The 273,981-nt window shown below is 47.4% G+C and overlaps 76 protein-coding genes across 76 annotated transcripts in view, besides 1 other annotated feature; 34 read left to right on the top strand and 42 right to left on the bottom strand.

Moving 5' to 3' along the window:
• The window catches only part of CPAR01_15178 (uncharacterized protein), a gene marked incomplete at both ends in the record, with an annotated part of 3,051 nt that extends 568 nt beyond the window's left edge, over positions 1-2,483 (top strand). The window contains one exon of the mRNA XM_060499427.1: positions 1-2,483. This exon is cut by the window's left edge and continues 568 nt beyond it. Within this exon, the coding sequence (XP_060341859.1) occupies positions 1-2,483 (2,483 nt within the window).
• A 1,359-nt stretch (positions 2,484-3,842) lies between these two features.
• On the top strand, positions 3,843-5,595 carry CPAR01_15177 (sodium/bile acid cotransporter; the record flags this gene model as incomplete). The annotated part of the gene is made up of 4 exons (XM_060499426.1): positions 3,843-4,017; positions 4,133-4,318; positions 4,424-4,862; positions 4,956-5,595. 4 exons carry the CDS (start codon positions 3,843-3,845, stop codon positions 5,593-5,595), a joined length of 1,440 nt encoding a protein of 479 aa, XP_060341858.1.
• A 513-nt stretch (positions 5,596-6,108) lies between these two features.
• CPAR01_15176 (uncharacterized protein) lies at positions 6,109-8,256 on the top strand (the record flags this gene model as incomplete). Its single annotated transcript, XM_060499425.1, has 1 exon — positions 6,109-8,256. The coding sequence occupies one exon, from the start codon at positions 6,109-6,111 to the stop codon at positions 8,254-8,256; it is 2,148 nt and encodes a 715-aa protein (XP_060341857.1).
• Positions 8,257-8,745: 489 nt separating this feature from the next.
• Positions 8,746-10,062, bottom strand: CPAR01_15175 (glucose N-acetyltransferase; the record flags this gene model as incomplete). The annotated part of the gene is made up of 3 exons (XM_060499424.1): positions 8,746-8,826; positions 8,884-9,479; positions 9,543-10,062. The coding sequence occupies 3 exons, from the start codon at positions 10,060-10,062 to the stop codon at positions 8,746-8,748; spliced, it is 1,197 nt and encodes a 398-aa protein (XP_060341856.1).
• Positions 10,063-11,631: 1,569 nt separating this feature from the next.
• Positions 11,632-13,354, bottom strand: CPAR01_15174 (glycosyl hydrolase family 1; the record flags this gene model as incomplete). Its single annotated transcript, XM_060499423.1, has 2 exons — positions 11,632-13,018; positions 13,311-13,354. The coding sequence occupies 2 exons, from the start codon at positions 13,352-13,354 to the stop codon at positions 11,632-11,634; spliced, it is 1,431 nt and encodes a 476-aa protein (XP_060341855.1).
• Positions 13,355-16,319: 2,965 nt separating this feature from the next.
• CPAR01_15173 (uncharacterized protein) lies at positions 16,320-17,193 on the bottom strand (the record flags this gene model as incomplete). The annotated part of the gene is made up of 2 exons (XM_060499422.1): positions 16,320-16,927; positions 17,064-17,193. The coding sequence occupies 2 exons, from the start codon at positions 17,191-17,193 to the stop codon at positions 16,320-16,322; spliced, it is 738 nt and encodes a 245-aa protein (XP_060341854.1).
• Positions 17,194-17,930: 737 nt separating this feature from the next.
• CPAR01_15172 (alcohol dehydrogenase) lies at positions 17,931-19,048 on the bottom strand (the record flags this gene model as incomplete). Its single annotated transcript, XM_060499421.1, has 4 exons — positions 17,931-18,160; positions 18,227-18,425; positions 18,518-18,846; positions 18,907-19,048. 4 exons carry the CDS (start codon positions 19,046-19,048, stop codon positions 17,931-17,933), a joined length of 900 nt encoding a protein of 299 aa, XP_060341853.1.
• A 504-nt stretch (positions 19,049-19,552) lies between these two features.
• CPAR01_15171 (FACT complex subunit pob-3) lies at positions 19,553-21,437 on the bottom strand (the record flags this gene model as incomplete). Its single annotated transcript, XM_060499420.1, has 4 exons — positions 19,553-20,150; positions 20,201-20,572; positions 20,629-21,134; positions 21,201-21,437. The coding sequence occupies 4 exons, from the start codon at positions 21,435-21,437 to the stop codon at positions 19,553-19,555; spliced, it is 1,713 nt and encodes a 570-aa protein (XP_060341852.1).
• A 1,022-nt stretch (positions 21,438-22,459) lies between these two features.
• Positions 22,460-24,607, top strand: CPAR01_15170 (AMP-binding enzyme; the record flags this gene model as incomplete). Its single annotated transcript, XM_060499419.1, has 8 exons — positions 22,460-23,162; positions 23,234-23,289; positions 23,356-23,372; positions 23,423-23,443; positions 23,508-23,620; positions 23,665-23,795; positions 23,853-24,249; positions 24,303-24,607. 8 exons carry the CDS (start codon positions 22,460-22,462, stop codon positions 24,605-24,607), a joined length of 1,743 nt encoding a protein of 580 aa, XP_060341851.1.
• A 2,422-nt stretch (positions 24,608-27,029) lies between these two features.
• CPAR01_15169 (uncharacterized protein) lies at positions 27,030-27,461 on the bottom strand (the record flags this gene model as incomplete). The annotated part of the gene is made up of 1 exon (XM_060499418.1): positions 27,030-27,461. The coding sequence occupies one exon, from the start codon at positions 27,459-27,461 to the stop codon at positions 27,030-27,032; it is 432 nt and encodes a 143-aa protein (XP_060341850.1).
• A 636-nt stretch (positions 27,462-28,097) lies between these two features.
• CPAR01_15168 (helix-loop-helix DNA-binding domain-containing protein) lies at positions 28,098-30,487 on the top strand (the record flags this gene model as incomplete). Its single annotated transcript, XM_060499417.1, has 2 exons — positions 28,098-28,396; positions 28,633-30,487. The coding sequence occupies 2 exons, from the start codon at positions 28,098-28,100 to the stop codon at positions 30,485-30,487; spliced, it is 2,154 nt and encodes a 717-aa protein (XP_060341849.1).
• A 2,517-nt stretch (positions 30,488-33,004) lies between these two features.
• CPAR01_15167 (uncharacterized protein) lies at positions 33,005-35,623 on the bottom strand (the record flags this gene model as incomplete). The annotated part of the gene is made up of 1 exon (XM_060499416.1): positions 33,005-35,623. The coding sequence occupies one exon, from the start codon at positions 35,621-35,623 to the stop codon at positions 33,005-33,007; it is 2,619 nt and encodes an 872-aa protein (XP_060341848.1).
• A 7,224-nt stretch (positions 35,624-42,847) lies between these two features.
• On the bottom strand, positions 42,848-43,141 carry CPAR01_15166 (uncharacterized protein; the record flags this gene model as incomplete). The annotated part of the gene is made up of 1 exon (XM_060499415.1): positions 42,848-43,141. The coding sequence occupies one exon, from the start codon at positions 43,139-43,141 to the stop codon at positions 42,848-42,850; it is 294 nt and encodes a 97-aa protein (XP_060341847.1).
• Positions 43,142-44,557: 1,416 nt separating this feature from the next.
• On the top strand, positions 44,558-45,010 carry CPAR01_15165 (uncharacterized protein; the record flags this gene model as incomplete). Its single annotated transcript, XM_060499414.1, has 1 exon — positions 44,558-45,010. One exon carries the CDS (start codon positions 44,558-44,560, stop codon positions 45,008-45,010), a length of 453 nt encoding a protein of 150 aa, XP_060341846.1.
• A 4,015-nt stretch (positions 45,011-49,025) lies between these two features.
• CPAR01_15164 (uncharacterized protein) lies at positions 49,026-49,765 on the top strand (the record flags this gene model as incomplete). The annotated part of the gene is made up of 2 exons (XM_060499413.1): positions 49,026-49,179; positions 49,257-49,765. 2 exons carry the CDS (start codon positions 49,026-49,028, stop codon positions 49,763-49,765), a joined length of 663 nt encoding a protein of 220 aa, XP_060341845.1.
• Positions 49,766-53,185: 3,420 nt separating this feature from the next.
• On the bottom strand, positions 53,186-54,355 carry CPAR01_15163 (uncharacterized protein; the record flags this gene model as incomplete). The annotated part of the gene is made up of 1 exon (XM_060499412.1): positions 53,186-54,355. One exon carries the CDS (start codon positions 54,353-54,355, stop codon positions 53,186-53,188), a length of 1,170 nt encoding a protein of 389 aa, XP_060341844.1.
• Positions 54,356-56,066: 1,711 nt separating this feature from the next.
• Positions 56,067-58,175, top strand: CPAR01_15162 (uncharacterized protein; the record flags this gene model as incomplete). Its single annotated transcript, XM_060499411.1, has 2 exons — positions 56,067-56,892; positions 56,956-58,175. The coding sequence occupies 2 exons, from the start codon at positions 56,067-56,069 to the stop codon at positions 58,173-58,175; spliced, it is 2,046 nt and encodes a 681-aa protein (XP_060341843.1).
• A 489-nt stretch (positions 58,176-58,664) lies between these two features.
• CPAR01_15161 (RNA recognition domain-containing protein) lies at positions 58,665-60,947 on the bottom strand (the record flags this gene model as incomplete). Its single annotated transcript, XM_060499410.1, has 1 exon — positions 58,665-60,947. One exon carries the CDS (start codon positions 60,945-60,947, stop codon positions 58,665-58,667), a length of 2,283 nt encoding a protein of 760 aa, XP_060341842.1.
• A 503-nt stretch (positions 60,948-61,450) lies between these two features.
• Positions 61,451-64,679, top strand: CPAR01_15160 (uncharacterized protein; the record flags this gene model as incomplete). The annotated part of the gene is made up of 2 exons (XM_060499409.1): positions 61,451-64,163; positions 64,225-64,679. 2 exons carry the CDS (start codon positions 61,451-61,453, stop codon positions 64,677-64,679), a joined length of 3,168 nt encoding a protein of 1,055 aa, XP_060341841.1.
• Positions 64,680-64,945: 266 nt separating this feature from the next.
• On the bottom strand, positions 64,946-67,908 carry CPAR01_15159 (GPI ethanolamine phosphate transferase; the record flags this gene model as incomplete). The annotated part of the gene is made up of 8 exons (XM_060499408.1): positions 64,946-65,981; positions 66,039-66,301; positions 66,361-66,596; positions 66,649-67,019; positions 67,072-67,199; positions 67,252-67,543; positions 67,598-67,642; positions 67,697-67,908. 8 exons carry the CDS (start codon positions 67,906-67,908, stop codon positions 64,946-64,948), a joined length of 2,583 nt encoding a protein of 860 aa, XP_060341840.1.
• A 984-nt stretch (positions 67,909-68,892) lies between these two features.
• Positions 68,893-69,388, bottom strand: CPAR01_15158 (uncharacterized protein; the record flags this gene model as incomplete). The annotated part of the gene is made up of 3 exons (XM_060499407.1): positions 68,893-69,032; positions 69,086-69,136; positions 69,205-69,388. The coding sequence occupies 3 exons, from the start codon at positions 69,386-69,388 to the stop codon at positions 68,893-68,895; spliced, it is 375 nt and encodes a 124-aa protein (XP_060341839.1).
• Positions 69,389-70,811: 1,423 nt separating this feature from the next.
• CPAR01_15157 (MIZ/SP-RING zinc finger) lies at positions 70,812-74,898 on the top strand (the record flags this gene model as incomplete). The annotated part of the gene is made up of 13 exons (XM_060499406.1): positions 70,812-71,103; positions 71,216-71,497; positions 71,549-71,617; positions 71,669-71,976; positions 72,050-72,155; positions 72,210-72,435; positions 72,485-72,734; positions 72,835-73,050; positions 73,385-73,482; positions 73,634-74,257; positions 74,388-74,505; positions 74,610-74,699; positions 74,767-74,898. Coding segments are annotated over 13 exons (2,811 nt in total), but the record flags the coding sequence as incomplete, so codon positions are not given.
• Positions 74,899-75,364: 466 nt separating this feature from the next.
• CPAR01_15156 (malate dehydrogenase) lies at positions 75,365-76,746 on the bottom strand (the record flags this gene model as incomplete). The annotated part of the gene is made up of 7 exons (XM_060499405.1): positions 75,365-75,505; positions 75,576-75,720; positions 75,773-76,232; positions 76,292-76,379; positions 76,458-76,568; positions 76,643-76,674; positions 76,734-76,746. The coding sequence occupies 7 exons, from the start codon at positions 76,744-76,746 to the stop codon at positions 75,365-75,367; spliced, it is 990 nt and encodes a 329-aa protein (XP_060341837.1).
• Positions 76,747-79,181: 2,435 nt separating this feature from the next.
• Positions 79,182-80,043, bottom strand: CPAR01_15155 (ribosomal L28e family protein; the record flags this gene model as incomplete). The annotated part of the gene is made up of 5 exons (XM_060499404.1): positions 79,182-79,362; positions 79,480-79,604; positions 79,713-79,736; positions 79,806-79,900; positions 79,992-80,043. 5 exons carry the CDS (start codon positions 80,041-80,043, stop codon positions 79,182-79,184), a joined length of 477 nt encoding a protein of 158 aa, XP_060341836.1.
• A 2,961-nt stretch (positions 80,044-83,004) lies between these two features.
• Positions 83,005-83,391, top strand: CPAR01_15154 (uncharacterized protein; the record flags this gene model as incomplete). The annotated part of the gene is made up of 1 exon (XM_060499403.1): positions 83,005-83,391. The coding sequence occupies one exon, from the start codon at positions 83,005-83,007 to the stop codon at positions 83,389-83,391; it is 387 nt and encodes a 128-aa protein (XP_060341835.1).
• Positions 83,392-84,371: 980 nt separating this feature from the next.
• CPAR01_15153 (fatty acid hydroxylase superfamily protein) lies at positions 84,372-85,538 on the bottom strand (the record flags this gene model as incomplete). Its single annotated transcript, XM_060499402.1, has 3 exons — positions 84,372-84,576; positions 84,636-85,217; positions 85,291-85,538. 3 exons carry the CDS (start codon positions 85,536-85,538, stop codon positions 84,372-84,374), a joined length of 1,035 nt encoding a protein of 344 aa, XP_060341834.1.
• A 2,557-nt stretch (positions 85,539-88,095) lies between these two features.
• Positions 88,096-88,482, bottom strand: CPAR01_15152 (uncharacterized protein; the record flags this gene model as incomplete). The annotated part of the gene is made up of 2 exons (XM_060499401.1): positions 88,096-88,274; positions 88,341-88,482. The coding sequence occupies 2 exons, from the start codon at positions 88,480-88,482 to the stop codon at positions 88,096-88,098; spliced, it is 321 nt and encodes a 106-aa protein (XP_060341833.1).
• A 3,917-nt stretch (positions 88,483-92,399) lies between these two features.
• CPAR01_15151 (WD domain-containing protein) lies at positions 92,400-94,433 on the top strand (the record flags this gene model as incomplete). The annotated part of the gene is made up of 5 exons (XM_060499400.1): positions 92,400-92,532; positions 92,586-92,667; positions 92,735-93,626; positions 93,684-94,151; positions 94,206-94,433. The coding sequence occupies 5 exons, from the start codon at positions 92,400-92,402 to the stop codon at positions 94,431-94,433; spliced, it is 1,803 nt and encodes a 600-aa protein (XP_060341832.1).
• Positions 94,434-94,793: 360 nt separating this feature from the next.
• CPAR01_15150 (uncharacterized protein) lies at positions 94,794-95,756 on the bottom strand (the record flags this gene model as incomplete). The annotated part of the gene is made up of 2 exons (XM_060499399.1): positions 94,794-95,295; positions 95,359-95,756. The coding sequence occupies 2 exons, from the start codon at positions 95,754-95,756 to the stop codon at positions 94,794-94,796; spliced, it is 900 nt and encodes a 299-aa protein (XP_060341831.1).
• A 3,246-nt stretch (positions 95,757-99,002) lies between these two features.
• CPAR01_15149 (transmembrane amino acid transporter) lies at positions 99,003-101,460 on the top strand (the record flags this gene model as incomplete). The annotated part of the gene is made up of 7 exons (XM_060499398.1): positions 99,003-99,190; positions 99,290-99,979; positions 100,042-100,454; positions 100,510-100,670; positions 100,725-100,790; positions 100,849-101,243; positions 101,307-101,460. The coding sequence occupies 7 exons, from the start codon at positions 99,003-99,005 to the stop codon at positions 101,458-101,460; spliced, it is 2,067 nt and encodes a 688-aa protein (XP_060341830.1).
• A 2,165-nt stretch (positions 101,461-103,625) lies between these two features.
• Positions 103,626-105,620, bottom strand: CPAR01_15148 (uncharacterized protein; the record flags this gene model as incomplete). Its single annotated transcript, XM_060499397.1, has 1 exon — positions 103,626-105,620. One exon carries the CDS (start codon positions 105,618-105,620, stop codon positions 103,626-103,628), a length of 1,995 nt encoding a protein of 664 aa, XP_060341829.1.
• Positions 105,621-108,746: 3,126 nt separating this feature from the next.
• CPAR01_15147 (uncharacterized protein) lies at positions 108,747-110,389 on the bottom strand (the record flags this gene model as incomplete). The annotated part of the gene is made up of 2 exons (XM_060499396.1): positions 108,747-108,835; positions 110,191-110,389. 2 exons carry the CDS (start codon positions 110,387-110,389, stop codon positions 108,747-108,749), a joined length of 288 nt encoding a protein of 95 aa, XP_060341828.1.
• Positions 110,390-112,932: 2,543 nt separating this feature from the next.
• CPAR01_15146 (uncharacterized protein) lies at positions 112,933-113,079 on the bottom strand (the record flags this gene model as incomplete). The annotated part of the gene is made up of 1 exon (XM_060499395.1): positions 112,933-113,079. The coding sequence occupies one exon, from the start codon at positions 113,077-113,079 to the stop codon at positions 112,933-112,935; it is 147 nt and encodes a 48-aa protein (XP_060341827.1).
• A 3,778-nt stretch (positions 113,080-116,857) lies between these two features.
• On the top strand, positions 116,858-117,748 carry CPAR01_15145 (enolase-phosphatase E1; the record flags this gene model as incomplete). Its single annotated transcript, XM_060499394.1, has 2 exons — positions 116,858-117,043; positions 117,110-117,748. The coding sequence occupies 2 exons, from the start codon at positions 116,858-116,860 to the stop codon at positions 117,746-117,748; spliced, it is 825 nt and encodes a 274-aa protein (XP_060341826.1).
• Positions 117,749-118,636: 888 nt separating this feature from the next.
• On the bottom strand, positions 118,637-119,542 carry CPAR01_15144 (nucleolus protein; the record flags this gene model as incomplete). The annotated part of the gene is made up of 1 exon (XM_060499393.1): positions 118,637-119,542. One exon carries the CDS (start codon positions 119,540-119,542, stop codon positions 118,637-118,639), a length of 906 nt encoding a protein of 301 aa, XP_060341825.1.
• A 474-nt stretch (positions 119,543-120,016) lies between these two features.
• On the top strand, positions 120,017-120,916 carry CPAR01_15143 (ribosomal protein L23; the record flags this gene model as incomplete). The annotated part of the gene is made up of 3 exons (XM_060499392.1): positions 120,017-120,041; positions 120,342-120,409; positions 120,536-120,916. The coding sequence occupies 3 exons, from the start codon at positions 120,017-120,019 to the stop codon at positions 120,914-120,916; spliced, it is 474 nt and encodes a 157-aa protein (XP_060341824.1).
• A 530-nt stretch (positions 120,917-121,446) lies between these two features.
• On the bottom strand, positions 121,447-121,898 carry CPAR01_15142 (Tim10/DDP family zinc finger; the record flags this gene model as incomplete). The annotated part of the gene is made up of 2 exons (XM_060499391.1): positions 121,447-121,613; positions 121,781-121,898. 2 exons carry the CDS (start codon positions 121,896-121,898, stop codon positions 121,447-121,449), a joined length of 285 nt encoding a protein of 94 aa, XP_060341823.1.
• Positions 121,899-122,467: 569 nt separating this feature from the next.
• CPAR01_15141 (CorA-like Mg2+ transporter) lies at positions 122,468-124,385 on the bottom strand (the record flags this gene model as incomplete). The annotated part of the gene is made up of 2 exons (XM_060499390.1): positions 122,468-123,044; positions 123,094-124,385. The coding sequence occupies 2 exons, from the start codon at positions 124,383-124,385 to the stop codon at positions 122,468-122,470; spliced, it is 1,869 nt and encodes a 622-aa protein (XP_060341822.1).
• A 1,575-nt stretch (positions 124,386-125,960) lies between these two features.
• CPAR01_15140 (microsomal signal peptidase 12 kDa subunit) lies at positions 125,961-126,425 on the top strand (the record flags this gene model as incomplete). The annotated part of the gene is made up of 3 exons (XM_060499389.1): positions 125,961-126,011; positions 126,098-126,157; positions 126,225-126,425. The coding sequence occupies 3 exons, from the start codon at positions 125,961-125,963 to the stop codon at positions 126,423-126,425; spliced, it is 312 nt and encodes a 103-aa protein (XP_060341821.1).
• A 227-nt stretch (positions 126,426-126,652) lies between these two features.
• CPAR01_15139 (E3 ubiquitin-protein ligase RBX1) lies at positions 126,653-127,172 on the bottom strand (the record flags this gene model as incomplete). Its single annotated transcript, XM_060499388.1, has 4 exons — positions 126,653-126,751; positions 126,800-126,870; positions 126,933-127,011; positions 127,065-127,172. The coding sequence occupies 4 exons, from the start codon at positions 127,170-127,172 to the stop codon at positions 126,653-126,655; spliced, it is 357 nt and encodes a 118-aa protein (XP_060341820.1).
• Positions 127,173-129,289: 2,117 nt separating this feature from the next.
• Positions 129,290-130,420, top strand: CPAR01_15138 (uncharacterized protein; the record flags this gene model as incomplete). Its single annotated transcript, XM_060499387.1, has 1 exon — positions 129,290-130,420. One exon carries the CDS (start codon positions 129,290-129,292, stop codon positions 130,418-130,420), a length of 1,131 nt encoding a protein of 376 aa, XP_060341819.1.
• Positions 130,421-130,585: 165 nt separating this feature from the next.
• On the top strand, positions 130,586-130,843 carry CPAR01_15137 (uncharacterized protein; the record flags this gene model as incomplete). Its single annotated transcript, XM_060499386.1, has 1 exon — positions 130,586-130,843. The coding sequence occupies one exon, from the start codon at positions 130,586-130,588 to the stop codon at positions 130,841-130,843; it is 258 nt and encodes an 85-aa protein (XP_060341818.1).
• A 2,636-nt stretch (positions 130,844-133,479) lies between these two features.
• On the top strand, positions 133,480-136,201 carry CPAR01_15136 (ubiquitin interaction domain-containing protein; the record flags this gene model as incomplete). Its single annotated transcript, XM_060499385.1, has 10 exons — positions 133,480-134,088; positions 134,151-134,260; positions 134,317-134,389; positions 134,442-134,611; positions 134,685-134,761; positions 134,806-134,879; positions 134,976-135,036; positions 135,124-135,308; positions 135,406-135,596; positions 135,808-136,201. The coding sequence occupies 10 exons, from the start codon at positions 133,480-133,482 to the stop codon at positions 136,199-136,201; spliced, it is 1,944 nt and encodes a 647-aa protein (XP_060341817.1).
• Positions 136,202-136,811: 610 nt separating this feature from the next.
• CPAR01_15135 (uncharacterized protein) lies at positions 136,812-136,988 on the top strand (the record flags this gene model as incomplete). Its single annotated transcript, XM_060499384.1, has 1 exon — positions 136,812-136,988. One exon carries the CDS (start codon positions 136,812-136,814, stop codon positions 136,986-136,988), a length of 177 nt encoding a protein of 58 aa, XP_060341816.1.
• A 642-nt stretch (positions 136,989-137,630) lies between these two features.
• CPAR01_15134 (uncharacterized protein) lies at positions 137,631-137,840 on the bottom strand (the record flags this gene model as incomplete). Its single annotated transcript, XM_060499383.1, has 1 exon — positions 137,631-137,840. A coding segment is annotated over one exon (210 nt), but the record flags the coding sequence as incomplete, so codon positions are not given.
• A 4,638-nt stretch (positions 137,841-142,478) lies between these two features.
• CPAR01_15133 (uncharacterized protein) lies at positions 142,479-143,140 on the bottom strand (the record flags this gene model as incomplete). Its single annotated transcript, XM_060499382.1, has 2 exons — positions 142,479-142,558; positions 142,762-143,140. The coding sequence occupies 2 exons, from the start codon at positions 143,138-143,140 to the stop codon at positions 142,479-142,481; spliced, it is 459 nt and encodes a 152-aa protein (XP_060341814.1).
• Positions 143,141-151,115: 7,975 nt separating this feature from the next.
• Positions 151,116-151,202: a sequence feature (Short protein (CPAR01_15132, KAK1520081.1) was converted to a misc_feature.).
• Positions 151,203-154,566: 3,364 nt separating this feature from the next.
• Positions 154,567-154,710, top strand: CPAR01_15131 (uncharacterized protein; the record flags this gene model as incomplete). Its single annotated transcript, XM_060499381.1, has 1 exon — positions 154,567-154,710. One exon carries the CDS (start codon positions 154,567-154,569, stop codon positions 154,708-154,710), a length of 144 nt encoding a protein of 47 aa, XP_060341813.1.
• A 319-nt stretch (positions 154,711-155,029) lies between these two features.
• On the bottom strand, positions 155,030-155,284 carry CPAR01_15130 (uncharacterized protein; the record flags this gene model as incomplete). The annotated part of the gene is made up of 1 exon (XM_060499380.1): positions 155,030-155,284. One exon carries the CDS (start codon positions 155,282-155,284, stop codon positions 155,030-155,032), a length of 255 nt encoding a protein of 84 aa, XP_060341812.1.
• Positions 155,285-157,982: 2,698 nt separating this feature from the next.
• On the top strand, positions 157,983-158,249 carry CPAR01_15129 (uncharacterized protein; the record flags this gene model as incomplete). The annotated part of the gene is made up of 1 exon (XM_060499379.1): positions 157,983-158,249. The coding sequence occupies one exon, from the start codon at positions 157,983-157,985 to the stop codon at positions 158,247-158,249; it is 267 nt and encodes an 88-aa protein (XP_060341811.1).
• A 259-nt stretch (positions 158,250-158,508) lies between these two features.
• Positions 158,509-159,048, top strand: CPAR01_15128 (uncharacterized protein; the record flags this gene model as incomplete). Its single annotated transcript, XM_060499378.1, has 1 exon — positions 158,509-159,048. A coding segment is annotated over one exon (540 nt), but the record flags the coding sequence as incomplete, so codon positions are not given.
• Positions 159,049-160,505: 1,457 nt separating this feature from the next.
• On the top strand, positions 160,506-161,864 carry CPAR01_15127 (Gti1/Pac2 family protein; the record flags this gene model as incomplete). The annotated part of the gene is made up of 1 exon (XM_060499377.1): positions 160,506-161,864. The coding sequence occupies one exon, from the start codon at positions 160,506-160,508 to the stop codon at positions 161,862-161,864; it is 1,359 nt and encodes a 452-aa protein (XP_060341809.1).
• Positions 161,865-162,752: 888 nt separating this feature from the next.
• CPAR01_15126 (CDP-alcohol phosphatidyltransferase) lies at positions 162,753-164,023 on the top strand (the record flags this gene model as incomplete). The annotated part of the gene is made up of 4 exons (XM_060499376.1): positions 162,753-162,991; positions 163,065-163,378; positions 163,555-163,801; positions 163,918-164,023. 4 exons carry the CDS (start codon positions 162,753-162,755, stop codon positions 164,021-164,023), a joined length of 906 nt encoding a protein of 301 aa, XP_060341808.1.
• Positions 164,024-164,302: 279 nt separating this feature from the next.
• Positions 164,303-166,487, bottom strand: CPAR01_15125 (glucose inhibited division protein A; the record flags this gene model as incomplete). The annotated part of the gene is made up of 3 exons (XM_060499375.1): positions 164,303-165,976; positions 166,049-166,313; positions 166,384-166,487. 3 exons carry the CDS (start codon positions 166,485-166,487, stop codon positions 164,303-164,305), a joined length of 2,043 nt encoding a protein of 680 aa, XP_060341807.1.
• A 758-nt stretch (positions 166,488-167,245) lies between these two features.
• CPAR01_15124 (Sec1 family protein) lies at positions 167,246-169,064 on the bottom strand (the record flags this gene model as incomplete). The annotated part of the gene is made up of 2 exons (XM_060499374.1): positions 167,246-167,860; positions 167,925-169,064. 2 exons carry the CDS (start codon positions 169,062-169,064, stop codon positions 167,246-167,248), a joined length of 1,755 nt encoding a protein of 584 aa, XP_060341806.1.
• Positions 169,065-169,910: 846 nt separating this feature from the next.
• On the top strand, positions 169,911-171,229 carry CPAR01_15123 (uncharacterized protein; the record flags this gene model as incomplete). Its single annotated transcript, XM_060499373.1, has 2 exons — positions 169,911-169,957; positions 170,023-171,229. 2 exons carry the CDS (start codon positions 169,911-169,913, stop codon positions 171,227-171,229), a joined length of 1,254 nt encoding a protein of 417 aa, XP_060341805.1.
• A 51-nt stretch (positions 171,230-171,280) lies between these two features.
• CPAR01_15122 (CAAX amino terminal protease) lies at positions 171,281-172,386 on the bottom strand (the record flags this gene model as incomplete). The annotated part of the gene is made up of 3 exons (XM_060499372.1): positions 171,281-171,763; positions 171,834-172,217; positions 172,291-172,386. 3 exons carry the CDS (start codon positions 172,384-172,386, stop codon positions 171,281-171,283), a joined length of 963 nt encoding a protein of 320 aa, XP_060341804.1.
• Positions 172,387-172,614: 228 nt separating this feature from the next.
• CPAR01_15121 (uncharacterized protein) lies at positions 172,615-173,118 on the bottom strand (the record flags this gene model as incomplete). The annotated part of the gene is made up of 1 exon (XM_060499371.1): positions 172,615-173,118. One exon carries the CDS (start codon positions 173,116-173,118, stop codon positions 172,615-172,617), a length of 504 nt encoding a protein of 167 aa, XP_060341803.1.
• Positions 173,119-174,706: 1,588 nt separating this feature from the next.
• Positions 174,707-175,009, top strand: CPAR01_15120 (uncharacterized protein; the record flags this gene model as incomplete). The annotated part of the gene is made up of 1 exon (XM_060499370.1): positions 174,707-175,009. One exon carries the CDS (start codon positions 174,707-174,709, stop codon positions 175,007-175,009), a length of 303 nt encoding a protein of 100 aa, XP_060341802.1.
• A 1,185-nt stretch (positions 175,010-176,194) lies between these two features.
• On the bottom strand, positions 176,195-177,715 carry CPAR01_15119 (uncharacterized protein; the record flags this gene model as incomplete). Its single annotated transcript, XM_060499369.1, has 5 exons — positions 176,195-176,400; positions 176,798-176,976; positions 177,032-177,116; positions 177,474-177,632; positions 177,673-177,715. 5 exons carry the CDS (start codon positions 177,713-177,715, stop codon positions 176,195-176,197), a joined length of 672 nt encoding a protein of 223 aa, XP_060341801.1.
• Positions 177,716-178,908: 1,193 nt separating this feature from the next.
• Positions 178,909-182,020, top strand: CPAR01_15118 (uncharacterized protein; the record flags this gene model as incomplete). Its single annotated transcript, XM_060499368.1, has 4 exons — positions 178,909-179,032; positions 179,185-181,201; positions 181,282-181,706; positions 181,761-182,020. 4 exons carry the CDS (start codon positions 178,909-178,911, stop codon positions 182,018-182,020), a joined length of 2,826 nt encoding a protein of 941 aa, XP_060341800.1.
• A 752-nt stretch (positions 182,021-182,772) lies between these two features.
• Positions 182,773-184,737, bottom strand: CPAR01_15117 (MBOAT family protein; the record flags this gene model as incomplete). Its single annotated transcript, XM_060499367.1, has 4 exons — positions 182,773-183,203; positions 183,273-184,294; positions 184,378-184,477; positions 184,716-184,737. The coding sequence occupies 4 exons, from the start codon at positions 184,735-184,737 to the stop codon at positions 182,773-182,775; spliced, it is 1,575 nt and encodes a 524-aa protein (XP_060341799.1).
• Positions 184,738-186,516: 1,779 nt separating this feature from the next.
• On the bottom strand, positions 186,517-187,855 carry CPAR01_15116 (UDP-galactose transporter; the record flags this gene model as incomplete). Its single annotated transcript, XM_060499366.1, has 4 exons — positions 186,517-186,950; positions 187,020-187,400; positions 187,453-187,543; positions 187,607-187,855. The coding sequence occupies 4 exons, from the start codon at positions 187,853-187,855 to the stop codon at positions 186,517-186,519; spliced, it is 1,155 nt and encodes a 384-aa protein (XP_060341798.1).
• Positions 187,856-189,119: 1,264 nt separating this feature from the next.
• Positions 189,120-189,944, top strand: CPAR01_15115 (dephospho-CoA kinase; the record flags this gene model as incomplete). Its single annotated transcript, XM_060499365.1, has 1 exon — positions 189,120-189,944. The coding sequence occupies one exon, from the start codon at positions 189,120-189,122 to the stop codon at positions 189,942-189,944; it is 825 nt and encodes a 274-aa protein (XP_060341797.1).
• A 660-nt stretch (positions 189,945-190,604) lies between these two features.
• On the bottom strand, positions 190,605-191,722 carry CPAR01_15114 (short-chain dehydrogenase; the record flags this gene model as incomplete). Its single annotated transcript, XM_060499364.1, has 2 exons — positions 190,605-191,540; positions 191,600-191,722. The coding sequence occupies 2 exons, from the start codon at positions 191,720-191,722 to the stop codon at positions 190,605-190,607; spliced, it is 1,059 nt and encodes a 352-aa protein (XP_060341796.1).
• A 1,098-nt stretch (positions 191,723-192,820) lies between these two features.
• On the bottom strand, positions 192,821-193,554 carry CPAR01_15113 (ARD/ARD' family protein; the record flags this gene model as incomplete). The annotated part of the gene is made up of 4 exons (XM_060499363.1): positions 192,821-192,952; positions 193,003-193,062; positions 193,118-193,429; positions 193,525-193,554. The coding sequence occupies 4 exons, from the start codon at positions 193,552-193,554 to the stop codon at positions 192,821-192,823; spliced, it is 534 nt and encodes a 177-aa protein (XP_060341795.1).
• Positions 193,555-194,409: 855 nt separating this feature from the next.
• On the bottom strand, positions 194,410-195,271 carry CPAR01_15112 (Der1-like family protein; the record flags this gene model as incomplete). The annotated part of the gene is made up of 2 exons (XM_060499362.1): positions 194,410-194,967; positions 195,092-195,271. The coding sequence occupies 2 exons, from the start codon at positions 195,269-195,271 to the stop codon at positions 194,410-194,412; spliced, it is 738 nt and encodes a 245-aa protein (XP_060341794.1).
• Positions 195,272-196,406: 1,135 nt separating this feature from the next.
• On the top strand, positions 196,407-196,918 carry CPAR01_15111 (histone H3-like centromeric protein cse-4; the record flags this gene model as incomplete). Its single annotated transcript, XM_060499361.1, has 3 exons — positions 196,407-196,470; positions 196,522-196,646; positions 196,703-196,918. The coding sequence occupies 3 exons, from the start codon at positions 196,407-196,409 to the stop codon at positions 196,916-196,918; spliced, it is 405 nt and encodes a 134-aa protein (XP_060341793.1).
• Positions 196,919-197,875: 957 nt separating this feature from the next.
• On the top strand, positions 197,876-198,457 carry CPAR01_15110 (FUN14 family protein; the record flags this gene model as incomplete). Its single annotated transcript, XM_060499360.1, has 3 exons — positions 197,876-198,098; positions 198,150-198,229; positions 198,308-198,457. The coding sequence occupies 3 exons, from the start codon at positions 197,876-197,878 to the stop codon at positions 198,455-198,457; spliced, it is 453 nt and encodes a 150-aa protein (XP_060341792.1).
• An 11-nt stretch (positions 198,458-198,468) lies between these two features.
• CPAR01_15109 (metallopeptidase family M24) lies at positions 198,469-200,740 on the bottom strand (the record flags this gene model as incomplete). The annotated part of the gene is made up of 4 exons (XM_060499359.1): positions 198,469-198,894; positions 198,957-199,218; positions 199,320-200,409; positions 200,494-200,740. The coding sequence occupies 4 exons, from the start codon at positions 200,738-200,740 to the stop codon at positions 198,469-198,471; spliced, it is 2,025 nt and encodes a 674-aa protein (XP_060341791.1).
• Positions 200,741-201,872: 1,132 nt separating this feature from the next.
• On the top strand, positions 201,873-205,425 carry CPAR01_15108 (uncharacterized protein; the record flags this gene model as incomplete). Its single annotated transcript, XM_060499358.1, has 8 exons — positions 201,873-201,914; positions 201,972-202,153; positions 202,206-202,547; positions 202,596-202,731; positions 202,809-204,594; positions 204,650-204,834; positions 204,889-205,161; positions 205,216-205,425. The coding sequence occupies 8 exons, from the start codon at positions 201,873-201,875 to the stop codon at positions 205,423-205,425; spliced, it is 3,156 nt and encodes a 1,051-aa protein (XP_060341790.1).
• Positions 205,426-205,509: 84 nt separating this feature from the next.
• CPAR01_15107 (tryptophanyl-tRNA synthetase) lies at positions 205,510-206,978 on the bottom strand (the record flags this gene model as incomplete). The annotated part of the gene is made up of 5 exons (XM_060499357.1): positions 205,510-205,967; positions 206,036-206,154; positions 206,259-206,374; positions 206,438-206,518; positions 206,646-206,978. 5 exons carry the CDS (start codon positions 206,976-206,978, stop codon positions 205,510-205,512), a joined length of 1,107 nt encoding a protein of 368 aa, XP_060341789.1.
• Positions 206,979-207,613: 635 nt separating this feature from the next.
• Positions 207,614-210,003, bottom strand: CPAR01_15106 (ribosomal protein S10p/S20e; the record flags this gene model as incomplete). The annotated part of the gene is made up of 6 exons (XM_060499356.1): positions 207,614-207,849; positions 207,936-208,363; positions 208,427-208,511; positions 208,639-208,784; positions 209,214-209,563; positions 209,794-210,003. The coding sequence occupies 6 exons, from the start codon at positions 210,001-210,003 to the stop codon at positions 207,614-207,616; spliced, it is 1,455 nt and encodes a 484-aa protein (XP_060341788.1).
• Positions 210,004-211,823: 1,820 nt separating this feature from the next.
• On the top strand, positions 211,824-213,043 carry CPAR01_15105 (histone-like transcription factor and archaeal histone; the record flags this gene model as incomplete). Its single annotated transcript, XM_060499355.1, has 5 exons — positions 211,824-211,908; positions 212,059-212,072; positions 212,162-212,215; positions 212,284-212,952; positions 213,014-213,043. The coding sequence occupies 5 exons, from the start codon at positions 211,824-211,826 to the stop codon at positions 213,041-213,043; spliced, it is 852 nt and encodes a 283-aa protein (XP_060341787.1).
• Positions 213,044-213,429: 386 nt separating this feature from the next.
• Positions 213,430-216,301, bottom strand: CPAR01_15104 (uncharacterized protein; the record flags this gene model as incomplete). The annotated part of the gene is made up of 10 exons (XM_060499354.1): positions 213,430-213,508; positions 213,565-213,818; positions 213,886-214,042; positions 214,114-214,406; positions 214,447-214,600; positions 214,657-214,766; positions 214,819-214,920; positions 214,988-215,119; positions 215,174-216,184; positions 216,251-216,301. 10 exons carry the CDS (start codon positions 216,299-216,301, stop codon positions 213,430-213,432), a joined length of 2,343 nt encoding a protein of 780 aa, XP_060341786.1.
• A 1,750-nt stretch (positions 216,302-218,051) lies between these two features.
• On the top strand, positions 218,052-220,689 carry CPAR01_15103 (RNA recognition domain-containing protein 2; the record flags this gene model as incomplete). Its single annotated transcript, XM_060499353.1, has 10 exons — positions 218,052-218,531; positions 218,582-218,755; positions 218,807-219,837; positions 219,878-219,935; positions 219,988-220,005; positions 220,058-220,086; positions 220,144-220,187; positions 220,246-220,325; positions 220,380-220,494; positions 220,547-220,689. 10 exons carry the CDS (start codon positions 218,052-218,054, stop codon positions 220,687-220,689), a joined length of 2,172 nt encoding a protein of 723 aa, XP_060341785.1.
• Positions 220,690-221,123: 434 nt separating this feature from the next.
• CPAR01_15102 (uncharacterized protein) lies at positions 221,124-223,874 on the bottom strand (the record flags this gene model as incomplete). The annotated part of the gene is made up of 1 exon (XM_060499352.1): positions 221,124-223,874. The coding sequence occupies one exon, from the start codon at positions 223,872-223,874 to the stop codon at positions 221,124-221,126; it is 2,751 nt and encodes a 916-aa protein (XP_060341784.1).
• Positions 223,875-273,981: the final 50,107 nt, after the last annotated feature.

Raw genomic sequence — 273,981 nt, 5'->3', positions numbered from 1 at the left:
TCTTCCCTCAAGACACCAACACGTACCCGCTAACAAAGGGCATTCGCGTTGAGATTGCCGCTATAATTGTAATCACTGTTATCGGCGTCATTTCTCAGAAGAGATTGTGGAACGTCATCAAGGATAAACGTACGAAGCGGGAAGAGGAATTGGCCGAGGCGCAGCGTGCCCGTGATGACGAAGAGACCAACATTGGAAGAGAGCTCGAGGCTCGCACCGCTTTGGAGCGACGGGCGTGGGAGAGAGCGCACGGAGATTACACACCAGACAGCGATGATCACGACTCCGGCTTTGCTCGCGACAGCGAGAGCGAGAAGGCTATTCGATACAGCCAGAGCACCGCTACTCCTCGATCACACGCCCCTCCCGTGGCTGAAATGCAAGGGTCGGATGTTCCTCCCGCTGTTCCCCCAAAGCCAGAGTCTCCAGGTCTGATGGTTTCCGAAAAGGAGAAAGAAGTCGTTGTTACAGTACGCGTCGCTCCGGATGAAACTCACAGAGAACCCGTTGCTGCGGACAACGTCACTGATCCTACTGTTGTTCAGAGCGTGCAAGAGGTGGCACCGGTTCCTGAAGTGGTACCTTTGCCATTCAGATTCCCTGATGAGGAGGCTCTAGCCAGAGACAAAGAGGAGCGGTCCACGATCGCAACTTTTGCCGACGATGATGAAGAGATTCAGGCAGGCGTCGGCAGCAAGAGGAGTTCCTTTGCGAAGCGACTCTCTCAGAGCTCGGTACAGCTGATGCGGAGGGTTTCTCAGCGGACATCGATGTCGCATCGTAAGGAAGATGACGGTGATGAGGAGCTGGCGGTGCTTCAACGTCCAAGGGACGACGACGCTGTTTCTCTCGCGGCAACTGTTGACACTCAGAGCGACAGCGGCGCCGGATCTGTGAACGGTGATCACCGTCGCAGTATTGAGATCAACGCACAGCTCTCTGGAGAGCAACAGTCGAGCATCAAGCCGGAGACTACTACATCAGCATCGGCATCTCGACAGAGCGTCACCGATGGAGACTCCGTTAGACCAGTGTCAGCCATGACGGCTGTCACTGACATGCCAGCCCAGCCTCTGGCCAAGGATGCGACTCCTGCTGCTGTCGAAGAGAGGGCGCCGGAAACCGCAATCGGTGATGTTGCTCAAGAAAACAGCTCGGTGAAGCTGTCTGAGTCGGGCGAGAGTCGACAAGTCCCCGTTCCTTCTCAGCAAGCCAAATCAACAGCCTCGCTTCATTCCACGCCTCTGAATCTTACCCAAGAGCGTCTGCCGCCCAGCTTCTCCAACGTTGCGCTACACTACCGCACAAACGAATGGGCAAAGCACCTTAGCCACGCCGACGCACCCGAGCCTGAGATCTTAAAGGTCGGAGACGACAGACCGCAGACCCGGGAAGCCCCAGCGCCTGTGCACGTCGATGAGCTTAAGCAGACGGCCTTGTCTGCCACGCCTGCGCCTGCACCAACTCCTTCGAGATCGCCCGCTCCCGTCGCGACACCTCCGCCGGCCTTGACCCGACCCAAGTCAACCCAGTCACCGAACCGTGGCCACTCTAGAAGCAGCTCGTACCAGTCACATCGCCGTGCTTCGAGCAAGACGCAGTTCGAGCCCATCGCCGAGGAAGAGCAACAGGCGCTCTCTAGAGCTGCGAGCACAAGAAGCGGCGCCTCTGGCATCGCTAACTCAGCAACAGCTCCAGCTGTCTTTGTTCCCCCGCCGCCGCCACCCGGCATCATGTCTTACGACAGCCCTCAGAGCTTGATCGCACAGAGAAGCGTCGCTCTGCGCAACAAGACGTACGGAATTCTGACTGGCGCCAACAACACGCCTGAGATACCTGCCGCCTCCTACAGACCACCCAGCGAAACCGGCTCCATGTACAACTACCCCGTCTACCCGTCACAGATGCCGCCAGTCTCCCTGGACGACCTCCCATTGAGCCAGCGCAGAGAAATTATCCGTCGCCAGAGCAGTTCCGGCACAATGCGATCCTCCCTCGAAGGCTCTAGGTCAGCCAGCGGCTCTTACGTACCCAGCGTTTCCGCCGACAACCTCGCCTTCGACTCTCATCAGCCCATGCGTTACTCCAACGTTCCCTCGCAAGACGCCCGTGACGCCCGGCTCGCGAGCTTCCGAGACTCGGTCCGCGCCGATCTCCGCGCCGGTACGGCGTCCCCCGCTCCCGCCGCCAATGGCCGCGACATGGCGCTGAGCATGTTCCGGTCGCCAAGCGCGTCGAACCTGGCGGCTAGCCAGGCCGCCGCGCGCGAGGCCGAGGTGCAGAGGAACATTGACCTGCAGCGGAGCTTCATGATGAGCCAGAAGGAGGCGGAGGCGAAGCGCAAGGAGAAGGCGAGGATCGATAAGGAGAGGTCCGATCAGGCTTTCACGAGGAGCATGCAGAGCGGGGAGATGTTTGAGTTGCACCGCGAGGCGATGCGTAGGATGCAGAACCAAGCTAGGAATGCTTCGGGTGATGCATAATTCTTTTAAGATTCTTTCTCTTACCTTTTCTTTTCTTTTACTCTCTCTCTCTTACACAATATTGGTAGATACCCTGGTTTGGAAAATAACGGTTTACATCACAGAAGGTTGGAGGAGACACATGGGAAAACAGCACTTCAGGAAACCGATCAAGGATACAACATGATACAGATGATGGAAAGATTACTTTCTCTAGATGAAGGGATACGAGGTTAAGAGGAAATGGGTGTATGACACGCGAGAAAGAGACTGAGGCGGGATAAGTTTGACCGCTAGTATTAGTTGTAAACGTAATCAGTAAAATCAACTTATTCAAATAATCTGTTCTCTCATATGATGCTTGTGAGACCTTGATGAAAGGTATTGTACTCCTCCATATTGTAATTTTTAGCATTGGTACCACTGACTCTGAGGAATCCGGGGAACCGGGGGAAGGAAGAGGATGCTATTCGAGCAACCCTTGGATGGTATTCCAAAAGCCGCGGAGCCGAGATGAAAGAAAACTCCGGCCGAGAGCAATTATTTCACACGTGCTTCAGCTCATCAATCACACGCCGGGCATGAACATCGGCCAAATCGGCACGGCACCGAAGCGGAGAAACCCCGAAGTTCTCTAGGTCTCGTGTCTCGCCGTATAAGCCGAAGCTTACTTACTCGAGAAGATGCATCTGTGTATTCTGTACCATCTTCCAGCACTTAATTTAATCACTTGTTCTCACTTCCAGAGATCAAGTGACCTGCGAAAACTTCCTATGCAGGAATCTTGGACGAATCCCACCTTCGGACGACACCGATGTCGGGATTCTCGCCGCGCTCACGTCTACGCCGCCCGGGTATAACCCGGCCCCGCCCTCGCGACGCGAAACCAACGACTCAAAACGCAAGACTGCGAGTGACCTGGGCGTTGGCGTCATCCATTCTCTTTTCCTTGCAAATCACCTAATCTTTGTCTGCGGAGGAAGACTTGTCCGGCACGGTTTGGGAAGAGTAAGTAGATAGGTGCTCTGAGAGAGAGAGACGGCCAAACGTTCGGCTTGCCGTACAAGAAAGGGCCCGTATGTTTGGGACATGAAGTCGTTTTAACCTTAATCCAATACAACTTACCCTCTGGATATAAGTCTTGGCAGCTCATTGCAGGCTAAATCTCTCACCTTACCACACTTTATCTCGATAAGTTAGATCGGCCAGAGATACGGAGGTCTTCCACTCCCGTCACTACATCTAAACAGCCCGACTATCTTACCTTAAGGGAACTCCACCTTTTACGACCGTCCCGACCCGACGACACACCGACGCACCTCCGATGTCTCATTCGGCCTAAGCCGGCGTAAGAGAGAAGTGTGTGCCTCTCAGAAAGCCATGGCCGGCCCCGTGGACGCCCGCGATGAGAGCGCGAAGCCTCAGTCGGCGACCGCACCGACATCCACGTGGACGCGCATCCGGATCAAGGCAGTCAAGATTTTCAAGCTCGTTTTGGCGCAATGGCTCGTTATCGGCTTCGCTCTGAGCTGTGTTTTTGCGTATTTTTTCCCGAGTAAGTTGGCATCTATGAGGGTCCTTTTCATGTGAGATTGAGAATGAGCGAGGGAGAGAGAGAGACACAGAATGAACTTGAAGACAAATACATGACTAACAAACTGAACTACAAGATGTCGCGGCTAGAGGTGGACCCATCAGGTCAGAGTACACCATCATCTATGGCGGCATCGCCATCATCTTCCTCGTCAGCGGCTTGCAGCTCTCGCACGCGAAGCTGAGGCAGAATGTAGCCAATTGGCGTTTGCATGTCATCGTCCAGGGTATCAGCTTTATCGTGATTCCCGTAATACTACTAAGTAAGAAACTCACTTGACATGAACATGCCGCTCATAAGTCCCCAAGGGATGGAGGCATTGGGCGAAACATCCATCTCAAACCATAAACTAACACAACCCCAAAAGTCATCGTACACATCATCATCGCAGCAGGCGGTCTCCGCACCCAAGCCCTCGCAACCCCCATCATTGTAGGCATGGTCGTCGCCTCCTGCCTGCCAACAACAATCGCCTCCAACGTCGTAATGACCCGCGCCTCCGGCGGCGACGACGCAGCCGCCATCATCGAGGTCGTCATCGGCAACGTGCTAGGCAGCTTCATCTCTCCTGGTCTAATTTACGGGTTCATTCCCAAGACGCCCGAGTTTGCCGACTGGCAGCCCGCGAACCCGAGCACCCTGGGTGCCATGTACGCCAATGTGCTGAAGCAATTGGGCTTGAGCGTGTTGTTGCCGTTGGCTGTGGGACAGGTCGTGAGGTGGTTCTGGGAGAAGAAGGTTGATTGGGCGCTGAGGACGTTTTATCTTGCCAAAGTGTCGACGTTTTGTCTGATTTTGCTTGTCTGGTGAGTTGGTGTTGCCCCTCTTCTTGATATACCCTCGCCCCTTTCACGGCTTTCTCTTCGTGATACACGGTTCGTGATCCTAACACTGGATAGGACAACCTTTTCAGCAGCCTTCAAAACAGGCGCTCTCTACGTAACCCCGCATCCCTCTATAATCTTCAACGTCTTCATGAATGTCGCCCTCTACGCCCTCTTCACCCTCATCTGCTTTTACGCCGCCCGCCCTCCCATAGCTCTCTGCAAGGCGATCAACCCCCGCCTGGCCGAGTCTCGCCCCCTGAAGTCCCGCTGGGTCCCCAATTTTCTCCGGCGTGCCCTGACGGTCCGCCAGCTGCCGAGGGAGCAGATGATTGCCGTCTGCTTCTGCGGCGCGGCCAAGACAACTTCACTTGGTATTCCCCTGGCGACGGCTATGTGGACGCAGTCGGATGATTTGACGAGGGCGCTGATTCAGATTCCGGTGCTGCTGTATACCATCGAGCAGGTGTTTATGGCGCAGATTTTGGTGTATGTCTTTAAGTGGTATTTGAGGAGGGCTGCTAAGGCTGAGGGGGATGAGGAGGGGGACAGTGTTGCGTCTGGGGTTGCGAGTGTGGCGGGGCAAGGGAGGGGGGAGGAAGAGGGAGATTGCCTGTCTGAGAAGTCAGTTGGTGAAAGGGACGGTGAGAAGAAGGGCGGGGAAGGAAGAGGAGGGAAAAATGCGGTGCCCGTCAAGACCATTTCTGAGGCATAGTTGGTGTATATCACTTGCAGCATCTAGAGTCTGTGTTACATAGCTAACGGGAGTTAAACTAATGGGGAAAATCGAAGGCGAGTAGTGAATCGGAAGCGTCCTTCAACTTGCTCTCAATGGTTCATGTGTGCATTTGCCAAGGTTGCCTGCCTCACTTGTTAACGTGGCTTATCAATCACTGATGATATGACGATATATGCCAATCAACTAACGGCACTGGTCAGATTTCATGTATGTTCAATGTAGCTCTGCAAAAAAAACTAGGCAGCCTGCATGACTGAGGTTACCTACATTATCTTACTTCGCCGTGCTTGCCTACTTATACAGGCAGCCAAGTGGCTGTGATCCGTCTGCAACTCGGCATTGCGCGAAACAACCGACTCCCATCGTGACAAATAGTCGGCTTGTTCCTACACCAGACGTTCAGCCTGAAAATAATTTTGTCTATCTTCATTCTTTACCCTTTAAGCCTTCATATCAGACGCCGGATTTGTCCCAAAGCGGACTTTCATCATGGACACTGCCGGATCGAAGTGTCCCGAGAACCAGAACTCTACGGAATGCCTGCTTCGAGCTCTTCTGAACGTCCTCGCGGAGCAAAAGCAAGCATCAGATAGAAGCATCGATTGGGATCCCATCACATTCGGCCTTACGCTCTTGATTGGATTGGTAGCTTCCTTGATTGCTCTTGCTACTGTCTTTCAAGCTGTTCTTGCAGGTGGGAAAGGCGGCCGTAGAGCAAATTCACGAGCCATCGGCAAATGGTCGAAGCACACGACTAGAAAATGGATCCTTGCAGAAATGAGCTGGAGCTACACGGCTTACACGCCTGCTCTGAACATGTGGACCCTAAAAAAGACACTCGATTCGGCAAGGCTTGAGATCGAAGAACGGCGACGGACAAAGAAGAGAGAACCGGACCTAGGCATGCCCAGAAAGCTTCTCCTATGGGGAAAAGATAAGCTGAGTGTTTTCAGGAGGGATTCCGTAAGCGTCGCGCCATATCCAGCTACATGGCTTGGTCTTCTCGAATACACTGGGTTAGTGGGTTACAATCTCCCTCTTGCGCCAATTACCGCCGACTACCTTCCCGATGACTTCATTACTGTTCCTGCTTCTGCGGAGGTCGGCGTAATTGTAGTCATCACTGCAGTTGCCGGGGTGCTGTGGTTAGACGATGATTTGTGTGTATATCCAACTATCGTTGGTTACAACTTTCAATTTGATTTCCGTCAGCTTCCAGTTCTCGGCATCATCGGGGCCTTTTCCGAGTATCGCAGATTCGAGAACGGTTCGTTTGATCGGACGCCTAGCTCGGAAAAGATCGCACAGGCTATGAAGCATTCGCGTGGCATGATTGAGCCGCTGTTCGGGTATTCGAATGAAGATTCAGCTTTCATTATCCGCAAGACCCCAAGAAATTTGAATATGCATCTTCTACGCGCATACATCCTCCCCAAATACAAAGGGCGCGATTGCTTTGTACAAGATTATGATTTCCTCGACCAGAACCAAGTCCTGATTGCCAGCTTCATCTTGGCCAAGTCACCAAGGTTCGCCCCGTCACTTTTCCCATCACCAGAATGGAAGGGGCATAACCCATTTACAGCAATTGCTCTCAATGGAAAGTTTTGGTCAAAAGTCAGACCGCGTGACTTTGAGGAGTCAAATTGGAAGTATGAGCCTAATATGGAGTTATTGTCAAGGGAATCAGTCCAGGAACACTTTAAATGGCTTGAAATATCGCCAGACGCTGCTGATGAGACAGTTGATGGGATCTATAAGCAACACCAAAGACCTTCCCCATCTGGGGTGAAGCACCAAACTATTTTATTATGCCTGGGACTTCTCAAGGATCCTCGAGAGCTCCAGGTGAAGATATCACAGCTTCCATTTGAGAGGAGAGAGACGCTTCGCCAAGCCGTACATGTACACCTGAGGTTGACAGACGAATGGCTCGCATCAACTCAGGACGAAGAGCTTGTTTCCCTTCGAACTCAACATCTGCTTTTTACCTCTATAATCTTGTCAAAAGCGGAGAGCATGACGCAAGGTGGCCTGTTCGAGGTTACGGGTGCAACAAAGTTGAATCCAAAGCAAACTGAGCAGCAGCAGCAGCAGCCGCAGCCACCACTAACTGTGCAAGATGTTCACTTCAAGATGCTTGGAGCCCTCAGAGGCCTCATGAAAGACTTCGATATCAGCCAGAGAAGCTTTGAAGCCGTCCTCAAAATAGCACAGAGAGATTGGGAGGAGGGTTTCGAAAACCTTAGACGCCTACAAGATCACTTACGCCACGAGGTCTTCACTGGCTCACGAGCTCAGGCAGGGCAGCAAGTCACTCTTGAGGACAAAACAATTCAAGACGATTTCGAAAAAAAGCTACAGGAGTCTCAGTCTCAGATGAGGAGTTTGATAGGACCCAGATGTGACCTACGAAGCCGCTTCTTCAACACCCATCAAGTACTGAACAGATTAGCCACAGTGGTGGGTTGTCATTCTGATTCAGAGGATCGAGATAGGCAGACCGAGAAACCGGACATGATCGATGATGTCCTCATCTTTCGCTCTCTTCTCATAGGGGTATTATTTCTTACAGCTGTCGACAATTCTAAGGTACTTGAATCAGGAGTGTGGGATCGTGTGGTTCCTATTATTTGAGGATATGAATGGAGTTGGTCGGGGTGCCTAGACTTGAAGTCGCTCAATCATCCGTTGATGATTTGCCTGATGTCAGGGTCCTCCTGGATAGGGTTGTCACAGGGGCAATGGGGAGGATTCAAGCAACAAAGGAGCAGCTCGGGTATATATATATATAGCGCAGGGAGTGTGCATCTATGGAGGGGCAGTCTTTCGTCATTCATCTCTTCGACCCTTACAGCACTTGGCCTCTGTGAGCTTCCTCTCCGTGTTGTACACCTATTGACACCTAATTAGGTAATCGAACCCTCTGGTTTATTGGCGCGTACTCTTGCTATATTGTGCTTTTTCGTGTTTCCTTAGATCGCAGTCTAGCTAGATCTTTGAATTTTCAAGCGCGTAAAAATTGCTGCGTGACAGCCGAGCTCTCTTATCTGTCTATTATTGATAACTCAGAGAGACATTTTGGAGAAATCACCTTGAAGAAAGAAGAAAAGAAACTAGCCCGAATCAATGCTCCAGTCTTCTCCGTGATCGGCGGCGTCTGCGACCATTATCTAGTGTTTCCGGGGGGCTCGTGTCGCAGACTCGCTGTCTCTATGTTAGCCGCGCTGTTTGCAAATTACTTGACACTTCCAGCAGACTTACTTCCCGACGTTCCCTGAACTCCTCGTAGATCCCACGCCAGATATCTCTCGCTGCGCAACTTCCAAGTCCATCCATCATGGCCACACATTTAGGCTCTCTCTCCCGGACCAAGTTTTCGGGGGCGTCCAACCAGGGTTTAGGCAAAGGCCAGTCCGAGAAATGCAGCAACTTTGCCTCGTTGTAGACGGCGACTGGGTCCCAGGCTTCTTCGTCGCTACCAAGGTACCATTGATGGTTGTCTTTGCTAAACTCCCCCGTTAAAAGATCGTAAGGCCGGTGCGGTAGGACCATGGCGCTATCCTGGTATAACTCGTTGACGAGCTCCATGTCGTAATCGTTTCTTCCGGCATTATTGATCTTGGATGTAATGCGGGTGAATTCCACTTGACTTGGTTGAATGAGAATAACTTGAGAGGATAAAATGTGTTTGTCTGGGTGAAGCCAATACGCACGTGGCATGGCGACTGTGGTTGACGGAAGAGAGAAGAGCTCGTCCATGTGTTGTAGGAGAGTTGAGTCCGAGTCGATTGAAAGTACGCGGTCGTATTTCGTCTGGTTAAAGGCGAGAAGTTTTGTGAAAGAATCCGCCCAGGTTGCTAGATAAGAGCTCCATGTCAGCTCTTGGCGGCCAGGATGATGATCCTGGAGGGGCGACTTACGATCTGAGCCTGTTCGATGTTGAACTGATATTGGATCAAGCTTTAGGTTGTACTTCTCCCGAGCAAGGATGAGGAGTTTGGCATCATCTGATGAATCTTCATGTTCCTTCCCATGAGGATCAGCGAGCATGACGGAGGGGTACATCAGGACTCGGTCCGCTTTACTCTCAAGTTCTTGCAGCCTCTCAAAAAACATGACCGAGTTACAGAGATAGTCTTTATTAGTGACATACTGGACGTACGCAAACCGAGACCAGTCTACAGACTTGACGTCAGGTGACTCGTCGTGTTGAGAAGTTGAGTAAGCTGCTCGGATGGCTTCAATCTGATCACGGTTGTAGACTCCAACACCCGATAGCAACAATAGCCCAAGAATAGTGAACGCAGCCAACTTGAGCTGTCTCAGAGTAAAGATTGTAGGGGAAGGCCTGCCCTTCCATGGTAAAGAACCCGAGAAGGCCGCATCGTCGGTTTGAAGCGGCGTGTAGGCAAAGCGGCCGCGGAGCCACTGAAGTGGCATAATAAGAACGAGGACCAAGCCGCAAAAGCGATAATCGAAGAAAGCAAACCACGCAGAGTTCTAGAGTGTCGTTTGAACTGGGGACACGAGCTGGGGATATAAGTGCGCACAAAGACTGTGGCTCACCCACTTTGGGAAACATGCTTAAGCATCTGCAAGGGGGTGAGGCCAGCGGGAGGACATTGCCAAGTCCATCCAGCCGCTCTGCCCTGAACCTGGAGAAATTGGCAGATGGAGTCACGATGTATGCCATGCCTGGCGCGATTCCGTGATTCCTCGGCAAGGATCGCGCGGGCAACGGCATCTGGCCTTCTTGGCCTGTCGCTGAGACGAGACATTGTCTTGCTGTCATTTTGCGCGAACTGAGATCTTTCCGAACCGCGTCAGGCACCAAAGAGTCTCTGCGTTGGTTCTCGGCCGAAGCTCAAATAAAAGCAAACAGGGTGCTTGTTGTCTCAAACCGTTCAGTTGGAACTGGACGCCATTGGCTGAAGCCAGATATTGTTGCTCTCTGTAGGTCAAGCTGGGCAGAGTCCCACTTGATAAAGAGAACGCGCTGGCGAAATGCTTATGATTTCAAACAGAGCCTTTGTCTGTTTGTGATATCTGTGGTTGCAACTTGCATGAGACAAAGAGCTGGTGATGCCTAAGGTGATGCTGAAGCAAACAACTCGAGCCGCCCTTTGGGCCCTCTTCTCCCTTCTACTGCGATTTCAATAGCTCAAACGCGACTACGCATCTAAAGCCGGGAACTAAAACAGCGCCGAGGCCTTGCAGGTGGGCAGCGGCTCCATGTTCGGCATCGTATTATGGCCCAACATCAAGAGCTGGGTGGTCGGGATTAACCCAGCCGCCCAGCCGACCCATTGCTGGGTCGACCGTATGCGGCTCAAATCAGGCACATCCGATACCGTACATAAGCCCTCTTTGGACCTCGCTGGCTTTTCGCTTATCTTTACTTCGTCGATAATTAATTTCATGGCATACCGTGATCCGTGGCATCCACGGCGCTCGCAACTGTGAGGGGCCTGTATACCACAGGCAAGTCATAAATGACAGCCAGCGAATTCTTCGTTCTTCGAATATGTCTTATTCACGTGAAGACACAGGGAATATGAGAAGGGAAAAAGGCCGAGCCGGCATGATTCGTGGCATGTTGGCTATGGAACCCCCTTAGCCCAAAGTCTGGTTCGGCAGTTCTTCATGGCTTACAAAGGCCGCCTCAATTGCTGGTTGACAAGCCATGTTAGCTCTGGGTGATATGTACCTAAAGTTTTTAAGCGAGGTTCAAATGTAACCGAAAACACGAAGTTTAGCCGGTAATCACAATCCAGCAAGAGAACCTAGATCTCATACTCCAGTTCACTCCATGATCGACATCAGACTTAAGCCTTAATTCGGTATTTATATCCAAACTACATATTGGATCGCAACAAAGAATCTTCATACATCATCATGAGCAGCTCAGTGCTCTGTACATTTTCATAACTGATATGCATATCCAAGCTTAATGGATGCCCTTTAACCTGCTCTTCCTATACGTCAACTCTCACACATGGTGATGTATACTTAGGCCTTCTTGATGAGACTGTCAAAGAGGGGCTTGAGGCTCTTGGCGCTCTTCTTGGGGTATCTCTTCTGGTCGTTCTCATAGTCGACAAAAGTGACGCCGAAACGAGTCTCGTAGCCCTCGGCCCACTCGAAGTTGTCCATAAGGGACCACGCCATGTAGCCCTTGACGTTGACACCGTCCTTCTCGTGGGCATCGGCCATGGCCTTGACATAGCCGTCAAAGTACTTGACACGGAAGTCGTCCTCGAGAATCTGCTCAAGGGGCATGTCGTTCTCGCCCTTGAGGGAGGTACCGTTTTCTGTGACGTAGATGGGCGGGTAGCCGTAGCGCTTGGAGAGCCAGACAAGGAGGTTGTGGAAGCCCTGGGGGTTAGGGCGCAGCCAGAAAGATTGGGTCTCTTCGCCGATGTTCTCACCGCTCTTGGACTCGAAGAGGGTCTCGAGGTTACCAAGGAAGTCGTCCTCCTCAGGAGGGGTGGTCTTGTGCTTGATGTAGTTGGCCGTGTAGTGGTTCATGCCGTAGAAGTCGTTGGATCCCTTGACAAGGGCGAGTTCCTCGGGCGTAAACTCGGGCAGGCGGTCCCCAAGCTGCTTGAGCATGGAGTCGGGGTACTTGCCGAAGTAGATTGGGTCAGCGAACCAGGAAATGGCGAACTCGATCTTGCGGTCAGAGGCCTCGACGTCCTCAGGGTCCTCAGGGTCCCAGGGGTAAGTGGCATCACCGTTCAAGGTGATACCAATCTGGCCACCATTGGTGGGCTTGAACTCCTCGCGGTAGACCTTGACTGCGCGGCCGTGGGCAACGAGCAAGTTGTGGCCAACGATCCAGGGTTCGCGGGAAGAGTCACCGATGGCGGACTTGCTGCGGTCTGAGGTGTGACCGGGTGCGAAAAAGCCACTGCTGTAGCCGAGAATGGAGGAACACCAAGGCTCGTTGAAGGTGATCCAGTTCTTGCACTTGGGAATGGCCTTGAAGACGATGCGGGCGTAGTGCTCAAAGTCGAGAGGGAACTCCTCACGGTTCAGGAGACCACCGTAGCGCTTGTCGAGTCCATCGGGGAGATCCCAGTGGAAGAGGGTGATGAATGGGGTGATGCCAGCCTCAAGGAGGTCGTCGACGAACTTGATGTAGTGGTCAAGGCCGGCCTGGTTGATGGGGTCGTTGCGACCACCGACAGGGATGATTCTCGACCAGGCAAGGGAAAAGCGGTAGGTGTTTGCGCCAACGGACTTGAGCAGGGCAATGTCTTCGGCAGTGCGGTTGTAGGAATCGCAGGCGACGGCACCGGAGCTGCCGTCGGCAATCTTGCCGGGGATGGCGCAGAAGGTGTCCCAGATGGAAGGACCACGACCGTCCTTCTCGGCGGCACCCTCAATCTGGTAACTGTAGTGGTAGACAAATAGCGTCAGCAGGGGTCTCGCATGTTGTGTCGTCGTGGTCGCTAAGTGAGGGGAGAGGGGAAAGACGATAGTGGGGGCAGCTCGGAGGGGAAGTGGAATTTGCAGGCGGGACGGGAAAGACGGAGGGAAGAGGGCGAAGTGTGGTGGGAGAATGCTTGTAAGTCATCCAAATCGGGATATCGGCGGAAGAGGGAGCGAATATGCATGGTGATAACAACCAGACCGGGGCATTGGGGATGGGCCGAGCCGGGTTGATGATGAGATGAAATACGTACGATGCGGTGGCAAAGCCCCAAAGGAAGTCGTTGGGAAGAGACATGATGGACGGGTTTGAAGGGCGACCAGCTACGGAGAGGAGGTTTGGTATTATGATTCTCAGAGAGTCGTCAGTCTGCGAGGCACCTACGCTAAGACTGATGGGGCGGTTTCGATGGGCTTGACGGTGGGATGATGATGGCTCAGCCAAGAGTAGATTATTTGCCCCGACAAGAAACGAACCACTTGATAACAAGTGGTCAAAAGAGATCGAGAAGAGAGATGAGATGTAAAAGGAGGCGACGGGGAGAGGAGGGAGCAAGATGGGATCGTACAGATGGACAGTGAGGTGCTGCCACGATACTTATAAGATGCAAAAGAAAGACGGAAGGAAGCAGCGCGGCGCAATTAAAACGGCATTGTGACCTTGGGATGGACGGGGGTACTTGGACGTCCTTGGTAGGTTTAGGCAAAAGGAAAGGTAGCCAGATACAAGGATTACTCGAGTATAATAAACTAAGGTAGACAGGGCAGGGAAGGAAGAAAAAAAGATGGGACAAACACCCGCATCGTGTCAAGGTATCCGTCTGTACTCAGCGTGCAGGTGTGCAGTGAGAGTGAGGTACAGACTGGGCACATCAGACAACGACATGGGACGGATGGACGTGGTATCAGGTAGCGCCTTGGTCAATCTGGTACTCTGGACGTCTCCAATGTCGGACCGTCGACACCGAGAAGCTAGGACTAGAACATGGCCCGAAGATGGATGGTGCTGGCGTTGGGATTGGCATTGGCGTCGGCGTTGGATGGATGGGTCGGAGGCGTGATCTGGCAAGTTACCTACCTTTGGTTCGTAAAGATGAGGCGTCCAACGTGAGTTTTCTTTGCCCGCCAGTAGCGTCTACTTTGAGCGGTGTACCTATCTCGTTACCCAGATGGCGCGGGGATTTTCCGACAGTAGAATGTGCGTGGAACACCGAAAAGAAGCGCATCGTCATGTTCCATTCGCTAGAGTCGGCAGAGGCTACGGGAGAGATGGAAGGAATGAAGGCAGTAGGGAAATGTCCACGGCAGCTGCCGCCAGTAGAGTGACCTTGTGCAACCTTGATGTACGTGTACATGGAATCCTGTGAGACGGGGGGCAAGCACGTCCTCATCACGATGCCTCTTTCCAAATGAATTTGGAGGCGATGGAAAAGAAGTACGAATAGGCAAGTATCTACCTTCTTTCCCTCCTTGGGGTTTCTTCGACCCGACACCCAACAGGGGAAGTGCATCTGCGCCTAGGCCAGGGGCGCCTTCCATTACCCCGCCGTGGGGTCCCCTTTTTCCCAAGTGCTCCCCATTTCTCTCCTCTCCGCCGCCGCTTCCCAGAGTCTAGAGAGCACACGACGGCCCGTCTATCCGTCAAAACATGACCTTTTCTCTGCCCAGCTCGTCTTACGGTTTACCAGCACCAGCCTCCAAGAGCCAATTCGAAACACGAACAAACCTCGATTCCTCACCTGACGATCTCCGAACTTATATGATTGGACACTTGTCTCTATTCGGCACAAGCGCCAGCATGAATTCGCTGTAATTTCGGCAGCCCACGCACCAAGTTCTCCTTGCACATCACACGCACAGGTTGTGTAAAACATACCGGTACGGACACATATGCACACTGGATGGCCGGCGACATGCATATCGCCAAACGCTGTCGCCAAAACTCCGGTGACGGCTCAATTCCGCCGGCCGCTAGCGCAGTCTGAGCTGGTCCCAACGTCTGATTGCCTCGCCAGGATCGGCTGGTAGCAGACATGGAGCAATGCTCGCAGCACACTCTGCAAGGTCTCGTCCTACGCAATCGCTCGCATAAGGCGACCGACCATGGCCACGGGGAATCCTCCCGAGCTCTCCTTGACTCCCAGACAACGGGTAACCGGCCGCTACTGCCACGATTTTCCTTACTTTGGTCACGCCCAATCCAAAATTTCAGAAAACTCCCGGCTCCGCGAACAAAATCCCGTCGCTCTCGGTGAGCGGACGCCGGACGGGGGAGTCTCCCTTCCACCTGTATCTACCTACACCCGGCTCGTCCAATGTCACTCCAAGAAGCTTCTCCAACTCCGGCTATCGTCCCATAATCTCCGCACCATCCAGTTTTCTCGTCCCCAGCTTCATAGCAAGACTCTGATATAGACGGCATCTCAACTTCAGAACACCTGGCATTATTTCAAGGCTTCTTGCGGTTGCTTTTTCTCCGTCCGGCGCTTTTATCAAGCGGCTCATGGATGGATGTACAGATACGACTTTACGAGGAGCTGCATCCTGCTTGAAATCCAATTCCGCCCCTCCAAGGCCGACAGCCCCAGCGTGAGCACCTTAGTTTGCGCGATTACAACACGCCGTATCACATGAAGAACCACGGATCTGTTGTTTCTACGCGGAAGGCCTACGCCTCTCCCGGTCATCCAAGGAAACGATGCAACTGCTTGGTGTCTTCTCGATTTCGGTTGACAAAGCCGTCTGCCCGGCTGGCGGAGCCTTCACTTACAGCCAACAGGCCTTCGGTCAAGGTAGCGGAAGCTCAAAACGACACAAAACAACACCACTTCCGGAAGATCATCGGAGATTTTGCAACTTCTATTCCCTGCTGGGGCATGTGTGTACATGGTAGCATCTACAGCTATCTCAAGGTACCTTCATCTTTGCTGCTTTCATCGTGGACGCTGCAGTCAGTACAGCGCGCATGCCTGCCTGCCTCTTTGAAGCTCATTTCAATTCTTTCCGTAACTGCTACGCAGCACATCCTCTGATGTGTGCAAATCAAAAGTGCCATCTTTTGGGACTGCCACATCTTTGCGCCAACTTTTCAAGACTAACGGGACAGAGTCTTCGCCAGAAGCAAAGTCTTTGTTTTGGAGACTCTATCCGGAGCCTCACCGAGGTGTACGGAAGCCGGGACGAAGGTGAGCCGGCCCAGCTCGAGACGGCCCTGGACTCATTACGACCTACCCTGCCGCTGCAATGCACGGCATGGACAAGGCTTAATGCATGCCGTCGACAGCCGCATCCTCGTCCTCTCGGTCGTTCATTTTGCGTTTTCCGGGATGATTTGTCGTCATATTAACATCGCCATCCGCTGCTGCGGCCACGTCGGGAGCATCGTCTCCCTCGGTCCACTCTACAATCTCCCATTCAACCCTAATTTTCCCGTCTCTGCTATGATCAACAACCTGGCTGTGACGCAAGTTGCCCAAACGGGTACCATCGATCATGCCCTCGAACCAAGGAACGCCCTGGGTTTCCCTCCCAATTACCGTGGTTGTTGTCGGAACAGCGGGCTGTTCTTCCGGCTCTTCAAACTCTGGAATCAGCCCCAGATCTTCCAGATCTCGAAGGTCTTCACCTCGCAGGCTCGCAAGGGTCAGGTGGATGAACCCCGCCTCGGTAGGGGGTCTCTCGGTCCAGTAGGATAGCGGCGTGCCGCAGAAGCCGCAAAAGTTTCGTCTCGAAGGGTGGTGGTTGGAGGTTGATTCGAAAACGCGGCGGATCGCCGAGTACCTTTCGTCCGGGTAGAAGGCGTGGGTTGAGCTGTGATACCACGAGAGTGGCACTCGGATCATGGCGGCCAGTGGGGTTGCGAGAGGAACTCCTGCGCATCAGATCATGGGTTAGCGGAGCTTCTGCCCTCGAAGAGGTGAGGCACGATCGGCTGTATGCACGGCGGGATTATTTGAGAACGCCTGCTCACGGAAATCGCGAGAAATTGGCGAGACGAAGCCACTTACTGTGCATTGAGTCTGTATGGAATAGCACCTGGGCTTTCTCGGTGGTGCCTTGCGGGACCTCGATGATGTAACTGTTGCGCCCGCACTGGCAGCCGCCGCGCAACGGACGTTGAAAGCTACTTTCGCTCATGGTCGTCGTCTTTAGAAAGCGGGTCAAGTATCTGAAATGACGATGATGGACTGCTGAATTGGAGGAAGTTTTAAAGGTTAAAGTCAAGCGCTTGCAGGTCAAAGGGCAGAGACGTTTGTCGATGTTTTTTGTTTGTTTGGCGATCCTTACCCCAAAGCTGCAAGCAGGCAGGTCACTGCTTCACTGCCCCTCCGCAAGCGCAGCTCGAGGTGGGATGGCCCAGGATGAGCATCGAAGATTCCAGGTGAAGCTGGCACCTGTGCTGGCCGCCCTGGAATGGTTCCACCGCCCACTTGATGAGTTCATGCGCCTGCGCCAGCGCCAGCGCCACCAACCCGCGCCCGAATAAAGCCCCGGGTCGGGTCTCGGCGAACCTTCCGTCCTGCCCCGGCCGCTGGGAGCGCTGTCTGCGTGGGGCACTTGTAGTAACCTCATTAGCAGGCGTGCTAAGGTCTACACGCTTTTGCACGCTTTTGCTGTGTGTTGCGGTCATATTCAATATTGTGACATCCTGTCATGAGACTTAAATGCAAGTGAACTGGGGATTCTCTATAGAAACAGGATGCGGCCACATACAGAAACCGAAAGCCGATCAATCTTGCTTTGCACTTTACAAACTCGGAACGAAGTCTCTACACGCTGCCTATAGCCCCGTGGCTGCAGACTATTCCAGAGCATTTCTATCAGGATGCGTTTCATGGGAAGTCCTAAGTTAAGGTGAGTGATGTATCCCACCATCAACTCACATTCTTAGGAAACAGCGCCCCCGCAGCCCCCAGATCCAATCCGTCCAACATGCCCATCTCGACCTCATCAAGCTTAAACCAAAACACGTCCCCATTCTCCCTGATTCTCTCTACGTCCGCACTCTTGGGAAGCGGCACAAATCCGCGTTGCAGAGACCACCGGATTAGCACCTGCGCCGGCGTGACTGTAGCCTCCGTGATCTCTCTCTTTTTCGTGACTGCCGTCTCCACCGGAATCTCCTCTGCCGTCTCCCGCTCCCGTGGGTCGTCGTTGCGGCAGTTCGTCCCCGCAACCCGTCGTCCGGATACCGGTATTGATTCCTCCCGGACACCGACCACGACACGGCGCCGAACCCGCTTCACGACCTCTCTCAACACCGGATCCGTCCACCGTTGCCCGCGCGCGAGAGGACTGTACGCTTGTACCACGATGCCGTTTTGTTGGCAGTAGGCGACTAGTTCTCGCTGTTGACACCACGGGTTAAGCTTTTCCCACACTCATCAGCATCTCTCCCTCAATAGACCTTGCTCTGCAGACCTCTGTCAATGTCCTAACACGGCGAGGAAAGAAAACTCACCTCAATCTGATCCACACACGGCAACACCCCCTCGCAACCCTTCTTCATCTCCTCCAGCGCCCCAATCCCAAAATTACTAACCCCAAGCACCCTCGCCCTACCCTCCCTCACAAACCTCCCCAACACGCTCCAGATATCCCTCCACCGCGCAACGGGACGATGTACGAGAATCAAGTCAACGTACCCTCCACCCTCCTCCCCCCCAGCAATTCTCATTACACTCCCCAGTACACTCTCATACATCTTCTCCCCGTCGCCCTCCCACCGTCCAACCTTGGTCGTCAAAAAAAGATGCTCCCTCTTGACTCTACTCTTCCCTGCCCCCTCTTCTCCCCGTCCATCACCACACCCATCCGATGACCCCTCCTCTCGCCGTCTCAAAAACACCCCAACGGCCCTCCCAACCTCCTCTTCATTCCCATACAGCTGCGCCGTATCAATGTGCCGGTACCCGGCCTCTAACCCCGCCAGACAGGCCGCGAAGCATTCTTTCCCCCTGAGCTGGTAGACGCCGAGACCGAGGCGGGGCATCGTTCCCGTTGAGCCTGAGCCTGAGCCCGGGAGCGGGATGGGCTCGTTCATGGTATCTGGACGTGTAAGGTATGTGGCAGGTTCGCTGTAGCTTGTTCATACGGTCGTGAGGACCTAGGGGACACAAGTAGTAAACGGCTGGCGCTTGATGGTCATGACACGAAATCACATCTGCGTGGTCGTGTGGCATGTACTGGGTTGACTCACTGGCGTACAAGGTGAAGGTGCTAGGCAAGCTTACATGGACCCCACTTGCATACTGCCGTGAGTAAACAGTCACTTGATACTAAACAAAAACGCACTCAGTAAATTCTCGTGTTGCAAAAAGACTCGCAGGGTCTCTTCCAAGAAAAGTATTAACCTCTTCTGCTTCGCCGCGACGCCCAGTCGGCCAGCGTCAAAGTAGATAATCATAGTGTTACATTTCATCCGACACCCAAATAAAAACGCCCAGCAGCCTCTCCACCCAGCCGATAAACACACCCAAAAGTCGGAAGGGCGCAATCAACCCGTCTTCTTCTTCTTCTTGGGCCTCTCCTCTTCCTCTTCTTCGTCATCCTCGCCATCGTCGCCGTCGTCGTTATCCACGTCGCTCTCTTGACTGCCTGAGCCAGAGCTCTCATGGTCGCTGTCAAACTCTTCGGCAACGTCACTCTCACTCTCGGCGTTGAAGTCCTCATCGACACTCTCTTCGTCCTCGTCAGCTGAGCCACGGTCGGCCTTGGCGGCACCAACAACCTCCTCTTCCGAATCGTCCATAGCTTGGTCGCGCATGGCTGCAGCAATGAGGTTGGTCTCTTCATCGATTTCGTTCTTAACGCGCAATCCCTTGAGTCTGAAGAACTCCTCGAGCCCCTTGAGATCCTCGCGGTTGATATTGCTGAACTGTGATGAGCCAGCGCCGTTCTTCATCTGCACGGTGATATCAAAGGTTGACAGCGCAGAAACGGCACCTCCAACACGAGAGAATGTGATGGACGCTGTTTGCTCGTAGGCAATGTACGTCGCAGGTTTAGGCACAAACATGAACGCCTTCTCCAGGCAGTACAGGAAGCCTTCACTGGCCTTGATCGAGCACTTGATACCGAACTGATTGCGGTGGCTGCGTGGATGTTAGCACAGATTCTCTCGCACAGATGGTGAGACACATACGTCTGGAAGTCCTTGGCAGGCGTCGTGATCTTCTTGTTGGCAAGTCCTCGGAAGATGTAGGTGATGACTTGGTGAAGGGGTTGCTCGTAGTGAGGCTGAAGTCTGTCCTTGTACCGCTCGTCTATTTGCTCCTCGGTGAGGTTAAGATCAATCGTCACCTCCTCGTCCTTCTTGAACTGCATGACGATGAACGGGTATCTTGTCTGACCCTGGCGCAGGGGCGGGTCCAGGCCAACGCAAAGAAGCACGTGAGTCTCGTCTGGCTTGGGAAGCACCATAAACTTCTTGATGGCGTCGTACTGGATCTTGTAGTCGTACGTCTTACCACGGAGACGGAAAGACGCATCGTACATGTCGATATCGAAACGACCTCTGTCGAGGTGTCAGAAACTTTTGGGTTATAGACAGCTATGGCGATTCGCACATACCTGGGTGTGAGATGGAGGATGTCCAGAAACGTAGCGATAGTATCGCCTGCGGTCTCGCCAATCTCGGCCTTCTCCATCAGGGTATCGTAGAACAGGGTGACGGCGTTCTTCTCCTCTTCACCGCCGGCGTCGCTACCAGCCTCGTCGCCCTCCACTTCCTTCTTGACGGTTCCGGGAATGTAAAACCGCATCTCAACGAGTTGATCCTTGCCGGCACCCGCCTTCTTGCCCTTTCCGCGCGCACCGCCCAAGTGGCCATTAGTGCCAGTATCGTTCTTGTCCGTGGGAGCTGAGAATTCGACCGCGACCTCGTTACGACCCGCCAGGTTGGTGTTTGAGATTTCGGAGTAGGGGATTTCGAACGCAGGGCGGCTCTGGACGTTGAAAGACAGCTCAGCCTTTCCAAAGTCGGCCTTGCCCCAGTTCCATCCCCTCAGGGCGTGCTCCCTATTCTCGAGCGCGGTGCTGTACCAGTTCTTGAAGAGCTTGGCAAGACGCTCATAGTCCTTCACGCCAGTTACCAAGTCAGCATTCCATTCATCCTGAATCTAACGACTGACGCGCATCTTTACCTCTTGTTGGAAACCATCGAGCTGGATGATGCGCGAGTCTCGGTTGAGGATTTTGATTTCGTAGCCCTTGGCAGCTCGGCTCCACTGCGCCGAGGCAATTGTGCTGTGATCGAGAGTGAAGGTATCGCCACCGCCGGAGGGCTTCCAACCGAGACCGCTCTCGGCAAATCTGCACTTGCCGCTCTCCTTGGACAGGTCCAAGTAGATGCCGTCGAAGCTCTCTCTAGGAAGGGGCATCTCGTTAGCTATCGAACGATAGAAAAGTGGGAGAAGCTCCAATTGCGCCTGATTGTGGAATAGTTGTATCGCACCAAATCCATTGTTTCTCGGCAACTCGACGGACATGGGATCTGTGCGAAAGAAGGAGCTGGTGATGGGCACTCACATAGCTGCCATGATTGCTGGCGAGAGGTCGGAAGGTCAAGAAAAGTATCGGCTGGTGTCGTCGTGATACCGTCGCAGAGAAAGCTATACTCGAGGCGAAGTATGTGAGGAAGTGACGTATGACTCGAATCGCCGATGTTCGAGATGGATAGGTGGGAAGGATAGAGATGGCGGTGCTTCAAGGAGGTCCCGCTGATGTCGGTGATAAAATTTCGGGCGTTGGCACTTCGCGCTGCACTTTCCCTGGTCGCGCAAGGCTACAGCACGGTGGCACAGCGACGACGCGACTTTCATTAAGTGCAGTGGGCCCTTTGCTCGCCGCTGACTGGACGTTCTTTCACCCCCTGGCGCGGGCTTATGCGCTTCTCTGTGAGTCCTGCTTACCTAATATCGAAGAGGTCCAATCCGGTCTAGCGCAATTACCCCGACTTCCATTGCCTGGGACGGGAGCTTGAACCTGGTGGGGAGCAGCCCTGGAAGCACACTTGCCAAGTGTGGGGTAATTTCCTACCGAGGACAGCCGGGCTTAAGCAGGAGCTGGGAGCTGGAGCTGTCGGGTTCGGTCCGTCAAAGTGTCTCAAAAAAGCTGGACAATTGGGGTATGCCAGCAAGGACAGCTAAGCCTGGCTCGGGGATCGGGTAAGTGGAAGAGGGATTGTGGCTGGTAGCAAGAATGGCTGGCTTTCCATCGCAGCATACAAGTCCTTCCTCTCAGTCACCATTTCTTCCACATTTGCCTCCATGTGTTTGTAACCGCCAGCTTTCAAATCAGCCAACGATTTCATATTGAGGACGCAGAAATTGACAATCTCATCTTCATTCTTACATCTTACCTCTCGGCTCTGTAGAAGAGGCTCTTCCAGTCAGCAGTAGTCATGTCTAGCCCTCCATCTCGTCTTAAGAACATCCTCGGACACCTCCTCTCATCCTCCACAGCCAAGGTCGATGAGCCCCGTCCGAATCACCACATACACCAGCTTTCGCCAACCTTCTTTCTAGAGCGTGCCGCCGCGATAGAGCCCGATGCGGAAGCCATCTTCCACGTGACAGCCAACGGCCGAACTCTGCGACGGTCTTACATAGAGTTCGCAGACAGAGCGCGCGGCCTTGCTTATTATCTGAAGAAGCACGGCTTCAAGAGGGTCGGGATTCTTGCGCCCAATACACCCGCCTTTCTCGAGTCCATCTTTGGTATTGCCGCCGCTGGCGGGGTTAATGTGGGTGTCAACTACAGATTGAAGCCGGATGACATCACCTACATCTTCGACTTTGCCGAGGTCGATTCAATCATCGTCGACCAGGAGTTCGTCCACCTGCTTGACGAGTTCAAGGAGAAACACCCCCAGGTCCCCTTGATTATTGACACTGATACCGACTACACGGAGGGCGCCTTGAGTGGCCCCTTTGATGATGCCGTCTTGGAGGGCCTGCAGTATGATCAGCAACACGGTCAGGGTTGGGCCGGCCTTCACTCACAATGTGGTAATGAGGATGATATGCTTGCCATTCCTTTCACTTCAGGAACCACGAGTCGGCCCAAGGGCGTAGTCTACACACATCGCGGGGCCTATTTGGCTGGTAAGTGATGCATGAACTGGTCTGAGACTCTTGCACAGGTATCAAGTTGTGCTGATTGTATTTCCGTGTAGCTGTTGGAAACGTCATCGAATCAGGACTGAATTATCACACTGGCCGTTGCAAATATGTAAGTCATGATCAAACCCAGCTCATGCTTGCTGCACCTAGCTGACCATGGATTTCTACCATCTAGCTATGGACTTTACCCATGTAAGTGCATCAGGATAGATTGTCGAAAGGCATTTGCTGACTATGTCTAGGTTCCACGCCGTTGGTTGGACGTAAGAAGCCTACCCTCCAGTCTGGGGCCCTCTAGTCTTGTTTGAACCTACTGACATAGTACAGATTCCCTTGGGCGGTAACGGCTGTGCGTGGAACGCACGTGTGCTTGCGAAAGATTGACTACCCTCTCATCTGGAAGTTGCTTAAGGAAGAGGGCATCACACACTTCAACGCAAGTGATTCCTATCCACGGAGTGTGAAGAGCAGACAGTTGACACAGGAGTTCAATTGCAGGCAGCACCAACAGTCAACACCCTGTTATGCTCAGCGAACGAGGCCGAGAAGTTGCCCCAAGAAGTGCGGGTGACTGTAGCTGCCAGTCCACCCAGTGCGCACTTGTTCGAGCAGATGGTATGTAACGCTTGATCCGGCTGCCGGGACTCGTCGAAATAGTGTTGACGTGGTTAGACAAACCTGAATCTCTTCCCCGTCCATGTCTATGGCATGACGGAGACCTACGGTCCCATCACCAAAGGATACCATATGCCATCATGGGAGACACTCCCAACAAACGAGAAGTACGCCAAAATGGCTCGCCAGGGTCATGGCTTCTTGACCAGTCTTCCCATTCGAATCATTAAGACAGATCAGCCGGAGGGTGCTCTTATTGATGTCGCCAAGGATGGGAAAGAAATCGGCGAGATTGTATTCTTCGGTAATATCTGCGCCAAGGAGTATTTCAAGGATGCCGAAGCCACCAAGAAGTTGTTCGATGGCGGTGCGCTGCACTCTGGAGATCTCGCAGTCTGGCATCCCGATGGATCGGCTCAGATTCTTGATAGAGCAAAGGATATTATCATTTCAGGTACGCGTCAACTCGTCGAGTTGTTGTCTCTCGTCGGACTAATGAAGGACTAGGTGGCGAGAACATCTCATCGGTGGCCCTTGAGGGCATGCTCGTACAACATCCCGATCTACTCGAAGCGGCCGTGGTTGCTGTGCCTGATTCTCATTGGGGCGAGCGTCCTAAAGCCTACGTGACTGTCAAAGAAGGCAAGAGCTTGAAGGGGGAAGACCTGATTTCGTGGGCGAAGCACCAGAGCAACATCTCCAAGTTCATGGTGCCTCGGGAGGTTGAGGTTGTTGATGAACTGCCCAAGACTAGCACTGGCAAGTTGAAGAAGAATGTCTTGAGGGAATGGGCCAAGGGAAAGAGGGAGTAAGTAGACAGGACATAGCAGATGAGTGTTGTTATTGCATGATGGCCGCAACAATTAGAGAAGGTAGAAGGGGAGGAGGCGGGAAGGAAGGATAAGGAGAATGTGAGCTCTTCCGAATCAGACAGAAGCAAGATCAAGTGCCACTCACCGTCTTACACGTGATTATGCCATGTGCCTTTGTGCGAAGTGGTTCGTCTGATGGAAGGTTACCTCAAGCTGCGACCTGTCCAAATGCGGATGACAGCCCTGACGAAAAAAAAGCCACATGCAACGGTCAACGGTACTAACGGTCCCAACGGTCAAGGCACCTTCCCGCAGCCTCCGTTTCCAAACACTCAGTGGTAGTTTGTGATACTGTGATGAACATCGTGCATGGAGACGTACAGACCTAAGGCAGGTGGATGTTCCTCTTTCTTATCCCTGAACCTTGGTTCCTGCGGGAATAGGCCAGTAATAGAACAAGAATGAAAGACACCGGATGGACAACTGCCTGAGGTAGGGAAGGGGAGACAGGGGTTACTGTTTTGACAGGACGGGGAAGGAGCGGAACGGAACCTTCAACACCATCGTACCCAACCGTAAGATGATGTGACGTGCCCATGTACCTTCAGGTAAGATACGGTAGGCACATCTTTCCTCATAGAAGGTCGCCTGTCTGAACTTGCTGCTGCCTACCTTACGTTTGCTTAGGGCAAGGGGCAGCCCACAACGCCTTCCACAGAAGACAACCCAAGACTGACGGAGAAAGGTGCAATCCGAATGGTACAGAGTACCTAAGGTACCCGAGAAGCAAGTCGAACCCTCGCTTAAGGTGGTCACACTGTCACGAACCACGCACCATATGTACGGAGATCAGGAGAACAGGTCACATGGCCTGCTCCCGCGGAGTGAAAGCAAACGTCAAAGCACCAGACAACGGTCGATTTCGCAATGTTCGAGAGCGAGAGTGACCAGTCAACTAACCCTAAGACCAGAATACAAGAAGAAACGACAAGATGCTTCTGTCGCCGTCGAGCAAAAGACATCCGAGATTCCGTGAAGCGAGGCGGCGGGAATACACCACGAGGGTATCCCCTGAACAGCAAACGGAGAGCTCGATGGAGCCACTCGGCCAACTTGAGTTAATCCATACGGAGACCAGTCAGATTCTGACCGGTACGGACTACGGATCACATCAAAGTCCCTCATCGACCATAGGGTAACGGTCTCAGCCCCGATGATTTCGGGTCCTCGGGCTGGAAGCAAGGCACTGGCCCCCAACCCTCCCAACTTGAGAGGGAGAATTAACGGGACAATACCCATAAACAGTAAAGAACATCCTAGGGTTCTCGACGTCTGATACATGGAGTTTGTTTCCAATGGTCATTACCTGATGACGCTGCGGCTGTTCACCCTGGAGGAAAGGCTTCTTTTCTTCGGGACCCGAGATCATCAGGCTCTTGGCTGCATCCTCACCGACAGACGCAGATCAAGATTACCCCCCTTATCCTCTGGCCTTCCCTTAGGGCTACGGTAGAAGGCGAGAAGATGGCTGAGGAGCGGGCCCCTCAGCTTCAAGATTGTTCCACCCAGCCACCTAAGCACCAATGTAGCTGGCTTTGAGGTCATCTCTCTCTCTCAAGTGAACAAAGGCGTCATACAACGGCTCAACCAAAGAGGAAAGTAGAAAGAAGATTCTTCTGACACTTGTCAGTCCACTCACAACCCTCGCACGTGTTGCCAACCTAACCGCCCCTGATAGGAGCATCCGAGATTCAGGACCACTTGAGTCAGACCTCCACTAGTTTCATTAAGCAACGATCTTCTCCCACCACCAACAGAGAATCAACAGATCTCATCTCTGTCTTAGTCTCAATGTCTGTCAGTATGCTCCTCGAGAGAGGGGGACAGCAGCTTTCCGAGCGTGGTGAAACCCAAGGCCAAGTCAAGCAGAATAACTTTCCCGGACGAGAATGCATAATACGCAGACACGACTTGAACAGCTGCATCATGCAGGCCACTGTGGGTATAGCTGCTTCTACGACCAAGAAAGATTGGGCGCGCGGGCAAGTCCCTGCTCAGGATTGGGTGACGGAATCCATGTAGGCGCTGCACACGCCTTTGGGGGCCTTCCGGGCGCCCCATGCCGTCCAGGTCGGCCAGCAATCGCGGATCCTTTCGAGCGGTCTGGGGACTGCGTTATCCGAAGCCGAGCTCACATGGAAATTGCCCTATCGAATATTAATCTGTCGCGTCGGGTCCTCATAAAGCCCACCTGAACCCCTCCTCGAATAAATCAAGTCTCAAAGGCACCATCCATTGACAATGTCAGTGATGATGCTGCGAATGTGATAGCTGACAGAGCTTTGAGGACGCGGGAAGCCCATTCACGCAGCGAGTTACTAGACTTGCTCCAGCCGGTAAGTCGAGTCGCATAAGCAGCCGACTATGAGATAAGACAAGGAAAGAAGAGGGAGAAACGGAGGAGAACAGAATGAGAGATGAGAGAGGGCTTACAACTTGACTCGACTGAAGATGGGTATGGGCTCAGTATGAAGAGTGGCCCGATGGGAAAAGAAGATGGGGGATGAGAGAGGATACTCAGCACTCCGGACAAGCCACGGCTAGCTTGCCGTACAAGTAAGAAGATGAGAAGAGACTGACTGCCCTGTCCGGATAGATAGATCGAGATCTCAAGAGGAACAACAAACGACATCGACGACAGGTCATTTATAAATTGGACTGCTACCAACACGACTAGGCGAAGCAGAGCAAAGAGTAAACGTCGTCCGGAACTCGTTCGGTGTGTCCTGCATACCCTGCGCCGCAGCAGCAAAGATTTTTTGGCGACAGCCCTGGAGTGGAGTGACTCTGGCATAAATCCAGGCCACCCCGATCCCCCCGATTACCGGCGTCTTGGGCGCCGGTCGCATTACAACGCGCTTCCCGCCGCCGTACGTACGACACCCGAGTCTAACTTTGAAAACTACGACAGAGTCGATTCACTTGAGCAGCTGTCGTGGTCGGCTGACTCTGTCGGAACCCTAGTCCTGGGAAGGTGTGGTCCGCCTAGAGACCAAAGTCACTCCACGGGGACGGTATACGGGAGAATCCCGCGCCACAAGTTGTCTCCCGATTGCCCACTGTTCTTAGGCAATCCCTGAGAAGGCCGTGGCGTCCGCTCCGGAACTACTGGCCAGACGCTCGTCTGGTTCTTTCCAACGGCAGCCTGCGTCCACTGGGATTGTCTGGCCGCACGCTTAGTACGGAGCCTCCCAATCGTGGCTGGTTTGCTCTTCCTCGCCCGATCTTGGCCATTCGCGGATAGGAGGCCTTTCCTCGGTTCCGGGATTGGAAAGCAGATACAGGAACAAGGTCGAAGATTCGAAAAAGTAAACAAAACCTGTATAAATCACCAACGGCTTTGCGTTGCTTTGGGGCCGGACGGTGGGATTCAGAAAGGGGGTTCTCCAATCGAACCAAGACCCCTCGCCACCCCCGGCAAGACGATACGATGGCGCACACGCCAAACGACAACACTCCCTTCTACGAGTATCTCGTGGATGACCCGGAAGTAAGTATCTCACCCGGCGTTGCATTCCACTTTTCTCCGTTCGGTGCCTTCCTCCCCGGAGTGCGGCCTTCAGGGGCTCCCATTTCTTGCGGTCAGGCCTTGAATCAAACGACCAGCTCATTCCGCGCCATGCCTCTTGGCCCCTTCTTCATCTGCCGACCTGAGCGGTATACGAATGTGACAAGACAAGCGCTAGACCAAGCGATCAAAGGCGCGAGTGAGGACATGATGCCACGCGGGTAGCACCGAGCTGGGCCAGATCCCTCCCCTCCCCCATGGGCCTCCGCAATGAGAAGTCGAGTCACGATTCAAGGACCATTCAAGACTCTCTACATTATTTTGTCTGTCGGTGTTCGCCTCCGGTGCTTGGTATGGGATATGGGCGGGAGATGGCGGAGTATCAAGGAGCTGAAAGTCTGTGTGCCACCCCGGGATAGGGCGATGGCAAGGTGATGTTCTCTGAACAAGCGTTCAGCAAACTGATGAGACAGACGGCGATGAGGCGCAGAAGAGTAGAGCAGGCCGTGTCCTCGAGGATCACAGGTCCTTTCGCCAAAGAAAAAAAAAAGGTTGAAGACAGAAGGAAAAAGTCTGACGATTATTTCTATCAGCAGATGATAGCTTCGACGCCGTTGTCCCCGCACTTCTCTCCCGAAGTTTTCGGAGGGGCTTTCGACGTCGGCGACCGCCAACACCACGCCACTCGGCCCGGTAATCAGACCACCCAGCTGAGTCCAGGCCACAATCGGCCCAACGCCATCAATGAATCGACCACAGCGACACCACTAAATCAGGTCCAGGCCATTGCAGGTATTCCTGGATTACCCATACCCGTATCCGTATCGACGGCGCAATTCCCGCAAATTCACAATCTCGGAGGACTCCAGCACCTGAATCAGCAGCACCAGCAAAACCACCCTCAGCTCCATCCTTCAGCCCTGGGTCTGGGTCTCGAGTTGGGTACTCTGGGGTTGACACATGCAGAGGGCAACCAGGGTCTTCAGCACCAATTCGGTCCAGCGGCAGCGCCTGCGCCTAATATTGCTGCTGATCAACAGGGGACGTCGTCGCATCTCCATTTGCAGGGCCATCAACGTGCACCCGCCCACGCCGCCGCATGGCTTCCGCCCGGATATGGAGTCCCGGTGTACCACGACAACCCGCAACAGCATGTCGATGCAACGTCCTCCTCCGCAACAGCAGCAGGTGTCAACCCACCTGTCACTCTCTCCGCAGCGGCCGGCCTGAGTACTGATGGCAGAAACCAGAATGTTGGTGTTGGCGGTGGTCACTTATACGATTTCGGATTCGCAGCACCACCACTACCGTCAACGAGTGAGCAGTCGTTCCTGGGCGGCGGAGTCTATGCCGACATCACGCCACTTTCCACCACCGTAGCTGTAACAGCTCACCCGCAACCACCCACGACCACTTTTGATTTCCATGCTTCGCCATGGCGGCCGCGGCTTCAAGACAGCAGCTCCGTCACACTGACACCAAACATTGCAGCCGTCGCTGCGGCCGAATTGAACCACGACGTCCGCAAGCACAGCAAAAGCAGCATGGAGACCGATAGCGACGTCAAGGACCCTTCGTGGGATGACGATGATAACGAGGCTCAAGATAGAAGGGGTGGAGCTGGAGCAATGAAGACGTCGTCGTCGTCATCGCCCGGGACTCGGAAGCCGCAGCGAAAGGGCAAGCGCCGTGCCGTAGCCGATCCCGAAGCCGGTGGCAACTACGACAATGACGAACCCACCAGCCCCGCGGGCCGGACCAGCGTCAGCGGCCGATCGGTCAAGTCGGTATCGGTCGCCTCATCTGCCGGATCGAGCACCAAGACGGCACCGGCACCCCGACTGCGCAGTGCCTCCCGCACATCCAAAAACGCACTGCAAAAGCCGACCGAGTCCCTCGAAGAACGACGAACACGCGCATCTCATAATCTGGTCGAAAAGCAGTATCGTAACCGACTCAATGCTCAATTCGAGGGTCTCCTCAATGCCCTACCGGAGCAGGTCCGCGGCCCGGCCGGCGCCGGAGACGGCGACGAATCGGACCCGCAAGCGGCGGCGGCGGCGGCAGCGAATGAGGAAAGGCGGGTCAGCAAGGCCGAGGTGCTGGACATGGCCCGCCGCCACATCCAGAACCTGGAGCGGGAGCGGGAGACGCTCCACCGCGAAAGGGGAGAACTGCTGCGCAATCTAGAGACGCTCGAGCGGGAGGCGGCCGTGAATGGCGGCGGGGGCGGCCGCTTGGACGAGTTCCTCGACGTCGAAGGGGTTCCGGACGAGAGAGGCGAGTCGTCTTCGTCGTGGAGGAATGCTTGAAGCGGGTTGCCCTTGACACCTGTACAAACCCCCCTGCCTACTTGTCTGCCTGCCGTGAGCCTATTCTATGATGGTGGTGGTGGTAGTCGTGATGGTGGTGGTGGGTGTGAAGCCAATGCAGTGCACTTCTGGAAAGGGGGGAGCGCGTGAGCTCAAAATCTCGGAGGCAAGGGTGCCGGGGGTGGTGGGGGGGAAAGGGTTCTTTCGGAGTGTCGCCGACCGCCCGAGAACATGCCGCGCGCGGAGGGGAAACGTCATACCATCCATTGGTCGCGGCGGTGTTGTTGCCCCCGTCTCAGATATCGACGCCGGTCCGCAGAAGGGTGCCATCCCGCTCCACGGGTCCAGGGTCTTTTCTTTTCTTCGTCTTCTATTCTTCTACCCTATGGCCCCGCCGAGTTTTGCTTTTGGTATCAGGTTTTTCTGTTTCTTCCTTATTTTCTCCGCGGACAAATTATGATGGCGGACGAAATCAGTTTCATAAAGGCGGGAAGAGTCAAGCTTGATTGGATGCAGATGATGACTTCCGGGATATCGGCAGCCCGCCTGCCGGGGGTTTAGGAGGGGAGGTTAGAATAGATTGTGGACCGAAGTAGTGGATAAGAGGCAAGTACAGCCGGGACACGGGAGGAAATCGCGAGGGAGAGGGGTTACAGAGATGGGTGGGAAGAGAAGGGCGGGAGGGCAGGTGGTGTGCATGTCTGTATGCGTGTACATGTGCGATGGGCAGAGGGATGAACAAGGTGCCTCGGGAGGATGGAGGAGGAAGTACGGTGTGGTGTGTAGGGTGAAAATATGTTTTCCGTCAGGATGAGGGTTGGACGGAGCTTGTAATTGACGGTGATGCTGGTCTAAGGACCAATTTTACAACTGCAAAAAAAGTCTTGGGAGGACTGCTCATTAGGGTGAGGTAAACTTCATTTGGACAGACGAAAGTATATAGAAAGAGAAGTATCATGACTATGCTCTAACATTCATGCTCGACTGATGACTGCAGCGGAAACCGCATTTCTCTCTCGTTGCACTTTCAAGTATGGATGTCTGTCGTTGCCATCCGAAGTTTGACATGTCGACGTGTTCGTCATGCAGAGTACACACAATGCGGGACACGAGTCTAGACCAACCTAGCCCAGCTTCTCCCACTCCTCCGCATCGAAGCTACTAAGGTAAGATGTGTGTGTGTGTGTGTGTGTGTGTGTGTGTGTGTGTTCACTACCGAATGCATAATGCACATCACCAAACTACGCAGCACGCCAGCCACGCCAATCAACAGCTCTGCCGTACCCAGCCAGAACCTGATGGTTGCAAGAGAGCGTATGCATCTCCCCAGAAATTGTCAACTTTTCATGCGATGCGTCACGAGGGTTCTTTGCGTCGCTCTACCCTTACTGTGTGTAAGTAAGGCAACAACACCTCGGCATGTTTTGATCGCGTGAACTGGTTTGTGGTGTGTCGCTGCCACTTTCTCAACCCCGCCTTTTCGCCAAGTTCATGCCTCTTCACAGCGTAAGTTTGATCATAGGGCGAAATCTTCACAGCAAGTCATTGGGGAGGACAGAGATCAATAACAGGAGTAAATGGGACAGGTGATAGGAGTCTCTCTTTTTTGATTGAAAATTCTTGTTCGGAGCGATCAAAGGCTTGCATCCGAACCGCGATGAAATAAGGTAAACCTCCTTTTGTTAACCCGAAACTTCCAAAGCTGGGAAACATCATCTCTCTCTCTCGCGCGCGCTGCGTACCCCTCCAGGGCCGCAGGTAATCCTTCTCGTGATCGCACAGATGCGTAACACGATCCCTCCATTGGGTTGCTTCCTTCCGCGGGTCCTCTCTTCCCAAATTTTTTACAAGTGTTTTTTGCTTTTCTGTTCCCCCTTTCACCCTTTTTTTCCATGCTGAAAAAACAAGGGGTTTGTCATAATCCATCAAATCATAACCCTGGCGGAGGTTCAAATTCCTTCCGGTGGGCTTTTGTGCTCGCGCCCTTCTTTTTTTTTTTGTACAACAAAATAACAGAATCAGTAGTAGCGGTATTGCTGGTGGTGGTAGTATAGTAAGAGTGAGTCCTTCGGATCGGACTGCAGATAGATGTAAGGAAACTGTAGATCGTTGTGCGCGTTGCGCTGGCGGGCGTCTTGTGAGTGAGTGAGTGAGTGAGTGTGTGTGTGTGTAGCGAGTGATGGTTGGTGGTCGGAATCGAAGAATGACCAAACCGGATTTTTGGTCTATGGTGTGAACGAAATGATGAGAGCCCAGGTGATAACTCCTCCGAGATATGCCAAGAAAGTCTATACGAATCACGACCGTCTTGAAACGCCGTGATATGTCGAGAAACAAACAATAAGGTGTAGAGGGTTTGTTAGTGTGGTGCGTCGCTCCGCCGTTGAGGGAGAGAGAACGCGCGAGCGTGCGCGCGCCCAGGTGTGTGTGTCTATGGAACAAAGATATATGAGATATGTTGTGAGGTCGTAATGTGTTGTCATCGGTCGGAAGGTGTACTCAGTGGCGAGCAGGCGTTCAGATGCGGCTGCCGGCATAGAGAGGTGGGAAAAGGGCGTACTGCCCAGGCGGGGGTGGGGCACTCAGTGTCTGCGCACGTTGGCGTCGGTGCTGCTTCACCGGCTCCTTCATCTTGGCAAGCGGGAGAGAGTCCTGGGACAAGCTGGCATCGATGCATCCGGAAGCGGCGCGGATGTCACCCGTGGAACGCGACATGGTCAGAAACTCCTCGGATTCAGGCAACGGAGTCATGGTGGACTTTCGTCCTCTGGGCGACCCGAGGTCCGCAAAGTCATCGGCACTGAAGGAACGCGAGTGGTCGCTACCCTCAAACTTTGGGTTCCAACCCTCAAAGGTCGTGCTTCCCGTGTACCTGGTGAGCGCCGTCCATGTCGAGTTGGTCGATGTATGGCGAGCCTCGGTCAGGCTGGTTTGGCTGGACGAGTTGCTGCCGGTTGTTGAAGTGCTGGCACGGTCTCTGGCGAACAGTCCAGGCATTTCAATCGTCAGGACGGGCTCCTCGTCAAAGGCGAAGTGGCTGGAGTCGTGTCTCCCCACATCCATGGGGTACGCGTCAGCGTCCGAGTCTGCCAACATCTCCTGGCGGAAATCCGTTGGAATGAGAAGAGATGGCGAGAGGTTGAAGCCGTGAGACTCCTTGAAACTCGATGCTCGCGATGCTGTCCTCACGTGGAGATGGGAGGTGCCCCGGTAGTTCGTCTCCTTTCTGGGATGAGAGAAGTTTGACCTAACGGGCAGCGCGGTAATGGTAGGAGTGATTGCTTCGTGTCCGTTGACGGAAGTCTGACTGGCGGGGCTGAGGGCTGGCATGTCAGAGTGTCCCAACGTCGATGCCGGCTTCAGACCAGCCGAGAGGGGTGCGACGAAGATACCATCATTGTCAAAAGAAGTCTCTACAGAGTCCTCCCTCACAATATCCAAAGACGGCCGGTCCCACGCGTAGTCGCAGTCAGCCTCAGCTTCGTGCTCGTAGCAGTAGTCAATATCATCCTCCCAGCTGGCTCGGTGAGAGATAGCAGCCGGTCCATCAACTTCCAAAGCTTCCTTCAGAGCATTCTGCGCGGCAAGCATGTCGAAGCTGCCAAGGGTGTCCGATGCGCCGCTTGATGGCCGCCTAAACTCGTCCTCCGGCGTCTGAGGCACGCTCTGGCGCAGAGCAGGCACAGACTGGCTTCCCCGAAGCGATGAACGAGTGCTGGTCATGCTCGGGCCAGACTGCCGGGACAAAACGAACTGCTCCTCCTCTTCAGGCACATCAGGCAATGCCATCTCATAAGAGACAGTGGAGCTTGCTGTAAGTGGCCACGCAGCATCGTCGGGAGTGGTGATTGCATGAGAGAATCTCGGGTCTGCGAAAGGCTCTGCTTCTTCGGAAATTGTAGGTTCAGTGAATTCGATCGGTACATCGAGGGTGCCTGGCAGGTGAAAGCCGCTGCTGGTCTGAGGGCGTTCTGGAAACATATCAATGGTGGCGAGCGAGTCTTCTGAAACGGTGTAATGCTTCATGATGCGGCTTGACGATCTGGGGGGAGGGACAGGTACAGGCGAGCCTGGAAGAGTTGGCGAGACAATCTCCTCGTTGATGGGTGATCGGGGTGGCCGCGGAGGTGCTGGGCGCGGCGGGCTCGACCGAAGTTGTTCCTGGGATCGTGTGTGCTTGACCAACCGTCGAGGTGCAGAGGTCGGGCCTGTATGCCTGGCAATGGCAGGCGGGCGATTCGCAAACATCTCTGGCTGAGTTTCGGACGCCCACGCGTTGTCCTGCTGCGTGTGCAAGGCTTCGGATGAAAAGTTGGAAAAGTGCAAATCTTCAACGTCAATTCCCTTGAGTTGGCCGGTGGTCGGCCGTTGGCCAGCGCGGATGGCTGAGAATTCGGAGACCAGTTCGGCGCGGCTACCCCGCTGAAGGTCCGGTAAGTGATCCCGCTTGGTGTGGGTGACATGTTGAAAGTTGTAAGGGCCTGATATTTGCAACTTGCGTCCCGAAACTGGGTCTTCACCTAAGTCGTCCTGTCTTAGAGTTCTGCGACGGCCAAAAATTGATGGGATGAAGTGGTCCTTGTTTGTTGTCGAGGCCGGGCCATCCAGGGCAAGCTCACCAGAGTATAAGGAACTTCCAGAGGAACTGTGGTTACCACTGCTTTCCCGCTTCATCTTGGCCCTGCGGTTGAAGATGGTTTTGCCAAAGAGCTGTACGCTCTCGGGCCGGTCTCGAGAAGGCATGCTGCTCGAAGTCGACCGGCCAGAAGAACGTCTTGATAAAGTAATGGTTTCCAGGGTGTGTTCCCACGACCGGTCCGAGTTCAGTGAGCGCAGCGAGGATGTCGAGCCAGAGGAGGTGGTTGTATGGCTCTTGTGTTTGTCCAAGGCCGAGGCCCTCTGCATCTGCTTGCTCAAGGCACGAATCCTTTCCGGCGAGGGCGGTCCATCAAGAGCAGGCTCGAACAAATCTGCGATGTTGTCGGGATGGTCTTGGGTTGAGAGAGGAGGAAGGGGAGGTTGTGAGTTGATGGCAGCGGACGGCGATGAGCCACCTTTGTTGCTGATGCTTGCCCTCTCTTTCCTCCGGGTTGGCTTGTAGGCCGAGTAGTACGGCAGTGGAGCGGTAGCCCACATGTTGTTTTCGACTTAATGCAGAGGGCGACGTCAAGCCAGGCGTGCCCCCTCTCAAGGGATCCCCTTCTTCTCCAGCGTGCTGTGAACAGGGTTGAGCAAGTCGAGGCTTTTTCGTTGCTGGTGTTCCTGTTTACTTTTTCTTAAAACTGGGCCGCTCTGGATCTTTATCTGGTCGGGATCGGGGATGTTATGAGAGAACGCGAGTTGCTTGAATGTGTGTGTGTGTGTGTGAGTGTGGTCTGTGTAAGACTAATAAGAGGTTGGGTTGTGGTGTGTAGGCGTTGCGTTACGTTGCGCCGAGTAGGAAAAGTTTGAATGATAGACAGAGCGAGCAGAGCCGAGAAGGAGGGAAAAGCGCGCGCAACCAGAAACAGCAACCAGCATCAACCGTCCAGCGCCCTTTTGTTCGTCCTAAGAGAGCAACAGGTGACAAGAGATCAACCAGACTGTGGGGGAAGCGCTTGGGACTGTAATATATTTAAGATGGTGCTGTTTTCAATGCGTTGTGAGCCGGGGGTCGGGATCCGAACCTTGGGATCCGTCGAGCCTGTGAGTTTTTTGAGCGCTCAACGCAGATGGACGGACTGTGGACATGGACCAGACCAAAGGAGAGGGACCAGTCTCCAGAGCCAGAGACCGGGGGAGGAATGTCAGCGCCGCCCCGTCACAACCTTGCCCTGTGCAATACTCACAGTCTCTTGCAGAGTCTAGTCCCAGAATGCAACACCGCAGCAGCTCTTCCCCCCCCCCGGTATGTCCCCTCTTCCAGGATGCCGACAAGGGGGTCAGGGGGGATGGAGGGATCTGGCTCTGGAGGTGTTGCTGGGGGTGTGGTGTGGTCGCCCAGGATGCCTTGCTGTGAGGATTGAGGGGGGGGCTGTCGGCCGATGTGGGTGGGTGGGTGTAAGGCAGGGTACAAACGAACTCTCTCACGCACCCATGAAGCGAGCTGCATCGTTGGTGGTCCGAAGAGACCAGAGAGGAGAGACAGATAGACAGCAGCAGCAAGCAAAGAAGCAAGCAGCAACGCAGTCTTAACAGTAGTAGCAGCATTAGTACCACGCAATACTACTGCCACTACCACTGCCAACGACAATGTTAACGACAACAACAGGAGCAGCAACCTAGGCCGTGTGAGTTTGAAGACGGCATGCAGGATGCGGCGGTCCTGAGTGGATGGGCCATAAACGGCCCGGGAGATGCTGGCCGGGGAAGAATGGTCTTGATTATTCCTCCCCTCAAGGCTTGAGACTTTGCCTGCAACCTGCAGACAGACCGATGCACTGCGTACTAGCAGCCTTCTGCGTCGCTTCCCAGTCGCGTGCCTAAATTCATTGGGTGAAAGGCAAAGCGTATATGCAGATATGCAACGATAGTAGCAGCAATTATGACCAGCTGGCTGAAGTCGTGCATACTAAAGGGAGCGTTTGAAGAGTCGAAGACCCAAGCAGGCCGGGAAACGCTTGGAGCAATATTTGGCCAGTCAGTCGGGATTGGTACGGTAGATGTGATATCCGTATCCTTGCCTTATTCGGTCATGGTTGGACTCCGGCCGCCATACTGTAGACTTTGATGCACTGAACAAATTGTTGGAAGGCGGGATTCCGGCAAAGCGAATAGGTAATGTCCTCGCAGCCCCAGGACTACCTGACTTCCTGCAACAGGTGGAGATGCAGGGACATGAAAGAAGACTTATTAGCAAAAGACGAATATGGTCGAGTGGGTAGTGGGTGAAATTATTCCTACAAAAGGAAAAAGGCGGCCTAAATTCAGCCGGAACGCCAAATGACGGAGGGAAATGAGAATTTGATGCATCCGAACATTGTATACGCCAAGTATAGATTGAAAAACAGTTACAAGTCGAGCGCGTCGAGATGCTAGCTAATGGCTGTCATGCACTGTGTGTCGCGTGTGTATGCCGTGCCGTGTATACTCCTGTACATGGCGTCGGTTTGCCGTGTCGTCGATACTCGCCGCTAATGTCGTGTGCCTCGATATATCCATACAATAACGTTGGAGCATGGCGTTCCGATACGAAGATTCGTTAGGCGCGCCTTCATCAAAGGCTTCCACGGTGACAGAGGGAACAGATGCGTAGTCAGTCACTAGTGCGGTGTATGGACCGTGGACCGGCCACTGACCAGAGTTTCTATTTGCAGTTTGCCATGATGCTTGCTTCGCCTTCGAGGTCCACCGCGCGGAAGTCTGGAAGACTTCCATAGTTTTCAGTGGGCTGTTCGAATTGTCGCTCTTTTTGTCGTTTCCAGCGTGACGCGTTTCTGCATACACTTGCTTCTTCCTTTCCCTTATCGTCTCCTTTTCTGAGGCCTATTTTCTTCAGGACCGATCTTGGACCTGTGCGTTGGGCGCGAAGCTGAAAGGATTGCCCCTGAAGCTAGCGGTCGATGGCAGACGGTCTTAGAACCGATCTTGCCCCCAAGTTGGCGCCGTCGCCACGACAAGACTCGGAAGCTACGATGTGCCGACCATGGCGGTACGCTCAATGGCCGAGAGGGACTCAATACTTTACACATTTTGTGTAGAGTCTGTTCGGTATGTTGTGGTTCCAACTCTTATGCACTATTCGAATCAGCCACAAGAACCTTGTCGTGTATGTACGCGCGCAAGGTGTAGGTCTCTGCGTGATTGTGCACAACCACCAGCCTGGTTGGCCGGAACAGGGTAATCCTAGCCAAAAGCTGGCAAACCGTCTCTCACGCGTTGCTTGTACAAACCGCTCGCATGTTTGTGGTAAGATTGCTGATGACAGGCCGATCTCTCTACCAACGAGATTCCGCCTTTTTCACCCGAGAACGCCCCCATTATGACAAGTCTCAGAAGCTCGAAAACGACGAGCAAACTCCACGGACCGTGCATGCACTTTTCACTTATGGGAAGCCGTCCAGTGAACTCAATGTTCTTGATCGAGTTTATCTCCCAAGATGCTCTGTAGGCGATGACCCATTCGAACCCTGACGTGTCGAAAATTTCACCAGTTTCATCCGAACTGGCCAGACATTTTTGGCCTCCCAAGCACACAATAAGGTTCTTGAGTCGTGCGTTGAGATGGACGGATAGAAGTTACATCGAGCAGCTGTTTCAACCCATGCTCTGAACGCAGCTCTGACACTCTTCAGATCCCTACCTCGGCAAAAACAAAGTCGTTGATCTCTTTCATCTGAACTTTGGCACTCGAGGTGAACATGAGGTTGAGAGCTTTGGCCAGTAAGTGCTCATGGGATGAAAACGTTGCATTACGTTAGGGAAGCTCAATAGACTGGCGATATGTCCTTCGCCAACACTGAGTAGACGATGAAATCGACGGTGCTGCTATTTCTGGCAAGATTGCCAATGATTCATCCAGTAAATCGACCTACCGTCCCCGTAGGCTGTAATACAGCATCTTGTTCTCGCTGCATGGCTCCTTGCCAGGCTGATTTCGTATCAATGCAGAGATGATGTGAGATGCATGCAATCGCTCCACATAGCAGTAAATCGTTGATGTCAGATCTGGGAGCAGGTGAGGTCCGCGGGACGTCTCCGTAGCCCAAGTTTGAGTTTCTTATTTCTCATTGACGTGGCTAGTCCGTGGACACTCGTCTGTATGAGGCGTTTGAAGATTTTCAAAGCGCGTCGAGCGGCGCTAGATCCAGATTGTGACAGATCATGATCGACGACTACCAGAGGGCTATGGTCCCCGCCAGAGGGCTTTCCCAGTGTCAAGAATAGTGAGGAGGTCTGGGTCCATGGACGCTGGAGTGGACATGGTGAACAAGGGACCACGCAATTGTGGGCTTTGTAGGTTGCCGGCCGTACGGTATTGCTTCTTCGTGCGCAGCAGCGCAAGAGAGACCATCCCTGGGGCAGGTTGCGAGCTGCCGAGGGCTGCCGTGTACCATCATCCGGCATCCGCCATCCAGGTGGTAGTCAATCGGTTGGTAATCGGGCAGATGCAGGGCGCCGACCGGCGCATGAGAAACGAAGCGGTCAAGCTCACAACGGAGCTAGCCCCCCGGCCTTCATAGTAAATGCCGTACAACTGAGTGTCTCAAGTTTCAAGACCGACGTTGGCCTGACCGTTAGGTCTGCGGTGGTAACGGGGGCTCTGAGACAGCCCAGTCATTCTGCGTAGCGTGAGACAACGACCGTTGTTGGCATTATGGCAGTGCGGTCAGTGGGTGGACGCGAGGGGAGAGGACGGGTATACCTCATTCTCGACCCGCGTGCCATACTCCCAGTCCCCCGAAGGCCGATACCCTAGTCCCAGATCCACGATTGATTGGCGCTGCAAGGCGCAAGAGGGCAAACTCGACTGACAAGCTCTCTCACGCCTCTTCTGCCCTGTCGATATTTGTCGGTCGGTCGGTTCTGGAATTCCCCGTCAGACCCTGTTCGAGCTAGGTTGCCCAAACGCCAGTGGGCGGAAGAAACCAGCCAGGGTGCGGATACCTTGGGGCAAGGCAAGGCAAGGCAAGGCAAGGCGACGCCGAGCCTTGTCCAGGACAAGCAAGCTCAGGGCTACGTCCAGCTGGCAGCTGGGGCTTGAACTTGCCCAGCCACATTTGCTCCACGGGGTTCCCGGAGCTGGTGCATGTCTGCCATGTTGATTTCCAGATCTTATTCCCCATCACACATGTTTTTTGCTCCACGCAAGACCCATCTCTCCCAGATAGTAAGGTCGGTCGGACAGGTCCTTTTGTCAAAGATGTCATCTTTGAGGCGTTGAACCCAAAGATGACGACTGCGGGGTTCGGCTTGGCTTGAATTGACAAAAGGTTTTCGGAGTAGAGGGACCAAGGCGAAGAGTTGGGAAGCTGCTGTGCGTTACCGTAATTTGCAAAAAAAAAACCGATTCACGGTGCAAGAGCATGAGAAATGCGTTATCAAGCCTCAATGCTCTCCTGGAGTACTGAATCCTCGCCTGGGTACCTGACTAGTTGAGCATTGGTCTTGGTCCTATGGATGAGCTAGCCCTCAGGTACACTGCTGAGTCATATTCAGATTATGGAGTACACTAACACGCAGGCTTGCGCAAGATGAGTGACTTTGTTGACCACAGCCTCGCGCAATTGAGAGAGAGAGGGGGGGGGGGGGTTTCGCAGCCCGAGTAGTGAGAACAGCAACTTACGTAGTAGGTATTTCCGAGTCCGCCGACCGGGTCTATCTGCCTGTCGAGTATTCCGTGGGCGTGAGGAACTCAAAGAGGGACTGATTGACTGAGTCGCGAACAAGCCGAGCTTTTGAGACCCTCTGTTTCCCCCCATGCTGTCCGCCTTTGCATACGTTGCTCGTGTCCTCTCCATTGCGGGCACCGGGTATTCCAAAGCTCGTCAGAACTCTCGACAGGCATTGGCTACCAAGACAGTGATCCGAGAATGCGCCTTTTTCTTTCCCTCATTTTTCCTTGCTGGGCACCTCGTTGAGGGTTAGCTAAAGGCGGACCAGAGTTGCGTGCCTGCATATGCCCAACGCACAGACAACGGCGCCAGAGCCGTTTTTCTTCTCTGTTTCCACTGTCCCACAGAGGCGGGACGACTGCCTATTCGCTCAAAGGTAGAGGTAATGGAGAAGCAAAGCTGCAGGCTTGACCAGACAGGCGGGGGCCGGGGATGGTGTACGTGGTGTTAGTGGCTCAAAGAAGTCTTTCCAGCTCGTATGGCAGACCAGCAGTGAGTGTGACGGTATCCATGGCCATGACCGCAAGATACGCAGGGTAGATCTCTGTACGTATGCTGCTTCGTAATCCGCAACTCAATTCAGGTCAGCTTTCAAATCGCGTCTCGCAGCACGGCAGGCGGGTACGTAACACGGGACCGAGGGCGACTATGGAGTAGTACAGCGTATCCAGAGCTGCGTAGGTACGGGCGTAGGCCAGTCCCATTTTCGAGGCGAAGGGATGATGGGGACGGCACGGTGCAGCGGTGCGGCAGAGCAAAAGCAAGCGCACATGGGAGCTTGGCTTGTCTGGTACTGCGTGCATAGTGAATCCGTAGGCCGCCAAGCGAAGCCGAGGCCATCTGCAGGGGCACCGGACTAGGTACGGCCTGATTATCCAATAGGCATGGCAAGCAAGGTCCTAGGGACGCAGAGTGATGGTGGTGGCTTCGATTGGGTTCTGGCTTTCTGATACTGGCGATTACCGGACTAGTGGTAGGTACGGAGTACTTTCGCAGCCAGTTTCTGCGGAGCCCGAGAGACGAGAAATGCTCTCTGCATCAGTACAGCCTACGGATACTGCCAGGTTCTGCAGTACAGGGCTTTCGACTGTTCAGTGTCGAGCCGGTGAGAAAGAAAGTTTGCCAGGCCCTTATTACGTACCTTGTCTGCTTTACGCAACTGGGCGACGCAATGTGCAGTAGTCCGCAGATGACCGTACGCGGTGTGTTCTCTTTTGGGTTGAGGAGAGGAACAAGATCCCGGTCGGATTCCACGTAGTATCGGCGGGCTGGAGAAGGCACCAGGGTTGGCCGAGAGGACGGGAAGGGAAACCAGGGCTCCGGGGATGTGTCGACGAGTGAGAACCTTCAGTTCGGGACAAGAGACGCGGGTGCTTAGGTTGTTGGGATCCCGTATGCCGTATCCTGTATGCCGTATCCTGTATGCCGTATCCTGTGTTCTGGGTTCCTGGGAAGATTACGGCCAGGTGAAGGTCGGATTGGGGAGTCGCATGGAAATTGCTGCAGACTGATTCAGAACGTTGCTATGTGGGTTGGTCGCGCGGCTGTAATGAGTCGCTCTGATTGGGGAATTGATTGACATTGGGTTTGCCGGACAGAGTGAAGTGATGGACGGATAAGGCGGGCGAATTGAAGAAACGAAATGAAGCTTTCCAGACGGTCGGATAGTAAGTCATGGCTAGCCTGTCTGGCAGCTGTCTGGTAAATTGCATGTCTTTCCGGGACGAAGTGATGAATTTAGCAAATGGCGACTGACCGGGGGATGCAGGCGGGACAAAAGGGATTACTTAGTGTCATGATTGCTGTATTCGAACGAATTTGCGGAGAAAGTGCAGTGGACAACGGGAGTCGTGAATTTGATAATGAGATGAACCCTCTGCCACACTGTGAGAGAAACTATGAACACTCGTGTCTATTGCACCTACTCAAATTTCCTCTCCCATGCTTCATTTCTCTATTCGTAAGGTACTTGCCTACTCGTACCTTCCCTGACATTGGGGCATTCGTGCCTTACTCAGACGCAGGTAGGGTAGGTAACTTGTAGTAATTAATTAGGTAGGTGCGTATCACAAGCTCTATCGGATCGGCAGCTTGCAATCTGATTATGGCCTCCCGCTCCGGCTTTGGCTCCGGCGGCCATGACTCTTACTGGTCGGTTCAAGTGGTCGTTTCCGGAAGGAAGACGGACACAAGGGAAACATGGCAGTCCGGGAAAGCGAAACCCGTTGCGTAGGAAGGAGACGTCCAAGGCGGGGAGGGGGCGGGACGGGAACCTAGACCAGTGAGGCAGAGACACAGGCAGAGTCCAAAGGTAAAGAGAGGGCACAAGGAAGGAAGGCATGTCCAAAGGTACCTACCTACCTTACTCATCGCATATCCTTGCCCATTCCTGCCTATGTATCTTGGTTTTAGGTAAGACAAGGCAAGGTGCCTGAGAAAGGTACGTGTATTGACGACGGGAGCTCAAGTGTCTGACGGGAGTAGGTTGGCATCTTGCGCTTGCCATTTTGAACTTCAGTCCCCTTGAGTCCTTGACTCCTTCCGCCGTTGAGTAACCGTCGCTCCACACCGTTCTCTCCCACGAGTCCCAGTTGGCCCTAGCGTATCTCGAGTATCCACACCTGCACCTGCCTTAGTGTACTGTGTACCTTAGGTAGACCTGGGTTGCTGCAGGAAGCACGCAGACGGCAGCATCAGCAGCACCTCCGACCTCGATTTTAACCCTTACTTTACTGTCCAGGGAGTACGTAGATCTCTCAACAGTGTGATTGTTGAACTTTCACCGTCCCAAGACAAGGAAGGCAGGAACAGGAAGAAGAACACACGCAGGCAAAATGTGGGAATGGAGACGAACTACAAGTCGCAACTGCGTGCTGCCCTGAACCCCACGACTCAATCCACTCGACCCAGTCAGAATCCAGGGGTCCTGCGTGCCTGCTCAATCCACCTTCAGTAAGTGGAGGTAGCCAGGATCCACAGACACATGGAACCTGGAAGGAACTTGGGTTGGCGACTGCAACTGCAACTGCAAGTCTGCAACTCGTGGCACGACGAACCCAAGGCCGGTCAGTCTTTTAGGGCTTTTTCTCGCCCTCTCTATTCGTACATGCTGCATACAGATTATCAAAGTACCTGGCCGGTCATTTACTCGCGAGTTGTCCGCTCAATCAATGTGGCATTTTCCATCAAGTCCATGAGCAAGCCTTGATCACCAAGTCATGCCTCCAGAGTCCAAATTACATCGGTATTGACACTCAACTCGAGCCCAAGGCGGCACAGGCGGCGGTTGGCTTGCGATGCCGTAGCTGAGGTGGGGTAATCGGCGATATCTCTGGGTCACGGAGTTCTAGGCCTAGACCATTGCTTTTTCTTCGGCCCAAGGTTGGAACCTGAGAGCTGGGATGGCACAGGACTACGGCGTAATATTCACTAATCAGAACTGCAGAGTCAGAGAACTTCCCGAGCCTTGTCTTCAAAGCCCCAATGGTCGACGGGCGGGCGGGCGGGCGGACAATTGTTAAGCAGGCGAGATACCGAGAGCGAGCCTTGGTTGCTGAGCGCAATTCGACATCTTAAGCTTCTCGACACACACACACACAACTTGTCTGACTTCACAGCACTCTCATTGTCAACTTAACTTTGGTTGTCAAGGCTATAGCTGCGTACTATTCCACGTAGAACCTTGGACCTACGGCGGGACAATTTACCCGAATCAGAAGGGAAACAGGTCCGTTTACCCCAGAACAAATGCAACGGCATGCTCCTCATCCTGATCCTTCTGGCGGGCCAAGGTTCCTATGAAAAGCTCCCCGACGTTGGAGCCCGCCAACCCTGTGCTTGCGCATGTGCCTGTGCCTGTCAGACAGCTCCCTGGTTCTCTTCTCACAAGCGATCCTTTTCCTCGAGCCAAGTCCGGCATCTATATCACCAAATACTACTGCAGGCCACCATTGGCTCGAACGTCAGACCCTTCGATTGGAGCGACAGGCGGAAGAAGGGTGGGCGGGTACTATGGAATTCAATGCACTGTGGGCAAGGCCGCTTCGCAAGAAACGGGGACTATGAAGCCGGTCCATGTCAACGTTGCAACGGTTGGATGTCAAGGATGTTCTGCAGTACACTAGACGGCGCTCTCTCCCGCCCCTCCAGCACCAGCCTGTGTGCCTGTCTTGTCTTTTTTGGCAACCTTGCTCAACCGAACGCACGGTAGGTTGCGCTAACCTGCCAGTGGCAGCAGAATACCACTATCAAGGCACTCCTGTACAGTACGGATATGGTTGGGAATCTCTCAATTGTTCCTCGTGCTGGTGGTGTTTCTTCTGCCCACTCTCTACTTGACGCAACACTTCGCTACATTGTTTGTGTTTCTTGTGGCAACCTATGTCACCATAGTTCATCGTCCCGCCTGGGGTCTGATATAGAAATGGAAACAATAAGGTTTGTGACGTCTTGTTAAGGCCACAAGGCGGACCAAAAGGTTACTTTAGCGAGAGCCAAGCGAATACAGGCTTATTGCAATTGGCAAGACTGGGAAATGGACCAGTCAACTCTCACCTTGTCGCGCCTCGAGCACGCTCAATAGACAACTCTGAGTATTCAAGGTACCTTACCCATCCTACTGACTCAATTCGATAAAGAATGATGGGCACCACTAGCCTCATCAGCAAATACCTGAAATACAGCGAGATCAGCCATTGTTCGCACGGGTAGCTCTTCATGGCAGTGGACCTCTGGTTTGTCTGTTCGTTCCCCTCTAACCGATATGAACATCTCTCGTTGGCGTCTTGACCAACCTGCCGCCACCTCGATGCTATTCGCTCATCTTGGCCATTGTTGTTGGTCCCACGCCATCACCAACAATTTCTCTCTCTATGCTGATCCTTCCGCATGCTGCTTTGCAGGACATCCAAGAGCTATTACCCTGCGGCCGGGAAATTGGATACATCGTGTTGGAGGGTCGCGTCTCGGGCCAGTTGGATGCCAGAACACCGGGGGCTGTTCTTCATCAAACCACACATGACAGCAACTAGGTTTACAATGCAGCTTACGGATAGCTAGCTAGCTGACTTGCAGCCTCGGCCGAGGATATGAGGGACGAAAAGTCATGCTTACGACTCAGCTATTGTCAACTCATCTGTAGGCTGTAGCTAGCTGTATCGCGGGTTGAACCTTGGCGGTTGCAACGCCGTCATTTCCAGAACGCGAACCCTGGGACGTTGTTGGACTTTGCCGCATTCGTGCATTTCTCCTCTCAAGATTCGTGGCCGGGCAGGTCGGCTAGGACGGCCAATTCCGACGCCGTCATTCGCGAGCTACCGTCAGCAAGTCTATCCGCAGACGCGCCGCTCAACGCAACGCATGTCCGCACAGGTTCCACAACGATCAACCACTCCTGTCAGACTGCATGATCGGTCCGAAGGACGCGGGACAAGGCATAGAAGGCATAGAGATGAAGAACACAATTAACCGTATCTTGAAGGAACACTGAGGTGGCAATTGCCAACTAAGGTACGAGAAGGGGAAACAACCGACCTCAGTCATCTGGCCGAGGCTCTAGTTCCAGACCTCGGACGCAACGAAGAAAAGGTCAGCCAAAAGGCAGACACATATCAATATTGCTTGTGCCGTCGCTGCACGTAGAACAAAATCCGGAATAGGCTGCCCTAACAATGGCCTTGAATGCGGAGAAGGATGGGAATCCCGGGGAACACATGCCTGCAGCATGGTCTTCAAAGTCGTCGTTCAAGGGACCGATCTCCAAGGGCTCGATTGTCGGTTTCTCGACGACGCGCCTATATTCCGGGAGAGGAACGACATCATTTCCTTCTGTCTTCTAGACTCAGGATTGATGTTGGTATTCCGTCGATCAGCCCCAAGGCAGCGTCGCGTTGGTTGCAAATAGCCGCAGCTTCACGCAATTATTATCTTCCCTGATGTCTGTATCCACGAGTAGTGAACGGCTGAATTGGAGGATCACAGAAGCTGCGGCTCACGACGAGGGCCAGCTAGTCTCTTCCCTTCCTTCAGTTTGCGAATGCTGCAATTGCACGGTATATGGTGTATTCTCGACTGAGACTCTGCTGAGGACCGCCGATCAATGGCCGCCGCTTCAGTCCTAACCCCCGCGTACCCTGGAGGACTCGCTGGGATACATGACCCTGCACTGTACCACAGCTAGGCATCGAGCACATCGTTGCAGCAGCATAAGCTAACGACAGATTCGTCAGTCGGTGTGACGGTCCAACTGCTAGCTGCGTGCTGCCGATGCCCTCAAAGAAGTGCTGATCGGCCTTGCGAGTCTGCAAGGTCCCGCGAAGCTTACATGGAAGCCCAAGAGAAGGCCAGATGGCCTGTTTTCGCGGCCTACGCTACGCCGTGCATGCATGAGCATATTGCCAAAATGCCAGTCTCTACCTACTCCATACCTGTATCACCACTGGCAATCGCCGTGAGATACAATAACCCAATCCTCAGCAATTCTGTTGGGCCAGAGGACACCCATCCCACAGTGTGGACGAAGTCTCTAGGTCGAGGCAGCAATCATCGTACAATACTCTGTACGGATACATATCATTACACCAAACTTGGGCCTTTCCAACTTCAGGCACAAACCACCAACAGGTGAACCGAGTGTCACACTTCTCTTCTACTTCCATCTGGGGAGATGCTGGTGAGACGGGTTCGCGTTCACTGCTCTTGATTAGGTAGCTGTCAATTCTGGCAGAGAAGCTTGGACTCTCGACTGGTCGTCTCGTAACCCCAATCTTCCCAAGTCCCAACATGCTTCCAACATCACGCCACAATCACCAGCTCACTTCTCAACACCCATGGCTCATCAGTGCCGTCCGCGGATTACCCAAACGTGACTAATTTTCCTCTGACCGCTGTGTTAGAAAGACGGTCGATCTTATTGCAAAGACTGGAGGTGCTACACTAACACTACGGCGAGGATTCTTCAAGGCAATCGTGTCATCGATCGAGAGTTTCAACCGCATTACGACCGCGCCCCGAGCAGGGGAGATCCCGATAGCTTATCCAGACCGGCGCCGGCTCCTCATGTGCCGTCTGCAGTCCCGGTGTTGATGTGTCCGGCTGCATCCAGTCTGTCGCTTTTGAGTCTTGAACACAATGGAAAGCCAGACTCGGGCCATGCTGCCACTGGATGGCAAGCGGCCCAGCTTTCCAGAAATGGACCGTCGTTTCATCTGCTCTGCCTAGTTGAGCGCCGTGAGGCCTTGTCGGCAAGCAATGCCTCTCCAGAAACAGGCGACCGTTGAAGTGGTATCGCGGATCGAATGATGTTCCCTGTCAAACTCCGCGTTGCTTGGACCCAGAGTTCTGCCCGTGCTTCTAGCAGTCCATATCTGCAATAGCAGTTTTTCTATTATAGCGCTTTTCCTATCGCTTTCTCGTCCGTCTCTCGCAGTTTCCGACACTGTTCATCTGTCACGTTGGAGTTTCATCACGTCGACACATACCAGCCTCCTCTTATACAGACGGCATATATACCGAGTTATCGAGTGCAGATGATGGGGACATCGCCGACGCAGCGTGTAAGCGATGCGACAGCAAACCAAGGTTATCGCCGCGTCCGTCAGAGAGGATCCGGCTCATCGATGCTCCAAACGACCCGGGCATCCTCCGGCCCCCAAAGCCGTCGATCCCGGGAGCGGCATATGGCTTTCGGACGCCCACCTTCGGATGGTCCATCGACGAGCTAGGCACAACCCAGAGGTTCTTTGTCAATCTCCTACAAACCAGCGCGTAACGTTCCCAGAGGCAGTCCTGTCAAACTTTGTCCGCTAACGCTCAGACGGTAGTGATCAGCAGAAAAGATGAAGGAGGTAGTTGTGGGATGGAGAGAAAAGTTTTCTCCGCCGGCGCTCAGACTCGGGTCTGTCGATCCTTGCCCTAGAGTAGCAGTCCTCTACGAATACTTGGGCAACACCACGTCAGTCGTCAGCCAAGGCTAGACCATGAGGTTGAACGTCTGACGCTGGTCGAACCAGCGGCGGCTATTCTTATCTCTCTGGTCTCACTTTCTGCTCTCATGCTACTTCCCCAATGTGTCTGATATCCCGGGCGGTGATAAACCGCCCGATCTGGACCTGACGCCACCAACGTTATTCCCTGTGCTGGCCTATGGATGTTCCCAGAGCAGATCTGATGCGAGAGCGTTTGAATATACGTACTGCATATACACAAACGCGGTGACGACGTCGACGATGGCCTGCAGGGTCATCTTGATATCTGATCTCATTCGATATCACACTTGCTTGGGGTCTGCCTTTGTCGGATACAACCAACGAGATCCCCCTGGCACCCTTGACAGCCCGAACTCTGGCCGTGCGCATCCGGCCCGTTGGTGTTTGGCGAATTGTATGTCTCGGGACGGGCTTGATGCCCAAAACCCGCTCGCAGGCAGACTGACGGACAGACTGGCTGAACGATTCGAGCCCCCCGCACAGACAATGAAGACGACGCCGGTCGTGTCGTTGATGGGGAACCCGAAAAGAGAATGTTGTGTTTGCATGTTGGTGCCGTATTTGCTCGCGCAACTGCCGGCATTCATCGCCGGGGTCGAGGAAAACTATTGGAGCGCGGCGTGGGCGGAACAGTCTTCCCTTCAGGCTTCTACTCCCCTTCACGTCCCCCATGCGAAGGATCGACCTGTTTCGGCCAAATTCGATGGATCGTCCGCCCCAAATTCGGAGGATATTGGCTTGGGATGCGGGAGAAGCCGGGGGGTGAGGGGCCCTTTCTAAGTGGGCAAGCCACCATCGACAGACATGTCCAGGATTGCATCTTCGTGTTCTCTTTTTATCGCGATGGAAATTGGCCCGCAATCTTGTCGATGGGGTTCATCGTCGGCATCAGGACGGGGTCCCTGCTGCTCGCCGCTGAACGGGCCCTTGCCAGTTCAGCCAACAACTCACGAGGCAGACTAGCAGTTGCTGGAGCTTGAAGCTCTCTGTTGCCCGCCGCCACTTCTTCTTGGGGAGCGTCTGACGATACGAGAGAGAGACGTGACTGAAGAACCGCCTGAGCTAGAACAGCTCTTATGAGACGACTTGAGAGGGAATTTCCCGCATAATGTGACTTCCGGTCTGTGGCCCCCCCTCAAGTCTCAACGACGACTGTTGGGCTTTGCTAAGGTACCCGTAGCCTCGTGACTAACGCAAGCCCGCAGCGCCACCCTGCAACTAACAGCCTAAAAAGCTGCTGGACCAAAGTCAAAGTAGACCGCGGGTCCACGGATAGCTGTCAAGTAGGCTGTGTCTGTTCGCCTGTTCCGTGTGCTTTTGAGTCGCGGTACTGGTTCGGTGGTAGGTACTCCGTACGGATATCGCAACCCGCGTTCTTCTTCTTCAGGGATTCCATCGGAGCTGTCCCCGAGATAGCTCGATGGGAATGTCTCACTCTGAGGCAACGCCAATGGCGTCTCGATGAAGGGGGCAAAGTGGTGCCGAGTGATGGGGACTTTGTGACGATCCTGCTCGATATTTGGGCTGTTTCATGACCAGAGAAATTTAGCTACATCTGGCAGGACTTGAAAACTAGGCCGTGGCTTCACATGCTGCGTACGCAGCATCCCACCGAGGTTTTCTTGCGCCGCGAAGAAGCCGAGATAGATGCATGAGCTTCCTTCGTGGATCTTCTTTGGAGAGCGAGAGGGTATTGATTGATCGTGTGCCGCAGTCCACCCCCTGAGGGACATTTCTTGAACTATCTGACTTTGGTTTAGACCGCTTCAACTTACGTCTGCGGTGCTTTGGGGGCCGCTCGTGGAGAAACAGGAAAACACGCTAATGCCGAGCGTTGGCTTACTAGTAGGGTATGTGGTCTGGGAGTCTTGGACTCCTCTGGAGGAGGGAGAGAAGAGATTAGAATCAACCGGTTGACAGTTTGACGCCGGCTCCTTCTCCCCCGTCCGTCCGCCTTAGTTTTGTTTCCCTTCCGATTCTCCGAGGGTTTCTGTTGGTTGGGTTGGCGATGGTGTTCATTACTTACCTACAGTAGTCTTGGTCTCCTTTGCTGGAAACTACTTTAGTGTGGAAATGACGAAATATTCTTGCGCACGACACCCTCAACTGCGAAACCGAACTTGGTGAACCGGAACACCTGATTATTGGCAACGGCTTCCCAAGCTTGCATTGTATAGTGCAAGGTACATTTTGCCTCCCTTTGGTGTGCGTGTGTGTGTTCGGAAGGGCTTTGTTATCTTTTCCTACCTTACTTTGGGTGACTAGGTAAACCGTAAACATCGGATCATCACGGGGAGGACCGGCTGGCTTCGCGGGAACGAGGGAGCGATGGAGAGCTAAGGTGGCTAGAGTCTAGAGGGAAGGCTCGGTGTGCCACTTGTGCCGTTGATTCGGGTTCTAGAGGCTTGTGAGGCGTTCGGTGGTTTGTTAGATAGCGTTGCTAGCCATATAGGAAACTTGCTCATTGCGAATCGCCTATGATAAGTTTCGGTCCAATGTGTGGCGTGATAGAATGGAGAGACGGGAATTAGCTGCATAAGAACCTTCGTGAAGTATAAACGCCCCCCGCCCCCCTTTACATATCGAACATGAAGACGACGGAAAAGGGGTGGAGAGAAGTTCGCGAGATTTTTCTTCGAAAACTTAATCGGCTGTCTGGCTTTAGAAGGATTTGAATTTCCGTTGGGTCCATCACGCCAAGGACGGTGCCCTGTGACAAAAGAAAATCCTTCATGAGAGCTAATGAGACTTTTGGTATTTGGGCCGGCTGTTTGGGTTAGGAGAGGCGAGATGTGGACGACTGGCTGGGTACGAATGGTGTCGAAGATTGGGTGTCCGCCCTCAAGAAGGAATGGCAAGATAAAACACCGATCTTTAGAAAAATTAGTTACTCTTTCCGTCATCCAGACTAAGTCATGCGTAAAGGTTGACGAGGGTACTGACGTGATGATTCGAAGAAAGTGCTCGAGCTGCATGAACCCTGAGTATCCGGAAAGGGGCGAGGACCTACTGATCCATTGGGGAAGGTTTTGCCCTCCTCGATGTCAGACCGAGTTCAAAGCACTGTCAAGAAACAGACTAATTCAGAATATGAAGCTTCTGATGCTTGTGCACACGATGGGAAGCAGTCAGCAGTACAGTCATCCTTCTCTCATAGCAAGCTTAAAAAAGCATATTAAGTTAAGTGGTAGGTAGGCACTATACTGTTTTATCAAAACTATATTCTTGTACTTGTAAATTTCTACTTGTAAATTTCAAAGAATTTTATCCCTCAATAACAAGGTACTCAGATGGTTATGTATTTACATCCAAAGAGATTGTGTTAAGAAATGCTTTATAAGGGTGAGCTGTGATAAGCACCAATAGTCAACCTAGAATGGGGAACCTTCTCATGATGAGCCTCTGAAGGAAGCGCAGGCCAATAAACACTGGTACTTTGTCTACCTCTGAGCGTAGTTTACACAACGCGGCCACAGATGTTGAAGCTTTCATAACGTTGCCATTTTCGGGAGCAGTCGAGGGCCGGCGTCGCTTTCATAGAGCTGGAACGGCCCATCCACGCCCACAGCCGGTGAAATGTGATTGATGAGTGTCCCGTGACCCTTCTATATGGTCGAATAGAATAAGCTAGGTGATGTCCAGATGTACGGCCTTGGCTGTGTGAAGCGCAGCACTTGGAGACGAACAGCGTCAACTATGATAAGCAATACCGGACCAAGTTGTGGTTATGTACTTTTCGCAAAGACAGGATGCTAGAAGTGTATTCACCTCGCTAGTAAAAGGGCAACAATCGTGATGGAATGGGTTAGCTGAGAATGCTTATTCCAGGTGGTGACTCTGGTCCCGTTATAGTTTGTGTGTGAGTCTGCAGGTGTCGATACTTGGTGTAGTTGTAGCGATCCTAATAAGCGTCTTGAGTACACATCACAGACCCAATTCGAATGTCAAGTTACCCTGTCCACCGAGGTTGCCAACGAAGTTTGGGCCATGAGACGTATGCCCTGTCATTGTACTGTGGCTGTTCTTTAGTGTAATTCCACTTGAATGTTAGATCCTAATTATATTGATCCTGCAACTAGCAAAGCTGAGATGTCATGTATTGTCAAAGAAGACTTGAAGCCCTCGACCATGGACCTCGAAAGGTTACACATCTCCAGCTGCCAAGTAATACAAGTCAGAGTAGCGAGTCTTGTTACATCAGAAGAGATTTGTTTATCGCACAATGTGTTCTCGTTGGATTTGACTTTCCAGAAAGTTGAATTTTCGCCCGAACTGTACACAAATAAAATCCTTGGTTCGGAGTTTTCTTACAAATTCCATTCGTTTCCCAGCCCAGTTACAACCCAATGAAACTCCCCAAGCCATGATGTGAAAACAGAGAAGACCCAAAATATCCAGCTTCATTTCCAGAACCAGCTGCCCTTGTCCTCAATACCATCGTCCTCTCGCTGGTCACGGCCCCTGTTTTTGTAGCCGCCGGTCGAGAAGCTCGCCGACCAAGTGTAGTTGGACTGTCTCTCCGTCTGCTTACCAACCTCCTCGCCACTCTCGTTGTAAGTCGTGATAGTCTTGGTGATGTGTACGTTTCCCTTGCCGTCCTCCCGTTCTTGCACCTTCTCGACGACGCGCCATCCTTGGGGTAGACCTTGTGGTGAGAGATCCTTCGTCGAGGAGTAGTTTCTGGGGGTCGGCGCCGTTGATGTGGACGTCTCTCGCGAGGTGTTCAGACGAGCTGACCCCATGACTGAAAAATATGAATCCTCCTCCGTCTCTCCGTGGTCCTGTGGGGGGCGAACTGAGGACTCCTGTGCCGGATTCTCTTCCGTGACAGACCTCCGCCTCTCCTCCGGGGCCGAGTCATTTCGGGAAGATTGTGTCCTTTGGTCTTTGAATGGGTCGTTCTGCTCTTGCAACCACCGTTGCCAACGCTCACTCACGGCCCTGTCCAACACCTCTGGCCTTGGTTCCCATCCATCCCACAGACCTTGGCGAGTGAGCTGGTGAAGCCAAAGCATCGGGGGCAGACCATGAGGGAATGAGTCGCGAACTTCCTTTTTGAAGCGGACACGTTCGTAAATATCCGGCAGATCCTGACCGCTGCTCACCATAAGCAGATCCTCAAACGCATCCTCGAATCCGAACAAGGTCGGGTCCTCCCCGTTGGGAAGGTCCCGAGGCACAGGCTGCGGCATATCATGGAGTCGTAATGGTGAATAGGGCGAATCGATGATGAACGAGAAGCACATGAGCTGGTACAGAGACTCGGTGACCTCTTCGGCCTTGAAGAGGGCTGAGATGGACGACATGGGGCCGAAGAGGTCAAAGACGGTGGGGTGCGGGTGCTGCGTGGATGACACACGGGGCTGTAAGTTGGTGTTGTTGTCGGTGAGTGGCCTTGTGTCCTCAAGCTCTTTTTCACGGGATGGCAGAGGCGGTTCCGGCCATGAGCTGTTGAGACGTGATACGGCCGAAGGAATGCCCAGGAACCGCTGGAAGGCCGATGCAACGTGGTCGTCGACTTTCTGTTTAAAGCGGACGAAGACGTTGTCTGAAGAGTTGCCGTTCGACATGGTTAAGATGAGATGGATTGTCGGGTGTGTTTCGAGGCTATAAGTCAATGACTTTCGCGCGTCTGCGTCTCAGTTGATGAGACGCGTTGTTGAATGGATTCTACTGTTGGTCGTAAACAGTTGGCGAGTTTGCCTTCGGTTGCCAGTCAAAGGCGCGAGGCCTACATAGGAGAAGATGGGATGTTGTTTGCGGAATCAATTGACGGAACAACAGTCGATGAAAATGACGACGTTGTCGACTTAAGATCAGGTCACCCGGCAGTGGCGATCGGGGAACGGCGGGGTCTGCAAGCAGGTATGCAGTTAGTTGATAGGTCGGAGACTCTGAAGTTCCGACAATTTCCCAACAACCTGGGATTGGTGGAGAGCATGGTGACGGCACACGGCGGGAGGAGAAGCCCGGGTCCAACGCGCAAGCCACAGCCCGTCCATGGCTGAGGCATAGCTCAGGCTGGCAGCAGTGGCAGGCACGTGTGATGGCGAACTCTGGTAAGTGGCCAGGGTGCACTGCTCAATCGTTTAAACGAGGCACTAGGCGCCCCGATAACAACTACGAATACGTCGGCTCAGAAGAATGCGGATACGCGGATGGACCCCGAGGCTTGGCCCGGTTGCCCCGGCCGGTTACGTTCCAAGCGAGCCGCTGTCTCTGGCGACTCGGCGAGTGCCTGAGAAAAGGTATCCGTACCTCCCTCCCACTTGAAGCTGTGGCTAGAGTTAGTACCCTTTGCTCGGTGTGGCTGCTAGAGAATGAACGGGACTAAGGTAACCTGGAGATACCAAAATACTTGGAACACTTTGCTCTCACATGCCAAGATCACTATTGTTCGGAGCTCTTTCGACTGAGGTGCCTGCAATTTTCTCTACCGCCCACGAAATGACAGCATTGAGCAGCAAATGCTGAAATCCTGGAAACCCCCACATGTCGCCTGAGCCACACTTTACATTTTAATAGAATCGATCCGGGCCCCACCTTTCAATGCTCGCTGTCTTTGATTCTTTCAGGGACCTCCTTTGAGAGGAACGTACTTTTGGGGGCTCTTTGACCGGGGGATTGATTGCCCCTCTGATTGAATGTGGGAACGTGCTTTCACTTTCATGCTCCCAAAATGCCCAGACCCGCGCGTCAGGGTCGGGTCGGGCCTGTATTGTCGACCGATGTGTCGAAACTGAGTGTCGGACCCAGAAGAGGAGAAAGTCGCGGCAGGAGGAGCGTCACCCAAGTAGCAGTACCTCACAGGCTCACACCTCATCGAACGGGAGTACGGAGTAGCGGCTGCTAAACGCCTGTACTAAAATCTTGATTGATCCATCTTATTCCAGTCCCGTACCTAAGTACCTTCTTACTGCCTACCTTCCATGAGCTATCTTTTATCCTTCCAACATTACGACAATTGCCTTAAAATCCTATTCTTGACGCAAATCCTCATGGCCGGCTACGACGATTTGCTTTCCCGTAGAGCTTGAGGTCCCTATTCCCCCTCATCATTTGCGCCGTCCAGATGATATTGCGTCTTGGCCGTGTCCAACCATCCGTCGCGCTTGGATGACAGGCGACTCAATTCGCGCCGTCGTCATTATCTCCAGCCTGCGCCAAATTAGCACCAAAAACCCCCAGCTGCTTCGAAAAATTAGCTTGTGATCCGACCGACCGCGATACGATATTGTACCACTCAACCTCGCCTCGACATACACGACCCAGCGAGTCGTCATGACGGTCGCCGATGCGGTCATCGCTGCCGAGCCAGCGGCACGACCGGGCGACGATGGAAAGGACCTGCAGAACTGGTCTTCCCTCATCGGCATCATCACCGCCATCGTCGGCAACGTCCTTATCGCACTCGCCCTCAACGTCCAGCGATACGCCCACCTTCGACTTCACCGTGAACGCATCCGGGTCCGACGTAGGGCGAAAGAGGCTCTCAAGCATGCGCCGAGTGGAGGCCAGACGGGGCCATATGGATCCGTTGGCGGAGGTGGAAGAGGAGGAGATACAGATGGAGACTTACCAGAGAACGGGCAGATTACGGACCACGATGCCGGCGAATCCGAGCCTCTGAGAAGATCATTCCGTTCCGAAGAGTCCACTGGCTCCGACTACTCCGGCGACGAGGAGAAGGCCCCTTCGACATATCTCCAGTCGCCGTACTGGTGGGCGGGTCAGATCCTGATTACATTGGGCGAGCTGGGCAACTTTTTGGCGTACGGCTTCGCGCCCGCTTCCATTGTGTCGCCCCTAGGCGTCGTCGCCCTGATTTCCAACTGCATTATTGCGCCGATACTATTCAACGAGAAGTTCAGGCGGCGCGACTTTGGTGGTGTCGTCATCGCCGTGGCGGGAGTAGTCGTTGTAGTTTTGAGTGCCAAGCAGGAGGAGACAAAGCTCGACCCCGACGATGTGTGGGACGCGATCACGACTTTGGCATTCGAAATATACTTGGCGGTAACGATCTCGCTGATTGTCATCCTAATGTGGGCGAGCCCGAGGTATGGTCACCGGACTATCCTGATTGATCTGGGCCTGGTGGGATTATTTGGTATGTACTTCCCGCGTTGGACGGGCGTACGAACGATGATATCCTAATCTTTGTTTCTTTTAGGCGGCTTCACGGCTCTTTCGACCAAGGGCTTGTCTTCAATATTATCAACGACTCTCTTGGCTGCATTCAAGACCCCCGTCGCATGGGCACTGATCTTCATCCTACTCTTCACGGCAGTGATGCAGGTGCGCTACGTCAACAAGTCACTTCAGAGATTCAGCTCGACCCAAGTCATCCCCATCCAGTTCGTTCTCTTCACTCTCAGCGTCATCATTGGCAGCGCCGTGCTCTACCGCGACTTTGAGAGAACCTCAGCTGAGCAAGCTGGGAAATTCGTTGGAGGCTGCCTGCTTACCTTCTTTGGCGTCTTCCTCATTACTAGTGGTAGAGTTGAGGAAGACATGGATGATGGCATGTCTGATGTGGATGGCGTGGAGGAGACCATTGGCCTGGCTGAGCAAGACGGCTACAGTCCGACACAACCGCTCGCGCCTTCTTCCACCTCCATTCCCTCGTCAATCTCACGCCGGTCGTCTCGAGCCTCAAACGGGAACAACGTAAACAACGGGTCAAAGCCGTTCAGTTTACAGCGTGACTCCGGCATACCAACCCTGCGCGTTCCTACAGCGGCTTCAGCGGGAAACATTACGGGCGCCGAGTCAGAACCGCTATTAGCCAACCCCTGGAGCAACTCGGCGACAGAAGAAATCCTTCCCCCGCCAGGCGTCAGGACCATATCAGACGAGTCTATACATACCTTCCCCGGCTTCGGCTTCTCCCCGTCAGAGCCGACAACGCCTTACTACGACGGCCAGATCCAACCTAGATATCCTACAAACCCAACAGACAGACCCGTTACACCACGCACATCACTACCACCCCGACCTCACAGCCATAACTACCCAGGGCCCCTCTTCTCCCCCTCCCCTCTCTCCTCTACCGTGAGTGCCGTCGTCAAGGACACTCTTCTCAGGAACGCAGAGAGTCCGCTCCTGCGTAGGCCGTCGGTGCGTCGGCTGCGTTCCAGCATCAGAGCGAGCCTCTTCATGCCTGAAGACAATAGCGAGGGCGCAGATGTCGATGCCGAGAGGCAAAATCTAGTAAGCAGAGGGGAAGATCAAGACGGTGGCATCGCGGAGCGCAGTCGCACGGCGGGCGAGGGCGCCTCTCGTGAACAAGTCACTGGAAGGCAGCGGAGCCTAAGTGATACGCTGGGCGACTTTTTCAGGGTAAAGAAGAAGAGGAGGGACGGCGGTACAGATCCGGAAGAAGAGGTTTGAGGAATGGCAAGAGTGCACTTGGATCGCCGCCGATGTTTGTGAATTCAAATGGGATTTGGAAGGGAGGCGTCATCATTGTTTTTTTCCCGCCAAGCATTGCATATCGGCGTTCCTGGTAGAGAGAAAGTTTGCCATTCGGAATACTGCGTGCGGTGGTGTCACACTCACATCACACCTGTCCATTATTTTTAAAGGCGCGTGTGGAAGGAACCGAGGTTTGTTTTTGCCGTGTAGGTATATAGACAATTTGTTAATAAGGAACCCGCGCGTACTACTTGTGCGTACGAAGTCTACTTCAACATCACGCCAACTTGTCATTTTACCTGAATGAGCATAAAGATGGTAAGTTCACGATGAAGCAGAGAGTATTTACCGTGTAAATTTGAATTTCGATACTTTTGAATAACCTTTGTGATGCATGAAACATCTAAATAACAAGTCGCCCATAATTATCTTCCCCACACAAGAACTGCCCTTTGATCGAATACCCTAGCCTCGGGATGAAGCCTTCTTCTTCCTCATCAGTCGCTTCCTCGCAATGAGCAGCGGCTTGACATCTTCACGGTCAACCTTGCTCGCGGGCGTCTTGTCACCACTAGACTTTTCTCCGTTCTCCTCCTTCTCCGCCCTGGGTCCCTTGTTCATGTTTCCCTTCTTTCCCTTCTTGCCCTTCTTCTGGTCCTTGACAGAAGCCATGTTGGGTAGCTCCTTGCCGCCGGCCGTCTTGTCGAACTTGCCGCCCTTTTTCCCGTTCTGCGCGGCCTGAGGAGCCGCCCGCGAGTTGGGCTTGTTGCGGTCCAGGTTCTTCTCGTTGGCCTTGCGACGAGCGACAACCGAGGCGTTCTCGATAGCGAACTCGACAATCAGGCGCTGCTTCTTGCCGTGCTCATTCTCCATCTGGTAGCCGTTGAGGAAGCGCAGGCCCATGAGCGCCCAGCGGTGGGACGAGTACTCGATGAAACCGTATCCGCGGGACTTGCCGCCGCTCGCCTCGGGGACCTTGGTGCCCTCGCGGCTCTCAAACTCGATCTTGGCCTGGCGGACGATACCCTTGCGTTTGAGCTTGCGGTCGTGCTCAGCCTCCTTGTCCTCCTTTGCGCTTCTGACCTTCTCCTCCTTGGACAGGGGCTGACGTCTGCCCTCCTTGACATCTGTGGCGAACTCGACGCAGGCCTTGCGAGCCAACTCCTTGAGCTCCTTGCCGCCGATGTTGCGGGGGATGTTGCGGACAGCCAGACGGGTGAGACTGATGTGCAGCGAAGGGTTGCTCTGAACGAGCTTCTTGCGCTGCTTGGCGCTGTCCTCTCTCATCTTTACCTCGTTGGGCGTGAGCTTGTGGTACAGGGCAGATCTAGTATCGAGCTGTCCCTCGTTAAGTAGGAAAAGACGACGCTTGTCCTTCTCACGTCTCTTGGCACTGCCGTCGGCGGCCAAGCGCTCGGCGTCATCTTTGCTGACTGCCTGAGCAACCTGCAACAAACGGCCCTCCAATGTGTAACGGCCGTCGGAGTCTGCGGACTCGTCCTGCAACACAGAGTGCTTTGTGGGCAGGGTGTTGACTTGTGTACGCGGCGCGCCCTTGATGCAGGCTTTTGAGTCTTCCTCGCTGACGAAGCAGACAAACCCGGTACCCGCCGGTCTGTCAGTTGCGCGATCCATCACTACGCGAGCATATCTGACGGCACCGAATTTAGCGAAGTGCTCCTTTAATTGGTCGTCCGTAACGGTAAAGGGCAGGTTTCGAATGAAGAGTGTTGATGTGTTGTCGGTAGATTGCGTTTTCTTGACGGGCTTCTTCTCTTCCTCGTCTTCGCTGTCTTCCTCTCCGTCGGAAAGTTCCTCATCATCCTCGTCGTCTTCGTCTTCGTCCTCATTCTCGTCATCCTCGTCCTCGAGGTTCATGATATGGTTCTTCATGAAGTTTTCCAGATCTGCGTCAGCTCCGGTGAGCTCCTTGCTGGCATTCTCGTCTTCGGCTGCATCTTCCTCCTCCTCCCCCTCCTCGTTCTTCTTCTTTGAATCTCTTTCCTCTTCCCTCGCGCCGTTGGCCTTTTCCCATTCGTCCTTGCCCACAGCCCAATCAACGGCAATGGTTCTTCCGTCAATGGTCTTTCCGTTCATCTCCAAAGCCTTCTCAGCATTTTTCCTGCCGCGAAGGGTAACGAAACCAAATCCTTTGAGCTTGCCCTTGTTCTGGGGAAGATCGGCGAACTTGACAATGCCATAGGCGCGGAAAAGCGCACCCAGCTGCGCAGAAGACTTGATAGACCAAGGAAGGTTGCGAATGATTAGCTTCGGGGCTTTCCTCGCTTCCTCAAGATCATCCGCACGCTTTTGCTTTGCGCTAGATGCGGCCGCGCCAACGGCACTCTCCTTTGCGTCACGAGTTCTAGCTTCGGCAACATCGACCTTGATGCGGCGTCCCTCCCAGAGAATGTTGTTGAGCTTCTTCTTGGCCTCCGTAGCATCTTCAGCATCTGTCAATGTAACGAAGCCATAGCCTCGGGAAGCTTTGGTCGCCTTGTCGAGAACAACGGTCGCATGCTTGACAGGGAAATGTTCGGAGAAGAAATCGGTGAGCGATTCGCTGGTGGCGGTCGCAGGCAGGGAGCGAACGAAAAGAGAGCGATTGGCTTCTGTTCGGGCCTTCTTGGCTTTCGGTTCCGACACAGCGTCTGCGGCGATGTTCTCTGCAACGGCGGCTGCGACGAGAGCATCGTGCTCGTCTTCCTCAGCTCGAGACCGCTTAAGCGGCTTTCCGGGAGACGACATGTTGTACAGTAATAATCGGGAAAAAAAGAAATCTCTGCGAACGGCTTCCCAAGAGAAAGAACGGGATCAGTTAAAGTTGAAACCCCCAACTACCGTAGGTTGTGGAGAGGCTTCGTTCTCTGCGCAGGAAATGGCTGGCAATTCGCTGCTGCCAAATTCTTCGATAAGGATTTTTTTCTAAGCTTATCACCACGTGCGGGCACTTGAAGTCGGGAAGCGGGGATGAAGTCGACCGACCCCGCGCTATACCTGTTCCGGAAGTCTATTGACTCGCCCGTTGCAGACTGGATAAAAACAAAAACGCGCCGGGGGGTAAGTCACCCACTGTAATTGTGTGCGTTGACAGCTAATTCGCGAACGGGGCGCCTGTCATCCATCCTTAAGACTAATCAACAAACACATCATTTTTTGGCTTCATTAACAACGACAACTTTTCCGAAGTTTCACGCGGTCTCGACCAATCCGCCGCCATATAACGACAATACACGACGACAAATCTCATTATGCCGGCACGAGTATCGACAAGGTCCACGAGGACCTCAGCGGCAGTGTCGCACAAATCCTCAGCAGCGACCCTTGGCTCCCGAGCATCAACAGCATCCCGCTCCTCATCAGTCGCCGCAGATATCCCGACCGAAAGACCGGACAGTGAGCTCCGCGGCCAAGTATGCGCCGTGTTCCGCGATGCGCAAAGAAATACAGCATCGCACCGCAAGTTGGTTGTGACATTGCGCAAGATCCAGGAAGCTTGCGCATACGAACCGACCAGTCTGAAGAAGACCGCAGCAAGCGACTTCGATGAGGAAGCCTTCAACTCCGAGTTCGTCCGATGTGTCCTAAGAGTCATGCCTATCAAGAAGGCAGAGAGTGTTGGAGAGAAGACCATTCGGTTTGTCGGATTCTTCCTTAGACACGCCAACGACAAAGACAACGAGATTCTTGGAGAGGTCGACGAGGATGCTAGCATCATGCCCGAGACCCCCAGCACAAGACTCACCAGCTATCTCATGAGCACAATTTTGCCCCTGATGACGGCCAAGGACAAGTTTGTGCGATACCGATCCACCCAGTTGATCTCTCATATCATCAACTCCCTCGACGCCATCGACGACGATCTCTTCCAAAAACTTCGCCATGGTCTTCTTAAGCGTATCCGTGACAAGGAGGCAATGGTTCGTGCACAAGCGGTTCTGGGTCTGGGACGTTTGGCCGGCAATCAGGTTGATGCCGCCGCGAATGAGGACGATAGCGAGGACGACGAGGCCAGCGGCCTTCTCGAGAAGCTGTTAGAGGTTATACAGAACGACCCTAGCGCAGATGTGAGAAGGTCACTTCTCGTCAATCTGCCTATTCTCCCATCCACCCTACCATACTTGCTCGAACGCGCTAGAGACCAGGATGCTTTGACTCGCAGAGCGGTCTACTCGCGACTGCTTCCCGCCCTCGGCGACTTCCGACATCTCTCTCTCTCAATGAGAGAGAAGCTCCTCAGATGGGGTCTCCGCGACAGAGACGAGAATGTCCGCAAGTCGGCGGGCAGGCTGTTCCGTGAACGCTGGATCGAGGACTGCGCTGGTGTTCCGCCGCCTGAGGAGGGCGCGCCACCCGCTGAACCTGCACCGCCAAACTTCGACGGTCTTCACGAGCTCCTAGAGCGTATCGACGTCGTGAACTCTGGAGTGGAAAATGGCGTTGCCCTCGAAGCGATGAAGGGATTCTGGGAGGGTAGACCCGATTACAGAGAAGCTGTCACCTTTGATAAGAACTTTTGGGAGACGCTCTCTGCAGAATCAGTCTTTACTGCTCGAAGTTTCAACGACTTCTGCAGAACCGAGGGCAATGGCAAGTACGAGTCACTGGTCGAGGAGAAGCTGCCTGAAGTGACTACGCTCGCATTCTATCTGGAAAGATACCTCGGCGTTCTGATTGAGGCTATCAAGAGGGTCTCTCAGGTAGATAGCGAAGAAGATGAAGAAGAGGACACGGTAGAGCAAGAGTTCATTGTTGAGCAGATGCTCCACATTGCCATCACTCTTGACTACTCCGATGAGGTTGGCCGTCGCAAGATGTTTGCGCTCCTCCGCCAATCCCTCTCAGTCCCCGAGCTCCCTGACGATGTAACAAAGCTCACGATCAACGTTCTCCGAGACATTTGTGCTCCGGACAACGCCGGTGAGAAAGAGTTCTGCTCAGTGGTATTGGAGGCTGTTGCCGACGTTCATGATACTATCGTTGACGACCCAGCGCCTGATGACCGTACCGACGACAGCTTTCACTCGGCGAGATCCGAGGTCAGTGGTGACACCACCCCCACGAGGAGTGGGAGCCGGAACAAGAGTCCCGAGCTCAGTGAAGAAGAGGCCAGGGCAAAGGCGGTCAAGGAAATTATGATCAACATGAAGTGTCTGCATATTGTGCAGTGCATGTTATCAAACGTCGCTGGCGACCTGCAGCAGAACGACCACCTGGTGTCGATGCTTAACAATCTTGTCGTCCCAGCTGTGCGAAGTCACGAAGCACCCGTCCGTGAGAGAGGTCTCGTCTGCTTAGGTCTCTGTTCCCTGCTCGACAGGTCACTGGCCGAGGAGAACCTGACGCTGTTCATGCACTTCTTTACCAAGGGCCACACTGCCCTACAAATCACCGCGTTGCAAATTCTCACTGATATCCTCAACGTCCATGGCGCTCAGCTATTGAGCTCAACGCCAGCGTTGCTCAAGATCTACATCAAGGCGCTCAAGTCGGGCATCAGATCCCCCGAGGTCCAGGCTGCCGCTACCTTGGCGGTATCCAAGCTGCTTCTGGGCCGTGTTGTCACGGATCAGGAAGCTTCAGCGGAAATGCTCAAGACGCTGGTTGTCCAATACTTCGATCCTGTCACTGCATCCAACCAGAGCGTCAGGCAGGCTCTCAACTATTTCCTGCCCGTGTTCTGCTACTCGCGGGCGGAGAACCAGGATCTCATGCGCACCGTCGCTCTGGACGCCCTGCATGCCTTGTTGAACGTCCGTGAGAATTTGGAGGACGATGACGCCGATGTCAATGAGGAGATGGAGAGTCTGACGACGATTGGTGCTTGCCTGGTGGACTGGACTGATCCTCGCAAGTGCTTCAACCCTGCTACTGGGCTCGACTTGGAGAAGAAGACTGTTAATGGTGATATTCATCTGGAATTCGCTCTAGACATTCTGGACCGCTTAGGCGGAAACTTGAGCAGTAGGTTATTTCATTGTGATCCACTCATGTTCAGAACATCAGCGCTAACCCACAATCTCAGAGGAAGAGAAAAAGGTGGTCGCACCCCTCCTCGGAAAGCTTTACATCTCGCCTACAAGCACAGAAGAAAAGATTAGGGAGGTTTACGACGAGATCACCATTGCCGTCAACGACAAACTCGTCACCGACACCACAGGCCGCAACGCCCTCAACAAGATCCACGTCAGCCTAGGCAAGATCGTCGCCAATCTCGGCGAGCAGCAGGACGGCGAGCCGCGCCGCATGAGCAGGAGCGTCTCCGTCGCCATGTCGCGTGCGGACTCGGTCGCGCCGTCTGTCGCCGGTTCTGTCGCGTCCTCGAGGCTGCACGACGCCGACGAGGACAAGACCATTACGATGGAGCCTGATATTAAGGAGGAAGACGAGAATAGCGATGATACCGTGATTCAGAACACGCGGCAGGATGACGGTGACTCGATTGTGAGCGAGCTGCTCTCGGATGAGGAGGGCGCGTGAGTGAGTATCATGGCAAATGGGATGGGTTCTTTCAATTCGGGTGGTATGTTTTTGGCTTGACGGATACCTATCCCCGGATCCCGGGAGCATTGCGGAACGGTTTTCTCTACAAGAATTTATGATCTATGTACTAGTAATGATGAACTCCTTGCAGGATTGACAATGTATTTGCTGTTTTCATCCTTTTCAACGCGTTCTGCTTAGTCTTACAAGCCTTCTACTACCTACGGTAGGTAGTTGGCGAATAGTGGTGAATGCTTCGTATATCAAGCCGATCCCAAACGGTACAACAAACCAGCAAATACGACGTTGACGAGAAGATGCTGGCCGATGGTCCAGGCCATGCAGTACAGGTACTTTGGCGAAAATACGGTCCAGACAAACAGGTGCGTCCGCAGCGCCTCGCACGCCACCATGACGAACGCGACGCTGCACGCCGTGAACAAGGTCGTGTGCCCTATGTGTCGCAAAAACACGTACCTGCCTTCGTCGCTGCCGGCTCTGCGGCCGCGGTACTGCAGGAGGAGCAGGTTCGTTGCGGACGCCCAGTAGATGGGGCCGACCCAGTTGCTCACAAAGGTCAGGATGCCGACGGCGACGACGTCGAAGCCCCCCACGCCGTTGTAGGCGCTCGAGAGATCGACGGAGGAGATTGCGTTTGTGCCGCCAAAGGCGAAGAAGGAGGCGTACTGGAGGAGGAGGGAGGTCGTAGATAGGAGGGGCAGGGAGAGGTCGAGAGAGGCGAGAAGAGGTAGTTGGAGGGTGAAGAGGAGGAGGAGGGGGATATTTGTGACGCGGGATTGGGTTGCGAGGAGGAGGGTGATGAGGTGGTGAAGGAGGGGGGATGTGTGCCGTGACTCGGTCTTTGGGTTGGAGAGGGCTAGGTAGGATGAGTAGAGGGCTGCGGCGCCGATGCCGGCGAAGACGAGGCGGGCTCGGGTGACGAGAGAGATGCCCTGGGTTAGGGTGTTGAGGGTTGCTAGGGGCCCGGTCACGAGCTCCGGTGCGTCTTCGTTGGTAAAGGCGAGCTTGAACGTGAAGGCGGAGAGGACTAGAAGAGCCGACGCAGCTGTCACGCCGGCGCGGGGAAGGCCGCGGAGTTTTCTAAGTAGTTGTACAAAAAGGAAAAGATAGGTTACGCTGACAAGGGTCCAAAGGATGGGAGGGCGTGTAACGATGAAGGTTTTAGCGATATCGGGCTCGCCGGCGTGCTTCTGGCCTGTCTGGTTCCATCCCCGGATCAGTCTAGTTGCTGTCAGGGCGATGAGAAGAGATACTAGTGTTCCTGATGGCGACCGGGTGCTGTAGCTCATGTCAGTCTTTGTGATTGTGAGTGCTAACAGTATGCTTGGCACTTACGACTGCATCTTTTTGATGCCCATGGAGCCCAGCCAGGCCGATGTGGCCCAATACCAGAAATGGTGTTCTTCTTCTACGTAGCTGCTCGCGAACATCATGATGCCGTACGTAACTGAGATGGCCAGTAGCGGTATCAAACTAAGTCGAGCGCCGAATATCAGGGAACTGGCAACGAAGCCGACAACTGCTTCGCCGATATGTAACCTTCCCATGTCGTAGTTGCTGGCCATGCTGCTCATCAGATCCTGCGCTCTGCTGAGCCACTATTGGATGTCAGCACAGATTCATGGTTTGATGCACTGAGGTCAGGGTGTTGACGTACCTTTGACATGGCTTCACGCCAGGTTGGATCTAACTCGGCCTCGCCATCCATGGTTTTGAGTGCATCATTGACGCGGTGCCATTCACAAGCTAGCTCCTGGGCATCATCCCGAGGATTTGAGCACGTTTTTTGATCAAAGGTAGACCCCAAGTCAAACATCTCGGAGCCAAAAGTTACTGTCACAATGTTCAGTATCTGCCGGGCATTGCGGACGAGCAGTTGGATCTGATCATTTCCTGTCAAGTGTGAGCCACTACGTAACCGAAGCTGGAGCCTGCATAAACTCACTGTCGGGCCAGAAAGGCAGGAAGTCGGATATGAAGGCGCCAAGGTTATTTTGCGGCACCGGAAAGCCCAGCAGAGCACCGAGGGTGGGTGCCAGGTCTGACTGCTCAATCTTGGTGTAGTAGGAGAAGTCCTCTCGAAATGGAACAGGAGCTTGGAGGTTCCGTTGCAAAGCCTTTAGTTTGGGAGAGATAAAAACGAGCGCCGGAGAGGTTTCGCCGGGAGAAGAAGCTCCATGATTGCCGGCATCGTTCATACCGTGATCTCCGCAGAGAACCATCAATGTGGAAGCCATATGTTCTCGTGATTCCATGGCGTTGTATATACGCTTCACAATACCGTCCATCTCATGTTGCTTGGGTACCATGTGTGAGCTAACTATAGTCAGCAAGGGAGATTCGGAAGGCGATCCAAAGCTAATCTTACCTTCGCGGTCCTGATTTATGCCCGATGTGATCGAGCCCAAGGTAGTGGAGAACTAACGTGCTCCAATCGTCATTCTTCAGCTCGCTGTCTATGTGCCTGGTGACATTGTTGTCCACTTCGGTGAAGTCCTTAGACCAGTCAGTTAAGGGACAGCAAGGGATGATCACGAAGACGACGCACTGCTACGAAGAAGCTCGCGGTGCCATCGGCACGGTCAAAAGTGCCCGGGAAGAGCTTCAGCCATGTATCATCGCCGTACATGAGCATTTTCCCCGTCTCCTTGGCTTTCATCTGGGCAAGCCAGGTATCTTGAGCAGCGAGAGTCGAGGACGAATCTGCTTCGTCCAGGTTCAAGATGACGTCCAGGAAAGACGGGATTGAGCCAGTGGTGATGGCTTTGATTCTGGGCATGGTGACGGTTGGTGACCGCGCATACGCCGTGAAAGGTAGGGCGGCACCATCGCGGATGAGCCTATAACATGGTTAACACGGTGAGAGTGAGACGGTGGGGTAGTCGTCGGCGTACTCTTGAGTGTATGTGAAGCCGGTGCCATTCAAGTATACGAAGTCGCTGTGATGATGTTAGTATTGTCAAAAACCTGGGGGCACTGTGAGCCGCATTTACCTTCGCAACGCATCAACGACCATAAAAATGAGGCGGTCGAAGGGTGCCTGTGGCGGCGGGCCAAATTCAAGGGCCTCATATTGAGCCAAACCTGGTAGAACCGGCTTATACGGAAAGAAACCGGTAGCAAACGTGAAAACCGCCAGTGGAATCAGGATGTTGGCGATTGTGAGAAGAGCTGCCAGGAAGCCCGGGCCGTACCGAAAAGACATGTTCGTCGCGTATCCATCAAGATGACCTTTGGCCGCAGAATGGCAATACGAAAACCTCGTTTACTTTCAGTATATCATTGAAGTCGTCGAGTTGTTTGATGGCTTGAGAATAGAGTCATCGCGTTCAGAAAGCGGCTGCCTTATTCGATCATGATGCGACAAGGGATGAAAGGCGCGCGAACCATGGTGAGATGGAAGACGGGTGAAGTTGCCAATCTGCAGGCAACGGTGGCAGTTCCGTCAAGGTTCTCGGGATCCAGTCGCTTAGACCCCAAATGGGCAAAGCGAGTGCCCGGCAGGCGGAGCAAATAGCTAAAGAGTATGCGCAAGGTATCCGTAGGGATGGTAAGGTGTCGAGGTATGGAGTAATCAGGTAGATAATTACCCTGGTACATCGCTAGGCATGATGGACATAACAGGACCTCGGGAGCTGAGAGGACACTGTAACAGCTCTTGCACAGGGATGACATGCACCGAACTGGAGGGAGTCGCGCCCGAACGATGATTGGTCGAGAACATAGTAGGGGAGTCCGAGCAGAGAGAACCCCGGCCGATACGACCAGTAGGTAATATTGTTCCGCTTCACCCGGCACAGGACTGAGTATCAATGAATGAAGTACGTTGAAATAGTATTGAACGTGGAGTAATTGGAGGTTGATAGTGATTTTTCATTATTCGTCTGGCAGCTATTTGGCCATGCCCAGCGTTATGTCTACCGGTCTATCAACTTTTTGACCGCGTCTCCAATGTACTCTCTCAATGGGGTGAAAAGTGTGAAATGACCCCCCAAAATAACCGATGAAAATTTTAGTATCCCACTATTCACAAGAACGCCGGAAAAGGAATTGGATATGTCCAGGAATGAGTTCCTCATCACGAGACTCGCCGAGTGAGCGCGCTACGATTTTTCTTGATCGAGCGCGACTCTTCGCCCATGATGCTGCAAAAGGCGAGGGGAATAACCAGTGAAAGGACAACAAGCCTTCACTTTCTCTTGGAAACTCCGCCCTTGGAGCCTCCGCGACGATCGCTGTACTTGGGGAAGACGACCTTGGAAGTCTTCTTCCTTTGCTTCTGAATTCTTCCAGAGCGACGCTTGGGTTTCGCCGTGTCAACGTCCATGGCTGTGACGAGAGTCAGTCTTTGTGACGGGAATTATCGACTGAGCTCAGCTTACAGGTGTCATCCGCCTTGGCCTCCTTCTTCTCATCGTCACCGTTGATTTCCGCTTTTGGAATGTCAGTTTCGAAACTTTTTGCCTCATGGAACTGCCTTGGAAAATGGCTGGGAACTCACCATCGTCGTCATCCTCAATATCCATCTTGGTGTCTGCCTCCCTCTCAGGCTTGGGGGCCTTTGCCAATTCTAGCAGCTTCGCCGAGAGACGCTCGGCTCTGGCCTGCTCAACGGGACCAAAGACATTTGCCTTGAGTCTCTGGTTGTTCTTCTTGATAACGCTGGCTCTCGCGCTTTTGGCCATTGCTGCGGATATGTACCGAGCGGTGTGGTGTTTATGAAGGATTTGAGGAGACGTCTCACTGTGTTTATACAGGCAAGAAGTTAACAGCAGGCTGAGTGAGGAACAACCTTGATATGTCTTGGATTACTGAGAAATGTCGAGTATTCAAGTCGGTAAGAGTAACCATGTGAAAGCAAACGGTCTTCACTGAGTGATGATAGGAAATTTTACACAGGTGGTTGCAGCCGTGCCCCGCCTGCCAATCCAGTCGTCCAGTCAGGAAGGGTATGCAGGCCGCAGCGCTTTGGACGGCAGCAAAACCATCCTGGCGTCTCACTCACATGGGCTAGACCACCTTCACCTCAGTCAATCGGCCGTCGCAGGGGCTGCCGGCTATTGACACCCCCACATTCTTCCAAACACCTGGAAGGCGCCTCTGGCTGGCGGTGGTTTCCAGAACGGGACGGGCAATGACCCAGGAATTTTGGTTTCTCAAATGCGTTGTCTGCTTCTTAGGGGACACAGATGCTGAAACAACGGCTGACCGCCCACTAGAGAGTCATCGGTTCAGGCTTTCACTTGCCCGACGGGGTCGTTCAACTTCATACTCTCCCCTAAGAAAGACCACACAGAGCCGCCATTTCCTGCCTACACACTTCCCAGCCAGTGTCCACACCATCATCGAGTCTCACTAATTGTGAATCTCACCTCAGCACTTCCCTTGGATAACTCACCTTCACGCTTCACTTGCTTTAATTTAGGCCCACATCCAGAATACGGCTTGATTGCTGCTGTAGTCGCAAGGTATTCAGCTGTGGTGGGCTCCTACCCGTTCAGTAACACCCGTCTTCACAGAGCCCCCAAAGGCCGATAGTCGCGGATGACATCAAACCTTTGCTGACTCAAGAAATGGCCCCTGGCCTAGTTTGACCTCACTTCATCTGTACGCTGGACTAATGCCATTGCTCTTACCTTGGGCGTCGATATCATATTCATATTACTGCTCGATGCAATAGAGTTCGTATCGGTGGGTAAGCGCACAAACAATTTCGCACACATCAGGGTCGTTACCTGCTATCGTTGTCGCATTTGGGAACATTGGTATATCCCTCTGCCTGTCTCCATTATCACAAAGCCGAGAGTGAAGAAGGAAAAAAAAAAAAGACGGGAAGGGCAGCGCAGCAGCAGAGCCGCCACCACCACCACCAACCCACCGAGCAGTACGGGACGGGAGCTACCTACCCTGCCCTTGCCTTCCTCGACCGACCCGACTGCAACTTCCCCACGCACTTTTGGCTCTTGCCTGTCGGCGCGCACCACGAGCCTCGTCGCTCCTGCCTCGTGTGGTCGCGCCCATGACTGTTATTTTCACTTGAGGCCTGTCGTTCTCCTTCTCTTCTTTGCTTTCCACCCATTCCTCGGCCGACGACTTTGACGCAGACAGGTATCCGCCACCTACCCCCACGGCCTGTCGACGGCGCCTCTAGGTACCAACGACCGAAGTCGATCCGACGTCGCACCTGCGAACCTTCATGAGGCCGTCACCGAAGACACCACCACAACCCTTTCACCTCGCCCGAGAACCATGACCTCCATACAGAGGCATGAGCTCCAGGCTCTGGTCAAGCTGGTGAACAGCAACCAGCTTCTGAACCGCCAATTATCCCAAATTTGTCAGCTCAACGGGCTCACTAGCAGCGGCGTTAAGGCGGCTCTGCAAAGTCGCATCGTCAGTGGTGAGTACTTTTCCTTCTTGAGCCCTTTCGGCCGCCTGAGATACCTCCTTTTGCGCCCCTTCTCTGGCTCCAGCTGTTTCACGGGCGCTGTCGTGTCTGAGCATTGCTCCAGGCAGCGAAGTTTGCTTCTCAGAACGACCAAAGGCTAACATCTTTTGTCCGTCAGCTATCGAAGAAGCCTTCAAGAACAGCGACGCGACTCGCTTCCAGCAAATCCAACGAAGCATCGAGACCACAAGGACCGGCTCCTCCGCTTCGCCCGCCTCTCAAAAGAGTGGACGTCCCGCCACAGCGACTCCGCCAGTGTCAATGATGCGGCAAGACCAATACTGGGGGCGCAATGCCCGCCCCAGCGGTGCGAATGGCCCTGCGCTGCCCGGGTATGGATCAAGCGGTACGTCATTCCCTCAAAAGTCCTTTGAACAAACGCCTAACTTTGATGCAGGACTCTCTTTCAAGAACAGTCCCTTCTACGAGATCCAGTTCCGGGTCGGCGATGTGCGCTCGTGCGAGGGTAGGTCGCCATTTCATGTTTCATCTTGGTCGTTGCTAATTTCCCAATCAGCTATGAGCCAGCATAGGAACATGGTCTCGATTCCAGTCAAAGTCAGCGATAATCTCAATCTGAACAGAGTTCTCGATGACAAGTCACTACGCATCATGGTCTTCTGCGCCGGAGATAGCAATGGCGTCCAGGATATCGCGTTTCCCCATCAGTCGGAGATCAAGGTCAACGGTAATGAGGTCAAGGCGAATCTCAGAGGCTTGAAGAACAAGCCAGGCTCGACAAGGCCAGTCGACATTACGAGTTATTTGCGTCTGAAAAATGACAACAGAAATCTCGTTGAGTTCACCTATGCATTGACTCAAAAGGTGGGTTGCCTCAGATTTACGAATCTCAATACCCTGCTCCGTCTTTTACCGCTGACACTTAATTTGTTTGCAGAAATTCTATCTTGTCCTGAACGTCTGCCGTATCACCTCGGCGCAGGACCTGGCCGACAACATCAAGAAGGGGCAGAAGATCCCCAAAAACAAGGTGATTGAGGAGAGTACGTTTTGCCGCTTTACTCCAATATTATCAACAAGAGACTAAAACCCTCCAGTCAGCAAGAAAGCGGCGGATACAGATATCGTTACGACATCTCAAGTCCTGTCTCTTAAGTGTCCTCTATCCTACATGCGTCTTGATGTCCCGTGCCGCTCTGTCAACTGTTCGCACATCCAATGTTTCGACGCAACGTCGTACCTCCAATTGCAAGAGCAGGGCCCTCAGTGGCTTTGCCCGATTTGCAATAAACCGGCGCCATACGCACAGCTGGCCGTTGACGAGTAAGTCCCATGTATCGCCCCCACGATTTCTAGCTAACATCCGTCGAAGGTACGTAAGAGACATCCTAGCGAACACATCAAAGTCCCTAGATCAAGTCACCATTGAACCAGACGGACAGTGGCGAGTGAACACAGGACAGGCCGAGAACAGGCCGACCAATGGTGGAAGCGGCCTTGTTGACGAAGACGATGATGACGACGACGACGACTGGGGTATCGTGGAGGTCAACCCAGTTCGCAGTCGAAACTTCGAAACTCCCAACCGGTCAGTCGCCAGCACGGCAACTCCGACGACAACGGTGATGTCTCGAGAAAGCTCGACGATGCCGCGGGGCGTGGCCACAACAAGCGCCAAGAGACTGCATTCGGATAGGGTGACAATAGACCTGACCCTATCAGACGATGATGAGCCAGCCGCACCGCCTCCGAAGCGGCAACAACTACAGGGGCCGGGATCGAGTAACTACAACAGCAATGGTTACAGTAGCAGCATGTTTTGAGGAGGCCACCCCGGCAATCTCTATCAACGAGCTGCGAGATATGGAGCATGAGGTTAGCCGCCTCAATCAGCACGTACATACTTCCCTACCTAACGAAGGCGGATTTGTGGCTCATGTATGTGTTCTTTCTTTGGGCGTGGAAAGGGACGGATGGATAGCTGTCCAGGCGTTTAGGAGGCAAAACATATTCCAACAGCCCCAACAGCCTTATGCCAAAGGCATGAATCAGGGCGATAGCAGGCGTCTGAGCAAAGCTCTACTTAGATGTGAGGTAGATGCCTCAGAAACTTTGCCAGTTTGGTACCTTAGGAAAGCGAGGGATACAAATACCAAACACTACGCTACGGATATCACATCCGTATAATGAGATGAAATCACTCTGAGGACTCTCCTCTTCGTCTACGTCCATCATTACCCGTCCGTGATCGTGTGCCAACATAACGTGCAAGTTGTCTACTGTAATCCCTGTCGAATCGGAATTGGAGCTCTGGTGGGTGGACCCTGAAGAGCTTAGAGGCCAGCTCCACGGCGTTCCATGTCAAATCAGGTACGTGCCCGACCTCGCTCTTTCAGGTACCTACCTACCTAGGTAGCGGCTTCAATCGTTCATCCGCCTCCAGCTACCTGCTACCTACCTTGAACCGCACATTGGCCTCGACGAAACAGTGTCCAAAACTGCTCCTGCGATTTCCTTCAAGCGCCATTGCATCAACGTCATCTCTGATTCCACGCCGAACTGACTCTTACGAACTTCGCTGCCTAGTCTCCATTGCCTTGGATCAACACCAAGCTTGCATCGCAATCGAGCCCCACACAGACAAACGAACCATACTCGAGAGAGCCAATAACCGCGCGAAACCCTCCTCGACGAAGCCAGGAACCATAGCGACTATTCTTCCACGCCCATACCACAATCAGCTTCCCAGCCAGCAAGAAGCCATGTCCTTCGAAAGCGTCATGCCGCCGTACAACGCCACGGACCCGTCGGCCTCCTTCCTTAACTCCTCCTGTCTCGACTTCCTCCTCATCGAGCTCGTGCCCATGGCCTTTCGCGTGACGAGAGACCTCGAAGCCGCGCCGACTGATGCGAATAGTGCCGGTGGGGGCGCTGCCGCTGCAGGAGGAGGTGCTTCAGCTGACGCGCTGTCGACGGTGAGCCACAGTCAGGGCGGGGGGGCCGACGGAGGTGCTGCGCCGTCGAGCGCGGACGGGGCTGCGGGCGGGAGCACAGTCAGGAAGCTGGATGAGGACGAGGAGCGGGATGCGGTGTTTTATCGGCTTGAGACGCTGGGATATCGTGTTGGGCAGGGGCTTGTTGAGAGGTACGTTTCCTCTTGTGCCTCCCTCCTCTTCCTCTGTGCGCCGCCTTTGGCGATAGCAAGGGGGGACGAAGACACAGTATTGGGATTTTACAACGATTGGAAGCTGACGGTCTATGAACTTGGTGTTCAGATTCTCGAGAGACCGGCCACGATTCAACGATACGCTCGACGTCATCAAGTTTGTCTGCAAGGATCTTTGGTCGCTTGTGTTTAGAAAACAGATTGACAACCTCAAGACAAATCACAGGGTACGTCAGCGATATCCCCTCTACCTATCGGAAGGCCTGGTCAAGGGCGACGCTCCAGACAAGCGACTTGGGAATTGGGTGGCTGATCTAGTCCGTTGGAATAGGGCGTTTACGTACTGACAGACAACTCGTTCAAACCTTTCTCGAGAATGAGTACAGAAGCTGGCGGACAGGCGGTTGTTCGGGCACAGCCAGTACGTCTAAACCCACGCCGATCTATCAATATGATGACCTACAGGGTGCTGACTTGTCTGGCTACAGTTCCTCTGGTTCCCGTGCGGGATTGTGCGCGGAGCGCTAGCGGCGTTAGGTATCAACGCAACCGTCCAAGCCGAGACCAACGAGCTACCGGCAGCTATTTTCCAAATCAAGACCCTGCCGTCAAGCACATAATACCCAACTTCACGTATCAAGAAGCCCCTGTCCCAAACAAATGGCGCGTGGGGAAACCATAGAGAAGTGTCAATGACACAGCATGCAAGCGTTAAAAGAGTTTAGACTTTTTGCAGAGTATCGACCAAAGATCTGGTCATTCGAGTTGATGCCCAAGGTGTCTTACTCCAATTATAAACCAGCAGCAATTATCGCCATATCCAAAACTACCGACGCCGTTGCCCTACGTACGCGGACTCAAGAGAATCCCAGCTGGTGTTATATACGCTGGTCAACCATACACTTGCGAGACCAATAACACCTCACAGCCTAGGAAAAAGAAGAGTCGATCAGCCATAATTCTCCCTCGGTTGTATTTCATCTATCACCATTTTTTTTTGGCTACATTGTTGGAAGCTGTTGTCATGCGGCTTCCTCGAGAGGGGGTCGGGGGCTGTTACTGGAAACAAGTGTACAAAGGGGGGAATCACTTTTGGGGAGCCTTGTGGGCGAACTCGACACCCTTCTGAATGTTGCCCTTCAATCCTGCAACCGCAGCCTCCAGAAGCTTCTGCTCCTTCTCTGTGATGTCGCCAAGAATGTCGATGGCCTTCTCAGCACCGTTGGGCTACGAATATGTCAGTGTTGGATCCGTTTAGATTTGAACAGGGGACAGGATGGAATGCTGTGCAACTTACGCCAAGCTCGATGGGAACGGAGAAGAAGTCGACGCCGGTCTTCTTGGCAATCTCCTCGCCGCCGGGAACGCCGGGGAGGTAGACGTAGCTAGGCTCAACAAGACCCTTCTCGCCCTTAAGGGCCTTGAGGACCTTCTCGGCGAATCTATCACACGTCAGTCCCTGACCTTTAAGTTGTCGAGCGTCCGATTTCTTACCTGTAGCCAGCGTAGGCCATGGAGAGAGTGGCAGAACCAGCGCCGTCCTTGGCCTTGACAACCTCGTCACCACCGAACTGGACACGGTTGACGAGAGCATCGTACTTGTCGTCGGCGATGGACACTGAAGGCTTGACCTTGCTGAAGAGGGGAACAATGGTCTCGCCGGAGTGACCGCCAATAACGGGAACATTGAGTTCGCTGGTGGACTTGCCGGAGATCTCGGCAACGAAGGTCTCGGCTCTGACAATGTCGAGAGTTGTGACACCGAACAGACGCTGAGGGTTGAAGACGCCCTTGGCCTTCAGAACCTCGGCGGAAATAGGGACGGTGGAGTTGACAGGGTTGGAGATGACAAGGATGAAGGCCTTGGGGGCGACCTCGGCCGCAACCTCGATGAGGCCCTTGACGATACCGGCATTGATGTTGAAGAGATCGTCGCGGGTCATGCCAGGCTTGCCTAGAGTGGATTTGCCGTTAGAAAGAAGCAGCTGACGAGGCTCCGCAAGTGTAACTCACGAGGAATACCAGCGGGAATGACGATGATATCGGCATCCTTGAAGGCGGCCTTGGCGCCATCATCCTTGGGCAGGTAGCCAGCGATTTTCTGTTTGCGGCATCTCTGTTTAGCAAGCTATCGGTACTACGGGTGCCACGAGACAATTGAGACTGCGATGAAACGTACCGCATTGGAAGAGATGTGGGAGAGATCGGTGGCGACGCCGGGGGTGTTGACGACATCGTACAAGGCAAGCTCATCGACGAGGGGAGAGAGCTTGAGGAGGAGGGACAGAGGCTAGAGTAGACAGGTTGGTGGTGAGCAATGCGAACGTTATTTGCTGACCACGCGGGGTTCCGGATTCACTGTACCTGTCCAATACCGCCGGAGGCGCCAGCAACAACTAAGAAATGATTAGATTGACGAGGCTTTGCGCGATAGTCTCAGGTGGTGGGAACATACCGGCCTTGACCATTTTGATTGTGATTCTTGTTATTCGGTTTGAGAAAGGAGATGGATGAAGGAGGAGGGTGGCCTGAGGGGTTCTCGCGGATTAGCGGGGTGATCTTGGAGCTTTGCTCGCTTAACATGTCGAGCTCTGGCGCATGGTACGAGACCAAGTGTGGGGAGCTCTCGCTACAATTATCCAAGCTTGTCAAGTACTAAGGTGAGGGGGAGAGAGAGGTCATCGTCAAACGTACAGTAGTCACGTAAACTGAAGGTTTTGCTGGTAAGATGGAAGATGTATGAAGATGAATCTCACAAGAGCGGGAGATCGTTTGCTTTAGTATGAAAAGGGAGAGCAAGAGAGGAGAAGTAAACCGAGCCAAGGTTACGTAGAAGTAGTCTGAGCCAGCTGATACCTAGTCCGGAGGCTGTCGGCGGGGACGTAGGTTCAACCGCGGGGAGAATTGCGACCTTTGGTTTCCCACCCCTCGTTCCGTGGGACTTTGCCTGTGTCATTGGATGGAGGGGTCAAAAAGAGGGGCAACTTGGAGGGGTGAGAAGGGGACCATGGGGGGCCGCTCCTGAGGCAGGGCAGGCACGGGGAGTTCAAGTTTCCATTGTAGCTATTGCACGCTCCTCCATCGCTCCTCGAGGTGAGGTGGTAGCGGCGGCAGGCGCCAGTAATGCGCAGAAAAGCGACTCGACAGCAGCACTGCGCGTGTAGTTACCTTACGGCATTGTACCTCATGTACTGCGCCGCTGCACCCAGCAAGCCCGATCCCGTAGCTTATACTTGCGCGGTTGCGGTGCTTTATTAGCCGGACCAGTTGCTGCGTTGCTGCTTGCTCGCTGGCCCTGCTGATGCTGCTGCTGCCGCTGTCTCGGGCTGCAGAGTGGACAAAGAGAGGAGCGAGTGTAAGGTACCTTCCGGCTTGCCGCACCAGGGAATAGCTGTCGCAGATACCTCGTCATTCGACCCAAACAAAGGCGGCCACTGAGACACGCCCAGCCCATGGAAGCAGTCGCTGAAGGAAAGATAAAGATACATTCTACAGGTACCTACCTTAGGTGCTCTGGATGTTTCCCGCCCACTGCCCAGTGCTTGCTCAATACTTAGCATCGATTGCGCCAATCCCCTGCCACCAACGTCCTGCAACCAATTGCAACATCCGTCGTCAACCCGTTTTGTTCGCCATTCACCTCCGGTCTGATGCATGTGAGAGACGGACGAGGCTAACACGGTAATTCGAGGCTCGATCTCCCCCGTCAACTCCCGGCCAGCTGGACCAATGCCTTCCGATGTTTTCCTGCTGATGAACGGTCCCCCGTCCTCGTCCCGATGTCCCGATGTCCCGAGCTCCAGGGGTAGCTCGTTCCTATGTATAGCCAAAACTCGGGTGTGGGAACGGTAGAAACAAGAGCCTAACACAAAGACGGGCCCCATTATTCCTATGGGAAGCCTGTGACATGCTTCAGATCGTGATAGCTATCATTATCCTCGGCGATGAGACAGCTGGGCAAAACATAACCTACGGGCCCTGTCTGTGGTGTTTGGGCGGGCGAATAGCTCACTAAAAATACATATTCACTCATCGTTGCTTCTACGAGGTTAAGATCTTGCTCATGGAAGATGTAAGAATTACCTACACTGCGGCACGAATTATTCACAATATCAAGAGTACGTACCGTTGTGTTAGAAATGCCATGTTAGGAGCACCTATGCAACCCCGGCTGGCAAAATTACCCCGCCATGTATGCGCAGGTGCCATTCCACGTATCTCGATCAGGTCAATGTCGGCGAAGACTTACTCCGTGCAAGACGTAGAAGCGTCCCTGTCTTTCATCATTCATCAACACTCCAACAACAAACTGCAATCAATATACCGCTTCACTACACAATACTTTTGGGGGGCAACGTAGGAAGATGGTATGGCTCAAGCCGGAATGACACCCTCGACATTCCGATGCTTGCCCGTGGTCCCGAGGTTCAGCAGGAATTCGCTCTCTACTCTAGTCGGGCAACTCCGGGTAAGGGCCGAGGACCACGGCATCGACAACACCATGACCCGTAGTCCGGCTACTGTGCTATCTCGATGTCGGCCTCTTCGATCACCCTCACTCCACTCCCACTCCGAGCTTTCCCTTTCTGTGCAGGCGCGCGTCATGGCATAAGATAAGGTATACTTCAACATGCATCATCATCATCGCCCTCCCAAGTCGTTGGCCCAGAGCCTCACAAATCCCTCACACGCATGGCATGAAATGCGAAGGGGGGAAGCAGCAGCACTCGTTTGGAGCAAACGAAAAACCAGTCCCAGTCATTATTTTGTGGCCTTTGACTCAAGCTTTTGATTTGTTTCGCCTGTGTCCCTCAAAAAGGTATTCTCTATTTGCTCGACGTAACGCCCAAACCAAGCCTGTTTCTTTCTCTTTTTTCGTCCCGCTAAATCAGCATCTCAACATTTATGCCTCAGCCTCGGCGGCGGCGGCGGCCTTGGCCTTGACACCGCGGGGCTTCTTCTCGGGGGTGGCCTTGACGGCGCGCTGGGAGCGGCGGATGGCAGAGACGCGCTGGACAGCGGCCTCGCGGAGGTCGCCACGGTAGCCGCCGGCGGCAGCCTGGCGGGCAACGGCGGAGTAGGTCCTATGGTTCGACAGCCGTCAGTCATCTGTTTGTTCTCCTGAATCCTCGTGCTTGCCCCGTTCCATGTGCCGCATTACGACAACAAGTTTGTGGTTGTAGCGGTGGTCCAAAACTCACTTGCGGGAAGACTTGTTGCCGCCGTAGGTGACCTCGGTGTAGCCCTTGGAGGGCTTGTTGAAGTTCTTCTGGTTCTTGCTGATCACCTTGACACCACCCTTCTCGTTGGGGACAACGCCGATGGCCTACTCGTCACATGTCAGTCATCTCTGTGCTACGTGATGTTGCGAAGGATCGAATCGTTCGAGCGAGGGAGGAATATCGAGTTCGATCGGCCTGGGGTGTAATCGTACCTTGTCGTTGACGAAACCGGCGTACTGCGATACAAGTTAGCCAAAGATGCCCTTCAGCCCCGCCAGTATTCTGACGATTCGATCCCAACATACCTTGCGGGAGTGCTTGTTGACCAGGTTAAGGGGGTCGCGGGAGAGCTGGAGACCGCCGGCGTCGTTGCGGTTGACCAGGAACGCATTCTGGGCGCCTGTATCGAGAAAACAAGCAGGTGTGAGCAAAATTGCGCATTCAGATCGAGTTCGGCATCGCTGACAGCCGGGCGCCGCGGTGAAACTTACGGACGACCTCCCAGATCAGGTCGGCGGAAACGTTGGGCAGAGTGGCGGCCATTTTGACTGATTTGAGGGATCACGGAATGGTTGATGAATACCTTCACGATTGCTCTGATGCCGGTCTGCGTGTTCGTAGAATTCAATGGCCTGAATTGAATGTGTGGGCTATCGCTTAGCAGTCGCTTTGCGGACTAGCGTCTCTTGGGTCCACTCATTTCATCGGCGACGCCACACCGAGTCCCCTCCGGGGCACAAAAGCCCTCCCCGGCGGGCCAGTCTGGATGTGGCTGGTGATGGCGGTGCAGTTGCATCCTGAACCGGCTCGAAGTACAACCTCGTCCTCGTCATATAAGTCGACCGCAATTGCGATTACGTATTTCCAACTACACGAACTCAATTATCAAATGTACTAGTACGCGGTAGGCTCAAGCTCTTTTTTGGTCGGTTCAGGATTCAGAAAGTCGAGTATTGCGTCTCTTCCAACATATGTGGCTAAGCTCAAAAACTTGACAATTGCAAGCTAATATCAAGATAGTATATCATAAAGCGCGGTCCTTGGATAAGGCCTGTAATGTTTGGCCTTCTTTTCTATACTATTTCTAGTATGTCCTGATTTCCTAATTGATAGCATGTTTGAATTACGGCCTAGATCGGTCAACTCAACGGGCGAAATATTTATGGTATTAATCCGAGGTACAAAGGTGAACCGCACATCTAGTAACGACACACTCCATGGTGTTGAAGTGCCTAAAGTTTAGGCATATCTCCGGAGAATCTTCGCTGACTATCAATGCTTTAGTACTGAGTGTAGCTAATGGTTACCGTTCAAGTGATTTATATAAATCCATCATTCGGCTCGATGTCATGCCATCGGGTCCAGCCTACATATCCGGTAGGCACATCCCAACGCCAGGCCATAGCATCTTATCCTCTCATGAAAAATCATTGGTCTTGTATGGGCGCATTTATCCAGTCTCTTGTGTAGTACTTCATTACAACGGGTATAGTACGTTGACAAAGAGGCCAACTTTGCCAATCCTAAGGTATTTAAGGCACTGCATATCCATTGTCGATCCTCCACTGCAAGGCAGTCGAATTCGTCTATGAGATGCACTGCCAAGGTAGGTACTCTAGCTCACTTCACCATCTGGCTCGACAGAATGATTCGTCTTTGTATACGTGCACAATGCCAAGCAGGTAAAAGTCGCCGGTCTGTGGCTCTCACCTGGATCGCCGTCTTCTTTCAGAACTTATTCCATATTGTTACATCATCTCATCATGTTAGTCGACGATATTCTCGTTCGTGAGCCATCCAGAAGGATAACGGCGACAAAGCGGGTTGCCTCATGGGCACTTTTAAGGGGCTTTTCACTCTTAAATACACAGTATCGCTCTACTGCGGGACTATGAAGTTACATTATTCACACCATTGATTTCCCATCTAGAGGCAAGGTCTATCTATATGGGAAATGATCTTATGGCAACACCTCTCGTCTGCGGGTATGTAATCGTCATGTTATCCCAGCAAGCTACCGTTTCGACATAATATCGGTTCCACATCGTGACCATGACATGTATGGTCCAACTGCTGATTACACCTATATGTTCGAAACCCACCGGATATCTCTAGAACTCGAATTATTTCACAGGCAGTATGTCAGAATAGCTCTGTTGCTTTTGGGAGCAACCCCCCCCCCCCCCCACACCATTCAGGTTGAGACAAGCGATGGAATACTGTATGATATAGATACAGCTACTCTATCATTGGACATTTAGGCAACACTGTCTACAAAAAAAGTATGGACATTTACTATGTAGGCGCCGAAGCTGAGGTACATTCGCTCTTCAAGAGCAAACCTTCATCGGAGGCTGCCGCCTTTCTCAGGCCGGACGAAGGTATCCAAGTTGCGAGCGCCGGTGAGCCCCAGCTACCGGGATAATCAAGTTTCCAGGGGCCGAGCTTTGGGGTACCTCTTGGGACTCTCTTATGCAGAAGCCTTAGTTACGCGTGTCATGGAAATTGCCTTTCACCTCCTGGTTGCGTGGCCTCAACCACGAAGAGTGGTATTAAGAGCATGTCCACAGATAAGGTAGTTGAAGTAACTCATGTAGAGTCTTCACCGACCTTGACATAGTCACATACAATGAAGACCAGGAACGCAATGTAAGGACTGAGTCGGCCCTGAGATCATTTACTGGTCTCCAGCTTTGTTCGTCGTGGAAGGTACGGATACATGGCAGCTTCAGCACGTCCCGTGGCCCAGCTGGCGGGGGCGGAAGTATTCACGTGATGCAAATGGAAGCTTGCCCGTCGGCATCCGTAACGGTCTCCCTGGCGGCCCAGGCCCCTGCCACGGTACCCTGCGCTTGCCCTGCGCCCAAGCCTTACAAGTTACGTACGTAGTACGCCTTCGAATGCTCCAAGCCCGACCTTAGTAAGTGGATCCCCATGGAAGTCCAAAAGCTGCAGGATCAGACGGGATTACGGGGGGCAGTGACAGCCCGAGTCCACCTTCAGCGACGCTGAGTCCCTGAGGGCTCTCTCCCATTTCCGAAAGAGGCCAACTGGGGAGCCTGGGTAGTGTTAGTGTCCAGCGCACTTACGCAGCCCGCACCACTGCACCTCCACATCATCGTACGTCGGTCGGTACGCCTGGCTCGTCGCCGAACTTCACCACTTACACTTCCATTCCGCATAACCTCACTCTGCTCTGGAGTCAAACGCGACCGTCTGTCTCCCTGCAGGTGCCGACATGATCCTTTGATCCTTTCGAACGGCAGTCTCTGACCGTTTGCGCCAAAACACCATTCTCTTTGTGACTTCTTTTTTCCACACTATTCATTTCCCTTGCCTTCCGTTCTGTTCATTCTAAACCACGACGATCACCACCACTACTAGCTTTTCGGAGCCTAGCCACTTAAGCAGCCGGCGATTGCGAAGCAACCACACCAGCGTATCGGCGACCAGCCCAACGTCATTCCATCTCGACCGCGCCCTCGAAAGCGAAAGTCGTCCAAAATGTCGTACCTCCTCTACTCCGTGTCGTTCCTCCTCCTCATCACCGCAACGGCCCTCTACTTCACCCGCGGCCACTGGCTCCACCTCGTTCCCGACCTCCCGATCCCCGGCCGCGACTACATCTACTCCCGCCTGCCCTCCTCCTTCGTCGGCGACATCGACGCCGGCCTCTCGAGCTCGACCTTTGACTTGGCGGGCAACGTTGAATCAGGCGATAGCCGCGCAGGGCTCGACGATCGCAGCAAGAAGGAGATTCTCAAGATCATGAAGAAGCGCCGCATGAAGTTCGACGACGCGCGCAGGGTGTACATGGAGCAGCGCTTCAAGGCCAACGGTATCGGACCGGATGGGAGGCCTTTGGATCCCAAGGCTGTCACGTTCAGCTAGGCGAGGCATGCACGAGCTACCGAGAGAGAGAGAGGAGGGAGAGAATGAGAGAGGCGACCAGGGGATACCCGATACAGACCGGGTAGGCGAAAAACGTCGTTTGCAGCATATGTTTGCACTACGATACGAATTACCGACGACTACACCATTATATCTCATTCGAGAGGAGGGAAATGACCATAAAGGATCATTTCTGATCACTTTGCACCGGAGCATAACTCAATATTCCCGAGCTTTCGCCTCCAACAACCACAAATCCTTCTAACGCGCCCAAACAGGCCACCGACTACTTTTCCCTGCTTATCAACTCTTCGACATTCCACTGCTTCCTAGGGCAAACAGGCGTTGCAGCGAGCTTTTCTTACCCTTCTCTTTCTTTTTCTATGTTGTTTGTTCTTGGGTTTCCCGGTGGTGGACGTTTCAAGGGTCTGGCTGACAAAGCCTTCTTTGCGCCGGTATGGATCGGCGTCTTCTTTTGGTATTATCTGTCAATGTAGAGCTTGCGTGATACAGCTTCAACGGATTTTCGCTCTTGTTACCTTCACGTATTCATCCTTTTTTTGACTATGTGACCCAACTTTTCACCCTGTCCATCCTACGAGACTGCACGGGCTTCCGGTAGTCCGGTAGATGTGACACTTGAGTCCTTCTTCTCCTCGACATTTGCCAGTGTGTCCTTCAAACCTCATGTCATTCTGGAGTTGGCATTCTGGAACATCTAGAGGGTCCAGTTGCGCTACTAGCTATTATACCCTGGGTCCATCCATACCTGCAGACCGTCAGATGGCTTCGCTCCCATTATATCACCATCATCCGTCCGTATCGCGCCCGGCATTCTATTTAGCCGATTCATATATATACACAATCAAAGGTATGGCAAGAGCCAAAGTATTACAAATATCTAGAAAGTGATTTCTTCAGCTGTTCACTTGCGGCTGGCTTCATGCGCTGAGCGTGTCCAGCACACTTTAGACTGGCTCTCATTTCGTCTTCTTCGCCTCGGCGGCAACGTACTGGCGGTCGTCGTCGCCCTCAACCTCCTTTTGGATGTCTTCCATCTCCTTCATGTTGGACTCCCACGTCTCCTTGGCCATCTTGGTCTTCTTGTTGAACCAGGCTAGGTCGGGCTTGCGGTAGGTGCCGCCGAGACGGTCCCAGAGGGTAGTGAACTGGCCGTAGTTGTAGCTGCCAAGTCTGTTAGAAAGTGCGAAGCTCTCGGGTCTCTCACGTTGTCAGAAACTTACTTGAAGTACAAGTGGTGGGCGGTGTGGCACGCTGAGCCGTTGATGATGGGGTTGTCGGTAATGTACTCGCCGTCGTGTATAAGAATTGTCCAAAAGTTGATAAACACAAACAGTGCGACGTATGCCAGCTTGTTGAGAGGGAACAGCATCGGGTAGATGTGGTACGGGACCGACTGCGCGAAGCCGTCGAGGGGGTGGAAGGCGTGGCTGGCGTAGGGCGAGGGCATGATCCACTTGTGGTGAGGCTTGTGAAGGTGCTTGTAGACGAGTGGGAGATGTAGCCATCGATGAGCCCAGTATATGCACAGGTCGGTGAAGAGGATGAAGAGCGGGAACTGCGCATAGTCGTACCAACGGCCGGGGCCCTCCTCTGTGGTATCGTAGAGCTTGCAGTAGCCGCGCACTTCGGCGACAAAGGTGAGCGCGGTGCAGATTGCCATGACCGGCATGGCCATGTTGGCCTGTTTCATCTCGAGGCGGATCTGATTCTTGAGGAACTTTGGGTGGCTGAACGTCTTCTTGTCAAAGATGAAGATGTACGATAGAGTCGCGAAGACAAAGTAGTTGAGGATGCCGAAGAACCTGGTATTGTTCGCAGTATTGTGAGCTCGGTCGGGAACACGGCGAGGGTGGCGGAGCTGTAGCAACAACGTACCATGTGACAAGGAAAAGAGATGTGAACTGTCGGAAGATATTATCTCTTGGCCAGGCGCTCATATATGCGGCCTCGGAAGGCTCGAGGTAGAGCATTTGTGTCGAGGGCTTATACTGCCATGTCGAGATCGGTTGCGCCGTGGCGTTCGCGTGGTGAGGGAAGTCATAAGGAGCTGAACCGGCTGGAAGCAATTTGGCGTAGAGCTGGTCGCCAACAAAGGTGTCAACCATCTCGAGCACGACATCCATGATGTGTCGAATCGAAGAGCAATCGGTGGATGGCCACTAGGGTTACTGCGGCAATATCTAAAGTAACGATCGCAGTTGAGGAGAGAAGGACCGGTGGTCACGTATGCGCAACGGACCAGCACGAATCCAGGTTATAAGTCCTAGACGAATCGAGGTCGCAAAGTTGCCGAGGGTCGCGGCCGGGATAAGTCGGTGGGGTCTGAGATCATCGAATGTTTAATAGAAATCCTGGGGCCATAAGAAGGTGGGCAGATGCGCCTTACCTCCGGTTTAATGGGCCTGGCTTCCGAGCGACGGGGACACAGCCAGGGGCGGGATCGGCAGCGACTGCTTTCAGTTCGGTAAGAGCTTCCACTAGAAGACTTGGGCAAGGATATTGCTGTGAAGTTTGTAGCAGACTGCACCCTGGGCTTGTCCGACGTTTGCAAGGCCGGCGGTCGAATGACAAAGTGCCGACACCGAGAGACTGAGCCAACGTCGACAGCCAATGGCTTATACTCTGAAGATGGCGGATGTTGGTCGAACGGCGAAGCTCAGAGAAAAAGGGGACCAGAACACTAAGGTTCAAGTTGTCAAGGTTGTCAACGCTTCTATCGAGGTCCCTCAACACTGGCACGTACCCGATCTTAGGGTTTGGGGGTAAGGCCCAGCTGAGATGACAATCGAACACAAAAACGGCGTCAAGATGGCAAGGGTTGCTGTAACTCAAGGCCGAACGAGCTCTCGACGAAGGGGTAGCAGATATCCCTGGGCGGGATGAGCCCTTCTTTTAACTGTATCTAACTCATCTCCAGTCAAGGGTGGGCAACTGCGAAACTCGGAAGAGTCGGTGTACGCAAGCCCATTGTGCCCATGAAGACTCGTCCGAGGTAATGTCCCAGTGGGCAGTTCGTCACTTGGAAAATCGCATGATCCAGCGGGATGGGCTTTTCCAGGACCCGCGTTGACCAGTTTTTGACGTTGGACTTTTGGCTCAAATTAGGTGGAAAGGCCAGGGAGCCCACTGGCGCAACAACCCATTGGCGAATCAGAAGCAGCCGACTCGTATTCGGTTTCCTGTCAAGTCATCTACTAATGTCCCGCCGCTGTGGTTGGGCGGTGGTCTGATTTGATGATACTTGCGCCTCAAGATCTGGATGCTTTGGCAGGTTGGTTAGTGCCATCTCTATGTGTGTGCCATCTGTTTGTTTCACATGCAAAGACAGCCAACCAGTGCAGCATACCTAGAAGCTACTGAGGGTCCATTCCTTGGTGCATGTGAGGTAGTAGTGGCGAAACCCAGCCTATCAATCTGAATACCGTTGTAGGGTAATTCTGCATCATCGACATTGCCAATTAATGATTTCGGGGCCCAGCTAGCCTGGTGTAATTTTGTGTCATCGGCAGCAGGGTCTCCCGAAATATGTAGATCCATCCATCATATTCTAGGCTGGATCAAGCGGGCATGCCTGACAATTGCGAAAGCGTTGGCAGGCGTGATGAAAGCGATGCCAGTGTTGATAAAGAATTGACGACGCGCTTGGGGCAGATCGTTGATGCCGCTTTCTCGGGATCCGAACAGAGCGCAAGACTGCGAAGGTTTCCTTTGGGTGTGTTGCAGTACAGAAGAATTTTCGATGATGCGATAAGCTCTCAAAGCTGGTCTAGTAGACATTGGATGTTGGCACGGGGAACAGCTTGTTGTAAGGTCACTCTTACGCGGGTTCCGATCATCGCACCCTTGCTGCGAATGGTACACTACGGTCACGAAGAGTGTCTCGAACGTCTGCAAAATGACGGTTGAAGGGTAAACCGAAGCGTGTCTGTCGAAGGTGGGCCATTGAGCACCGGCGCTTCGGCGGAGTGACTGGGGTCGTACTCTATGTCTATCCTGTCGAGAGTCAGCTCGATGAGCCTCCAACTGGAAGTATATCAGCAGTGCTTTCCTCTCAGCCTTGATACAGTGAAGCGTCGAGGGAAGAATTAACATCTCGTCGATCTCTCTATCCTGATGAGCGAACGGAATGCCTGGCGTATAATTGTTAGACCGCTTATGCTGTGGTAAATGGAAATACGCCAACAGGAGAAGATTCAGGACGGCCAGCGGTACTACAGGCCCGTCTGGAAGGTTCATCGCTCGGTGAACCGTCTTGACCGAGTCTCACTATGGACCCATCAGGGCTGCTTACCTCAGCCAGGTACCTTCTCCGCTTAATCGGCTTGGGCTTTCTAATTCTACCCGAACTCACCTTACCCTTCCGATATTCAAACCCCAACGCTAAGGCACCCAGAACCGCCGCCTTGTTTGTCCCGGGACCGCCAGCTGATGTTGGGGGGCACCTCATTATGCGGCCATCGCCAACCGCGCTTCGCACCCCTCCTTGTTGACCCTCTTGCCTCAGCCACTCTCCTGAGCGGTCTGGATCTTCACTCCGAAAGAGGGTGCACACCCGCCGACAGCTGATGGACCTGTCCGGAACACATTGTAGTCGTGGCATGTCAACCGGGGATTTAAAAGATTGATGCAGATTAACGAAATAGGGTGACTGGTTCCAACCATGCCAAAGTAGCCAGGAACTTAAGGCAGCCTGTTGTGCCTGCTTCGTTTGGTCTGCCGATTGATATGGTAGTCAAGAAGACACAGTATTGAGTTGCTCGAAAACAAATCCCCCTCCCTCCAGCTCATCGAGATCCACCGTGTGTTTTCTGTCTGTTCATAACTTTCAGACACGGCGACATAATAAGAGGCGTCTTCATCTGCAGACCCAAGCCGCTGTTGTCAGCTTCCGCAGCTTTGTGGTGTGGCCTGATATGGTCGCTGACAATGTCTACGCATAGTGTGTTGCACTTTGATCAATCTGGTCATATTCCTGTCGATAGGGTGGTTTTGCGCGCGTACTAGCAATAAGCAGAATATGTACAAGAGAGGAAGAAGGAATGAAATCGAAGCGAAAAAAGAAATCATCGTCAAGAGAGGGTGTGGAATGGGGCAAGACCTGTGCTACCACCACAGCTCCAACAAAGTCCCCCAGAGTTTTGTGTGTGGACTGCACAGTAGTGTGCGCTCATGAATGCCTGGTACCACCGTAATCGCGCTAATAATGGCATTGCATGGCGCATGCATGCGACAACGGGAATGCCTCCATGACATTGTGTTGGCGATGCCGAGACGCGGGGGGGGGGGGGGTCGCCGAAGGTCCTGCCAATTGTACGTGGGTCTATACCGATGGAATAAGTTTTTGCCTTTTCTCATCTTCGGCATCCTCTTCCTCTCGTATGTACATGTCAGGAAAAGTTAGAACCTGACAACATCCAAAGGCTAGCGAGCCCGACGGGTATGGAACGTTTCGGCAGCTTCCATGGATGGTAAAGAGTAGGATGGCACGATAGGATGGGCCACAGCACAGGCCAAGGGCCATGATCCTTGGTGTGTGTGACACGGCGGGTGGATGGACGAAGAACGCAACATGCTTGGTCGCCCTCCCAACCTTATTGCCTGCGGGGGGCTTCATCACTCATTATTTCCGCGCCGCGCCCCAACTATGAGATGAGAGGAAAGTGTCCTCTCCGGGCGGTTTATGTTGGTCAATGTATCTTCGATGAGCGGCTACAACTACCCATACGGTGTGGCTACGAGCCGAGATCACCTAGGTGAGATGTCGTCTTCTCACCTTGGCCCACCCAAGAATTGTCACATCCCGAAGCGGCAACTAATGTTTACTCTGACAGGAACCTATCGGTATTCTGGTACGGGTTTACCACCTTTTACCACTCGTATATACGAAAACTGCGTTACCATCTACATTACTGTACAGATAACCCTCCTCAAGGAAGTTAGGAAGGTATGTAGGAGAGAACAGGGAGGCTTGAAGCACACGCGCAGGCGCTAGGCCGCTAATAAGTCAGCAAGGTTGACGCAGGTTCTCCCGGTTCTCAGACGTCGTCAAACTCTCCCTCGTTTCCATCTTTGCTCTGCGGATACTAGACCAGACGATCCACCACGGACACAACCCTCTCACTCACAGTCATCACACCCACACGCCTCTCGTCCTGTATACTACTCCGTGCTATACTGTACGCAAGTAAGTACGGCACGGATATTTCCATTTCGTGCATCGACCCCCCTTTCACTCAGGTTCCCTCCTCTGTCTCTCCTGTTTCTCTCTCTCTCTCTGTTACCTAGTTATTTTCCTCTCACGCACACACACACCCCTTTCGCTAAACCCTTGCCGTGCCTCGCTCCTCAGCAGCCGCCCTCAAAGCTAAGAAACCCGTCACGTCTTCCAATGGAACATTCTGCATCTGCACCCGCACCCGCAACCACAACCCATGGCCCACCCATCCACAGTTCACAGCTTCACCCCCTCAAACCCTGTACCACGCACGCGTTATCCACACCTCTTCCACCCCTCCCCCCGTGCGGCTTGCCCTGGCCCAGTGGGTGCTTGGATGCTTGTGCTCTGGTGCTTTGGTGGGTGCCTCACTGCCATGCCAGTTGTGGGTGCCACCTCGTCGGCCGCATCTCCGTGTTGCGCATCTCCTTGCGGCAGCGCTGCATCTCACGATAACTCCCCAAACTGCCTTCTTCTGCAATACCCAACCCTACCGTCACACCTTAGCCACCTGCTTGCCTGCCCGCACTTTTACCCCCCCCCCCCCCCCCCCCCCCCCCCCCCCTCTCCTCTCCCCTCCCGCAGCCCCTCCTCCCTTCCGCCCCCCCCCCCCAAAATAAACACCAACCCCCCCCCCTCCCCCCCCTCCCCCCCCCCCCCCTTTTCCCCCCCCCCCCCCCCAAATCCACCCTGTTACTTCTGATGATCCTCCTAGAGTTGGCCTTCCTTCTGGCGGCTACCGCCCATAATAATTACATGCAGGCGAACCCCCATTTCCGCACAACATCTCTTGTCTCGATGTCACATCAATTCAAGAGCGTGCCGGTAACAAATACACTCGCTGTAGTACGTGGCTATGAATGGACGTGTTTTTTGTTGGTTGCCGCCAGGGTTGCGACATCCGTCCGCAGCGGCGTACGTGCGAATAAACAGCACTTGCAGTCCGAAGGTTTTGGGGCCGCGAGCTTGCACGGAGCTCTGCCGATGTTTGGGAAAACGGTCGAGCGGGTTCTCCTTGCCGGACAGAATCTGCTTCGTACTCCTGTCACGATCCAAAATGCTTCTTCACTTGTGGAACAGAGTAAAGTTTCCGATGCCCATGCTAGAAAGCGACGCTTCGGATTCTGTAATCAACCAGCTAGATATATCAAGCCTGTCGACTGTGGTGTTTAGTAAACATTACGATATATTCACGTCCAGGACTACCATGATGATATCGTTCGTCCCGCTCAATCACACGGGGCTCGACTTCTTGTCAGACCACCGCAGTTGACTCTGGCGATGCTGTGGACTCTTAGCTGTAGTAGAAATCAGGCTTCATCGGTAACGTAGGCAATCGCATGGTACGCCAGGTAGATAAGCAAGAAATTCACCAAGCGCGAAATTGACCGAATGTACCTTACTGAGTAGCAGGTCTTCCACGGATATAACATCAGTGTAAGCATCTGCGAGCCAATGGAAGCAGAGGCAGGAAATGCCACACCAAGATTGTGAAATGAACCAACTCGGGGATTTATATCAAGTTGTTGCTTACCTGCCAGGTTGGGCGATGCAGGTAACCAGTCAAGAAGGCGGGAGCAACATCGAGGCTGGTGAGAACGGGACCTGAAGGTTTGCGAGACTGAGGTAGGTACGCACGAGGTACGGAGTGCGGGCTGCACCTATACCCCATCGCCCCACTATTAACACGCCCCCGCTCCGAGAGCTAGCGTCAACACTAAGGTCCCCCTGCCCTACTGAACCGATTCAGTCGCCGCCGCCTAGGTACCCACGTACCAAGTCCCAAGCCTGGGCAGATTGAAACCACCCACACCCGCTGGGAGCAGGCGCCACATGGAGAGGGACCCACCTTTGGAGCCAGCTCGCCAGAAAATAAAAAGATACTACAAAAAACATAGAAACGCACAGACCTGGACTCCATCTCTGTAGCGATGTCCCGGTCGATACCTGACGCTACATGACTGTCGCCCGTAATGCCTACTCCATACCCGTCAACGCTCGCTTGCGGTCCCCTAGTGCCGTACCGCTGTATCCTGAGCATGTATCGCAACTGACCCAGCTACCTCCCGGTCGTCCACCTTAGCTTGGCGTGCACCTGGATCCAGGGGGGGCGGCACAGAGCAGTTCACCTCTGATGGGGTACCCACCTTTGGATCAAATCCCCAGGCGGCTCCCATCCGTCTTCTTTTTTCGCCTGTGCACTTTACACCTTGCGCCGTCTCCTCTCGTTCCACTCGCCAGCCTCTTCTGGACGGGTCTCTTTCTCTCCTTCCACCTGCCTTGCCTAACCCGAACTTTTCTTCCCCTTCCTCTCTTTTCCCCCATCTCCGCCGTGACAGACTCGACAAGCGCGCCGCGCACATAACATCATCAATCGCGAGCACAACGCCTTCCCATCTCATCATCTCCTTACGCCAACCGAATTCCATCCGCGTCGCGCAGCACCCATCTGCGTTTTCCTGACTGGACGGCTCTGCCGCTGTCAACGCAACCACCCTAGACCTTACCTAAGGCAAATCGCGCCTTGTGCCTCAGTGCATCCAGCCGATTGAAGGGGGGCCCATAGCCGCAACAGCTAAATTTTCCGAGCCACGACAACCTCAAGACCAAACCCGACGCATCTTTTCCATCATCGACACTCGATTTGCAGCTTCCCACGGTTATATTTCCCCTGATAAACACCGTCACTTCATCTCTCTCAACACCACGTACCCCACCGGCGCGAATTGTTTGGTTCCGATCTTGTCTCTTGTCGACTCCAACCGCAACCATGTCCATGTACCCGCATCGCGCCATGGGCGCGGTGCCCCCCAATAACTCGGCCCGGCTCAATGAGCTCCTCGACCAAATCAGATCCGAGTTCGACACCCAGATGCGCCAGACGGAGGGCTATGAACACCAGAGTAAGACAGTTGCGGTTGACACCTATCGTCAGTCACGCTAACGAAATCTCCAGTCCAGGCTCAAGTTCAGGAGATGCAGCTTGTTAGAGAAAAGGTGTACGCCATGGAGCAAGCGCAGATGAACCTCAAGCAAAAGTATGTCGATGTCAATGATTGCGAGCCGAGTCCCTTCACAAGAAGCTAACAGCGAGCTTTTGAACAGGTATGAAGAGGAAATTGCCATGCTCCGCCGCCAGCTTGAGGGAGCTCGTGGAAACGCGCCCCCAAGCATCGGCGGTCCTCCTCCTCACGCGGGCCCGTCGCAACAGCCCCCTTCCATCACCCCCGGCACCGGTCTCTTCAACGGTATCATGACCGGTGGTGGCCAGGGCCAGCTGGCCCCTCCTCCGCCCCCTCCTCCCCCTCAGGACCAGCAAATGGGCCCGCAGCATCAGATGGCCCAGGGACCTCCGGGTCTGCCTGTCCCGCCTCCGCCGCCGCCTCAGTCGCAGCAGCCTTTCCAGCAATACCCCCCGGGTCCCGGTGGGCCCGTATCTAATGGGCTCGGCTCCCAGCCCCCCCAGACCACCGCATCGCCGGGTCCGGGCAGACGTGGAATTGGAAGACCACCTGCAGCTGTCGGTCCGGCTACACCCCAGATCAACACTCCCATTCCTTTCCCGGGCGCCACCCAGTCGCCTCAAGTCAGCCATCCTACTCCCGACCACGCGCGGATGGGGGGCCCCCACGCTCCGCCGGTGGGAAACGCCCTTGGCGATCTTGACCCTGATCGCCTGCCGCCTCACTCAAAGAAATCGGGTCACGACTGGTTCGTCATCTTTAACCAACACGTGCCTCGCATGTTGGATGTCGATCTTGTCCACACTCTCGCACACGAGAGTGTAGTCTGCTGCGTGCGCTTCAGCCACGACGGCAAGTACGTAGCCACCGGCTGCAACCGCTCCGCTCAGATTTACGATGTTCAGTCTGGCGAGAAGCTCTGTGTCCTTCAGGATGACACTGTGGATATCACTGGTGATCTGTACATTCGCAGCGTTTGCTTCAGTCCCGATGGCAAGTACCTCGCTACCGGTGCTGAGGACAAGTTGATTAGAGTAAGTTTTGACCGAAAAGTCATTTTGGCATGGGCTCAGCTGACTCTTCTTTCTCAGGTTTGGGACATTCAGTCCAGAACGATTCGCAACACCTTCTCTGGCCACGAGCAAGACATCTACTCTCTCGACTTTGCCCGCGATGGTCGCACGATTGCCTCTGGCAGTGGAGATAGAACCGTCCGTCTCTGGGATATCGAGCAGGGTACCAACACTCTCACCTTGACTATTGAGGACGGTGTCACAACTGTTGCCATTTCTCCCGACACCAAGTATGTCGCCGCTGGTTCTCTCGACAAGAGCGTCCGCGTTTGGGACATCCACCAGGGATACCTGCTCGAGCGTCTTGAAGGTCCCGATGGCCACAAGGACAGCGTCTACAGTGTCGCCTTCTCTCCTAATGGCAGAGACCTCGTCAGTGGCAGTTTGGATAAGACGATCAAGATGTGGGAGCTCAGCACCCCTCGCGGCTTGCCCAATCCCGGACCCAAGGGGGGCCGTTGCGTCAAGACTTTCGAGGGTCACAGGGTAAGTGATTTATACACCTGCAAAATTCATAAACAGATTCGCTAATGTACTCAGGACTTCGTTCTCTCTGTCGCGCTTACGCCCGATGCCGCTTGGGTCATGTCTGGTTCCAAGGACCGTGGAGTGCAGTTCTGGGACCCCCGCACTGGTGCTACGCAGTTGATGCTTCAGGGCCACAAGAACTCGGTCATTTCAGTTGCTCCTAGCCCAACAGGCGGCTACTTCGCCACCGGCTCTGGTGATATGCGGGCGCGTATCTGGTCTTACCGAAGCGTCCAGTAGAGAAATGTCGCTCGGCCATGGACCGGATACCTGTACGTGGGATAAAGTTGATGTTTCTTGGCGAAGGCTTGTTTAGTGGCCAGAGATGTATACCAAACAGCGGGTGTCGAAGAGAAGAGGTTGAGTTGCTCTGTTACTAGGGAGGGTTTCGTTTGCGGTGGAACAGGTCGTCCCTGTCTATGTCTTGGAATATTCTCAAAGAGAGACGCACAGGCCGGTATGGGGCGTACAGGCAGGGACACGTCGGAATCTCGTAGCAAATAGCCGTCGCTAATGAAAGATTTGAAGCTTTACATGACTCCTGTCTCTATATTATGTATTGTTTGGTGTTGTTGGGGAATCTTTGTTACGTGAATGTCTCTACATGAGGGAACTGAATAAATCGGAAAAGTCATCCGTCTTTTTTGCCTTTTTCTTCTTCTTTACTGGCTTTTCCTCCTTTGCTGGCTTGCTAGATTTAGTCTCAAGAGGAGGCACATTCGCCAACTTTCGTTTCTTTTGAGGGATGGCGGGTGATGTTTCATCGATATTTCGTGATGATGATGGGTGGTGATCTAAAGGTTTCGCAGCAAGCTTGAGTTGGTCCCGAGAGATGGCCACTCCGAGACCCTTTGAATCGGATTGTTGTTGCTGCTGCTGGTGATGCCTCTCATCTGCCACGGCGACTGCAGCAGCACTTTTGGTTGCTGAAGATGATAAAGAGGTAGTAGTGACATTGCCTGCTGGTGTGGCCTTTTCCCGAGGAGCAGGAGCAGGAGTAGGAGCTAGGAGTGTGACGGCTGAGTTGATGCGTGCTAGGAGACCTAGGAGGACCAGGCCTAGGGCGGCGTGTTGGTTGTCTGCTGCTAGTTGTGTAAAGGCTCTGTAGTCCTCGGGTCAATATCGGTAATAGGTACATATCAATGAAGGAAAGGTAAGGACTCACGAGAAGGACGAGGGGATGGTGGAATCGAGCAGCATCCGCACCCTAGCAGCGATATCTTCGTCCAGCGTATTCTGACGACGTTCAGCGCTGCCGGTGGGCTTACCCCCAGCAGCTGCGGCAGACTTCTTCGAGGAGGACGAAGAAGAGGACTTTGACTTGAAGCTGAGGGCGCGCCGGTGACGGGCCTGGGCTTCGAGGGCGTCGTGCAGGCGGCGGACGGCGCGGCGGAGGAGGTCAAAGGCGGACCACCAGCGGGCTACGCGGTGCTGGTTCTTGTTGCGGTGGTTGAAGCTGTCGAGGATGGCGAGGACGGGGACGAGTGTTGCGATTGGGGTTGTTTCTCCATTGGGTGTTGTTTGCGCTGCTGTTGCGGCGGATGTGGTTGTGGTTGTCTTCATGTCATGAGATTTGCTTTTTTCGTTTGTTTTTTTTCCCTTTCCTTTGGCGCGCTAGTAGTTATGATCCTCTGAGAAAAATGAAGTAGCTAAAGCGAATTGACTTTCTGGAGTGTGAGGCGTGGAAGGCTGTCGTCAGATGTGATGCTCGCGAATCTAAAAGTCTGATACTACAGGTACTCTTGGTTGTGGTTGGTAAGGTGAGAGTGCAAGTGGTGTACGAAATATGATAGGGGGACCGTGCACTTTCAAAAAAAAAAAAAAAAAAAAGAAGCAACGACGGACCGGATGTTGATCGATTTGGTTCGGATCGGAGCGTGGTTAGTCTCAAGTAACGTACCTGGCGAAGGTTAATTACATCTTCTAAGGAAACAGTATGTACCGATCATCATGAGGCCTCAAATTTGCCCTCCATATCATTCTCTATCCTTCTTTGTATCATTTCCTCGTCCTCTTCAGAGAGGGGCACACGTCTAGACAGAGGAGACTTGAGGCGCATGCTACGTGGGACAGGACCAGCGGCCGGCGCAGATGAGAGTCAGTCAACGTACGCTATCGCGTGTACTAATCCCTAGAGACATCTATCCTGTAACGTAGGGCAAGGTCTCGAGCAACGGCGATCTCGTGGAATAGCGAGAGAGAACAAAGAAAAGGCAACAGAGTCTGTGCATCGCAAATTCGTCCGAGGCCCTGGGGGTGTAACACCATCTATGTGGTTGAGCTGCTTTTCTGGGACAGGCCTGGTCGTGAGATACACGAAAGTTGCGAGGTTTTTTCGGATGACGGGGAAAGCTGAAGGCATGCGACATGAGGCTCGAGCATCTGGGGTACTGCGGTAGTGTAAAAGATTGAGAGGCTCGGCGGCAGATGATTAGTTGCAAGGATTCTTGCTTTTGACTTTTGGGAAAAGTCTAGGTTGCGAAGTCGACTACATAGTACCGTACTAAACTAGCTACTTGGCGGGGTGGTGATGGCATCATTTGCATCTGAACCTCCATGCATGAACCTGTCTCAGGAAGGCATTTGGATGACATGTCATGTGGTCCTTTTTGGGGGGGGGAACGTATGCAAATAGCGGTGAGTAACAAGGTAAGGTAAGATGAGATAGGATGCGGAGAGATCTGGGCGGGGGACTCGGGCGGTTATCTTGAAGGGACGGATGGAATCTATCAATATCCGAGGTCTTCAGCCCGGCGGCCGCTGAATATCGAGTGAGAGTCACCTTATAATGATGGATGTGATAGTTGGAATAGGAATTGTCCAATCTCCTTAGCTAAGAAAATGCCCGTCAGCCGTTTGATGATGAGACTCCACAATCGTCCCGTAAGTAGGCAAAACATGTGGAGGCAAGGAATAAAAAGAAAGAAAAGCAGAGACAGTGGCAGATGATGTCGAAAGACTTGCAGGACGACATTACGTACTGCAGACGTCTGGCACCTATTGCCTCGTACCTTAGGTAGTTAGCACCGTGATACCTTGGGACGGTACGGTTAAAAGAGAGGCGCAGAGAAGAGAAGCAGGCTGACCGGCGCAGCAAGCCGGGAGGGTCGAGGGTTGTGCTACCCAGGTGGTAGTGGAGAGAGCGGAGCCAGGGTTGGTTCAACTTTGAAAGTTTGTAGGTTCTGGCCGCTGCAAAGGCCCTGCAACAGGCCCTGCCACTTGCAGGCGACGTGCAGCAGGAGCGCCGTTCCATTCTCTGCCATTGTCCAACCAGAGACGCCGGCGCGATAAGCCGACCAACTTTTGACGATGCAGACGGCGTCATGAGAATCAAAGGATGTGACGTCCAGCTGACTTTGCTTTACTTTCTCCTGTGAGCCCCTCTGTCGCCCATATCTCCCCTGCGTTTCCCTGTTGGTGATTTGGCAGTTGCCAGTTGATGCCTCAAAATCACTTCCGCTTCTCGGCAGAGGAACCCCTCTCGATCCTCTCTTTCTGCTCCCGCACCGAGCCATCTCTCGACTGCTATTCGTCGTCGTAGTCTCGGGTTGCCTTCTCGGATTCCGTTAATGCATGTCATGACATATCTGCAGATATGGCCGGCGATAGCCAGCCCGCCCCCAGGACACCATCCGACCCAACCTTACCTAATAATTAGAAAGTTACCTGTGTCAGTATGTTCAATTCCAAGATGCCAAAGTCCCGGCTACACTCACTACTGATCTACCCGGGATAAGGCACCTGGACACCTTGGGGGCGTTAACGGTTTACCTCTTCATCAGAACCTTTTGAAAGGTGAGAGAGGGTGGAAAGAGGCAAAAGAAGCATTGACCTTTTCTGGCTTGAGGATCGTGGTGGTCCTTCTCATGTACCTTACCTTGTACCTTACCTTACTGAGTACTCGATTGAGAAGTTGAGAAGGAGGGTTCCTTCCTTGGCTTTCCAACATTAACAGGCCAACTTTACCTTCGTCCTCCTTCCAATTTTTTCTCCAGCTTTCCTCCCGCCAAACTTCTTACTTACTCGTGACCCACGGCAAACTACCTAGTACACATACGGCCACAAATAGTGTACCGAGTGTCAACACCCATCCATTCGACTCTTGGGTCTTCTTGTCTTGAACAACCCAAGTTCAAAGTTCTTCCTAACGCCACGACGTAACAATCACTGCCTGTTATCTCTGTCGTTCCGCCCTCCTATCCACTTGGACGTGGAGACTGGAGCCAGACAGGATAGAAAAAACCCAGTCGGACCTCAGCAGACACTTGCGACAAGACCCAACCTGCGCTTCCGACAACCCACTTGCACTAGCAACCCATCTCATCTCCCGCAACGACTCCACTTGGGGCCGGCCTTAGTAGGGGTGCCTTGGTTTTGCTTTGCAGCCTTTGCTTGCTTTGGGCTTGGGGTGCGTAAGAGGAATAAGGCACATTTGCCTTTTATCGATACACGGTCTTTTCGACCTGCTACTACCTAAGGTACCTTACACTACTAAATCCCGTACGTACTCAGGAAGGTGCCGCGCTCACGCCGTGTGCTACTACTCCGTCCCGACCAGGTTTATATACCACCTCCAAGGCTCAAAACGCCCGCGCGAACAATAGCCCAGTCGCGACCGTCTACCCTGCCCAAAGAGTCGACTACAGATTTTTCTTTCTTACCTCTCCCTCCTCTTCTTTCTCTCTCTCTCTCTCTTCCTCTGTTCCTGTCGCGACCGTCTTTCATTCGATTCGTCGTTGTGGAAAAAGAACGCCGTGGAAACGACTTTAACCAACCTCTGTTGTTGCTGGAATCCACGAGCTTTTCCCCATGCCCTCGAGAAACCCGTCCACCTGGGACGAATACGAACGGGGCGCCTCCCCCCAGCGCTCCGTGAGTATCGACTCCAATGCCGTAGCTGAGGACCAGTCGCTCCTGGGAGAAGATGACGACGGTGACTACGGCAGCAGTTCTCACGGACTTCGTCGCAGAAGGTTGTTATTCCTGACCCGAGCCGAGTAGCAGATTATTGACGTCAGCTTGCTGCCGTTGTCTCTGTTGCTGCAACGCGGCGCACGACACACTCAGTTCACCCCGCTAACCAACCCCTCCTACAGATCTTCAGTAACGCGGCACCTTGCCGCCATCACAGATATCGGCGGCGTTAACAGTATCCGCTCCTTCACCCGCAGTTGGGCGCGTGCCGCAGGCTTTGCCGAGGTCATTCCCCAACGGCCGTCCTTTGTTTTCGCGCCTGACCAGGTCCCAATTGCCTCGTCGTCCACCGATGGCCTCGACTACTCTCGCAGCCATGTCGAGTCCGGTTCCCACCCGAGGACCTCCCTGCTGAGGCAGCACCTGGAGGCCACCCCCGAGACGGCACCGAGCGCATCGTATCAGAATGGTTCTTCCGCTTCTGGCGCAGACGACAGCGCTGTGCAGACCGATTTCCGCGACCGCGAGCGCAAGGCAGTCGAGGCGGAGCTGTCTGGAGCCTTCCGTGGTTCCAGCTTTGGGAGTGGCCGCCGACCGTCACAGTCCATCTTCGCGGTCCCGCCTCACCTGGCGACCCCGCCGCTGGTCGGAAGTTTCAGCTCGTACAGGACGTATGGAACGATTGCAGATGTCGATGAGCCATCAATGGCCCAGGCCGGTGAGCTCTGGCGCCAACAGCAAGAGGCAGGGGGCAATGTGCCTGATGGAGAGAACATGCCCATTCTCGTGAAGGAGGTCGAACAAGACGGAAAGATTATCCTGACTGTGGAGGGACAGTCCACGCTACCTCAGACCATCTTCAACTCGATCAAGTGAGTGGTGCCCCTGTTTTGGCGCGCAGTGAAAGGCATGACAATTCTAACCTGCGGCGCAGCGTCCTAATCGGTGTCGGTCTGTTGAGTTTACCTATGGGCATCAAGTACGCCGGTTGGATTTGCGGCATGATCGTCTTGGCAGGCTCTGCGGCTGTGACAGCATACACGGCCAAGCTTCTGGCAAAGTGCATGGATCTCGACGCCAGCTTGATTACATTCTCCGACCTGGCCTACATCTCTTACGGTCGTAACGCGCGTATCGCCACCAGTATTCTCTTCACCCTCGAACTGCTGGCTGCCTGCGTCGCCTTGATCGTCCTGTTTGCCGATTCTTTGACGCTCTTGTTCCCGGGCTTCCTGAGCGTCAACATGTGGAAACTCTTGTGTTCGATTATCATGATCCCCCTCAACTTCCTCCCGCTGCGCCTTCTTAGTTTTACCAGCGTTATTGGCATTGTGTGTTGTTTCAGCAGTAAGTTACCTTTCTTTCTCCACGCCAAGCTCTGATTGCTAATGCATGAGGCCAGTCGTCTTGATTTTGGTGGTTGATGGACTAATCAAGCCCACGACTCCGGGCTCTCTCATCGAGCCGGCCACGACCTACCTGTTCCCTGCGAACTGGGGTACACTCCCCCTGAGTTTTGGCCTGTTGATGAGCCCATGGGGTGGCCACAGTGTCTTTCCCAATGTGAGTATTCGTTTGTCTACGTGAGCAAGTGCGGCATACTAACGATTCACCAAGATTTACAGAGACATGCGCCACCCTCACAAGTACCCGAGGGCCGTCAAGACGGTATTCACGTCTGTCGTCAGTAGCCATCATACGTTTCCCCACCCCCCCCTGCTCACTGCTGACCGTTGACTAGTACCTCTTGGACGCTTTCACAGCCGTTGTCGGCCTGCTGATGTACGGCGACGGTGTCATGGACGAGATCACGGCCAACATCCTCCAGACGAGCGGCTATCCCCGTGCCCTTAACTTCCTGCTCTGCATCTTCATTGCCATCATCCCCCTGACCAAGATTCCGCTCAACGCTCGACCCATTGTTGCCACGTTGGAAGTTTTGACCGGTATCCACCAGCAAGCCGTTGCCGACAGCTCGGCCATGGTTGGGCGCTCTGCCACCTTCCGTGGTATCATGAAGGTTGTCATCCGTGTCGTCACGGTGTTGGTCTTCCTCGTCATTTCCATACTGTTCCCGGCGTTCGATAGCATCATGGCCTTTATGGGAAGTGCCTTATGCTTCACGATTTGTGTGCTGTAAGTTTGCCCTTATTCGATCTCTGTTGTCGACTGAGAAGACGAATCTGACCATACCACTAGTTTACCTTTGGCGTTCTACGTAAAGCTCTTTAGCAAAGAGATCTCCCCTCAGGAGAAACTACTTTGCTACGTCTTGATGACCATCTCCACGATTCTCTCGGTTGTGGGCACAGTCTGGGCCTTCTTACCGAAGAGTCTTATTGGTGCAGAGTAAGGGTGGTCAGTCACTGTTTTGGTATAGCTTCTGGCATCAAATGGCGTCCGCATATTGCGATCAATTTGGCTCTCATTGCACGGCGCTGGTGACATCTGATTTTGGGTGCCTGGTGTGGAATAATGCTTGCTTGGCTAGTAAATGGTCGTATATATGATGTGTTGATAGTATGTATTGATGAGCTGCGTGTCTGTTGTAGACAACGCCCATATGGAATACATTCAAGTAATAGCATTGTTACGCAAAGATACGCTTTTTCCAGCCTGGTCTCTGTGCCATCACAGGGCTCTGATACGGAACTGACACCAAGAGATATGTGAACGCCAGTATGCACTTCTAAAGCGTACTTATGTACAGATATCTTCTATGTACTTGCCTGCCTGGAATAGATTGAACGAGAAATAGTGTTGATACACACTCACGTGGAAGATGTTCAACTCGGAAACGACGTTTTCTCTCCATCAGAGACCATGGTTGAGCATGTCTTGCACTCACTGCAATACGAGCATTATTGAAAGCGCAGTAGATTAGCAGGATACGAAGCTGTGAACTTGAGCTTGTCTGTACCATTCCCATGCCAGAGCTTTCCAAATCATCAAACAGTCATTGGTTGCTAAACCGTAACATGCTGCACTATAAAACCCGTTGGTTTTGAGGCTCAACGCCCGCGCCCAAGTTTACCGACCAGAGGCTTCACAGTCACCATGGGATGGATAAGCTGAGGACGATGGAGTCTTGCCCCTGTACACCTACCTACCCAACTTTTGTAGTATATCTGTTATAGCTGATGATGAGGAGGAAAAGACGCGCCCTCGTGTGAACCCGCATAGGTAACAAAGCCAACCTCAAGGAAACTTGTGTATTCGATGAGGACTGACATTGGTGTTTGTCCTCTTCATGGATAGCAACAGGGGCGCACTTTGAAAACTCAAAGGCATAACAAAAGGCATATAAATACATGTCGCCCAAGTTGCGCTGTGATTAGTTTCATGCTTGTTGAGTGATTCTATGTGAATCGATTTCAAGGTCTGGCAACGGCATCGTTATCAATAGCGGCAAGAATAATGTGCCCCCCCCCCCCCCCAAAGCCACACACATACACACACGATGTTTCTCTTACTCACGTACATGTACGCACACACGCACTACAATGTCCCGGCCAATGACAACCAGCCTCAACAGCAAGATTCAAAAAAGGCCCCTAGTAAACCTTAGCAACCCCGCATTCCGAGGGTATCTCGTGAGAAGCCTGGAGAGAAACCGTCATGTCATGTTTTGTCATGTCGTCTCTATCATGATGCTCAACTGGATAAGTAGATACGATATCGAGTCAGTTTCAATGGGCACGATAGCTGTGCTCCGTATAGCCGAAGAGATCGGCAAAGACAACACATTGCCTCATCGACATCCACAGATACAGAAGGGGTTCATACTTAAACATGCAAACAGTCACGCATCCCGTTATCAGCTCTCCTCAGACTATCCAGTACCATACAACCGACAGATATTAACAAAGGGGAAGAGAGGGGAAAGTCAAAGGAAAGTTAAGCAATGCTACGTGTCCAACAGACAATGGGTGTTGACAAAACACACGGCCATGACCGCCGGTCATCGACATCACCAGCCCCCTTCTTGCTGGGTTGCCGACGATAGATAGATAGAGCTGGGGGGTACTCAAGACGGTGCTGAGCCAATTCCGGGGTTGCCGATCCTGTGGAGAACGGTGCTTTCTGTCTGTATAGCATACACGAATACAGTGCCTTGTTATCTATCGACTATCATGGGGTTGGCGATCACTCATGACTCGAGTCAAGTGAGGGGTAACACGACACACTACTCAGCCAGTAATTAGGATGGACGGCACTCAAAAAGGTTGGGGGTTAGTTTGCCATTGTCAGAAGACGTCCAATCCCCAGACGGGTAAAATATTTCACAGTGAGTAGTAAAGAAACTGTGATATGAGTGGGTAACTTCTGGTATTGTTCATTAATCTGGAGATATCTAATACACAGAAAGCGAGTTGAGTTCCTTCATCCAAACAGGTGTCTTGTCTTGCCAAGTAGAAATCCCACGACAGTCAAGTCGTGTCTACTGCCACAACCGAACAGTCAGGTGGAAGTGGCAATGTCCTGATGGTGACAACCCAACCACAAGAGGTGACTCGACTAGGAATGCGCTTCCTGCCAGCCACCAACCCACTCGACGTCTGCGAGATCGTTGCGCTTCTCCTTGCGCCAATAATTCCAATCTCTGCCTCTATTCCAGGGGCAGTCCTTGACCTTATCCTTCGGTGATTGTTTTTGTGTGATGTGATGTGTGTTGTTGTTGTTGTTGTTGTTGTTGTTGATGATGTTGTTGTGGTGCTGGTGGTGTCCGCCGTGTTCCCACGAGGCGGTAGCAAAAGAATTGGCCCCAGCCGCATAGGAATTGTAGCCTAGACCAATTGCTCGTTGTCTAGGAACTTCTGGTGACATGTGGGAATATGAAGATCCCGTGAGACCCCGACGCCGCTGACCGAGCGCGGCCCACTTATCAACGTTGTCCCGCTTAGGGGATGGTGATTGATATGTGGGCAACATGGCCCTCGCCTTAGGCGGAGATGGTTGTTGGAAGAAGAATCCGTCGGCAGCAAGGTCGCTGTCAATGTCATTGTGGATCAACTTGTGGCTGTCATGGAAAGAGCGTTGAGGTGTGGTCGCAAGGGGTGTAGCATCCACGGTCTCGCAGTCATCTTCCTTGTCGTCCGACTTGCCATCCTGGCTCCAGGTCCGCGAGTTGAGATCCTTCAGAGACTGCATCTCTCTCTCGCGCTCGGCCTCCTCTTCCTCCTCATCCTCATCCCACATGTCACTCCAGCTCTTGGAAACGGCATCCTTACGGCCAAAGACCAACGACATGGAAGACAAGTTGCTGCGGGGCTTTGCCATGTTGATGGGAAGGGAGCCGGCCATGGGTGAAACCTTGGGAATTGGGCGTGGAGCGGCCTTCATAGGTCGGCCAATGTGAAGGGACTGCATGGAGATGCCGAGGCTAGAGTTGAGTGTGGATGAAATCGAAGGAGCCTGAGCAGAGCTGAACCAGTCCGAATTCTGGGTCTCACCAGACTTGGAGAAGAGGTCCTCGTCGGGAATGGCGCTGAGCTGACGAATCGGCTGAGGAGGGCTGGCATGCAGGGCCTTGGCCCAGGGGAATGCACCCTGATCGACCTGGGGGCTCTGGATGGAAGGAGTGCGCAAGGGTTCGCGATTTGCGCTCGCCATGACATGACGCTCGGCGGAGCAGAAGTCATCATCATCCTCCTCGGAGGTGGTGAAGCTGATGACACGCTGGAGAGCAGAACGGGCACCGACAAGTGATCTCTTCTTAGGATCCAAGCTCATGCACTGAACGATGACCTCATAGGTATCCAGCGACATGGAGGGGAAAACGTCGAAAAGGGATTGCTTGTCTCTGGAGAAGTCCAGGAAAAGCGGATCCGCCTCGGTCGGAGTGGTGAAGGGGTTCCGCGAGAAAAGGATGTTGAGGAGGCAGATACCAATGGCCCAGATGTCGGCTTGGGCAGGAGAGTAGCCGGCACCCGCAGAGTCGTATTGCTCAGGGGACATGTAACGGTCGCTGCCAACAGTATTCTCCAGAGTCCAGTTCTCGGTCGTAGCGAGGCCAAAGTCGCCGAGCTTCATGTCACCAGACTGGGTGAGGAAGATGTTCTCCGGCTTGATGTCTCGGTGGAAGATGCCCTTGGAGTGGATGTAGTCGACGGCATCTACGAGCTGCAGCATGAACTGTCGGACATGCTCCGTCTCGAGAGGGCCATGGCCCTTGCGGATGGCTTCGTACAAGTCACCCTGAGGGCAGAACTCCAGAACCAAGTAGAGGTGAGCATCGGTTTCGAAGGTGTCGAGAAGGTTGACGATGTTGGGGTGGGATCCAAGACGGCTGTGGAGAACAAGCTCCTCGGATTTCTCGTCAATGGCGAAGTCGAAACCGTACTCATCAGCAGCTTCCTTCTTAGTCAAGCATTTGATGGCAACGGTCTCGCTGGTCTTGGTGTCCTTGGCCATGAAGACCATGCCAAAGGAACCATGGTTGAGGGGAGAGATGGTCTCATATCGACCACCGAGGAGCACGCCATTCTGGAAGTTGTCTCTCAAGCATGCCATATCGAAACTGGAAAAAGAAGCTTTGGAGCACGGGGGTATCGAATTGAGAAACAACGATGTAGCGGCGAGGGTGATGTTACAGCCTTAAAGCAAGCTTTTCGAGGTTTCGTCGTTGCAGAGGAAGGAGGATTCGAGTGGTTGCTGGATCGAGAAGGATGGGTGTGAACAGCGTAGGATTCGTGTCGGTTGTTGTTGTTGTAGATCGAGAAGGAGGCGGGTTTGGTTGTTACCAAGAATATACAGGGTTGAAAGAACAAATCTAGCAGGAAACAAGACGAATTTCTAACTCCTTTTCGTTGACTTATCAGAGGCTCATTGAGGGTATTTTTTTGCTGGAGACGGACATATGAAAGCGAGAGTCTGTTGTTGTTGGTTGATTGGTCGTTATGGGGTTGGACGATATGGTCCGGAAAAGACAAAGAAGTATCGTTATGAGGACATTGAAATAGAGCAAGCTTGCTGGAAAAAAGTGTAGAGAGTGGCGCCCGAAGGTCGAACAAGGGGTTCGCGAGGTCAACTTTGGATAGTTGATTCGCAGGAGAAATGAAGGCGTCGATTCCTAACTAGAGGATTCAGACTGTTTCGAGATGGCACCCAACTGCTAATGCGGTTGATCGTTGGTTTGCTGGCTCTATTAGGCACAAAGGCCAGTTGACGTGATAGTCGATGGCCGTGGGTAGATGTCGTTGAAAGTATGAATAGCAACGGCTTGCAAGCAAGCTGACTACCGGGATCGGCGAAGAGTAGTGGCTACGGAAGCATTCGAGCGTTGAGCAGTGTGTGACAACGAATCGACAGACGAGAGTCGTTGGTGAGTGTCGATCGATGGGAGGTGGGTAGCTCTTATCTCGATGGATGGGTGAGGGAGGTGTCGTTGCTTAAAGCGTGGACGGATGTTGAGTGACAAAGGCGAGGGCCAAAGTGAGTCAAAGGACACGAGGTGTGAGTCAATGTTCAATGACAGCAAATTGCCGAGGCTGGTGGAGTTTGTAGGGAAATCGTGGTTCCTGAGGCCTCTCTTATCCTATCTCTGTCGATGGGTTGACTGATTGATATACTCTTCAACTCGATGGCAGAGCGTGATAGGAGATTGCGTGATTGCTTGCAAGTATGACTCGCGGGTGGGCACGCGGGAGCTGGCGTTGCGAGTATCGGTGGATTTGTTGATGGACGAGTAGTTGATAAGGAGGTCGGAGCGAAAGGGTGGTAAAGGGAGGAGGTTGAGGCGGGGGAGAGGAGGCTAACAAGCAAGGAGAGGAAGAGAGGCCGTTGACGACGATGATTGAAGGATGGTAGAGTAGAGGAAACAAGCAAGAGAAGGGGCGAGGATGATGAAGGGGGAGTATTAGAGTAAAGTAGGTAAGTGCAGGCAGAGGCAGAGAGGACCGTACGGTAAGGTAGGTTGGATGAAGCAAATGGGTGGTGGTGGGTAGGCTGGTGCAGGACAGGGAATACAAGGCGAGAGGAAGAGAGGTGTGGAAGTGAGCGAAGAGAGAGTGTGTGAGCAAAAGACGGCCAAAGAAGAAGATGGAGGTGAATGGACGAGGATGGATTGGCTTGGATAAGACGGGATGAGAGAGAGAGACAGAGCGACAGAGCGACAAGAGAGCGAGGAACCCCAGGAGCGAGATAGGCAGACCGGGGGTGGAAAGGCGAGCGCGGGAGTACGTACCGGGGACTGCGTATTGCGACAGCTCCGGGACGGTGAGGTGCAAGTACACTTACGGCGATACGTACCGACAAGACGAGGGCATTGGATGGAACTGAGAGAACTGGGACGGAATGAAAGTCTACTTTACCTTACGCAGTCAGTATCGGCACACAGTAAGGTACCTGGCCTTACTGCGTGGGGAGGGAGCTACCTAGGTACCTGGATAGGTTCCTTACCTGAGCCATGCTGAGGATGCTGAGGTAGCATCCTTGGGAAAGGGTGACGGACGGTCGAGAAAGCGGTGGGGGAAGAGTACGTATCATGTGCACACACGGGGCTGGCACCTGGCACAGGTACTGGACAGTCTGGGACAAGTCGCCAGGAAGCATGGCGCGCTACGTGGAATGATGGGGGGAGGGGAGTGGGACGACTGGGACGACCGGAACGCACGCTTGACCAACTTGCAGACAGCATTCAAAGCAGGATTGCCTGTCTCTCACATCGCTCTCCAATCCCCAGCACCAGACAACTGTCTCCTGCATATTATCCGTATGTATACCTTAGTAGCTACCCAGTAATAGCATGCACTACCCTATGCTGTCCTGATCATCCTGCAGGACACGACTGGGCTTTCTTTCTCGCTGGGCTGGCAACCAGACGCGATGCAACGCAACCCAGCCATGCCTGAAAAGACTCCAGTCAGCCAGACCGACAGACCGACACTTCGATTGCTCGCTCCCGTCTGTTCAGATCTCAGCCCCCCTTTTGGCTCTGTTGCTTTCCCCAGACACACGACAACCAACCTCAGACATAGACAGCAGTCAGGTGTCTGAACTGTGGAGGGGGGAGGCAGCTTTCTCTCCATGCCTACGCAGTAGGTACCTATGCAGAGAACAGACGAAAGAGACAGCCAGTGAGTGAAAGGCCGGGTCAGCCCAGAAGCCCCACTTGCTGCCTCTGAATGGCCTGTTCTGATGTTTGTGTCTTCTCTCAAGGCGCCTGTAGACATTGTACATAGACGACTTTGGCTTCCGTTTACCACTCCGTTAGCCAGCTCCACGCTTGGAGGTCCAGACCTCGGACGGTGAGCGCTGAGGGTGTGAAGACTGTGACACTGTGCCATCAGCGGTGTCATAACGGGTTCACGGTGCCCGGTGTTGGCTGAGTCTGACGCACTGACGAGCCTCGAGGTCAACTTGGAAAGTCAACCATGTGCCTTGGTAAACCTAGTGCAAATAGTTGGTGTGAGCTAAGTACCGAATGGGCTGGCAGCCGTCTACCGAGTGAGGTACCTCATCAGCTTAGCCAAGAGCAGAGGAACACATAGGAGCACGACTGCATCACTCAGCGTCCAGGCCCAGGTGTACCAGACCAGCTGACTATTGACATAACCCACAGTGGATAGTCAACGGGTCCCGGCACGGCGATTCTCGCCCAACTTGTACCCGTCCGCCCCGTCTTGAGAGCCCATTTCATCATCTCTCCGGCCCCGTAGCCTGCTGGAACTGGGAGCTGCCAGCGAGGAAGCAAGAGGCGTACTTGTCGGGATCCTCTCCAGAATCCACTGAGAAAAAGGAGAGTGCAAAGAGGGAACTCGGTGCCCGTTCCGGCGAATGGTAGACGGGGCTTTGTGTTGTTACTCATCGTCGAAGCGGACGATTCAACGGGACCGCCTTGATTGATAAACTTGATTGCTCATAACGGAGTACACGGCACGAAAACCTTCCGCACTGACTTCCATTGGCTTCGATGGATGGCGAATTCAAGACGAAAGCATTGTCCAAAATACGCAATCTCTGGGTAGCCGGCGATACCACTGTGTTGATACGTAAGACGAGAATGCGTTGCCGCGCCCTATGTAGTTGTTGTGTAGATTGACCGACACAACCAAGTAGACACGGGGTCGGAGCCGAACAACTTTGTTAATCAACATAAACATCAACAATACGGATGCCGCAACAATAACAACCTGCGAAGAACGCTGGCGCGAGGGGTGCCCGCAAGGCAATTAAACTCGTGCAGCAGCGTAACTATGACGAAGTCCGGTAGCAAGGTACGCCATAGAGGGGACCAGCGGTGCGGGAGATGGCAGGTAATCTAAGTAGCATCAGATGTATCTCGCAAACCCAAGCTCAGGGGGGAAAGGGAGATTGACCGGCGGGACAGTGCGACTGACAAGGGCCCCTCGGAAACTTGGTTCGAGATGTGGGAAGTTTCCTTGAGACAGCGGGCGAACCCCTGCGAAGTGCATGAATCCGCGAATGGCTGGCAGGCTGCTCGACCGGGGAGGGGGGGGGGACGTTCGCACGTTCGCAAACTCGCTGGCAATGAAGGTCCAAGGTGTGATGTGCGAAGTGGCTGCAAGGGACCGTCTGGGGTTGAACACTCGAGGTCTCGAACTTTTTCCCCTCTCTGGGTGTTCTCACCTCTCGTTAGCTCTATCGCTGTGCGGCTTCGTGCAACATTGATTACTGGAACGGCGAGACCTAAGCGATCGTATTGCGTGCAAGTGATGACATGTTGTTGCAGGGCAGTACTCTCTTGTGGTTTATTATGGAAGTAGGCGTGCGAATGAGGAAGACAATTGGCTTGTAGAGGAGAGAAGTACAGTACAATTGAAGTCAATAGATGGCACCGAGAAGCCAAGGTATTGCGAATGCCCAGGAAGGAACGTGCTCAAACGTTTATTCCTACACGGTAGATCATCGCTGGACGGTGGACGATGATGAACGGTGATCATGTTTTGACGGAGGGCCTACTGTCCCATGGACGCGACGCCAGTATGGAGGTAACCCAAGCAATTTTCCGTACTGCCACTCCGTTCAGAGCACCCGTACCAAAAACCAGCGTACCTATTGCATTATGCACTGCCGGCTACGTACCTGACAGCCACCATAGGCACAGCCAGTCAGTACCAACCGTCCTTGGAAAGTATGATCCACTTGGATGCGTCGTTAGTCGCCACACCGCCCTGGGGGTACGTGGTCGGCAAGTACAGCTCGCGCAGCGACTGGGCGAGGACAGCTCCAACCTCGACATGACTGCCGCGTACTGCGAAACCAGCGGAATGCATGCAGGCTGCCAGCGCCAGGAAAAGCCAAGCCATGCTCCAGGTCATTGTATGTTTCTTTCTGCCACGGCAGCCGTCGCCAGCCAGTCAAGGCCCGTCGACAATCCGGGGTGCCAGACAAACCAGGCCTCCCTTCCCGTTGCGACGGCGCTCCAAATCGTCTGCCGCCTGCAGCATCGACGGACAGAGATAGAGAGTAGGGCGGTCGCAGCGGGAAGCGTGCAACCTTTTTGCCCTTCTTACACAATGAGGGAAGGCGATCGACGGGGTCCAGACGGCCTTAGATCCAAAACTAACAATTCATAGTGCCAGAAGACCATCGCCAGACTCTCATTCGCTGCTGGCGCCAACACAAAGTCTCGCCTGCCAGGTACGGGTACCAGCAGCGCTGGCCAGCCGCCGGAGACTCTGGCCTCACTGAGTTGGGCCTGCATTTGCATTATCGGTTATCCAGTCCGAATACTTTGAGCGAATACAACATGGCAAACTGCCGAGAGTGTTCCCTTGGACAGTGTACGCGGTGCCGGAATGGGCCACCGTGTGGATATTTTCAGGGGGAAAAAGAGATCCTTTCTCTACATGTTATGTTACGCTCTCAGTGGACTTCCATTGATCGTGAACTTTCATCATTCTGGTTAGGTAAGGTCGCCTTATCCGTCCCTGGAATTCGGAAGACCCCGTGACTGCTTAGCATCCACGCCACGACCACGGCTATTCCTATTGGGTACCCTTTTACATAAGCTATTCATGCTGATTCGCAGATCTGGATATCTCGACTGAATGGACGTGCCTGTTATGGCTTAGCTTCCAAAGATAGAGTGGCAACGCAACGGGTCCCCCGATTTTCCTCTCTCTTTATGTACTCGGAAAGAATGAGGGATCCAGTATTCTCGGAAAACGTGGACCTGGATCATGGCTGAAGAATATCGTTATTTGGCCATTTGGTCATTTGGCCGTGGACCGAAATTGAAGTGCATTGCCGCGGTACGGATACAGCCTACAGGCCACGTCCACGATCCCCAGGTCCCCAGGTCCCCTGAACAAGAATAGTAGCAGATTTGCAACTCGTCACGTCAGTTGCCCAGTCCTATGACTCCCGTCCCAACAAAAAGTCTCGGTGGATATGTCAGAGTAGTCACGTAGTCAGGAGTCAGGACAGTTGTTCAACTCTCATTGCCAGATTGCCCATTGCCATTGCCTGCTCTTGCCTCCTCCCAACTAAAGGCGACTGTGGAGAGTTTGGTGACTTTGGGTTTGGTACTGAGAGTTCGAGACTCTTGAGAACGTGCCCAGAGAGGTAGAGTCAAGAACCGAACACTCATACGGAGTCTACCTAGAGGTATTATTTTGTACCCGATTGAGAACATTACTGGCCGACCGTTACCCAACGGTGCTCTCAACCCCTCCGTTACAGTACATACCTAGGCACTCACTACTGTCCAGAGACGGTGCACGGAACCTAGTTCCTTCCTAAGGTAAGCTCCTGCCAGCCTCTGTGCCTCTCAAACAGTCAGCACGCCAGCCGACAACGCCAGCTGTTTACCTCGTACAATCTCACGACTGGATTCCTTGGGCTTCTGTTTCATTTGCTCACTTGCCTTGGTCTCATTGGTCGTATGACACTGCACTCCTTTCGACCTGCAGATGGGACAGAAGTATAATCGCGCCCGCTCGACATTGGTTATCGCGTCGCAGACCTGTTCAAAGCATCCTTACTGTCAATCCCGTCCCGTATCTTGTTCGCACAACCAGTGTTATCTGTTCACTGGCGCTCCTCTGAACTCTCTTATCCATGCTTTGCAAGTAAGGGAAAGAGAAGTGCTCACGGACGGCCAGGAGTTCCCCAGAGTTTCCCACGAACTTGGGAGGTCCCCAAGCGCCGCCGGCCCTGTGCCACAAATCCTTCTCCATCGACTTTCCAGAACTAGAAAATGGGCTTTCATGGGTCCTTTCCTAATTGGTGTCTAACCTCCCTCCTCCATTCGAAGGGGTCCCAATCTCCTTGCTCTCCCTCTCACACAAGTTGCAGCTTACCCCAGAGTGATTTATCTCAGATGACCCGTGGGCCTTTGATACGGGTGGGACATTGCTTCTGCGGAGAGCTTTATCTTGCATTATCGTAGATGAGGCAGCTATCTTTCGCGGTTCCTCTTTTCGGTTCACTCTTAATCTTGGCCGTAAGCAAACGAACCGATCTGCATTCTATGTACAGTTGTCCATTCAGACTGTCCTTGAAATTACAGCTTCGCAACATGGCGACATTGAAACCTTGAACCCGCCCACCCCTTGCTTCGTATCGATAATTTGGCCCAGTCCGAGGTCTGGGGAGGGGCCTAAACGTCAAACTTTCGTCCGATCATTGAACGCTGATGTGACCCCCCAGTGCTCCCCCAAGGCCACCTCACCTCAAAGGCTGGACCCCAAAGAGGCCCTACAAAGTACACAGTTCACAGGCTCAGGGCTGATGCTTCTGCTATGTGTACTTAGCGCCCGTGACGCTGAGCCTTGGCTGATGCCGATCACGGCCGCTCCTCGAGAGTGTTTCAGAGGTTGACGCTCTTCGTCATCCCCTCATTAACCCAAATTGGTTCTTATGAAAAGGTTCGTAGGAAGTATGGGCACCTCGGGAAGCGAACAAGTGTACAGTCCCAGCCGGTATGTATGTGCCATCCAGACGACGTAATAATCGCGGAGTTCGCCAACTTGACTCCTACCGTGTGGAAACGCATCCCTGGCATAGCTCAATGGTTCGGCAGACCGGGCTGACGGTGATGAAGGCGCGGATAATCATGTAAAGGTATCAGTCATAAAGTGAGGGTAACCGTGGCCTACTTTCTCACCAAACGGGAAATGGGGGGCCGCAGTCGGCGTTCGTGTGCTTCTCACGAGTCACCACGCATTTCCACATCCCCGGTGCCACTCTGTTCCCTAACGACTCGGTCGTGTGACCGGGCAATAGTGGTCTCACTGCTGGATGAATGACACTGAAGAAATATCCCCCGCCACCAGTAATCGATCCCCACTATCCACGAGAGAGACGTAGGAACGTACGAAAGCCTCAAAGCCGCAGTACGCTCATTACTGCAGGCAATGGGGGGGGGGGCTTGCAAAGTGCCAGCCAGGGCTCAGCTCCAAGTGCCTTAAGAGGCGGTGCAGCCATCGACTGAGAGGAACAGACTGGAACTCTGAATAACAACTGATTACAATGTCTCGCTTCAATGTTTGATGGACCTCCATGGCTTGTCTCGTCTTGCCGCCCTATCTGGCGATACATGGGCCAAAATGGCTACAGGAAACTGACCTCGCTTAGGCGACAGAATGTCTTGCAAAGGACATGAGAGATGCCACGATACCACCCCACCACCACCATCACCAGCCAACCATACAAACCCCTTCCAAATGAATTAGAGCGTTTTGCAAGTGTTTTGCTTTTTGCGGCTGGCTGGCAGGAAAACAGTAACTTCGTTGCGGGCGAGTAAACCGGCCAATGTGACTGGTCGGCCGCAATACGAATGGGGTGATGGATGCGTAGGACCACGGAACTGGCGGGCGAGTACGACGGATCGTCGCCGGCGTTCGAGATAACCCCGCCGCCGCGAGCGGCGAGCTTCACGGGAATGAACGCCGGGCATCCGTACGTCTGACCACGTACTCAGGATGTGATAGAAGCATGTGGTTACTTATGTCAACGATGTTCGTAATGGGATGACTCTCGTTAAGTCCGTCAGGCGTGTCACAAAGTCACTCTTCAGGTAGATTGAGTTGTCTACGTAGTAGTATTGAGTCCTGGAGTACTTTAGTTTCGACCACCGTATCAACTCCGTAATGAGATAATGTTTCGCCCCGTCACTCATACCGCTCTATCAACATCTCTGGCCCCAAATATCTGTTTAGGCTCGTGAGAATATGTGTCAAGCTACCGCGGCGGCGAAAGCACGTGTGGCCAACAGAAAAACAAAGCTTATCCACCTCGCCGTCACTTGCGTGTTACGGAGGCGAGAATCGGACCAGAGCCGAGATCCGTGATGCCGCCACGCGTGTTCATCGAGGCCCGCGAGACGTTCTTTCCTTCTTGGCCACGCGGTCCAAATTCCTCACCGTATCTCTCCGTCCTCGCTCATTCGTGACTTTCTTCGTTCTCGCGGGTGCAACTAGATCCCACGAAGTAGGCCGTGCGCTGCGCTTTTTCTTCCATCATGCTTCTAGGTTTTCCCGTTGATTCACACCGTTGGGACTCTAGCACGAGGACGTGCTAGCGCACGACAGCAAACGCATCTCGACCCTCAGACTATTAGGCCAGTCAAGGCAGATGAATCCACGATGGCAAGGAGATGGAAGAAGGCGTGACGTATCGTGATTATTGGGTACATCTTGCGTCCGTTCGGCATTGGGCAAGATTCACGCCGTCCGCACCCGCTTGCTCGGCCTCAATCCGCTGCTTGCCCATTGGCACATACCAATATTAGTGGCCTGCTCATCACCATCAAATGCCAGCGAAACATGTTGCTCGTGAGAGCGGGACGCCTCCGAAGCTCGAGCTTTATCGACCGAAGAAGACAAGCATCAGAATTTCAGAACGGCATGGCGCAGTTGGCGGTAGTCTGGCTCAACTGCCACACGCTCGAATGCGGACAGAAGCATCTCTAGGCCAATCTACTCGTGCAGAGTAGCATCCGAGAAACAAAGGGGTCGAAAAGTCGTGTGGCTTGTCAATTCAAGGCACCAATCCATTGGACCCTTGCTGTTGCGATGACTACGCTGCTGTCGCCGTTCCCATTCCAAGTTCGTTTCGGCAATGTTTGTTTGCATTGCGGTGGCATCCCGATTCCCCATGCCCCTTGCGGGATTCTGGCGTTGGTATTCGTAAAGTAGGGAGATAGTCGTACCACGAGAACACAGATGTGACAGGGATTGATATCCCAGAGAAACACGATTGGATGGAAGGACAGCAACGATGAGACTGCACGAAAAGGGCACGGCATGTGTGTCAGAGGTTCAATCAGCGGGCCCGAACGGACTAGGAAAAAAGTGAGGAAACCATCAGCCACTTCGAACTTCAGCCCAATAGCTTGTTAACCGCAGCGCTTGTATCTGCCCTCTCAACTTCCAGAGTTACAACCTGTCAACTTGTCAGGAACTCCAACTTCCAACCAAAGCTAAGAGATAGCTCCAGTCTCTTCTGGCGTGCTCGTTTTGGTTCTAGAATCCCGCTTAATAGATCTCGGGCAGATACGGGGTTCTCGATACCCATAAGCGGCCTACCCAAGATGTCAAATCCTAGGCTTCTCGGCCGGTGACCTGAACCAGGCGTTCCGTTGAAAGGATTTGGGGACAAGGCCGGCGTGCTCCACGCAAGGTACCCGAGCGCATCGTCCTTGGGTCCGTCGACGCCCGTACGAGGACCGGACGACGACCTTCTCTACGTTTCTCTCGAGTTCATCGGTGACCTGTCAAATTCTCACGATGGTGGGGAACCAGACCGCCTGACAATGCGCGACGGACTCGCGACCAGCTTCCCGCCGGCCCCCCCTTTCCGGCCCCCGAGTTCACCGTCCGGCCGCAAAATGTTCATCCACCTACTCGCTACATGAGCCTTGAGAGAGAGCCACTCTGCCGCTGGCGTCGGCTGGTCCGCGGACGACGGACTCGTTCCAGCCGCTGCCGCTTGATATCGCCCACAATTGAGTGCTCCCTCTTCAGTCTTCACCGCTGCTTCAGTGTGAGGCCTTGGTCATGCAATCGATGTCTTAACAGTCTGCTGCTATTGGGCCATGTCACCGGCTGCTACCATGGCAGGCCTGGGTTGGTGTAGCCCTCTGCGACCTTATTCGCCTTCTCCACTCACACACACCTTTGCGGCGTTGCGCAATCCAACTTTTCTCTCTTACACGGGCACACATACACAAACACACACACAACTTACAAGGCACATCTCGCACCAACTCTCACCTGCACTGGGCAGCCATACGGCAAATCTGCAGGTCTGCAACCGCGTTTTCCCGTTCCGGCCCTACTTGACCTCCGGGCGCTGGCTTGACCGCCTTCTTCTAATCTCCCGCCGTCACCTCCTTCATGCATGAACTAGCTAGCGCCTATCAGCCTGCCTCCGTTGAATTGCGGAAAGCTTGAATTGGGAAGTAAACAGTTCTTTGAAACGCCGCTGAAGGTTTTCAATCTGGAAGCGAGAAGAGACAATCGCAAAGAGGGAAGGGGGAAAAAAGTCTTCTCGCGCGTCGCGCCCCAGAGTCTCACTGTCTCGACGTGTCACTTCGGGAATTAAAAAATTTTCTCTTCCTGCTGCCTCACCTTGTCACGACAACGCACAATACCAAGTTTCTCTCTATAGACAGCTCACACAATGGCCCACAGCCTCGGCGCTATTAGTGTCGTATTGCTCGATATCGGTGAGCACCTTTCTTACCTGATGCCGAACTCACCGTATCCAGGATGATTTCGTTGCATTGGCGGATTCAAGTCTCGATAACATTGCCCATGCTGATTCGAGACTTTCCAAATATGCAGAAGGAACCGTTTGTCCCATATCCTTCGTCAAAGACGTGCTGGTATGTCGTCTCACCCCAAGTTCCTACCAACCACCCACCCCCTGGTCCATCGGGTAATTTGCAGCCCCCTCCGGGTGACTTCCTTGAATTCTCCTCCGATGGCACGGAGGTGGTACTCTTCATTCCGAGCCGGGCAACCGTGCGCTTGCTCCCACGGCGGCACAATCCCGCCGATAACTTCCCGTGCTGATGTCTCGGTTTCCAGTACCCGTATGCCGTCGATGCCCTTCCAGCTACCCTAGACAAGCAATGGGACAATCCCGAGTTCGCAGTCTACCGTAATGCGTTCCCTGAGGACTGTGTGTCTGATCGACTAGTCTTCGAGGCGCACTTCCGCGACCTTGTCAAACGCGATGTCAAGGCATCGTACCTCAAGGCCCTCCAGGGTTACCTCTGGAAAGAGGGCTACAAGTCGGGTGAAATCAAGGCGCCTCTCTTTCCGGATGTCGCTGAACGTCTGTTGTCCTGGAAGGACGCCGGTCTACGCCTCGTCATCTACTCCTCAGGCTCTGTTCCCGCCCAAAAGCTCTTCTTTGGCTACACAGATGCTCAGCCGGCGGACTTGACGCCCCTCATCTCGGGCTGGTTCGACACGGTCAACGCCGGCCTCAAGACTGAGCCCGGCAGTTATGCTTCAATCCTGTCAAACTTCGCCGGCACAAAGCCTGAGGAATGGCTCTTCCTCAGTGACAACCCCAGCGAAGTCACAGCCGCAATCATGGCCGGAATGCAGAGCATTCCCGTCGTCCGCCCCGGCAACGCTCCACTCCCAGATGACCTGAGCCCAACGTTGCAGCCGATCAGAGACTTCAACGAACTCAAGGGCCTTGGATCAAAACACTGATACGCGACTAATTTGGCTTGCGGGGTACCCGACGACGAGTGTTGCTCCTAGACTTTGGTAGCGCTATTGGAGACATGCCGGCATGGAAACGCCTCGAATACAGTCTGCATCCGGTGAACACCATCTTCAGCTTTCCCATCTCCGTCGACTGCCCTATTCCACATCTCTTGTCCCGTCCATCCCATCCCTTACTCTTCAAGCAAAGTCTGTTCTAGATGCCCATCGCCCATTCCTCGGCTTCAGACCCGTGGGATCTCATACCTAGCTTTACCCGCAACAGCTGATAAAAGACCGGAAACGAGATGGCCAAACTTGTGAGAAACAGGCAGGTCGAAGCTGTTTCCATTGGAGCTCGAGACCTTGACGCCTCATCCAAACGCCAGAGGGCCCGCGGCAGCCGACCAAGTCCTTGTTTTTTTTTGTCTCGCATGAATTGCCGATTGATCCAGATGTAGAACATGGACTCGTCCGTCCCGTGGAAGGCAGGTGAAAGCAGCCGCGCCGGCCCCTCGCTTGCAACGGGCGCTTGCCAAATGCCCGGACGGCGGGGTTAATCGTGGGCTCGTCGTGCCGATGACATTCGTCCCACAATATAGGTCATTGTTGGCTTATTGGAAACGTGACATCTTCGAGGCGTCCAAACGGAAGCGAAAATATGGACGATCGCCTGCCGATCGCTGTGAGGGGAGAACGCTTGGAACTTACACCACCCCAAGGCCCGCCTCGGCGTCTGATCGTCCAGTATTGCCCCCAAAAAGGCAGCCAGAATCGTGATTGGGCCCCGTCTTTGATCACAATGGCAACAGTGATGTCCCGTTTTCAACCCACTTGATGATCTGCTAGCCGGCTCCCTGGGCCGAAAAGTTGATCCAATATAGCGGCATGTAATCATGAACCCTTCAGTGTGATTGTGAAGTTGTTACGATTCATGCCCGGGTTGAGCTCCTGCTTGGCAAACGAGGGCAACGGTTTGCTTGGAGCATTTGCCCTCTTCCAGAATGAATACACCAGCTTGTTGGTGGCCTTTCCCTCAAGTTGGACGTATCCCAAGGCCGTCATGATCTCAACCAACCGATCCTGAGAGAAATAGCGTGAGTTATCGACACAGCTCCGAGGGAGGACCAAGAATAGTGAGGGAAACAGGGCGCGAGCAGCATCCGATAGATCGTCTCCAGGCTGGCGGAGAAATGAAAGCGTGCGGAGAAGCATCTCACCACGTAGTGAGTGGTCAGGAACGTAGTTGACAACCAAGCTGAGTGAGATGATGTCAAATCGATCCGAGTCGTCCATTGGTAGCGGTCGCTCCATGAAATCCTGCTGAAGGATGCCCGCCCGTTGGCTATTGAGGTCGATGAGAGTCATTTCGAAGAAGCCGCTCTTGGAGCAAGCGTTATCAGTACTGAGAGCGCCCACTTCGAGCATTCGCAATCGGCGATGCGCCCCGCCCTCGCTCTTCCCCTCACTTCGAGTGTCCTTGGACTTCAATGGCTGCAAATCGGCTGATCGCAGCCAGTCCAGGAGGACTCTCGAGCTGTCTCCGCCGCGATCTACTCGTTGGCCTTGGAGACTGGCTCGCTGGTATTCCTCGAGCCCGCCGAGGGCAGAAATTTCGGCTGCAACCGCTGCTGCCTCCCTCTCATCATTCCGAGCCAGTGCTTGCTGGCGCTTCTTCTGCAAGGTGTGATGAGTGTTGATAAGCGTTCTGGTCTCTTTGCGAGATATGGACTTTGCTTTTTTGATAGTGGGAGGGCGGCCTCTGGACAACAGCTTATTGGCGGGCTTCGTCCTTCCCATGTTTCTGACGCTTGTTTTGGGGGGGGAAGAGCGATCTAAGTGAGGAGCAAGAGGGCTTTGATTTGCGCTTCCGGGTCGCGTACGTTGAGTGAGCTTTGGATATTCTCAACGAGATCAATATCAGAGTCGACATAGCATGCTTGGGGGTTTTTTTTTTCTTTTCCCTGCTCGAAGAGTGTAAGTCGAGCCTTATGTAAGCAGTCTGCTTCCTTTTGGTAAGTGCTAGGTTGAGCGCGGTTCTAGTCGGGTTAGGCTAGCCAGCAACGGCGGAATGATTTTCCTCATCACCTTTCCCCGTCTCCCCCAGCCAAGATAAGATAACGAATCGAGACGCACAGACCAAGTCAACCCTAAGCCCACAGATGAGAGAAAAAAAACATTTGACTTTCGGAATCTCTTCTTTTTGCACTCGACCTCGACACCGACGACAACCCAGCTAACCCGCCCAACCAGCCAACATCCCCATCAGTCACAATGGCCCCCAAGGACTCGAAGAAAGGTACTTGAGAAATTAACTCCCGGTAGCAGCAAGAAATACACACTTGCGAGCGCAACATTCCCAACCACCATATACACAAACCACCATATACACAAACCACCATATACACAAAACGTACACAATGGCGACTCGACAAAATCTCTTGTTTCGTCGACGGCAACGGGCAGAACGGTGACGGAACGGGGGATACACCAACAATCTCTACGCCGAAACCTCTCTCCCGGAGCATCATGCTACAGCAGATTTTGCGAGTTCTTTTGAAAATAAAGAGCGATTGCTGATGCGACATCTCTACTCTAGGCGGTGCCTCCAAGGCGCCTAAGGGCTCCAAGCAGGCCAACAACGCTGCCAAGGCTGCCCTGAAGGGTGTAAGTACAAGCAACATACCCCTCTGCCCGCGGCTTCCCAAGACAACCAAAGTGCCTGCGGCCGAAGGAGGACGGGATATACTGTCTGCCACCACAAATTAGAAAGCTGACAGCATCTTCCCCTAGGCCCACGGTCACTACAAGAACAAGGTCCGCTACACCACCTCGTTCCACCGCCCCAAGACCCTCGTCGTCTCGCGCGCTCCCAAGTACCCCCGCAAGTCGATCCCCCACGAGCCCCGCCTCGACGAGCACAAGATCATCGTCCACCCCCTCAACACCGAGTCCGCCATGAAGAAGATTGAGGAGAACAACACCCTCGTCTTCATCGTCGACGTCAAGTCCAACAAGGCCCAGATCAAGCAGGCCCTCAAGAAACTTTACGACATCGACACCGTCAAGATCAACACCCTGATCCGCCCCGACGGCTCCAAGAAGGCCTATGCCCGCCTCACCCCCGATGTCGATGCTCTTGACATCGCCGCCACCAAGCTGGCTCTCGTCTAGAGCGGATGTTAATTTTCCGCGAAGGACTGAAACGGGAATGGGAAATGAATAAGTAAAAAGCAATTCGGGTTCATTGACTGCAAAAGGCATTGGCATGGGCGTCTCAAGGTTGTTGATACAGATTCCCCAGGAGTGGCATCTCCTCGAGGGCACCAATCGATTCTCCCGGTACTCAGGCTGGAGTACCATGACCGTGTTCAGTCTCGAAGAAATGTACATGAATGCGAAATTCGCTTCCGGTGACCATCCTTGTATATCCAGACGCAAATTTTGCAACCGTGAGATCGTTGTGACATGCCAGATATTGTTGTAAACCTATCAGACGGTGTTCTGACATGATGGGATTGCCATTCTTCCTCGTAACATAGTTATACATATGCTTGTACATGAGCAACTTCCATCCGAAGTTTCTCTACGCCCCTTTCTATTCGGTCTACCGTTTCCCCCACGAGTATGCCGTTGTGACGTGTTCCGTATCCTGTTTCCTGTTGTTCCAGCGTGTGTGATTCGACGGTTTTCTCCAAACCCATTTAACCAGAGCGCATGTTGTTGAGGTGCTTCATCGTGAGAAAGTTGACGTCAAGGAATCTGTCAACGCAGTTGGCCAGGCATCCCTCCTCGCCCTTGTCCAGCTTCGAGCCGCGGATCGAGCCACTGACGCACTTCTTCCAGCAGATCTCGGTGAGAGCATGGGTTTCTATTCATGATTCGAATTAGCTGCCAAGTCCTTTCTCTCTCTCCCTCTCTGTCTGCAGCCATCCGATTAGACCGCGCACATATGCCAATGCTTCCCATGGTCTCCCATCACCTTCAATCTGCCATGCTCCCCTCTTCTACGGTCCCATAAGATGAGGATATACTAACGTGACTGAATTTGAGATCTCTGCTGCTCGTTGGCAAGGAATTGGCGGAGCTCAAGCTTGTCCTTGTCGTTGAGCTTGTCGAGGTCTGAGTTCTCGAGCGCTGATCTTGAGGAGTCCATCGTTGTGTCTTTGTGAGATTTTCCAGATCCTTGATAGTATGTTGTTCGTTAGGGATTGCAAGTGCGGGATGGAGGAGCGTATGTTGGCTGTAACGATAGTATGGTAGAGGTCAAAAGTCTTCCAATATTTGCCTTTCCGTACTTCTTGCATCCAGCTTTTTTTCGTCTCCACTATAACCTGGGCATCTCCCATTGGCTGAGTATGGGCGCAAAAACCAAGCACGTACAACGCCATGTACTCATCAAGATCACAGAGTAGTGCAAAGAAACATTTCCTCAGCTTCGTGAATGATGACTTAGGTTGAGTAAGCCTTGCTGATTTGTAAAACCGGCAAGCACTAGAGCTGCGTGAGGCATGCATTGCAAAGTTTGGAAACCAATTCGTATTCTCTTGTATCTACCAAGACTAAATTAAAATCGATCAATTGACATAAAAGCCCCATTGTCCAATCCCCTTGCTTGTTTTGTTGCTTGCACAAGCCATCACAGTTATGCTTCATGCCCTACTAATATAACGGCATGGAAGGAAATCAAGTCGTAACGTTGACGACAGCGTCCCGATGTATTCTTCAGATGTACTTGTACTTGCGAGCCAAGGTCATGCTCACAACGCTGAAGAGAATCAAGCTTCCAAGGATGACAAAGAACGGAACAAGAGAAGTGTCCGCAAAGGGAACCGGAACGTTCATGCCGAACAGTCCACAAACGAGGTTGAGCGGAACAAGAATCGACGCGAGGAACGTGATCTTGCTGAGTACTAAGTTCGTATGTGTACCCTGAGAGATGCTGTTGATAGAAAGCTGAGCCAAGTAGTTACTGTGGGAGCGAGACAGGATCTTTTCAAAGTGGCCGAGGTTGGTGACCATAGTGACGACGTGATCCTGTATATCGCCGAGATAAAGTCCAATGTCCATACGGGGTGTAACCTTGTAGTTCTCGTTGCAACGCTTGGTAAAGCCTCGCAGGACATCAGCTTTGCCTCCAAGAAGGCGCATGAGAGCCATGGTGTTCTTGCGCACTCGGCCAATGGACCGCAGGAACTGGTTTGAATCATCCTCGCGGGCGACGAAGACGCCATCCTCAATGGCGTCAGCCTCTAACTCAATGTCGCGGATGACTGGAGCAAAGCAATCCACAATATCGTCACTGCCCAACAGATTAGCACTGATAATCGCCTTCGACTGTGTCCACTTACATCAGAGCATAGCAAATCCAGTCGCTGCTCAGCGCAACGTAGTCCCTAAGCAGGGCAATCCGCTTGCGCACGTGAGAGGCGTGGGCATTGGGCTCGAAACTGAAGCTCAGAGTACCCTCGCGAAAGACAACGACATAGAGGTTGTACGGCTCATACTCCAAGCCGTCGTCTTCTTGTACCGGGGTGAAAGATCGAAAGCTTGCGAAGTAGTACGAGGGAAACAGCTCAATTTTCTCCCGCGCTTCTTGCGTCGTAATATCCTCAATTGTCAAAGGATGGATACCGAATGCTTTGCAGATGGCAGTAACCTCCTCCTTGGTAGGGCTGTTGACATTCAACCACCAAACTCCATCGGACTCATCGGCGGGGAGCGTGAAGAGGCCCCGAAGATCCTCGCCGGGAAGAACCAAGTCCCCGAGTTCTGCTGCGTGGATCGTAGATTCCCAAGCCGAAGAAAAGAAGCTGAACCGGTTGGGGTCCAGGGGCTGCTGGGTAGCTGCAGGCTTATTCTTAGCATCTTCGGCGGCATGCTCCTTCTCCGAGATCTCCTGCTCATCAGAGGTGTCAGAGGGCATGTTGACAATATCTCCATCAACAGTGCTGAGTTGCAGCTGAGGCTGACCCTCAGACGTCTGTGTCTGTCGTAGGTCCGGGAAGGCACGGAGAGAATCGCGGCGACTAGCCGTTCGCGATGCCTGGTCAGACTGGACGAAATTCTCCAAGTAGTCGAAGTCGATGTACAGCTGGTCCTTACGCCGGGGATCTTGTAGAGGGAAACAAACGTCTTCCTCTGCCGACTGGTTGGTGGCCAAGCTGGCGCCGTCATCGACCGTGAAAGGTCGACTGCGGTGGCTACGGCGGCTGCTGATTGAGCCTGCGCGATGCAGGTTCTCCTCGCTGCCCTTCCTCTCGGCCTTGGACTCAGAGAAGGACATGCCACGCTCGCGACGGCGCGCTTCAGCGAAGGCTTTGACCGAGTTGGGAGGGGAGATGGATCTCTGGTCGGTGACCGTCTCAACAGTCGGTCGACGAACCCGTCGCGCATGCGGGGAGACGTCACCTCCCTCATCATCGACAATTGCCTCTTCGAAATCTCGAACCCTGATACTTGGCGACCGCTCACCAGAAACCGAGTCGGGCCCAAGAAGGCGCGCTCCATACAGAGTGTCGAAAGTGCCTCTGCGAGGCCGCTCTGGGTGAGGGCTAGTGGCAACCTGATGGCGGTGGTCGTCGAGCTCAGGGATCGGCGTCTTGAAGCCGCCCTCAGAGATGTTCTCCTCGTGGTCAGACATGTTGACTTTGGTGCTGAATCTGGCGATATTGCTTGGTTTCCCAGCCAACAAAAATATTGACCCGCTTGTGTGGGTAGCTCGTTTGGTGGAATGGGTTGTAAGTCTCAAACTCGTTCCTCTTCGAAGGCCTCCGCAACTCTCGAATCAGGCGGCGATACCCATAACTGATGCGTATTCAAAGTAGACCGTTACCGAATCGCACTCCGCGCGGCCGGCGCGGTGTGCGCTGAAAGAGTAGCGAGCTTCCAGGGTGGCTGTGGTCGTGCCAGTCCCTAGAAGATGCGTACACGCTGAGGAGACAGCGTTGACGCACAAGAATGCTAGAGATGTGATGTTGTATTCCGGTTGTTTCTGTTGATTTTGAAACCCGATTACGGAGGTTTCTTGTGCACTCCGCTGTAGACCCAGAAACCAGGACCTCGGAGTGAACAGGTGGGTGAGGTAGCGTCAGCTGCGAGTGAAGCCAACTTGGTGGTTTGGAGTGTCGGGTAGAATATCAAGTGGGTCTTTCGACCTGGGAAACTCGAAAGTCGAATGCGATTCTATTATTTATCGCAGCAGTTCGGAAGATACAATAGTATGTGAGGTCGAGGAGGTGATTATTTGTTGTTACGAGCGGTGTTGAGGGAATCGGATAACGATCGAGGAACAATGGTCGTCGGTTTAGGTGGTGCGAATGGTGACCCAAGGATGTGGGACTTTGTCTTCGTCGTCCGGAAACAGTATGCGATTGTTTTGGTAGGTCGCTAGATCAACCACCAGAACAAGATCAGACTAATCTGATGAAGAAAGCTGGTCTGACTGCTGCACAATCAAATGAACAAAAGGTTGGTTTGCACAGAAAAAAAAAGGAGTTTGGACGACAGGTCTTCTCGGTTGTCCTGAGCGTGTTGAGGGTTTTTTTTGAAATTTTTGGTGGTGAATGGAACCGAAAGATGACGGGGACGGCCAGAAGGTGATCAAATGCAAGGGAAGATTTCCCGGTTCTGAGTGAAAATCCGACTTGGAGCCAGTGAGTCGCTAAGGTAGGTGGCGGCACAGGCCAGCCGAGAGAGACTTTTTTTCAGGTTCCAGGCCAAGGATGTCTGGGTGTGTCATACCAGTGACCCCACACAGTCCGCTGGCCTGTTTAGCCTGTACCCCATCGTTCGCCTTGTGGTTGGGCTACACCCAATAGCAGCTGCTGGAGCAGGAACATGGTGCCGAAGGCTGCACGGAGTGAAAGTGAGCTCGCGAACCAGACCTGAGGACTAGGGTCCGTGCTTCACTTGCTTCGGAAACGGCATACCTGTTCCCTACCTAACCTTACCTTACCTTAGGTGCCTTACTTAGAGACGTTCCATTTGCTCCTGCCACCATAATACCAGATCATCCATTGTTGACCACCTCGAGATCGCAGACCGAACCAAATATTCGAATACACATCTACGGCCCAACAGTCTGCACCAACGACTTGGCAAAGAGGTTGCTCACCACACCAATCCATCTTCCAGCGCAACCCCCCCCCCCCAATCATCAACCGGCCAACAACCAAAAAGAGCAACGCTTTTGGACAGTTTCGCGGGCGCTATTACAATGGCCGATCACATCCTCGACCAGGTTCGCGATATCGCTGAGGGCCAGATCGTACGTCACCCGGTGGAAACCTGCCTCCCCTTCGGCTTCTTTGACGCATCTCCAACTCCCAGACGCTAACGATGTGTTCCCTACAGGACTTTGAGGGCCAGAAACTGGCAGATCTCCTGGCGACTCTACTTCTCTCGGCATCTGGAGTAAGTTCTGACAATTGTTCGATATCAAACTTGAAAGCACTCCATGCTGACTTGCCCTTCCCTGTAGGTTCTTGCTTTCATCATCGGATACATTCTGCAAGACATCAAGCTCGCAGTCTACGTTGGCTTAGGCGGAACCGTACTCACATTCCTCCTTGTCGTGCCTCCTTGGCCCTTTTTCAAGCAACATCCAGTCAAGTGGCTAGAACCTGGATCCGCGTCCGGCTCCGGGACACGAAACGAGGTTACAATAGGGAAGTCGGGATAGCCGGAACCAAAGATGTCAATTGTTCATCAAGTCATTGTGATGTATATTGCTGCATCTGTAATTGTGCCCACCCCAGAGGGCCTCTCTGGCTAGCTGTTTCCGCCAGCTGGACGCAGTCCTCGCTCGTCAGGAGAATATCACTTATTGTATCCTCATTCTGCGTAGCCATGACACATAATGCTGCGTATCCATCGACCGAGATCCTCGCACCATTGCCTTGCGCCATCTCAGCGCCCATACTTCTGGAACTCCCAGTCGCGGTTGTCCAGCGGGCAGACTTGTCGGGCCTTGAGCCAACGTGAGATGCAATGGAAGTGGAACGCATGCTGCACGTGGGTTAGCGAGAGTAGGCAAATGGAGTACAGAAAACATACGTTGCAGATACCCCAGGCCACAGTGCACTCCTCACTCGTTGCAGAGGCTTGGTTTGCCTGACACTCGATGCCTGTGTGTTATTAGCATGCGTAAGGGCGAAACAGCGGGTTTGCATGTCAGCGTCCAACTCACAGAGGTCCATGATGTGGTTTCTGCAGATAGCGCAGTTGTCGACGACAATGTCCCATGCCCACAAGGCAACAGCATTCCACTAGAGGCACTTGTAAGCTTGGGTCAAGCTATCCAATTCCTCCATCTACGCACCTTCTTGACTTCGAAGCGCTTCTTCGCGTCCACCGGCCTGCTCTCGCCGTCGGCGGCCTTCTTGGCGACGGCAGTGCCGGGCGCATCCGTCATATCGACATCGGCCATTGTGGAATATCGAATCGAGCTACGATTCCGGCTACGGTTGAGGCGGTAAGTTTGAGTTCTGCACAACTGAGCGATACCGGTCAAAGTCAGGATGATAGATTAAATGTCGAAGAAGAAGCAGCGGTTCGGTAGTATGGACGGCTTGCGGAGAAGGCGTGAGAAGCGTACCTTTTCTGTGTCGTTGTAGGTGGTCAGCTAAGTCCGATCAATGAGGTCCAAAGGGTTGCGAGCGGGCAGGCTAGCCTATGTCGAGCCTTCCGGGTTGCGGGTGATTTTCTTACAAAGATGACTCAAACCAACTCCTCAATATTTTAAGAGAAGAAAAAATAGCTTTGACGGGTTATTACGGCCTTTGTTGTGTCTCGTTTGCAGGCCGGATTTCTGTGGTTAGGTTGGTGATGTATGCGAATGGCGGGCAGGAAAGGCTGCCAGCGGGAGTGGCCCCGGTCCGTAAGGCGCCTGATTCCACGCCTGCCTTGGCGGGGTTCATGAGGCGTAAGGTAGAATGACCTACCTCCCCTACAGTGCGGGAAAGCGGTCGTTGCCTGCCCCCAGGGCTGGGGGACTTCGGTGCTTAGGTGCCTGTGACCCTAATGTGCCCTGTAGACCTGCCCGCACTGCCTGGGAGTAGCAAGCCCATAGCAAACAGTGGGAAAGCGAGCAGATTACCTAAGCTTGCTACGGCTCGACAGTCTTCATGTTACCAAAGTGCGCACTGGGCCCAGCAATGGGTCAGCACAAAGTCTCAGGGATTGAGACAACTTCTGGAAGCATTTCCCATGGCAGCATGTAGAATAGGTTGAGTCCCTTTAGTAGAGAGTCCTGCAGCGATTTTGAGCATCTAACACGATCGGAGTGAGGGAGGCGAATTTGGAAGACGGCGGGGATTCAGTGACAGTCACACCAAGTAGGAACTGCAGCATTTGCCTCTGACTGGGCAATCGTACTCAGGCATTGGATCTAGGTACCTTACAACGTGAGCGGCCTGACTTGAGTGGCTTGCAGTTGCTCCATGATACCAATCAAGCACGTCTTGGATCCCTCCTCTGCTTTCTACCTGACTTTGGGGCTTTCTTGCGGAATCGGGGTGACGCAGCTCTTCCCAAAAGTCCAGGGCCGTGACTCGTATCAGCAACCTTTTGCCAATTTCGACGATAGAAGCAAGGATGGTGAGGTAATGCGAGCCGTCCGGAGCTGAAGACGGGGAGTAAGGCTGGAAGCGCACGTGAAGGGGTCAACACGGAGATCCACCTCTCTCTGACGGGAGGTCACTGAGCCACGCGTAGCCTGTAAGGGGCAACTAGATAAGGAGGGATAATGGGAAAGGTACTTGGATGGGATCCATGATGGGATGGGATTGGCAGTGACACCGAGGGGACGGGATGACATACCTGCCACCGCCCGCGCTGCGCTACGCTACGCTACCTACTTGCGTATGGATAGGTAGGACAGGCACCTTAGGTAGGTACCCAACGCGCCTTGCTAGTATGGCGAGATACCTCTGGGCCTCAGACAGGAGGAGGGAAAGTCGGGCAGGTTCCTCAGCGAACACGCCCAATCTGGGCAGGTTTGGCAAGGCACACACACGCACTCACCCAACATCTCCACTCAGCTCAAGGTCTCCTAGCACCGGGGTTACTTAAGCCCCTCTCCCCTCTTTCGCCGCATGCTGTGGCTTTGCTCTTCCCCCGATTCTTGCCATCGTCACCTTACTCGACTCTTCAGCCCGTCACTCATTTGTACGGCAACATGAGCAGAGAATATACACGCGCTTTTCCTGCATCAGACACTGGCTTCTACTTTTCGCTTTTACTTTCTCCCAATCCGCTTCCTCAAACAGACCATCCTCCTGGCGCTTGAACGTAGCACAAACAGTACCATCGGAAGAAGGAAAACCCACCATATCTAATCTTGCTACAGCCAGCGTATCCAAGCCTCGCGACCGACAGATACCTTCCTTTCGCCACCATCATATCCTTACCTTCTCAATTAAGGCATTCTTCACCTTCCAGCGACCATTGTCTAGGACTTCTTCCCCTTTGTCGACCCTGACTGCCGCCAGTTTCTATCCTGCGGTCGCTGCGACACAACTTACTATCCCATTCCTACGACTCAGAATGCAAGAAACAACAAATCAAGCAAAGCCAACGCCCACTCGTCGCCGACAAAATCGTGGCGGTGGCGGCAAGGCTGCTGGACAGAAGATGTACGCATCAGAGACCGACGTCGCCAATGTCTCAACCTTGGCCTTCGATCAAGCCGGTCATCCTCATACCCCCCAGAAGTCATATTCTGGCTCGCCTGAGCCGCAGTCCGGCAACGGCAACCAGCCTGGCTCCAAACAGCGCTCGCGAAACAAACCTCGGGCTAGGAACCCCAATACCGTAGCTTCGCCTGACGTCACCCGCCAAAACCGCCGCTCGACCCCTCAGAGCATCCCGGTGAACAAGTCGGCAGCGGCCGCTTTCGCTGGCGCGACTTTCCATGCTTCGCCTGCTCCATCAGCCTTACCTATGCCCAGCTTCTATTCAAAGTCCATTCCCGAATCTCCAGGACCCAGGCCGGAAGCCCAACAGCAGCCGTCCCCACCGGCAACCGAACGACAACGCCCGACACCTCAGCATCCTGCGACCGCACCTAGGGCTCACGAGTCGCCTCTTGACGCCATTTTCAGAGCCGATAGAGCTGAAAAGGAACAGGCGCGGCGGTCGAGTTCGTTGAACTCGTCCGTTCAAACAGACGGTTCTGAGTCAACCGCTGCCCCTTCGCCCAGGGAGGCCAACCATGGCCCTTTCGTTGCAAAACCTTACAACACTCACCCTGGGCACCGCATGCCTCTCCAGAGATCATCTAGTGGAATCTCGGCCCAGGAGCTTGACGGCTTTTCGGGAAAGCCTCTTGGCCCTGCATTCTCCACCCCATACCAAGAGCGCATCCGCGCTGCCCGTGCCGCTCCCAACCAGTCTCCGAATGGCACGAGACCTACGCAGGTCTCGCCTGCCGAGGATCGCTCTGAAGCTCTGAAGAAGTATCTCTTTGGGGGCAAAGGTCTGGCTTCGGCTGCCCAGCCACCAGCTTCGGCTCCGCCAGCTCAGTACGTCCATAACGGCTTCATGGGAAATAACCCGGCCCCTCAGGGCGACCAATCTGCCGATCTCCGCGCCATGGAGGACAACCTGCGCCGCATTCTGAAACTCGAGTCGCCCATGTCATCTACACAATCGGGAGAACGTCCTCTGTACTCTTAGGCGGCCATTGTCTGTCGATTGCAAACAACAAGAAGGTTCATTACACTTGGTACTTGGGGCGTCACTTGGCTGGTTCGCTTTGTGCCGTTGTTCCTCTTTGGAAGACGCAGGAGTACTGGAACTCATCTGGCATGGAAATGAGAGTCTGCGCTGCTTCTATTTGATATGACTTGTTACTTTGTCTTGCTGGGTGTCTTGGGGTTGCGGGAAAGCGGGAAAGCGGGAAAGCGGCAGGAGCTCGCAGTTGCTTTACGTGCCTACCTGAGATTCTACTTGATACCCGAAAGCGATGTTGATGTTCTCTTTTCAGTTAGGACCAATTCACATTCCGTTTCCATCTTTCATGTTCGATCATGTTTGTATCCATTCGAATTAGACGACTATCAAGATATTTACTTGGTGGCGTTGGTGGTCCAGCTCTGATCTAATCCTTTACACTCTTGGCATACTTGGACGGCCGACCAAACAGGACAGTATCAAAATAGTTTGAGAGGGAGCTCTCTGTAAACAATGTACTAGCGATGTTTCTGTCCTTGGTGAAGTGCAGTGGTTATGCTACTTGAGCAGACTACCGCGCAGCCCTTGAACATGTCCATACCTATACATGGCGAATCTGGGGTGTCTGTTATGTAACAGTTCACTGTGGACTTTCCAACCAGCACCTGTGATGCAATATTCCCTAGCCTCCCTTTTCCAGTATTCAACGTCACCGGCCCCTTTCTTGTGACGAAGCCTCTCTGCTTCTTCAACTTACTTAGCAAGTTAATGTCGGATATCAGCATTCATCTTTAGACCAAGTCGGATGACGGTATATAGACGTAGCACAACCTAAGACTTTTAAACTAAAAACTCGGATGAGCAGCGGGAAGCTTTTAGAAGCCCCTGAGGGTGAGACTACGGCCGCCCCAGCAATTAACTTCCTGGCTAAGTCACTGATTCTCGTGTCGCTCTAAGCTCATCCATCAACCAGGAGCCGCAGCACAATGGACCACCTCTATGATCTCTCACTAGGGGAACATCATCCCTGGCATAACGCATCAAGGGGGCAGTGGTACGCTCCTGTCAAAACCCGGCTCACGCTGCCAAGCTCTAGTTATGTGTATATTCTAGGCGATCGCCTTGATTGCCTACGGTGCCAGTTCTCCGTCCTGAAAGAAACGTTCGTCAAATATATGTTTATACATAACTCCTTGTCCTTCCGTCTTCCGGCGGTGGCGGTGCATTAGAGAAGCCGGCGACGAAAAGGGCGACGCTCCAGTAGCATCAGTCTGTGAGTTTTAAAGGGATTGTCTTATTGAAATCTCTTTGATAAGTTTCGCATTCAGGTTCAACATGGGAGATAGCCTGAAAGACGTCCCCTGACCGCTCATTGTAAAACATTGATGCTATTACAGAACTGTTGCCCAAAGGCTACGTCGTCATTGTAATACAAATACAGACACTCGTATTATACTAGATGAATCAACCGCTACGTGGTTTTCACGAATGCACGTAAGTTGGCGTCATGACATACTTGTTAAGACAAGCCTACTCATTCGGCGCCGAGACAGCGGAAAGAACTTTGTCCTCATCTCCAACATGTAGGTTTTGTATCCTGGGGTCTGAGTAAGAATATGATAACGCCCGAAAAGGATATCCGAGGGTTCTGTTGGTTGCAGCATCAGACCGCAATAAATGTATAGGGATCAGCATGATGGCTCCGTCTAGCCTGACACGAAGCTGACAGAAGTGAACTAGCGAGAGAAGTTTACACCTTACTTTGAGAGGCATAAGATATAGTCTGACTAGGAGCTGAAGTGCCGTCTATCTCGTCCATTCCGCCAGTGTGGCTTGCGAGATACTGGGCCCACGAACGTTTCCATCAGTGTTGTTCAATCCGCTTGTTCTGGGCTTCCGTCGGAATGATAGACGTCAGCATGCTCAAGATAATGAGTTACCGAATCAAACATCCACGAGACCAGGGCATAAGAAGTATTGATCCCAAGCTGGAAGATCCTCTACCTTGGTCATTGGGTTTGAGTATCAGCAACCCATAATAGACGATATTCTCGACCAGGGGCATTTTCACAACCATTCAGCTTTCGTGGAACAATGAGACTCCCTTCATCTGAAGTGTTCAAAACAACTTCTTATACTCAGCCGGAATTCCAAACATCGCTTGCCCCAAGGCTGTCTTCAACCAAGTCATTCGGTTCTCAATCCAAAGTAGCAACACTTGGGCAAGAAGAGCCACCGGAAGATGTAGATGGAACTTCCTGGTCACTTTCTTGCGGTATTCAGGGTTGCATGGGTTATCAGACATGGTAGCATTTGATTCGTATCAATCGCCTCTGCGACTACTGCCAGCCCGGATGTAGCAAATAGTTGGTGTCGATAAACCACAACACCACGACAAAACCGAAGGGTTTTTACAGATAGTGGACAAAACGTGGTAGATCATACAAACGACAAAGAAACGAAAACGTTCTGTACACCAGCAGAATATTCGAAAGTTTACGTGAGATTTTGAAAGTTAGAAAACATCATGGTTGAAGTGCGATGCATTGTCCGACGCGAATCTGATGCCTACATCGGTCATGCTTTCGAGGTTGATAGCAATAGCCCCTCCAAAAGAGATACTTGAGACAGATGACATCTTCAATCAATATATCGACCTTCGCCGTTGTTTTAGGAATGAACTTGTCAACACACCCATGGGACTGGATGTAACAAACCGACCCAATTTCGATATCGCTGTAAAGATGATAGCATAAGTGCCATTCAAGCGTGGATATGTAGAAAAATGCACATGCACCAAAAGGAAAGATCAGACACGAGAGCACGTGACTTCGCGAGTTGACGAACGGAAAGATGGGTCTTGGTTACACGTCGGCCGTGTAATTGACGTCGTCCAATGTTCACCATCATCACGACGAAGTGGTCCTAGTGCCGACGCTTCACTGCACTGAATTGTTTGCAAAAATTCAACTCCAGGAAGATCGAAAAAGCTCGCTGGGAATTGCAGCTGTCTTTTCAAGCCAGCAAGTACAGCCAAAGGCAGCAAAACCTCGCGAGCAATTATGAGTTCGCACAATAATCGGGCGCGACCCCAGTCGCCAAGCGAAGATGACGATCCAGATCTCGCATTAGCCATTGCACTCTCTTTACAGCAAGAGGAATTCGACAACGACGACAAAACCAAGGCTGCGTCGTCTGCAACGAAGCTTCCGACATCGTCAGCCACTAACACAGGCCCGTTAGGGCTGTTGGCCCTCGACCGCAAGAAGATGGAAGAGGAACGTATAGCAAGACTGAAGAAGCGTTCAGCTGCAGAGGCTGGTATTGATACCCAATCCTCACAGAGCTTAAAGTTGCTACGCCCTGGAGTCTCTGAGAGCCATAAGGTTACTGGTACCGCAAAGTCCAAGGCAGCGACACCAGCAATATCTGCAACACCAGCCGCAAATCCTTTGGAATTACCATTTTCGAAAGGAGCGTTCAAGCGCACTTGGGCCTTCGGCTGCCCCAGAAACGGGGAAGATATCAAGATTGAGGAAGTCCTTCAGAAGGACAAACTACAGCTGGCCGTGCTCTCATCCTTCCAATGGGACGAGGAATGGCTTCTCTCGAAGGTCAATGCCCGAAACACCAAGATGCTTCTAGTCGCCTACGCAAATAACGATGCCGAGGTATGTTGGAAGACTGTCTTACATTTCTAGGTCGAGTGCTGAGCTTGCGCTTCATATTCTAGAAAGCCAACATCCGCTCAAACATTCCGGCCGGTAGTCTCATCAAATTTTGCTTTCCGCCAATGCATGGCGGGTACATGCATTCCAAGTTGCAGATCTTGAAGTATGAAGGGTAAGTTGAATCTCAACTGTTTGAGCTACCAGTAGCCATCTAACACCGACACGCAGTTGCCTCCGTATTGTAATTCCTTCCGGCAATCTGGTTCCTTACGACTGGGGAGAGACGGGTCAGCTGGAAAACGTTTGAGCTCCCAACTTGACTTATTCTTGATGGTCTGGCTGACTCTACCTAGATGATCTTTCTGATCGACCTGCCCCGGCTCAATGGGCCACCTATCGAGACATCATTCGGCACCGAGCTCCGACGCTTCCTAAGAGCGCTTGGCCTTGACGACAAATTGGTGAAGAGCCTGGACAACTACGACTTCTCCGAGACAAGCCGTTACGGTTTCGTCCATTCCATGTCAGTAGCAATAGCCAACAGGGCAGCCCGATATAAGATGACATCCTGACTGAAGGCTGACATCGACCCATAGCTCTGGCAGCCATACGAAGGAAGCTTGGCAACACACAGGCCAGTCTACCCCTTCTGCTCGGGACGCGATGACTTCATGTTCGTGGCAAGTCAAAATTGTGCTGACTTAGACTTTCGATTAGGCTACTGCGGCTTAGGGAGCATTATCCGAAGCTTGGGTTTGGCAACCGAGAATGCCGTTGACATTGACTATGTGGTACGTAGGTGGTCTGCGCGGTCTTTTGGCTGAGCAAGTTGCCCAGCTCTTGGCGAGCGGTGACCAGGGGTGTTGCTAACAAATTTGTCATCCCAGGCATCTTCACTGGGATCGCTAAACCATGGGTTCTTAACGATGATATACTATGCCTGTCAAGGTGCGTGTGGTTGCAATCAAGCCTGCTGAGGTTTGTCAGGGTGAAAAGATCAGCATACTAACGCTCCATTGCGGGCACTCCTTGCAGGCGACTCAGGCATGAAAGAATACGAAGCCAGGCAGTCCAAAATGACCAAGAGCAAGGCTGCAAGAACAGGCTTGGGTGGTTCCAGACCGGTCGACATTGACAAGGAGCCGCTCCAATTGCAGCATCATTTCCGCATCTATTTCCCTACCGAAAAGACCGTTTCTAGTAGCCGGGGCGGTAGATCTGTAAGTTGTGTGCCGGCCGGGATCGCCGCGTTACCGGTCGATCCTGCTGCCCAAGTCCCCATGTATTTTCCCCGTATGCTCATTTTACGTGATCTAGTCTGCCGGCACCATTTGCATGCAAGAGAAATGGTGGAATTCTTCAACGTTTCCGCGAGAATTGATGCGAGATTGCCAAAGCGCCAGAGGTGGCCTGTTACTACATAGCAAAGCCATATTCGTCCGTGAGCGGGCGCACGACGGCGCAGTCTGGGCATACGTGGGGAGTGCAAACTTGTCGGAGAGCGCATGGTAAGTCAAACAGGAACCCTCGCGATTGGCCTGCAGGCTACCCTTAGTGGTAAGGGCTGTGTGACGAAGAGTGAAGGGGCAGTCTAGTGTAGTGTACTGTCTCGTCTCAGTGAGGGAGACAGTACACAGAAGGGGCAAAGCCTACTGTCTGAGGGCAGCGTGAAGAAACGACGTGGGTCGATCATAAGGCTGACCTAGATTGAACTTTTAGGGGCCGATTAGTGAAGGACCGGGAGTCGGGAACGGCCAAGCTCACTTGTCGCAACTGGGAGTGCGGCGTGTTAGTCGCGGTCAAGGACAGCTCGGCAAGTACTGGGGACCAAGACGCACAGGCTCAGTCGCGTCCGCAGGCAAAGGCGCAGACTGTGACGCTGGAGGGGCATGCCGAGAGCGAGGAGACATTGAAGGGCAAGGAGGGAATGACGGCGGCAGCGGCAGAGAGCATGGGGAAGCGGCGGCATCAGCAGCTCGATCAGGACGGATCGGTGGGCCTCGATGGAGTGTTTGGAGCGACGATGCCTATTCCAATGAGGGTGCCGGCGAGGCGCTACACGTCAGATGAATCGGCAGCCAGCCGGCCATGGTTTTTTATGAAGGCCGACTGAGAAGAGAGCAAGCAGGGGTGGGGGTGTGATTCAGCTGAGACACCTTTTTGAAGGATGACCAGTGGCAGCTAGTAAGTCCAGCAGCACCAGTAAGCATGCAGCATGGAGAGCGAGGGAGAGGGAGACCGGGAGGGAGAGAGAAAGAGAGAGAGAGAGAGAGAGAGAGAGAGACAGCATGGAGCCAAGCGTGTGCAGACTGCAGAGCACGGACGTGGATCTTCACGGATGGCATGGCGTCGTCTCAACCTGGAGCAAGCCCCGGGTCGGCCGGGCTAATTAGCCCTCCGATGGCGGTACCAATCCTGCCGTACCTAGCTTGCTGGCCAACTTGTTCTGTCTAGCGTTCCGCAACAGTGTACATATGGAAGACTAGTCTACTCTGAGGTAGCGAATGGATGGGTATGGTACCTTTTTCCGAGTCATCGCGCTCCCAAAGAATCCTGCAATTGGATGGGCAAGGGGTTTATGGTCAGGAAGTTGTGGCAATGCCTTCTTCGTACATTTCCTTCTCCAAGGCGCCTAGTGGCGGCCGTTGTCGGGTTGCAGATAGTGAGCGAGAAGGTCGAGAAGCTACGGATACTTACGTTAGTGTCCATTTCATCATGTGTATATGGAATCCGAATGCGGTGAAGAGACTGCTGCACGATGCGCAGTTGACGGACTACTAGACGCACATTGGAGTGTTCCACGATACCGAAGGACAGGTTGGCCCACATGCCGGACAAACCCGGTGGGCTGGGTATGGAAGGCAGACCTTGTCAATGTTGCAGTTCAGCAATATAATTAAATACAAATCGATGATGGAGATGTCCAGAGGGCCCCCAGAGGATATGGGAGGGGCTTGTTGTCAGTCAGGGGTCAGGTCTATGGAAACAAGAAGCAGTCGATGTGTGTAAGGGGCGGGATCGATGGGAAAGTGGCCGGTTGATCAGGGGTGAATCTATCGAACGCAACGGTGAGGTGTGTTGCAAACTATGTGTATACGTACGAACAACCAAGTACGAAATACTGGTTGTAGCGGAGGTAATGTTTGTCGGCGATTGGGTGATGCTTGGCTTTGATGGGCACTGGTAAATGGAACGGGGCTAGAGAGAGAGAAAGAGATATGATGATGGTGAAGAAAGCGAAAGAGAAAGTGGCACCCAAAAGGCCGGCGGTGTTTGATCGTTCGTGATGCGTGAAGTGGGCGGCGACTGAGGGCATGGAGTTGGATTTACCGTCCGTACCAGTAGCCGCATCGAGGCATATGGATGGATACTAGTCTACGGGGCATGGCTATGCGGCTATTATCATTATCCGTAGATAGCACGGCGAGTTATCCAGAATGCTAGCCAGTGATGATGATGATTGGTGATTTTTTTTGTTATTTGTTTTTGTCTCGTCTACGTTTCGCGTCATCTGCAGAATTTGTACCCCGACCCCCTCGAAATTATGTCAAGCAGGAGAAAGCATTGGGAGAACCGACGTCTTGGCAACGACTTTTGCGTGCCGTGATGGTCTGCTTTGCTGGCTTGGCACGTCGAGATGAAGGCAAAGATGGAAAGCGAAGTTGGTGTTGAAGTTGATCAGAATTTACTGCCAAGACTCTAACCCAAGCGTGGCACGCGCGCGGTATTGCAATGCCGGTCGGTACACAGGCATACCTACAAGCATACAGGCACAGGCACACAGGCACGATGAGGTCTCACCATTATCCATTCCCTCCCAAATGAATGTGGATGAGACATGCATAGCAAACGAGTCCAAGTCCCATGGTCCTCAAGTCCCCGATTCAGGACCCAAGACTCCAGAACCCAAGGTGATAAGGTCAGAGGGAGCGTTTGGATGCGGTGTAGTGCGGATATACTACAACATACAAACCCGCTTTGGAAGCTTGGCACAGTCGGGGTCCTTGTCAAGTTGGGCCGCTAGTGCGAACTCCAGATTGTGAGATCGCAGCTCTTCTGGTGCCAAACACTGGTTTCCCTTTTCTTTTTCGGATAGTGGTGTGAATGGATGGGGGTTGGTGTGCTGCGTGGGGAGCAAAGTGGTGCGTGGGCGGGACCTTGAACATGCGTGGGCGTCGTATGGGCGTAGTGTACATCTTTGCCTTCATCGGACACACTCCCACCCCCTTCTCTCGCTCTCTTTTTCTCTCTCTCGTTCTCTCTCGTTACGAATACCTACCAGCTGCCTACCCAGTCAGCTAGTGTACCTACCCTGTATAGATGCACCATACAGAGAGTACATTTGGAGCACAAAGTACGCAGGCAGTCAGTATTCATTATCAGTCTCTGTGTATCCTATGGAAGCGTATCTGTGTAGGGCATCTCTCTCTTTCTCTCTTATCACTGGCCGGCTGTTCATGTGGAGGATAACTCCATCTTCTCTCCATCTACTCCCCTGCTCACCATATACCTACGCCCTCGCCGGGCAGTCCACCTATTCACTAGCTCACATGCTTCTTAATTCCTTTCTTCTGCCATCCATAGAGCCTAGTAAGGGAAGGGAGAGAAGAGGAAAGGGTCAATATGCATGGAGGGTCCTTATTGGCAGTGACAGGGCCACAGCACTGACATAACATGGCCCGCCTAATTTCTCTTATTCCATCTTTTTCTTTTTGTTCCACATCCAGCCTACGGAGTTGTTACCTCCCACTCTTTTGATCATGTCATCCACAAGCCTCGTGAGCCACATGTGTCGCTGACGTCGCTCTGCGTGCGAAGCACCAGATCGTTGCCGCCTTTGGGCTCGTTTCCTTTCCTTAGCTTGGGGCTATGGTATGGAGTCCCCGTCCAAACGTTTTGGCGGATATTTCTGCTCGGGGAGATGGTGGAGCAGCGATCAACTCTTTTGCCGGAACCACGACATGGGCTTGATTGGTTCAAAGATGGGATAACTCGGTTGGGTACGAAGTATAGATGCTGAAGAAAAGATGGTGGGCAAAGTTAGGTTGAGTTGCCTCCCGGAATCCCAGCCTTCTACCATGCCACAGTACTCCGTACAGTCACCAGGAAGAGGAGGGATGTGCAACTGCAAGCAGATGAACGGCCGAGATGGAGGAGAAGAGAGGACAGAGAAGGGGGTCCGGCGCCGGGATGCGGACTTGTCACGGCCGCATGCACCGGCACCATCCACCACCCCCTTACTGTTGGTCTTTGCCATTTGGTGTGTCTGAACTTCTAGAGTTACAAGTGTCGTCCCTTTTGGTTCCCTTGGCTAGCAATGCTATTATCCGGCGCGCGGTTATGTATGCTAAGAAGTGTCATCTAGTTGCAGTGGGACAACGTACGTGATGGGGTCGCATCACTGTAACCACCTCACGCTACCCGACTGCTCCCTAGCCGGCCAAGGACTTCCTGAAAGTTGAGCAATGTGACATGGTGCCTCTACCCAACCCACTCATACCGGATGGGCCGAGTTTCTTTCTGGGGGGCTCGGGGGACCTTTGCCTGTCTGCCCGGACAGATATTACGTGAACCAACGAGATTGAGCCAGGGGGACCAAAGTATGGAGACAAACATTCTGACTCTTACTAGCAAGAGAGGTACATACCAGTGTCAAGACTCGAGAGTCAATAGATGGACTAAGGGGAGGAGGCGATGATGGCGAGATGGGATCAAAACCAATTCATCGGACAGGGTCTAGGGCACCGGGGACCAAACGTTTCAACTCTGCTGTGATGAAAAACGAAAGACGCTATACCATTAAGGGGGGAGGGAGAGAAGCCAAGCAAGTTGCAGGCAAGCCGCAAATTGGAATAGGAGCAAAAAATAGACATTTTAGTCTATTTTGCGGCGGGTGGGAAGAGCATGGGAATTTCTCTGATCTGATCTACGGATCCCTTGGACTCTGGAGACTGGAGACTGGACACTACACAAGGAACCAGGGCAAGCCCGCAAGGCAGGCCGCAGGCCTCAATCCTGGAACCAGACAAAGAGGCGGAGACGGGCACTTTTGTCGTTGATCTAATTACCTGCACCCCGCCAACTACTACACGGCAATTTCTGTGCTACAGCGGCCCCGGCGAAGACCATGGGGAAACATCTCACTCAACGGGCGTACAGGGACAGGGGCGGCATGGCGGAGACATACGTAGAATGATGAAGTACTGAGTATCCGTATTCTTTTCCTATGAACAAAAAAGGTACGGAGTACGGAGTGCTTCTCGTCACTTTTGAGTATGCGTGATGGGCCTCCTTGGCTCCCGTCTCTGCAGACTGCAGCTGCTTCGCCGCCATGCTGTTAAGCTTCCAGTCCTCCCGCTTCCACGCAGCCAAGTAGCGCGCCACTTCCGAATCATCTACACAGTAGGGGCCCAGAGAGCTGCACCGGGATTGACATTGGTTCTTACCAGCCTGGCCGCTGCTTTTGGTGTAAGCCGCGGCGGCTTCGGGCCCAGGGGAATGGTTGAAGTCTGAACCAGGGCAAGGGGGTGCCAGTGGGGGTCCGGTCATTGTGAGCGAGGTCGGAATTGTGGGAGTTAATCTTTGTCCGTCATAAATCTTCTCCTGTGTTTTCTATACGGGTAGCTAGGCATGTTGATGAGTGATCAACAAGTATGCAGATGGCGAAGTCGATCGAGGTGCAACCGCTGCCTCATCGCCTAATCTTGCTAGCTGGGAGTTGAGTGTGCGCTTGCTGCAAACCCTTGGCCCGTCATTCCCAGGGGCCAAGTACCCAAGATTGACCAACTTCGCCAAATACTTCCCTGTCTTATTCATGAGACGCGCTTTTTGCTCGCGTTCCTCTACTAGATCTTGTTGCGGTTTAGCCCCGGTCATGCTAAGAGAGAATGTGGGCAAGACGAGGCGCCAAAAAGCCAAGCCCAAACTTCTCAACCTCCTCGAGTGCCAAGATGGAGTTGGAGCTATGGACACACATATGCGTAGGTACACAACTTAGCGAGGCGATATCGCGCTTGTCTTAGCTTTGGTGGAAAGACACCACCTTCCGTGTGGCGTAGGCTCATGTACCTACCGCAACGTCAGGCTGGCGGGCGGGAGGGGTCCCGAAGTCCATGCAACACTGCCGCAGACTAGGCGATATAGATCATGGCGGGGAGTTAGGGTGGCGACGGATAGACAAGCATAGAGAAAGTCCATTGGACCGTGGGCCTTAGCCATCCCAATGACGACGAACAGACGAAGCGGTGGCTTGCTCGCGCTCCTAACTAGCAGCCGCATAAGCATTATCGTATCATTTCCACAGGTCTAGCGTCTTCGGGGGGGGGGGGCGCTTCTCAAGTAAGAGGCGCGCCAAGATATATCTTGGCACAATGACTTTTTTTGTGGCACGTGTACGCATATGCGGCAAACAAAATGATTGATTTCTGAGGAGAGAGGGCTTGGGATTTTGGGTGATGAGGAAAAGAGGACTTGGCAAGTTGGCAAGTTGGCAGAGAGAGGCTTGGGTCTTGGCAGAAACCTGCTCACTATCATCATGCGCCTCGCTATCGCGAGTATCCGTACCCATACCCGACTTGTCTACTCTCGCTCCGCCACGCCTGAGGGGCTAGATCTCGCATCACACGACACCACGTAGGATCACCTTGATGGCGAGCCAAGAAAAAGAATTGATAGATCATGGTTCGGGAAGTGAGGGGGAAATGGCTTGGGAGGATACCAAGGGCTGGGGAGGGGTGGTGACTGAAGGTGGTGGTCATTCGGCGCCGGCGGCTGTGCCGGCACCGGCCTTCCGGAAGCCCGGCGGGCAGACGTAACAGTCCGTCCGGAAGGTGGAGGCGGAGGGAGAGATGAGCAAGCGACGTGGGAAGACCGGCAAGCGAGACACTCGACCTGATACTGTCACGATACCAACGGGGCTGGGCGGGGTGTGACGATGACGAAGGGCCAATACTAGGGAAGGGAGGGGAAGGGGGAGAGCATGTGTTCATGACCAGCCAAGTCCACGCCAAGCTGTTTGATGCCAAGCTTGGTGATGAATGCCAGAGTCGAGACTCAATGGCCACGGCCAGACAAGAAGACGTTGCCAGACTGCTGACGATGTGCGACGAGGGTTCGACACCTTGTTGCTCCTTTACGCTAGTCTAGACTGCTCCTCTCATATGGCTATCCGTACTTAGACGTGTTCGACGATTCCATGGTGTTATTAGTGACGGTCCCTTTGTTTCTGAGCGTGACAAATTTGACAAGACCCCTCCCCCATGTCCCACGCCAAGATAAATCGCGGCACGGCGGCAAGTTTAAGATGGCTTGGATCTTTTCCGCACCCGTTGCTGCCGCCCGCCGCCGTCAGTTTGCGGTGAAGGCCATGTGCAGGGCCCATATCAAGGTTGTTACAAGGCGCGGCGACCGCGGCCGCGGTCACGGCGGCTGTTGCTTGCTCGCCTGGCTCTGGCGACGTTGCGGGCGGGAGCTGGGATCAAGGGATTAATATGGCAGTGGTGCGAATGGCAGACCAGGCTGTCTGCGGGGATCCAAGTCACTTGACTACAGCTATATATGATGAGAGACGGGGGTATCCCCATCTCTGGGACGGTCGATTCCCTCATGTTTGAATATGTGCCAAGAGCTTCACCCCTGGTCACTCAGTGCCCCCCCCTGGCTGATCTGACATACCTTGTCTTGGCCTCTGTTGAGCGCAGATACCCTCGAGAGTCGGGACTGACTGATATAGCAAAAAAGAGGGAACGATGAGGGGCCACAATTCAAATTGGAGACAGGGGACGTGAGAGAGAAACCGAGATGGGTCGTGACAGGCAGGGAATCTGGATAGCACCGTGACTGGGGTGAAAAGAGGAAAGGGCAGGAAATAAGTCAAGCGGAGAAGGGCAGACAGGCCGACAGACCGCCTGTGAGGCTGTGAAAATATCGGTGAGGTGAGCTGTGTGCAAAAGACGAGGAAACATGAGAAACATCTACGCGTTGTGAGGTGTCGTGGAGCGAGGCTCATCACCGCCGACATTAGAAATGATCCAAGCCGGCCGGCGATTCTCATAAGCAAGTAGTGCCGCACGGCGAACGTACCGGTCACACATTTGCGTCTTCCCCTTGTGGCCCGGACGGTCTACGGAGTAAGGTGGACCGTGACAGCCCCTCGGGACACGCTTACACCGTGGTCGGGGTCCAAACAGAGCCTCTCTTCTGACAATAGAGAAAGATAGGCCGATGACATACTCTCATCTGTCGTACGGAGAGTTAAGAGGGGCCGTCATTGGCCCATACGGGATCCTGGTCAGACAGGTTGGTGAGGTGCCGGGCCACTGTGGGTAAGACAAGGGGCAAGAAGCTACCGGTAGGCTGAGCCAGACATTCGGACACTCTGTTGTTCTCTCCAGCCTCCAGCATGTGGAAGCGCTGTGTGTGTAACCGTATGTATCACAGTACTCGTTCACAGTGATAGTGCCTTGTCCCCCTCCTTGGGACAGCTAAAGTCGGGTAAGACAAGACCAGCAAGATGGTAATACACTGACTGTATCTTGAAACCACCACTCGACAGGAGTCCAATGGGGTCAAGGCTACGCGCCGGATTTGGCTGAAACCATCTTTCTCTATCACACAGTCCAGAACCCCCATCTTTCCCCCAGCTGCGCGTAGGTATCTGTGCCGTGCTCGAGCTGCAGTCTAACGTGGCACAGCAGTCAAGACTCCTCCCGTGGAGCAGGCTAGGTGCGACACTGGAAGGCTTAACGTGACAACAATGCATCGGGTCTAGATGGAGAAATTCGCTGTGCCCACGCCATCGTCGTGTTACTCTACAGTGAACTGCGAAACCACGACACGTCAAACATTTACCATGCAGGCCAAAGGTCTGCAGCCGCACTAGCATTTCGGCCGGTTCGGTTCTGGCCGTCATTCCATTCTTGTTTGGTTTTGTTTTAGCTCAGGTTTTCGACATCTCCTAGACCAATGGCAACAGATGCGTGACCTTGGACGTGTACACCATGTCTTTCAAGGCTTGGATCTGTGCCATCAGTGAGTACAACGTCTCCAAGCTCCGAGTCGGAGGTAGGTAGTTCGGTCGACTTCAGTCTAGCTCAATCTGGACATAGCCAGCAAAGAACTGTAGCTGATGCGCTACCTTAGCGTACCGGGATAGGGCAACCAAGAAAAGGAGGCCAAGGATAGGTGTTAAGGACTTGAGAAGTTGAGATGGAGTGATGGTATCCGCACACTACTCCGTACGGATAGTATTGTATGCAAAGTGTCCGTAGATGACGGAGTTCTTGGGTGTTACGGACGTGCCTCCGCGAGTCGTGATCAGGTTGGCTGGGAGCCCTGCCTACCTGGCGGGAATCATCGGAAACGTCGCCGTTGCCCATCATCGCGACAGGACCAGGCCAAGCGAGCTCGGGGAACAAGTGCGACACAGAGTGACAAGGCGTCATGGGCGGGGTAGGGGACGTGAGGCATTCGACGAGGCTACAAGGCATATGTCGGCGGGGAGCTTGCTAATGGGGAGCGGGGAGCTCAGCGAGCGGGCGGGCGCATGAGAGATGGCCAAGACGAATGTGAGGCCGGTGAAGTGGGCATGGGTGGCCCAGCAGGATGGGACGAGAGGGGAGCATGGGGTATCTTCGCTCTTGTGCTTTTTCCGTCCGTCTCTTGTTGATCACTTGTGGGTGTATCGGACTCTGAAAGGGTATGGCCATGCGCTCGATGGCATCCCTAGTGTAACAGGGAAAGCTGAAGGGCCATCCCGTTCATTCTCTGGCTTTCTTTCTCTCCGCCTTCTCTGGCCCATCTCACCCATCTCCCTATGTCGGCCCTGTCGTCTCGACTCTCTCAACTCTCTCGTGCCGACATCCTTTGGCCCCATTTCGCCTCAACCCTTCTCGGCCCCCTCATCTGTGAGAAACCCGGAAGAGACCCGGAGGGAAGATCAAAGTAAGGGTGAAAAGACCATGACAAGAAGGGCGTCATGGCCTGTCGATGTCGATATGGGAATAAGACGGTTGAGCTGGAGCATCAGCGTTCACTTAGCTAGGGCGGTTGGGTGAACGAGTCTAGCGTCGAACACACGGCTGCTCGGACACGACAAAGCAGTGTCGCCGGACCACTGGCGTTGCGACCGCTTCGCGGAGGCCCGCGGAGTGCGGGAGCCCCGCGTCCGCCTCAGGCCTGCTAACTTGCCTGCCCAGTGCATTTGTATGTACGTAGTCAACCGCAATCCGCCATCCATGTCTGGGATCTGGGTACTGTGAGAATCCGCTTTGGTGTCCCAACTCCCATCTGTTCAAAAGGCCCTTACCACGTGAGGCGGACCAAGGCCAGACAACAAGGCGAGCGGTCAAGTACCCAGAACCGTGCTCGGGCCCTTTCTAGGCTCATCAGGCTATGACACCACTAGACGCGAGATTTTGTTAAATAACGATACAGAATCAGGCCACTCGTACACAAGGCGGGCAGACAAACCACACCCCCAGACACTAGTCGACTCCAGTGTGAGATGCGTCGCGCCCGCTCAAGGATACCAATGTAGTAATCCAAGGGCCAAGACTGAGAGCAGAGCGAAGAGGAAATGGCATGTCCAAGGATCAAGAATAAGACTCGTGGGGCGTAGGGATTCCGCCGCGGACGCACGCAGGCTATCGTCAGTGTCTGTTGTGGATGATTTCCTGTTTGTTGACTAAGCGGATGCTGTTTACATCCGTACTTCATCCTCATCGTCTTTCCGGGGCTGAGCTAAGAACCCCAGCCTCGTTTACTTGGCGGCGGGCGTGAGTGAGGCCTGCCCGGAGTGAGACTGAGTTGGCCAAATTGGGGTAGTACACTCATACTGAAGTCGCAATTGAGGATACTGCTCATTTGCCTGCAGATTCTCGATCAACGTAGGACCGGCCATGGGGTTTGAATTGGAGTAGGTACTGTGGTACCCAATGGAGTCTGAAGATGAACAATGACCCCAGCGCATTCACTGAGACAGGCGTGGAGCTCTAGCCCCAACAGCAAGACTCAACAGCCGGTGCCGTCATCAGAATTGAATTTGCAGGACAGAGTGCCGGTTCGGCATCCCAGGCACGCTTCCGGTAGGTCGGGAACCGAGGCGATTGGCGGCCTTGTTTGGCTTCTTCGTCGCTTGTGTGAACGATTGGTCGGTTCAAGTCAGGATGATATCGCCGATGGCCGATGGCCAATGGTGGTCCAGTCTCTGCATATCATGAGCCCTTGATCAAAGTCCGGCCGGCCGAGTCTCTATTGTTGCCCACGGACATCGGGCTTTGATTACTGCATTGGTCCGTGTGAGTAGTGAACCTGAAGGCCGTCGGTGAGGTGGTCAGGCAAGGTAGGTGTGGTAAGGTTGGTAGGTCTTGTCTCAGGCTCTTCCTTGGCTATTGAGCGGGAACCCAGGCTCCCAGTCGCTGCCCCCCTTGGCGGCTGTGAGGGAGTATTCGTAGGGAGTTAGGACCCAGGCCCAGGGAGCGATGTCCAGAACTTCAGGCTTCGGGAGCATAGACAATGAACCGGGATAAGAGGGTCAGCCCTGGTCATGGCCCTTCCAAGTTCCCCGGGGGAAGGGGGTCAGGCTAATTAGCAGGGCTACGAAGGAGACACTTCTTCTATGCTCCCGCTCCCGCCCTCGAGTCTTGCCCGCCCTCGCAAGGTACGGATACTTACATTGCCTTCTCAATTTGCCCCCTTTGACGTAGGGGTAGGTTGTGAGTTGGGACAGATCCATCGAGGAGGACACATCCTGGGAACATGGCAGAATGGTACGGGTATCCCGTTGAAAAATGAAGAGTCCAGTTGCTGGTACAAGGTTGGAACTCATGTTGTCTGAGCTCCGGGTCCGACTCCGGCTCCAGCACTAGCTTGACCAGATGGGGTGCCTAGGTCCAGGATGCAACAGGGAGAAACTCGTCGATTTCGGGCTGCCAATGCGGGAGCGTTCATCGTGCCTCAATGGAGAGTTTTCAGACAGCACGAGCAGTGTCCGTACGTCTGGCCGGTTCTGATGTAGGATGAGATGAGATGCGAGAGGTGATCGAAAGTTGAAGGTTGGGTGGGTGGGTTGCGAGATGAATGGGTGCTGCTGGCAGGTATCCGTAGCGGCGTGGTACAGAATACCCTTCCAATTGCAACCCCAGTGTCCCCCGTCCGGCCGCAGAAACAAATGGAGGATGTGTCGTCGGGGCCGGCTCCGGGCCCCGCACAGCCGAGCTGCGAGATTGGTGGTCGATACAGGCGAGCTATCCAGGATAAATGCTGTGAGATGAAGCCCAAGACGCAAAGAAAAGAGGGGAAGGGTGGTTTGCTATTGGTGTCAAGTTTCAGATCCAAGCACACGTTGGGCCCAAGGAAAACGCTCACCTGTCAATAACAGCCACGGCTATCTGTGGGCGTTGAGAGAGATGGAGAAAGTCAACCTAGTGAATACTGCAGGATTGCAGCCCAACTGCAAGTGATGTTGGATTTGTTGCGATGCGGACCAAGATGCAACGCCGATGCCCCGAGCTTCTTCTAGGTTCTAGTATACCTAGGTCTGCTGTGGCGTGCCTCAAACCAGACGAGGCATGTACGTACTTTGCACCTGTGAGAGATGGGATATCCGCATTCGTTTGGTGAGGTAGGTGAGTACCCACGTCCCTTGACAACAAGGTAGGTAGTCCATAATCACTTGCCGTCTACGCAGTATGAATTATTCCTCCAAGTTTCGGTACCTTACCTTATGTAGTGTGGACCATGGAGTACTCCGTACCTATAGACGGGTATCGGTTCACCTCAGTTTGGGCACTATGCGCGCCGCATCTGTGCTGCCTGAGGATTGACATCCCAGCGGCCAGGCTGCAACTATCTCAGGCATCATTTGCAGCCTGCAAGTGACTAAGGGCATAAATCAAGGCACCAAGGCACAAAGGCATCAATATGTCAAAGATGCCCTGCATCCCGAAATCTCAACCCTCCTAGGCGGCGGCATCTGAAAATAAAGTCCATCGCCGGTTTCCTGCCGACAAACGCCGATTCACCAGCACGGCCCTTTACCTCTATCTAGTATCAGTAGTCGGGTCACTAGGTAGGCGTTCAGAGCATGAGCCATTTGCCTTCAACGCCGGGTACCACGCGCCCGTTGTTCTTAGCCGTGCACCATCACCATCACCATCACCATCACCATCATCACACATCCATCGTCGGACGTAGCTCCTGTGTCCGATCAACCAATTGAGCGAATACCTCGATGCCCAATGTAATCTGCTCCAGGACTCTGGATGAGGAGCCCGCCGTTGCGTAAATGGAACTGCCCAGATGTATGGGTGAACCTTGAAACGCGCCGCCCTGGGATGCCGCAAATCTGCGCACAAAGATTGATTGGGGTAGGGGGTACCTTGGCATGGATATTGCATAGCCGGCGCTCAACCACACCCCTACCTTTGCGGCAAGCTAGATGGAGACTGTTGGAGTTCGTTTCTGCCTCGATCCATCCATGTTCTCGACAGCCATCCATATCCATACTTGCGCGGTCATCCCTCTACGGTACGGGTATTCGTACCTTGAACAGGCAATACGGTACGCATACACCACGCCCGTGCATATCGAAGGGAAATCAGATCTGGCTTGATCGTCTCGCTGTGCGGTAGCCCGTACGCGCACTCCCACCATCATGCACACAAAGCGCAGGCACACACTTTCACCATTACGGAGTACTGCCACATGCACTTCGGTTTTCTTGGCACATTGGCTTCGACCTTCCTTTCCTTAAAGCCATGCGGGCGCAATCCAGTAAGGTACACACATTCTCTGCACACTAGGTGCCGGAATGCTGCAGTAGCCAGGGCGCACAGTCGCCCATATGGCACCCTCACTTGCCATGCCGCCGACGTTAGCTTAAGCTGGCATCCCTAGCAGTCGTAGCAACGCCGGGAGCATGTCTCGATGGAATCAAACGGATATTGCCGTTCTCCACGATCCCCTTCCCAGTCACTGATGCGACAGAGTTCCCCTGCTCAATCCCAAGATGATCACAGCATTGTCCTGATCGCCCTGTGCCCGGGGTCTTGCGACCATCAGCAGGCGACAGAACGGCTTGCTGTAAAGTCTTGGCAACGATTCCTCAACGACGCTGGCTTGTGAATGTGATAGTAGCCAATGCCGTGGATCATACCTGGAGACTTTTCCCGCTCCCGGCTATTTGCTGTACGTAGTATGCTAGCGTTTTCTGCCAAATGATCGTGTAGCTTTGACCGATGCAATTGGATGAGTCTTGGTATTTTTTGACACGCAAGTAAATTTCCGCCCAGACTCGCGGTAACCTGTCGTGCTGGAAACCAACGTGCGTGTTTGGACGCATGGCCTCGTCCGCTGCCACCATTCGAATTGACTTCTGCGTGGAACAGCCTGCTACAGACCCAACCGGACCGAACTCTGGCCAGGTACAGAGACAGGCATGGGTGGTATGAAAGTGACTAGATACAGATATGGCTTACGTCTGAGCACGAAATTTACAGATCGTGCATCACTCAGCCAATCCACACACACACACACACATCCGTAGTTATGTATGTCCGTACACCGCCTGCCAACGGCTTACCATGGAGAGCAATGCACGTTCCCGTGCCTAGTTTCAGACTCTAGATAGCCATTGACTTTGAGAGCAGCATGTTATGTATGGAGCAATATGATAGAGAACGGAAAGTCCATTGCGCATAGTCAATGTGCCCCGGCTGATATGTTGCGCCATTGGACGTCGAAAGCGCATACGAATACAAACAAATGCAAGTGCCACTGCATGACCACCCCGCCGATGGCGATGAGGCGGATCCGGACATCTTGAAGTTATGCCGCAGCGTCCCTCCCGCTGACCCTTCATCTTCAAGACTGAAATCGGCTCGCCTTGCTGAACCAATAAGGTTAGCTTTGACGAGGAACATGCTGGGTGTTTCTTGAAGCTAAATCCAGAGCAGTTGGTGAAGCGAGAGAGAGAGAGAGAGAGAGAGAGAGAGGGCTCTCGGATGTCGGGTGGGCACTTGCACCACACCATCTCAAGATACGATGAGACGGTTTAGCTTACGTTGGGTATGTGCCTAGGTTCTGTTAGAATAGAGTTGCCCAGCTTCATCCACATAGGTGACAAGTGAGTGAACAAAAACTGGCTTGCTTGCTATCTAAGAGATGAAGTCTTAGTTGGCAGAGGGATGTCCAGTTGTGTAAGTTAAATGTTGCATGATGCCTGGCGACCAATCTTTGATCTACTCCCGGCCGTTCGGTCAGTTCGCCACCTTGTCCTTTAATGATACGACAATGTGATAGGGTGTAGTCAAATTTGTCGTTGTAGCCATCGGTTTCGGAAAGTAGGCAGACTCTCAAGATGGAGGATGACGATACACTGCCGGTGATGTGAGCTCTCCCCTGGTCTCGACTCCACCGCCCCCTCCGCCCCCCGGTGTCCCATTTCAACGAGGCCGTGTGTCAGCTGTAGTCTTCCCAGAAAGTGACATGACTTGGTTTCTTAGAAGAAGAGGCTTGTACGGATATCGTTATCTGTACATGGCGTTGACTAGGGAGTACGTAGCCTTGACATAGCAGGAGCAGGAGAATTGATAAACTATCTACATTCAGAGGCAGGCAGTGAGCTCATGCATTGCAGAGTGAGGCCTGGCAAGAGGACAGAGAAAACGGCGGAGGGAATTGTTGTTCCGACCCGCCCGATCTTAAGTTGGAAGTCACGAAAGGTTCAGGTTTCGTGCTTGATTGCTTTCATCTTCTAGCTTAGGTACAAGATACCCAAAGCCAGAGCACATAGGTTCCTAAGGTACCTACCTTAAAAGTGTTAGTAGGTACGTGCTGCATTCACCAGATCACGTGTTCTCTTTTTTCCAAACCGTGCTTGCTCAACTCGACTTGGCAGACATCCCGCACCATCATCCATGTGATCCACGCCCCCCCCCCCTTACCATTCTCCCCTTCTGATTCTGCTCCCGCTTCACCCTTTTCGCTCCTTCAACAACAACAACCCCACCTCCACCACCCACCTCACATTACCATTTAGCCATCCATTCTTTCAACTGCACGTCGCACAGCCTTCCATCGACCACCCACCCTATTCCCACCCTTGTGTTGATCATTCTTCAATTTCTCGGGGACCTGAGCCTCCCACCCCGCCTGGGTTCCTGGCGTTGGGTGCTTATGAGCAGGGGTGGCCTGTGGTCCCTTGTTCTGCAGCTCGCAACTTACTGGCTCGGCTTGCGTCTGCTTTCTGTAGACGACATGGGAAGATCCTGTTCACCCTGTTCCCTGTCCGAAGTGACAAGCTTGATGGCAATAGTCTTTTCTCCTCCGTGTTTTTTTTTTCTCTTTCTCGTCGTCCCTATCTTTATTTGCTTTTTCCTTCTGACCACCCCCCCCCCCCTTTACCCTATTCGTGAACTCCTCCCTGCAGACACAGCTAAGGTAGTAGCTATGCAAGCCTATCCGTACCCGTAGACGCAATTCTGTCGCGAGCTTGTACCTGGCCAAGTTGGGCTAGGGAACCTTGACCCGAGTATTCTCGCCCGTCATTGAAAATTCGGCCTGTTGCTTTTGAGAGGTTGGTCCCTATTTGACTTAGGACCGAGGCTGTTGGCCGGGTTCGCAAACCCGCGGACCCGCCGTTCGTTGCTCGGATTGCACTCCGTTGTGAAGCTGCCGCGACCAGTCTATCCATAGTAGAGCCCCGTATCTGTACGTTTCGTCTTCTTCTATCTTCCTTACTATTCCTAATGGACCATCAATCATCTTTCTGCACCCTTTCACATGGTGTCCACACAGCTGTTGTCGCCATGAGCCTACCTTGACTCTAGTGCCGTGTGGTATTGTCCTATTCGTGCCTTACTGGATACGGATACTCCGACAATATTTGGCCGGCTCCAAGCGGAAGCGCAGCTTCCATGTCTTGACGATGTTCCCATTCTCCACTCAAACACATGACGCATCGCGGCTCAAAAGTCATGCCGTTGTCTTTTCGTCCCCTCAACTCTCGAGTCTTACCCAGGTACTAATGTGTGTCCTGACCAAGTGTATCTGTAGAGCAATTCCACGAGTTTCGTAGCAGAAATCTACTTGGATGTATCAGCGTAAGAACACGCAAATGTGGGAATATGAGCTTCGGCTAGGTATGAAGAGCAGCAAGACACACTTTGAACATCAGTTCCATCATCAACTCTGCAACATTTTGGGGTATCGACTGACGAGACGTCGAATCAATCTTCAGCACCCCAGGTCTTTCCACAACCCTTCCACTGACCCTAGCTACCTAGGGTTTGAAGCCTGGCCCCTGGTCAGGCACGAATCAATACCCGCGCGGAGTTCTAGCTCAAGCAAATCAGCGAAGCCGACTCAGCAAGCCACGGTCCCCCCTATCGTCCCTCCCCTGTGCCGTTCACACACTGACACTCGTGTATCCCGTACTTTGTACTCTTCCATTGAGCTCGCAGGCACGACAGGCCTTTCTCGTCTCCATTTGTACGCATTGTTCACCTACTCCCTGTTTCCCTGACGCAAAGCCACAGGCGTTTGGCACCGCGAAAACGAGCCACCAGCATGGGCACAGGTACGGTACACTACGGAGCGCCAGATCCCACCGTCACCCATCCCAAGTGTGCCCATCTGTCTTACCTAAGGCGTACCACGCGACAACGAGTGCCCCTCCCTGGCTCTGGCTTCCCCCAGAGTACGTATTATTGGCTGTCTCTCAACGGCGACGTACATGCTAGGATATGTGCCCCAATGGTTCCGGCACCGTGCCGACGATATTCGCGAGCGAGAATAGTGCTATAATCGGCATCGACTAGAAATCCCAAACACAAGTCTGTTGCCAGACGCCGTTATGCGCTGTGCGGTTGGAATATACGTGGGTATTGTTCTATTTCCAATTAAGCACAATACGCGCGACTTTGGAGCCGCGCTGGGTGGGAAGCAAAGCTGCAGGCATCCGAGCCTACAGGCTACACCAAACCACCGGGGGTGGTGGGACGGAGTAAAGTTTTCTTGATGACAATCTATTAGAGTGACATCGACCAAAGGCAAAACCGCAGTCAAGTTAGCATGCCACGCGGGAAGCGGGCGAGGCAGGGCAAGGGACCGGAAAGGTAACAAGAACGGTAAGCAGATTGGAAATGTCAAAAATAACCCAATTCTACGAACAGCAGGCACAGACGGTTGGTTATTGGCAAAAAGAAGGAAAAAAGGTGCATTGGTGAACGACGGCGAGAAAGTTTGAACCTCCAGAGAGTGAGTGCTTGAATCAATCCATGATTGTACCCGCCGCACACCATATCACGCTCCTTCTACTAGCATCCGACGTGTAGTCAATGAGTTGTGACAGAATGCCTGTGTCACTACCTAGTACCTCGAGGACACGACGAACTCTTCGCACACTACCCAAGCACCGGATGGAGTATGGAGTGAAGCTGGGGGGATCCATCAGCCTAGCTCCGTCCTGTCTCACTCTCGCGCCCGGCGCAGTCGGGACAAACACAAGAGGCTGCAGGACGAAACCAGTACGAAAGAGGAATTCTCGAGATGGGAGCTGACTTTGCATTTCCCGGCCTTGTCTTTCGGCTTTGTCCCTGACGCGCTTCGGAACTGGGGTAAAAGAGCCCGTCTGCCGATATAGACGTGGTTGGCGGAGGCAGTCCTCGATTACGAGAGACCAAGAAGATGTCACCCGCAGGCACGCACGTACGGATACATACGTACCCCTTGTGGTCTCGATGACCCTCCTACGGTCTACCCAAGTCAAGGTAGTGTTGGAACAACGTGGAAGGGGTTTACAGATGGAAATTATCCTCGCAATCGGGATCACTCCCTCACACCTACCTATCCACTGGTTACTGCTACTATGCAAGAACACCTAGGCTATGTTGAGCCAAAGCGTTTTCGATGGTACTCGCCTCACCTAAAAGAAGTTCGTCTCGATGGTCGATGATGCCTCATCTTACGTGTTGTTCACTGGTCCTTACGCACTCCTCCTTTCACTTCTTCTTCATACCCTCTCGCTTTCCGTTCTAGTGTCATCACTTCATCCACAATGAGCGTCTTGAGGCGCAAGCGTGGTATGACTGACGCGGCAGTTGCATTGATAGCCCTATTCGTACTTGGAGGGGGGGCATCAATCAGCCTCGCTCGCATCGAACCCTGCGATGGTTGTGTTCTTTTGCTGAACCCTTCACTTCGGCGTAGCCTAGCCTCGCCTTGGACGAAATGAAATAATTCTCAACGGGCGAGATTTGCCAACGGGCAGGTAGGGGACCAGGTGCCGTAGCCAAGAGGCTGGTTGTCGCCATGGATGCGTCGAGATGAAATTTAGCGGCCCCTCGACCCTTGTCTTTTGACCTTACTTAACATTCTTCCCCAACTTTGCAGCACAGGCGTCAAATCTGCTTCTCCTCTGCATTTACAAAGTAGTCTCTGATTACCGTCTGCTGCCCTTGGATACACTCACTGACCCGTATGAGCGCTCTGTTGTTGACGACAGCCACAACGAAGTTGCTATCCCTGGGTAATTCGCTACTTCTGGCGCATCTGGTGGCCTGTGTGCGCGAAGTAGCGATCTTCTACATGTTCGGCGCAGACATGTTCCTTGTCTCAAGTTAGGCTCTCACACGGCACGCAAAGCAAGACAGGGAAGCTTGGAATTGGACGACGGGCTGGCTTTGTTTTCTTCTGTTTCCCTCCTTGTTTTCTTCAACATTTTGGCTCCCGAGCCCGCCGCCTGTGCTCTCCCTGCGCTGCCTTTCCCTTCCCGTAACCTTCTGTTCCTCTTGCCACGGCTCCCCACCGCTGCCGCCTTCTACCGGCTCGACCGTGCCCTCTTCTTGGCTGGCGGGTCATGAGAGGTTCCATCCAGTGTTGTAGCAGAAGGTCAGGCAGCCAAGGCATGGTGCAAGGGCCAGCCGTTGGGTATCCGTAGACGTTACGGTATCAGAGGTATCAGAGGTATCAGAGTGTCAGTGTCGAGAGTCCTTTTGTATTGGAAGGGATGGATGCCACAAGCGATGGCATGTCGGACGCCGTGCTTTACCTGACGGTTCATGCCTCTTGGCCCATTGCAATTTACCTTATACAGTCCTACATAATAAGGCAGGATACCTACATGAGGCATGGAGTGGAAGTATTGTAGAGAGACGGTCTGCCGAAAAAGCACTAGCAGGCACGTGCATGCTTTCATCTCTCCCTTGAGTGGGTTGGCTAGACTTGGGGCCCAGATGTCTTAATTCTCCAGTCAAGGCAACCTAGGTACCCTGAGGACAATGTATCCGTAATAAAGAGTGGAAACTTGGAAGGTGACGGGAACTGCAAGGGGGCAACGGGGGAGAGAGAACCCCAAGAACAGTTCCTTCCTATTGTCAAATTGACGATACGTCCCCATACTCCATAGGTACTCTGTGCCTTCCTTTTGACAGAAACGTCTTGGTGGGGCGTACGCCTCGTCCCGAAGAGGTCTATTTCATCACCTCTTGCGACTTCCATACGGAGTGCATACAGATCCCCAAAGCAAGAGGATTCGACATCAATAGCAACCAGTAATTGCCAATGACATGACAGATACCGCACCACCTGCGCATCCACCTTTTACGTTTCAACGATCTGGTGTGGTTGTCGACGTTGTCGCCGCCGGCTCGCCTCTTCCCTCTTCCTGATACCTCTGGCCGTGCCCATCTTCCGCCCTCATCGCCGCCTTGTCCCTCTTGCATCTTCATCTCTATGCCCCCCCCCCCTTCCCTCCTCTTCTCACCTTTTCCTTTTCACTCCCACCCGACCGTTTAACGCCTATCCCATCCCATCCTGTCCATCCGACCTTATCCTATCTAGCTCATAGTTGCCTTTCCTGTCTATCCATCCTGTTTCTTTTCCTTCAATCCAACCGTTCGTTGCCGTCTTTGTCCTCGTCCTCGTCCATGTCGACCAGTCTCCTCCCCGATTTTGAATGTGTCAATCCGAGCACAAACTTGGCGCTGACACCTCGCGGACACTGAACGCTCGGTGATTTACTGCTCCCCTCAACTTGCAGGTGCTCAGCACCGCTTGGCCTCGCAAGGCCTTCAAGCAGTCTTTGGAGTATTGGAGAGGAATTGGTCCAAACACACACAGTGGCCTCACACTCCCCCTTCCTTGTCGTCGGGCAGCTCCCCGCTGCCAGGAAGAGATAGGTATGGCTAAGTATCCAATTCTGCAATTGCACAGCCGTTTCTCTGTACTCTGCCATGACGCCGGACCACCAACCGCAGCTCATACCCAGATCCCTCAACATCAAGTTCATTGCATGTTTTATCTGCCCTCATGTATCTTTGCCGTTGCGCATACCAAGTGTCAGCTACCTTTGTCCGTCTCGGCTCTCGCGTTCCTTGTCACTGTTGCAATCGTACTCAGTATTGGTTTGCCGTAGCTGGTGATGTATTCGTTGTCGACATCTGTTTCATCGAAAGCTGCCGTAATTGGCTTCAAACAATGCTCAGGGCATGACAATACAGGTCAAGCAGAAATACGAGAAAAAGATTTTGCTCCCGTCGACCCGCCAAATAGTTGGCATCAAAAGCCAAAAAGTAAATCAGGCAAACTATGGCTACCAACCCGAATCAAGCATCAAGCACCGGCCAGCAGTTGTCGTTCGATCCCGTCGCCTTGCTTTGCCCAAGCTCTTTCTTTATCTCCCCTCTCGGTCCTTGTGTGGGAAGCTTACCTTGAGGCATTTGAGCTTAACCTTGTCGGACTCTTTCCCTCACCCAACCTTGACCATGCGTCCCACACCAATACCAATACTAGAACGAGGGACGACGACATCAACAACAGCAACAACTACTACTACAACTACTACAACAACAATAGGAGCAGCTGCTTCCGACCAGCATCTGGTCTCTGCCTGTTGCCTTGCACACGCTGTATGGCAGAATTTGGTCTTCGGCAGGATGTGCTCATGGTATTGCCGACTTACAGCAGAACGGGCAGCCCATGCCAAGCATCTACGGATAGAAATATCAGCACCGGCACAGATGCCAAGCCAGAGATGGCTATGGATGAGATAGCATCACAGGGTGCTGTAGAGTGGCAGACAGACTAAGAAGTCGGAAGAGCCACAGCAATAACACGCCCAGAGGTACCGTACGGGTAGAGAGAGCGCAGCAGGTCTTGGCACGCTTGGTCGGTTCGACTCAGTCGACTCAAGCCCAGCCCAGTCGAGTCCTGGTGCCATCTACAACGCCCATCTTGTTCATCCACCATCAGTCACCCCACCCATTGGTCCTGACAAGTGCCCATCTCAAGGCTGTGCTGCATAGGTATCCGTAGGTTGGTATCCTATGAGAAGTAGGGAACAGAAGGGGGGGGGGGGGGAAGTAGTCAGTGAGTGAGTGAGTGAGCACTGATGAGCAGCAACAGCAGCAGGGGAAAAGTCCATGCTCTCTTGCACACACTTTGGGTCTGCCACACCATGGATGGCGCTGGCATTAACTGGTATTGGCATTGGCGCAGGTACGGGTGATGGTACTCACAGCTGTACATCTCTCTCTCTCTCTCTCTTTCTCTCGCTGTCTCTCTAGTCTTGGTCGGATACGATACCTACCCTGCTTCTACCTGGCCCTGCCGACTTGGTCCCCGCTTGAACTTGGTCGAGGTATTTCCTTTCTGCTTTTTTTGATCGCCGAGCGTTTCCCCCAGCATCTGGCACGTCCTTTTTTCTCTCCAGGTCCACCACCATCATCCAAGGCATGGTATGTACTTTGTACACTACACACACACGTACGGATACACACACGCACACTCACACACACACACCAAATATTCTCTCTCTGTGTCGTTCTTCTCTTTTCTGCCCGCCCGTCTCTTACTTACTCCTCCTTCCATTGCCCACCGTCTTCTTTCTCATACGGATGGATACCCAAGGCACTCCTCCCGCTGCACTGTTGTTTCTCTCTCACTCTCTTCCCTTTCTCTCACTCTTACCGTCCTCCTCTCTTACATCGCACTCCCTCCCTCTTTCTCCCCGTCTCTCCCACACGCCCTCCCCCCTGCCTCTAATCCACACTCCTCTTGTACCCCATCTCTCTCTCTCACTCTCTGTCTCTCTCTCTCACTCTCTCCCCTCTCACTCTTCACACCCCATACCCTTCTTAGCTCGACCCCCCTGTATCCTGTGAGCTGGGTTGTGTGTCTTTGCGTCCTCTACGGATACACAGTTACCAGTAAGTAGTCCCAATCCTAGTCCAAGTCCCACCGCCGCCGCCCGCCGCCGCCGCCGTCTTTCCCTCCGCCTTGTCCTGCTTGCCTCCACACCCACCGGCTCTGCTTTGGAGGGAAAAGGGTACTGACTCTTTGGCTCTGTTTCTAGGCTCTGGCTCCCGCACCTGTGTTCTATCTACCCGTACCTCTTGTTGATGCGACTGATCTCTCTCTCTCTTTCTCGCGAATGCTTGTCACTTTCCACCTCGTCCGTCCCGTCGTCACTCGTCACTCTGGCCCTCCTTGACCTTGACCTTCTCCCCTCCACCTCCTCCACTTCCACCTCCTCTAAGGATACATCCTGTGCTGCCGCTACCGCCGACGCCGCTCTGCCCTCTGCCCCGTCCGCCTTGTCTTTCTTGGCTCTCGACGTACATGGTAGAGCTTCATCTGCTACCCTTGCTCGGCTTCAAACAGCTTCCTGATCTCCTCGACCGCGGCACCTTGCCTGGCCCTACGTCGGCATCCCGCCTTGAGCCCTGGGTCCGATCTGCCCTGTCTATTGTCTTAACCCAGGCCTGTCTGTACTATCCTGGTTCTCTGAGCTCGAGGCACCTCCATCTTGTTCTCGGCTGCCGTGGGCGCGCGCGCGCTCTCTCACCTCACTCCTCCCCTGATTGCACTGCAAAAAGAGTACATGGACATATTATTTCATCCAGTCTCCCGATCTTCACGCGCAATTACCAGTTTTACCGTCGGGCACCGACATTCATATAAGTCCTCGGCGACATCCAGTCTGCAGACTACTTCATCTACTTCTTGCTGCAGTCCCTAGCATCCGAAGCTCAGGATACCAGAAGTTCGAGGCTCAACCACTCGGTTCAAGAAATCAAAAACCTCCGAGGCCCTCCCTTCTGTTTACTCCCTTCCCGACATCTAAGATCTCAGGGTCCGTTCCACCCACTGCAGCAAAGCAAGGCAAACCAAAGCACAGCACAGCACAACAGTACATCACACCGCATACATCAACCACCACCCACGCTCATTCCTTTGCAACAAGAATCTCGCCAGTTAGCTGCTCCTCATCCTCCGCACCCACCTACCTCTAACTCTCATCACTCCTTCTCTTCCCAGTGAGAAGGACGAGCCTCTTTCCTTCTTTCTCTCTCTCCCTCTCTCTCTCTCTCTCTCTCTCTCTCCCTCACACACACACACACACACACATAATCATCCTCCTTCCTCGGAACCTATACCACAGTAATTGTTCTGGAACCTGGACATCCACCAGTTCACCGCAAACCGCCCCGACAGGAAAGAGAGAAACCCAGACCGCGCAGCTAACACGCCGCCAACATTCAACCGTGCTACGCTTGACAAACCTTAAAACACTGGATCTCACCATCAACCTCCGGTTCCTGACCCACGCAAGCCACAAGCCATAGACATACACGAATTTCTATCCCGTTGCCTGCTGCTTCTGGCCGTACACATTCCGTCCTCAAGCTCCTCCTCTTGCTTGGGCCAGTCCAGAACTGTATACTCTCTCCGATCAGAGGCGTTGAGCCCGTCGCGCCATCCCACACCCAAGCCTCACGCGTCAGGTGACGGTAACCTTGAGTCTTCCAACACAGCTTCTGTTCTCGGTGGCTGAACCAGAAGACGGAAAGGTGAACAAGGAGGCGCTCGGAAGCATACAGTCTCGCGACCTGGATACTACGATAAGCGCAGGGCGAACCACGGTCCCGCGTCTTGCTGCAGATTCAGAGCTCCACACACGTACCGTGTGGTACCTTACCTTACCCTCCTGCCCATTATATTCCCCTCCCTCTTCTCTCCTTCGCAGAAACGCTTTGGAAATTTAGCTTTAACAAGTCTTAATCTTCTTGTCGCCGTTGAAAGACTTTCTTCCCTCCTCCTCCCACTGGCGTTCCTTCTGTCTACGCCCTCCTCTTTCCATCCTCGCGCGTCTTAGTCTCAACATCACGCTCAACTGCGCGGCTCCATCACTGTTCTCACGAGCACTCGCTAGTCAAGTCAGCAGGGCTAGCTTCGCTTCCCTTCTCCTCCCCATCATCATCACCATCATCTGGGAGGACTGAACCTTTCACACTCTATTCAACATTTCCTTTCCAACGCATACACGTACTGCCGGTAAGTGGCGCAACTCTACCATCGTTACCGCAAACGTTCAACGTAACTTACACGATTAGACTCGGCGCAACCGGAAGCCAAAAATGGCGAATTCCAACGTCCCATTAAACCCAACCTTCATCGGCCACGTTGCTTCCACCCTCGACGCTCTGGTTCTCTTTGAAGCATGTCTGAGCAGTGCACTACACCATGTCCCCCGCAGACCACACGACCGCGAACGCCAGGATCTCATCAAGAGCGGCAATGTCTTCATCTACGAGGAGCACTCGTCCGGCATCAAGCGCTGGACTGACGGAGTTGCTTGGAGTCCCAGTCGTATCCTCGGCAACTTCCTCATCTACCGCGAACTCGACCGGCCGTTCCCGCCGGGCGAAAAGAAGCGCGCCATGAAACGTAACAAAAAACCCACAGGTGTAACGAAGCCTGAGGTCGCGCGCCAAGGCAGCGTCAACGGAGCTGCGTCTACTATGGGCATGGGGGATGGCTCGCAAGGCGGCAACAAGGACGCGGAGCGAGCATTGATTGGATCCCTAGTCGACTCGTATCCCTTCAAGGAAAACGGTCTGGTGAAGAAGACGATCAGTGTGACTTACCAGGGCGTGCCGCACCACCTGGTGTCCTATTACAACGTCGAAGATGTCACAGAGGGCAAGCTGATGACCCCTTCCAAAGATCACCAGCTCTCTACCATTATTCCTAGAGGGGAGTTGATCATGTCGCAAAATTTCCGCGCCCCAATTGACGAGGTCGAGATGGACGACTCCCGAGGAGGTCACGGACTTTTCGCGCAACACTATCCCGTTAACGGCCACCACCAGAGCCTGTCACGAGCAATGTCGGTGCCTTCGCTACACATGAGCGGAATGCCTGCGGCGCAGTTCGGCCATCCACCGTACATGTCGTATATGAATCCAGTCCCCGGGTCCGTCAGCAACGTTGGCTATGCGCAGCCTCAACACCCAAATTACGCATATGATAGCCTGAGCCGTGCAGGCCGGTATCCGTCAAGTGCTGGCTTGGCTCCCGACATGTCTCGAAACATGGCACTCGAGTCACAGCACCATCCTCGACGACACTCAACAGCTTACGAGCCCGTCACGGGCCCCGAAATGGGTCTTGCTAGCAGCTTGCCAGCTGTATCAAGCGACCCGTCAAGGTCAATGGGGGGAGGCAACTACATGACATCCATGTTGTATTCCCAACAACGCCCTCACGACATGTCTCCTCATGAGCCCTTCCCCTCGCCGTCTCCCCGCCACGTGCACAACGAATCCGGGATGGGCGGTGACAGAAGCGCCCAGGGCTTCCCTATTGAAGGGCTCAATCGCGATACGTGGAACACGTTTGACCAGATAGCCGAGGACGACCAAGGTCAATACATGCCGCAAGGGAGTGCAGGCTGGCCCAGTAGCAACAACAACAACTCGCTTGGTAGGACCTGAAGAGAAGTAGGATTAGAGTCGTTTGCACGTCTCGACTACCGGACTTGTCCAACATGAGGCCGCTGGACATAGAACGAGGACCCAACATTGGTTGGACCGAATCACCAGAGAGGATTGCCCTTGAACGACAGTGTGGAAAATGTTGCGGGGTCATCAAATCCCTCAGGTTACAGAGGGAGACTCTGAATTCAGGCGCCAAGGTGCTTGGGTAGCGCGGCGCCGAGGTTGCGGTTTGCGATGATGTTTTTTGATCCGGAAGAAAACAGAGGTGCGCAAAGCTGAGCGCAACCTACGATCCAGGAGTATGTGATGTATACTGAACAGGGAAAGGGGGGTTTCTTGGGACTACCAAAAAGTTTACCTGTAAGGCAGTTACAGTCTGCAGACACGCATGTTGTACTCAACGCAACGAATCATCATGCGATGTGATCGTTTGTCTAGGTAGTCGGGTATGCGTAGTCTGTGGTGCTCCATTCAATGAGAGTGATTACATAGACAGAGTGGCGCTTTGCTACATTACACTTCAACATACCTTACCTTGTTTAAGGACAATTGAAAATTCAGTCAACTATGCGGCAAAGAAGAATATGCTAGTGGCAGAGGTTTCCTGTTCGTGACATACTTGGGACACGGGCCAATGGTGATTCACGCTTACCAAACGACGGAAACCAAAGGTGCCTACATTAGGTACGGAGTACCTTCTTTAGTAAGGTACCTAAGGTAAGCTTCCCGTCCGTTGAGGAAAGAGCTCTGCGCGCACAGCAAGGGGGGGTAGCTCCCGACGTCCTCCACCCGCACGTGAGCTCGTGATCGTCACTCATCCAATCGATCGCGCGAAAACCAAGTGAAGTTCAATTGCGGTCTACGTCGGTGCTCCAGAACACAGAGATGCCATTCGTCAGGCTCGGTGGTCGCAGGGCTTTGTCTCTGGCGCAATGCAGTCGTGTACAAAACAGCTTCTGTCCTAGCAGTGGCAATCGCCTTCTCCATGCGTTGCCGTCACCAGCACGGCATCGGCCGACCTTAAAGCTCACTGCCAGTGCCATTCTCAACCACCCGCCTCAGCGTCAATCGCGGCCGCGGCTCGTCGCTCCCTACGTATCGCAGAGCGATGGTAAACCACCCAGGTTTGTCCCCTTCTTTCCCCCGGCCAAGGCCCCTCTTCCCCAATACATAGGCTGACGTGTGAGATTGCTGCAGCACGGCAAGCAAGATCGTCGCGAAGCTGCCCACGTTACCACCGACCCTGCGCGAAGACATCCGTACCCTCCCGAACCTGCTGACACTTTCGCGCCTCGTGGCCGCGCCGTTTGTGGGCTATTTTATCCTCCACGACCAACATGCCTGGGCCTTGGGCTTGTTCGCGTACGCCGGTGTGACGGATTTGCTGGACGGGTGGATCGCGAGGCGGTGGAAGCAGCAGACTGTTGTCGGGACGGTGATTGATCCGATGGCAGACAAGGCGTTGATGACTATCCTCACTGTGTGCCTCGCCGCTCAGGGGTCTCTTCCGGGTAGGTCCTTTTCTTTGCTGGCTTTGGTCCCCTCCATCTCCGTCTGTCAACGGAGAAGCTTCCCGGGGATCGAATAATGTGATGGGATGTGGCGTGGAAGGAGCTTCGAATGCCTCGCCGACGCTCCCGCCAATCTGAGAGAATAATGTAGACTGACAATTGTATGCACCTGACAGTGTGGCTCGCAACAATCATCCTAGGTCGCGACGTGGGCCTCGCCATCTCCGCCATCTACTACCGCTGGATCTCCCTCCCGCCGCCAAAGACCTTTGCACGGTACTGGGACTTTTCCCTGCCCTCGGCCGAAGTACACCCCACGACCATCAGCAAGTACAACACGTTCCTCCAGCTCGTTCTCATCGGCCTCACGACGGCCGCACCGGTGTTCAGCTATGACCTGTCGACGCCTTTGACAGTCATGCAGTACGTTGACTCCTTTCCCCCTTGCCGGTGCTAGACTTCTTCGTGGAATTGCAGAACATGAGGCGCCCTTTTTTTTGAGGTTTGTAGATTCATCCGTTGTGCTGACTGGAGTCTAGATATGTTGTCGCCACCACCACGATTTGGAGCGGCGCCAGCTACATTTACACCAAGGATGCGGTCAAGATTCTTGCACCGCCGAAGACTCCGCCTCCGAAGGTATAAAGCAACATAACCGCAGCCTCGTGGGGAAGTAAAAATGCAGCTCATCCATCAGGTGTGGTGCATCAGTGTACGTAACAAATCATGTATAAAAGGGGCGTTACGGAAGGTGGGCAAAATTTTGTAAAATTGAATATACACGCACAAAGGGAGCAAGAAACCTTGGTCCCAGTCGGCAGCTATGGTATTGGTACAAGCAGAAAGACTACGCTTTTCTAGCCTTCTCCAGCTCTACATCAGTCGGCAAGCCCTTCTTTCTAGGTATTCTGCGTAGTCGTTGCGTTACGGCATGTCCTTCTCCCGGCTCTGCTGCCTCTCCCGCCACGGCTTCTCCATGTTGGCTAGGGCAATGCTCTTCTGCTGGCGTTGCACGTAGCCCAACAGACGGAGGCATCCAGACGGCGTGATGCCCTCCAACCGCCTCGCCTGCGCTAGAGTCTCGGGCATGGTGGCTTTGAGAACCGTCTTCTCAGCCATGGCCAGGCCAGGGACCTTGTCGTAGTCGATCGAATCGGGCAGCCTCAGACTTTCGTCCCTGGCAAAGACCTTGCGCTCGGCGAGCTGTCGCTTGATGAATGGTGCGTACGTCGCCTCGATGTGAATGCGGGACTTGAGACGCTCCGGAATGGAGTCTATACCTGGTACCGCGGCAGCGACCTGGTTCCAGGTTACGTCCTTTAGTCGGAGCATATCCATTGCGTTGCGCCGGGTCGTGTCTTGTTTAACGCGGAAACCGCATTTGGACCATTCAGGTGTGCTCTTGCTCGTCGAAGAGAGGAGTGACATGATGTCATCCATCTGCTGCTTCTCATCGCTGAAGTGCGTCCACCGCTTGTCCGACACGACGCCCCAGTCCCGTCCTTTCTCGGTCAGTCGAAGGTCGGCATTATCCGCTCTCGACGTCAGCCTGTATTCGCTTCGTGTTGTGAACATTCTATACGGTTCAGTAACGCCCTTGGTAATGAGGTCATCAATCATGATGCCGATGTAGCCGTCTGCTCGGGATATCGGGGCCGCTTCGAGGCCCAGCGCGGAGCGAGCTGCGTTCATGCCGGCAACAACGCCCTGCCCGGCCGCCTCTTCATAACCCGTGGTGCCGTTGATCTGTCCAGCGAGGAACAGGCCGCTAATCTGCTTCGTTTCGAGCGTCGCCTTGAGACTCCGAGGGTCTATGTAGTCGTACTCGACACCGTATCCCACTTGTGTCATGACGCACTTCTCCAGGCCTGGAATCGAGCGCAGAATCTGTTCCTGAGCCTCTTCCGGTACGGTCATGGACAAGCCATTGGGGTATATGAGGTCGCTGTCGAAACCTTCGGGCTCCAGCCAGACAAGATGCTTGTCTTTGTCAGAGAACCGGGTGATTTTCGCCTCTAATGAGGGGCAATATCTTGGGCCCCTGATGGTTTCTCGGATGTGTATCGTCTTGTCCAGGTTGGCCCTTACAATGTCATGCGTCGCCTCATTCGTATAAGTGACCCAGCAGGACAATTGCTCTTCGACGGCCACTCTATCGTTCAGGAAGCTGAACGGCATCGGCGGGTCGTCTCCGGGCTGCCTCTCCAGCTGCGAAAAGTCAATGCTGTCCTTGGCGATACGCGGCGGCGTTCCTGTCTTGAGCCTTCCTAGGCGAAAACCACTGTCGTCCAACGACTTGCTTAAGCCAAAAGATGCATCTTCTCCGATCCGTCCGGCGGGATACGCTTTCATGCCGATATGAATCTCGGCGCTCAAAAACGTGCCCGTCGTAATGATTACTGCGCGTGTAGGGAGAACCTCGCCAGACTCGAGACGCACGCCTGTAATCTTGCTCTGGACGGAACTCGTGGTTTCTGCGCTCTCACTCGTGACGATATCGGATACACTACCTAGCACGATGGACAGGTTTGGGTACGTTTCCAGCTCTTCTCTCATGTGCTTCTGGTATAGTTTTCGATCAATCTGTGCTCGGGGTCCCTGCAAAAAGTAACGGGTTAGCGACTACAAAGATTCCTCAGAGAAATAGAACTCTGCATGGAGCTTACATACCCAAACAGCCGGCCCCTTGGTCCGATTCAAGACCCTGAACTGCACGCCAGCCTTGTCGATGACCCTACCTGCCAACCCGTCGAGAGCATCGATTTCGCGAAGTATTATTCCCTTTCCGATGCCGCCGAAAGATGGATTGCAGGAGCAGGTGCCGAGGTTCTCGATCTTTGGTGTGACCAGAGCTGTCCGCGCGCCGGTTCTGGCAGCCGCTGCGCATGCTTCTGCGCCCGCGTGGCCGCCTCCCACTACAACGACATCGAATGGTCTTGAACATTCGTAAGCTACGTGCAACTGGCGCGCGAGAGGTGTATGTTCTCGGTATGCTGCAGACTGACCTGGTGCCTTCTGCGACGTCTGCGAAGCCGCGCCTACCGAGCTGTCGCAAGCTTCTGGCAGCAGGACGTGGGCGCAGCTTCAAGGCTGCTGAAAGGGATCGCATCGCCTATGTTAATAGGCTAAGAGACTACACGCGCTCCAGCAGATGCGACTGGCAAGCTCGTGTCCTGGGAAGTAGAATCGAGTTTGAAGGCTGAAGTTCTCCTAGTTTGTATCCAGAGTTCCTCTATGCCATTGCTCCCCCATTGATTTTTTTGGCCCCTTGGTGCCACAGTGTAGTGACATGATCGGTGCACGGCGGTTACAAACACCGACTGCAGGGGGTACTTTTATTGTAGCTTCTTCAGTTGACCAAAGTGCTATCGTCGCCAATGAGTATCTTCTCAGGAGTGCTATGAGCCTCTCAATAAACTCATCGCTACCTTATTCCGTGTATCACATGAAACTATGAACAACAATGTCGCACCAAATAAACATTGCTCACTTTCTCGTCCAGTCTTAGGAAGCATGATGGCTAAGCATTTATATCTGCTGGAGAATACCAGATTTGATGGTCGCAACCAAGCCTTCCAATAATAAGTCATGTTCCTCCTCCTCCTTCGTTTTTGTCTTTCCTTGTGCAATACGAGTATGCCACAGAGGGGCTTGTGGTCCTTTCTCCCGCACTCTGCCAAATTGCAAATAGAGTATAGACATTCATTCCGTGCACAATTAGCCTAGTCGAAGAGCATCTTGGCGCACAACAACTCGATGCCTGGTGACCTTGTCTGTTCCTTGCGAAAGGGCCTATGAGTACATGCAGACACGAGAATTGCCGATGGTCACTGAGATCTCGAACGTCCCAAATTGACTGCTCTCCGTTTATCGCCTTGTGCCAGCTTTCTGCGTCTCGGGCCACGAAGATACAGCATCCTCAACCTCTTCCAGGAATGTAGCCGAGTTGTGGACTGTAGTACCTCCTAGTACCAAGCGCACCCCTGGCGAAGATGCGTTGATTGTTGCCACCATCTTGGCCTCCTCGTATGTTGCTCCACCGACTATGAAGACAATAACGTCTTGCGGCTTGTCTCGAGTAGTTCCTCCGCCCTCAACAAAGGGATACTGCTGTTCTTTAAGTCGTCCCCGAATCAGATTCTGAAGCGTACTTTCAAGTAAGGGGCTATGCTGTGTGTAAACGTTCTCGACACCCTTTAGTCCCTTAAACCTGGCACCAGCTCCTCCAAATATGCCACCCCCCTCGAAAATGTCTGCAATGCCTGCTTGAGCCTGTGATTGCTGCAATGAAGATTGATACTTCACAAGCTTGGAGATGAGGTCTGCTCGCCGGACTGAGACCCCGCCAGCGGCCACCAAGAGGTCCACGAGCATAGGGAGTGCGTTGGACGGATTGCGCTCATATCGTAGGGCATAAAGGGCGACTAGGCCAACCTTGCTGTCGCTTGTCACCTTTGGAGACTGAATAAGCTTTTGAATGTTCTGTGAGAAGAGTCAGCTTCTGGTATCTGCGCTGGGAAGCCGTACTATGATTGTCGGATAATACCTTGAGATCAGCCGCATGGTTGTCATTACAAGCGAGACTTTGTTCCAGCTCACTGACTTCGAGTAGGTTCTCGGCTCCAACACGTCTACTCAACTCTGAAACCAAGGTGACGTGCTTGCTAACATTTCCGGATAGCTTGCGGAACTCAGGGTATTCCTCGATGAAGCGCTTCATGTCCGATATCGACTCGATATTTGAGCTGTTTTGTGTCTTGGACTGGTATTGCTCCACGTAGTCTTTGATGTTGCCGCCCAAGTCACCAAAGTTGAGATACATGTTCTTCTTGAAGAAAGGATCCTGGTCTTGCGACAAGACAATCTCCTTTAGCTCCGGGCGAATATCAGGCACATCGCTTAGGTCGACTCGGCCGTTGGTAATACCAAGAAGATGGTGCACCATGGCTTGATATGTCCATTGCGTGAGAAGTGGTGTTGCTGGATCCTCACGCCTGTCGAGCACGAGCAGGAGAGGAGGCGTGTCCACCTTCCGGAAGTCGAAAAGCTGCTCCTCTTGTGTAATACGATATCGCACTTCTGTAGCCAATTTCTTGGTAAGTGGGCTGGTCTTGGAGTATCTGATCAGCGGTTTCTTCTTCAGTGCAAGAAGCACAGCAACGAGTCCGTCAGCACTTCGTTGCAGGGCGTCTGGGTTCCACGTGTCTTGGTTGCTGCCCCACAGACGCTGATGGGGAAGGCTGAGTCCAAGTGAGAACAGATCGGGGTTGATGACGATGAAGTCGGCAAACTGCTCCTGAACCAGCTTCACAACCTCATGGTCGTCAGCCTCGGCAAGTCTTTCTAGTGATGACTTCTTGACGACGTTGGTGAAATACAGATGATACTCTCCGTACTTCGGCTCTCGCAGTTCATCAATCAGGAGTTGAATGGAGTCTGGCGATGGCCGTACAAGACACAAACATCGCAAGTGACGCATCTTCTCTCTGTTGGTGTTATCAATACGATCAATGAGATAGACCTCGTGATTCAGCAGTGCTGACTGAGTGATAGCAGTGGACACAATAGGAACTGTCTCGCGGTCCAGCAGCAGAACCTTCATTTTTGCCGACTGTGTCGAAGATGAAGAATCAGCGGACTGAATCATACGAGAGACATAGCCAGCCACTGCTTGTGCCACGTCCATGTTGGCCAGCGGCGCAGAACGCAAAGGTCGAATGCGTGTTGAAGTGTGTTCAATGGAGGAAAGGATGGGATACGTCCTTCGGCTGGTGGTGGCGATGGTTTGAAAATAGGGACCGATGCTCAATGAAAGCTGTGAATTCTCTAAGCGTGGTATTCAGCGGTGTTGTGTCTTCGATGAATTAAGATGAATCGCAGGATGAGCGGAAACAATGTCGTTCGCAGATGGCAGAGTTGACTGGGACAGCTTGCCTGAGCTCCCTGGCCTGCGTGCCTACCACGCCTGCGTACCTTACCTAGGTACCTCATCCTTGGTAAAGTACCCTCGACATTAGGTACACCCACAACTCTAACAGCTTTCTAAGCTGGGTATGCCACAGATTTCCCAGCGCTAAAGTCGAAGGCCGGCCTAGAAAAAGGGATTGATAGAAATAGATCTCCCTCGCTAGATCTTTCTATGACTTGAGTGTTGTGATATTGCATACATGTTGAGTGGTATTATATACTTCACCATGGCAGTGGAAACTCCCGCGGGATGATTGTGCCTGACACAGTGACTAGCCTCCTCGGGTCAGCTGTGGGTCCTTGGAGCAGTGACGTCCAGGCCACTCCACAGTGTCAAAACTGTTAGTCAAACACCTCAAGGCCGGATAGCACTTCGTCGTGGCATTCATGCAGCATCTAACAGGCTTCCTTCACTAAGATCCAGCTTCCAAAGCCACAAATCTCACGACGGCCAAGTCCTCACCCATAATCTTGTACTTCGTCCCCAGTGAGCACATTTCCAGAGACATACTATACTGTCTACTAAGCAACTTGGACGATCGATTCATCTTCCGCCACCATCACGATGGCAGGCCTTGCCGCTGACACTTGCCCAGCAAAGGCAGAACCAACGTCAGCTCTTGTCCCATACGCACGTTTCTGTGAAGAGTATTCCATACTAATTTACAACGTCATAGCCTCTCCTTCACGCAAGGCCTTATTCTTGGCCAGCTGTCAGTGGTTCTCGTTCTTGCCGCCTTCATCAAATTCTTCATCTTCGGCGACCCTCCCTCACCAGAGGTGACAGCATCACTGAGAGCAACAGAGCGTCGGTCAAGGACCCTAGCTCATAAGCGCTCTCTCCTCAGTCTTCGGACGGCGAACGCAAAGCATGGCCAGCAGACGCTTAATCGGAAGAAGTCGAGCGTCCTCCGGAACCCCCCGAATCTTACCATCGGTTCCATCCTCAGCAAAACCTACTACAATGTCGATAGTCACCAGCCAGAAAGTTTGGACTGGTTCAATGTCCTCGTGGCGCAGACAATTGCCCAGTTTCGAAGCGACGCACAGCATGACGATGCCATCTTGAGCTCTCTCACCAAGGCACTGAACGGAGGATCGAGGCCCGACTTTGTAGACGAGATCCGCGTGACGGAGCTGAGCTTGGGAGAGGATTTCCCCATATTTAGCAATTGTCGAGTCATACCCGTTGATGAAGACGGCCTGAACTTGGGTAGCGGCAGGACTCTCAACGCGAGTGCGGCAACGAGGGATGGCGCGAAGCTGCAGGCTCGGATGGACGTTGACCTCAGCGACATGCTCACTCTCGCTATCGAGACAAAGCTTCTTCTCAACTATCCCAAGAACCTCAGTGCTGTTCTGCCCGTAGCACTCTCAGTCTCTGTCGTAAGGTTCAGCGGCACCTTGTCGATTTCCTTTATCCCGAGCAACCCTTCACAGTCCACCCCGACCATGATGACTTTCAGCTTCATGGATGATTACCGCCTCGACCTGTCAATCAGAAGTCTTCTCGGAAGTCGTTCAAGGCTGCAAGATGTGCCTAAAATTGCTCAACTGATCGAGTCGCGGTTACACCGTTGGTTCGACGAGCGATGCGTGGAGCCGCGGTTTCAGGAGATCGCCTTGCCGAGCATGTGGCCGCGCAAGAAGAACACCAGGGGCCCTGAAGATGGACTGGCCGAGATCAACGCGTCGGTGAGTAGGGCAAAGGGGAAAGATATTAACCCGAATCTCCGCGCAGAAGCTCGAAGGGAAGTTGAAGCCGAGGCAAGGACGCAGACAAGTTGGGAGCACGATTCGTTACGTCGACGCAGGATGCGTAGTGACGACGGGTTGACGATGCCCGGCGCGATGCCCGGGCTAGATATCGATATGAAGACCTGATGTGGTCATTGCTAGAGCAGTATCTAATGTATTTACAACCTACAACGCACCTCAGAATCCCTGCGGAAACAGGCTCGCCGAGGTCTGGGTCAATGGTAACAAACTTCTCCACCAAGTAATGGCTCCAACGAATAAAAGTACATAGTAAATCACCGTCCATTTTCGACTATCGGCAGGTGCATAGTGTCCACTGACGTGCCAGTAAGGCTCGACAGCCCCCCAGAATCGGGGCAGGCCCATTACATTGCAGAATGCGTGCACCAGCACGATGGCTAGTAGGCTCCCTGAGCGGAGGAAGAGGAATGTGGCATAGGCGCCGAAGAGAGAGGTGTAACTGAACTGCAGAATTGAGCGTGCCACTGCGGCGACCAGAGGCACCTTGGGGTGGGAGATGCGGAACTCATAAAAGTGATGAACATGAGCAAAGCCGAAGATGACGGGAGACAAGAAGACGGTTTGTGTCAATGACATGCGAGCGCAGAGCATCAACGGAACAGAGGCAGAGCGGAACAGCATTTCCTCAGTCAAAGGTCCCTTGGTATCGCATTAGCATCCCTAGAAATGGAGCAAATGATACGTCTGGGGCTTCCTTGATGCAACTTACCATGACAATGTTCCGCCAGGTTGTCAACTGGGTCCAGATACGGACAATGGGGCCAAGACCGTGCCAGTCTTCCCAAAGGCCGTCTATGAGAAGAGTCTCGTACAGCGGACCAGCAAACAGGATTGCCGTAAGGAGAAGGCATAATGCGGACTCGAGTATGCCGATGGGCCAGTATCCCATAGCATGAAGTGGTCCATAAGGTAGGGTACCGTCAGGTAGACGGGCCAGGATGATGTAAGTCAGGGCGGAGCATGATGCAGTAGAGAACAGGACAGATCTGATGCGCGTGCGAATGACGACAGGGTCGTCTCTCGACAGCGTTGGTGATGGACGGCTGGCAGGCGAGATGTAGAGAGGGGCCACGTAGATGGCAGTATAAACAACCTGGGCAGGCGAGTTAGCGATTAAACAAGCACATTGACGGAGGTGGAAGGAAGTGAGAAATCATTCGCCCTACCAGCATCGCGCACGCCGTCAACGGCTGTATGAATGGAGGGGCGGTCCCGGGAAGACTTGTGCCAGACCGCGAGTCGGGGTTATTGGACGAAGTCATGGTGAACACCACCGGCGCGACCGCGTTGCCCGAGATGTCTGTAGTAGTCAGGGGATCAACTCAGCACTTGGCTACCAATCCCCAAGGCATGTCAAGAACGGCTATGAATATACCCTGAGTTGTCTCTTCAACCAGGTATCATGGTAATTACTGGAAGAGGTGAAGTGAGGAAATTACATAATCGTTCGGACATTCCGGTGGAGCATAGATAGGTAGAGCCCGCATACCTTAAGGTATCCGTACTGTAAACGGATATTCGCAGCTGCATCCAGCTGTCAGCGTGTCACATACACAGTACACAGGTACCTGACGAAGTCGAATCTTCTTCGCTTTCAATGACCCCACAACATCCAATGCAGGATCCTGCGCAGCACTTCTGAGTACTTGACACACGACGGGACATGGGGACCTGGAGCGAAATACGCAAGGCACTGAGTACGGATATGAGATCTCACTTTCGACTTTCAAGATGGGAAATGCCCCTGCGTCGTGCTTTCGAATTGGGAAATTGGATGCTGAGCTGTCAGACACCTGCGGACCGTAGTGTCCATGATTCAATTTGTGCCTGCAGACTTTTGTGCAGTAGCGCACTGGTACTACGGATACCTGCACCTTTGGGCCCTTGAGGGGGGACACTACTGCATGCGCGAGGGAAAGGACACCGACAATATGCTGAACAGTGCAAACGCGAAGCGTCCGCGAGGTGGACGCGCCCCGTTGGTGTCGTGGCATTATCCATGGACGGAGGGGATTGTCACCGCATCACCATTGACAAGGCACAATTGGCAGTCTAGGATCAAAGCAACCTTACCTTACTCAGTGGTGAGTGACCAATCAAAAGAGTCAATTGGAACTTCTCACAGAGAAACATGCTGCCAATGAGAGAACGGGACGCCTGACTCCATCGCTGCCCCTACAAGGTTGCTCACGGAAATTAATCCCTCTTGTGAGTTGCCAGTCTCCAGGTTCCAGTTATCCAGCATGCATCACGGCCTCATCCTGCAACCATACTTACTCTCAAGGGCGTATTCGCAGCATTCTCGTTATGTCCGCCTCATCTCAGTATACCCAGCTTTTCTTGTGCAAAAGAGACAGTGGCTCGGTGTATGTGGGGCAAGAGTCAAGACAAGTGACAATCCTCCCCAACTCTCGCTCTTATCAATTTGTCCCCGTCCCACGCAAGAGGGTCCAGCTTTTGTTTCCTCGCCATGTGCATCTACCCATGCAAGTGCACGACTCAGCCATATCGAGACTGACATAATTTTCAGAATTTATCCGCACTTTGGACACAATATTTCTTGTATTAGTAAAAACACAATCGGATCAAGATATGCTCTATGCTATTCGTGCATATCTAGATTCCAGAAGCATTAAGCTCAGATATAGCCGGGTAATCGTGAAGCGAGCGAGTGTTTTAAGCTTCCCCGTCTTCACAGCAACGGACCACCGAGCACTGTCAACGACGACCCGCCGTCACTGTCCAAAGTCCCGGCCCAGGCGGTGTAACTTCTGATCACGAATATACAGTAAGGTAGGTGATTGTCACTGGTCCCTCCTGTGGCGCACGAACTTTTTGCGATTCTGTACCAAGACGAGGGGACTCACCAGGTTTTTAATAATGATTCCAACTGGGACTCTGGCCCGGATCCCAGAGTTGTTTACAACACTTCCGCTTGCGGTAAGATGGTCAATAAAGTGGCCAAGTTTTATCCCCCGCCCGCTTTCTCTATCCGCTGTATCGTAAATACGGATAGTGCAAGTTGTGCTCATTTTCGAAAACATAGCTCCGCACCTCATCAAATGTTCGACAGGCATGGGATGATGGGAATTGTGGGATAAAATCCACCTGCGCCAGCTGGCACCTTGTTTCTCAAGGTGCAGCCCAGACGCGACCTCGGCCAAGGTACCGGTGAATAACCTTCCACTGAAAGGTTTGCAGTCGGGACATGCCACCCAGCGGCTATGGCACAGAAGCGACGACCAACCACAGTGAGGTTGCAGATGGTGATAAGCGCCGGAAAACCGCCCACGCTGTTTCCTCGTGTTCCCCGCGCACTCTGGAAGTCTCGTGCTGCTGCTGCGACTGGGAATGTTACCAAGTGCGAGTTACTCTGTCAGAACCCATCCGCTGGCAAGAAAAGAATGGAAGCAAAAGGCGACGTAACATCGGGACACAAAACTTTAGCTGTGTTTTGGCGGAGCAGCCTCTTCTACTCTAGGTTACACCCTGTATCTCACCGCCAAAGCTCAGGTGCGATCCTGAGATGACGGTCATTGTGGCCCAGAGGGGCTTATTTCGGACCACTGAAGATGATTGGGAATGCCAACCTCCGCTGATGCCGGTACTGGTGTCTGGGCAGAGAGGTGGTATTTTTTCTTTCCTTTTATTTTTCTTCCTTTTTTTCATCTTGCCAACAGAAGTCAGTGCAGCACGGTGCACCGGATGACAGGGCACGGCGACTCGCCGATGCGGGCCATATCCGTACTTCGTCTCCTTGCTTGCCTACATTTTGCGACGGCGTGTACTCAGGCCGCTGAATGGCCGCCCGTCACTGCAGCAGCAGAGGCCAGTGTCCAAACAAAGTGCTGCAAGTTAGTAGAACTGACATACTTGGACCAGTGATGATAGTGAGCACGGATTCCCTAGTGAGAGAAGACTTTGAGCTTCGTGTTGCTGATGAGCTAGGTATGTCTCAGTTCACCTTGAACTAAGGTACGGTCTGATACCTCTACTCTTTCTGGGCTAATGATGAGTTGGAACTCCGGGGCCACCCTGCTTCACCGAGGTGAGCCCACCTAAACCGTTTACACTTCCTAACCGTACACACTAATAAATGGGAAGATGATCACCGTATCCGTTATGTGCCAATGTCTCCGTTCTCATGAAATTGTCCAGCTGTTCTCTGCAACTCGTCATCAAGGACCCAAGAAGCTGGCTGGACTGACAGGGAACATGGGAACATGGGAACATGGGAACATGGGATCATGGGATCATGGAAGCATGGAAGCATGGAAGCATGGGTGAGGAAAGAATGATGATGGGGGCCCATTGGATTGAATTCAACGCCGTGGATCGTGCGTATCCGTTCTCTCAGTTTCCCTCACAGACATGGCGCGGAGAGCGGGAGCTAATCAGCTCACGAATGGACGCTTCGAGGCTTGGAGGGCTGGGCGGTTCACCACATGGAATACTTCGTGAAAATGCTGGATAACCTACCCATGCTTCGCTGTGTTCCTTCATGTCTGGGGGCTCCGTTCAAAGGACCGTGTTTTCAAGGCTATGGAGGCGCGCTACTTTAAGTGCAAGGGACGTGCTATCAGAACAAATGTTTTTTTTTTTCTCTTTTTCTTGGAGACTGGGAAAGCTGAGCTACCTACCTAGAGCCTGCTTGTTGTTTTCTCCCATCCCTAAGACTGTACGCGGATGCTGCGTGTGTAGGTATCCGTACTTCGTGACTGTCATGTTGGGGGCGTTTCTTTTTCCACGTTCACCCTCACTCTTACCGTGCTTCACTATGAACAAGCATGATGCTCCGCACTCGGCTCCATCTGCCGGTAAGCCATGGTATCCCAAGGTTCAAGTATCCGTACCTCGCCTATATCTTTCCCATTACTTTGGGATCTGGGAACGTATGCTACGCAGTAATTAGTGTGCACGATACCCATATCTCGTTTGCTGAGCTATAGAGCAGTTTCAGTCTTCCCTGCCCTACGTTGGTCACTAATTAGTGCGGTACCATCCGTATGATATGGTAGCCTTACCCCAACGCCGCATCTCGGGCTCTCAGCCCAGGACGCCCTTGACCTTCTAGTCGTTTTCCTTGGTGGCGCCGTCGAGCAAGCGACTGCCCTTGGCCGGGTCATCCAGACCTTGTGCTCGTTCACGGATCAGGGAGCTCCTTGGGGGTGGCCTTGGATCGGGCGTTCCTCCCCCACGGCGGCGGTTTGTTTTGTTTTTCTCGCCAGACTTTGCGAACCACGTCGACGTGGGAAAGGCATAATTAATAATAATAGCTGCTGCTGTCGTGTGTTGCATTTAGCAGCCGTGTGTCAAAAAGGCCTCGACCCCATCGCCATAACGGGTTGGCACTGCTACCCTTCTTCTTCTTGTCCTCCTCCTTATTCCTCTCCTTTTCCTTGCTGGAGATCAGCTGGTGAAGATAAAGGACGTGGTTCGTTCCATTGGAGGACAGCTGGCGCGCATCAGACTCGACAACCCGAACCATCAACCAACCCAGGGACGATCCCATACGACGCAACGGCTATCGAATCGTCCCCCTTTCCTACAAATACACTACTGCGTAGGTATTCCGCGTCGCCCACCGTGTCGGAGTGACTCTAGCCAGTTGGGTCTCCCGCCGCCGCCCCCTGGTTCTCCGGCTCGAGCCAGTCCGGCCGACATTCCACTTACAGACGGGTGCTGCAGCATAGCCGCCATCAACCATTGCCGCGCAAAAGTCTGGCCCAGCTTCCAAGCCCCTGATCTGGCTCGAGTGTCGAGTGTCGAGTCTCGAAAGCAGCCCTGGCCGGCTGGCATTTGATGGTGTCAAGTGTCGAGGCCCAACCTTGCCGCTCATTCGGCCACTCCCACTGCCAATTCTCAGCAGCATCCCATTACTTGTGCAGAGGTCCCCGTTCTGCATACGACGCAACGAGCCCTCGACCGCCTTTTTCGCATCCAGGGCCGGCCCACTTCCGCTTGGGCGAGCAAGAATTGTCGTCGCGCTGTGCTGTCAGGAATCAGAAGTCGGGACCCAAGAGTTGGACCTGCATAAGACCCGGAGTCTCTCTTTCGAACAGAAATCATCCAAAACGTCGGCTTGACTGGCGGCTGGCGACAAAATAGCCGCTTGGCTGGAGACTGACTGTTCTTGCATATCGATTCAGATAGGCAGTCGTGGACGGGGAGCGACCTGTATCTATTTATTGGAAGGGGGAAAGCGAGGTAAGTGGCCGACAACATTTCTTACCTTTCTTGCCTCTCCTGCCTTCCATTCTTACCCGAGGTGCCTTCCAAGTCTAGAATTCGAGGCTTTCGGTTTCCGTAAGTACCTTACCATTCATGACTACCTACTTACCATACCTACCTATCCGTACGGTGTACGGTGTATCTGTACGGATACCTGAGAAGTGAGAGGATTGGAACACCACCTGGTTCTCCTTGTCTTTTCCTGCTTTCCTCTCGGCTCCTGCCTTGGTCTGCTTCCATTCCCACTTGTTCCTCTCCTCCTGCTCTGTGGCCTGCCCTGTCACCCTGTCTAGCTCTTCACCACGGGTATCCTTCACCTGCAAGATACCCTGCACTTGCTGCTTCACCCCGGTCGTTCATTGCGGGCCTGGTATCCGTAGTGTACCTGGCTGTACCTACCTGGCCTAGCTCTCCCCCCCCCCCCCACATACACACACACACACACACACACACACACACACACACGCAAACGCACCTCAATCACCTTGTACTTGCAGGCTTGTAGACCACCAGATGGGAGAAGGGGAGGCTAGAGCTTCTTGTCCACTTCCATGAGGTGGCAGCCAGAGCTCGGAGGTGCCCACCCCAAGGTACCTTAATGTCGTCTGTCCGCCGTCGTGGTGTCTTTTCTGGTCTTCTACTCCTCTTCCTGCGCTCCCGAAATTCTTTCCCTTTCCCCCTTCCTTTTCGCCCTCTGTCTCTCTCCTCCTCCGGCCCTGTGGTCCATCTTTCGTCGTGCTTGCCGACGTCTTTTTCTTGTCTCGTCTTTTCAATTGCATCTCAAGGCCATTTCGCCTGTAATAATCTCACACTCTCATTTATCGTCTCTCGTGACGTCTTTTCTTTGCCTTTTCCCTTGTTCTTCTTCATTGTCACACTCTTTTATACCCATAGTACATTATCTTACACATCTCCGAATCCAGTCAATCACTCACTCATTTCACCAAATCTTGGCCGCCGCGGCTACTCCACACGCAACAACATAAACCACCAACGAAGAATTCCACTCAATCCACGCGCCATCCACCCATCGACGACACTCTCTCAACCAACACACATTCACACACCTGTTAGGTATCTTAATGAAGAAAAGCAGCCTTCTCATGCATTTGGAGCATTTTCATCTGGACCACTCCACTCGAGTCGAAGCAACACGGAACCTCTCAAGCTTAACGACCACATTGGACGTCTTGTACTCGACCAAATCTATTTCGACGGAATCCCCTTCGGAATTTTCGAAATACCACCACGAATTCTGACTGCCCCGAGCTAGAGCTACAACTACAACAGCCAACTACTTCCACACACCCTTCTCCACGGCGCTGCATGACCTCGAGAGCCGGAATTCGCACAATCAAAGCCAACTGTGATTGTTTCTCATCCTACCTTTAATTCGAGATAGCTAGAGCACAGACCGGATCGGTGTCCGTCACCTTCGTCACCCCCAGCTGTGCTGGTCTCGAGTCAGCCGCTCCGAGAATTCCATTGCGCTCGGCCCCCGCCTGCTCCCGCAACCGCCCTATCCCGTTAAGCTTGGGTGCCACTCGCACTCCATGGCTCGGATAACCCACGCCGACAAAGACTACCCGCCTCGACCCTTACGCTTGTCTGCGAAAGCCACCGGTTTCTCCTCCCTCCCGCATCCACCTCACGGAGCATGTCCGGCTCCGGGTCCGGGTCTGGGAGCCCCTCTCGGGGCAGCCCTTCCCGGTCCCAACGGAGGCCGTTGCATGAGCGCTCCAATTCCCAGTCTAATTCCCTAGCCATCCGCATCGTCCCCTACAGCCCGCCTCGTCCAAGCCACAAAAATCGAGACTCAACCGCCTCAGCTTCGTCATCACGCACCCCCACATCGACGACCGCACTGCTATCTCCCAACCCATCAGGCTACGATCACACCAGCTATTCATGGACCGACGACCGCACCGCCAGCCGCGCCAGCGATCGCTACTCCCACAGACGGTCTCACTCTTCCAGCACACGAACCTCAGTGCTATCGCCAGCCTCCTCAACCTTCCCATTGGTGAGCGCCAAGGATAGCGGTGTTTCAGGCTCGAAACTGCGATCCGACTCTTTGCCCGGCGACGAATCGTCCCCCACCACCCCTGTCCCTACCACTCCACCACATCAGACCGATATTTCCCACGTTAATGCACGATCCCGGTCTACCCAACGCAGCGCCGACAATGAGCCTGTCACACCCTCAGCGAAGCGCCCCTTGTCCCGCCGTCGCAATCTCATTACGCTCAACGCCGATGGCAAGACCTTCTCCCTATTGCCTCAGGGGCAGCGGGCCGGAACCCAAGGAGACCACGCCTCTAGCACCGCCCCAAGGTTATCACTTTCGACTACCGCCTCGCATGAGCGCCTTTCAGACGCCTTCAGTGAAAATCGTCCCAGCTCAACCGTGACTTCCTACCCGGATCAAAGCTTCGCTTCCACGTTGACCCCGGCATCCTCGACCACGCAATTAGCAGGTGATTCTATTACCAGCACAGCCGGGTCTTCGTCGTCTCCCTGGAACTATCGAATGGTTGGTGGCCTACGCAAGGTTCCCAACACTCCCGATCTCAAGCAGAAGCAGAAGTCGACGCTACTCTACCCGGAATCCGATCCAGCCTCATCGTACCTGTCATCCCCATCAGGTTCTCGACTCGCGCCGCTGCCAGAGGCGCCAATCGCTGCTGATTCGTCTGAATCCTCCGAGCCCCACGATTTGCAGCCCAAAACCTCCTTTCAGTCATCCGTCACTGCGTCCACGACTTCAGAAAAGACGAACTACAAAGTCTACGGCTCCAATTCTCCCCAAGCGACCGACACCGACAGCGTTTTACATGCGCCATCAACGACCTCCGATACAACAAACTACAAGGTATTCAGTTCCAGCTTACCTTCTTCGCCCGAGCGGGAGGAGTCGTTGCAACCGCCATCCTCGAGCCACTCCAACTACGTAGTCCTTGGCCGGTCTTCGCCTCCAGAACCATCTTCTGCCGAGAGAAGTCCTCCAAAAACGGCCGATAGCGAACAGAATTACGTTGTGCTCGGCGCATCGTCCCCAGCACCATCTTCCGTCGCCTCTAGCCGCCGTTCCCGTATCAGGCCCGAGTATTCCCAGGAAAGCCTTTTGGTGGCTCCGCTGAAACCCTACAAGGCGAAGAAGAGGACCAACGAAAGGTTTGGATACTACAAGTCGCGTTCGAGGGATTCCTTGCGTCGTGCAGCGTCGGTGAAGTCGATTTCCGGCTCGCTCACTCTCGAAGCAGCCCAGAGTTTCCTCGCCTCGCCTGCTGCGTTCTATCGATCCCGTGTTCTGGCCAGCCAGCCAGGTCGGCAGCCTGACGCGCAAGCTGCGCCAACGGAACCCGCCCCCATTTCTGTTCCTGCTGAATCCCATATGACCACTCATCCTCACCAATGGAGCTCACAACTATCCACCGTGATTTCGGAGAGTGAGGGGGACAGCGAGCCTCCATCACGTTCCGTGTCCCCATGGTCTGTACCTGGGAGACGGGGTAGCATACCGTTGAGCAGCCATAGCCGGCAGATGCTTAGCATTTCGTCGTCGCTAGCTGCAAATGAGGAGCGCTCACTCTCTCACTCAAGATCCTTCACGGACTCTCTGGAACGCCCTCAAGCTACACACAGTAGAGGGAATACGCTTCGCATGGTCAGCGATCGAGACGAACATGGCGACGGTCTGGCAGAGCTGAACCAGCTACATCAACGGCCTTCGCGGACCGGCCTTTCAAGCTTCTTCTCGAGTTCCTCGTCAGACCGGAACCTTCACTCCTCCAGTAGCTCCCGTGCGAACAGTCTGAACTCGGCGTCCATTCCCGCTTGGGCCAAGTAAGTCGACCCGATGTCCTGCAGGAAGCATTATGATACCGGTAATTGGACCTCAAGCTAACATAGTCGCCTACCTGTAGATTCTACTACGGAAGCGGAGAACGTCGATTCCTTGCCAGCTCTGGAGACTCAATTATGTCAGATCCGAACGATAGCCGGCCACCAAGCTCATTCCAAAGCCGTTCCCCCAGCGTTGAACAGCTTGCCATGAACATCTATAGCCCCAGGCGACGGCCTAGGGAGGTAAACCTTGCCAACCCTCGGCCACTGTCAGATGTCGGCTCCATGGAAATCAGCCAAGCACCGTTCACAGACAACCGAATGCGCAGCGGGTTAAGGAAGAAGACATCCAGCATCTGGTCACCCCACTTGCGGCGTGATCAGAGGGCTGGTCGTCACAGCATCTGGGAACCACCTTCTATGACGTGGTCAGCCGAGACGAGCATGCTGGGGAAGCGAAACGTGCAGGTTGCTTTCTTCGCTCTGGGATTCATCTTCCCATTCGGTGAGACACTCCTACTCAACGGCACTGTATTGACACAAGGCTAATCTGAGCCAGCATGGATGATTGCTGCCTTCCTTCCGCTACCCCCGGACCCTCAAGCTGAGATGGCCGAGCGCGACCCACGATCAAGCCTGTTGGACGAAGAACGAGACCTTCCTCGGCGAGTTGCAGCGGTTGACGAGACTCTTTTCCAAAGCGCCCGTTGGTGGCGTGCTCTTAATCGGTACATGTCCGTCATTGGTCTTCTAGTCGTTGGCGCCATTGCGGCTCTCGTTGTCGTCGGCGTAAAGCAAGGCTGGGGCCAAATGGTGTAGCTGCCTACTCCATGCCGCCTCCTTTCTGATTGTATGCACCACCTCAAATAAAGGGATATGGTGCCCGAACACGCCGCGGTACACAGCTTTCGGCCCCAGCAACAAACGAGTATTCACCAAAAGCATCATCGGCCGTTGAAATCCAGCGCATCGGCAGCACGATTGGGGTAACGACTTAATCCCTTCACGAATCTACGACATCATTTATTCTTTTTCTCATATAGACATGCACATACCAAGTTTTCTCGGCGGCCGACCATCTGGCCATTTCTATCATCTAGTCTAATGGCTCCGCACAACGACGACGGTTGCTAGCCATGCAGTTCGCTGTAATTGTACACCTGGCCAGACTGGGCCATACCCTTGATGACAACATGATGGCATTTCCTTCTGATTTTCTCTCGTTGGGCGACTTGGATTGCTTGACGATACCCCCCTTGGCTTTACACGGGAGTCAAACATGCTAGGACTGGTGTTGGGTGATTGGAGACGACTGAGCCAGACAGTGGCATCACGTTACTATTGTGGGATATAGACATCATATTATAATGGTTTAGTTTTAGATCTGCATAGCCTGAAATGTCTAATGACCTGCCCTTGTAGGGCAGCTTGCAACCCAACGCCTCGCCCATTTCGCGACTTTGACAACGGCTCTAGGGCCATTAACGCTGTTTTCATGTATGCAGGAACAAAGGCCGCTCTGGATGAAGACGGGAACAATTGTCTGCAAAGATGCCGCCCTTTCCCGATCTTCAAGTAGCTTTGCTTCTTTGTCTGGCTTCCACTTCGGCTTTGATTTCCTCCATGGCCTCGTCGATCTCTCGCTGAGGGTCCGCCGACACGCCCAAGACTGGTTCCCGGCCTGTAAGACTGTCTTGGCTCAAGGTACGGGTCAGCTTGGCACCGCCTTTGCCTTGACGTGTCTCGAGTTGCTTGCGAAGGATTTGTTTTGCCGGAGAGGCAAAGAAGGCCATGGAAAGCGCAGTGCCGACAATGGTATAGAAGTAAACACGAGCCCAGACCTGGACCGAGCCGGAGAACTCTAGAACAAGGAATGGAGTGACAACGAAGGACATGCCGATTTGAGTAACGAAAAGCGAGAGGACGTCGTAGTAGACCTTGTTGGAAGTAGGCGCACCACTGGCCGCGTCGAGGAAAAAAGCGCGAAAGTAGCGGCGATAGTCTATCATAAATGTTAGTCGATCAAAGCACTCTTCTAAGCCTACAGTAGCTCTCTCGTAGGTGTACTTACTCTTGGCTACAGTTTGGATGAAGCTGGCTAGGATGAAGCTCATGTAATAGCCAGGATAAAAGCCGTGCCAGAGGGCACTAGTACTGAATGTGAGAAGGCTGGCACGGAATCCTGGCTTTTTTCCAATAGGCGTAACCCGAAGGTATACGTAGTTCCTCAACCAATTATTGGTGTTGATGTTCCAGTTGCCAAGGTAGGCGCGCGTGTTCTGGGCTGTCTCGACGCCCCAGGGGTTGATGTTTTGTAACCTGTTCCATGATACTTTACCGGTGACAGGATCAACACCATTATAGCCCAGGCCGGCCAAAATACAAGCGCCCTCGGTCAGGCACCAAACTCCATAGTATTTCAAACGAGCGGTAAATCCGACCATGTGAAGAATCCATACTCTGTGGAAGAACCCATGATCCATATACGAAGGACTCGTTAAGTAGGTGATTGGGTAGTAACCAGAGAGAATCATGAAAAGCGCAATCCACCCCAGACCACTGGCCGCTTTCAAAGTAGCAGGTGTCCCACTGCGAGGGATCTTCCTCTTCTTCCTGACAGGAGGCTTCTTTGAGGGGTCGACTTGGGCCGGAAGGTCAAACATTGTAGTGTCTATCCATTTGCGATAGTCGGTGTAGTCAAAAGCAGGTCCGGCGAAGAGCGAAGGAAAGAAGAGTACGTATCCAGCATAGTCCATGATACTGGGTAGCTCGATCAGTCTTCTCTCTTTTTGGTACTCGGATACCTGGTCGTCCGGGAGCTGACCGTCCGCGACGTTCCAGCAGAAACCGCTAAGCTTCATCAAAAGCACCATCTGGGCGCCAGTGATATCGACCGAAGACGGGCTATTGGCCACTTGACGAGCGATGTGACTTATGGACATGTGGCCCATGAGAAATGTGAAGCCGACCCATGGCATGAATGGGCTGGTACGCATATACTTCGCAATGCTGTAGATGCCGGCAGAGGCGATAGCAAGGGTGCGTACTCCATCCCACAAATCGAAAAGCCCGACCAGATAGAAAGTAGAGGTGCTAGTCCAAGAGTCGAAGCGTCAGCCACAAGACCGGTTGGAATAGACAAAGAAAACAGCTTGGGTATCTGCTGGGTAGCATACCTTATTATGAAGAGGTTTTTGAGGTCAGGCCTGGAGTCGGGAACTCGTTTGAGCAAGCCGGCTAACGGATATGATATGAGGAACGAAAAGACGAGCTTGACTAGGAAGTCGTGGTGTCAGTGCTGGTGCTCTATTAGGGACGGGGGTTCGTAGAGCTTCGCTATGTAGCCGAGCTTGATGGGAGGGACCGACGTTCGTCTGGAGATGCGCCGATGCGAGAAGCAAGAAGCTCGAAAGCTACAGAGGCAAGCAAACGTTAGCAAGAGAGGCTCCAGTAGTGGAAGAAGCCGGCATAGGCAGAATGAACAAGTCGTTAGTCGAGGGTGCATATTACGTACGCTTATGAATGAAGGGCAACATGTTGGCTAGAACTGCCGCTGCCACTTATCGAATAGATCCGAAAACGACGACAAAGTGCAAGGCTAACTTGCAATAGGAAAAGGCGATGAAGATACGCTTAGTCCATATCTCCTTGGAGATGAGTTAGAGGAGAAGCGAAACACCGAGAGGTGGAGGCTCGGAGAGATCGAGTTTGCGCCGAGGGAAAATAAGCAATTAGTTGGGGAATTGTCGAATGAGGGTTTTTGACTTTGGTGATGGATGTTGGGATCATGTGGCGGCGTGCCAACTTCGGATGGCGGGACGGGAGCTAAAGCAGGCAAGAGACAGCTGGTTATGCCAACACAGCTATGATTGCGGATCGTCCTAAGAAGAAAAATCGAACAGCAGTTTCGTGTGACGGCTGAAATGGCACGTGGACCTGTTGGCGATGGGCCATTCTTAGATCGCAAGGGGGAGGGGACGGTAAAGGCATCCCCTGGAACCCCCACTAACTAAACGATGCGAACGGATTTTCTTGTCTCCCCTCCTCCAGAAGAAACCTTAAACTTCATAAAGAGAGAAGAGTGAAGCGAGAGGAATTTTAGTTCATCGTTAATCCTTTTTTTTTTCTCTAAAAATTAAGAAGAATTTCTTAAAATAGCAAAGAAAATATTATTTATTTATAAGTATTTTTAATTATTTTTAATTATAAATATTCAACTCATAGAATGAGTTGTAATACGTATACTTTGTATATTATTAATAAAAAAAGAAAACTTTAAATTATTAGTTTAATAAATCTACACTACTCTAAGTTTGCCTTGAGTGGCTTTCCGAGGCTACGCTAGAGGAAGCTTGGAGGAGTGTCAGGATGCTCTCTGCCACATGCCTCAGCTGCCCACCCTAACGTACATACTGTGGAGTGTGATGTCACGGGTCCTGATGGCTGGTAACTACCTCAGGTATGTTCTACTTCATACAGTTCTACAGGGGAGCCCAACGTGCATCAGTTCCAAGCTTTTCAACAAGAACCACCGTTGCTTCCTCCCTCACCTAAGATTGGGAAGTTGCGTAACGAGTTACTTTAGAGTAGCCTAGCAGCTTAGGTGCGGAAGATACCTAGGTAGTCAAGCCATCTGACAAACACATGCTGATGGCTCGCGTTTCTCTCTTGAGGACCGTTTACTACTTCAAACCCCACGAAGCAAGCTGCACTCCTCTAAGCTTTGACGTGGGTACGTGGGGCGATGTCAGCGTTGCAATTTTCTTCAACCGATTGGGGCGCCTCGGTATGTTCAGCATCTCAACCAAACTCACCGCCACATCTTGTTGAATCAAATCGTTAAAATGGATCGCAGATATGTCACCCCCCTGCCGACCAATTCACAACGGGAATGTTGTCAGGGCCCTCGCGGAATCAGTGTCATGGCATTACAACATTGCTACATCGTCCATAGTACTGTACTATCGTTCCACATTCATTTCGTCAGCAAACGAAATGCTGCAGTATTCTAACACGCCTTTTCGTATCTTGTCATCTCGTGCTTCTCCTTGTTCCGCTCTTCCGCCCACACCTCAAAGGCTGAAGCATGCATCGCGGCACAGGTTTTCTTGTCTATGCTGATCTCAAGAGCAGAGCGAAGCCGAACCTGGCCGAGTTCACATGCTATTGTGCCCTCGGCCATCACTCCTGCACGGCTGTCCAAAATGGGATAGATGACGGCCGTCATCAGCGTGCCACCAACACAAGGTTCTCACGCGGATAAGCTACGCCCAAAACTTGCCTCTATTCCGGCAACCTTTCCATACTGGCAGCCATTACTTGTTCGCATCCCTATTGCTTTGCGAGCTCGCGCTCATAGGTTGTGTCGTCGGCAATGACATCTTGGAAGCCTCCGTCTGACGGATTCTTGCCCACGCGTAGACAATACCGCTGATGAAGCCAACAACAATAGCCGACACACTGCCAAATGTGACAGGGGCGTCGAAAAAGACCAGACCACTGATGGCAATGGGAAGCTTGTTGAGTGCGCCAACCACAGAGTATGTCGTTGACGAGGTGACACGAATGCACCATGCAGAGCAGTAGGAGATGAAGATGGCGCAGAGTCCCGAATAGATCATGCCGACAAACAGGCTGTTGCGCGACTCGACGGGGAAGTTCTTCTCGATGTTTGCCGAGGACCAGTCCTCGGCAAGGAATGTGCAAACGATGAGGACGGGAATCGTCAAAAGGTTGTTGTAGAACATGGCTTTATAACACACTCGTCAGTAAATTCTGCCAATTAGTGGGGAACGCCTGGACGTTCAGGGTAACCCACTGTCCCAGTCCTTGAAGTTCATCTTCTTGATAACTTTGCGCATGCCCAGCACATAGGCCGCAGTGCAGCAAACGTTCATGCCCATCCACGCGTACCCAGCGTTCAAGGTCGAAACGGCGGCAGAGGCTTCGGCAGACTGCGACCCACCTCCAAGAGCATGCTGGACATCAGCCCAGGCGGCAACAACGGAGCTGAGGACCATCAGGCCAAACGAGAGAAGGGCAAGAGGGCTGACACTGCCGCCGAACCACAAAACCTCGCCGTACGCGATGACGATGATGGTCAAGTTCTTGAAGATGGTGTATACCGGCACAGAGAGAAATTGCAAGGCCTTGGTGCCCGTGTAAATCATGCCAACCAGGAGGAGTGCGATAGGGAACCCTGCAGATAGTAAGCTTTGGCCGATGCCTGCATCACGTGAGACGAGACCAACATTTCTTTGCCTTGTCAGTGTCGAATGGCGCCAGGTTCGTAATCATTCCGAGGTTCTTGCACACGATAATGGTAAGGATGCACACGATGGACTGGATAAGAGGGCTGAGTTAGAGGTAGTCGCGACTGGGGATTTGCCTTTGGATAGAACGCACCTGGACAGCAAGGTAAAGAAAGTTGAGGTTCCAGAACTGGCCTGAAACGACGTATTTGTTGACGACGGTCATGCTGATGGAAGAGAAGCAGTAGGCGAGAATGGCAGCGCCGGGACTGTTGTCAATCTTGCTGATTGGCGATCCAAGAGTAGGACGCGGCCTTGGGGGAGGCCGAGCCAGAAAGCCATCCTTCTCTCCAAATGACTCGGAGGAGCGGAGCTCGTAATCCTCGTTCTTCTTGTCCGTCATGATGGCGCTCGGTGTACAACTGTCTGGACGGTATATCAAATTGGCAGTAGAAGCAAGCTGGCTTCAATAGGTTTGGCGCAGGATGCAGCCGTGGAGCTTGCGAATGCGCCGAGATTCGGTAACGGGGAGAGTCGTGTATGACCGGCCTCACAACTTCGACGAGGTAGAAGGTAGTGATGGGTTGATCGAGTCGTAGCTGCGGTCCTTCACGCTTCGTTGTTTGCGGACGCGGTGATCTGGCTCTAGGGGAAGCGTTGTTGAAGATCTGGGGTTAAGAAAGAAAACGGAGGTTAAGGGGGTTAAAGGCTCTTGGGCATTAATTAGAACGGACGGGACGGGAACGCAGGGGAACACGCGTGCGCCTACCCATCAAGGGTCACGGAATTTCACCTCAGATTGGATGGCCTTAGTGCTTTCTACAGGCCAGGTGGAGAATCTCGGGGCACGTAAGCTCTCCAAATACCGCCCGCGACAGCCCAGTCAAGGAGCCATGAAAGTATCTTTGGTAAGAAGGGATGAATGCAAGGGACCACTAGACACCTGGCAGACCCAGGGGTGCACCATTCCAATTCGACCGCAGGGCACAGTAAGGGAAAGTGTCACGCTGCCTCACCCTGTCCAGTTTTTTTTGTCTGGGTTTTTTTTCCTTTGCTTTTTTTCTTGTTCTTCAGAATTACATAAGGCAAGACCGCAAGGTTGGCCCCTGGCGCTGTCTTTCGGGATGGTGCCTACCTATCCGTATATGCCTAGGTACGTGAGATAGCTCCCGAGGTCATCTCAACCCCAGGGGCCAGTGTACCGACCTGAACGAAGGCCAGCGTTTTTCTCGTCCAGTCAAGAAAGAATTGTATGATTTCTGCGCAAGCCAAGATAATTTGATGACCAAAGTCGCCAAAAGTTCATTGCGTTGCCAAGGTACCAAGTTCCTTCAATCGCGCTCTCTTTCAGTTATGCTTGGCACCGAAACTGCAAAGTGAATGTCAATTGGCTGACGCATGGGTAGTCGTACCCCAAGCTCATGTACCTGCCCTGTGCTTTCCTTCTTACTCGACTCGAAATAACCTCGGATCCATCATCAGTCCACCCCCACTATTGCCATTAACGACCTGAACTTCATCCCTCTTCCCGTCCCAGCTCCCGCATTTCCAATTCAATACCGTGGCGCCGATATCGAACCCATCGTATTCGTCGCCGGGGCTCGCATTTAAATTTCCGAAGAAGAGGCCAACCCGAAATCACGCCCTGAAACGGGGATTCTCTCACAATGCTCTTCATCGGTCTTACGGGCTCCATTGCAACGGGCAAGTCAACCGTTTCCTCCATCCTCTCCAAGCCCCCTTACTCCATTCCCCTCATCGACGCCGATGTCCTCGCGAGGAAAGTCGTCGAACCCGGATCAAAGGGATATGCCGCCATCGTGAAGCATTTCCTCCCCACAACCCCGGACCTCCTCGTCCCGGTCTCAGAGACCATGCCCGAGGCCGGGCCCGACGGCAAAGGTCGACCACTCAACCGACCCGCCCTCGGCAAGCGCGTCTTTGGCGACACGGAAGAGCTGAAAAAGGACCGTGCCGTACTCAACGGCATTGTTCACCCCGCCGTTCGCTCTGAGATGTACAAGGCCATTCTCCGTGCCTATGTCACCGGTCACTGGGCTGTTCTCCTCGACGTTCCCCTGTTATTCGAAAGCAGCCTCGACCGCCTCTGTGGCACCGTTTTTGTCGTTGCTGTCAAGGACCCCGAGGTACAGATGCAGCGTCTCATGGCCCGCGATCCTCATCTCAGCCGCGAAGACGCCGAGAACCGCGTGCTCAGCCAGACGGATGTGAGGCTCAAGGCACGGAGATGTGAAGCCAGAGGTGAGGGCAAGGGCGTCGTACTATGGAATGATGGCTCCAAGGAAGACTTGAAGAGAGACATCGGCGAGGCTATCCGTCACGTTCAGGCCTCCAGCCCAGTATGGTGGAGTTGGCTGCTTCTGGCGTGTCCACCAGCAGCGGCAGCCCTTGGGGCCTGGCGGTTTTGGCAAAATGTTCGCATCAATAAGGCATGGGCGGAGCAGGAAAGAATTGAGAAGGCAAAGTTGTAGGCTGAGCCTCAACAACACAGTACAGTTCCCGGTGACCTCATCACCAGGCTCACTCATGATCTTGAATGAAGGCAAGCGTCTCATGGGTTTTCGGTCACATATGCGAGCTTCATTGCCCCGTTTCATCGCTGCGGCATGTCTAAAAGCACAACTGCTTGCTGAATAAGACGGGTGAGAAGATGGCACCCAGAGGCGTCCAATGGCGAGGCTCCCAGATGTTGGCAACAATACGTACTTCCAAGGCCCTCTCCCGTCGTCAGCCGCCCTGCAGAATCGAAGATGACGTGTAGGCAGAGACAAGAGTACCCCCAACGCTGGTTCTTCAAAGCAGGCGAAAGAGACTCGCGTGTATCATGGGGACAACTTCAAGGACCTGCAAGTACGGACGGGTACTTTGCCAACGTCAGCTTCATTCAACAGATGCCTCGTCTGTCTGGTCTTGCAGTCTTCTCTTCTGTAATTCGTTTTCGCTTTCCATCATTTCAAAGGGTTTCCCCTGCTCTCTTGTAGAAGAATGTCCCCGATGTCTGGCAAAGCTTGAAGCACCGAGGACTCTTTGCGCATTGGAGTCTACGAGAGACAGCACCCACCACTCGCATCTTTGCCGTTGATACAGAAAAACGAAGAACTCAAAATTCACTCAGACTCAGTACACAACTCCTACGCAATTACCTGGCCAGGCGCATCCTGCCCAGAGTCGGCCATGCTTTCATCTTGATCTGCTTGCGCCTCCTTTCCCTCCCCTTCATCAGGCGGAGCGGGGAAATTTAGATGTTTCCAATCCTCCAATTCTTCGGTGACGGACCGCAGCCTATCACGAATACTCTCTATTGCATAGCTCCCCAGAAGGAGCCGCAGCGGGGGATACGAGCAATGAGCTAGTTGCCAGACGAGCTCCGCACACTTGACGGCGCTTGTCGGCTGCCGGTCACCGAGCCACTGAACCATTCTTTTGGCATGCAACGCTGGTGATGTTGCCTGTGCGTAGGCATCGCTCGCAGGTTTGATGAGGAAATGACCCCAGGTTGGTAACGGCGTTGCAAGGGTATCTGGCTCGTCCCTTCTGACGAACCCCGGCTCTACGAGTGTTGCCTTGACGTTGAATGAGTCTGTCTCGTAAAGCATAGCTTCTATGAGTCCCTCGACGGCGTATTTGGTAGCACAATAGGGGCCGAGGCCTGGAACGCCCAGAGCTCCTGACGTCGAGCTGAAAATCAGGTAGCGGCCGCCGTTCTGTTGGCGAAAGTAAGGTAGGCTGGCTTGGATAATGTTCAAAGTGCCCATGAAGTTCGTCTCGAACTGATTGCGGATTTCGTGCTCATCCTGGTCCTCACATGCTCCAATTACGCCATAGCCAGAACAGTTGGCTACGACATCAAATCGCTGGAACCGCTCCAAGGTCCGTTCAATGACCCGCGCCACCGAGTCTCTCGCTCGAACGTCACACAGCATCCCCAAACAATTTTCATTGTCCTGCTGTGCTACCATTTCCTCCGGTGTCGTCTCGAACACACGGCCCACGGAAGTGACGAGATCTCCTTTGGACAAGGCGGACTTGACAAGAGATCTACCCATGTGGCCGGTTCCACCAAATACCTGCACAGGAAGTGCTCAGTCAATGTCAGAAAGTAATATTAGGGTGTCCCATCACTTACAACCCAGACCAACTGCTTCCTCTCGCCGTCAAGTTGTGGTGGATCACAGCTAGCTGGGAGTTGAAGCTTCACTCTTGACGGTCCATCCGCGGGAGTCGCGCTGTTCTCGCTACACACGTCCATCGCGCTCGTTTCACAGTCGCTGGGTGGTATTACGAGCTCTACGTAGCTCTGCTGATAAGCTCGCGGCCTCTTGGCAGTCGGTATGGAAGCAGTCTCCAGAGGGGCAATCGTTGCAGCTCGTTCGTTACAGAAGAGAGCTATTAGATGCACTATTAATGGTAAGATGGAAGAAAAGAGAACGGTAAAGTGCCGGTGGCTTTAGGAAGTGAAGATATCCGAGCCATTAAATCAATATAGAGCAAGACGAGGTATGGAGAAGAAACGTAAATCGAATGCGAGATTTCAGCTTGCTCAGTGCATCCACCTGTGAGACGAGGTGAAGGTCGAGGTAAGAATTGGTGGCCTTGGGAAAGGCCTACCCGGGCGAGGTACTTTTGCCTGCTCCAATGATACCGAGACCGATGAGGGTGTGGTTGTTGAAGGCCGCAAGGTGACCAGTGCTGATTGCTGGATGAACCCGGTGATTTCGGTAGATGAGAACTGGTATATCCGTACCCCACTTCCCCATATCCCCTTCTTAATCCCGGTACATGCATGAGCGGCTGGGTAACCGTATAACGGTATGTCTCTATGCATATAAAATTGGCTTCTGATGCCAAGTTTCACGACCCTCAGCCACGGGATGAATGTCGGATGATTCTCGCATCGCCTCCTCATGACCGCCAAGGTAGGTAGGAAGGTAGTGCTGGATGAGCCACTCCCATTCTCCGCTGTCTACTGGTTCCAGCAGAGCAGTGATTGTTCTTACGGGTGAGCGGCCGTTCACCGTTGGCATCTTGGGGTTGGCAAGCCGGTCTTCATTTGATGGAGGAATTAGACAATAGGGACAAATCTCGTCAGATCTCGTCATATTTGCGCTGTGCAGTAGATGGAGATGTCAGCATAGGCATTACCCAGTCTAGCGCCTGTCTGCCAAGTCGTACATTAGTCAAAGAGGTGCCTTCGTAACGAGACTTGCTGTACTCGGAAACATGATTAGAGTGCAAAGGATCCCGCAAGTGGCACGAATCATCTCCATACTCCCACTAGATATCTTATCCACGTGCTTCGCTCATGCCCACAGACTCTCCCCCATGTACCGTGTCCTTAGCTGGTTGTTCATGCTGACACGCCGTTCTGAAGGTATTGCTCAACATATTCTTTCCTGTGCGGGTTCACATCAAGGTCCTTCGTCCTGTTCAAAGGGGTCCACTTGGGCTCATCCTTGAAGAGCCTCATTGCCTTGATGTACTTTGGACTGTTAGCAAACTATATAACCTCTGAAAACATGCACTGCTTACGTTAGACTCGTCGGTTGTGAAGCGGTGGTAGATGCCAGGAGGCAGGATAATTAAGTCGTCCTGCCAATGGTCAGCTGGTTGCAACGCCATTTGCCGACGAACATGGCGATGTTACCTTCTCAACACGGATACGAACCCAAGCGTCATCGGCGCTTCTGACGTCAAAGAAACCTTGACCGTCACGAACATAACGAATTTCCTCATCCTCGTGCAAGTGCTCGTGGAAGAAAGATTTAACCTTTTCCTCATAGATCTCGCCCATCTTCTCTGGCGACACAACAATCTCGTCTCGGTTCCTATAGCCGCGGTCCGAAGCCAGCTGGTTGACACCATCCAGATTAGGGATTTGGTGGTAAAAGACACCAAGCTTCTTCAGATCTTCGACGGTAACCTCCTTGCCAGAGTCATGTGCCAGGCGCTGGTCACCCTATGGTGTCGTTGATAGTCAGTGATTGATTACTACCGAGGACTCGAGCTTTGGTCATTTTAGACATTTTAAAGAAAGGCTTCTTCTCAACTTACATCAAGGCCGTCATACCAATAAGCCCTCATGTTGGTGAGTGGGTAATGTATCGCAAGCCTGAGAGCTGTGCGTAAATGAGACTCAGAGGTTTTGTATGCCTGTATAGATGGCACTGTGCGTATTTTGTATCAAGAGTATTCCGCAAAGTAGAATATCAAAAGGTTCTGTGGTTAGCAGCAGTATTGAGTTGGTATTATTTCGATTGCGCTTTGGAGGCAGTAGGTAATGAGGTCGGGTTCACTTTTTGTATTTGAAATGACGCAATTGGCTCAGCAGGTGGGGTCATCAGAAGAGGTGCTGGAAATGAAGCGTGTCGTTGTCCGTCCCTTATCCGTAGGGACCTGGCCTTACCTCTACATAGATAAGTCAGGTTGCACGTGGGCGGGGCTGCCATAAGGTAGGTCATTCCGGCTGGAACCCACCATCGGCGCGCGGCAGCAGCCCGGCCTTCCTTTGCGACCGCGCGTGGAAGTCAAGACGGCCAGAGTCAGAGCCAGAACCATCGCCCGAAATGTGAATTGGCTATCTCAAGGTACTTGAGGAAAAAGCAATGCTAGTCAAAGCATCTTGAATCACGACACATTAGAATGGGAAACACACGTTGCAAAGAGAACATGGATAACAATACATGAAATTCTTACGTTGACCTGTGCTTTCGCCTGGGACAACTGTCGGGCGTGGAAGTCAGCTCTAAGGTATCTATGCTTACGGCGAATTCAAGCCTGAGGTGCTTCGTTGATGAAAATCATGCATGGGTACAAAGACATATGCCGCTTAATGGCGATATTGATACCCCAATGCCAAGAACAATGCAAATGTTGTTAATCCCACCAGCTTTTCCCATCTTCTGTTTCGTCCCCAATAGATTTGCCCAACATGTCCCATCATCGAACGTCAGCAGCAAGCTCTGGCCCTCCGGCAATGGCAATCTCATTGTTGATGCCATCAGCTGTTTCCTCCACCTGACGTCTCTCAAACAGCCTCCTCCACCAGCTTGGAGGGTCGAATGGACGCGACCCATTGTGCAAAGGCGGGTATACATCAGTAAAGAAGTACCAGATGTGACCGATCACCACGCCCATAATTTCATCCTTGGGAATAGAGCCATGGAGGATAAGACTGAAGGCCATCAGAACCCACGGTAGGTAGGGGGCTGTGAAGACCAGCAGTCCAAGAAAGCTCAATCTCGTATCCGGGTTACGCCGCGACCAAATATAAACGAGAGTTGAAGAGAGTGGGTGGCCCAAGAACGGCATCGAGACCATTGGCGACAAGAGAAGAAGACTCGCCATGGAATAAACGAGCAACCAGGAAAAGTGTGCTGGGGAGCGGCCAGAGGACTCTTCGAGTAACCGCGCGTAGCGCTGAAGGAAGTAGACATGGAATAGCAGATCGAGCGAGAATGGACCGAAGTAGAGGAACGTAGTAAGAAGACGCCAGTACTATGAGGACATTCAGAGTGATCAGCAATAGTTCGAATGTCTTCGGGGGAGAGAACTAGACTGTGGTGGGGTTGCAATCATCGCCAACATATCAATAAATGAAGAATGGAAGAATTAGGCGAACCTGGGATTTGGCGAAGACAGCGCGAAAGCTGTAAAACAACTGAAAGGGAGTGACCATTTGACATTGTACGAGAGCGCTAGTCAGAACGGTAGCAGTCGTCCACCATCTGGTGCAAATGGGCATTTCCCAGAACCACGTCTCAAGGGGGAATCGGCCCCCGTCACCCATCATCTGGTCCATGCTGCGTAACGAACTGGGATGAGAGTGCTTCAGAGGCGAAGATTCGTTGGCAAAGAAGTTGCCCTCATTGCCTGCCGTGCCGGAGCTTTGCGGAAATCGAAGGGCGTGAAGTGCCGTCTAAGTATCTTGGTCGTCTGAGCGTGTAGCTAGGTTGAGGGGTTGCAAAAGCGTCGGGGAGGACGGATAACACTACGTTTGCGATGCTTGTCGATAGAAGAGACCAAGCGACTGGCCGTGACTACACGGAGGGACGAAGTTGAATCGGCAATAGATCGTCAGATACGTCGCCAGCTTGGGAAGTGACTGAGGTTAGAGAGGGCGGGAGCACGACTGCATGTAGTCAAGTTACAAGTCTGGAGAGGTGGCCTCTGAGTAACGTAGGTAGGTACCTAGCGGGTAGGAATTCCCTAGGTAGGCACGGTCGGCACCTTGAGCGCTGACGAACGGTTGATGCCGGTCAATTTACTGCTGGAGGTGAAGTGGGGAGTGGGGACAGCTTGGCAACCAGTACTTAGCAACAGTAATCAGTCCCTTGTAAACTGGTGCCGTTCCTTCCCACAAGGTACCTTATTCGCGTACTTGTATATCCACATCACATTACTCTGCGCATCACGTGCCACCAGTAAACCCACAGCTATGGAAAGGGACCGCATCAGCCTCACAGTGCCGACTCACACAGACAGCCCTGCACAGCAAGTGGTGCAGTACGCGTAAAGTGGCCTGGCGTAGCCAGAACACGCGTTAAGAAACACGCGAAACGCGTCCCGATCGATTTCCCTTGAAAATCGCGGGGCTGGTAGCGCACTACAGTTCAGGTCCTATCGGAATGGGAGAGTAGCTCAATTACTTTCGTTGTTCCTTCAACACCACCATGATCACCTCCGAGCTACAATCTCGTCCCGGCTTCTAATCCGTCAAACATAATAGATGAAGCTCAGTTGACCTTCATTATTCTGTCCCTACTGTCGCAATCCCAATTGAGACTTTCCTACGCTGCCCTCACTCTCGCAACCTTGTCTTGGCTATCGCACTTGTCCGGCCCTCCTTTGGACACCCACTTTGCCCCTTTAGTCAAAATAAGGATCCCCCGAGCAGACCTCTGCAAAACAGACTTCGGAAAACGCTACCCATCGCCATGCCTCCGAAGAAGAGACAGTCAGACGTTGTGCGTCGCAAATCGCGACAGAGCGATGTCCAACGTAAAGATTATGCTTCCCCGGTCGTGTAGGACGGGTGCTGACGAGGAGCAGCTGGCGATCCGATCCCCAATCGAGGCAAGCGACGCTACAGACCAGGGACGGTTGCTCTTAGGGAGATTCGGAGATACCAAAATGGCACCGACCTTCTGCTGCGACGTCTTCCCTTCTCACGTCTAGTACGTTCAGACCCAGTCAATACTCTAGGACACGACAGGCTAACCGTTCCCTCTAGGTTCGCGAAATTGCCGAATCGGTAAGGCCTCGAGGCGAAGCTATGCGATGGCAGTCGCAAGCAATACAAGCACTGCAAGAAGCTGCCGAGGCTTTCTTGGTTCACCTTTTCGAAGATACAAATCTCTGTGCAATCCATGCTAAGAGGGTGACCATCATGCAAAAGGATATCCAGCTTGCAAGGCGCATTCGCGGCGTATGGGGTGGCCTCGGCTGAAGTTACCAAGGTTAACGAGGACTATTGATCTATGGGGCTTCTGACGATCACCGAGCCGCCTTGGTGAATACCTGGGGTCGCCCTCTGGGCGTTGCTCGCTATATTTGCGAACACGCGGGATCCTCCCTAAGAGGTGTATAATTTCTCTGGCTTCTGTTTCTGTTATATCATGGTTGTGCGGATACCCTTTCTGGGATGGCGGTTTCTTCTTGAGATTTTATAGGGGGTAGGGAGTTCGTGGCGTTGGCGATGCTTCTTTGTTACTTGAATGTCAACACCTTTTGGGATGGCCATGCGGTGTAACGTGAAGGAAGGTTACGTCAGAGGACAGGAAAACACCAAGGGACTGAGGCACCAAACCTTGACGCCCTCGAGTAACGAGGTCCTTCGAATTAGCAACCAGACATAATCATCAGTGGAAACACATGCAACAGCGTGATCAAGTTGCTTGGCATGTCTCCAAGTACCTCGATACCAAGCTTAGTTAGGTTCCAACTCACGGTTCCTAAGGTGCCTAGGTTACGTAGCTAATGGCGCATCGGCGGTACGGGTCACCAGGCTTGCCAGGTATACCTGGTTCCTCAACTCGTTTCCGCAATCTACGCTCCAGACTGCCACGTTTATAACGCACGTCAGGGGCGTATCTGAGGTTGTCATGTTGGAAGTCGCCCGACCAAAATGCCTGTATTCAACTGTACCTCATTCGCAAGGTCATGGAATGTACCGTGCCTTAGGTGCTTATGTAAAGAAGAGCAACAAAAGTATGAGACTAGTAGTGCCTTACCTAATGGAGGGTAAATCAATGATCGTAAGGGCACATAAGAAAGGTGCATAATGAGCGTGCCAAGGTACGACTCTTCGTTTACAAACTTATTCTCAAATAGTCTCTCCCACCTTCCTCCACCACATGCAGCAACGTTGGTTGACTTCGCTTTCCATCTGAGCTGAAACGTTCCCATGAGCGGCCTCCTTTCAGCAAGATTTGCCGGTCGGCGCCTGGCTTGGCCGGTCGGCGCTGGCTTTTGCGTCACCTACTCACTTGTCTACCGACAAACGCCTGGGAACTTTGGCTCTCATCTCACCTCAACCGCGGCATCGCCCAATCGCGCGCAAGATCGCCGTTCATTTGGGAGCTTGAATCCAGAATCGATGAGACAGCTTTCGCGCGGTAGCATCTATGGTATGAGAATTATATATCCCGAACGGGTATATCTTATTAATATTGGTATAGGATTTGGAGTTGGACTTCTCGTCGGCTTTCTATCTCACACTCTGGCTCTCCTTACCGGCCTAGCCATGTTCACCATTTACGTACTTGCTGCCGCTCCCCAGGGAACTCACTCGTCGGGTTATGGTTATTTGAATTCGGTGCTAACAATCGTTCCATAGCTTGCGCATCGATATGGCTTGGACTTGCCCCAGCTTCTCGGCTTGAAGAAACATCTAAACAAGGCCATTCTGACAAAGCCTTTCCACAATGCTGTTTTCCGGCTATCTTTCGCAGCTACCTTTACTCTCGCCGCCTTTGTCCGCTTTTAGGTCTGGTAACCTCAGAAAGGTTGCGTCTCCCGTGTCAGCCACGCTAGGGTCAAGGGGTCATTCTGGAAATAATCCTTCGTTTTCTGGAAGATTTCCGCATTGTGCTTGTTTAACCACGCTTTCTCTTCCACTGTCAAGAGACTGGGGTCAATCAAATTTTGGCAGTATGGGACCATAGTGACGTGCTCGAAGCCCAAGTAGGGCTTGTCGCCAAAAGAATGCTTTGTCTTGACTTCGGTTACCATTGCGACATTCTCGATCCGAATGCCATATGACCCGTCCTCGTAGAATCCTGGCTCGATAGACACTACGTTGCCTGGTGCAAGAGCGACTTCGGCAAACTGGACTCTGGTGCCGATACCGATAGGGCCCTCATGTACGTTGAGGTACGACCCAACACCATGGCCAGTTCCATGACGGTAGTCGAGGCCCTCTCTCTGAGGCGCAAGCAGTGTTAGTTACCCATCTCTGCTGGTCAAGGCTGCGATTTAATACGTACCCATAGGTGCTGGCGAGCCAAGCAGTCAAGCGCAAAGCCAGTTGTGCCCTTGGGAAATATCGCAGTGTCCAGCGCAATGTTCCCCTTAAGCACCAAGGTGTAGGCGAGCTTCTCCGCTTCCGTAGGTTGTCCGAAGTGCAAAGTCCTTGTTGTGTCGGTAGTTCCGTCGAGGTACTGCGCACCAGAGTCGCACAGGTAAATGGCATTGGGGTCAATGGTGCTGCATGCCCCTCGCTCCGGCTTATAGTGAATCACAGCGGCGCTAGAGAGATATCAGCAAGAGTTGGGATGATTGGTGTCTCATGGTGCCGCCATAGCCCAGGTAGAATATGTTCACTAGAGGCAAGAGAAGTCCAAACTTACTTCGCACCAGTCGATGAAATGGTGTCAAATGACAAGCCAACGTAATCTTTCTGCTTTGCACGCAGTTGTTCGAGTTTGTCGCCTGCCTCAACTTCGTCCAACTTCACTTTCTTGGCCACAAGCTGGTCTTCCAGCCAAGCAAAGTACTCGATCAAAGCAGCGCCATCACGAATGTGACAAGCCCTCATACCAGCCATCTCGTTCTTATTCTTGACAGCCTTAGAGTCCCCGATAGGACTTCTTACCTCGTCAACTTGACCGTCTCCGCCCAGGGAGCGCTTCAATGCCCAAGATGCCTTGTTGGAGATCATGAACCTCTGAGATGTAGTTCCAGTTGCTGACTCGGTCGATTTAACCTCGGATCGTAAAGCGTCAATTGCATCGAAGATGGCTTCGTAAGGCTTGACAGCGACGTCATTCTCCGCAAGATAATCCTGAGTCTCTTTTCCAAGCTTAGTATCGTCAACATAAAGGGTTGCTGAATCGGGAGTAATGATTGCATATGAGAAGAAGACGGGGTTGTAGGGAATGTCGTCGCCGCGGAGATTGAAGAGCCAGGCAACCTCGTCGAGCATTGACACAACAAAGGCAGGTGAGTTCTTCTTTTCCAGCTCTTGGCGTAAGTCCTTGAGCTTGCTCTTGACGTCCTTGCCATTGAACCTCTCGGGCAGCACTTTGACGGGGTTCTTGGGGCGAGCCGGGCGATTAGCAGCCCACACAAGATCCACCAAGTTGTCATCCAAAGGCAGCAGATCACTACCGCCAGATCTCTTGACCTTTTCAGCGAGTTTCTTGGCTACGGAGCCTGTGATGAGTTTGGCGTCAACACCGACAACCTTGCCACCAGTAGACTGTTCAGCAGACCATTCTTGCCATGTAGGAACATCTTGGAGACCTTGTTTCAGGAGCAACCAGTTTTGATCAAGCTGCTTCGAAGCTTGGTTGAAGTATCTTCCGTCGGTAGCCAGCGCAGCCTTGTCCAAGGTTACGACAGCGCAGCCGGCAGAGCCACTGAAACCAGAGATAAATTCCCGGCGAGCATCGCAGCCAGCGATGTATTCGGAGGCATGGGAGTCTTCAGAGGGGATGACTACACATAGAAGAACAGGGAATCAGTGACGACGCTACAACAACGCAACCGGCAGAAAACTGGCTTGCAGTAATTTGTCCATACCGTAAACGTCGACCTTGCGCTCCTTCATCAGCTCTCTGAGCCTTGAGAGGCGGCTGGTTGTGTCAATTCGCTCCATATCTAGAGCTGGGATTTGGTGTAATGCTCGATGGCCAAGGCCAGGAGAAGATATATGAAAGCCGGCGGATGATGCAGCGGGCGGGGGCCAGACGCTGACGCTGCTTGTAGGGAATCGATAGCTGGTTCGGCAGACAAGACAAAGGGCAGGGCGAAGACTGGTCCTGAGCATGAGGAGGGAATGCTGGAGGTACGACCAGGACGGTGGGCGCGTGTGGTCAATTTCACTGGGAAGCGGAGGTTAAGGCAAAGGTAAATGGGATACCCGATGTGGCTTGACCTGCGCGGGGACAACTAACTCCACGGGCAGCGTCGGGACAAGTAAGGTAGGTAGGCACGTACGCAGGTAATGGAAGGAGCTGACTGTGACGACTCCACGTTTGGAAAATGCTGCAGCTCAGGTCAGGCCTGGGTACAGTAGGTAGTCCTGCCTAGCTACCTGATAGTGTGGGCCTGGACGACAGATACATACAAATGCACACCAGCTCTCCTTCCACAAAAGTGAGTAGTGCCCCGCACCAGCTCATGTTCAGACCTGAGGGAGGGGCAGATTCCGTTACTGCCCGCCCTTCTGTGTGGTACCTTAAGACAGCGGGGGCCTGTGTAATAGGCAGCTGGAGCATGTGGCGTGGTGAGATGGCACGTGGGTGGCATGGACAGGTACCAAGGCACCATGTTAAGTGCATATATACCTTAATTAGGTAAGTAAGTCGGTTACCGTCGAATGCCTTAGGTGAATACATATGTCTTGCACAGAGTTATCTACCAGTTGTCTACTTCCCAAGACTTTTAGTCGCCTTAATCGCATAAACGGACTATGAGCTGCCATTCTTGCCAATGGAAGGGGATTATTTTGGATACTTAGGCGTCATTATTGTGACTTGTTCGCAGGTAATGCCAGGTTATCCGTAGAAATTAAAACACTAAATCTTCTTCTATCCGTGACACCTCGTATCACTGTCTTTCTCTTTCATCTTCCCTTCCAATAGAAAAAGACGTTGTCCGTTCTTCACCAGGTTACTTTGTCGCTCGTGTCATTTGGTCCTCCAGGCGACCCGACCCACCCTCATCTTCTCCGAGCTTTCTTACGCTTCACTTTGGGCACTCGGCCTGCATTTTATGTTTACCCAGAGCCTCAACTTCAAATTGTGACGCTCAACCATAGTCCCAAGCTCTGACGCCGCCATCCATCCTGCGCCTGCCTCTTCACGTCGAAGCACATCTTCATCATTGAGGAGATAGTTGAGTGTCAACATGAGAACAAAATCGACAAACATTTAAGTGCTTCATCCTTCCTCGCAAACATGGAACCTCAGCTGCCATCTACCATACAAGAGGCAGAAGCCGTAAGTCTCGTACCCACCCTCGGCAAGGTAGTGACTATACTGACAGTGACCTCGCAGTTAGTACTGGCTCTCTATGAACCGTCTCCTCCTGAGACCATTGCGCGCATCCAAGAGACGCTTCATCGCATGCAAAGATCCCCTTCCGGCTGGTGGATCGCCCGTGATCTCTTGGGCTATGCAGACGACAAGGTCAAGTTCTTCGGTGCCCTCACCCTGATTGTCAAGCTTAACACCGAAAGGTTGTATACCACCTCTCAATTTGGCCAGCACCGCCACTAATATCGAGATTAGCTCCTCACTGTCAAAGGAAGATGCATCAGAATTGCTACAAAATCTCATAGGCTGGTTTGTCAGGTCTCTGGACGACGGCTCCGGAGCCATGGTCGTTAGGAAGCTATCCGCAGCTTTGGTAACCTTTTTCTTATGCTTTCCCACCCAGTGGGGGCTTTGCATCCGTCACCTCTGTCTCTCTCTGTCCGAAGGTGTAGCATTGCCCCAAGACCGAGTCGATGACACCATCGATTTATCGAGCGTCCTGCAAACACTCCAGCCTCGAAACGTCCAGGCCGCACTATGGTTCTCAGGAGCACTAATAGACGAAGCAACGAAAGTGGAAATGAACTCAGCAAAACAGTGAGCATTGCAGCCTTTCTGATCCTGGTCTGTTCACTAACGGCGCAGAAGCATGGGTTTATATGAAAATCTCACGCGCAATGTTCCAGATGCTATGGCTCTCATGTCTCACGGATTTTCACGCCGAGGATCTTCAGATTCAATGAGCCACAGCTTACAGAAAGACACCATAACTTGTCTACAGGTAGGCAGTCACCTCATTTATCCAATCGCGTGAATGCCCCATCTTTAGGGACAAGTTGCTCACCACACATCGTCCAGTCGTGGGTTTGGTTCTCTCAGAGGGTTTCAGCGCACAACGACGAGCTTGTCCACGCTCTTCGGGCCCTGGTTCAGCCTACGATCACAGCTTTGTGCGATAACGAATTGTACGAGGTGGCCGTGGAGTTGCTCTCCGAAATTCTGTCAAACTACTCGGGCTTCTTGACAGATGAACATTACGAATCCCTCTTTTCTCTTTTCGAGACCCAGTGGTCTCATGAGCGATACCAGCGTCTTGTCCAAGGGGACTTCGACTTTGATTCCGTTCAATTCGGGCAGCTCATGATCGCTCTTGGCGATTCCAAGGTTGAGGATCTCATTCACGCTGTGGATGCCCGCTCATCGCGTTTTGTCGCACATCTTCGTGGGCTCCTCTCTGCCCAGGGATATCCTGTCAGCGAGGACAAGATTTTCGTCCCGGCCCTCGAGTTCTGGTCCACCTATGTTGAGACATTAACAGACTGCATTTACTCGGAGGAAGAGGGCTCAAAGGAATGGGTCTCTACGGCTACATCCCACGTTCTGGAAGCTATATCGACTGTGTGGCAACGAATTGCATACCCACCTGCCAGTGTTCTTGCTGATTGGGATTCGGTTGACCGCGCCGGTTTTGGCGATGCAAGGAAGGATGTTGCTGACCTTCTTCAATCGACCTTTACCGTGACTGGACCTCCCTTAATCTCAACTTTCGCCAATCTGACTCTTCAGTCGTTGTCACCAAACTCTTCGTCTGATCTTGAAGCTGCAGCGTTCTGTCTTGGATCCCTCGCCGATTGCGTGACTGGAGATGCCAGGTGCGACGAAAGCCTCAGAGCTGTTTTCTCCTCACCACTATTCGACCTTCTTCAGACATCGGGTTCGTCTATGCCAGGTCGCACTCGCCAGACCTGTATATCCCTGATTGAAAGATACTCCGATTACTTTGAGCGCGAGACCCAAAGCCTTCCAGCTGCACTGAATTTGCTCTTCTCTGTCCTTGCAGATCCCTTACTAGCTGGGCCGGCCGCAAAATCCATTTTACAGCTTTGTTCCTCGTCACGCTCCATCCTGGCATCGGAGGCAAGCGCATTCCTCAGTCAATATGAGGGTATTGCCGCACAAAGTCAGCTGGACTGTCTGGCTGTTGAGCGAATCATGGGAGCCATAGCCGCTGTCATCCAAGCCGTCCCAGATGAGAGCACCAAGTTCGACCATCTTAACTTCTTACTCTCGTTCGTCCAGAAAGATGCTCGCTTGTCAATGCATCTATTGTCCTTGCCCAGACTCCAGAGCGACGCATCAGGCAGCGGAACAGACATTCATCGCTGCCCGACGCTAGGCGATCCGTCGGAACTTCCCCTGCACATGGCCTTGAAAGCTCTGAGATGCCTCATAGGCATTGGTAAAGGTCTACAGGCTCCGGGCGACGTGCCTTTCGACCTGGACAGTGAGAAGGATATCCCGGCGACCGACAGCTCCTCCAGACTCGGCCATTTGCAGTCTGGGATCATGTCAATGATAGTACAGCTTCAGAGAGCGTTCCCACAGAGCGACGAAATTTCCGAGAGCATTTGCACCATTTTCCGATCGGGGTTTTCCGAGTCGGACGCTGGCCCATTCGTTTTCCCTCCAGGGCTGGTATGCGACTACCTCACTGAACAGACACCTCAAACACCTCGAATTGGCTACTTTGTGAACACTGCTTGTTCTTTCCTTAGTTCACTAAGAAGTATGAAGAGCGGTGATGTGGATGAAGTAAGGACGAAACTTCTCCGATGGGTCATTACTTTACTACAGCAACAACCAGGTAGGATCGCATTAGTTTCGATTCCAGGACCACGCTCACGATTTTGACGTAACAGAGCCAGATAATGATGTAGAGTTGGCGCAGAACGGCATTGAATTTACGAACCGCTTGATCTCGCGGGAGCCTGCGTCGCTTTTCCGACCGGATTGCCTTCCTCTTACGGAGTTTTTCTTCATCTACGCCTTGCGGATCCTAGATGGGCGCGAGCCACTACCCAAAGCTGCAGCTGCGGATTTCTGGGTTTGTTCGCCAACTCAGATTCATACGACACTCAATTGTACTGACCAGCACTAGGCCACGTTCATGGCTCTGAAGCCCGCAGATGCGACGATAGATCACGCGATAGCTCAGTTAGGCCCATTGCTGGCCCAGTCCATCGTTCGTAACATCGGCGGAACTGCCTCAAGGAGCGAACTCGACAGATTAAGTGAGCCTCTGAAAAAGATGGTCAGCAATCAAGCCAAAGCTCGTAATTGGCTCGAGCAAGCTTTGTCGGACCCATCATTCCCAAGCCAGCAGCTAGCTGGCGATGAAAAAGCGGTTTTTCTTAAGAAAATCATGAAGTGGGTTTGACTTTCTTCGTTGAGAGTGTGGGAACGTATCACTGACCATCTCTGACAGTCTTCGTGGAGCGAGGGGTACCAATCAGGTGGTGCGAGATTTTTGGCTTGCTGCGCGAGGCTCAAACTTCGCCTATGCCTCGTGAAGAGCATGTTCGAGAACTTGGAATCCAAGAGGCAATGCCTCAACAGCCCACCGGCGTTTCTCCTACACCCAGAAATGACTCCCATTAACGATGCACAACATTGTGGTTCGCGAAATGAGAAGTAATGATACATTGTGTTACAAATGTCCCAGCGCCACGATAGGTTAAGGGGCGCCTCGCCAAGCTGGCATTGAGATAACGATGAGGCTTCACAGCCCCGTGGCTTCTCTCACTAGGGCCATTGTTTCGTTGGCATTGAGACGGGCCTTGCTGGCACCCTTTGCTTCGACGGCATCGAGATATCGCCCCTCGTCAACAGACAGAAGCTCCATGTAGCGCTCACGGATTCCGCCAAGCCCCTCGACGACAGCCCTTGAGACGGCTTGCTTAAGATCTTTGAGAGAGGCATGAGAAAAAGAGTCGGCGAGTTGAGCTGGGTTCCTGGTATGAACATCAAAAATAGAGAGGATCTCCAACAGGTTTGATACCCCCGGCCGGTCAGCCGGATCATAGGAAACATTATTAGAGGAGTCTGTCAATGCACTCATTATCTTGACGTTGATCTCTTCGGGCGTGTCGGTGATCAGGATACGTGACCTCGGGTCCCTAGCGGATTTCGACATTTTCTGGGTTGGTTGTTGCAACGACATAACCCGGCGTGTCGGTGCTATATCTTGTTAGGGAATTGGGCCCCGGAGATAGATGATGATAAGAAAGATAGCTAGACAAACTCACATGTGATGGTCTCAGGAGACACCAAGAGAGGGCCGAAGTTGTGATTGAAATTTGTTACACACTCGCGAGCAAATTCCAAGTGCTGTCTCTGGTCATCACCGACGGGTACATGAGTGGCTCTGAACGAAAGTTAATCAAGTGCATTGCACCATGATTCCCATGATAGCTGCAGGCGGCAGGTGAATAACATGGAGCTCTTGGAGATACGGCCAAGTGAACGTACCGGTGGACGAGAATGTCAGCAGCCTGCAGGACGGGATATGAGAATAGGCCGAGCTTCAGCGAGGCTTTCGCACCTTCATCAAGAATGGTGGCATCATTTGAGAGTGACAGCTTGCTCTGTCAAGAAGTACCTGGTGTCAGTAATTTGTCTATTGATCAAGAGACGGTATAGTACTAGACCTTCCACTGTGTCATTCGTGACAAGTAACCCATCGAGGCTGTACAGCTCAAGATCCACATGAGCTCAGAATGCGCCGGGACCTGATGTTTGAATTGTCAGTCTTCGGGGTCAGGGTGGCTTCAGCGATTGCCCAGGTAAACGACTTTGGGTATACAAATATGTGTGAGAGATGGGGAGGGAGGCGCGGAGGGGTTGATCGTAACATACAGATGATTGATAGAATAAAGTCGAGCGTTCGGGGTTGATACCTGCAGCCAACAGAGCTGCCAGCGTTTCCCTCTTCCATTGCCTGAGCTGTTTTGCGTTCTGGGGTACGGTGATAGCGTGCAAGTCGACGACAGAATACACAAGTTTGCAGCTCTCAGAAGGCTTGGCTTGGAGTTGCACCCATTGGCGGATGGCACCGGCGTAGTTGCCCAGGTGCGGTGTTCCCGTAGGCTGGATGCCCGAGAAAATGACTTGGTGATTCCCACTTGACGCGTCGCGGCGTCCGGCCGGAACCTTGAGCCGGTGGACTGCCCGCCTCGAACGTTGCCACATGAGGAAGAGTCGTATTAATGTTCAGAGTAGAGAGGTCTGACAACGATTTTTAATTTAGGAAGAACGAGAATTTCAGGCATTGTACTCACTTTGTGTTCTCAATAACGAAATAGGCCCGAGGCGTCAAGAGGTTAGGTAAGACCCGCAGATGGCTTTAACCCCCGAAAATAGTTGCAAGCTCAATGACAGTTCATACCTGCCAGCCCGTGTGCTCTGAATCGTTGGCGTACACAAACATGATAAACTCACTGACCGAACGAAAGGGTGAGAAATCCGACGCATGGGGCAATGAACCGGTTATTTCCGTTCTGTCTATATTGCTATAACGGGGTGTGATTGGCCCTGGGCCTGGAGACATAGTTGAGGATTTTGTCATGATATGATGCCCAATGGCGAGCAGATCGCAGGCGCACAAGCCTTTGTAAACGACATAAGAATAGCAGTCTGTGACCCAACGCGACAAGGGCCAGGTTTGATATTTATGATTTACACAGGACACACTCACGACGGGGTCCCTTTCCAACTATTCGATACACTGACAGAGCCTTTTGTCATTCCTTTCTTTGGCTGTCCCCAATACTCTCCCTAGGTCCGACACGCCAACTTATACGTCGACATATCGGTGGCATGAACTCTCAGACGTTTAAGGCTGCCTTCCTTTTGGCCGCCTCGTCTTTCTTCCATTGGGTCTGGAGGAACCGCCGCTCCCCCTCTGATCGCTTGCCACTATCCTTATCGAACCGGACTGTAGCCAAAAACTCCTCCACTTTCTCGACTGTATCAAGTTCCCGGTTTTGACCCAGATGGTTCCACCGCGAGTCAATCGCCTCAGTCGTCTCTGGATCAATGGCATCCATGGCCTTGCCGACACCTGGGAAAAGAATGACACGTTAAATCTTGCTTCAAACGAGCAAGCAGGGACCTGCCTGCACGACGTCTTCCGTTGTTATGACCTACCAAGCTTTCCAAAGTCCCACACATTGGCCTTCATACCAATGCCGTAATAGGCGTGCTTTTGGAGAAAAGCTAGCCACAATTGAACCGTCTCAGGATTTCCGTCGCGGATTTGAACAAGGCGACGCATCGTTATACGCTCGAAGTTCTCCTGTGACTTTTTGAAGATGAAACTACTCCGGGGAACCGTCCATCGTTCAGTAATTCGAGGCAGTGGCACAGGGCCGAATGCTGGGAGCTTCAGGTAGTACGCTGCGCGAAGGGCAAAGTCGGAGAAGAATTCGAGGTTCCTCAAACTGTATGAGCGCAGCTGAAGGTCGCATGAAGGAATTCCGTACTCGGCTTCGCGACGTAGTGGCTGGAGATAGAGTGCCTGAACGCCTCGAGGATATCTTGGTTCGTTCTCTTTGGTCTTCCCGAAGAAATGTTGCCTTGCAAGTGATAATCATCAATATCACCGCATATTGTATGGCCCAGTCGCAGTGAGTACTTACACAGGGTCAGACTCGCTAATAGCCTGCGAGTTTCTCGTTGGTTCGGGAGCTTTCGAAGGCTGCATCACTGAGGCTTGCGGCGTCTCTGTGTTGAGTGAGCGAGTCCATGATGGTCTCAGGGTTCCCTGCGAACCAGGATTGAATGGTCAGTGAGAGAACAACTTTTGCCTCGTCCACGCAACGTCAACGCCGCGAGAGGAGTACCAACAAACCTGTAAATGTGACCGCGCCAGGCAGCGGGCGGTTGGCCTCAACAGTGTCGAAGCGCGCATCTTCTCTGCATATGTACCGAGATACTTGAGCAATGCGATGCTGTTGCCATGCGGAAAGGGTCGAGTACGGATCCTGACGGTAAAATCTAAAGGTACCCGCAAGTTATTCATATATGAGGTAAGCTGCGTGGGAACAGCCGTTTTCAAAAGAAAAGAAAAAAGGTCCACTTTATTGAATACCTCGTTTTATGCATATGACGATTTATTACCTCGCGTTGCTTCAACACATTAAATCTGCTTCGTTGGGTAATTCATATAGAGCGCTTGGTTGCATTCTCAAGGACAGTTCATTGTCGTGATTGAATTCAACACTATGTTATCGAATATTCACATCCATCATGTCTTGCATTCCTGACACCTGCGACTCGAGGCAATAGTTCATGTTTGATTTTTTATTTGTTTCGCGCAGCTATCAGCCAGCGACTTCGGGTATCACGAATTTAAAAGAGACATCTTTAGCCAGAGTAAAACGTGTTTCTGGCTACTGGCGGCTGCGCCGGCGGCGCTCCACCAACTTTTTGTAAAAGGCCTTTTTGCCGCTCGCCTTTTTCGTTTGAATCGCCTCATATTTGGATCTGAACTTGCCCGACGCCTTTTCTGCGCTTAACAACTCATCCACCAGTGTCTGCGTTCTCTCCTTGCGTGTCAAGCGAGCGCTGTAGAACTCGGTCGGGCCCTCGACAATACGTCCAACATGAGCGTAGCGAGGTACCTTGGCCTTGAGGGATTCCTTCTTGTAGTGTCGCTTAGAATCGATGGCGGTTCCTCTCATGTGAAGAATCTGAAGGTCTCGCTTCAGCTCGGGGTCGTTAGGGTCTGTCTTGGGAATGCCAAACCAGCCCGGGCCAGCATTATCTTTGGCAGTCTGTCTGCTGTTAGCTCACAGGTCCATGGAAGACTAATAGGCAGGGCACAGAATCGGGAGAGAGTCTCAAATCAGAGTAACTATGAAATAAATGATCATTTTGGCGTGGCAGGTAACCCAAGACGGGCACCGTCACCACATCAAGAAAATAAAGCAGGGGTTGCTTCTCATCAGGAGATGTGAGTGGTGGAGGGTAAGGAGTAGAAATTGCGCGAGGCGCTGCAACGTACCTTCTTCTCCGCTGGCCTAGGATCGCGAAGCATAACGCTCTTTGGGTCTTGTGCCTTGGCTTGCACCTTTGAATCCAGAGTTGGATTGGCAGGCGCGGCCTTCATAGCAATCAAGGTGCAATCCTTGGGCCGTGGCGGCTGCTTCGTCGCGAGGCGACTAGCCGCTTCTTTCAGGAGTTCATCAAGACGCCCATCGCACAGCTCTGGCATAGCGATAATGTGCGATTGAACAATGGGAGCTGACGGGAGGATCAGCTGTGTGAAGAAAAGGATCGAGGAGAAAGAAGAGAGCTGTGCCGACTGAAGCAAGATTTTTTTTTTCGTCTTTAAAGGTCTAGTGGGGCAATGGGATTCGACACGAGTGGATAGTGAATTGAGGCGCGTCGGTTAGGTTGGAGGTGATTACTATGTATTAGGTAATGCATCGATACACAGGCTGTTATGTAAGCCGGAAGCGATGAAAGACCAGCTGCCCTGGCCAGCTCATAGACTCCCGCCGCATTGGAGCGCATTGCTCTACAGTGCAGTCGTATTGGATTCTCGATTCTCAGCCACGTCATCGGCCACATGCAGCTCTACGCAACTGGGGACCACATCACCTTCACGGCATATCTAATATTGTCTGGCGTCAGATAGGAAATGGCAGCACCAAATTTTGGGGCGACTCGGCCTCCCAAGGGGCTGCGTGATGGACGAGGCCGTGGGATGCCCAACAGGCAGCTGAATAGAGTAATTCGGTGTGCTCTGAGAATTGAGGCTGCATGTCGCACCCAAGATACCAACGTTCCTGCCTGCAGAGTACTAAGTACCTATTGCTGCATTGCCCGATCGTAAAGTGCTCAACACCTAAAGGTTGAATTGAAGGTATGTTCGATTACCAAGAACGTATCGTGGATTGTACCTTAGGTGTCATTACACGTCGCTTGAATTACCCGGGCCACGCTGAGGACTTGGTTCCCTACCTTAAGGTGTCAAACTACGCACACAGTCAGGTGCCTAGGGTGGTAAGCAAGGTAGTAAGGTAAGGTGAGGTGTGGTAAGGTGAGGTAGCGTTGCCTTGCAGTCAGGCCGTGATGTCCATCCAGCACACCTATCTCAGTCGGGTGGTTTTTTAGCGGTCAGGCACTCATGACAGGTTTAACAAGGTACCGCCCACATACCCTGAAGTACCTTAGTCTCGTAAGGCATCCATAACCTGACCAATGGACATCAGCCTACCTTATGCCAGCCTCCAGGTTTTGTGCTTTCAAGATTCTAGGTACCTTGCCTTACCTTACCGAGGTACATCCTTGTTCCTAATGACGCTGCCTATGGAAGAGGCTGTTACCTAAGGTACCTCACATCTGCCCCCGATAAGAGGTCTGTCGAGCCCACTCACCTCATCGCATGGGCGCTCAGTCGCCAGTATCGCGTTCAAGTTCGCCTGTCGCACACATCAACCGGCTTCAAGTATTATATCTTTAGTTAAAGGGATCCAACATATCACTGGCGTTTGCTGTCTATCCGTACTCACCTCCTTCCACCCTAAATCGTTCGATTCTTCATCCTTGGCTCCCTGAGGTGCAATACCTTGCGTGCTTACCTTACCTACGGGCAACCGAAGTTGTTGACAGAGGCAGTCCGCGGCGCTGAACCGAAGTACCTACCTACATTGCCTACCCACCTTGCCCTAGGTACCTTATCTTGGAGACCTGCCGGACATTTACCCGCTGTCTGCTCTCTCCTCCACCGTCCTCCCAAAGTCCAGAGTCCCAACGCCTCAAGGGTCTCTCAATGGTTGGTAGCCCGTGCATCGCAATCCGACTCTAAGCATCTGATTTGCGTATCTCACCGCGCCTCCGAGCCGAGACGCGCCAGAGCACTGATCGCAAGTCTCAATCAACACCTTGAACGTCCGACAGACGACCCGACAAACCCCACACACCTGTGATTCGCAGCTTTCCCATCGCGTTGCCCACCAATTCCACGCATCAACCATTTTCAACCACCTTAGGTACAGTCAGGAATCACTGTTTCTCGCGACAGCTACCATGGACCCTCAAAATCAGCCTGGCTCTCATGCCCAGCAAGGCCGCCCGCAGCCTGTGTATGATACGTCTCATGGCGGCCATTATGGTAAGTGGAAATGCAACCAACCCCCTCGCCTACCCTCCCCGATCACGCGCGAATGCGCGATGGGAGCGCACTCTTGACGCGAGCTACCTCCTTCACTTCATCCCAGCCTCTTCTTACCACAGTTGTACTGATGTCCATCTTCAAACTTAGGCGCAAGTGCTGCGGTTCGTATCTCCTCCTTGCGACTCGCAAACGGCGTCTACCTGCAACGCATACGATCCATCTCATGAGCCGTATCTAATCACGCACACAGCTATCGGCCCAGGGTTTCGCTCCCGCCGAACTTTACACCGGCCCTTGGGCAAATGTGCGGTCACACCCCCATTCCCTTTCATATGAATCTGGAGTCGACTGACGCGCGTTGCCACATGACAGGTTCATCAAGGCTTGACCGGCCAGTACAAGGACATCTTGACAACCTACTGGCAGCAGACCATCAATCATTTGGAAAGCGACAACCATGACTACAAGCTGCATCAACTGCCCCTGGCGCGCATCAAGAAAGTTATGAAGGCTGATCCCGAAGTCAAAATGATATCTGCCGAAGCACCCATCCTCTTCGCAAAGGGCTGCGACATCTTCATCACGGAACTCACGATGCGGGCATGGATACACGCCGAAGAGAACAAGCGGCGCACTTTACAGCGATCTGACATTGCGTCTGCCCTCGCCAAATCGGACATGTTTGATTTTCTTATTGACATAGTTCCTCGGGAGGAGGCTTCTTCGCATGCCAAGAGAACAGCGGGACAGGCTGCTCCCACACCCCAAGGCGTTCCAGCCCAAGCAAACCCCCAAATGCCAGGCCAGCATGGCTCCATGCCACAACCAGCAAACCATTCGTCCTCCTCGCATCCCATGGCGGCAACTGATTACGGTCTCGCTGGCCACGCTCTTGGGCCCGATCAGGATTATCGCCAAAACCCGAATATGTACCCCGGCCAAGTACAGCCAGGCCCCTCTGCCCCCTATGGACAAGCTCAACAACCCATGTATGGCGAGATTGAGGGCATGTATGGTTATGGAACTATGCAGCCACAGCAGGTGAGTGTCTGTCCAGTATTGATGATTCGCTACGCCACGAACGGGCTGACAAACTTGACAGCCTCCCATGTCCAGCGAGGAGTTCGAGTAGACGATGGACACGCGCAGCAACAAATGTGTCTACAGCGGCTATCTTCAGTTTACCCCTCACAGGTGAAGCAAAAATAGGGGCCAAGTTATCGTTTCGATTTCGATCCGGCGTAGAGGCGTTCAAGGCATTATTAGCGACGAGAGCCATGATGACGGGACAGCATCGAATCTGCCAGTGCTTCACGATGGATTGATCCTCTTGAGTAATTAGTAGGTTGCGGAGGGGAAAGCTATGAGCTCCATATCTGAGCCTAGTAACATCCCGGAGAGAATACAAATGGGTATTTGCTTCAGCAGGACTCAGATATGACGCGTGCTGGTTTATTCAACAGAGTACCCCTTGCATGCACTAGGTTCTGCACACATCATCTGGGAGGCAAACGGCTCTCACTTCATCATACCGAATCTGGATGAAAAGTTGGCGAGAGGAGCGCTGCGTGTAGGACCTTGGGCATTCGAGGTAAGCCTGTAAGGAATGTCAATATTTGAGTGTGGGAAGACGAAAGTGATCTCGAGCCTTACTTTTCCAGTAGGATGGGACCGTTCAATGCGTCTACGCGACCAAACTTTTTATTGCGAATTGAAATATCAAAGAATTCGTCGTGATTGTCAGACTGCATCAGGTTGATCGTTTGTTGGAGTTCGTCCAGGTTCTCTCGTAGCATGGCTCCGTTTTCAAGACTGTCGACAAACTCGGTGAGATACTGAACGTCTTTGGCCAAGGCCGCGACGGCGTTGGTGTTGATATGCTTCACGTCCGGGGAAAGTGGCAACGCCTGCACGACAACATATGTCAGTGATGTCGGAACGAGTTGGGACTGTCCGGGACATCAAGAAACTCACAAGAATCTTGTTAGCGGCATGGCTGAGTGCATCAAAGTATATGAGCTCTTTAATTTCTCTTGGCAAGCCTAGAAGCGTCGAGTTCATGATGGTCGAAAGATACCGGGTCATAGTCTGCATGTAGCTGCTTGGGTCGGGAGATGTCGTAGTCACCATCCTATATACCGTTGTTAGTCAACATCAACGAGGCGTTTCGTTTGTAGTCGAAAACAGTCTAGTCCAACATACCAGTCATATTCAGCTGTATCCACAAGGTCATCGATCTTTGAGTTGACAAGTTCGAAAATACGCTTCTCGGCTGTCTTTTTGTTGTTTCGGAATTCTTCAGTGGCAACAAGCGTGACAGGGCCGCCAGCTGACGTAGACGATCTTGCTCGGATAAGAAGCTGCTCAAGCTCCTGGCATGCGGCTTCAAAGTGCTCTAGGTTGATGAGAATCTGCACAATCTGCCCGAGATATTGTGAGCTCAGCCTCTCGACGAGAGACTTGCAAACCTTTTCGGTCAGCAGCTCGTCAAGCGACTGCAAGTTGTTGAAGAGTCAGTAACGTTTCTCAAGTTACACCAGCCATGTTACTTGCCTTGCGAAGTGTGTCGTCGATTACATTTGGATGCTGGAAGTGGTCATCGGAGAAGAAGTAGAACTGGTTCAAGAAGTTGCGAATGTCGATGCAGCAAAGTGGATACATCTGCGAGAATGGCAAAACGCAGGGGAAGCTGAATGATGATCAGACACTTGAGTAAGGATATGGTCAGACAATAGGCTTGCTTACCTGAGCTCCTCGAGCGGTTTTTCTTGGGAAAACCAGCTAACGTTCACCACCTTCTCATACTCTTCACGAGTATTAATTGCCATAGGCATGTAGTCGTCCGTTGACACAATCTAGCTCGCGTTAGCTACCCCAAACTTTGCCTAAGCGGACAAGATTCTGTACCTCCTGGAAGTCTTCGCTGAAGCGACGCTTCAAAAGCTCTGCATACTTGTCAAACAACGTAAGCAGGAAGTTGTCCAGCATAGAAACAGAATAGCCCCAGCCCTGTTGTGGATCAAATGTCAGGAAACGGGTTTTGAAGAGTAGCACACGACTCAACAAAACTGCTTACCTCCATGGTTTGAATGAAAAGAGCTATAACGCCTTTGATCTTGAGTAGTATCTCGGCGTTGCTGACTTCATTGAGGGCCTGGGAGGTCAATGTGATAGCCGTGTGACACATTGAGTCCCATAGCTCGTCAACCTAAGAACAATTCAGCACTAGCACAAAGGGAGGCCGAGGGGAGCGTCATCCTACATCAACCGCAGAGCGCAAGTTGGGGACTCGTCTCATGGTCGCCTTCTCGATGATGGCAAAACCAGCAATGCCTTCGAGGAGACTGCTCAGGGAGGATTCATCCTCTGCAACAAGATTCACCGTGCTTGGCAGTAGTAAATCTTTCTGCTGGCGACGAGTTGTAGCATACTCGGCACGGAATTTCTCGCTTTGACCCAGGGCATTGTGGATATGAAGGCACTCGAACAACGGGGTGAAGTCAACCCGTAGCTCCTCGTTGTCGAGCACGTCGAACTCTTCGCTTTCGTCAAAGACCAGCTCGATCGACGAGTTGAGTCTGAAGTTGTTGAGGAAACTGTCTCGCTCCACACGTTCTCTCTGTCTCGCCCTTCTAAGTTCGGTGTGATAGAACGCGACCTCACCAAGGAACTGTGAGGTCTCGCGAATTCGAAACAGCCAGGTATTTAGGTCGGTCATAACGGCTTCAGAAATGATTTTCTGAGATGCGGGTATCGACTTTTGGATCACATCGGCTAGTCTATGCTGAGTGGCGTACTTATTCTGGATCGTCGGAATCAGATGCTCATTCTGCAAGTCCTCGAGTGACTTGAGTGCTGCATAATATTTTTTAGTACGGATCAGGTCATGGGCATGATTGACAGCGTGGAGGATCTTGAGCGACTCTTTCAGAGCATCCGATGCGTCGGCAATATTCTGCCGAACAGCTCTTGTGTTGACCAGAGCTTGCTTCTGGTCAGCAAGCTTCTCGGTGCTGGCCTGGATTGACTGGTTCAATCTGAGAATCTCTGCTGTGAGAGTAACAGTGCCTTCGCGCACGTTCTGAAGTTGGTTCACGGAACCAAGAAACTCCTCGTGCTTTGTCAAGCCTATTCTCTCGATATCAGACTCTCTGTCTTCGGCATATCGCACGAGATTTTGCATCAGCGAGGGGGTTCGATTCGAGTGCGAAGCATCTTTGAGGACCGGAATGAGCTGGTCGAGAAAGTCTGCGTCAGATGAAGTGATGATGATCTGGGGCAAGTTCGAGTTAGCAAATGAAAAAGATGTGTGCGGTTGGTATCAAGGCTCAGATTCAACCTGTTGGACGGCTGCGCCATAATCATCATAGGTCTGCGGGCGCCGAGGCATCTTGTTCCATGCCTTGCGCAGTACGCGGTCTCGTTGGGGTGGACTGGACACGGGGTTCGTTTAGTCGGTAGGCGGTGGCGCTTTATTGTAGAACCAGCTTCGTGGCTTGGGCTGGGCATGAGCAAGTCTCTGGTTGAGGCAGAAGCGGCCAGTTCAATGAAATCTGACGAACGTGGACGAAAAGGCGATTGGGTTGTGCCGGTGGCCCTGTGTTAAGGTACGGATGCTCAGGTAGGTCGATAGACTGGTACTAGGTAAGTAAGCTCCACCCGGCGGTTGGTGATGTCGGAGCTAAGATATGCGGATTGCTATGCAGGCCTGAGGAGGCTCTTCCTTTTTGGACTAGGCTCGGTCAGCGCCACTAATGCAGGTGCTAGCATGGAAAGTAAGGTACCCTGGCATACCTGGCAGCACCACTTTGACGTGGGTGACCTTCCATCCCGGGGCCGTGTCCTCCGGCAGCCAAGGACCTTGTCTCCCGGTTTGCGGGGTGGGTGGGTCCCGTCCCTCATAACGTAGCTCCAACTTGATACTGGGCAACGGTTATGTTTAGATCATCACCAGCTAATAGTGGACCGTAGTGCCAAACTTTTCCAGACATGGCAAGTCCATTCAGTTTTGATCCTACATTCTTCATAAAGGATGACCTCGGGCTGCTTACCATACTTCTTTCAGAAGCCTAACAGGAACACGAACGGCATCTACAAGCACTGGCCTCTCTCGCTCTCTTCGTGTCACCACGCTGGACTTACACCTCTCCACAGAACAGTAATATTACGGCACAGTTCTGTCGTCATGTACCTGCCTCGGAACTGGTGCGAACAGTGTCCTTCCAGCGGTCCCGATCGGCTCGCTGCTCCCTCGTTCGGAGTATGGGAAGGAAGTGTGAGAGGTTGTAAGTTGGGGCAGGTACACCTGATGCATATTGGTTGATGTGGCTACTCCTGGATGACTGCCTCCATTACGTTGCATTCAATTAAAGTAATTCGAAGGATGCTTTGGTGAGCTGCTATCTCCTTCGTGGGCTGGTTGAAGACGAAGCTCGTGTGGTGAGGGAGGAATCTTCAGTAGGTAAGGTGAAACTTCAGACTTTGGAGGCAGGCAGGTGCAAGCCCTCGTAATATTCCTTCGTCCACCACGGAAGGAAAGTGTCACTGCCGGGGAAGGAGAGAAGGAATCCACCTTGCGACGTGCCTTCCCCCTTTTCACCACCTGCCCACCAACTGCTACATAAGGTAGGCAGGCTCCTTCCGTTCGCTGCCTTCAGGAAGGGCAGGTTCTTTCCTTCTCAACTTGCGCTGCACCAACATCCACCCTCGCACACCTCATTTTCACATTTTTCCACGAGGCCCCCAGACTCATACACATCTCTCCTACTTCCACCCCGACTACCTGACGTTACCTACCTGGTCATCTTTGTCGGCGCATAGCACGCGTAGGCCCACGCATCCTCAACTTGTCCTGAACTCTCGCTGTCGGCCTCTCCCAAGGTGAGAACTACTCGGTATCGTCACCCGTCCGAGACTTCTGCAGGGGCACGGCTGCCTCGCGGGCAAGCAACAGAGTTCAATCTTCTGCCTGTTGCGTTGAGACTCAAGCCTGTCAACTCCATCTATCATCCCCCGGGTCTCGGTAGTTCGATCTCTTTCCCTTACTAATCAGACACCACTCTCTCATTTTCCTCCCCTTCGTCTTCACTTGTTGGGTTGAGAGGCATCGCTCGTCGAGAAGAAACATCACGACAGACAAGATGGCCCAAACCCATGAGAACGTCATGTTTAACCCTTCTTCGCCTCACTCCTCTGTGGGCGCTGCCGATTCCTTCAAGGGAACGCCTGACACAAGGTTGACCGCCTTCTCCCCAGAGGAAAGCGCCACGAGGTCCTCTCGTCTTCTCAAATCAATTGTGCAAGCCTCGCCAGAGACCACTCCCTCGAGATTTCCCTCGAGTGCCTTTGGCAATGTCTTGTCTAGTGCCGAGAAGGACCCTTTCATCACTACAAGTTCAAACACGTGCCATCAGAAGCTGTCGCCGACTGCCTCTACTTTCCAGCCCTTCTCTTCACCGCTGGACAAGAACGTTGAATTCGCAATTCTCGACCGAGACAGGCAATCAGCTTCCAGCGTCTTTCCAGTTGGAGTTAGGAATGTTGGTGAACTCTCGGAATGTCTCATAATCGGCTCCAAAAACCGAAACATTGGCATCACCGATCTGAATACTTGTCTCGTGGTGAGTGGTTTGCCTCCCGTCACGTAATATCTTGACTAACAAGTAGTTAGAAACTCCAGCGACTTGGTCTCTCACTCCAAGAACCGCGACAGATCTTCCACAGGGGAGGGCGAATCTCCGTCCAGTTCAGCGACATTCGTGACGCCGTTTTGGTCCACGACAACGTTTATCGAGTCGAGGCTGACTTTGAAATCGACTATCTGTCAAATGTTGACTTTTCAGAAGTGCGTCTTATTGGATCTCTTACTGAAGTCTCATAACTGATATTCGAGAAGCTTGCCATTAGGAACAGAGTCAAGTCTGGAGCTTGGGTCGCCATTGTTGCCCTAGCTATTCCTCCCTGTCCACTCGACGTTATCCGCACCGAAGCAGTTCTCAAGCGCATGCTGCAGTCGCGGGGCCAACTCTCGGCATATCATGCTCAGCAGAAGAATGATCCTTCGGTATACAGAGCTATCATTCAGTTCAGTGACCAGGCAGAAGCTGCCACAGCCGTGGTTATGATCAACAACATAATTGTCGAAGTAAGCTCATCGAGCGCTGGCAAACTACACGGGGACAACGTTGGAAGTGAGCTAATCATTTTCAAGGGGATCCACATCACCCTGTCGCTTTTGGACGAAAACGAGATTCCTCATGCGGCTCAAGATCCCCAAGACGGCCCGACCGACGACCACAGCCCAACCACGCCTAGGCACGATCTGACAAGTGCCCTTCATGCACTTTCTCTCTCCAATCAAGCTAATTCGATGCCTCTCATGCCTCAGGGAGTGTCCATACCCGTGCCTGGATCTCCATACCCCCCTCTCGGTATCCAGGTTTCCCCTCTGGCGATGTGGCCCATCTTGTGCCAGCCGCAGTTTCAGCCAGGTACAGCGTACGTTCTGAATGATGGCCAGCGCCTCTCACCGCCTACGTCTACATCCGACTCAGCGAGGTATCAGTTCACGAACCATCTTTTCTCACAGCCTTCACCGAGCATGCCAATGATGGGATCGATGTCTCCTGGCACCAGAGCCGAGCCCCGAAGGCAGAATGCAGCCAGAGTCAACAGATCACCCTATTATAATGTTGCTAGCCACCACAACCACGTCGATGTGAACCGCATCCGTGAAGGAACAGATGTTCGCACCACGGTAAGTAATGTGTTGATGTTGTTGGATACTCAGACTGACAATGCTGAGATCATGCTTCGCAACATTCCGAACAAGGTAGATCAAGCAATGCTCAAGCGGATCGTTGATGAATCTAGCTGGGGCAAGTATGACTTCATGTATCTCCGGATTGATTTCGCCAATGACTGCAAGTAAGCAATATCGCCAGTCTCAAAACTCATCATGCATCAGGTCGCTAACCACGAAGGACTCCCCTAGTGTCGGATACGCTTTTATCAATTTCGTGGATGTAAGTCTGACCTTTGGAGAGCCTGTAACGTGTTACTGACATTGCTTCGTAGCCGTTGGACATCATTGATGTCGGTAAGCCCAGACCTTGCGTTCGCGGCAGTGCTGATGTTCAGATTACAGTTCGTCAATACCAGAGGTAACCAGAGATGGTATGTTGAACGTAACAATCAGTCCAGACGACATTACACCAGCTTACATCGACCCAGGAACTGTTTCAAGAGCGACAAGGTCGCTGAAATTTCCTATGCTAGTGAGTGCCGCGAAGTGGGATAAGCGTCAAACTGGCCTGCTGACATGCTCTCTCAAAGCCATTCAGGGCAAGGATTGTCTTGTCCAGAAGTTTAGAAACAGCTCCGTAATGCTCGAAGCAACGCATTATCGTCCCAAGGTCAGCGAGCTTCCACCAGTCGCGCGACAGAGCTGAACACTAATTACAATGTAGCTGTTCTACACTTGCAATGGGCCCGTCCCAGAGCTCGCGGGAGAGGAGGAGTCTTTTCCAGAGCCAGACAACCAGTCGAAGATGAAGCGAAGCTGCGAAAATGCAGAACACGTTGGTACGAAAGGATCGCCGATGTTTACTAGACCATGCTAACAGGAACCTCGCAGGGCTTTTCACACCCAACGCTGGACAGCATTTCCGCGACGAGCAACGCCGCAGACGCTCGCAGTATGACCGAGGTACCAGATTGGCCGCCCTCGAAGAACATGACTTCGAAGCATCTATGCAGCCATACATGTATCATGCTTAAGGTAGTGGGTGGAGGAATTTGAGAGGCAGTTTCAAGGGATAATGCAGGTCGCATGAAAGTACTGGCATCGCAATATTACTAGGGGGAATTGAGACATTGAAGTTCTGTCCACATACATGGGGCTCCAACTTTGATTGTTATATACTGGAGCTTTCTGGAAGCGTCATGAACGTGTAATCATTAGTACCTAGCTATACTCTGCTAAGATATCATGGCTGCATAATCTCTCAGCCGTGCCAAGTGTGTTCCTGCGCTTTCTCTCATTTCAATAACAAAACCCATTGTTGCCACGATGCTGCATACAACACGCCGCCCACGGCAATGGGTATGATGTGGTTCCATTCGTCAATGCGATGGCAATGATGTGAGGAACCTAACACAAAGTCGAGTTGGATACGGTACATGGTGGGGTTTTGTGAGCCGAAGTGAGATACTCACTCTGGTAAAGCTGGTAGTGGTTTGCGAACCGTAGATGAGACGACCCCAAGAGGTTGATTTGCTAAACGAGCCTCAGCGTCGCTCTCCAGTGGCGGGGGGTCTAGAAGAACTCTAGTTGAACGAAGTGAGTTTTGGGGCAAAATTCCACAACCATGCCGTGCCGCATCATTTAATGTTCCAGCCGCTGCCTCAAGGAGAAGATGCTCGCCAAAATCCACGGATGAGTCATGGCAATCCCCAGTGGAGTCATTGTCAGTAAATGTACCAAATGGGTGTGTTTGCGACATCATAGACCTATCAGGGCCACACAGATTGCTCTCTGAGGCTTGGCAACTGTATCCATCTTCTGATGCCGGCGTGAGCAGCCTTGCAGGCGTGCCCTGCAAGTTTTGCAAGGCTCCAGAACCCCCCTCCGTTGAGGCTCTTTCGCCACGGCCTTCCCCGTCAAACGGCCGGCCAAAACTGTCATACACGGAGGTATATGTGTTCTGAGCAACTTGTTCGGATCTGATGCCAGATTCGGCATGGTTCAGATTCGATGTTCGACCGAGATCAAAGGAGCCAGCCAGGATCGGTTGTGTCATTGCTCGGGAGAATATGACGAGGATGAGGCATGACAACAGAAGAATGGCCTGTACGATAGCCATCCTCTTCTGGAACACAACTTCATCGGCAAGAATGTTGAGCCGAGAGCTGAGTGCGACGGTTTCCCTCTGTGACTGCTCTCGCTGACTCTCCAGCGCAATGACAGTAGATTGCCATATCTGATCATACTGCTGGCGAACAGTCCGCAGTTCTGACAGTACGGTGTTGTTCAGACTGTCCAGGAAGATGTCTATTCTAGACAACTGCCTCCTCTCGGCCATTCTCTGGGTCTCTTGAAGGTAGCGAGACTGGTCCTCGATGTACTTGAGTGACAGTGAGACATTTGACTCTAAGTACTGCAGGCGCTTGCTAATGGCCTTGAAGAAACTCTCCTGAACTGTAGGAGACGAGGGCGCTGCTGTTGAGTTGTGCTTATTGCGGGATTGGACAGTGGCCTGTGCTGTCTTTGTTGAGGATGTGCCCAATGTCGTACTTTCTCCTCCTCCTGGCCTCGATTCGGTGTATGTGCTGCTTTGGTGTACACCGACAGGAACAGACTTCGCCGATGATGAGATGTATGTTTCGTCAACTTGATCTGTCAAGTTTGCTGGGGCAAACGCCGATCTGTCCTCAGAGACACGTTTGGCAGAGTCTCCGGCCCGAAATCGATCATGTGTTGATGGTTGGTAGCCTTGCTTTACACGATCTCCAGTCTGCAGTTCTGGGTCCGATGGAATTGGCTCTGAATGCGGCAGTAGCATTAAAGGAGAGCATGTCGAGTTATCCCAATCCAGACGCGAAAAGATGTGGCGCGGCATGAGCAGGTCTGGCGAGGTGTCAGATGCCACCTCTAAGGAGCCCCCCTCTGGGGATGCAAACGTTGTATTCTCTCCAATCTCAGCGTTCGTGGCAGAACTAGGCAGCTCGCCCACAGGCTCTTCCACCGTCTCTTCTTCATCGGTCTGCGTCTCTTGGTCCTTCCATGACTCCAACATTCGTGTGCCATGCACACGCAATAACGAGACTGGACAATAGAACTCATTGCCATAGTGAGTTAGGAACTCTATCCTGACGTATTTAGCCCAGATCAGGGGATTTTGAACGAGGAAGGGCTGGATGTCCCGAGAATTCTTGGCTTCGAATGTCCCCAAATCTTTCCACTTATCAACCTTCACAGGATACCTGTCACTCACACTAACCCGGAAGTGCCGTACCATGCTGGAAAAGAACTCAAAGTTGGCCAGCACAACGGTGTCGACTAGAATATCGTCACTGAGCTCAACAATTACGAACTTGTTTCCTGCAGAGCATTCCAGTAACATGTATGAATCCTTGTTTTCAACCAAGATGGCCTTGGCATTCTTCGCGCCTTTGTTGGTCTTGAGAACTGTTGCGCCAGCATCAAATGACGAGTAGGAGAACCTTTCCTTGCAGGTCTTTCCAGCGTCCTTACTCCGGTAGTATTGCGTCCTGCCATCGTCATAAAGTACAGGCTCTTGCTGTTGGTCGGGAGATGCCACTTCTGTCGGAATGGCCTGGGGTGCTGATGCAATGTTGCTGATTTTCTCAGAAACAACATCGAAGTTCAAGTCGATCTCCCCATCGTCAATACCGAGACTATCAAGACCTGAACTTCTGGTTGCTCTATCCTGCTCGGTCGCTCGCTCGACTGTTTTCCGGGATTTGAGTTCCGAGGGGTCTTGACCTGCCTTTCGGAGCATCATTTCCTTCCATTCCTCAAAGGACATGAAAGGCCTCGGTGTGACTTCATCATCGGTTGCGGTCTCGGTAGGAGACGGATTTGTGTTATCGTTGCTTGTCCGGTCGAGTGTCGAGACGTTGGTGGTCGCGACCACGGTATCCCCAGCACTATGTGTAATTTTCGTTGGATCGTCGGGAGGTAAGCTTGCGTTGTCGTTCATCGGAGTTGGACCATCGCTGACAGCCCTGCCGCCTGGCCAACTGGTCTTGAGACACTGTTGAGGAAGTGTGTGCGTGATGTAATTGATCGTCTTGAACTGACAAAAGGCGATCTGAGTGTTTGTGGGTGAGGCGTCGATTGAGCTAGATACCTGGCTCGAAGTTGAGGTACAGCCGAGTGCCAGCACCGAGACGACGATTAGAAGAGACCTAGCCGACGGGTTTTGGCCATGAAACCACATGTTGCCGCCGAACCGAGGTCGACGATGGCGATGATGGGTCTGCAATCAGGGAATCACTCATGATCTAGAACAGCGGTGGTGATGTTTAAAGTTGTCCGGCCGTGACGTCTGCCGACTAAAAGCCGGTGCGCAACATAAGGGCGTAATAAGTCGAGAAGTATAGGAGTAGAATCGATGATTTATAATATTTATATTAAGAATAGTGAATTTACCCCTTTGGGGTCCGGTCTGTCTTACTAAGGGCCATCTTTGCCTTTATAAATAAGCTAGTTTATTAAAGTTAATATTAAGTATTTTTATTATATACTTTAAAAAAACTTTATAACTAATTATAACTAATTATAATTATTATTAAATATTAATAATTTTATTAAAATATACTAATTACTTTTTAAATAGCTAAATATTACTTCTTATTTAATTTTATATTCTACCTTTATTAATTACTCGGGCAGTTCTTAATATTAATTATGTAATATTAATATATAGTATTAATAAATACTCTTATTATCTTAATAAACTATTTTTTTTTTAAATTTTTTTAATTTTTTAACTTTCCTTTTTATAAAGTTTATTACTACGGATTATTAATAATAATATTAAGTACTTAATACTATTATTTTATAAACCGCTTACTTAGTTAAGTTTATTACTTTTTAAGTAATAATAGCTTATAATAATATAGTATTAAAGATACCCTTATTATTATTATTAAGAATAATACCGACCTTTTTATTATTAATATTTACTACGCTTTTAATTTTAATTTATATATATATATATTTATTACTTCGTTTTTTTTATTAAAATTAAAAAACGCTTCTCTTACTATTTATTATTATTACGCTATTACTATTATTATTATTATTATTATTATTATTAAACTAATTACTTTAAGAATATTTAAAATACTAAAACGCTAACTCGTTAACCTATAGGGATACCTTAGGGGCTAATAGTTTAATCTTATTAATATTATATTTAATAATTTTAATTTATAAAAAGATTATTTAAAAAAGTATAATCTAATTATTATTAATTTAAAAATAAAAAAACGTATATATTTTTATAAATATTATTATTATTAATACCTAGCTTATATAATATAATAGTTTCAAAATACTTAACTAATTCTTAAGTATTATTAATATTTTAGTATTATTATAATAAAATAAGAAATTCGGAGAGAATAAAAAGAAAAATTTAAAGTTATTAAAAAAAATAAGAAATAAGGAGAAGTTTTTAACTATTTAAAAAGTAATTAATATATTATTTAATTTTATGTTCTACTTTTACTAGTTGCTCGGGCGGTTCTTAATATCGATTATATAGTATTAATACACAATATTAATAGATACTCCTACTATCTCAATAAAGTATTTTTTTAAATTTTTTACTTTTCTAACTTTCCCTCTTATAAAGTTCAAGATTATTAACGGCGATGCTGGGCGCCCAATTAATATATTATAATAGCGGGGTTATTAATAATATTTTAAGTTTAGTTAGTATTAATAATTAATAACGGCTATAGCTAGTTATAATTAGTTATAAAGTCTTATTAAGTACGTAATAAAAACTTATTTATACATAATAATAAACTAGCTTATTTATAAAAGCAAAGTTAGCCCTTAATAAGGCGGACCGGACCCTAAAAAGAAATATTACCTCTTATTTTCTTTTTTTTATTTTATTTAATAATAATTTCTTTTTGATATTTTTATTTAATATATTGGTTTATATTCTTTTTAATTATATTATTAAATCTAAGCTTATTTATATTATTTTAGTATATTAAAAAAGTATTAATAAGGGTAATATTTATAATAATATATTTATATATTTTTTATAAATTAATATTATAAATATTTGTTTTTTTATTCTGCTTTTACTAATTACTCGGGCAGTTCTCGATATCGATTATATAGTATTAATATATAGTATTAATGGATACTCCTACTATCTCGATAGACTAATATTATAAATATAGTATTTATTAAAACGGTTTTTTTATAATTCGGAGTTATTTGATATAATACTTATAAAATTAAATTTTTAATTATTAAAAAAGCCTTAAGGGTTAATAAGTTGTTAATGTCTTAATATTTTAATAAAATATATTTAAAGTAAACGGGTTAATAATAATAATAATAATAATAAATAAGAGAAATAGTATTTTTTAACTTTAATAAAAAAAACGAGGTAATATATATACGAGTTATTTAAAAAGCGAGCTATACTTATTTTAATATATATAAGACTTCTTAATACTAGCTTATATAAATAGCTAAATCTTATATTATATACTTTTTTTATTAAAAATTAAGAGGCCCTTTATATATTTTTTTATATTTATAATATCCCTTTAGGGTCCGGTCTACCTTATTAGGGGCTATCTTCGCCTTTACGGGTAAGCTAGTTTATTAAAGTTAATATTAAATATTTTTATTACGTACTTTAATAAAACTTTATAACTAACTATAGCTAGCTATAGCTGTTATTAAGTAGAACGATCTTATTATAATATATTAATCGCTCTCTAAATAATTAAAACTTATTTCTTATTTTCCGACTTATTTAATAATTTTAAAATATCTTTTTTAGTCTTTTTAAACCTCTTATTTTATTATTATAATATTAAAATATTAATTATATTCTATAGTTAATTAGGTATTTTATTAAGGCTATATTATATTAGGTAAGTATTAATAAAAATAATACTTATATTAATATACGTATTTTAGATTTTTAAGTTAATAATATTTAATCCGTATTTTTTAAAACGACCTTATTATAGTTCGGGGTTTTTTAGTATAATATTAGTAAGATTAAATTACTAAGTATATCTCTTAAGGTATCCCTATAAGTCGACGAGTTATTAGCGTCTTAGTATTTTAATAATATATATTTAAAATAGATAGTTTAATAGTAATAGTAATAATAATAATAATAGTATAATAATAATAAATAGCGAGGGAAGTAGCGTTTTTTAATTTTAATAAAAGAAACGAAGTAACGAATATATATATATATATATATAAGTAAAGTTAAAAAGTAAATATTATAAAGTCAGTATTATTTTTAATAATAGTAATAAGGGTATTTCTAATACTATATTATTATAAGCTATTATTACTTAGAAGGGCTATAAACTTAACTAAGTAAGTAGTTTATAAAATAGTAGTATTAAGTACTTAATATTACTATTAATAATCCGTAGTTATATTATAAACTTTATAAGAGGGGAAATTAAGGAAAATTTAAAAAAATCGTTTATTAAGATAGTAAGAGTATTTATTAATATTATATATTAATATTATATAGATAATATCGCGAACCGCCTAAGTAGCTAGTAAAAGTAAGATAAAAAAATAAATATTTATAATATAGCCCGTATTAAAAAGATTTTTAGTTTTATAAAATATAATTTTTAAGTTAATATTAATATATTAAATTTTAATATCTATATTAGCTCGGCTATTTATAATATTCGTATTATTATTTAGCTAGATTATATATTATTAAAAAGTATTATACTAATTTTTAAATATATTTATATTAGTTATAATAACTAGGGTATTAAGGGGGCCTAAGAATTTATTAAACTTTAAAGGGGGGGACTTATCGAAGGGTATTTTTAGTAAAATAGGTTCTTAACGAGGTAATAATAATTTATATATTAATAAGTTTATTTATAAGTTTATTTAGTAAATTTATTTAGTTTAAATAGAGCTTTAAATAATATTGAAAATAATAAGGATAAAAAGAATTTTTATAAGCTCTAAGTAACTAAATATTAGCCCTTTTAGCCCTTTTTTTAAAAACCTTTATGTTATTATTAAAATTTAGAACTTTTATAGTTAAGGGTCGTTTCTAACTTTTATAACCGACCTCTATTATTAACCTTTCTAACTAATACCGCTATATAAAAAGTAATTATTATATTATAACTTATCAAAATTATAAAAGTATTTATTAATATTATATATTAATATTATATTTATTCTTTATTTTTACTTTTACTAACTATTTAGGTAATTCTTTATACTAGTTATATAGTATTAATATATATAGTAGTTTTCTTTTAGATTTATAAGTATAAAAGATCGACCTTAACGGGATCACGCTTTTAAAAGAAATTATATAATATAGTATATTTTTTAATTATATAATACGTATAATATACCCTAAGTACGCGCTTAACGTAATATAATAATTTTGATATAAAAACCGCTATATAATTTAAAATAAATAAGCTACCCTTTACGTAATAATACTAGTTAAAAAGGTCGATAGTAAAAGTCGGCTATAAAAGTTAGACGTAGCCCTTAACTATAGAGGTTTTAAACTTTAATAGTAATATAAAGGTTTTTAAAAAAAGGGTTAAAAGGGCTAATATCTGGCTACTCTTTTTCTTCTTAGTCGTTATTTAGTATATTATTTATTTTTTATTTCTACTTTTACTGGCTGCTCGGGCGATTCTTAATATTAGTTATATAGTATTGATATATAGTATTAGTAGATACTCCTACTATTTTATTAGACTATTTTTTAAGATTTTCTACCTTTTTAAACTTTCCCTCCTATAAAGTTTATAATCACGGATTAATTTAGTATATTATAAAACTTTTATTATACTTATTATACTAGAGCTCGTAAAGATTCTTTCTATTTTTATTATTTCTAATATTACTTAAGGCTCTATTTAAACTAAACAAATTTACTAAATAAACTTATTAAACGAACTTATTAATATATAAACTACTACTTAAATAATTTACTAAAAATGCCCCTTAATAAGTCCCCCCCTCTAGGGCTCGATAGATTAGGCCCCCTTAACGCCCTAGCTATTATAGTTAATATAAATATACTTAAAAAGTAGTATAGTACTTTTTAATAATACGGAATTTAGTTAAGTAATAATACGAACGCCGTAAATAGCTAGGCTAATACGGACGTTAAGATTTAGTATATTAATATTAGTTTAGAAATTATATTTTATAAAGCTAAAAATCCCTCTAATACGGGTTATATTATAAACGTAAAAGAATATATAAGGGGCCCCCTGACTTTTAATAAAAAAGAATATATAATACGGGATTTAATTACTTATATAAGCTAGTATTAAGAGGTTTTATATATATTAAAATAAGTATAGCTCGCCTTTTAAATAACTAGAACTTAGAGGACTTAATATAGTAAAAGCTTAGGAGTTTTAATTAGTAATTAAGTATAGAGCGCAATATACTTAGTTTTTTTTAATTCGTAATATACGGTATAGCCCTAGCGGATTGCTCCGTTAGGGGGATAGTATTAATATATAGTATTAATAAATATTTTTACTATTTTATTAGACTATTATATTAATACTATTCATAGTTTTTTTTATAAACTTTATAAAAGGGAAAGTTAAAAAGTTAAAAAAATTTTTAAAAAAAAATTAGTTTATTAAGATAATAGGACTACTTATTAATACTATATATTAATACTATATAATCGATATTAAGAACTACCCGAGTAATTAGTAAAAGTAAAAAATATAAATAAATAAGTCCCCCGCTCTAGGGCTTAATAAATTAAGCCCCTTTACTACTTCAATTATTATAATTAATATAAATATATTTTAAAAATAATATAATACTTTTTAGTAATATAAAATCTAGCTAAGTAATAATATAAATATTATAAATAACTAAGCTAATATAAATATTAAAATTTAATATACTAACGCTAATTTAAACATATATTTTATAGAGCTAAAAATCTTTTTAATATAAGTTATATTATAAATATAAGAAAATATATAAAGGGTCCCCTAATTTTTAATAAAAAGAAGTATATAATATAAGATTTAGCTACTTATAGAAGTTAGTATTAAGAGGTTTTATATACGTTAAAATAAGTATAATTTACTTTTTAAATAACTAAAATCATATAATAAAAAGTTAAGAGCTATTTTAATTAGTAATTAGGTATAGAGCGTGATATACTTAGTTTGTTTTTAATACGTAATATATAATACGGCCCCGGCGGATTACTCTATCAGGGAGATATTAATATTATATAATTAATATTAATGGTGGCATCGCGCCCAACATCGCCGTCAATCCGTGATTGTAAACTTTGCAGGAGGGAAAGTTCAAAAGGGTAGAAAATCTATAAAAAAAATAGTCTAACGAGACAGTGGGAGTATCCACTGATACTGTGTGTTAATACTGTGTAACCGATATCGAGAATCGCCCGAGCAGCCAGCAAAGGTAGAAATAAAAAAAACAAAAAAAAAACAAATAATTAATATTAATCCCTTTAGGGTCCAGCCCGCCTCATTAGGGGCCATCTTCGCCTTCATGGGTAAGCTAGTCTATTAAGGTCAATATTAAGTTTCTATTACATATTTTAATAAGACTTTATATTAACTAATAATAGCTAGCTATAGCTAGCTATAACTAGTATAGCCGTTATTAACTATTAATACTAATTAAACTTAAGATATTAATAACCCCGCTATAATATATTAATCGCTCTCTAAATAGCTGAAAACTACCCCCTATTTTTTATCTTTTTTAATAGTACTAAATTTTTTTTTTTAATCCTCCCTAATTTATTTCTACGTAGCGATTCTAAAATATTAATAATACTTAGGAGTTAGTTGAGTATTTCGAAACTATTATATTATATAAGCTAAGTACTAATTATAATAATAACTACGTCGATATTTCCGATTTTTAAGTTAATAATATTTAATCCGTATTCTTTAAAACGATCGTATTATAATTCGGGGTCCTTTAGTATAATACTTATAGGATTAAACTTCTAGCCCTTAAAGTATTCCTATAGATTAATAAGTTAGCGTCTTAGTATTTTAATAATATATATTTAAAATAAACAATTTAATAATAATAATAATAGGGTAATAGTAATAAGGTAATAGTAATAAATAATAAAAGAAGTAGCGTTTTTTAATTTTAATAAAGGAAACGAGGTAATAAATATATATATATATAAGTTAAAGTTAAAAGCGTATATTAATAAGGTCGGTATTATTTTTAATAACGGGGACGAGGGTATTTTTAATATTATATTATTATAAGCTATTATTACTTAGAGGGGCCGTAAACTTAACTAAATAAGCGGTTTATAAAGTAGTAGCGTTGGGCGCCTAATATTATTATTAATAATCCGTAGTTATATTATAAACTTTATAAGAGGGGAAGTTAAGGAAAATCTAAAAAAATAGTCTACTGAGATAGTAGGAGTATTTATTAATATTATATATTAATACTATATAAATAATATTAAGAACTACCTAAGTAGCTAGTAAAAGTAGAATAAAAAATAAATAATTAATATTAAGGTACTTAATATCGCTAGTAATAATCCGTAGTTATAAACTTTATAAAAAGGAAAGTTAAAAAAAAAAAAGTAGAAAATCATAAAAATAGTCTATCGAAATAGTAAGAGTATTTATTGATACTATATATCAATATTATATATTTATTTACTCTACCTTTATTTGCTACTCGGCCGGTTCTTAATATTATATTTATAATATTAATATACGGTATTAGTAAATACTGATACTATTTTAGTAAACTATTTTTTTTTAATTACTTTCCTTCTTTTTATCTTTCCCTCTTATAAAGTTCATAACTATAAATTATTAATAGCGATATTAAATATTAATATTATATAATTATCATTGAGAACTGCCTAAGTAACTAGTAAAAGTAGAATATTAAAATAAATAATTAATATTAAAAACCGTCTAAGTAGTTAGTAAAAGTAAAACATAAAAATAAATAAACAAAAATAAAAAAAGAAATAAAATTAACTATAAATATAAAAAAAAGTTAAATAAGTAGGCCCGGGCCTAATTTAGTAGCCTTTTACTAGTTAAATTACCTTAAGAAGGTCTACCCTATAGGTACTTAATAGGGGGGTTTTACCTTTACTTACTACTATAATAAGTATAGATTACTATTTATTTATTTTAATATTTTACTTTTACGAGCTACTTAAGTAGTTCTTAATATTAATTATATAGTATTAATATATATTCTTATTATTTTAATAAACTAATTTTTCAGATTTTCTACTTTCTTAACTTTCCTTTTTATAGAGTTTAAAATTATTAATCATAATCTTAAGTACTTAATATTATTATTTTATAAACTTATATACTTAGCTAAGTTAGTTACTTTACTAAGTAATACTAGCTTATAATAATATAAATTTAGGAATACCCTCGTTATTATATTAAAAATAATATTAGCTTATATAGTGGTTTTTTTCCGGTTTTATAAGCGTAAAAAATTAACTTTAACGGGATTATACTTTTAAAAAAATTATATAATACGGTATACTTTTTAATTATATAATATATATAATATACCCTAAGTACGCGCTTAACGTAATATAATAATTTTAATATAAAAACTATTATATAATTTAGGATAAGTCAGTTACCTTATTATTTATTAATAATAAGCTAAGTAATATATTTACGTAGTAGGGCTAGTTAAAAAGGTCGATAATAGAAGTCGGCTATAAAAGTTAAAAATAGCCCTTAATTATAGAGGTTCTAAATTTTAATAATAATATAAAGGTTTTTAAAAAAAGGGCTAAAAGGGCTAATATTTAGCTACTTAGAGCTTATAAAGATTCTTTTTATTTTTATTATTTTTAATATTACTTAAAGCTCTATTTAAACTAAATAAATTTACTAAATAAACTTATTAAATAAACTTATTAATATATAAACTACTACTCTCTTAGTATATAATTAATAACTAGCGGGCTAGGACTTTTTAAGAATACCCCTCGATAGGCCCCCCCCCTCTAGGGCTTAATAAATTAGGCCCCCTCGACGCCCTAACTATCGTAACTCATATAAATATACTTAAAAAGTAGTATAATACTTTTTAATAATACGGAATTTAACTAAGTAATAATATAAATATTATAAATAGTTAGGTTAATATAGATATTAAAATTTAATATATTAATATTAGCTTAAAAACTATATTTTATAAAGCTAGAAATCTTTTTAATATAGGCTATATTATTAATATAAAGGAATATATAAGGGGCCCCTTAATTTTTAATAAAAAAGAGTATATAATATAAGATCTAACTACTTATACGGGTTAGTATTAAGAGGTTTTATATATATTAAAATAAGTATAGCTCGCTCTCTAAATAACTAGAACTTAGAGGACTATAATAAAAAGTTAGGAGCTATTTTAGTTAGTAATTAAGTATAGAGCGTATTAAACTTAGTTTCTTTTAATACGTAATATATAATACGGCCCCGGCGGATTGCTCTATTAGGGGGACTATAACTATTATAACTAACGTAAATACGTTTAAAAAATAATAAAGTATTTTTAATAATATAGAATTTAGCTAAGTAATATTATAAATATTATAAATAGCTAGGTTAGTATAAATATTAAGATTTAATATATTAATACTAACCTAATTATAATAACTATAATAAATAAGTTTAAAATATATAAAATTAAAATTTTAAATTAGTACTTTAAATAGCTCTTATAAGACCCCCTAAGTAATAATAATACTTATATAAAAAGAAAGATTATACTATACCTAGCTATTTATATAAGTTAATATTAAGAGGTTTTATATATATTAAAATGAGTAAAGCTCGCCCTATAAGTAATTAGAACTTAAAAAGACTTTATATAATAAAAAGTTAGAAGCTATTTTAGTTGATAATTAGGTATAGAGCGTATTATACTTAGTTTTTTTTAATACGTAATATATAGTACGGCCTTAGTAAATTGCTAATTTAGGGGGGGGGGGGAAATTATATAATATAATACATCTTTTAATTATATAATATATATAGTAGTTTTTTTCCGGCTTTATAAGTATAAAAGATCGACCTTAACGAGATTACGCTTTTAAAAGAAATTATATAATATAATATACTTTTTAATTATATAATATGCATAATATATCCTAAGTACGCGCTTAATATAATATAATAATTTTAATACGAAAACCGCTATTTAATTTAAAATAGGCAAGCTACTTTATAGTAGTATTAGCTAAAAAGGTTAATAATAAAAGTTAGCCGTAATAATTAGTTTTAATAGTTAGCTATAATAATTAGAAGCGGCCCTTAATTATAAAGGTTCTAAACTTTAATAATAACGTAAAAGTTTTTAAAAAAAGGGCTAAATAAGCTAATATTTATTACTCTTTAGAGCTCGTAAAAATTCTTTTTATCCTTATCGTTTTTAATATTACTTAAAGCTACTCTCTATTTAAACTAACCTCTATTTAAACTAAATAAATTTACTAAATAAATTTATTAAATAAATTTATTAATATATAAACTACTATTTTAATAAGAACTTACTCTACTCTTAGTATATAGTTAGTAATTAATAAGCTAAAAATACTTATTAATAAGTCTACCCCTCTTAAACTAGGCGCCCTTTTTAACTAGCTCGACGCTATAACTATTATAACTAATATAAATATACCTAAGGAGTAATAAAGTATTTTTTAATAATATAAAATTTAGCTAAGTAATATTATAAATATTATAAATAATTAGGTTAATATAAATACTAAGATTTAATATATCGACGTTAGCTTAGTTATAATAATTATAATAAACGGGCTAGAAATATATAAAATTAAAATAATAAGCTAGTACTTTAAATAGCTCTTATAAGACCCCCCGGGCGACGATAATACTTATATTAAAAAAAAGATTATACTAAACCTAGTTACTTACACAGGTTAGTACTAAGAGGTCCTATGCGTATTAAAATAAGTAAAGCTCGCCCTATAAGCGGGCGGTAGAAAGTTAGGAGTTTTAGTTAGTAATTAAGTATAGAGCGCATTATACCCAGTTTTCCTTAATACGTAATACATAGTACGGCCCCGGCGGATTACTCCGTCGGGGAGAATTATATAATATATATAATATACTTTAAGTACGTACTTAATATAATATAATAATTTTAATATAAAAACTATTATATACTTTAGAATAAATAAGCTACTCTTTTTATTTATATAATAACACTAATTAAAAAGGTTAATAATAAAAGTTAGCTATAAAAATTAAGAACGGCCTTCTTTAATTATAGAGGTTTTAAACTTTAATAATAATATAAAAGTCTTTTAAAAAAGGGCTAAAAAAGCGGATATTTAACTTTTCAGAGCTCGTAAAAATTCTTTTTATTCCTATTTTTTTTAATATTACTTAAAGCTCTATTTAAACTAAATAGATTTATTAAATAAACTTATTAAATAAACTTATTAAATAAACTTATTAAATAAACTTATTAATATATAAATTACTAACTCGTTAAATACTTACTCTATTGTTAGTATATAGTTAGTAACTAGCGAGCTAAGATTAAAAATACCCCTTAATAAGTCCCCTTTTTCAAGGCTTAATAAATTAGGCCTCCTTTACGCCCTAGCTATTATAATTAATATGAATATACTTAGAAGATAATATAATACTTTTTAATAATACATAATTTAATTAAATAATAATATAAATATTATAAATAACTAAGCTAACATAAATATTAAAATTTAGTATATTAATATTAATTTAAGAATTATATCTTATAAAATTAGAAATCTTTTAGATACGGGCTCTATTATATAAATATAAGGGAATATATAAAGGATTTACTAATTTTTAATAAAAAAGAGTATATAATATAAGATTTAATTATATATATAGGCTAATATTAAGAAGTTTTATATATATTAAAATAAGTATAGCTCGCTTTTTAAATAGCTAAAAGTAATAAAAAGTTAGGAGCTTTAATTAATAGTTAAGTATAGAGTATAATATACTTAGGTTTTTTAGTACGTAATATATAGTACGGCCCCGGCGGAGTACTCCGTTAGGGAGATAGTATTAATATATACTTTTATTATTTTGAGAAGAAAAACTTTCTAATTTTTTATTTTCTTTTTTAATAAAGTTTATATAGTAGTTTTTTTCTAGCTTTATAAATATAAAATAATCGCTGTTAATAATCCGTAGTTATGTTGTAAACTTTATAGAAGGGAAAGTTAAAGAAGATTTAAGAAAATAGTCTACCGAGATAGTATGAGTATCTACTAATACCGTATATTAATACCGTAGAAACGATATTAAGAAACCGCCTAAGTAGCTAGTAAAAGCAGAATATAGAATTAAATAAATATAAAATATTAACTTTAATAAGGTTACGGTTTTAAAAATAATATATTTTTTAATTATATAATACGTATAATATATCCTAAGTACGTACTTAATATAATATAATAATTTTAATTCAAAAACTACTATATAATTCGGAATAAGTAAGTTATTTTATTATTTATTAATAATAAGCTAAGTGATATATTTATATAATAGTATTAGTTAAAAAGGTTAATAATAAAAGTCGGCTATAAAGGTTAAAAGCGGCTTTTGTAATCATAAAAGTTCTATACTTTTATAATAATATGAAAGATTTTAAAAGAAAAAGGGTTAAAAGGGCTAATATTTAGTTACTTTTAAAAGTTTATAAATATTTTTTTATGCTATTTTTATTACTTACTCGGGCGGTTCTTAGTATCGTTTATATAGTATTAATATATAATATCAATAAAAACTCTTACTATCTTAATAAACTATTTTTTTTCAAAACTTTCTACTTTTTTAACTTTCCCTCCTATAAAGTTCATACTTACGTAACATTGTTTTTATTTTTATTATTTTTAATATTATTTAAAACTAGTTTATTAGAACTAAAGAAATTAAGTAAAAAAACTTATTAAATAAACTTATTAATATATAAACTACTACTTTATTAAGAACTTTTTATTATTTAATTTTATATTCTACCTTTACTAACTACTCGGGCAGTTCTTAATATCGTTTTTATAATATTAATATATAATATTAGTAAATACTTATATTATCTTAGTAAACTATGTTTTTAGATTTTCCTTAACTTTCCCTCTTATAAAGTTTATAACATAACTACGGATTATTAATAATAATATTAAGTACTTAACGTTACTACTTTACAAGCCTACGTACTTAGCTAAGTTAGCTACCCTTCTAAGTATAATAGCTTATAACGGTAGTATTAGAAATACCCTCGTTATTATTATTAAATAATATCGACTTTTATAAATATAATATTTACCCTAATATTTTTAACTTTAACTTATATATATAAGTATATATATATATTCGTTACTTCGTTTTTTTTATTAAAATTAAGAACGCTTCCCTCGCTACCTATTACTATTATACTATTACTATTATCATTACTATTATTATCTAACCGTTTATTTTAAATATATTTTATTAAAATACTAAGACACTATTAATAACTCGTCGACCCTTAGGGCTTCTTTAATAATTAGAAACTTAATCCTATAAGTATTATACTAAATAACCCCGAGTTATAAAAAGACCGTTTTAATAAATATTATATCCGTAATATTAACTTATAAAAAATAAATAGATATATTATAATAAGCGTCGCCCTTATCGGCGCTTTTTTAATATAATAGAGTATAAATAAGCTTAGACTTAATAATATAATTAAGAGCTTAAAAAGAGCGTAAACTAGCGTATTAAATAGGAATATTAATAAGGAGAAGTTATTATTAAATAAAATAAAAAGAGAAAATAAGGGGTAATATTCGGCTATTAAAAAAGCGATTAATATATTATAGTAGCGGGGTTATTAATATTTTAAGTTTAGTTAGTATTAATAACTACTTAATATTAGCTATGGCCGGCTATAGCTAGCTATAGTTAGTTTTAAAGTCTTATTAAAGTAATACGTAATAAAAACTCGATATCAACCCTAATAAACTAGCTTGCCCGTGAAGGCGAAAATAGCCCCCAATGAGGCGGACCGGGCCCTAAAGGGGAACTTTTTATTATATAGTTAGTAATTAGTAAGTAAGGACTCTAAAAACGCCCCTTAAAAAGTCCCCCCCTCTAGGGCTTAAAAAATTAGGCCCCCTCGATACCCTAGCTATTATAGCTAATATAAATATATTTAAAAAATAATATAATACTTTTTAATAATATAAAATATAGCTAAGTAATAATATAAATATTATAAATAACTAAGTTAATATAAATATTAAGATCCCTTTAGGGTCCGGTCCGCCTTATTAAGGGCTACTTTTACTCTTATAAATAAGCTAGTTTATTAAAATTAATATTACATATTTCTATTACGTACTTTAATAAAACTTTATAATTAACTATAGCTAGCTATAGCCGTTATTAAATACTAACGATCTTATTATAATATATTAATTACCCTCCCTTTGGGGTCCGGCCTGCCTTATTAGGGGCTATCTTTGCCTTTATAAGTAAGCTAGTTTATTAAGGTTAATATTAAGCTTTTATTACGTACTTTAATAAAACTTTATATTAATTAATAATAACTAGCTATAGTTAGTATAGCCGTTATTAACTATTAATACTAACTAAACTTAGAATATTAATAAGCCTACTATTATAATATTTTAATTACCCTCTAAATAATTATAAAATTACTTTTTATTTTCTACCCTATTTAATAACTTTAGAATATCCTTTTTAATCCCTCTTATTCTATTCTTATACTACGTTTTTAAATTATTAATAATATTTTAAAATTGGTTAAGTATTTTGAGGTTATTATATTATATAAACTAAGTACTAATTAAAATAATAACTATATTAATATACCTCTTTTTAATTTTTAGATCGATAGTATTTAATTTTAATTTTTAAAACGATTATATTATAGTTTAGGGTTTTTTAATATAATACTTATAAAATTAAATTTCTAATTATTAAAGAAGTCCTAGGGGTCGATAATAATTAAGTATCTTAGTATTTTAATAATATATATTTAAGAATAAGTAAAAAATTTAATAATAATAATAATAGGGTAATAGTAATAAGGTAATAATAATAAATAATAAGAGAAGCGTTTTTTAATTTTAATAAAAAAAACGAGGTAATAAATATATATACGTATATAAGTTAAAGTTAAGAGTATAGTAAATATTATAAGGTTAATATTATTCTTAACGATAGTAACGAGGGTATTTTTAATACTACTAATATAAGCTATAATTATTTAGAAAACTAGAGAACTTAGCTAAGTATATAATAGGCTTATAAAGTAGTAGCGTCGGGTACTTAATATTATTATTAATAATCCGTAATTATGAACTTTATAAGAGGGAATATAAAAGGAAAAGTTAAAAAGGTAGAAAATTTAAAAAAAATAGTTTATTAAGATAGTAAGAGTATCTATTAATACTTTATATTAATTTTATATAAATAATACTAAGAACCGCCCGAGTAGCTAGTAAAGGCAGAATAAAAGAAAAATATTAATTACCCTTTAAATAGCCAAAACCTACCTCCTAATTTTTAACTTATTTAATAACTCTAAAATATTCTTTTGAGTCTATTTAAACCTCTTATTTTATTATTAGGATATTAGGGTATTAATTATACTCTATAATTAATTAAGTATTTTATTAAGGCTATATTATATTAGTTAAGTATTAATAAGGGTAATACTTATATTAATATATATATAGTAGTTTTTCTCCGGCTTTATAAGTATAAAAGATCGACCTTAACGGGATTACGCTTTTAAGAGAAATTATATAATATAATATACTTTTTAACTATATAATATATATAATATATTCTAAGTACGCGCTTAATATAATATAATAATTTTAATATGAAAACCGCTATTTAATTTGGGATAGGTAAGCTACCCTCTTTAGCCACTTATTAATAATAAGCTAAGTACTATACTTACGCAATAGCGCCGGCTAAAAAGGTTAATAATAGAGGTCGGCTATAATAGTTAGCTATAATAGTTAGCTATAATAATTAGAGGCAGCCCTTGACTATAGAGGTTCTAAACTTTAATAATAACGTAGAGGTTTCTAAAAAAAGGGCTAAATAAGCTAATATCTACTACTTAGAGCTCGTAAAGATTCTTTTTATCCTTATTACTTTTAATATTACCTAAAACTACTCTCTATTTAAACTAAATGAATTTACTACATAAATTTACTAAATAAACCTATTAATATATAAATAACTACTTAAATAGCTAGTTAGATAACTAGTTAAGAGGTTAGCTAGTTAAAATACTACCTTAATGAGAACTTACTCTCTTAGTATATAGTTGGTAATTAGTAAGCTAGAACTCTTTAAAGATGCCCGTTAATAAGTCTACCCCTCTCGGGCTAGGCACCCTTAGCTAGCTCGACGCTATAGTTATTATAACTAATATAAGTATACTTAAAAAGTAGCAAAGTATTTTTTAATAATATAGAATTTAGCTAAATAATATTATAAATACTATAAATAGCCGGGCTAATATAAATATTAAAATTTAGTATATTAATATTAACTTAGTTATAATAATTATAATAAACGGCTTAGAAATATATGAAGTTAGGGTAATAAATTAATATTTTAAATAGTTCTTATAGGACCCCCTAGGTAATAATAATACTTATATAAAAAAAGAGAGTATATTAGACTTAATTATTTATACGGGCTAGTACTAAGAGGTCTTATGTATATTAAAATAGGTAAAGCTCGCCTTATAAGCGGGCAATAGAAAGTTAAGAGTTAATAAAAGGGAGATAATAGTCGAGTTAGTTAATTATTACTACGGTTTTAGTTAGTAGTTAGGTATAGAGCGTATTATACCTAGTTTTCTTTAATACGTAATACACGGTACGGCCCCGGCAGATTGCTCCGTCGGGGGGATATTAATATATATATTTTAGATTTTTAAATTAATAATATTTAATTTATATTCTTTAAAATAACTTTATTATAGTTTAGGGTTTTTTAGTATAATATTGATAAGATTAAATTACTAGGTGTATCCCCTAAGGCATCCTTATAAATAAAGGAGTTATTAATATCTCGGGATTTTAATAATATATATTTAAATAAGTAAATAATTCAATAATAATAACGATGGTAATAGTAATAATAATAATAATAATAATAATAATAATCATAATAATAATAATAATGATAATAATAATAATCATAATCATAATAATAATAATAATAATAATAATATAATGACGATAGAAAGTAAGGGAAGTAGCGTTTTTTAATTTTAATAAGAGAAACGAGGTAATAAATATATATGTATATATATATAAATAAAGTTGAAATAAGGTAAATATAAGGTCGGCGCTAGCTATTTTTAATAATAATAACGATAATATCTTTAATACTACCGTTATAAGCTATTGTTACTTAGAGGGCTATAAAGTTAGCTAAGTAAATATAAGCTTATAAAGTAATAGTATTATGCTTAATATTATTATTAATCCGTAATTATAACCTTTATAAGAAGGAAAGTTTAAAAAGGTAAAAGGATTTTTAAAAAAATAGTTTAATAAGATAATAAGAGTATTTACTAATATTATATATTAATATTATATAACTAATTAGTCTATCGAGACAGTGAGAGTATGCACTGATACTGTGTATTAATACTGTGTAATCGATATCGAGAACCGCCCGAGCAACTAGCAAAGGCAGAACATAAAATCAAATAAGTTATTTATATTTAATTTTGATTTAGAATACTAGCTAAGTACGTAATAGGCTTATAAAATAATAGCGTTAAGCGCCTATTATTATCGTTAATAATCCGTAGTTATAAGCTTTATAAAAAAGAAAGTTAAAAGAGAAAAAATAAATCTTGAAAAAATAGTCTATTAAAATAGTAAGAATATTTATTAATACTATATAATCGCTATTACCCTTTGGGGTCCGGTCCGCCTTATTAGGGGCTATCTTCGCTTTATAGGTAAGCTAGTTTATTAAGGTTAATATTAAGTTTCTATTACGTACTTTAATAAGACTTTATAACCAACTATAGCTAGCCGTAGCTATTACTAACTATTAATATTAACTAAACTTAAAATACTAATAACCCCGCTATTATTATAATATATTAATTACCTTTTTAATAACTAAATACTACCCCTTACTTTCTCTTTTTATTTTATTTAATAATAACCTCTCCTTAATATTGTTATTTAATATACTCGCCTATACTCTTTTTAAACTCTTAATTATATTATTAAATCTAAGCTTATTTATATTATTTTATTATATTAAAAAGATACTAATAAAGGTAATACTTATAATAATATATTTATCTATTTTTTATAAGTTAATATTATAAATATAGTATTAATTAAAGCGGTCTTTTTATAGCTCGGGGTCGTTTAGTATAATATTTATAAGATCGAATTTCTAATTATTAAAGAAGCCCTAAGGGTCGACGACTTATTAGTATTTTAGTATTCTAATAAAGTATACTTAAAGTAGACGGTAGGATAGTAATAGTGATAGTAATAGCGTAATAACGATAAATAGCGAGGGAAGTAGCGTTTCTGACTTTAATAAAAGAAACGAGGTAACGAATATATATATATATATATATATAGTAGCTATTAAAGTCTATCGAGACAGTGGGAGTATCTATTAATACTATGTATTAATACCGTGTAAATGATACCGAGAACCGCCCGAGTAGCTAGCAAAGGCAGAATAAAAAAAACAAATAGTAACTATTAATAATAAAAAGGTCGGTATTATTCTTAATAACGGCGACGAGGATATCTCTAATACTACTATTATGAGCTACTATACTTAGAAAGGTAGCTAACTTAGCTAAGTACGTAATAAGCTTATAAAGTAGTAGCGTCGGGTACCTAATATCGCTATTAATAATCCGTAGTTATAAACTTTATAAAAAGGAAAGTTAAAAAAGTAAGAAATCTAAATAAAAAAAATAGTCTATCGAGATAGTAGGAGTATTTATTAGTATTATATATTAATACTATATTATTAATATCAAGAACTGCCTAAGTAGCTAGTAAAAGCAGAATATATAAATAAATAAGTATTATATTAAATAACCCTAAGCTAGAAAAAGACTATTTTAATAAATATTATATTTATAATATTAATTTAAAAAAATTAAATAAATAAATTATAATAAGTATCATTCTTATCAATACTTTTTTAATATAATAAATATCATAAATAAGCTAAGACTTAATGATATAATTAAGAGCTTAAAAAGAGTATAGTTAAGTATATTAAATAAGAATATTAAGGAGAGGTTATTATTAAATAAGATAAAAACAGAAAATAAGGGGTAGTATTTAGTTATTAAAAAAGTAATTAATATATTATTATAATAATACGGTTCCCCCCGACGGAGTAACTTACCGGGGCCGTATTATATATTACGTATTAAGGAAAACTAAGTATTTATTCTTTTTATTTATTTTTATATTTTGCCTTTACTAGTTACTCGGGCGATTCTTAGTATTATTTACATAATATTAATATATAATATTAGTATATACTCTTACTATCTTAATAAACTAATTTCTTTTTTAAAGTTTTTACTTTTCTAACCTTCCCTCTTATAAAGTTTCTAATTATAGATTATTAATAGTAATATTAGGTACCCGACGCTACTATTTTATAAGCCGCCTATTTAGCTAAGTTTATTACTCTCTAAATAATAGTAGCTTATAATAATATAGTATTAGAAATACCCTTATTATTATCGTTAAGAATAATACCGACCTTTTTATTATTAATATTTACTAAGCTTTCAATTTTAATTTATATATATATATATATATTTATTATTTCGTTTTTTTTATTAAAATCGAAAAACGCTTCCCTTACTATTTATGCTTATTATTATCGAATCGTTTATTTTAAATATATATTATTAAAATACTAAGATACCTAGTTATTATCGACCCCTAGGGCTTCCTTAATAATTAAAAGTTTAATTTTATAAATATTATACTAAAGGACCCCGAACTATAATAAAATCGTCTTAAGGAATACGGATTAGATATTATTAACTTAAAAATTAAAAAAATATATATTAATATAGCTATTACTTTAATAAGTACTTAGCTTATATAATATGGGCTCGAAATACTTAACTAACTTGAAAATATTATTATTATTTCAAAAAATATAATATAAAAGTAGGTTAAAAAAGACTAAAAAGGATATTTTAAAGTGATTAAATAAAGCGGAAAATAGGGGATAGTTTTTAATTATTTAAAAAGTAATTAATATATTATAATAAGATTATTAGTATTTAGTAACGGCTACGGCCGACTATAATTAGTTATAAAGTTTTATTAAAGTATATAATAATAATACTCGATATTAACCCTAATAGACTAGCTTATTTATAAAAGCGAAAATAGTACTTAATAAGGCGGACCGGACCCCAAAGGGGAAAACTAAGTATACTACGCTCTATACCTAATTACTAATTAAAATAATTAACTAACTTAACCGTTATTTCTTTTTTATTAATTCTTAACTTTTTATTACGTTAAGTCCTCTAAGTTCTAGCTATTTAGAGGGCTAGCTATACTTATACTAATATATATAAAACTTTCTAATATTAACTTTTATAAATAATTAAATTCTATATTCTATACTATTTTTTTTTATAAATTAAGGGGCCCCTTATATATTCCCTTATATTTATAATATAACTTATCTTTTTTTTTTAATTCTGCCTTTACTAGCTGCTCGGGCGGTTCTCGATTTATTTATATAGTATTAATATATAATATCAATAGATACTCTTACTATATTAATAGACTATTTTTTTAGATTTTTTACCTTTTTAACTTTCCCTCTTATAAAGTTTATAACTACGGATTATTAATAGCAATATTAAGTACCTAATACTACTATTTTATAAACCTACGCACTTAGTTAAGTTCCCTACCCTTTTAAGTAATTATAGTTTATAATAATAGTATCGGAGATACCCTCGTCGCTATTATTAAGAATAATATCGACCTAATATCTACCCTAGTACTCTTAACTTTAAGTTATATATATATATATATTCGTTACCTCGTTTCTTTTATTAAACTAGAAAACGCTTCCCTTATTATTTATTATTATTACCTTATTATTATTATTATTACCCTATTATTATTATTATTACCCTATTATTATTATTATTACCCTATTATTATTACTATCGAATCGTTTATTTTAACTATATACTATTAAAATATTAAAATATTTAGTTATTATTAACCCCTAGGGCTTTTTTAATAACTAGAAGTTTAATTTTATAAATATTATACTAAAGGACCCCGAACTATAATATAGTTATTTTAAAAAATATAAATTAAATATTATTGGTTTAAAAATCGGAAAAATATATATTAATATAGCTATTATATTAATGAGCGCTTAGCTTATATAATACGGGCTCGAAATACTTAACTAATTCTAAAATATTATTAATTTTTTAAAAACGTAGTATAAAAACAAGTTAAGAAAGACTAAAAGGGATATTTTAAAATTATTAAATAAAATAAAAAATAAGGGTTAGTTTTTAGCTATCTAGAGGGTAATTAATATACTATAATAATAAGGTTATTAATATTTTAAATTCAGTTAGTATTAATAGTTAATAACGGCTATATTAATTATAGCTAGCTATTATTAATTAATATAAAGTCTTATTAAAGTACGTAATAAAAACTTAATATTAACCTTAATAGATTAGCTTATTTATAAAGGCGAAGATAGCCCCTAATAAGGCAGGCCGGACCCTAAAGGGATAATATAACTTATATTAAAAAGATTTTTAGTTTTATAAAATATAATCTCCCCCCGACGGAGCAATCCGCCGGGGCCGTATTATATATTACGTATTAGGGAAAACTAAGTATAATACGCTCTATACTTAATTACTAACTAAAACTCCTAACTTTTTACTATAGTCCTCCTAAGTTCTAGCTACTTATAGGGCGAGCTTTACTTATTTTAATATATATAAAACCTCTTAATACTAGCCTATATAAGTAACTAGGTCTAGTATAATCTCTTTTTTTATATAAGTATTATTATTACTTAGGGGGTCTTATAAGAGCTATTTAAAATACTAACTTATTATTCTAACCCTATATACTTTTAGCCTATTTATTATAATTATTATAACTAAGCTAGTATTAATATACTAAACTTTAATATTTATATTAACTTAGTTATATATAGTACTTATAATATTACTTAGCTAAATTTTATATTATTAAAAAGTACTTTACTACTTCTTAAGTATATTTATATTAGTTATAATAGTTATAATATTAAGCTAGCTAAGAGCGCTTAGCTTAAGAGGGGTAGACTTATTAATAAGCATTTTTAAAAAGTTCTAGTTTACTAATTACTAATTATATACTAAGAATAAAGTAAGTTCTCGTCGAAATAGTAGTTTATATATTAATAAGTTTATTTAATAAAGTTATTTAGTAAATTTATTTACTTTAAATAGAGAGTAACTTTAAATAATATACAAAATAATAAAAATAAAAAGAATTTTTATAAGCTTTATAAAATAATAAATATTAGCTTATTTAGCCCTTTATTTAAAAACCTCTACGTTATTATTAAAGTTTAGAACTTTTATAGTTAAGGGCCGCTTTTAACTATTACGGCTAACTATTATAGCTAATTATTATAGCCGACCTTTATTATTAACCTTTTTAATTAGCGCCGCTATACAAAGAGTAGCTTATTTATCTTAAATTAAATAGTAGTTTTTATATCGAAATTGTTATATTATATTAAATACGTACTTAGGATATATTACGTATATTATATAATTAAAAAGTATATTATATTATATAATTTCTTCTAAAAATATAAACCTATTAAGGTCGATCTTTTATATTTCTAAAGCTAGAAAAAAACTACTATATAAAATATAATTCTTAAATTAGTATTAATATATTAAATCTTAACGTCCGTATTAACCTAGCTATTTATAGCGTTTATATTATTACTTAGCTAGATTTTATATTATTAAAAAATATTATATTACTTTTTAAGCGTATTTACGTTAGTTATAATAGCTAGGGCGCAAACTTAGCTAGGTAGGCGGCTTATAAGGTGGTGGCGTTAGGCGCTTAGCATTGCCGTTAATAATTTTAAACTTTATAAGAGGGAAAGTTAAAAAAGTAAGAAATCTAAAAAATAGTCTATTAAAATAGTAAGAGTATATACTAATACTATATATTAATATTATATAATTAATATTAAGAACTGCCTGAGTAACTAGTAAAGGTAGAATATAAAATTAAATAATAGCTAGGGCCTCGAGGGGGCCTAATTTATCGAGCCCTAGAGGGGGGGACCTATTAAAGGGTATTTTTAAAATAATAGTTTATATATTAATAAGTTCGTTTAATAAGTTTATTTAGTAAATTTATTTAATTTAAATAGAGCTTTAAGTAATTTTAAAAATAATAAAAATAATAAAATCTTTACGAGCTCTAAGTAGTTAAATATTAGCCTTTTTAACCTTTTTTTTAAAAACCTCTATATTATTATTAAAGTTTAGAACCTTTATAATTAAGAGCCGTTTTTAACTTTTATAACTAACTTTTATTATCGACTTTTTTAATCGGTACTACCATGTAAATATATTACTTAGCCTATTATTAATAAGTAATAAAATAGCTTACTTATTCTAAATTATATAACGGTTTTTATATTAAATTATTATATTATATTAAGTACGTACCCCTTTGGGGTTCGGTCCGCCTCATTAGGGGCTATCTTCGCCTTTATGGGTAAGCTAGTCTATTAGGGTTAATATTAAGTTTTTATTCTATACTTAGTAAGATTTTATAACTAACTATAGCCGGCCGTAGCCGTTATTAAATACTAACGATCCTGCCGTAATATATTAATTCCCTTTTTAATAGCTAAATATTACCCCTTACTTTCTTTTTTTATCTTATTTAATAATAACCTCTCCTTAATATTCTTATTTAATACGCTTACCTACGCTCTTTCTAAGCTCTTAATTATATTATTAAGTCTAAGCTTATTTATACTACTTTATTATATTAAAAAGGTACTAATAAGGGTAACGCTTATTATAATATATCTATCTATTTTTTATAAGTTAATATTGCGGATATAGTATTTATTAAGATAGCCTCTTTATAGCTCGGGGTCGTTTAGTATAATACTTATAAGATCGAACTTCTAGCTATTAAAGAAGCCCTAAGGGTCGACGAGTTATTAGTAGTATCTTAGTATTTTAATAAAGTGTACTTAAAGTAGACGGTTAGATAGTAATAGTAATAATACAATAGCAATAGCGCAATAGTAATAGTATAATAGTAATAGTGCGATAGCGATAGCGCAATAGTAATAGTGTAATAGTAATAGCACAATAGTAATAGATAGCGAGGGAAGTAGCGTTTTCGACTTTAATAAAGGAAACGAAGTAACGAATATATATATATACGAGTTAAAGTTAAAAGTATATATTAATAAGGTCAGTATTATTCTTAATAATAATAACGAGGATATCTCCGATACTACTATTATAAGCTATTATACCTAAAAGAGTAACTAACTTAGCTAGGTACGCGGGCTTATAAGGTAGTAGCGTTAAGTACTTAATATTACTATTAATAATCCGTAGTTATAAACTTTATAAGAGGGAAAGTTAAGGAAAATTTAAAAAAGATAGTCTATTAAGATAGTAACAATATTTATTAATACTATATACTAATACTGTGTAATTAATATCGAGATCCGCCCGAGTAGCTACTAAAAGTAGAATAAATAAATAAATATTAAGTACGTACTTAAGGTATATTACGCGTATTATATAATTAAAAAATATATTATATTATATAATTCTTTTTCCCCTTAACGGAGTAATCTACCGGGGCCGTACTATATATTACGTATTAAGAAAAATTAAGTGTATTACGCTCTATACCTAATTACTAATTAAAATAGCTCCTAACCTTCCGCTACGTAATTCTAGCTATTTAGAGAGCGAGCTATTTATTTAATTTTATATTCTACCTTTACTAGCTACTCGGGCGGTTCTTAATATCGTTTCTATAATATTAATATATAGTATTAATAAATACTCATATTATTATAATAAACTATGTTTTTAAATTTTCTTTAACTTTCCTTTTTATAAAGTTTATAATATAACTACGGATTATTAATAGTAATATTAAGCGCCTAACGCCACTACTTTATAAGCCTACGTACCTAGCTAAGTTAGCTACCTTTTTAAATATAATAATTTATAATAGTAGTATTAGAGATACCCTCGTTACTATTATTAAGAATAATATTAACCTTATGTAGAGGTTTTTTTCCGGCTTTATAAGCACAAAAGATCGACCTTAACGGGATTACGCTTTTAAAAGAAATTATATAATATAGTATACTTTTTAGTTATATAATACGCATAATATATCCTAAGTACGTGCTTAATATAATATAATAATTTTAATACGAAAACTGCTATTTAATTTAGGATAGGTAAGTTATTATAGCGGCGCTAGCTAGAAAGGTTAATAATAGAGGTCGGCTATAATAGTTAGCTATAATAATTAGCCGTAATAGTTAGAGGCGGCCTTTTTTAACCGTAGAGGTTCTAAACTTTAATAGTAATATAGAGGTTTTTTTAAAAAAAAAAAGGGCTAAATAGGCTAATATTTACTACTCTTTTATTATATTAGAGCTCGTAAAAATTCTTTTTATCCTTATTATTTTTAATATTGCTTAAAACTACTCTCTATTTAAATTAAATAAATTTACTAAATAAACTTACTAAATAAACTTATTAATATATAAATAACTACTTCGACGAGAACCTACTCTCTTAATATATAGTTAGTAATTAGTAAGTTAAAAATACTTATTAATAAGTCTACTCCTCTTAAACTAGGTACCCCTCGGCTAGCTTAATATTATAGTTATCGTAACTAATATAAGTATATTTAAGAAATAGTAAAATACTTTTTAATAATATAAAATTCGGCTAGGTAATATTATAAATATTATAAATAGCTAGGCTAATATAGATATTAAGATTTAGTATATTAACGTTAGCTTAGTTATAATAATTATAATTAATAAGCTAGAGGTATATAGGGTTAGGGTAATAAACCGGCGCTTTAAATAGCTCTTATAAAACCCCCTAAGTAATAATAATACTTATATAAAAAAAGAGATTATATTAGACTTAGCTACTTATATAAGTTAGTATTAGGAGGTCTTATATACGTTAAAATAAATAAAGCTCGCCCTATAGGCGGGCGGCGGAAGGTTAAGAGCTATTAATAAAAGGGAGATAATAGTCGAGTCGGTTAATTATTTTAGTTAGTAATTAGGTATAGAGCGTATTATACTTAGTTTTCCCTAATACGTAATACACAGTACGGCCCCGGCGGATTGCTCTGTCGGGGGGAATATTAACCTTATAATATTTACCTTAATACTTTTAACTTTAACTTATATATATATATATATTCGTTACCTCGTTTCCTTTATTAAAGTTAAAAACGCTTCCCTCGCTATTACTATTACTATTACTATTTAACCGTCTATTTTAAGTATACTTTATTAAAATACTAAGACGTTAACTCGTTAACCCTTAGGGCTTCTTTAATAACTAGAAGTTCGATCCTATAAGTATTATACTAAATAACCCCGAGCTATAAAAAAACCGCCTTAATAAATACTATATTTATAATATTAATTTATAAAAAACGGATAAATATATTATAATAAATATTACCCTTATTAATACTTTTTTAATATAATAAAGTAGTATAAATAAGCTTAGACTTAATAATATAATTAAGAGCTTAAAAAGAGTATAAGCGAGCGTATTAAATAGGAATATTAAAAAGAGGTTATTATTAAATAAGATAAAAATAGAAAATAAGGGGTAGTATTCGGCTATTAAAAGGGCGATTAATATATTACGGCGGGATTATTAGTATCTTAAGTTTAGTTAGTATTAATAGTCGGTAATGGCTACGGCTGGCTATAATTAGTTATAAAGTTTTATTAAAGTACGTAATAAAAACACTCGATATTAACCTTAATAGACTAGCTTGCCCGTAAAGGCGAAGATGGCCCTTAATGAGGCGGACCGGACCCCAAAGGGGAGGTAACGAATATATATACGTATATAACTTAAAGTTAGGAATATATATCGTGAGGTTAATATTATTCTTAATAATAATAACGAGGGCATCTCTAATACTACTATTATAAGCTATAGTTATTTAAAAAAGTAAGGAACTTAGCTAGGTACGTAGTAAGCTTATAAAATAATAGCGTTAAGTACTTAATATTATCGTTAATAATCCGTAGCTATAAACTTTATAAAAAAAAAATATATATAAAAATAGTCTATTAAGATAATAAGAGTATTTATTAATATTATATATTAATACTATATAAATAAATTGAAAACTGCCCGAGTAGTTAGTAAAGGTAGAATAAAAAAAAAACAAATACTCTTTCTTATTAAAAATTAGGGGGCCCCTTATATATTCCTTTATATTTATAATATAACCCGTATTAAAAAAATTTTAACTTGATAAAATATAATTTTTAAATTAACGTCGATATATTAAATTTTAACGTCCCTATTAGCCTAGTTATTTATAATATTTATATTATTACTTAGCTAAATTTTATATTATTAAAAAGTATTATACTATTCTTTAAGTATATTTATATTAGTTATAATAATTAGGGCGTCAAGAGGGCCTAATTTATTGAGCCCTAGAGGGGGGAACTATTAAAAAGCATTTTTAAAATAAGTTCTTAATAAGGTAATAATTTATATATTAATAAGTTCGTTTAATAAGTTTATTTAGTAAATTTATCTAGTTTAAATAGAGCTTTAAGTAATATTAAAAATAATAAAAATAAAAAGAATTTTTATAAGCTTTAGTATAAATAACTAAATATTAGCCCTTTTAGCCCTTTTATAGAAAACCTCTACGTTATTATTAACATTTAAAACCTCTATAATTAAGGGCTATTTCTAACTTTTATAGCTAACTTTTACTATTAACTTTTTTAATTAATATTCTTATATAAAAAGTAGCTTACTTATCCCGAACTATATAATAGTTTTCGTATTAAAATTACTATATCACGTTAAGTACGTACTTAGGGTATATTACGCGTATTATATAATTAAAAAATATACCGTAATATATAATTTCTTTAAAAGTATAATCCCGTTAAGGTCGATTTTTTATACTTATAAAGCTAGAAAGAAAAACCACTATATATAATTCTTTTTAAAAACGTGATCCCGTTAAGGTTGATTTTTTATACTTATAAAACTAAAAAAAAACTATTATATAATAATAAGCTTATTAATATCTTAAGTTTAATAGTGTTAATAACTACTTAATAATAGCTACGGCTAGTTATAGTTAGTTATAAAGTTTTATAAAAATACGTAACAAAAACTTAATATTAATCCTAATAAACTAGCTTATTTATAAAAATAAAAATAGCCCTTAATGAGGCGGACCGGACCCTAAAGGGATGAATTTATTATATAAACTTATTAATATATAAACTGCTATTTAAATAACTAATTAAATAACTAATTAAGTAGTTAATTAATTAAAATATTACTTTAATAAGAACTTAAAAATACTTATTAATAAGTATATCCCTCTTAAACTAAGTACTTTTCTTTTAGCTAACTTAATACTATAGCTATTATAACTAATATAAATACGTTTAAAAAGTAATAAAATACTTTTTAATAATATAGAATTTAGCTAAGTAATACTCTAAGTACTATAAATAACTAGGCTAATACGGATATTAGGATTTAATATATTAATATTAACTTAGTTATAATAATTTTAATAAGTAAGCTAGAGGTATATAGAGTTAAAATAATTAATTAGTACTTTAAATAGCTTCTATAAGCCTTTTTAAATAATAATAATATTTATAAAAAAAATATATTATATTAAACTTAGTTAATTATATAGGCTATTATTAAGAGGTTTTATATATATTAAAATAAGTAAAGCTCGCTTTATAAATAGCTAGAAGCGGTAAAAAGTAAGGAGTTTTAGTTAATAATTAAGTATAGAGCGCAATATACCTAGTTTTCTTTAATACGTAATATGTAGTACGGCCCCGGCAGATTGCTCCGTTGGGGGGGTATATAGCTTATTGTTACTAAAGGCTTCCCTTTAGGGTCCGGTCCGCCTCATTAGGGGCTATCTTCGCCTTCACGGGTAAGCTAGTCTATTAAGGTTAATATCGAGTATCTTCATTACGTACTTTAATAAAACTTTATAACTAACTATAACTAACCGCAGTTGTTACTAAATAAGTACTAACGATCCCGCTATAATATATTAATCGCCCTCTAAATAACTAAAACTTACCTCCTATTTTCTAACTTATTTAATAACTCTAAAATATCCTTTTTAATCTTTCTAAACCTCTTATCTTACTATTATAATATTAAAATATTAATTATATTTTATAATTAATTAGGTATTTTATTAAGGCTATATTATATTAGTTAGGTATTAATAAGGGTAATACCTATATTAATATACGTATTTTAGATTTTTAAGTTAATAGTATTTAATCCGTATTTTTTAAAACGACCTTATTATAGTTCGGGGTCTTTTAATATAATATTAATAAGATTAAATTACTAAGTATATCCTCTAAAGTATCTCTATAAGTTAATAAGTTATTAATATCTTGGTATTTTAATAATATATATTTAAAAATAAATAAACGGTTCGATAGTAATAATAATAATAATAGTAATAATAATAGCGTAATAATAATAAATAGTAAGGGAAGCGTTTTTCAATTTTAATAAAAAAAACGAGGTAATAAATATATATATATATATATATAAATAAAATTAAAATAGGGTAAATATTATAAGGTCAGTATTATTTTTAATAATAATAACGAGGGTATCTAAAATACTATATTATTATAAGCTATTATTACTTAGAGGGGCTATAAACTTAACTAAATAAGTAACTTATAAAGTAGTAGCGTCGGGTGCTTAATATTATTATTAATAATCTATAATTATATTATAAACTTTATAAGAGGGGAAGTTAAAGAAAATCTAAAAAAATAGTCTACCGAGGTAGTAAGAGTATTTATTAATATTATATATTAATATTATATAGATAATATCGAGAACCGCCTGAGTAGCTAGTAAAAGTAGAATAAAAAAATAAATAAAAGTAAAAATAGCTTTTAATAAGGCAGGCCGGACCCTAAAGGGAATCAAGGAATTATATAGTATAGGGTCCTAACTATTATACTATACTATTTAATAAAAATTATTAACCTTTTTTTCCTTATATATTACCTAATATAATTCTAAATAATAATTCAAACCTTTTAGGAAAAAGAAACCAATAATTCGACTAATATAAGCACAAATAGCACTAAAAGGTAGCTATGTAATACGGGTTTTATAATTTATATTACTAATAATATAGATTTATTTAAAAATTACGATAATAAGGACGATTTACCCCCTATTCGAACCGGAGCTAGCCTAGTATAGCTATAGTGTATTAGGGACTTAATTTTACTTATATATTTACGGGGTAAAATTATTCCTATAAGGTTAAAAAATACCTTATATATTTTAGAATTTCTATTTAATATCTTTTTTAGTATATTATATTATAAAAATAGTAAATATATTAAAAAGAATTATTTAGTAGATTCTAAGAGTAATATATTTACTTATTTCCCTTTAGGGTCCGGCCCGCCTTGTTAGGGGCTATCTTTACTTTTATAAATAAGCTAATTTATTAAAATTAATACTAAGTTTTTATTACGTACTTTAATAAAACTTTATATTAATTAATAATAGCCGGCTATAGTTAATTATAATTAGTATAATTATTATTAATTATTAAATCGTTAATACTAACTAAACTTAAGATATTAATAACCCCGCTATTATAATATATTAATTACTCTTTAAATAGTTAAAAACTACCCCTTATTTTTTACCCTATTTAATAATTTTAGAATATCTTTCTTAGTCCTTTTTATTTTATTTTTATACTACGTTTATAAAGTATTAATAATATTTTAAAATTAGTTAGGTAGTTTAAAATTATTATATTATATAAGCTAAGTACTAATTAAAATAATAGTTATATTAATATATATTTTTTTAAATTTTTAAATTAATAATATTTAATTCGTATTTTTTAAAACGATCGTATTATAATTCGGGGTCTTTTAATATAGAGTTTTGCTATCTGGGTAGTACTATTTAGCTATCCGGGTAGTAATCTACTTTTATATAGTCCGTATGACTAATTAGAGCTTAGTAAATTTTAACGCACTCTTTATAACCTACCCTCTGTACTTTTTATATAGGCCCGAGCTTATAATTCCTATTTTTTAAGTACGTACTTCCGCCTACTACTAATTAACTACTTCTATTTTAACCTACCCACTTTAACCTACCCACTTCTACTTACTTTAACCTACCTACTTTAACCTCTACTATATTATTACCGTCGCGTAATTAATTAGTAATAGATTTATTATAATTTTTAACGCTAAAAGTTAATTTAGTAAAATCTCGCGATAATACTACTATTTTTTTATATATTAAAAACTCTTTTATAAATAGCGCGCCCGCTAATTTAATTAATACCCTTATAACTACTTTATAAGTATTTACTTATAACTACGGCTTCGTAATCGTTCGCTATAATATTTTTAATTATATTAATAACTAAGCTACGTACTATACTTTACGATATAACTAAGACTTAGTTTATTAAACTAAGGGTATTAGTTTTTATTAATTAAAAATATAAAAAGTTAGCTACCCTTAGTAAAGTATAGTTACTACTTATACTTAAAATAAAAAGAAGTAAACGTTTAGAATTAAAATAAGAAATTATAATTATAGCCTATTCCTCTACTTATTAATATACCCTACTTATTACTAGCTTTTTTCTAACTAAACCGCCCTTATTAATAGCTTATTTAAATATAATATTATTAAGCCTCGTAAGATTTTTATAATAATCCGTAATTATATACTTAACGTACTATTATATTTTAAATAAAAAGACGTTTATAATAAGTAATAGAAGTAATAACTCGAGTACCTCGGTAATAAGACCCTTATTTAAGTAATTTTTTATAATATTTAGACCCGTAGCCTCCGCTATTACGTTTTATAAAATAAAAAAGACCCTAACCTACTTAAAGCTATATTATAGACTTATTTATAATATAAAAGGATATAAAAGCGCTTTCTATAAGTAGTAAGTTTTAATAATATATATAAAACGAATAAATTTAAAATACCTCTTTTTTAAGTTATTAATACTATAAATATTAACTTACTATTTAACTACGCTTTTATTATTATTTTATTAGAACGCTATAAATTATATAACTTTTTTATATAGTTATTTAATATAATTTAATAAAAAATAAGTACTTAAGTACTAAATATAACTATTACTAACTTCGAAAATACCTTTTACTCGGCCCTATTTAAAATCTTACTTATTATTTAACTCTAACTTTATATTTTTTATATTAATATAAATATAGACCTTAACGTTAAATATAAATAGCTAAGTAATAGTATTATAGAAGTTTAAAATAAGTTTAATATTAATAAGGATAAGGGATTGGCTAAAGCTTTTACGTTAGCTTATAAAAAATAAAAAGTTATTACTGCCGCCCTTTTTTATAACTTATAAATTATAGTACTTAATAAGATTTTATATATTAATAAATTATTTACTACTTAATAACTCGAGGCTACTAAGTTTAAGTATATACTTACGGGCTTTTACTAGCTATAAGTATATATATTCTATATAGATTTAAAAGTTAATTTTAATATAACTTAAAAAAAACTCGAAGTAGATTTTACTAACTAGACTTTAGCTTTATTATACTTAGCTAATACGTATATCCCCCTTTATTACTAATAAGCTTAGTACTTTATTAATAAGTATAAGAACTTTAGTATACGTACGAACTTGCTTATTAAAACTATTTATAAAAACCTAAAGTTTTATATTATTATTAGCTACGTAAACCTCTATACCGTTTTCTAAGTAATTAATAAGATATTAATTAATAAAAAAAGGGGGTATATTAGAGCTATTATTATTATAAAATCTTATACCCGTTATAAGTATCTTTACTAACTATAGCTTAGTAATATAACTAAGTAAGTAGGATATAAAGTTTTAAATCTTATAGCTTATTAATACTAAATTACCCTTATTATAATATTATTACTTATTAATAAGAACTTACTTAGTTTTTAGCTTTATTATAAGCACTTTACGAACTAATATAAACTACCCTATAATTATAAAATCCTCGAGATCTTAAAAATAACTAAAGGTTAGTTAACGAAGTATAATATTTATTTATATTAATAGCTCGAATAGCCCTTAGTATATTAATTTATCTTATTTATAAAATATATACTAACCTCCCTAGGATCTTAATAATATCCTAATATAAATTAAAAATTCTTATATTATAACTAGTTTACGTAAATAACTACGTAATTAAAAAATTCCGAATTTAATATTTATACTTATAAATAATATCTTATTATTAAATAGCCTCCCGTTAAGTAGCCTCTTATTAAATAGCTTATTATTATTAAATAAGTAGCTTAAACTACCTCGTAAAGCTACGAACCCAGCCCCGTAATTAATAAGGGCGGGTATTCGTTATAACTAATTAGTATTTAAATATAATATAAAAGAAGAATTAATAATAAAGCTATTATAAAAGATTATTTAGGACTATATTATAGTTAGAAAAAATATTTTAACGTTAATAAGATATAGTAAACGTTATACTAAGTAACTACTAAGATTTATAATACTAAGGAATTTCTAATCCGGTTAATTAACTAATAAGAAATTATAATTAAGGATAGTTTTAATAATTTTAATAAAATCGAGATTCAATAAGATCTCTTAATTACTATAATAAGAGCTAAAATAATTTTTAAATTATATTATTTTACGTAAATAGCTAGAAGTAGTCTAGGTACTTAGGTAGAATATAAAGTAATTATACTAATTATAGCTAATATAAAACGCGCGGGCTAAAAAAAAAACTTAAACAATCTAGACGCTATAATTAGTTTAAAAAGTAAATTACTACCCGGATAGCTAAATAATACTGCCCGGATAGCAAAACTCTTAATATAATACTTATAGAATTAAACTTCTTTTTATTAAAAAAGTCCTAGGGGTCGACGATAACTAAGCGTTTTAGTATTTTAATAATATATATTTAAGAGTAAATAAATAATTTAATAATAATAATAATAATAGGGTAATAGTAATAAGGTAATAATAATAAACGGCGAGGGAAGCGTTTTTTTAATTTTAATAAAAAAATAAAGTAACGAATATATATATATATATACGAGTTAAAGTTAAGAATATTAAGGTAAATATCGTACTTATAGAGGTCGATATTATTTTTAATAATAGTAATAAAGGTATCTCTAATACTATTATTATAAGCTATGATTATTTAGAAGGGTAGGGAACTTAGCTAAGTACGCGGGTTTATAAAGTAGTAGTATCCCTTTGGGGTCCGGCCCGCCTCATTAGGGGCCAACTTTGCCCTTACGGGTAAGCTAGTCTATTAGGGTTAATACCGAGTTTTTATTATATAATAAACTTTATAATTAATAATAGCTAGCCGTAATTATTAATATAGCTTATCCCGTTACTAACGACGTAATATATTAATAGCTTTTTAAGTAACTAAAACCTACCTCTTATTTTCTAACTTATTTAATAATTCTAAAATATCCTTTTTAGTCTTTTTAAACTTCTTATTTTATTATTATAATACTAAGGTGTTAATTATATTTTATAATTAATTAAGTATTTCGTTAAGCCTTTATTATATAAGTTAAGTATTAATAAGGGTAATACTTATATTAATATATATATTTTAGATCTTTAAATTAATAGTATTTAATTTATATTCTTTAAAACGACCTTATTATAGTTCGGGGTTTTTTAATATAATATTAGTAAAATCGAATTACTAAGTATATCCCCTAAGGTATCCCTATAAGTTAACGAGTTATTAACGTCTCGGTATTTTAATAATATATATTTAAAAATAAGTAAACGATTTAATAGTAATAGTAATAGTAGTAGTAATAATAATAGTAATAACGATAGTATAATAATAATAAACGGCGAGAGAAGCGTTTTTTAATTTTAATAAAAGAAACGAAGTAACGAATATATATATATATATATATATATATAAGTAAAGTTAAAATAGGGTAGACGTAAGGTCGGCGCTAGCTATTCTTAATAATAATAATAATAATATCTCTAATACTACTATTATAAGCTACTATTACTTAGAGGGCTATAAACTTAGTTAAGTAGACGGCTTATAAGGTAATAGTATCGTGCTTAATATCGCTATTAATTTATAATTATGAATTTTATAAGAGGGAAAGTTTAAAAAAGTAGAAAAATATTTGAAAAAAAATAGTCTAACGAAATAGTAGGAGTATTTACTAATACTATATATTAATATTATATAACCGATATTAAGAATCGCCCGAGTAGTTAGTAAAGGTAAAAATAAAAAATGAATAAAGTAGTAATATTAAGCGCTTAATATAATTATTAATAATCCGTAGTTATAAACTTTGTAAGAAAGAAAGTTAAAAAAATAGAAAATTTTAAAAAAATAGTTTATCGAAATAATAAGAGTATTTATTAATATTATATAATACTATATGAATAAATCGAGAACCGCCCGAGTAACTAATAAAGGTAAAATAAAAAAAAAATTAGTACTTTAGTATTATAGTAATAAAATAAGAGGTTTAAAGAGATTAAAAAAGATATTCTAAAGTTATTAAATAAGTTAGAAAATGGGAAGTAGGTTTTAGCTATTTAAAAAGCTATTAATTTTTTATTTTATTTTACCTTTATTAGCTGCTCGGGCGGTTCTTAATATCGACTATATAGTATTAATATACAGTGTTAATAGATAGTCTTACTATCTCGATAGACTATTTTTTTTTTTTCAAAGTTTTCTACCTTTTTAACTTTCCCTCCTATAAAGTTTATACTTACGGCTAGATATATTATTAATAATAATATTAAGTGCCTAATACTATTATTTTATAAGCCTACTGCGCACCTAGCTAAGTTAGCTACCCTTTTAAATAATAATAGCTTATAATAATATAGTATCGGAAATACCCTCGTTACTATTATTATAAATAATACTAACCTCTATAAATCTTATTACTAATATCTATTTTTTAACTTTAACTCGTATATATATATATTCTCGTTACCTCGTTTTTTTTATTAAAATTAAAAAACGCTACTTCCCTCGCTGTTTATTACTATTATACTATTATTATCTAACTATTTACCTTAAGTATATTTTATTAAAATACTAAAACGCTACTAATAACTCGTCGACCCTTAGGGCTTCTTTAATAACTAGAAGTTATTTAATCCTACGAGTATTATACTAAATAACCCCGAGCTATAAAAAGACCGTTTTAATAAATACTATATCCATAATATTAACTTATAGAAGATAAATAGATATGTTATAATAAGCGTCGCCCTTATTAATACTCTTTTAATATAATAAAATAATATAAATAAGCCTAGACTTAATAATATAATTAAGAGCTTAAAAAGAGCGTAAGCGAGCGTATTAAATAAGAATATTAATAAAGAGAGGTTATTATTAAATAAAATAAATAAAGAAAATAAGGGGTAATATTTAGTTATTAAGAAGGTAATTAATATACTACGGTAGCGGGGTTATTAAAATCTTGAGTTTAGTTAGTATCGATAGCTACTTAATAATAGCTACGGCCGGCTATAGTTAGTTATAAAGTCTTATTAAAGTACGTAATAAAAACTCAATATTGACCCTAATAGACTAGCTTACCCATAAAGGCGAAGATAGCCCCTAATGAGGCGGACCGGACCCCAAAGGGAAAGCTATTAATATATTACGTTATTAATAATAAAATAAGTTATATTAATAGCTATAGCTAGTTATTATTAGTTATAATGTTTATTACGTAATAAAAACTCTATATTAACCTTAGTAAACTAGCTTATTTATAAGAGCAAAGTTAGCCCCTAATAAGGCGGGCCGGACCCTAAAGGGTAATTTAATATTATAAAATAGAATAAATATAAAGCTCGAGGCTAAATTATTCAATATATTTTTTAATATAATTAGTTTAACGAGCTTAGGCTTATATAAAACGTTAGTATTTAATAATATAAGTTTCATAAATATAATTATAAATAATAAGTTATTATTAAGGTTTAAAAAGAGAATAAGTAGTTATTATATTATTATTTAGACCCTTAGTATAAATAATATAATTATAGCCCTAGTTTTAAAACTTTTATATATTTTTTATATTATAAGCTTATTAAAGTAGTTAAGGATATTATTAAAATTATAAACTAACGAGTTAGGATTCGGGCTCGTAATATATATATTATTATTTAAAAATAGTTTTTAAAATCTTTATTTACTTAATAAAATATTTATAATACTAAGGCTCGTATAGATTAAAAAAAAATTAGCTAAATATACGCTAATTATAGCGTTAATTAAGCTATTTAATAAGTAAAATATTTTATATATAATAAAATAAGTAAATAATAAGCTAAATTATTTTATTAACTTTATTTAGACTTTTTTTTACTATTTTTAAATATAAAAGCGATTCCTTAAAATAATTAGTTTTAATAATATTTATAATATTAATCGTTTTAAGCTCCTTCTTTTTTAAGTTACTAAGTAGACCTATTTTAAATTTATTTATAATACTATGTTTAGCCTTATTAATAATAAGAGACTAAAGGGTTTTTAGTTTTTCTTAGTAAGTATTTACTAACTTATAGATTAATACTTAGTCTATTACCCTATTATTATTATTATAAATTATAATAAGTAAATTAAGGCTATATTAAACGAGTAGTTCTTAGATATTTAGTAATAATCTTATATTTATTATATTAACTCTAATATTATACTTAGGGCTAAGTAAAAATAAGTTAAGGACCGTAATTATAATAATAATAATAATAATAAGTTTAATAATAAGAGATATTAATTACTAATATAAGTAATAGTTATACTAAGTAATAAAGATAAGGCTTATATTAATACGCCTCCCCTAACGGAGTAATCCGCTAAGGCCGTACTATATATTACGTATCAAAAAAAACTAAGTATAATACGCTCTATACCTAACTATTAACTAAAATAGCTCCTAACCTTTTATTACCTACTTATAGGGCGAGCTTTACTTATTTTAATATATATAAAACCTCTTAATACTAACTTATATAAATAGCTAAGTTTAATATAATCTCCTCTTTTATATAAGTATTATTATTACTTAGGGGGTTTTATAAGAGCTATTTAAAGCGCTAGCTTATTATTTTAATTTTATATACTTTTAGCCCGTTTATTATAATTATTATAACTAAATTAGTATTAATATATTAAATTTTAATATTTATATTAACTTAGCTATTTATAATATTTATAATATTACTTAGCTAAATTCCGTATTATTAAAAAGTATTTTATTATTTTTTAAGTATATTTATATTAATTATAATAATTATAGCGTTAAGCTAATTAAAGAGGGCGCCTAGCTTAAGAGGGGTAGACTTATTAATAAGTATTTTTAGAGTTCTAGCTTACTAATTACTCACGAGATACTAAGAATAAAATAGGTTCTTATTAAAATAGTAGTTTATATATTAATAAGTTTATATATTAATAAGTTTATTTCATAAATTTATTTAGTTTAAATAGAGAGCAGCTTTAGGTAATATTAAAAATAATAAGGATAAAAAGAATTTTTATAAGTTTTAGTATAATAAAATAGTAAATATTAGCCTATTTAGCCGTTTTTTTAAAAACCTTTATATTATTATTATGGTTTAGAACCTTTGCGTTTAAGGAAAGCCGCCTTTAATTATAATAGCCGATTGTTATAACTAATTATTATAACTAAACTTTATTATTAACTTTTTTAACCGGCGCTATTACGTAAATATATTACTTAGCCTATTGTTAATAAGTAACAAGGTAACTTACCTATCCCAAATGAAATAATAATTTTTATATCGAAATTATTATATTATATTAAGCGCGTACTTAGGATATATTATATATATTATATAATTAAAAAATATATTATATTATATAATTTTTTTTAAAAGCATAATCCCGTTAAGGTCGATTTTTTATTTTTATAAAACTAAAAAAAAACTACTATATATTAATACGCTTATTAATAAGCCCCCCCTTTATATAGTAGTTTTTTTCTTAACTTTATAAGTATAAAAGATTAACCTTAACGGGATTACGCTTTTAAAGGAAATTATATAATATAGTATACTTTTTAATTATATAATATACGTAATATACCCTAAGTACGTACTTAATATAATATAGTTATTTTAATATAAAAACTACTACATAATTCGGGATAAGTAAACTACTTTTTACGTAGTGGCGCTAATTAAAAAGGCTAATAATAAAAGTTAGTTATAAAAGTTAAAAGCGGCCTTTCTTAACTATAAAGGTTCTGAACTTTAATAATAACGTAGAGGTTTTTAAAAAAAAGGGCTAAAAGGGCTAATATTTAGTTACTTTATTATATTATAGCTCGTAAAGATTTTTTTTATTTTTATTATTTCTAATATTACTTAAAGCTCTATTTAAACTAAATAAATTTATTAAATAAACTTATTAAATAAACTTAGTAATATATAAATTATTATTCTAAAAATACCCCTCGATAGGTCCCCCCCTTTAGGGCTCGATAGATTTTTAGGCCCCCTCAATACCTTAGCTATCGTAGCTAACGTAAGTATACTTATAGAGTAGTATAATACTTTTTAATAATACGGAATCCGGCTAAGTAATAATACGAATATTATAAATAATTAAGCTAATATAAATATTAAGATTTAATATATTAATATTAGCTTAGAAATTATACTTTATAAAGCTAGAAATCCTTTTAATATGGGCTATATTATAAATATAAAAAAATATATAAGGGGCCCCTTAATTTTTAATGAAAAGGAGTATATAATATAAGATTTAGCTACTTATATAGGTTAGTATTAAGAGGTCTTATATATATTAAAGTAAGTATAGCTTATTTTCTAAACGGGCGGCAGAACGTCGAGAGTTATTAATAAAAAAGAAATAATAGTCTAGTTAGTTAATTACTATTTGAATTAATAATTAAATATAGAGCATAATATACCTAGTTTTCTTTAATACGTAATATATAGTACGGCCCTAATAAATTACTTTGTTAGGGGGGAGCCCCCCTTTATATATATCATAAGGTCCTTATAATATAAAACTTTTTATTTTTATTAAAACTAAGTATTTGGATTTTTTTTAATTTTATATTCTACTTTTACTAGCTACTCGGGCAGTTCTTAATATCGTTTCTATAGTATTAATATACAATATTAATAAATACTCATACTATCTTAATAAACTATTTTTTTAGATTTTCCTTAACTTTCCTTCTTATAAAGTTTATAACATAACTACGGATTATTAATAGTAATATTAGGCACCTAACGCTACTACTTTATAAGCCTATATACTTAGCTAAGTTAACTACCTTTTTAAGTATAGTAGCTTATAATAATAGTATTAAAGATACCCTCGTTACTATTATTAAATAATATCGACCTAATATTTACTCTAATATTTTTAATTTTAACTTATTTAATTTTATATTCTACCTTTACTAGTTACTCGGGCGGTTCTTAATATTAATTATATAGTATTAATATATAGTATTAGTATATACTTTTATTATTTCGATAGACTATTTTTTTAGATTTTTTACTTTTTTAACTTTCCCTCTTATAAAGTTTAAAATTATTAACGGTAATACTAAGCGCCTAACGCTACTACTTTATAAACCTACGCCTACTTAGCTAAGTTTACCGCCCTCTAAATAATAGTAGCTTATAATAGTATAATATTAAAAATATTCTCGTTACCGTTATTAAGAATAATACCGACCTTCTTATTACTAATATACGCTTTTAACTTTAACTCGTATATATATATATATATATTCGTTACCTTATTTCTTTTATCGTAATTAAAAAACGCTATTTTTTTTATTATTTATTATTATTATACTATTACTATTACTATTACTATTACTATTACTATTATTATTATACTATCTATCTTAAGAATATTTAGAATACTAAAATACTAACTCGTTAACTTATAGGGATACCTTAAGGGCTAGTAATTCGATCTTATTAATATTATACTTAACGATCCCGATCTATAAAAGGATTATCTAAAGGAGTATAAACTAGCTATTATTAACCTAAAAATCTAAAAAAACGTATATACTTTTATAAATATTACTATTATTAATACTTAGTTTATATAATATAATGATAGTCTCAAAATACCTAACCGACTCCTAAGTATTATTAATATTCTAATATTACTATAGTAAAATAGGAAATTTAAAAAGACTAAAAAGAAAAATCTAGAGCTATTAAAAAAAGTAAAAAACAGGGAGTAGTTTTTAGCTATTTAGAGGGCGATTAATATATTATAATAGGGTTATTAATATTTAGTAACGGCTACGGCCGGCTATAATTAGTTATAAAGTTTTATTAAAGTATATAATAAAAACACTCGATATTAACCCTAATAAACTAGCTTACCCATAAAGGCGAAGATGGCCCCTAATAAGGCGGACCGGACCCCAAAAGGTAATTTTAACTTATATATATATATATATTCGTTACTTCGTTTCCTTTATTAAAATTAAAAACGCTTCCCTCGCTACTTATTACTATTATATTATTACTATTACTATTACTATTACTATCTAATTATCTACTTTAAATATATTTTATTAAAATACTAAGACGCTATTAATAACTCATTAACCCTTAGGGCTTTTTTAATAATTAGAAGTTCGATCTTATAAGTATTATACTAAACGACCCCGAGCTATAAAAAGACCGTCTTAATAAATATTATATTTATAATATTAATTTATAAAAAACGGATAAATATATTATAATAAGCGTCGCCCTTATTAACGCCCTTTTAATATAATAAAATATAAATAAGCTTAGATTTAATAATATAATTAGGAGCTTAAAAAGAGCGTAGGTTAGTATATTAAATAAAAATATTAATAAAAAGAGGTTATTATTAAATAAAATAAAAAAAGAAAATAAGGGGTAGTATTTAGTTATTAAAAGGGTAATTAATATATTATAATAGCGGGGTTATTAATATCTTAAGTTTAGGTAGTATTAATAGTTAATATTAACTATAGCTAGCTATAGCCGGCTATAGTTAGTTTTAAAGTCTTATTAAAATAATACGTAATAGAAACTCGATATTAACCCTAATAGACTAGCTTACTTATAAAGGCGAAGATAGCCCCTAATGAAGCGGACCGGACCCCAAAGGGTTAAAACTAAGTATATCCTTAAAAAAGCCTAGACTAAGTTTTATAAAAAGTTTAATAACTAATACCTAATCCTCTAATACTTTGATATAATATATTTAGAGGGAAAGTTTAAAAAGGTAGAAGAATATTCAAAAAAAATAGTCTAACGAGATAGTAGGAGTATTTACTAATACTATATATTAATACTATATAACCGATATTAAGAATCACCCGAGCAGCTAGTAAAAGTAGAGATAAAAGAACAAATATTTATTTTAAAAAATATAATAGGCCCGTTATTTTATTTAAAAATATTAGAACTTTAATACTTACGTTATTTTTAATACTTAACTAAGTAATAATAATATTAAAAATTATTTTTTAAATAATCTTAGTTATTTATATTAGCTTATTGACGTTATATAAAATATAATTATTAATTAAGAGCTATGTTTTTATTAAATTCATATAAAAACAAGGTATTTATAGGCTAAGAGTATATAAGTACTTATTTTAAGTACCTAAATAAATTTTAAATAATACTTTTTCTAAAACATCTTATTTTAATTCAAACATAAGGCCGGCTTATAAAAAAAGTAATACTATTTAATAAGAAGCTATTCTTAGACCGTTTTAAATTACATAGTTTAAATTATATTATTTTTATTAAGCTAAGTATTTTATATAGTAGTTTTTCTATTAGCTTTATAGGCATAAAAGATCGACCTTAATAAGATTATATTTTTAAAAAAAATTATATAATACGGTATATTTTTAATTATATAATTTATATAATATACCCTAAGTACGTATTTAATATAATATAATAATTTCGATATTATTGTTAATAATCCGTAGTTACGAACTTTACAAGAGAGAAAGTTAAAAAGGTAGAAAATCTAAAAGAAAAAAGATATAGTCTATTGAGATAGTGAGAGTATACATTAATACTATATATTAATACTATATAAACGATATTAAGAACTGCTCGAGTAGCTAGGAAAGGTAAAAAAAAAAAAAAAAAAAATTTGATACGAAAACTGCTATATAATTTAGGATAAGTAAGCTATTTTATAATAGTATTAGTTAAAAAGGTTAATAATAGAGGTTAGTTATAAAAGTTAGAGGCGGCCCTTAATTATTAAAATTCTAAACTTTAATAATAATATAGAGGTTTTTTAAAAAAGGGCTAAAAAGGCTAATATTTAGCTATTTATATTAAAGCTTAGGATAATTCGCAGTTACGAACTTTATAAAAGGGAAAGTTAAAAAAGTAAAAAATCTAAAAAAAAAAAAATTAGTTTATGAAGATAGTAAGAGTATATACTAATACTATTTATGTATATATTCTGCTTTTACTAGCTACTCGGGCGATTCTTAGTATCGTTTATATAGTATTAATATATAGTATTAGTATATACTCTTACTATTTCGATAGACTATTTTTTTAAATTTTTTATTTTTCTAACTTTCCCTCTTATAAAGTTTAAGATTATTAATAATAATACTAAGCGCCCGACGCTACTACTTTATAAGCCCACGTACCTAGCTAAGTTAGCTACCCTTTTAGGTATAATAGCTTATAATAGTAGTATTAAAAATACCTTTATTACTATTATTAAATAATATCGACTTTACGATATTTATTTTAATATTTTTAACTTTACTTATATATATATATATATTTATTAATTTTTTTTTTTATTAAAATTAAAAAACGGTATTTTTTTTACTTTTTATTATTATTACTATTAAATCGTTTATTTTAAATATATATTATTAAAATACCGAGATACTTAGTTATTATTAACCCCTAGGGCTTTTTTAATAGCTAGAAGTTTAATTCTATAAATATTATATTAGAGGACCCCGAATTATATACGGTCGTTTTAAAAAATATAAATTAGATACTATCAATTTAAAAATCAGAAAAGTATATATTAATATAGTTATTATTAAAATAAGCGCTTAGCTTATATAATACGGGCTCGAAATACTTAACTAACTCTAAAGTATTATTAATATTTTAAAAACGTAGTATAGGAGTAAGTTAAAAAAGACTAAAAGGGATATTTTAGAGTTATTAAATAAAGTAGAAAATAGGGGTTATTTTTTAACTATTTAGAGAGCGATTAATATATTATAGTAAAATCGTTAATATTTTAAGTTTAGTTAGTATTAATAGTCGATAATAGCTATATTAGCTATAGCTAGCTATTATTAGTTAATATAAAGTCTTATTAAAGTACGTAATAAAAACTCGATATTAACCCTAATAGACTAGCTTACCTGTAAAGGCGAAAATGGCCCCTAATAAGGCGGGCCGGACCCTAAAGGGATACTAATACTATATATTAATACTATATATACGATACTAAGAACCGCCCGAGTAGCTAGTAAAGGTAGAAAATAAAAATAAATATTAAAGCTTATAAAAATTCTTTTTATTTTTATTATTTTTAATATTATTTAAAGCTCTATTTAAACTAAATAAATTTACTAAATAAACTTATTAAACAAACTTATTAATATATAAACTACCATTTTATTAAAAATACCCCTTAATAAGTCCCCCTTTTTAAAGCTTAATAAATTAGGCCCCTTCGACGCCCTAGTTATTATAATTAACGTAAGTATATTTAAGGAGTAGCGTAGTATTTTTTAATAATACGGAATCTAGCTAAGTAATAATATATAGTAGGTTTTTTCCGGCTTTATAAATATAAAAAATCGACCTTAACGGGATTACGCTTTTAAAAGAAATTATATAATATAATATACTTTTTAGTTATATAATATATATAATATATCCTAAGTACGCGCTTAACGTAATATAGTAATTTTAATATAAAAACTACTATTTAATTTAGGATAAATAAGTTACCCTATTACTTACTAACAATAGGCTAAGTAATATATTTACGTAGCGGTACTAGCTAAAAAAGTCGATAATAAAGGTTAGCTGTAATAGTTAGCTATAATAATCGGCTATAATAATTAGAGGCGGCCCTTAACTATAGAGGTTCTAAACTTTAATACTAATATAAAGGTTTTTAAAAAAAGGGCTAAATAAGTTAATATCTATTATTTTTTAAAGCTCGTAAAGATTCTTTTTATCCTTATCGCTTTTAATATTACTTAAAGCTACTCTCTATTTAAACTAACCTCTATTTAAACTAAATAAATTTACTAAATAAACTTATTAATATATAAACTACTACCTCAACGAGAACTTCTTAATATATAGTTAGTAATTAGTAAGCTAGAACTTTTTAAAAATACTCGTTAATAAGTCTACCCCTCTTAAGCTAGGCACCCTCTTTAACTAGCTCGACGCTATAGCTATTATAATTAATATAAGTATACCTAAAGAGTAGCGAAGTACTTTTTAATAATATAAAATTTAACTAGGTAATATTATAAGTACTATAAATAGCTAGGCTAGTACGGATTCTAAAATCCAGTATATTAATACTAACTTAGTTATAATAGCTATAATAAATAAGCTAGAGGTATATAGGGTTAAAATAATAAGCTAGCGCTTTAAATAGCTCTTATAAAACCCCCTAAGTAACGATAATACTTATATAAAAAAAGAGATTATACTAAACCTAGTTACTTATATAAGTTAGTATTAAGAGGTCCTATACGTATTAAAGTAAATAAAGCTCGCCCTATAGGTAGCTAGAACTTAGGAGGACTTTACGTAATAAAAGGTTAGGAGTTAATAAAAAGGAGATAATAGTTAAGTCGGTTAATTACTATTTTAGTTAGTAGTTAGGTATAGAGCGCATTATACCTAGTTTTCCTTAATACGTAATATATAGTACGGCCCCGGCGGATTACTCCGTTAGGGGGCTAAGTAATAATATAAATATTATAAATAGCCGGGCTAATACGGACGTTAAGATTTAATATATTAATATTAACTTAAAAATTATATTTTATAAAGCTAAAAATCTCTTTAATATAAGCTATATTATAGCTCTGAGTAGCTAGATATTGGCCCTTTTGGCCCTTTTTTTAGAAACCTCTACGTTGTTATTAAAGTTTAGAACCTTTGTAGTTAAGGGCCGCCTCTAACCTTTACGGCCGACCTTTATTATTAACCTTTTTAGCTAGCGCCGCTGCGTAAAGAGTAGCTTATTTATTTTAAATTATATAGCGGTTTTTATATCGAAATTATTATATTACGTTAAGTACGTATTTAGGGTATATTATACGTATTATATAGTTAAAAAGTATACCGTATTATATAATTTCTTTTAAAAGCGTAATCCCGTTAAGGTCGATTTTATATATTTATAAAGCTAGAAAAAAACCATTACATAGGCTATATTATAGATATAAAGGAATATATAAAAAGCTCTTTAATTTTTAATAAAAAGGAGTATATAATACGGGATTTAGCCGCTTATGCGGGCTAGTACTAAGAGGTTTTATATATATTAAAATAAGTATAGCTCGCCCTTTAAATAGTTAGAATTACGTAATAAAAAGTTAGGAATTAATAAAAGGGAGGTAATAATTAAGTTAGTTAACTATTTTAATTAATAGTTAAGTATAGAGCGCAATATACTTAGTTTTCTTTAATATATAATATACAGTACGGCCCCGGTAAATTACTCTGTTAGGGGGATACCGGGGCCGTATTATATATTACGTATTAAAAAAAACTAAGTATATTACGTTTTATATTTAATTATTAATTAAAATTCCTAACTTTTCGCCGCTTTTAGCCGTTTAGAGGGCGAGCTATATTTATTTTAACATATATAAGACCTCTTAGTACTAGCTTATATAAGCAGCTAAATCCTATATTATATACTTCTTTTTATCCCTTTAGAGTCCGGTCCGCCTTATTAAGGGCCATCTTTACCTTTATAAATAAGCTAGTTTATTAAAGTTAATATCGAGTTTTTATTACGTATTTTAATAAGACTTTATAACTAACTATAGCTAGCTATAACTATTATTAACTATTAATACTAATTAAACTTAAATTATTAATAACCCCGTTATTATAATATATTAATTACTTTCTTAATAACTAAATACTACCCCTTATTTTCTCTTTTTATCTGATTTAATAACAACCTCTTTTTATTAATATTCTTATTTAATATATTTATTTATACTCTTTTTAAGCTCTTAATTATATTATTAAACCTAAGCTTATTTATATTATTTTATTATATTAAAAGGGCGCTAATAAGAGTAATACTTATTATAATATATTTATTTATTTTTTATAAGTTAATATTATAAATATAATATTTATTAAGGCGGTCTTTTTATAACTTAGGGTTATTTAATATAATACTTATAAAATTAAATAACTTCTAATTATTAAAAAAGCCTTAAGGGTTAACGAGCTATTAATAACGTCTTAGTATTTTAATAAAATATACTTAAAATAAACGGTTAGATAATAAGAAGAAGAATAATAATAATAATAATAATAATAATAATAATAATAATAATAATAATAATAATAATAATAATAATAATAATAATAATAATAATAATAATACCAATAATAATAATAATAATAATAATAATAATAATAATAATAATACCAATAATAATAATAATAAGGGAAGTATTTTTAACTTTAATAAAAGAAACGAGGTAACGAATATATATATATATAAATTAAAATTAAAAAATATTGGAGTAAATTTTATAAAGTCGATATTATTTAATAATAGTAATAAGGGTATTTTTAATATTATTATTATAAGTTATTATATTTAAAAAGGTAGCTAACTTAGCTAGGTATACGGGCTTATAAAGTAGTGGTATCGGGCGCTTAATATCGCTATTAATAATCCGTAATTATAAACTTTATAAAAAGAAAGTTAAAAAAGTAAAAAATTTTAAAAAAATAGTCTATTAGAATAATAAGAATATTTATTAATACTATATAAATAATATTAAAAACCGCCCGAGTAACTAATAAAAATAGAATATAAAATTAAATACTTCTTTTTATTAAAAATTAAGAGGCCCTTTATATATTCTTTTATATTTATAATATAACGTACCCTTTAGGGTCCGACCTACCTTATTAGGGGCTATTTTCGCCTTTATGGGTAAGTTAGTTTATTAGGGTTAATATCGAGTATCTTTATTACGTACTTTAATAAGATTTTATATTAACTAATAATAGCTAGCTATAGCTAGTATAGCTATTATCGACTATCGATACTAACTAAACTTAAAATACTATTAATAACCCCGCCGCCGTAATATATTAATTACCCTCTGAATAGCTAAAAACTACCCCCTATTTTCTACTTTTTTTAATAACTTTAGATTTTTTTTTTAAATCTCTCTGAATTTCCTATTTTATTATAATAATATTAAAGTATTAATAATACTCGGGAGTTAGTTAAGTATTTTGAGGTTATTATATTATATAAGTTAGGCGCTAATAATAATAATATTTATAAGGGTATATACGTCTTTTTAAGTCTTTAAATTAACGATAACTAGTTTATACTCTTTTAAATAATCTTTTTATAAATTAAAATCGTTAAGTATAATATTAGTAAGATCGAATTATTAGCCCCTAAGGTATCCCTATAGGTCGACGAGTTAGCGTTTTAATATTCTAAATATTTTTAAAATAAATAGTTTAATAATAATAATAATAATAATATAATAATAATAAACGGTAAGGGAAGCGTTTTTTAATTTTAATAAAAGAAACGAAGTAACGAATATATATATATATATAAATCGAAGTTAAAAGCGTAATAAATATTAATAAGGTTAATATTATTCTTAACGATAGTAACGAGGGTATTTTTAATACTATATTATTATAAGCTATTATTACCTAAAGGGTAGTAAACTTAGCTAAGTAGGCGGCTTATAAAGTAGTAGCGTTGGGTGCTTAGTATTATTATTAATAATCCATAGTTATAAACTTTATAAAAAGGAATATAAGAGGGAAAGTTAAAAAAGTAAAAAATTTAAAAAAAAATAGTTTATTAAAATAGTAGGAGTATTTATTAATACTATATATTAATATTATATAATTAATATTGAGAACTGCCCGAGTAACTAGTAAAAGCAGAAAATATAAATAAATAATATAACGTATATTAAAAAGATTTTTAGTTTTATAAAATATAATTTCTAAGCTAATATTAATATATTAAATTTTAATATTTATATTAGCTTAGCTATTTATAGCGTTTATATTATTATTTAATTAGATTTTAAATTATTAAAAAATATTATATTATTTTTAAAATAAACTTATATTAATTATAATAACTAGAGCGTTAAGGGGGCTTAAGAATTTATTAAGACTTAGAGGGGGAGACTTATTAAAAAGTATTTTTAAAGAGTCTTAGCCCGCTAATTATTAATTATATATTAAGAATATAAGTTTTTAATAAGTAATAGTTTGTATATTAATAAGTTTATTTAATAAATTTATTTAGTTTAGATAGAGCTTTAGGTAATATTAAAAATAATAAAAATAAAAAGAATTTTTATAAACTTTAATATAAATAGCTAAATATTAGCCCTTTTAGCCTTTTTTTTAAAAAAAACCTCTATTTGTTTATGTTTTTTACCTT

Source organism: Colletotrichum paranaense (assembly GCF_030867605.1).
Source record: "Colletotrichum paranaense strain IMI 384185 chromosome Unknown Scaffold_18.1, whole genome shotgun sequence".
Lineage (NCBI taxonomy): Eukaryota > Fungi > Ascomycota > Sordariomycetes > Glomerellales > Glomerellaceae > Colletotrichum > Colletotrichum paranaense.
This window is presented reverse-complemented; position numbering and strand designations above follow the sequence as displayed.